The sequence below is a fragment of the Apodemus sylvaticus genome, chromosome 20 (genome assembly GCF_947179515.1).
Source record: "Apodemus sylvaticus chromosome 20, mApoSyl1.1, whole genome shotgun sequence".
Classification (NCBI taxonomy): domain Eukaryota; kingdom Metazoa; phylum Chordata; class Mammalia; order Rodentia; family Muridae; genus Apodemus; species Apodemus sylvaticus.
Genome location: NC_067491.1, coordinates 18,608,568 through 18,890,560, shown reverse-complemented (window position 1 = coordinate 18,890,560; position 281,993 = coordinate 18,608,568). Strand labels below are relative to the sequence as shown.

The 281,993-nt window shown below is 41.3% G+C and overlaps 4 protein-coding genes, 1 long non-coding RNA gene and 1 pseudogene across 13 annotated transcripts; 3 read left to right on the top strand and 3 right to left on the bottom strand.

The window, feature by feature from the left end:
* The first annotated feature begins 6,472 nt into the window (after positions 1–6,472).
* Positions 6,473–7,265, top strand: LOC127671026 (ferritin light chain 1-like; annotated as a pseudogene).
* A 6,966-nt stretch (positions 7,266–14,231) lies between these two features.
* Tmem19 (transmembrane protein 19) lies at positions 14,232–42,072 on the bottom strand. Of its 6 annotated transcripts, none has more exons than XR_007974623.1 (7): positions 41,378–41,809; positions 38,941–39,054; positions 25,484–25,621; positions 24,905–25,159; positions 21,070–21,279; positions 19,433–19,650; positions 14,232–14,528 (listed from the first exon to the last, which is right to left on the bottom strand). XR_007974623.1 is itself a non-coding variant. In XM_052165425.1 (7 exons), the coding sequence occupies exons 2-7, from the start codon at positions 41,505–41,507 to the stop codon at positions 19,487–19,489; spliced, it is 1,011 nt and encodes a 336-aa protein (XP_052021385.1). In that variant the 5' UTR covers positions 41,508–41,528; positions 41,952–42,072; the 3' UTR covers positions 18,527–19,486. The 6 variants fall into 6 exon arrangements, 5 of the variants coding, with proteins under 5 accessions (XP_052021385.1, XP_052021386.1, XP_052021384.1 ...); XM_052165425.1 differs by lacking the exon at positions 14,232–14,528 and adding an exon at positions 41,952–42,072 and having other exon boundaries at positions 18,527–19,650; positions 41,378–41,528; XM_052165426.1 differs by lacking the exon at positions 14,232–14,528 and adding an exon at positions 41,982–42,072 and having other exon boundaries at positions 18,527–19,650; positions 41,378–41,528.
* An 8,545-nt stretch (positions 42,073–50,617) lies between these two features.
* Thap2 (THAP domain containing 2) lies at positions 50,618–65,168 on the bottom strand. Of its 2 annotated transcripts, none has more exons than XM_052165977.1 (3): positions 64,835–65,168; positions 55,767–55,962; positions 50,618–52,338 (listed from the first exon to the last, which is right to left on the bottom strand). In XM_052165977.1, exons 1-3 carry the CDS (start codon positions 64,903–64,905, stop codon positions 51,952–51,954), a joined length of 654 nt encoding a protein of 217 aa, XP_052021937.1. In that variant the 5' UTR covers positions 64,906–65,168; the 3' UTR covers positions 50,618–51,951. The 2 variants fall into 2 exon arrangements, with proteins under 2 accessions (XP_052021937.1, XP_052021938.1); XM_052165978.1 differs by lacking the exon at positions 64,835–65,168 and adding an exon at positions 63,256–64,246.
* Positions 65,169–65,523: 355 nt separating this feature from the next.
* Positions 65,524–115,971, top strand: Zfc3h1 (zinc finger C3H1-type containing). Its single transcript, XM_052165976.1, has 35 exons — positions 65,524–66,382; positions 71,132–71,548; positions 78,670–78,734; positions 81,679–81,877; positions 82,655–82,878; positions 84,257–84,377; positions 85,243–85,340; positions 87,490–87,699; positions 87,885–88,049; positions 89,931–90,068; positions 90,834–90,955; positions 91,505–91,654; positions 92,785–92,959; positions 93,492–93,623; positions 94,010–94,552; positions 94,646–94,755; positions 96,305–96,436; positions 96,534–96,655; positions 97,542–97,643; positions 97,841–97,960; positions 99,035–99,218; positions 100,881–101,067; positions 102,032–102,220; positions 103,192–103,429; positions 105,718–105,823; positions 105,897–106,095; positions 107,107–107,201; positions 110,555–110,665; positions 110,917–111,021; positions 111,146–111,311; positions 112,369–112,469; positions 113,874–113,975; positions 114,595–114,634; positions 114,902–114,964; positions 115,095–115,971. The coding sequence occupies exons 1-35, from the start codon at positions 65,770–65,772 to the stop codon at positions 115,230–115,232; spliced, it is 5,982 nt and encodes a 1,993-aa protein (XP_052021936.1). The 5' UTR covers positions 65,524–65,769; the 3' UTR covers positions 115,233–115,971.
* LOC127671243 (uncharacterized) lies at positions 66,389–71,124 on the top strand. Its single transcript, XR_007974682.1, has 3 exons — positions 66,389–66,653; positions 69,407–69,877; positions 70,740–71,124. It is a non-coding gene; the product is annotated as an uncharacterized LOC127671243 (long non-coding RNA).
* Positions 115,972–141,043: 25,072 nt separating the features above from the next.
* Positions 141,044–268,722, bottom strand: Lgr5 (leucine rich repeat containing G protein-coupled receptor 5). Of its 3 annotated transcripts, XM_052165411.1 has the most exons (18): positions 268,511–268,722; positions 205,968–206,039; positions 188,446–188,517; positions 184,199–184,270; positions 167,389–167,604; positions 164,006–164,077; positions 160,894–160,962; positions 159,450–159,521; positions 155,503–155,574; positions 155,274–155,342; positions 155,063–155,134; positions 151,894–151,959; positions 150,073–150,144; positions 147,875–147,946; positions 147,197–147,322; positions 145,916–146,064; positions 143,358–143,441; positions 141,044–142,235 (listed from the first exon to the last, which is right to left on the bottom strand). In XM_052165411.1, exons 1-18 carry the CDS (start codon positions 268,720–268,722, stop codon positions 141,148–141,150), a joined length of 2,727 nt encoding a protein of 908 aa, XP_052021371.1. In that variant the 3' UTR covers positions 141,044–141,147. The 3 variants fall into 3 exon arrangements, with proteins under 3 accessions (XP_052021371.1, XP_052021373.1, XP_052021374.1); XM_052165413.1 differs by lacking the exon at positions 159,450–159,521; XM_052165414.1 differs by lacking the exon at positions 167,389–167,604.
* Positions 268,723–281,993: the final 13,271 nt, after the last annotated feature.

The window sequence follows — 281,993 nt, the reverse complement described above, 5'->3', positions numbered from 1 at the left end:
GTTGCGAGGCCATTTTCTGTAGTTATAAGACACTAGAAACCCTAAAACGATCTATGTAAACTAGACCTAAATGACTCTAACGGCGGTTAATCTTGATTGGCAGCCTGACAGGTCTAGTTTCACATCTGAGCCAACCTCTGGACACATCTGTGAGGGGGTTTCTAGACTGGTTTTACAGGGGTATGGAAAACCATCCTAAATGCGCAGGGCGCCATTCCACGGGCCAGGGCCCTAGACTGGCTGAAAGGGACAAAGGGAGCTGATGATAGATTTCATCTCGCTCTGCTTTCTGACAGTGGACACAATGGAGCAGACCTCTGCTGGCTCACCCTCACGCCTATATCCAAGATGACTGGAATATTATAGTTACGGAATAAATGACCCAAATTTCTAAGTACCAGCTTTCTCACATCTTAATTTTCAATGTATATGCATGCTCTTAAACTTAACTTAAACTTTTGTACACACTTTCCTTAAACCGCGGAGTATGATCTTCCTTGGTCCATCTATTGCCCCCACCTCTCTCTCTCTCCCCCTCCCTTCCCCCTTCCTTTCTCTGTGATAAGAGGCTGTGTGTGACCCTTTCCTCTCCCTCTCCTACCCCACAACTCCTGCCACACACACAAGTAATAAAATCTGAAGTAAATTTAGTGCTGGGAGATGGCTCAGAGGGAGAGCATTTGTTGTTCTTGCAGAGGACCTGGATTCCCAGTACTTACAAGGTCGCTGGCTCACAATCACTTGAAACATTAGTTCTAGGGGAGCTGACGCTTCCAACACCTACAGGCACCAGACATGCACACGTGTACACACAAAACAAAACAAAACACCCATGTACACACAAAAAATAAAATAATCTAACACACACACATTTAGGGAAACAAACCAAAACAAAACTAATGGATGGTGAGCAGTAAGGCATTAGGACAGAGAAGCCAAGAGATCAACACCTGTAACACACTCATTGGTGGGAACCACTGTCAACAGCATCAGAAATAACTCAAAGCTCCCCAAACTCCCAGCCACCCCCCAAACATCCTCCTAAGTACACCCCAGCCGCTCCCCAATTCCTCCTAGCCACACACTTCTCTCTCCTCCCCTCCAGGCTGGTACGCCTCATAAGCACTCTGGACCATCATACTTCCAAACAATAGTGATTTGGTTTTTCTTCATTTATTGTGACAGAAGCACAGTGCTCAGGTCATCTGTAGGAATTTGGAGATATTGGTCCCATCCTTAACTGTGCCATTCCTTTCAGGACAGCAAAATATCTTGCCGTTCCTCCGGAACTCTCCGAGATGCCCTGGCATTTGTCTATTTCTGTCCTTCGATCTTAAGCCTCCCTTTCCATGCAGGTTCATGATGTACGTCTGCTTCTCTCACAGATGCTTAGGTACTACTTGAGAATCTCTCCTTCTTCATCTATGAGGGACGTTCCTCTTGAATGGCCCCTTCTTGAGCTCTCTACCCTGCCTAGGGAGTGGCCCCTGTACATTCCCAACAAAGAGGGCTGTACGCCTCATTCCACAGTTCACTCTTGTTACTCCAGTCTGTGTAAGCAGAAGACAGGAATCTGTAGAGGGCATGGGTGTGTTAACTATGGTCCACTTAGCACTCTTTCTTACTCCATCAAATATCTCCGGGACACGTGTCTCTGATGTCCTCATCCTGCAATAATCCCGCCTTCCTGTTTCACGCATGTACCAGGGTTCTGTCAGATCACACCCTGTTCTTTGTACCAGCTTTATGAAGCAGATTCACTAACAAATAACCAATCCAAAGCGGGGCTCCCACTAGCTAAGGATAACAAAGATCATAACTACGCAACCCCTTCCAACAGCGCTCAGAAAACCTCCGAGTACAGCCACCTTGGCTGCGCCTTAGACTGGCGAGAGAACACATTAACGTGGCAAGTTATAAGAAACAGATTTACTGCTTACACGATAGGCAGCTGGAGACGAAAGCCGGAGACGAAAGCCTAGGAAATACTGTAAAAAGGTTCCCTGTGGCTCAGAGAAGCCGCCCGGGACAAGCGGAGTCTCGCTTCTGTGTGTCCCATCCGGGCTACCACTGGAGAAGCCTGAGGGAAGACAGCAGCTCTGCGGTACACATTTCTGACAAGCGTGACTCACTGAGTAACATTTTGAGGGACATCATGTTTTCAGAGGAAGGAGGAACAAGAAAAAGCAAAACGGGCTGTTCTGGAAAGTTCTTCTGAAGCCACAACAGTCATCAATGTCTTTTTCAATTTGGCCATCACCATATTTAGCTAAGGATTTTTATTTTTTAACATTTATAGCAATTTGTCTTTATATAATTTGAGTTTTAATAAAATTAATTAATAAAATTGTAATTGAAGATCTTCAAGTTATTCTCATTGGAGAAGGGTTATTTTGTTCTTTCTGCTCTCACTATATAGACTGTCTTCAATTATTAAAATCTTTTTCTTCTTCTTCCTCCCCCTCCTTCTTCTCTTCCTCTCCCTCCCACTCTCCTCTCCTTCCCCCTCCCCTCCTCCTTCTCCTCCTCCTCTCTTCTTCTTCTTCTTCTTCTTCTTCTTCTTCTTCTTCTTCTTCTTCTTCTTCTTCTTCTTCTTCTTCTATTAGGATTCAGGTTTGGATTATGTGAAGGCCCAGGATGGTGCAATAAGTTTTTGTTTTGTTTTGTTTTGTTTTTTGTTTTTTACCATTGTGCAGCAGTGGACAAAATGGGAAGGTTGTTACTTCCCTCCCAATGACACAAGCAGCGGGTTTGCACTGAAGTATGTGAGGACGATGACAATGACAACGATGACTTTGGAGCCTGATCCCCAGAGTTCGAATACTGGCTCTTCTGTTCAATAGTGATGTGGCTTGAGCAAACCAGTCAAGTATCCATATCAGTCGCCTTACCAGCCCAAGGATCCTTGTGGGTTATATAGTAATTAGATATGTCTGGGAGGCCCCTAAAACTCTTCCTAGGAATGATAGTTGCTTCTTAAATTTCCTCTTTAAAGTGAAAGTCTATGTAGTGGATTGATATCTGTTACACCTTGAGTTTAGCTTTCCTCTAAACGCCACCACAGTTGCCCATCTGAATCTATACACACACACACACACACACACACACACACCCCTTATATTTGACCAGTGAGATCAAACCTCTCAATAGCTTCAAGGGAATTGATAAAAGCTTCCAGTAAATTCCTGTTGCTCTGAGATCGACCTGGGAGTCCAGAGAGTCAGGTAAGGCTCCCTGGGGACATAGCCTTTGCCTCCTGGGACTCTGGTCTTTGTGCCCCACCCTCTCTCTGCAGGCTCTCTGTTCCCCTAACAAGACAGGGATCCTGGCTTCAGGGGGCTTCAGCTGCCTGTTTCTCTCTATTCCCAAGCCCACACTTCGCTGCTGCCTACCCTCTCTCAGAAGAACACTCACAATGTTCAAATAGAATCAGGTCCCATAATTGAAGCCACTCATGGGATAAAGAGTTGATTTGGCTTTGGGTTCCAGAGAGCTCAGGGTCTGTCATGGCAGGAGGCATGACTGGAGCAGAAAGTGTTGCTGCAGCAGCTGGTCTGCGCCTTGAGCCAAAACACAAAGCAAAGAGAACATCTCAGAGCCTACTTCCAGTGACACACTTCCTCCAAAGGCCACGGCTCCTCATCCTCCCCAATAGCACCACCAACCTGGGGCAGGACATTAAATCTGGAGTCTATGTGGAAGGGGCATTACCATCCAAACCATCACCACCAACCACGGGCTTCTGTCACATGTACTTATTCAACTGTGTGACAGCTCCTAGTAATTTACGAACTTCACTTACTTTTCTCTTTTTCCTTGTCTCAATGTCTTAAGTCCAATTATGTCCTACACCCGGATTACAGGAGTTGTTAAGTATAATTTTTGACTAGAGATTAAGAGATTGAAATTTAGCTGGGTGTGATAGCACACACATTTAGTCTCAGCATTCAGGAAACAGAAGGAGTTCTAGTCCAGCCTGAGCTACACAGTGAAATGGTTTAAAAAACAAAACAAAAACATATATATATATAACAATTTTATGTCTGGTCCAGATTGTTGTGCTATTGATAAGGAAACTGGTAGCTGACTGCTTTGAGTGCTTAAAATTATACAGGTAATTAATAATGGGGTAAGAAAGAGCTTAGGCTAATTTCTTCCATTTCCTAGCCCAGTAAACTTTCTAGTAATAAATTCTTTGCTCTGCTAGATATTAAATAAGAAGGTCAAGAAGGCAACACCAATGTGTAAAAGAAACAGGTTTAATACAATTATCACGGGGACCAATGACTTAAACTGCACAGTTAGGTAAAATGAACATTAGGAATTGGAAGCTTTGGCTATAGTTGGGGTTTGTAACCCAGGACTTTACCAGGTAAAATATAATCCCCATTGTAGGTACTAGGAAACTTAGTCTGACTAGACTGTTTAGAAAGAGTGCACCTCCTTTGGGAGGTGAGGAAGATGGGGAAAAACAGATGAATCCTGGTGGCTGATAAAAGAGAGGAGAGACAGAAAGATATACACAGTGTGCTCAGACTCTTTCCACATCAGCCTCTTCCTTGCCTCAGGATTTTGCCAGGAAGAAGGCAGATGTGACCGATTCAGAACAGTGGACCATGAGCCAAAACAGAAGCATGAACCAAACAGACTTCTCTTGTTTAGAACTGAGCCAGTGTGTTGCTGTGTTCTTAGTAACAGGAAATGTCTGAGCACTGCAGAGATCAGAAACCGAACTGAGTTAGCTTTCAAGTTGCAAAGGACCGAGGAAGTAGAGGTTGGGGTTAACTTTTTTTGTGAAGGGTTGCTCATCTTTGCTCTAGATTGCTCTATTTGCTCTGGAACATGCCCAGATCCTCACCAAAGAAATACAGCCGCCTCCACTTTGAATTCCTGCGCCAGACTAAGTGTCTGACTCACACAAACCCAGAGGCTCACTACCACAAAGTTCATAAATGGTAACATCAGCATTAAAACCACTCTGGTGACTCCCTGCCTGACATGTGACTTAGAAGTCATCACTTCCATCCTTGGAAACAAGGACAAAGCCAGACAAACTGAGAATTTCTTTGGGCACGTGGCACACGTCTGTAATCCCAGAATTTGGGAATTGGAGTTCAAGGTCACTCTGTGCTCTTAAGTAGTCTGAGGTCAGACCAAACTACGTGAGATCCTGTCTCAAAAAGGCAAACCCAACCCCACCCAAACCGCACAAAGCAAAAGGTTAAATTGAAGGCTCTTTTTTAGACTTGTCAGAAAGCTGATGTCATGGGCCAAATTACTGCCCAGAAAACTGGAAAAGAGACATGATAGAATTACAGTTTTCAGGAAGAAACTCTGGGCGGAAGCCACTGGAACTGATCCATTATCAGAGGCTCAGTGTAGACTAGCTTGCGAATTACCCTCCTGAGGCCCCATGATTAAGGGAGCACCTACATTTCCCAAAATTCACCTCCAGGAGCCATATCTTGTACTCTCAGCGAAAAGCCCCTCTACAGGACTTTTTCAAACAGGCTCTGGAACTTTCATTTTCATCAATAAGGCTTTCTTTCAAAAGAAATTATTTTCCTAATGCCTAAGCACTCAATGTTTTACCAAATTATACCTGACCAGGGGAAAGGGAATTACCAGGCTCAGCTGCCCTCTAGCCATTTCAGTGTGGAAATACCCAACTGAGTTTCACTCCAAGCCCGAGACCTAATTATAGACTCACAGAACACCTCTCTCATAGCTTGCAATCAGATCACCGGGCACCTGCCTAACAACTGAAGACTATGGCTAAACGACCTGCACTCCTTAGGTTTTGTTCTTCAATTCCTATTTTAGGAAGATGCAAAGTGGTAGGGAGGGTCGGAACAGACACATGGAGGGGAATGTGAGCCTCTGACATAACAGCACAGCAAATTCGGAGATGGTTTATGTCTCAGATAAACACAAAGCACAGAGGCTTATCTACCTAAGTTCCCAGTGGCCTGATACGTGGAAAACTGCCAGGATACGCTACACAAAAAACCAGTCTGACGACACCAGGAGAAAAAAAAGCAAAATGAGACACAGACATGGTGTGGCATGGTGGTAAGTCATGACAGTCTTATCTACTTGGGGATATTGACAGGATGGTGAAGAGCTCCAGGCGAGCTTGGGGACTGGGACAACGTATGATGGTTCTGTGTCCAGCCAGCCCACCAAAGGCAAATCAAAGCAACTGAATTGAAGTTATTGTTCAGACCCAGCTGTACAGTAGAGATTCTGGAATTCTTGAACCTGAAATACTGGAGATGATGCCAATGGGCAAAAGCAGGAATGGAGTCTTTAAAAAATGCTCTGTTGCCGGGCGGTGTGTGGCGCACGCCTGTAATCCCAGCACTCTGGGAGGCAGAGGCAGGCGGATTTCTGAGTTCGAGGCCAGCCTGGTCTACAGAGTGAGTTCCAGGACAGTCATGGCTATACAGAGAAACCCTGTCTCAAAAAAACCAAATCCAGGAGCAGCGCCTTGGAGGGCCCGTGGATCTGTGTCTTGCTTCAACAGTGTTTGAACGGAACAGACCCGGGGACTCCCACTTCAGCTTCCGGCCGCCTTACTAGTCTCTCCAGCCGCAGCCTCCGGGACCATCTCCTCGCCGCCTTCGGCTCCTAGGACCAGCCTGCACCGTCCTCGCGGTCAGCCCCATACTCCGGATCAGCCATGACCTCTCAGATCCGTCAGAATTATTCCACCGAAGTGGAGGCTGCCGTGAACCGCCTGGTCAACTTGCACCTGCGGGCCTCCTACACCTACCTCTCTCTGGGCTTCTATTTCGATCGGGATGACGTGGCTCTGGAGGGCGTAGGCCATTTCTTCCGCGAATTGGCCGAGGAGAAGCGTGAGGACGCCGAGCGTCTCCTCAAGTTGCAGAATGACCGCGGGGGCCGTGCTCTCTTCCAGGATGTGCAGAAACCATTTCAAGATGAGTGGGGGTAAGACCCTGGAGGCCATGGAGGCCGCCTTGGCCCAGGAGAAGAGCCTGAACCAGGCGCTCTTGGATCTGCACGCCCTGGGCTCTGCCCGCGCAGACCCTCATCTCTGTGACTTCTTGGAAAGCCACTTCCTGGATAAGGAGGTGAAGCTGATCAAGAAGATGGGCAACCACCTGACCAACCTCCGCAGGGTGGCCGGGTCCCAGGCCACGCAGACCAGTGCGCCCCAGACAGCTCTGGGCGAGTATCTCTTTGAGCGCCTCACCCTCAAGCACGACTAGGAGGCCTCTGTGCCTTCAAGGGGCTCCCCCTGCTCTGCACCAGCCCCCCTCAGCCCACCTCGGGACGTCCCCCTGAAGGAACCCCTCAAGCCACCAGGCAGCTTCATAACCGCTCTGGAGCCTCTCAAGTCTTGGACCAAGTGAAAATAAAGCTTTTTGAGACAGCAAAAAAAAAAAAAAAAAAAAAAAAAAAAAAAAAAAAACCAAATCCAAAAAACCAACAAAACAAAACAAAAAAGAAACAAACAAACAAACAAAAAAAAAAACCATGCTCTCTTTAGAGCGTGACTGAGCTGAGAAATCCGTACACATCACTCCAAGACAGCGTTACGTCTCATCTCCAGCTGGCTGGCTATTCTCGCACGGAGAATGCCTCTGAGACCTGTAGTGTCTGTGTTCTTGTCCTCCTTACAGCTTTTTCTTAGTCACTGCACATCTGAGCCCAGGCTGGACTTGGAATGCTGAGTCTAATGGTGTCTGCTGATATTAACATAGAAATGCTACTCCAGGCAGTGGGCTGGAGAGTTAACTCAGAACAAGCAAATAGCATGAGTGGGGCCATCTGGATGGCTCAGTGTCTGCGGAAGGATGAGTCATTCTTTGATGAGGATGTGGCTGCCAACAGGATTCTGGAGCCCTGTACCCATGCACATACATTTGCTCAGCACTACCTGGACTGGTGGCTCACAACACAAGAGGTGTGGGCTCAGGCGATAATAAGTGTAAATAACGACGGAAAAGAGAAGACCTAGCTCTCCTGTACAATGGCACTCCCCTGATTACACAGTCAGGGAGTAAAAGAAGCAAGGAAGGGGCTTGGGTGAGCATTGAAAAGCTACCCTCAATCAGTGTACCTCCATTCTAGGTGGATGCCTGACTTTGCAAGACTGTGACACTGCACTGCCTTGGCTATTCTGAATCTCCTTGTTCTTTCTATGAAATGAGGGTCCATCTCTCCCAAAGATCATACTCCCTTGTTGATGTGTTTTCTCCTCTACCACTAGAGGGAGTGGGCGACCAAGACCCAAGTGGCCAGGTCCTCTTCCTTTCCTGGAACAAAAATAATAAATATAAAAAGAGCAGTAGCATCTCAAGGTTTCGTAGACTTAGCTGCTAAATGCTATCAAATACTAACTCACTGGTGGCTTACATTAAAGAGGACAAGATCAACATGCTTGGTCCTTTAAGAGACAGGAACGCTGGGTGATGGTGGCGCACGCCTGTAATCCCAGCACTCTGGGAGGCAGAGCCAGGTGGGATTTCTGAGTTCAAGGCCAGCCTGGTCTACAGAGTGAGCTCCAGGACAGCCAGGGCTACACAGAGAAACCCTGTCTTGAAAAAACCAAATCCAAAAAAAAAAAAAAGAAAGAAAAGAAAAGAGACAGGTACTATTCATGGACGATCAGCCCAAGCCACAGAGGAGCTAAGTAAAAAGGGTCAGAAAGCTGGGTGGATAATACTGCTTCTCAAATGTGCCTTGGTGGTTTAGCTAGCTTTCAGTTGCTGCTATAACAAAGTAGCAAACTCAAGTGGCTTAGAACAACACAAACTGAGTATCTTACAAATCTTTCCCCCCTTCCCCCAGGGTTTCTCTGTATAGCTATGGCTGTCCTGGAACTCACTCTGTAGACCAGGCTAGCCTTGAACTCAGAAATCCGCCTATCTCTGCCTCCCAGAGTGCTGGGATTACAAGCGTGCGCCACCACCACCACCACCGCTGGCTTTTGTATCTTACAAATCTGAAAGCCAAAAATTCAGTGTGTCAGTGCAGCTGTTTTCCTACATCTCCAGGGCCTCCAGACAGGAACCTGTTTGCTTTTTCCAGCTTCTAGAGGCCACCCTCCCTCCTTCGTCTTCAAAGCCAGCATCTTACCAGCTCTTCTGCTGTTGCATGTCTTTCTTTGACCATAGCAAGGGATAAGTTAACTGAATCATTTACTAACTTGAATTTTAATAAAGAAAATAAAATAAAACTTGCCATTTATATTTTAGTAGTGTTTAGCATATTCACACCCCCCCCCCCCCCGGGCAAGTCTGCAGTTCTTTTTGTTCCCTTACAGATCTGAAGTCTACACCCAATAAATAATTCCTCCCCACCGGTATCTACCATCTCTCTCTCTCTCTCTCTCTCTCTCTCTCTCTTTTGGTTTTTTGTTTTGTTTTGTTTTTTTAGAGACAGGGTTTCTCTGTGTAGCCCTGGCTGTCCTGGAACTCACTCTGTAGACCAGGCTGGCCTTGAACTCAGAAATCTGCCTGCTTCTGCCTCCCAGCAGTGCGCCACCACCGCCCAGCCTACCATCTCATTTTTTTTTTTTAAAAGGTGGGCTTTTTTGTTTTGTTTTTTAAAATATTTATTTATTTATTTAATGTATGTGACTACACTGTCACTGTCTTCAGACACACCAGCATTCCCATTATTGATGGTTGCAAGCAAGCCACCATGTGGTTCCTGGGAATTGAACTCAAGACCTCTGGAAGAGTAGTCAGTGCACTTAACTACTTGAACCATCTCTCCTGCTCCTCAAAAGTTGTCATTTTTATTTTGTGTGAATGAGTGTTTTGCCTGCACATATGTATACCACAAAGACCAGACCGAGGTGTCAAATCCCTTGAAACTGGAGTTACAGGCAGTTGTGAGCTGCCTTGTGGGTGCTGGGAATGGAACCTGCATCCTCTGCAGAGGCAGTAAATAATTTTTATGACTAACCCGTCTCTCTAGCTCTCCGGTATCTGCTGTTTTAATTTCCTGTTTCTGTGAACTTTATTTCAGATATTAGTATTAACATAGAGTCCCATGTAGTCCAGGTTGGCCTCAGATTTACTAAGCAGCGAAGAATGATTTTGAACTTGTGATTTCTTTTGACTCCTGAGTGCTGGGGTTGTAAGTATTTACCACTCTGCCTGGCTTATGTGGTGCCAGGATCAACTCCAGTGCTTCATACACATCAGGCAAGCACTCTATCCACTGAACTACAATACCAGATCCTATTTTAGCTATTTTGAGACAAGTGAGACACGGTTTTGCTACACAATAGTAGCGTACCTCCACAGTGTGCTTCAGTTCCCGATTATTCTGGGTTTCTGCTTTGGCTTTTATCAGTGATGGGCTTCGATGCAGAAGTTTAAACTAGATAAACATTTTCCTCCTCTGTGTAGCTTCTTGGTCATGGTATTTACATAGTGTACTGGCTGGTTTTGTGTGTCAACTTGACACAGGTTGGAGTTATCACACAGAAAGGAGCTTCAGTTGGGGAAGTACCTCCATGAGATCCAGTTGTGGGGCATTTTCTCCAATTAGTGATCAAGTGGGGAGGGCCCTTGTGGGTGGTACCATTCCTAGGCTGGTAGTCTTGGGTTCTATAAGAAAGCAGGCTGAGCAAGCCAGGGGAAGCAAGTCAGTAAGAAACATCCCTCCATGGCTTCTGCATCAGCTCCTGCTTCCTGACCTGCTTGAGTTCCAGTCCTAACTTCCTTTTGTGATGAACAGCAATGCAGAAGTGTAAGCTCAATAAACCCTTTCCTCCCCAACTTGCTTCTTGGTTATGATGTTTGTGCAGGAATAGAAACCCTGACTAAGACACATAGTGACAGAAGGAAAACTTCCTGTGTGCAGAAGTTACCTTTGGTTGTAGTGTTATTCAAGGAACCACTGTAGATCTAATTTTCATTAAAACTATGGATTTCATTTCTCTTAGATTTTGTAAATGATGGGAGTCTAGGGTTCAGTTTTGTTGTTATATATACTGATGCCCATTTTCCCTAACACCCTTGGTTAGAGAGACCATCTTGTGTATCCTGTGTATCCCGTGGCTTCACGTGCTCCATCACATGTGAGAGTTTGTCTTTGCCCTCTGTTCTAGTCTCGGACTCACTTGCCTCTTTATGCCAGGGCAACCCTGGTTTGATTACTTAGCGCTGTAATGTGTTCCAAAATAAAGAAGCACTAAGTTCTGTGAGTTTGATCATTTATAAACACGGGCTTTAACTATTTGGAGTCTGTTGAGATTCCACATAATGTTACTGTTTTGGACAAAATAAAAAAAGGTGTCATTGAGATTTAAAGTTTTAAAATGTCATTATTATTGTATGAGTCTTTGTACACTGTATGAAACAGTATGTGCATGTGTGTGTATTTGAGTGTGTATGTGCATGAGAGAGACGAGACAGAGACAGAGATCTGCCACTGCACTTGTGAGGTCAGAGAACAACTTGTGGAGTTGTTTCTCTCTTTCCAACTCTATACTGACTCCAGGGCTCAACTCCATTTTATCATGCATGTGAGGCAAGCATTTTTACCTCATTGGCCTCCCTCATGTAACTGAAGTATCTTTTATACATATTTAATCTTTTTATCCAGGAGCACAATAAGTCTTGTCATCTTTAAATACATATGTACCTTTATTAATAATTTATATACATTTACATTTTTGTGTGTGTGTGTGTATACACACACACATTGGTGAGAAGACAACCAAGGGACTATTCCGCTCCTTCCACGATCTGAGTCCCAGGGATCAAACTCAGGTTGTTAGGTTTGGTGGCAAGCTGAGCCACTTCACCCACTGAGCCATCCAGCTCATTGGCTTGGGTTAATTTCTTTGTATTTCTGATTTGTTGAGTGCCCTATTATCATAGTGTTACCTGTCAAATGCTTTCTGGGAAGCAACTGAGATAATCCTGTGGGTGTTTCTTTTCATTATTAATGTGATGTGCTGCGCTGACAGATTTTCATCCATTAGCCCCCCCTGACATTCCAGGAGGGATTCCACTTGATTTTGCTGACTAGTCCTCTTACTGCACAGCTTACTGTTGTTTGTTTAATGGTTTTGACATTTTTTGCTTTGTTTTTGGTTTTTGTTTTTTTTGCATCAACATTCATCAGGAATATGGATGCATAGACTTTTGGTTTTTGTTGTTGTTTTCTAAGCGTCTCTTTCTTATTTGCTATTAGGATGATGAAGTTCTTAGAAATTGAGCTTGGAAGAGTTTACAAATTTTTTTTTTTTTTGATTATAGAGTTTGAGAAAACTCCATGTTAAACTTTTCTGTAAGAATCTGATAGACATTTTTAGTGAAACCATCTAGTCTTGGGTTGGGGGAGGGGCTGGATTAGTGAGTCTGTTTTCTCCCTACTAACGTTGTCATTTTCCACTTTATAGTTCTAATCTTGGTCTGTTGCATGCTCCCAGGAATCTTTCAATTTTTTTAAATTTATCTAACTTAATTGCTATTGAATTTAGATTTTATTTTTGTGTCTATATGTGCACATGAGGGTAGTGCCCATGGATATCAGATGTGTCAGATCCCCAGAAGCTGGAGTTATATGTGGCTGTGGGCCGCCCAGTTCAGGTGTGGGGAAATTGAACCTGGGTCCTCTGGAAGAGCAGTGCTCACTCTTAACCATGGAACCATCTCTCCAACTGCTCTTTCTTTATCAGGAAAGATTCATTGTGATTTTTAGTTATTTGTATTTTCTCCATTTTTTTTTCTTTAGGTAGAGGCTTTGTGATTTTGGTGATATCCTCAAAGAGTAGTTATTGTGTTGTTTTCTTTTGCTTTAGGCTTCCTTTGTCCTTTAGCTGCTTTGTAGAAAGGTCACTGGGGTGATTCTGTAGCCTTTGGTTCTGTATCTACTTCTATGCATTTTGTATTTATTTGACAGCAGGTGTGTTTCCTTAGTGCTACATTTGTTGCCTTTCATAGATTTTGTTACATTCTATTTTCATTTGTCTGTAGGTACTCCCCAATGTTTTGCTACCCTCTCAGCCTACTAGTTATTTATAAAATGTGTTGCTTAGTTTCTACATATTGATGTATTTCCAGGCTTGTGTTTTTGAGAAAATGTCTCACTCTGTAGACCAAGTGCTGAGATTAAAGGTGTGTTACCTGTTACCCCATGTACAACCCCAGGAAGTTCGCCCTTTCTTTGTGGCCGATATTTAGTCCACTGTACTCGGTAAGAATACTTTGTACTATTTCAACTTTGTGTACCCTTCAATACTTATTTTGTGGCCTAACTTGGTTTCTCCCCAGGAAAGCATTACAGAAAAGTGTATTCAGCCTGGCAGTGGTGGCGCATGCCTTCAATCCCAGCACTTGGAGGCAGAGGCAGGCAGATTTCTGAGTTTGAGGCCAGCCTGGTCTACAGAGTGAGTTCCAGGACAGCCAGGGCTATATAGAGAAACCCTGTCTCGGGGGTGGGGGGGGGGGTGGGAGGATGGGGGGGTGGAGAAAAGAAAAGAAGAGAAAAAAAAAAGAAAAAGCGGGGTGATGGTGGCACACACCTGTAATCCCAGCACTCTGGGAGGCAGAGGCAGGTAGATTTCTGAGTTCGAGGCCAGCCTGGTCTACAGAGTGAGTTCCAGGACAGCCAGACTATACAGAGAAACCCTGTCTCGAAAAAACCAAATCCAAAGAATCAAAAGAAAAAAAAAACCAAAAAACAAAAAGAAAGAAAGAAAAGAAAAGTGTATTCTGCTCCTGCTGGGCTGGGGTACTCAGTCCGGCTGAGGTTTCACTCGTCCATGGCTGTGTTCAGGCCCCTTTCTGAGTTTCCATTTTATTAAAAGTGGATGTGAGACTTGCTGCTGTGTTGTCTGTTTCTCCCTGCAGTTCTGTTGCTGTTTGCTTCCTGTGTTCAGGAGCTCTCCTGATTGCTGCATGTACATGGTGCCCTTTTTCTGGGGAGTTCACACAGACGTAAACAGACACGCACGCAAGCACGCATGCACACACACACATACACATACACTTCACTTAAATTCCCTTTTGCCTGACACAGTCATTCCCTTATACGGACTGTCTTCTTCCGACTTTTCATGTGACTCCTTAGATAAACCAAGCCGCTTGTGGAAAATACACGATTAGAATTTTTAACAAAATCTATTAAGTCAACATATGACTTTTGATTGTAGATTTTAATAATTTACATTTAAGGCAAGAATTGGTAGGGAAATACTGTCATTTAGCTGTTTCTATAGTCTTAAAAATATTGTTTTTACATTTAGTGTACGTGTATGTGTGAACATCATAGAGATCAGAATACAACCTGCCGGAATCTGTTCTCTCCTTCTATCGTGTGGCTGTTTGGGGGGACAGTCCACCATGGTGGGGCTGGCATGGCAGCTGATGCTTGAAGGAGCTGATCTCATTGCAGCCACACCAGGACATGGGGAGAGGGAAGCTGACAGTGTCAGTGCTTCTGCAGTCAAAGCGCAGAATGTGTGAGACAGTGATTCTACATGGGGTTCTAACGATGCCTCTTCAGCCACTGAAGCGCCATTGAGACAATGTCTGTAAGATAGGAAAATAGGAAGAAAGAGCCCAGGCACAGTGATCAGTGTAGCAGAGGAGGGACAGTATAAACCCACGGGAAAAGACTAGACTCACTTGTGAGTGGCACGTGCCTGTCTTAGTTACACATCTGGGCAATGGGCACATGATCTTCCTTAAAATTCTAGGTTCCAGAATTGCATGACTGTTGGGAACCAGAGAGCTTGGCTCAACGCCCCCAGCTGAGCTGTTTGCACAGGTTTCTTGAGAGCAAAACATCCCGTGGCTTAGCTTGATTCCTGCCTTCCTGCCTGGTGTGGTAGGGACTTCCCAGGTGCCTGACCTATGACTATAATTGATTTTTCCTGTTCCCTTCCCTGGCCTCTAGTATATATATTGCTGGTCTCTCAGTAAGGTTTGGGACATTCTTGCAGAATGACTTGTGTCTGTGTTTTCTAATCCCCCTGGGAATAAACTGCTTGAAGAAGATCTTCCTGCGTTGTGTCATTCCTTGCTGGTAAGGGGGTGGTTGCAACACATGACAATATTTTGAAAGTGTTGACATATAACAAGGACTTTAAGTGTAAAATTCAAAATGTATATCCTGCACATACTGTGTGCCCACAATCCTCAAATACTATGACATTTAAAGAAGAATCTTTTGGGTGGGGGGTTGTTTTGTTTTGTGAGTCAGGGTCTCACCATGTAGTTCTGACTGACACTCACTATGTAGACCAAACTTGAAAGCTCCACACATCTCTGCCTCCATAGTGCTGATATTAAAGGTATGTACCACCTTGCCTGGCCTTTTAGTTTTAAGACCAATGTTTTATCAGGGAACAGAGAAATAGCAGTACATACCAATACATAAATAAAAACCAAATAAACCTTTTAAAAAGTGTCCACATTTATAAAATTTTGGAGAGTAATTAAGGCAAACAAGAGAATGGTTCTTCTGCACTGCAAAAGGAAACAGGGCAGGGCCCTGCCTGGCCAGTCTGCACGCCTCCTACAGTAAGTACCTGACTCAGTAAGTTTTAAACTCATTAACGCTGTTTCACACAATTGAGAACTATTGGGATCATTCCAGTACTCAGAAATTCAGGAAACCAACTGGTACCTTTAACCCCTCCCCCGGAATATACTCCCAGGTTAACCAAACTGATTGTAGTGGCTATTCCTGGTTGTCAACTTGACTATATCTGGAATGAACTACAGTCTAGAATTGGAAGGCTCACCTATGATCCTAATTTGGAGGCTCAGAGATATCAGTTTCTGACCTGGATCTTGGCATGGAGACCTTGAAGCATAGTGGCTAAGACAAGGAGATCTCCGAGTTCAAGATCATTTGGGATTAAAGGCATGGATGCACACACCTTTAATCCGGGCCACACCCTCTGCTGGAGACTCACACGCCAATAATCTGGGCCACACCCTCTGTTGGAGACCTACAGCCTTTAATCTGGGCTACACCCTCTGCTGGATATTGGAAGAAGGAAGACCCTCTCTCACTCTTCCTTGCCTGCTTGCTTCGTGGGACTGAGAAACTGCTAGATCCTTGGACTTCCATCCACAGCTGCTGCTGATCATTGTTGGGGAGTTGGACTATAGACTGTAAGTCATCGACAAATTCCCTAACTATATAAAGACTATCCATACGTTCTGTGACTCTAGAGAACCCAAACTAATATACTGATTCAACAATTACTTTGAGTTTTGAAAATACTCAGACCAGGCAGGAGTTAAGGTAACAGATCCTCTGTAAGCAGATGAGATGATTAAACCGCACATTGTATTTGTTCTTAAGGGTGTGCTGTTATTTGTCTGGGACGTGGTTGCTAGGACAGTTCATTCTCCTGGCGATGACACCCATGAGTGAGTTCAAACACAAGGAAGACAGATGAACAGGCCCTAGAATCTGCATGGTCAGAAGGCAGCAGCTGTTCAGACTGCAGGCACGGGACAGTTCCAGACACTTCATTTCTCATGAATTTTCACATCAGTAGACTGGGATGTTACTGAGGTGGGGCTGTCATTTCTCAAGCCAGGACCCTACATACAGAGATGGCTACTAGAGACAGCAAACACATGAGGCTCCAAGTAAAGAAATGAGAGAGGCTGAGAACAGTAAGCGTCACTGTTCCGATCAACTGCTTCCCGCGTGGTTCCAACTGCTGTGCTTTCCCGATGCTACCCTTGAGGGCTCCTGCAGGAGCTGAGTGGTCCATGCTCTATGCACTGCTCCTCTCCTGTCTCCCAGAATCCTAAGAACGGGCAGGCAGCAGTCTTACCATACTCTTACTGGGACATCCTCCCTTGATAACAACCGCCAACTCAGCAAAGAGAACAATAGGTTCAACTAAATATGTAATTACAAAAGATGCTGAACTGGGCAGTGGTGTGGGCTTACAATTGTAGTGCTTGGGAGGGAGAGACTGGGATATCAGGAACTCACAGTCTTCTTCAACTACAATGAGTTCAAGGCCAGCCTGGGGATAGGAAAACTAGGTCAAGGAAGGAAGGATGGGTGGTTGTTATAGGAAAATTAAGTGAGTATCTGCAGATTTAGGAAACCATCGAACCACAGTTCCATATTTGTAAATGTTATTTTGAAAATCTCCGAAATCAGAATTTCTTTCCAAGTTTGATTTGATCTGAAGTTCTTTATATCCTTGGATCTAATTATTAACATTGGTTATCAGAATGAATAGGGTTATTCATAATTCACAACAAAACCAGTAGTATATTTAATAATGAACTTTTAAAAAAAGATTTATATATTTCATGTATGTGAGTTCACTGTCTCTGTCTTTAGACACACCAGAAGAGGGCATCAGATCCCATTACAGATGGTTGTGAGCCACTGTGTGGGTGCTGGGGATTGAACTCGGGACCTCTGGAAGAGCAGTCAATGCTCTTAACCGCTGAGCCATCTCTCCAGCCCTTAATAACAAACTTCCAACCTAGCTTCTCTTCTAGATTTATTTTTAAATTTTTACTAATTAGCACGAGAGTGTGTGTGTTTGTGCGTGCATGTATGAGCACATGTATGTTCACACGTTTGTATCATTTATGTGTCTGTTCCAGGACATGTGTATGTGAGTGCAGATGGCTGAGAAACCAGGGCTGTTGGATGCCTGTGGAAGAGGAGTTACAGGAGGTTGTGAGCCACCCTACACGGGAGCTGGGAATTCAACACAGGTCCTCTGCAAGAGCAGTGCACATTCTTCCCTGTTGAGGCATCTTTCTGGGCCTTAATGATACAGTGATTATTCCAAACTCAGAGCTGGCTGTGGAAAGACATTTTGTCCATAATACATCATGAGGATGAATATCCAGAGAAGGGGAAAAGGCACATTACAACCATGCATGGGCTGTACAAACTTACAGTCATGGCCTGGTAAGTGATGTAGCTATGCACTATTGTATAGTGCATAAGCTATAATCCAGAGTGCACAGTACTATGGCTAGATGCTGTTCTGTGAAAAACAAAGTCCCTTCTTCAGACGGACCTTTCAGCAGCGCTTTGGGATACTCCTCTTCAGTGGCCCTCAACCTCATTGGACAAGGAACATTACAGAGTTCTCCAAAAAGACTCAAGTGTGGAGTAGGCCAATACAAGGAGAACACAGGGCTATCTGACTCACTTGGTCTACACAGGAGCCCTGCCAACAAGTGTCTGAAAGTCTGGACACTACTCTCACGTGAAGAGCTTTCAAAGTCTGTTCCAGAACTGGACCACGGAAATAAGTTAATTTTCTGCATCATTTCCAGGTGCTTCTGAAGTATATATACCTGAAGTTAAAAGCCAGTGCTTGTGGCTGGCTGAGTTGATGGTTTCAGGACTAAGGGCGCCAATGGCTTCATTCTGTCTCCAGAACCTACAGCAGGGGACAGTAGACACTGCTAGGACCAGTAAGCGGTATCACTCTGGTGTCGGTTTATTTAGGGAGTTCTTCCTTGACTTTGTCAAGGATGGACATGGGTGGCGAAGAAAGGTATTGCAGTCGGACAAGGGACATTTTAGGAAACGTTTAATAAAATGACTCACCCCTTCAAAACCTCTGTACACGGCAAGACACAGAGCAGTCAGAGCTCTCTTAGCCCAAGGCGACAAAGGAAAGGAACGAGGGGGTGGAGAAGGCTCACAGTGGGAAATCGCAGCACTTCCGGGCACTTACAAAATTAAGGTCAAAGGTCAATGAAAGGAAACTAAACTTCCACACAGCAGTAGGGTGTATTTCAGAGATATAAATGCATAAGGTGATTTCCTTTCAGTGCTGGGCATCTAAACCTGGGTACCAAGCATACAAGACAAGTGCCAGCGCTGAGCTACGACTTCATCCAAAAGGTGCAAATTTATACAATTTCTTCTGGTAAAAATGATTTTTTCCATACTTTCTAATGTGATGTAAAAGAAATGTACCCAAACAGTGACACATCAGTAACTGGGAGAAAGGACGAAAGTCTGGAGCCAGCAGTGCCTGCATTTTCCACAGCTGTGACTAAGAAGGTAACCAGAGACGTTCAAGAGAGTTACTTCTTTGGACTTCCATGTGTATGGGTTAAGTCATTTAAAGCAGCTCTAACTTTGGGGCAACTACCATAGTGGTTAAGTCTCTGTACAAATGGGAACCATTTTGAACTGTCAACCCACTGCTTTTGGAAGCTGAACATAGTACATTTTACAGGGAACATATGATGTTTCAGTTCGGCCACAGAGGGAAAGAAGAGCAGTTCCGTTGTCCACGAAGCTTCATCCACAGCGGACGGACGAGTGTGAACAACTCGTATGCATTTCCCCTCCCACCAGAAAGACAGCAGCTGCTGCGGGAGCTGAAGGGGCTCGCGGTGTGCCGCAGCAGCACCGACATTCCCAAGGCCCCTGAATTTACTAATCACTGAAAAAAAAAAAACACCTTCACCTTGCAAGTCTGGCTGGTCTCACCAGTATCAACTGGTTGAGAAGGAAAGGAAGTTCACTCTCTGGGCCAAAACCCCGAAGCAGCTGTCGGGAGTAACAGGGCCACCAAAACCGAGGAGAACAGATTCACTGCGTTGTTGTCCAGGATGGGCTTCCCTGCTATGTGCTTGGTCTCCTGGGTTGGGCTACTGACCACCAGGCCCGTGCTCTCGTCCAGACCTGAAACAGAAAAGCAGCGCGTGATGAAGAAGACACAAGTAACTGTCAAGAAGAACACGCTTATCTCCAAGGAGACAATCTTTGTGAGGTTCTCAGTGCCTTGTGCAATGACCTGGGGGATAACTGATGCGGTGCTATATTTAAAAAATGAAGTCCCCCGCATGGGTGGACCTTACAGCACCTCAATAGTGGCCTCTCATATCTCTGGAGTTGCTTTGGAAATGGGGGGCCTGGCTTCCCAGAGGTTCCTCTCTGAGACAAACATGCGAGGTCTGACGGCTGGGATCACATCTGGCCTCAGACTTGGATGTCAGGGTTCAGCAGCTGCAAGGGAGGCTGTTGAGACCCCTTTGTGTGTCTGCTGTAACGGAGGGCTCAGTGTTCAGTCCTGAGAACTGAGAGCTGCTCTCTTGTGAACAGGGCTGACGACCTTCTAAAAGGAGGCCTCAGGGAGCTGGGCTCTCCGCCCACAGGAGGACATGTGCTAGCTTGAAGTAAACAGCGTGCCATCCACAAACCCTGCGCCTATTAAGGACTCCATCTTAGTTCTGCTCATGATAAACTACCTACTCCAGGAATAGAACAGAGTACAACACAGGCACACCTACACACACACACACACACACACACACACACACACACACACACATTTTCTTTTTAAGGTTGTGTGAGTGTGCACGGGCCTGTCTGTATGAGCATACATGTGTGCTTGGCCGTGGAAGCGACAAGAAGTCAGATCCCTTGCAGCTGGAGTGCCTCAGCCTAAGAAGGCAGACTGTTCAAGGCCAGCCAGGGCTACATAGCAAGGTCGCAGGGTGAGGCGGGAAAGTCCTGCTGGGGATAACCACTGCGGGGAAGCCGGCCATTCACGAGGTCCGACTAGTATAACAATTATCAAGGGCGCTTGGCAAAGCCAATGCAAGGAGGTCCACTGAAATGATCCAATCCTGCTCTCCTAGGACTAGGTGATGGCTCAGCATCAAAGCCTGTTTCTTGGGCTATAAATCCTGCTTCTTCAGACTTAGAAATCCCTCCATATTGGTTTACTACCAAAGAAATAAGGAAAATCAAAATTAGGAGCTGGAGAGATGGCTCAGCGATTAAGAGCACCGACTGCTCTGCTGAAAGTCCTGAGTTCAAATCCCAGCAACCACATGGTGGCTCACAACCATCCATAATGAGATCTGATGCCCTCGTCTGGTGTGTCCGAAGACAGCTACGGTGTACTTACATATAATAAATAAATAAATCTTTAAAAAAAAAAACAGAAAAGAAAAGAAAAATCAAAATTACAGCTGTGATTTCCCATCACTTCCAGGCCCTGGGGTTGGTTTCATCGGTACATTTACAAACGTTTTTTTCAGATTTCTTTCCCATTTCTGAAAAGAAAGCGGAAGTTACAATAAGACACTGTCTTACCAGAGAACTGCATTGTGGCCCCTAACAAGGAGTCCACAATGGATCCGAATAAGCCAGCCAGACCTCCAAATGCAATAATGGGCCACTGCGGAGCAGAGATGTCTAAGTCGTTCACAAACACCAACTGCGTAAGGAAGTAGGCCAGGCCCACGAAGGTACCGCCGAGGAGACTAGAGGCCAGTCCCACAGCTGTGACTCCTCCGTTGGTTCCTGGAGGAGGAAGGAATACCAAATTATCTTGTTAGTAGTCAGTTAGCAAATGAGGGATAAGGAGAAAAGTAAACAGGGGAAAACTAAACCCACACAGGTACACGCCTAGTGAAAATAAATCTAAAGAGCGCTCTCTCTTAATAAAACAAGCAGACCAAAAACCGATCAAACAAACAAAAACCAACTAATATATAGGCTGAGCTGGAGATATAGATTGTGCCTCGCATGCTTGAGATCCTGGGCTCAACCCGCAGGCCCCCCACCTCCCACTCCCGACCACACACTCCCGATCCCCTGCTGCTAAGAACTAAGAATCAAAAACCTGATTCATCAAAGTTTCCCACACGGGACCCTGGTACTTGAATGCATGCACACACTGCTTAATAGTCAGATCACAGAACCCACACTTTTCTCCTCAAAGTCTCGTCATTCTTCAAGGTGAAGGCATTAAAAAGCCCATTTTCTAGCTGTTAAAAACTATACATTACGGCTGGGAGAGATGGCCCAGCGGTTAAGAGCACTGACTGCTCTTGCAGAGGTCCTGAGTTCAATTCCCAGCAACCACATGGTGGCTCACAACCATCTGTAATGGGATCTGATGCCCTTTTCTGGGGTGTCTGAAGACAGCGACAGTGTACACATATAAATAAAATAATTAAATGTTTTTAAAAAAACCCAAAGAACTATACATTATCCCAAGTAGTCACCCTACTCGACATGACACTGCCAGAACTTGATCTTGTCCAGAGTCCTCACTGTCAACCCTTCCTCTTCTTTTCCTCCTCTTCCGAGCTTTGGGTAACCACCATTCTGCCCTGAACTTCTGTGAGACCAGCTAGTTTGCCTGACAATGCACAGTGAGATCCTGCTCTGTTAGGAAGAGGTCTCTAGGCTGGGAGGTAGCACTAGGTGGGACTGATAGCTAATTTTAATTATCAACTTAATATTTAGAGTCAAGAGGGAAGTGACTAAAATAAAGATAAAAGGGTTATCTAAATCAGGCTGGCCCAGTGGGCAAGTCTGCTGGGATTATCTTATCTCAGTTACAGTAACTGAGGCAGGAAAGCCTGTACCGTGCCCTGGGCAGGGACCCTGGACTGTCAAAGAGTAGAAAAAGCCAGCTGAACCCCAAAGGCACCTGTTACTGTCTGGATCTCTGTTTTAGACTATGGATGTGACGGGACCAGCTGCTTCAAGTTCTTTGCTGTCCTGTCTTCCCTGTACTGATGGATTACATATAACAAGGGACTATAAGCCAAACAAACCCTTTCTCCTTCATGTTTCTTTTGTGAGGGATTTTTTTCATAGCAACAGGAAGTGAAACTAAGACACTAACAAGTACAGGATTTTGATCTCTGGTATCACAGGAATAAAATAAAAAGATAATTCTATTTCATACAACCTGTTAACAGCCTTCTTTCCACATACATTAGATATAATAATCAATAATCACTACACTGGACAGGGTGGCACACACTTTAATACCAGTACTCGGGAGGCAAAGGCAGGCAGATCTCTGACTTCAAGGCCAAGCCTGGTCTACCAGGTTACACAGGGGAACCTCGTGTCCGGAGGGAAAAATTACTAATAAAATGTGCCTTAGTTAGGGTTTCAATTGCTGCAATACACCATGACCAAAAAGAAAGTTGGGGAGGATAGGGTTTATTTGGTTTATACTTCCAGATCATAGCCCATCATTGAAGGAAGTCAGGTCAGGAACTCAAACAGGGCAGGATCCTGGAGACATAATCTTATGCAGAGGCCATGGAGGGGTGCTGTTTACTGGCTTGCTCCCCATGGCTTGCTCAGCCTGCTTTTTTATAGATCCCAGGACCACTAGCCCAGGGATGACCCCATCCGCAAGGGTTGGCCCCTCCTCCATTGATTAGAAATTGAGAAAATACCTTATAGCTGGATCTCATGGAGGCATTTCCTCAACTGAGGCTCCTTCTTCTCTGATGACTCTAGCTTGTGTCAAGTTGACACACAAAGCCAGTCAGGACACAGTGCAAATAGTTTCTATACAATATTGTTTAGCGACCAATCATAAAAAAATAAGGATTCTAAGTGCTCAGTAGAGACAAAATTCTTCTCTTTTTTGAAGATTTATTTTCTGTGTGAGCATTTTGCCTACATGCACGTCTGTGCCCTGCCTTGTGCTTCATGGCCCAAGAGGCCCGAAAAGGGTATCGGATCCCCCGGAACTGGAGTTATAGATGGTTGTAAGTTGGCAGGTGGGTGCTGGGAATCAAACCTGAGTCTTCGGGGACAATAACCAGTGGGCTTAACTGCTCAGTTCTCTCTCTCTCTCTCTCTCTCTCTCTCTCTCTCTCTCTCTCTCTCTCTCTCTTTCAGAGACAGAGTTTCTCTGTGTAGCCCTGGCTGTTCTGAAACCCACTTTGTTGACCAGGCTGGCCTCAAACTCAGAAATCCGCCTGCCTCTACCTCCCAACTGCTGGGATTAAAGGCGTGCACCACCACTGCCCGGCCAGTTGTTTCTCTAGCACCCCTCTATTTAAACCCACTTTTTGTTTATGAGTGCTTTGTTTGCATGTCTGTCTGCTCACTGTGTGAGTACGGGGCGCTGTGATGTTAGAAGTGAGGCTCAGGTGCCCCTGGAATTGGAGGTTCAGATGGTTGTGAGCCATTTCGTTGGTGCTGGGAACTGAACCAAGTCCTCTGCGAGAACAAGCACCCTTAACTGCTGAGCCAACTTCAAGCCCCTAAAACTGTTTTCCTTAGATATGTTTAATCCAATGTTGATTGAATCTGTAGATTTGGAGAGCAAACTATGTTAAAAACAAAATTGGTCCTCAATACTTTATTGTCTCCTTTCCCCCCCATTGCTCTGTGTGTCAATTTCTATGCTCCTTTATTATATATCTAAGTCTCATTAATATTCCCTATAGATATTATTTATTATCACCAATTTAATAGTCTATAGCAATTTTACAATTTAGAAGGCCAAATACAAACTTGACAAGGCCTTTAAGGAAAACATTAATTCGAGAGGTCTTGTTTCTAGTTTGTAATTAGCAAACTCAAATTGATACTCACCAGCTGGGGCTGGGGAGATGGCTCTATGAGGAAGGTGACGGCCACACAAGCACAAGGACCTGGGTCCAATTCCCAGAACCCAGGTAAAAAGCCAGGGTGATAACACGTGCTTTTAATCCCAATACCGGTGAGACACAGGCTTGCCCCTTTGGCTAGCTGTCCAGCCAGTAAACCTACTTGGTGGGCTCTAGGCCAAGGAGAGACACTGCCACAGAGTAGATGACTTCCTAAGAAATGACACCCAGCCAGGCAGTGGTAGCGCACGCCTTCAATCCCAGCACTCGGGAGACAGAGGCAGGCGGATTTATGAGTTCAAGGCCAGCCTGGTCTACAGAGTGAGTTCCAGGTCAGCCAAAGCTATACAGAGAAACCCTGTCTCAAAAAAAAAAAAAAAAAAAAAAAAAAAAAAAAAGAAAAAAGAAAAAAGAAAAAAAGAAATGACACCCAGAGGCTGACCTTTGTTTTACAGATGTATGTAAACGCAACACACACACACACACACACACACACACACACACACTCACACTCACACACACACTCACACACACACACACACACACACACTCACCAACTGGAACTTTCTCCCACGTTGTTATCAGTCGAGGCGAGCTTTTACTCAGAACTGGGCCAACCTCAGAAGCCCACGTGTCTCCGGCAGAGCAGGCCAGAGCGGCCAAGAGAGACAAACACATCCAGGAAGCAGTGTGCTGCTTGGAAAAGTCTATGGGCATTTCCCCGGGGCCATTTTCTATCATGTAGAGCAGGGCCAGCTCGGTGGGCACGGCTCCATTACAGAACACCTGGACCCAATTCCTTTGTCCTCCTGGGCACAGGTAAGCAGATGGAAAATAGAAAAGAAAAAAAAATTCAGTTAGAGGAACATATATTTTTAAATTTCTCTAAAGAACAGTAGCTTGAAAAAAATAGTAAGGCATCTTTGTTCACATTACATATTCGTAAAACCAGAATAATGAATAATAGGCTTGCACTAAAATTCTGTAACTATTTGTTATCAGGGTAAAAGTAATAATGAATTGAATTAGGCTCCAGAAGTAGTTCTTAAATAAGGCTCATCTGTTCTTATAGCCTGACCAGTTTTTGAGTTATAGCCGCGGTTCTGAGTGACGTCAGAGGCAGTCAAGTTTACCTTCCTTGTACTCTGCGTCTAGGCGTTTCTTCACTGCCCCTCTCCATTTCGTGAGTTTTGAAGATGAAAGGAAAAACATCAGCAAAGAGGTAAAGAAGCTGAAATTTGCAATGGTTAAGATGAAGCCGACCACCAGCCCTGGAAGAAACAAACAGAAACCCAGACTCAGTCTGGGTGTTACAATCTGACGAACATTTCTAACACGAGCTCACCATTCCAACTCAGGCCAACCTGGGCAGTAAACGGGAAGCCATCTTAACTGATAATTTTCAAACATATTTCAGTCTCCTTTCAAATACTGACATAAGATCATTCATTTTAGGCCAACTTTTTATACTTAATTTGAAGAAGAGAATGAATGAATTATTAGATCTCAAACATTATACACGCAGTCAGAACAGTAGGCCAATCTGCAGATTTTTCTTTTGCCATATATCAGTAGTTCTTTCTGAGGAGAAGAGATTATAGTTTTATAGGTTTATATCGTTTGCATTTTTGTCCCTTGTATCTTGGGATTTTCTTTTAAAATGAAAATCCAAAAGAAGATAAGCTCTTCAAGCCTCTAACTTTTTTCTGATTTTCCGACTGTGATTTTCCGATTTTTATACTTTTCTCTGTTTTTGGTCAGCCCTTCGTTTTTCAAAGGGTGACCCATTTCAAGGACGCATGTAAAACCTACACCTCAATTGGATACAGGGAGCTTGCACACAGCGCAGAAAGGGTTAATGGGAACAAAGGGATAGTGCCTTACCAGAGCTCTGTGGAAAGATGCTACTGAAATCACTTTCTAAATTAAGCAGAAGGAACAGCACACTGAGAGAAGCTACTGTGAGTTGTATGAGCAAGCGGGTAGGAGCCGGAGGTAGCCCAGGGGCAGCATGCTTGTCTAGGGTGCAGAGCCCAAGACCCAGGGACTGAGCTCAGGGTGGGCGGTGGTCAAAGTCTCTCCAAGCATTCACAGGAAAGTGCAAATCCGGGATGGGGTTTTTAAAAAACCTGATAATAGAGTGTTTGGCTTATTGATTTTGAGAATATTTTGGTTCAAACGAACCCGGTGGTAGAAGGAACAAGATAGCTTTATTTGTATCATGACAGCTAATCCTACAAATATGAGGTTTGACTCATTTTTTATTTTGAGTAAATGAGTAAAAAAAAAACACCTACCAAATAACGACAAAAACAAAAACCAAAAAGAGGTGTTCGCTATGTGGACAAAGAAAAGTCACCCAAAGTGAGCAAATGAAGTTAAATCAGGATGTACTGGCTTGAAGCACATCCTAAGTTCACAGGAGAACTACTGCCCATCTGAAGAGAGAATGCGCCACTAGGCAGATATCCTTTACAATGAATCATTTCTGAAGGCATTTTCCTTTCTTGACATTGTCGCCATTGGTTACAATCACTCCACTGTTTAAAGGGCACGATGATGCCCTTGGCATGAGCCCACAGTCCTAGCTATCCAGAAGACTGGGAGACGAGGATGGCAGGAGCTTAGCAGTCTGACACCAGAGTCTGTGTAACACAGGAGCTCACGGAAACAAGCAAGCAATCGAACCATGCCCGACGTCCCTCCCCTGGAGGAGCCTGATGTATTAGGATGATCTGTCTGGAGTGACACATGGTAACTCACAGGCCACATGGGTGACCAGTTTTCTACAGCACCACATCTGAAATCATCCGATGGCCATCCTCTCCTCCTTGGTGTTTGTGATGTTAGTATTTTTGGTTGCGCTAGGGAGGGTGTCACACTTGCTGAGCCCTGCCCAAGGGAGGGGACCCCTGACCTGTAGGGGTCATCGAAACAGCTTCTAATGATAACCGACTTCTCATAGACACTAACTACATGAATAGGGCATGCCTGAATGGGTGCATGTATCCTATCTACCCGGCGGGTCTGCGTTTTAGCTGATTAATAAAGTGGTAATCAATCTCTACAGTAAGCGTTTTTTGCTCAGCTCTGATCAATTCAAAATGGAGGCTTCTCCCTCAGGAAGACAAGTCAGAGCTGAGCATGGCGACAGAAGCAGGACCAAGCAGATGCTTATACTGCTTCTGGCCTTTCCAGACACCTCACCATGCCAGAGTCCTTTCTTTCTGCTCACAGCATCTCCAGAGAGGCAGGGCTCTGACAGGGCTACCTCGGTCTTTGTTATCCGTGTTCCATGAGGAGAAATGGAAGTTCTTTTGTTTGTTTGCTTGTTTTTTCTAGACAGGGTTTCTCTGTGTAGCCCTGGCTGTCCTGGAACTCAGTCTGTAGACCAGGCTGGCCTCCAACTCAGAAACCCACCTGCCTCTGCCTCTCGAGTGCTGGGATTACAGGCGTGCGCCACCACCACCACCACCACCCGGCTTGAGAAATGGAAGCTCTACGGCAGCATTTGAACTGGCTGTGTTTACTGTTCCCAATATCACAGTGTCCTGAGTGCCTAGGACAGAGCCTGCTGCACACGGTCCCGCACTGCTCAGTTACTGAAAGTGGAGGGAGAGACAGTTAATCATTAAGTCTAATGATCCAGGCCAAGAAAATTAAATTGAAACTCACCAAGTCAAAGGCCGAATGAACTGTCTGTAGCTGGACTGAACACAGCTAATGCTAATGATGACTGAACAGTACCTCCTTGGAATAAGTCCCTGGTATAGAGTCCTATCCCTTCCCTCCCCGACCCAACTGCTAGGCTTCTTTTTCAGTGTGTACTTTGTGCTCTGCCATCTCCATACACTAAAATACTTTTGAGTCAGAAGGGCTCTAAATATCTAAATATCTTCTGTAACGCATACTAAAAGCATGATATGCCCAGCCTGAACGAGATATGCCCAGGAAGCGTGAAAAGCATTTTACAGGGGAACTCCTCAGAACTCAGTGCTAGATATAACCACTATGCCTTTCCATTTACAGACAGGAAAATTGTCACATAGAAAGTTTAAGCGACTGACAGACACTGGAAAAGCATTTCCAACTATTATGATGCACTTCACATCGGTGTAACATTTCAATCCTTAAAGAAAGAAAGCTCCAAACAGAAACATCTCATGGGGGTGAAAAGATTAGGAAAGAGACAAGGCTTTTAAATCACTGGACACTTATTTCCTGAGCACCTACTTTGTGTCAGTCATTATCCAAAGAAACATGGATATCAACCATTAGTTCTTTTTTTCGAGACAGGGTTTCTCTGTATAGCCCTGTCCTGGAACTCACTCTGTAGACCAGGCTGGCCTCGAACTCAGAAATCTGCCTGCCTCTGCCTCCCAGAGTGCTGGGATTACAGGCCTGTGCCACCACCGCCGGGCCAACCATTAGTTCTTAAGGAGTGTATCATCTACTAAGTTTATCCCAAGCAGACCAAGGAGCACATTAACAGTACCAGGATGGTCTACAGAAATGGATGTACTTTTGTAGCCTGACTTTAGAACTACCAGATACTCATGAAAAGACAGTGAGTTAATGGGCTCAAGACAGCCTTCAAGTGGTAGAGTGCTTGCCTGGAACGCACAATGTCTTGGGTTCAGTCTCCAGTAGAAAATTGAACATGGTCATGCATGCCTGTAATTCCAGCAGTAGAGAGACGGAGACCGGAGGATCAAAGGTTCAAGGTTACTCTCAGCTAGATAGCAAGTTTGCCTGGGCTATATAAAATCCTTTCTCAAAAGGAAAAAAAAAAAGAAAGAAAGAAAGCAGATAGAAAAGAAAGAAATTAAGAATCTACTTTGTTCTTAGTTAGGATTTCTATTGCTGTGAAGGAGAGACCATGACCATAGCAACTCTTATTATAAAGGAGAAGATTAAACTGGGGCTCCAAAGCATGGCTGCACATAAGCAGACACGGTGCTGGAGAGGCAGCTGGGGGCTCCATACCCAGTTAGGCAGGCAGCAGCAAGACAGAGTGCCATCCTGGGCCTGGCTTGAACATTTGAAACCTCAAAGCACCCCGACCCCCATCCCCATGATGCACTTCCTCCAACAAAGCCACGCCCACTCCAACTAGACCACACCTCCTAAGAGTGCAGCCCGCCGGCCCGACTTGTGGGAGCCATTTTCATTCAAACCACTATAATTATGCTTGACAGTTTGCAGGTGGCAAAGCAATGGCGAAGCACTCAGTACTCGGGAGCTTCTCCCTCTCCGCATGCTGTGGCGTGTATTACACAGCCGTGTCAGGGTGGCCCGACGTCTGTTCAAAGGCTGCTTCTGCTCCTAGATGCTGGATATCTGATTACCGTTGAGGACATTTCACTTTCCCTTTTGATTTCACAAAAGAAAGCAAGAACAATGTCAAAAAAAGCTATCAAGGTCAGTGGGAGGGAATCCCAAGATTTTGTTGTTGTTGTTGAGAAGCTGTTTTGTCAAGAACAGAACTAGGGTATTACCTCTCAAGTGTAAGTTCCATAATCTTAATACAGAAATACATTTGGATGTGAGAGTTACTTTTTTTTTAAACACACACACACACACACACACACACACACACACAAGTAGAATTGTAACAAATTCCTTTAATAAACAAAATTTAACTGAAAAGACACCATGAAAGGTTACTACTTGGTAAAATCTACCATAGTTTTACAGCATATTCGAACATTCTGGGGTTTTATATCTTTACATCTCTTCATCCCTTAGTTGTTTCTTCTAAATTTGCCTGTTATGAACAGATTTTATCCCAAGCCCAATGTATGTGTTTGAGTGCCAGGAGAAGCAAAAGTCTCATTTTTTTTTTATCTTTATATGAACAGTTTTAATTAAACAAAAAGGTGTTTCGCACAAAATGCAGAGGGCAGTGACACCACAAAGAACCAAGCAGCAAAGCATAATCACAGCAAAATACAGTCCTTCACTCTGTGGGAGGCGTGCTTAAGGATGGACTTGCTCTGTGGGTCTCCTCCACAATTAAACTGATCTCAGCCAAAACTACCGAAGAACCGAGTGCTATAGAAAGGGCAGGCATTTACCACTTTGCTTTTTATTTGTAAAGACTATAAAGCAAGGCTGGAGAGATGTCTCAGCGGTTAAGGGCATCAACTGCTCTTCCAGAGGTCCTGAGTTCAATTCTCAGCAACCACATGGTGGCTAACAACCATCTGTAATGAGATCTGAACCCATCTTCAGGAGTGTCTGAAGACAGCTACAGTGTACTCACATACATAAAATTAATAATCTTTTAAAAAATGTTAAAAAGGAGAAAGTAAAGCAAAGAAAGAATTATCAAATGGTGCATGTATATCTTAATGTTGAGGTTTGGTCTTTTGCTATAAATTGTAATGCTAAAAATACTGGTCCCCAAGGCCAGGCTGCTTCAGGAATAAGAGAAGCTATCTGTATGTACAATGTGACCTTGTTCCTTACTTTAAAACTATTAGTTAAATTAAAGATGCCTACAGCCTGTAGTTGGGAACAATTGGAATGGGCGGGTCTTGGGGATTCCTGGCTTGGGGTCGGAGGACAAGATGAAGATAGGAGGAAGCTGCCATGGGGTGAGTCATAAAATACGGCCATGTGGGCTGGCCAATTAAAGTTAAGAGCTGCCCAAGGGGACGTGGCAAATTATAAAATGGGGTTATCCATGGGGAAAAAGATTATAATAGCATGGAGGGTAGATACCTGCCCAGCTCTGGTGCTGATTAAGGCTTATTATAATAATAAAAGTTGTGTATCTTTTATCCCATGGAAGTGAATGAACTAAGAAGTGAATCGAAGCCCTGATTGAGATTAAATATTATCGACAACATTCTACGCAATGCATGGAACCCTCGACGGTGTCTATAAAATGCATCACTTTCCCATAACTGCACTGCCACCTACCAGCAAAGGATGAGGGTAAAGGCAGTGTCCTGAGCTGAACTGCTCCAGTCCCGTGCGTGCCCCACGTATGGGGAAAGTGCATTTAGTTCACAGTACAGTACAAGTGTGAAGACTCTCCAGAAGACATAGCATACCGGAGCCTTTAGAGAAAGACATTCGTCTCATTGTACAAAATAGGGAGATGCCTTTAAAGTTACCTACTGTACTTATAGTGAATATACATAGCATGTGTGTGTGTGCTTGCTTGCTTGCTTGCACTTGTTCAAGTGTGAATTATTTGCCAGATTTTTCTGTAAAATTTTTGTGGATCTGCAACTTACTTTCTTTCTTTCTTTCTTTCTTTCTTTTTTTTTTTTTGTTTTTTTTTTTGTTTTTTTCAAGGCAGGGTTTCTCTGTATAGCCCTGGCTGTCCTGGAACTCACTCTGTAGACCAGGCTGGCCTCAAATTCAGAAATCTGCCTGCCTCTGCCTCCCAGAGTGCTGGGATTACAGGCGTGTGCCACCACCGCCCAGCGATCTGCAACTTTCAGAAATGAAAAATAAACAAAAACAAACACAACAGAAACAAAAACAAACACAACAGCAACAAAAATGTTTCACCATGTTTTTGTCCCCAAAGTTAAGAAAACATATTTATTCTAGGAAAAGGTCTCAACGTCCCCCAAATCCAAAGATTCACGTCAGCTACTTTGCTTCACAGTTCAGAGAAATAAAATTAATAGGATTTTAAACTTCTGAATGTATTTTCATGTTCTTATTTAAACCAAGTTATCTTTTAATAGTTAAACTAGCTGATGAAGAGTGGAGGATATAAACTCTGCATCTGACTGATAAAAACAGACCAAAACCAAAATGAAAAATATCCATATTTACTCTGAGTAGAAACAATATCTAAAATTTAAATTTCAAAATAAAAGAAAAATTCTGCCTTCAGGGCCTATGCTATTAGAAACACCTGACAACAAAAGTTTTGGCCTATATTTTTCTAAGAGAAACATATATCTAATTATCCTTTGTTCCTTAAATTAATAACTCTATAATTTATTGGCAAAATTTTAAATAAACTGGCATATTTTGTAACAAAAAATAGCCATTAATTTAGCAAAGCCTTATTTTTATAGAACTAAAAAGATACATTAAATACTAAAATTTTAATAAATTAAAATAACACATTTAATATTTTAATATTACACTAGACTCTTAGAAGCCTGTGTTTTTCTAATAAGAGACAGGAAGGGGGTAGATCCGGATGGAAGGGAAACCATAATCAGGATATTTATGTAAGAGGAAAAATCTATTTTCAATAAAATAAAAAATATATAAATGACTATGATTCTTCATTAGCAGATAATGTAGTCTTTATAAATCTGCTCTATATCATATCTATATCATACAGATGTGAGACATTAATGGCCATCTATTTCTGAACAGTGCCTGGGGCTAGCAGTTTGAATCAGTCATGGCGTATGGACTCAGCATCTTTAAGGCCTCCATAAAGAAGGAAGGCCCCTGGCAGCGGACTGCGGTGTAAGGTGCCCAGTGAACAACACCATACTCATGACTCACAGCTTGCTGCCCGAGAGCCCGCTCAAGGCGAAGTCTGTGCAGGCTGGGGTTGAGACTCAAAGTACAGTTCTAGTGTCTTTAGAGAGGTGAGAAACCAAGTCCTCTTCAAGGCCAAGTGTGTGAGGCTGGTAAGGGCCCGGTGCCTTGGGGGAAATGGGCGGCTGGTTTTCTGTCTAGACCAATTTTTCTAAGTCCTTAAGATAAGCGATTTCAGCCAGGCAGTGTGGTGCATGCCTTTAATCCCAGCCCTTGGGGGGCAGAGACACATCTCTATGAGTTCAAGGCTAGGCTGGACTACAAAGTGAGCTCCAGATCAGCCAGAACTATATAAAGAAACCCTATTGTGAATACCACCCCCCCCCCCAAAAAAAACAATCCAATTTGTCTCCTCTAGATCCAGCTCCATTAAATCTAAGGTTTCTAAGACCATGGAAAAACTCCTTTAGAAGGCTGCTTGCCAGTATTAGAACCTCAAGAGAAACAAGACCAGACAGACCCTCTGCATCCTTCACCAGCTGAGGGGTGGCCAAATTCAATTCTATCAGACAGGTCCAAGTCCAAAATCCAGAGGAAGTGATGTTAGCTGTGTCCTTCAGACTCAGCTTGCTTAATCCTTTTGCTATGGAGAGAATTCCAAATGGGATTTGTTGATCAATTGCATTCTGAGCTGGAGCGCCCACTGGATGTGAACGGAAGACTGGCTAGAGATGGCATAATTATCATTTTGAATTGTCACCACCATAGGACAAACATTTGCTCAGTCTGGCTCTTGGGTCTGGGTCTGATATCTGTGGACCTTACTCTTTATCTCAGTTAAAGGATACTTCTCTGCTGCAGAAAGGTATTGACATAGTAATCTTGGCCTAGCAACACTACCAATGGGAAACCTCTGTACATTCTCCAAGTTGTTTTCTATGGTAGGATAGAAAGGTTACTATTCTCGAACTTTAATATCTCAAGTCTTTAGGATAAAAGGGCAAAGAAAACCCAGCAATCCCTGAACAGGAAAACTAAACGATCCCTGAGCTTACTCAAGCTTAGGAATTGACATCCTACCAATCCTTATCCTGAAAAGCTCCACCCTGGAAAACTCTACCCTGACTCCCAAGAAATCCTATAGAAGCCCTGCCTTCTGCTCAGTTCCCTTACCCAAGCAGAGGCAGCCACTTCCTCCGGACAAATCTTTGTGTGAGGTGTGACCCTGTGGTATCCCTTGGTTCCCAGCTGCCAGGATACCTCCCAGAGGCCAGCAGTCCCACTTTCACTGGGGTGGAGCTTTCGCTGGGGAAAACCTCCCACTGGAGGAGCAGAGATTAACACCTTGGGGAAACCATCCCTTCCTGGAGCAGAAGTGTTAGGCTTTCTCTGGGGAGACCTTCCCCGGCTGCAGCTGGAGCAGAGATGTAAGCCTTTTGTCTGGGAGCCTTTCCCTTCAACGCTTACAGAGTCGTGGTATCTGCTGGTGATCAGGGTATTGCTGACAATATGTTGTGTCTCAGGTCGAGAAGGTTTAAACCTGGACCAGTTTCCTATTGTACCTGGAAGGTTTACTATGCAGCAAGTCAAGCTTGACTATCTGTGAACTTTCTGATCTCCTTTGGAAGGTGTACAGGCTGATACTGAGCGATAGTCACAGTAATGAGGCTATTACATCATTCATCTGTTTCTGATTGTTCTCTTCAGTGCTGAGTGTGCTGAGTTTTGGCAGATTGTTGAAAATGTCCTTTTCCACAGTCGTTAGATGATGAAAATGAAGGCATGGGGTGGTGAAGGGATCCAGCCTGTCTGTCCACCCTGAAAACATTTCTCAGTTTACGCCACAATGATACACCCGCAAGCATCGAGAGCCAGCATCGCGAGGCTGACCAGACAACCCAGTTCTGGACAAACAAAGGTCTGCTGGTTGAGTCAGCTCTGACTGCTGGTGGCAGTTTATGTATAGATCTCTTCGCTATCTCCAACCACAGAGCTCTTCTCCTCCTGGCAATTGTAGAGCTCCCCAATTACCCTGGCATTGCTGCGGTTTTGTTTTCTAGTCCTAGGTGCTCATTGGGCTATCTGACACCATGGGAGGGCAGCGCTGAAGTCTTTCTATTTTCGTCATCTGTCCCTTTGTTTTTTTTTTTTTTGTTTGTTTGTTTGTTTTTGTTTTTTTTTTCTGAGATAGGGTTTTTCTGTGTAGCCCTGACTGTCCTGGAACTCACTCTGTAGACCAAGCTAGCTTCGAACTCAGAAATCCGCCTGCCTCTGCCTCCCAAGTGCTGGGATTAAAGGCATGCGCCACCATCGCCTGGCTCCCTTTGGTTTTGAGGTTCCTTTTCTTTGTGTTCTTTCCCCGAATCTCCAGAGGCTCTTACCTCTTTTTTTTTCTCTTTCTTTGGTAGATGGTACATTGGGGTCTTTCTAAAAACAAGTTGGGATGAAGAAGAAATTGGCTTGGGGGTTGCTTCCACCTGTTACAATGTTATATGTTTCTGATAACTCATTTCAGATGGTGTTGGTCAGTCAGTGGCTCATTACAATTCTTAGGTGAATAGTTCATGGCTTCAAAATTCCCTCTTGGCAAGCAGGAGAGTAATCTCCACAGGCTGGGCCTGGAGGGGGCTGCCTCTCCTTCTCAGAGCTGCACCGTGAGGTGAGAACACCCCCCCCCCCCTTTTTTTTTTGGATTTGTTTTTTTCGAGACAGGGTTTCTCTGTATAGCCCTGGCTGTCCTGGAACTCACTCTGTAGACCAGGCTGGCCTCGAACTCAGAAATCTGCTGCCACTGCCTCCCAGAGTGCTGGGATTACAGGCGTGCGCCGCCACCACCACCTGGCTAGGACCCCTTGATACCCGGCAGTGGAGTATGACAGAGCAGATGGGGGACTCTCAGAGGGGCCCCTGAGGAAGACTCTCTGGACCCAGCAAGGCTTCTGCAGGAAGCCCATCAAAACCACTTTTAAAGGACTTGAGAGCCGGTGAGGTGGTTCAGTGGGTACAGGCACTTGGGTTCCTGAGCTTGACCTCTGTAGAACTCACAGGAAGAGAACTGACTCTTAAAGGCATCCTCTGAACTCTACATGTGTGTGCTCACTGTGCCCTCCACCAATGAATGAATGGATGGATGGATGAATGAATGAATGAATGACTGGGAAAAATAATTTCATGGCATTGACCCTTTTTACTGTAAGTCAAGACTAATAAAACCAAGGTAAAACATAACTGGTATTATAATCAAACACTGCTTGCTCAAATTACTCGTTAAGAATTAATACTTCCAAGGTGCTAAATGCCCAACACACTGTAAGGGTGACACTGCTGTTGTTAAATAAGCAGTGCAGAGCCATTCCTAACACGGATGGCATGTTTAAAAAAAAACACATAAAAATGTCCACACATCCAGTTACCTTTCATTCTCAACGACTAAAGAAGCAGTCAACAGAGTGAAAATAATATTTCTCAACTATGGGAAGTACTCTACCCAATAATTGTTAACAACCAATAAACACTGGTTCTGTTTAGTGACCGGAAGACCTCTCAGGTAATCATTTTGTTTCATTTTCAGTGGGTTCCACAGGGATAGCTAAACTTGTAAGACCTTTTTTTTCTTCTTGAGACAGGTCTCACTATGTAGCTCTGGCTCGCCTGCATTGCTATGTAGACCAGGTTGGCTTGAAACTCATAAGAGATCCACTCAGTCTCCACAGTGCTGGGACCAAAAAGAATCCGGGGGTGGGGGAAGAAGACATAGCTCAGTTGGTCGTGTGTTTGCCTAGAGTGGGCGGAGTCCTGGGTTTAAATGCCAGTATCCCATAAGCAGGTCGTGATGGCGAATGCTCCGTATCCCAGCACATGTGAGGTGGAAGCATGAAGAACTTAAAAGTTCAAGTTTATCCTCAACTATGTCTAGTTTATAAAGACCAGCTTGAGCTCCGAGAGGCACAGTCTCAAATAAAAAAAAAAAAAAAATTCTGGGGCCGGAGAGATGGTTCTTGAGTAAAGAGCTGCTCTTGCAGAGTTCAGTCCCTAGCACCCGTATCAGGCAACTCTCAACCAGCTACTATGGGAGGCAGGGTTCCTTCCCAGTAACAGCCCCTCTGTGAGGAGCTGCTGAAAGCTTAATCTGTGGCTTCCCCTTTAAGAAATACAGAGACCAGCCTGGCTGAGGAGCTGACAGGCTCTTGACCTTTTTCTGAGAACATAAACAAAGTTTTAATGTACAAAGTGACCAAGCTGTTCTGACCAGTCTGATGAAGACAAGACAAAATAAAAGTAACAGTTCCCTGAATCACCCCCCTTGCCCCTCCTGCTACTGGGTTTTGGGGAAGGCTACAAACTGTCAACAATCTTATTGCAAAAATCCCTCTTGAGCTGGGTGGTGGTAGCGCATGCCTGTAGTCCCAGCACTCTGAGAGGCAGAGGCAGAGGCAGGAGGATTTCTGAGTTCGAGGCCAGCCTGGTCTACAGAGTGAGTTCCAGGACAGCCAGGGCTATACAGAGAAACCCTGTCTTGAAAAAACCAAATCCCCCCCCCCCCCCAAAAAAAATCCCTCTTGACCTGTAAATTTAAAATATATCACTCATAGTAATCCACGCCCCTTGCAAATAGGGTATAAAAGATGTGTGCTTTCTGTGCCTGCGAGGATGAGTGAGCCCACATATGTGGAACAATAAACCTCATGCTCTTGCATCAATCTTTTGTCAAGCTGTGTGCTGAGGGGTTGCACGCCAGAACTTGGACCCTCGGGGGTCTGTTGAGTTACAACACTACATCTCTGGATCCAAGGCCTCCACACCCCTGGGCTCAGCAGGCACCTGTCCACACTGGCAGAGGGACACAGACACCCCCCCATATGTCTAATTATAAAATAATAAAAATAGATCTTAAAGTAGTCCAGAAGTATCTTCTATGAAAACCAAGCCTGTAATCTCAGTAGTAAGAAAGCCAGGTTTTGCAAGAAGTTCCTGGTCAGCCCCAGGGCGGGGCGGGGCGGGGCGGGGTGGGGTGGGGACAATAAAAGTCTTTTATTTTTACAACCATAGGACCTTGACAGCACAGGCTCAGGTTCTGCCCATGACCCCAGGAAGGTGCTTTTGCCAGTGAGTTTGCCTGATGTTTATGGTTCAACTGTTTTCTGATAAATCCTCCAGGTTGCACGGAAAAACCTTCCCAAGAAACAAAGGCTCAGTTATTATTCAAATTGACCTTTCCTGCTTTCAGGTTTTCTTTCTTTCTTTCTTTTTTTTTTTTTTTTTTTTTTTTTGGTTTTTCAAGACAGGGTTTCTCTGTGTAGCCCTGGCTGTCCAGGAACTCACTCTGTAGACCAGGCTGGCCTCGAACTCAGAATTCCACCTGCCTCTGCCTCCCAGGTGCTGGAATTAAAGGCATGCACCAACACTGCCTGGCCACTGTTTTTTTTTTTTTTTTTTTTTTTTTTTTTTTTTTTTTTACCAACGACATTATCTTACCTAAGTGAAGGTCTACTCTAGTTTATGAAACTTTACAAACACTAACTTCCATATAAACAGAATAGCAGCATAAAGCCTGTGCCCAATCAGTCCTAAAAAGTAACCCAAAACAACAGGTTGCAACTGAGCCGTTTGAGATCACGGGTAGCAATTTCCAAGAATTATTTTTTTTACACTTCCATTTTCCACCTTAAAAAGGATGTTCCAGTAACTCTGCCTGGAGGAGACCTGGTACAGAAGAGTCGAGGCCAAGGTCCACAGAAGGCAATCCTGTTAACCTCAGCACATCAATTATGAAGTCTAGAGACTAAAGGCATTTGCTCCTGCAGTTCTACAGAATGATATGCTGAGTCACTGAGTTGCATAATGTTGAAACCCAGTCACTGATAGCCCTGGTGGCACGTGTGTCTTTAATCCCAGTACTAGGGAGGCAAAGGCAGGCGGATCTCTATGAGCTGAATGAAAGCCAGTCTCGTGCACACAGCGAAGTCCAAGGCAGCCAGGACTATACCATGAGATGCTGTCTGAAAGTTTTTTTTTAAATAAATAAACAATTTCAGTTATACACAGAATTCAGAAAACATAAGATTAAATTAAAAAACCCACTTATTTTAAAGTGGGTTAAACACTCAAAATGAAAACGTACCTCCTAAAGCCCCACTGTGATCTAGGCTTTTCTTTTTAAAGCCGTTACAGGAGATCACGACAGGAACAACAACGGAGAAGAGCCAGCGCCATGGAGAGACGGGCCGCAGGTTACCTGGGAAGTTATAAAGGTAGAGAAACGGGCTGTAAGTGACCTGGAGAGGTACAACCATGGAGAACAGTGTGAAGGCTTGGTCTTCTAAAAAGGTTTTGAAGCAGTCAATCCATCCATCCATTCATCCATCTATCCATCCATCCATCCATCTACCCCCCACCCATCCATCCACCCCCACCCATCCACCCCCACCCCCACCCACCCACCTACTACCCATCCATCCATCTATCTATCTATCTATCTATCTATCTATCTATCTATCTATCTATCTATCTATCGAGACAGGGCTTCTCTGTGTAGCCCTAGTTGTCTTGGACCTTATTCTCTAAACCAGGCTGACCTCGAACGCAGAGATCCACCTGCCTCTACCTTCCAAGTGCTGGGATTAAAAGCATGCGCAGCCACCACAACTCGGCTTATCAAATATTCTCAAAATTCATTTCATACAATATGAAGAGCCAAGAGAGCCAACTGAGCCACAAATGATTGAGGGAAAAAAAGCCCTATTTTGAGAAGTGAAGCTATAGGTCATTCATTTGCCTTAGTGTTTGGCCCTAGTGGAAGAGTCAGGCTTAGAAATCCTAGTTTGTTTTACTTAGATCAGAATGCTCTTGTTTGTATAGGCAAGTTCTAAGCCAGCTTCAAAACTTAAAACCAAAATCTGTGTGTGTGCCAGGTGTTAGATGCACACTTTTATTTTTTGTTTTTGTTTTTTTTTTGTGAATTTTTTTTCCGAGACAGGGTTTCTCTCTGTGGCCCTGGCTGTCCTGGAACTCACTCTGTAGACCAGGCTGGCCTCGAACTCAGAAATCTGCCTGCCTCTGCCTCCCAGAGTGCTGGGATTACAGGCGTGCGCCACCATCGCCCGGCTGGATGCACACTTTTAACCCCAGCATTTGGGAGGCAGAGTTAGCAGATCTCTTTAAGTTCTAGGCCAGCCTGGTCTACACAGTGAGAGCCTGTCTTAGAAAACCAAACCCAAACCCAAAAATCTAGTGTGTGTTTATGTGTGCTGTATGTGTCCGAATGTGCATGTGTGTATAGACAATGTGTATGTAGAAGCCAGAATAACTTTGAGTTGGCCCAAGAGTTCCTAGGGATTCTCCTATGCCTCCTACCTCCCAGGAACTGGAATTATAGATGTGTTCTACTGTGCCCAGCCTCAAGTGGGTTCAGAGGATTCAAACTCAGGTCCTCAAGCTTGCACAGAAAGCACACACAACCCAGAGTCACTGCCTCAAGTCCCTGTTTTAAAATTTGAAAGATCTCACTGGAAGTGCTGGCCCACATAACTCCAGAACATAGGAGCCTGAGACCAGAGGATTCGAGTTTCAGGTCACAAGGCTGCAAGCTGCAGCTTTGTTTCAAAACAAAACAAAAACACAAAAAGTCAACGAAGAAGAGTTGGATATGGAGCAGCCCCTGAACACATGCACATGTGCACAATATATGCAAAACCTTGTATTTAACCCCCCCCACACACACACACTGTAAAAACCAAATCCAAAATAATCCTTAAAAACCATCATAGGACCAAGGCATGCAATCTGAATATATTAATGCCAAAATAAAATCCATTATCTTGCACAATTAATATATGCTAAGGAAGAAAATCCATAAAAGGCTTTTCTTATGTTGAAGTATCATGTAAAGTCATATACAATGGTCTGCCCTTGTAATCCCAGCACTCTGGAGGCTGAGACCAGGGGCAGCAAGAGTTCAGTAGCAGGAGCAGTAGTAGGACAAGGAGCAGTAGTAGGAGCTAAGAAAGCAATATTTGGCTCCATAAAGGCAAAGACATACCAAGAAGCCAACGCAAAAACAAAGCACCTCTTTTCTGCCAAGTGGCTGCAAGGTACACTGAGGACAAAACCACACAAGCATAGTGCCGTGGCCAGCACTAGATGTCTATTCTTTTGAAGTGACAAATTCTTCAACCTCCAAATGTAAAGACTGTACCGCCTTTGTTATTTTCACGGGATGATGAAACCGCTAAACTAATCTTAAAATGGTAAGCATCACCCAAATTGTTCCACAAAACGACCTTTTATGTCTTCCCCCCCCACTAAGGTAAACAGAAATAATTATATGATACATGCATTTTGTGATAGGTAATTAAATATCAATACGAGAAACATCATGAAAGGTTGTCAAGTTCTCTAGACATCGTTTATCTTGTCACAGGAGCAAACTAGGAGCTGCTCCAGGTTGTGGTAGTGAACATAATCATTATTAACCATTGGCATATTTTTTTGGATTTTGAAGTCGTACATTAAAATTCCACCCATTAACTTCTAGCAAAACTTGAGACACTTTTACTTACCATAATAGGTGCTAGCAGTCATTGACATAATCCAGAATGCTAGGGAAATGCAAATGATCAGGCTCAATATTACTATATTGGTAATCATCTTTATATACTTTTTGCACGTATTGTCGTCAAGATCTGTCATGGAAAACAGAGCTAGGAGCACCTGAGGGGGGGGAATAGATAGCATTTCAGATGAACCAAGTCATTCAAATTTCTTGCAAAAGTACTCCTTTAGAGGTACAGAGAAATACCAACATCTTCCACCAACCGAACGACAAAACAGAATCATAAATCCAAAACTTCTAGTCACTGCTGCGGGCGCAGCGCTCCGGCTCCACCCGGGGAGGTTAACGCCCCTCTTGGAAAATGAAGGCGCACAGAGGATGCACGGAGGACCCGCCAGGCTAGCAGGGCCACCGGCTGCTCCCACCTAGAGGGACCCGGAAGGAGCGCAAAGGACCGGTGGCCAATGGGCGGCCAGCGCCGCCGAGCCCCGCCCCCTCCCCGACCTCGCACCCCGAGCTCCGCCCCCGCACGCCGCGGTCCGCCCCCCTCGGCTGCAACCCGGCGTCTGCCCCAGCTCCACCTCTGCAGTGCGCTGCCCTGGCGAGCGAACCTAGGCCGGGAGCAGCACGGACGAGCGCCTTTAAGTCCCCACCAGGCTGCCCTTGGAGTCGCTCCAGTCATTCCGCGACTCCCTCCGTGTACGCATGCGCAGCAGCCCTGCTCCGCTCACGTGACCTTGCGAGGCGGAAGCCCAGCTCGAGTTCGGATAGTGCTTTGGGTAGGTCTGAGCGGTGTTTGTAAAGCACCTCCGAAGTAGATGTTAGGATTACTTAGGTCTTGGGTTTTGTGGACATCATAGACATGAAAAAAAAAAGTCACCAGCAAGGGTGGCGTGGGGCACTAAAACCTTCCACTGATGGAATAATGAAATGCGAGTGAATTTAGAACCAGTAATGGTTGTAATTGAAGAAGACTTCATACCAGTTCATAGGGTGTCATGTGGAGGACTTAGGCGTTTATCGTGTGGAAGCAGAATTATTTAGAAAGTAGCTTATAACAATAACTTGGCCCTTAACCTGGGCCAGACTCAACTGGCACTGTGATATGTAAACATAAATATAGTTCCCACCATTGAGCGTTCATGCCTGTCCTCATACACTCTATCTGTAAAAGTAACTTATTCGCCTGATGTAATTGTCCTCTCGTAGGTTTACTGCTGAATAAGCTCACCCTTTCTAGTTCTTTCTGAACTCTGGTTCAACTCCACTGTTCTGGCTCAAACTCCTCACCTAGACGCCGGAGTCTATCTGGCTTTTCTCAACTTCCCGTTGAATTGTTCTGCCTAGCCTCAAACAACTCTGGCAATTTGTTCTAATCATCTGGCTCAGTGGCTCCTTCTTATTCTCTTGCTGCAGCTGCCTCTGCCGACCTGCAATGAACTTCATAGACTCAAAAACAAAACAAAAAACCCCAGAGAACCATGAACTCAAGTGCACTGCACTCTCGGCAGTGCCTCCCAACTCTGACTAGCTCTCTCTCCCTGGCTGCTGCTCTTAAATAGCTTCTCTTTCCTGTTCTGGTCTTGTAAGAGATATATGCTATCATGATATCTCTGACTCATTCTGTCAAATCTTTCTTGATTCTTTGTTACTTTGTCTGGCCCTTAATTAGATGTCACTTTCACCCATGGCTCCTTCCTTCTACAAACTAATTTGACCTTAAAGGAATGTATTAAGGTCCTGTCTGTATTCCAGGTAAAGGGGTGTGGCCTGTCTGCACTCTAGTCAGATCATAAAGACCTAGGTCTTTGGATGTAATCCCTTGCCAGAGCAGCCATCTTGCTGAATTAAAATTCCTCTGTAATTTCAAGTGTGTGTATCCTGCGAATTCATTTACACAACAGACCATCCTATTCTCAGACAATCCGAGTCTTGTGACTGATTTCACCTTTTATAGATGGGTACTATTGTGCCAGCCACAGGTGGGTATGGGTGGGGATTCGAATCATGTTTTCCCTCAGGCTTGCTCAGAGAGTGCTTTATCCACAGTGCCCTCTTGCAAGCCCCAGTTTCAAAACAAAGATCTCAACTAGATGTGGTGGCCCATGCTAGTAATCCCAGAACACAGGAGGCTGAGGTTGGTTGAGTTATTTTGTCTGAGTGGAGAGTAACAAGCCGATAACCTCACACTTCCGAGGTGTGTCCAGCTAATTGTTGACAGCGAGGGAGGCAACGGGATTGTTTCAGGTATTGTACATAACTGTGACATGACCCAGTCAATCTTTAAAAGCTTACATTTCCACTGCTGGGGGAGGGGCTTTTTTTTCTGGTCAGACTATATTTCTTTTGATGTACATGGGATGTCTCGTGGCTGAAACCATTTTGTATCATTGTAGGGCGTTTGTAAAAGCTTCATGCTATTTTAAATTTGGTTACTCCACTTTCTTTTGGGCAGCTGCTGATGCACTTGGTTTACCTCTGTCCCCTTTCCCTCCGCCCTCTCTGCACATGGCTCAGGGTCTTGTCTGGACTCTCCCAGATGTCCTTGGCTCTGCCTATCTTTTATCTACAATAAACTTTCTTCTCCACCATACCATGGAGCTGTCGTGTCTTTTCCTTGTCATTTCTTTCACACATAGGCCCACAGTCTGTTGCACATAGTGCCAGGCTTTTTGCAGACCTAGCTCTTTGCTGTGAGTCCAACAATTTGTTTAACCCTCTAGCTACTCATGAGCTCTGCACTTATTTGTGAGGTCCCTGAATATTGCATCTGAAGGCGTAGCTGGAAAGCTTGGGACTGGCGGAAGCAACTCCTGGGTGTGAGTCATTAATGGAAGTGTTATTTTAAATAGCTGGTTAGGCAGGAAACTTTCACAAGGGCATCAGGGCCCTCCCTCCTTTGCCTCTGTTACTTGGGAAACATCCTTAATTAGATGGTGGGGTGGGGTGGGAGAGAAATGCTCATTTAGAAGCACATTTCACTGGTAAGATGATTTCATGTGTGATTTTAGCCCAATCTATACTAAGGAGAAAAAGCATCACTGGCATCCATACGCACCTGATGCTGAGGATACAGCACAGGATAGAGCAATTTACCCAGCAAGCATGAAGCCCCGAGCTGACACTCCAGTTCTCAAGCAAAAGAACTTACTGGACATAGACATAACCAAAATAGTTGCATTTTACCGGGAGGCAACCCAGCCCTCTGGGCTGGAGAGTTCAGGGTAAGGGGTGGGGCATATAAAGCTGGAGGAACCCTGTGACTGGTTGGGAGTGAGGGATGCTGGGAGAACCTGTTAAATAGGCACCTCTGCCCTTTGTCCTGGGTTTGAAACCTAACAACAGGAACCTGCCTTTTTGTCCATGTAAGACTTTTCAGTCCGAAGGCTCTCTCCCACAAGTTATCTCCTCTGTGTACTCAAGCACAAGGCACAGTAAAGCACCACACCTGTGATGTTGCAGGCCCCTGTGTAGGTCCTAACTCCAGTTCAGCAAACGGATCCTGGAAGACCTGGCACGAAGAAGAATTGAGTCTTTTAATGGAAAATTACTTGCATTTTGTCTCTCTGTGATTCCCAGTGAAGGGGGCTTAAGCAAAACCCACGGTGTTTCTCAGAGTCTTGGCACCAAATGAAGGGGCTTAAAAAGAGAGGATTGGGGGTTAAGGGAGTGTGGCACGGCGGTGTGGGGGAAGGGGGTGCCCAGGCCGGCCCTTGCCCCAGCACCTCTTCTCCCTGAGGGACCACACACACACACAGGCATGGTATAGAATAGAGTTTATTCAGGGTAGAGGATGGGAGTTACAGAGTCAGAGAGAGAGAGAGAGAGAGAGAGAGAGAGAGAGAAGAGTATAGTGGAGGCTGGCCATGAACATGTGGAGAGAGGGGCGAGGGGAGGAGAGCCCAAGGGGCAGAGAGGTGAGAGTGAAAAGAAAAAGAGAGAAAGAAAGAGAGAGAGAGGAGGGGCAAGTAGCCCCTTTTATAGTGGGCCAGATCTATGGGGCGGGGCATACCAGGCTATTGCCAGGTAGGTGTAGGGTGGAGCTTAGACAGAATACCAACACCCAGAAAACTTCTCTCCTCCTGGATGCCAAACTTTTACTGATAGGTAGGTAATAAAACAAACTATTCTGCAGGCTGTGGTGCACGCCTGTAATCCCAGCACTCTGGGAGGCGGAGGCAGGCGGATTTCTGAGTTCGAGGTCAGCCTGGTCTACAGAGTGGGCTCCAGGATAGCCAGGGCTACACAGAGAAACCCTGTCTAGAAAAACAAAACAACAACAACAAAAAACCCCCAAAACAAAAAACAACAACAACAAAAAAACAAATCCAAAAAACCAACAAAACAAAACAAAACAAGACAAAAAAAAACCCCTATCCTTTCTTAAGACTGAATTTGGGATCATTCTTTTAGTCACAGTTGTATTGCTGTGAAGAGACATCAATACCACAGCAACTCATTACTACCACCACCACAACCACCACCACCACCACTACCACCACCACCACCACTACTACTACTAGTACTACTGCTATTATTAAGCATTTAATTGGGGGCGTGCTGGCTACATGCTGATCTGCAGGTAAGCAGGTAACCAGAGAGAGAGAGAGAGAGAGAAGGAGAGACACTGAACCTGGCCTTGGCTTTTGAAACCTCAAAGTGCACCCGGCCACACATCTCTTCTAACAGGGGCACATCTGACAAGGGGATATCTTCTTAATCCTTTCAAATAGCTCATTAACTGGGGACTAAGCATGCAAATATATGAGCTTATGAAGGCCATTTCCACTCAAATTACACGAATGTAGTTAATACAAAAAATCCGTAGAGGTATTGTGGCTGGGATCCCAGCAGCACTAAGAGGAACGCAGGGGGTTAGAAAGACCAGTTTGGCCAGTTGTGGTGGCACACACTGGTAAGATTTGCTGAAGGAGGAAGAGGCAGGAGGATCACTTTTGAGGCCAGTCTGGGCTACACATTAAAAAATAAAAAAATAAAAACCAAAATAAAAAAAAAAAAGAAAGAATGGGGAAAAAAGGAAAGAAGGAAAAAATGAAAAAGGAAAGTACAGTTTGAGACTACTTTGAATTGCATATTGAGACTATATCTCAGAACATACAAAAAGTATTCTTAATAGGTTTAGGATTTATTTATTTATTTATTTATTTATTTATTTATTTATTTATTTATTTTTTGATTTGCTTTTTTTTCCGAGATAGGGTTTCTCTGTATAGCCCTGGCTGTCTTGGAACTTACTCCGTAGATCAGGCTGATGGCGAACTCAGAAATCTGCCTGCCTCTGCCTCCCAGAGTGCTGGGATTACAGGCGTGCACCACCACCGCCCGGCTTAGGATTTATTTTTAAGTGTACAAGTATTTTGTCTGCATGTATGTATGTATACCATGTGCATGCCTGTTGACCATGGAAGCCAGAAGAGGGTATTGGATTCCCTGGAACTGGAGTTATGCACTTTTGTGATCCAGCATATGGATTCTGGGAACTGACCCTGGGACTTCTATAAGAGCAGCAATTGTCAGAACCCTTCTCTTGATATATGTATTTAAAGTATTTGTAAATTTTAAGATTTATTTTTATTTATGTGTCTGCATGTTTGTCTGTATGTATGCATATTTGTGTTTTGGCACCTTAGGTAGCCAGAGGAGGGCACTGGCTTCCTTGTAGCTGTAGAGTTGAGAGTTGTGTCAAATGGGCGCTGGGAACTGGTTCTCTGCAAGGGCGTCAAGTGTCCTCTTTTTTATTTTTAAGACAGGGTCTTACTGTATGGCATTGGGGCCTGGAACTCAATATGTGGACCAGATAGGCCTCAGACTCATAGAGATCATCCTGCCTCTGCCTCCCAGGTGCTGGAATTAAAGATGTGTATCACTAAGACAGTCTGCCATTTGTTTAACCTCTGAGCCATGTCTCCAACCCTACGTCAAAGATTTTTACAGACTTTACCAATCTAAACATGTCAACAAAATCTTTACCTGTTTAAAACCAATTTTCAAGAAGCAAGTTTTCTTTAAATATTTAGAATTTTTATGTGGAGTAAATAAATATTTAATCATCAATCGGAGGTTTCTCTTCCATCTTTGACCATTCAGTTCCCAGATGAAAGTCGAGAACCGTTTTTATTTATAATAAGCCTCAGGCAGCATTAAGCTGGGCAGGTATGTACTTTCTGTGCCATTCTGTCTACTTCTTGCCAACAACCCCACCATATCCCTTGCTGTGTTCTGCCCGGGCTGCTCTGACTCCAAGGGGCCAGCCCTCATGGCCATGTGTTCATGGTTCACCTCCCCCATGGGGTCGTCTTCTCTCCGCCTTGCTCTTCCCTTGTCCTCCTCAGACCCCAAGCCTGGGTACTGAGCCCTCACCTATCTCTCTTCTGCAGCGCTCTAGGCGTCTTTATTCAACTAAAAGTTTTATATTGAGGAGCAAAGTCACAAAGCATTACTTGGATTCTCTCCCGCCTAAGGGCAACCAGACTCTGTGGGGTCAGGATTTAGCATTACAATACATAGCAAGGGACCAAAACACACCAAAGGAGAGAGTGGGTTATAGTGAAGACAGGTCATGTGAACGGAAATACTTTCCTACTGTAGACCTGAGAACAAAGACCTCATCTCACTTGTTCATCCTATGTGCTGAATATCCCAGTTAAGGTTAAAATGCTATTTTATAAAGCATTAATGAATACAATTAAAACAATGGTTTGATTATTGCATCTATCACTAAGTTTTGTGTATGCCTTAAGTTACTGTCAGAGAACTATAAAGAAAGGAAAAGTCAGTTATGTTTTAGTGCTAGGGATGGAACCCAGAATCTGGTGCACAGTAGGTAGGGAGGTGCTCTCCCTCTGAGCTGCACCACAGCTCCATGCGAATCTTTACAGTCCTTCCTGTATTTAGCTTTGGATGCATAAAGATTTCAAATGGTGTAATAATGCACACTTAGCAACAACGTGGAACCCGTCTGCCAGTAAGTCTCTACCTGATTCACAGTTTGCTTCAACTTAGAGAGAAGAAAGACTACAGAGTCCTTATGGGTTCAAGTTAAAGGAAGCACCTTTACAGAAATGTTCACCTTTAGAAACAACAGGGATGACAAAAATTCCTTGGGAAACAATTTTTTAATAGTAACAAATTCCAAGTACATTTTTTGTGAGTACAATTTATTGTTTAATATACATTACAAAATCCTTAACTTTATAAAGTATTCAACTGTCTAAATATCAAAAGAATCCCACTCCTGATATAAAGATTAGTTTCTCTAGCATATCAAAATTAAAATTTACCCGTATTCTAACATTGAGAAATGAGAGAACATGACGAAATCTCCAGACACCATTAGCACGGATCTCATAAACGTCTTTAATACATTTAAAGTTTGTCTTTTGCTTTTCTAAAACACACGATTTTTTCCTATTTTGATAACATACATTGAAAGGAGGAGAACTCGAAGACATGTATTCATCCTAGAACCGTGTAGAGCGCAGGCATCCTCCATCTCCTTGCAAGTGGGACAGAGTAACGCGTGACTAAGTAAACAAAGGTATCTTCCTGTGTGACTCCAGCTTGGAAGGAGAAAGGCAGAGACTGGAGAACAACTATTTCATGAGTTAGTTCAGAAACCTGCTGATAGGGTTGTTTGTTTCCAAAATATCAAGTTTCAGATATGCCAGTTCTCAGCTTTGACCTACTTATAGCTGTGCCTTTCTTGCAACAAAGTTATCATTTTGAACTGTTCAGTATGTTTTTTTTTTTTTAAGGGTTTTGACCCAGTAACACTGAACTCAGGCTGAACTGCTCTGCCCACCTCTCACCAGTCATTCTAAGAAAACTCTGTTTTATTTCAAAAGAAAGTCACTTGGCTGTAAATTGGTATAAAGTTTCTAAGTTTTCCACTGAGTGTCGACTCAGCAGTGTGCCTCTGAGCATCTTACACCTGTTTCTTTCGTATCATACTCTAAGCTCTGTTCTTCTGGGAGGCTTGCAGCAACTGCACAGTCAGCTACATAAATCTATCAGCAAACGGGAGGCAGGATTTTATGATACCTTGACTGTCTTACTTTTCCCCACCTTTACTTCCTTCTCCCTCTTGGCTACCATGACAGATGTGTGTTACCAGGTTCAGCTAGGAAGCCATTTTAAAGCAGACAGATGTGTTGTTAATACAGACATGTTTTGAATCAGAAAAATATGAAGAAAACAGGCAGAAAATTATATTCACTGAGAGGTGAATATAATTCACCTCATTCAATGGTGTCCAAGCACAGTGAATGAAAAGGCCCGGGGGACAGCTCAGTGCAGCCTCCGCATGCACAGCTAGCGCCCAGGTCAATTCCAGCACACAAACAAAACACCCCAAAGAAACTAAAGCTGATGATAAGGAATGAAGATGATGTAACTCTGCCAAATTTACAATGTCGTACATTTATGATTTAAAATGTGTATTAAGATATCAAGATACTAACCCTAGCCAGATCACATTAATTAGTGCTTGGTGCTTTGGGAACATGGTAAACCATATGGAAGTTTACATTTCGAGAACATAGCTTATGTTAATATGATCATTTACCCAGCTTATTTTAGGCTATCAAGTAAGTACAGTCACTGTGTTTGCCGTTGATATTTGAGATAATAAAGACGCATGGACAGAATTAGGAAAAAATATATGATGACAAATTTAAGGAACTTTATACTTAACATAGCTAAAAAAAGAGTGATCACATCTACAAAAGAATTTGTAGAGTATTGATTATAAGTATCACATGAAAAGTAGGAGAGCCATTTCCTACCACTATGTTTGCAGGGAAGACAATCCTTACTAAATAGTGATGGTTACTGGGTGGGACAGGCAAGAGATGGCAGAGAATCCAAATTCCACCTCTGTGAAGGAAAGGTTTATAGTTATTTGTGATTAGGCATTTATGTTCATATGGTAATCTCACAAACTGGAAGAAGAACTAAATAACTTATGTGAGTACACTTTTACTTACTTAGCCAAAGCTTTTTGAAGGAAGTACTCTTATTTTGAAGGGAGGGCTCTTATTTTGAAGGAAGGGCTTTTATTAAACATTTAGTGACACAAGGCCTTTTCAAGGTGCAAGTGGTGCCAGAAGAGCGATTTTGATATTTTATTTTATAAATATCAGCATTTGCATAGCTTTATCACATAAACACATTATTTTAGAGGACTGTATTTTATTTCCATTATGAATTAAAGTTGTTTCGATTTTCTAAAAAAAAAAAAAGTTAAAAAGCAAGCTGATGGGGTAAGATAAACTGAGCTTGTTTAATTTACCACTGTTGGGTTTCAGATCCAGGACTGAGGTGGATATGGAGCATAGCAAAGTGGACCTGGGCTCCAGGTCCTCTCAGATCTCCCAGTCCCTTCCTGGTGCAGGGCATGGCTGGCATGCCCCGCCCTCTATGCTGAACTTTCCAACCTTAAAATACCTTCTTAGACTGTCCAATACTGTTTTAGATCCTCAAACACTTTCTTAGAAGCTTTCAGACCCCCAGACATTGACATGCTAAGTACAAACCTCAGCAGCCTGCCTGGGTCTGAAACTCGGCATAGTTAAGTAGTCCCCTGTGATTAAATTATACTGTCATTTATTAAGGAGGGAAAAAGCTATTTTTGACATAAAAAAGGCAGCTAAGAAGTAGCTATAAAAAGAAACATCAGCTTAAGAATTTGTTATCAAAACAAGGAACAGACGGTCTAAAGTAGTTATTAATGTATCAATTATGAAGATGGAAATTCAATATTTTTATAAGAAAAAGAATATATACAGTTGTCTATTTATTTTGTTAAGGTAATAGCTAGACTTCAAATTCTGCATTATATTCTGTATATTTTCTTAGAAGTTGAATATAACTCACTGGGTTTTCCCAGTCTGAGGTACTTGAGGCCTCGCCTAGTTTAGAGTCTCAAAGGTATTTCACATTCAAAATACTATTTTCAAATTATTTTACAACCTACTTTTAAATTCAGTGTTCTTATAAGAAAGGCCATGATAAGCTTACTTTCACTGTTTAAAATACAAAAGGCTAAAAAAGAAAAAAAAAAAAAGCCTTGCCCTGTACCCCAGAGGTTTTATTCTATAAATTTTCAACCACAATCCCAATAATTTAATTCATACAAAATCGAGTAGTTTTAAGCTCACATTTAATGCGATTAGCTCCTACTTCACATGTTCTTTAGAATGTAATATCCCAGCTTTGGTGCAGAACACTTTTCCTTATATGACCATATCATTTGTTGTTTCTATTTGACAGCAGTTTAAAAAAACAACAAAACAAAACAAAAAAAAAAAAAAACAAGACCAGAAACAACCTCTAGCAGTGTTTCCTGCGTACGCGATCCTCACGTAAGGCACTTATACTTGTTCTCAAGCTTGTCACTGGATTTCCCACTCCCGCAGGTCTCCATACAGTGACACTGCTTCTTCAAGGGAAACCGCGGAACCTGACTGCAGCGCCACAGGCAGAGTGTGGTGGGTGCTGGCGGGCATGGGCACCGGGTCTGTGTACCAAGAGCTTGAGTGCAGAGTCTCGTCCCGTTCACCCCTAGAGAATGGGTACTGCTTTATCTTGTGGATCTTGTTCAAGAATGTTTAAATCTTCCAGGGGAAGATGGCTTAAGGCAGTTGGTAGACTCTGCTCCGAGATACCCTTAGGGAGCACACCACTTGCTTCCGAGTTCTTCACAAAGCACGTGGCTTTGATCCATCGTCGAGTCGCTCTGCGCTCTCTTTGCAGGCATGTTTTCATTTTTCTCCTCAAGCTTGCTATTTCCTTTTCTAGCTTAATTATCCTTCTCTTCGCCTCCATAGGGTTCCTGAAGGCATAGCTGTGTTCCAGCAGTACCTGCTGACTACTGTTCAGCTTTAAATTGCACAGTCCGCTTGGAGTAAGACTGTTGTTTTTCTTCAGAAGATTCCTTGACTTGAGTTTCTGAGCCGAACAGAGAGTTTAACATAAAGTATGAATATCACACATAAGTAGACAGTGTCCAGTTTTGAGTAACACAGTATTTAACTGATCTTTAAGGAACTGCTTTTAAGGTTTACTGGGCAACAACAGCTACCGCATGTGATCATGGATTTAGGTTCTTGAAAGGATAGAAAATACAGCCTAACTCTCTAATGACCCCAAGAAGTCAGAAGTTTAAAATGCTATCTTGCTCCAAAGAAGCTCTAACTCCAGCCTTCTAAGGAGCCTTAAACACTTCATATTCCAGAGCCCACTCTTTGTTAGAAACTAGGTAAAAGGTCACAAGAAGGCTGGAGTTAGAGCTTCTTTGGAGCAAGATAGCATTTTAAACTTCTGACTTCTTGGGGTCATTAGAGACTTAGGCTGTATTTTCTATCCTTTCATTCTCAGTAGGTTGAATGAGTCAGGCTTTCTCTGTGCAGCTGTGGCTATTGGCTTGAACTCACAGAGATCCACCTGCCTCTGCATCTTGAGTGTGGGGGTTAAAGCCATGTCACCACTGTGCCTTTCTATGTCCTTTATCTGCAGACTTATTTAAACATGATTTCAAAATAAGCAGTAGGTTTTCAAGGTAGCTTCCAGATTATTCAATATGATTCTATGGAGATTAAAAAAGGATCTTTTCCAATTCTTTTTACTAAGCCCAAACTAGAATTTGTTTAGACATTTCATTTTATTTATGATACTGATCTGAACTTCCTTTTAGTTAATATTAGTTTCTTAAATGGAGGTATGGTTCAGACCTAGGATCTAAACAAGAGCTCACATATCTACAGAGATATGTTCTTAGGTGTAAAGCTTCCAAACAGATATAGATATTAGTTCTTTACACTAAATCTTTAAAGATTTAAAATCAGGCTAGAGCCAGACAGTGGTGGTGCACGCCTGTAATCCCAGTACTTTGGAGGCAGAGGCAGGTGGATTTCTGAATTCAAGGCCAGCCTGGTCTACAGAGTGAGTTCCAGGACAGCCAGGGGTACACAGAGAAACCTTGTCTTGAAAAACAACAACAAAACAAAATCTGGCTAGAAATTTTTTTCTAATCCAGAAAGCTAAGGATTCTTTTTGTCCCATATACTCCAGAAATATCAAACTACATGTGATTTTCCTATTGTGTCACATCCTATAACTGTCTTTCTTCAATGTATGATTGACACATTTGTGATCCCTGCATTCAGGAGGCTGAGGCAGGATTGATATAACTTGAGACTAGTCTAGAGCAACACAGTGAAATTGCCTCAGAAAAGCCAAAATGTAAAGGAAAAACTGGACTTTATATTTTGGACACAGAGGCAGGAGGATGGCTAGTTCAAGACTGGCTTGTAGGGCTGGATGAGAACTTAGTAGTTAAGAGCACTGGTAACTCTTCCAAAGGACCCAGATTCAATTTCCACCCCCTACAGGGTGGGTAACAACCATGTGTAATGCCATTTTCTCCAGGAGATCCAATGGCCTCTTCTGGTCTCCACAGGCACCAGGCATATTCACGGTGCAGATAAATATTCAAGAAAAGCACCCATAAAGGAATAGCTTGGGCTAGGTAGAGTAAAATTGAAGATAGCCTGGGCTACCTCGATAGAAAGACTGCCTCTTCAAACAAAAAAACAACACAAACAAAACGAAGCAAAAGCATTGTCACCACTTACTGAAGCATCAGTCGTGGGGAAAGAGTGCTGAGTAAGTTATAGTTCTTACTCTCATAAAACCTACAGCTGGCCTCTTCTCACAGCGAAACGGCAGCTTCCCCTTGCTCTCCATTTTCAAAATATCAGATTCTAGTATAAGAAGTTTAGTAGTTATTACATAAATAAATGATCCAAATGCCAGAAATCAGGCTCCCTCTTTCATTGTGTTGAGGCAGTGCCTCCTGCAGCCCAGGCTGGGGTCAACCCTATGCAGCACGCGACCCTGAACTTCTTTCCACCTGTCTCTGCCTCCTCAGGACTTAACCACACATCCCAGTGCCAGTTGGTTTCAATTTCACACGTATTTGAGTGTGTACGTGGGGTCAGGTACTCTTTGAGGTTCTCAAACAAGAAAGGTTTAGACATAAGAAAGCCCTTGCTGTGCTGCAGCTTTCGAACATCTTAAAGAGCAGCAGCAGCAGCAGCAGCAGCAGCAGCGGCAGGGGCAGCAGCAGGGGCAGCAGGGGTGGCAAGGGCGGCAGCAGGGGCAGCAGCGGAGCAGCAGCAGCAGGGGAAGAAGCGGCAGGGACAGCAGCAGGGGCAGCAGAGGCAGCAGCAGAGGTGGCAGCAGGGGCAGCAGGAGCAGCAGCCCACACAGGTACTAGAACCCTAACTCAAGTCCACTTCCAATGTCATAAGTAAATCAAACAATAGCTTTCCCTTTTTTACTGGAAGATGCCCTTTTAAAGTCCCCCTGTATTTTCTACCTTTTCTTTAAGGTGACTTTCTCACTGTTTCTTCTCTAATCAGATCTTACATAGCCAGATACAATATTTCTTTCTCCTCTTGTCTCTTTCCCCTAGTGCTGGTCATCAAACCTTGTGTGTGCTGGACACACCCTACTGTAATAAAACTGTATTTGCACACTTAAACCAAGTGGTTTTGTTTGTTTTGTTTTTGTGACAGAGGTCTTACTATTTAGCTCTGGCTGCACAGGAACTCAATAAGATGTGGCTAGGCTCTAACTCACAGACCTCTACCTGCTTCTGCCTAGCGTGGAACTAAAGGCTGCCTTGAACTTGTTTTGATTCATTCATTCAGCCTGTACCCAATTCTCTTTTCTTTCAAGTAAGTCAACAACTGATAATTTATCCCTCCACTCCCTGGCTTTAGTTTTACCATCGAATTAAATTGTTCTATATGTGGTCACAAACCTTCCCTGGTATTCCATATTCCCAAGCCCTCATGCCTAAACTGAAGGAGCACTGTAGTTTCTTAGAAAGCACCACCTTTTGGCATAACTGTAGAGTCCCTACAGTACTTAATAGCATATCACCTGCTTATCACCTTACAATTACAAGACAGTGATCCTGAAGGTCTCATTAGGAATCTTCTTTGGTTTGCCAATGGTACATTTACTAATAACAACTAATAATTTGTTCTGTAAGACTGCAATTCTGGTAAAGTACTCCATAAGCAAATTATTTCATATTTGGAGTATTTGCATAGATTTTACCTGTTGAGCATCCTCTTAATCTTAAAGTCTAAAATCTGAAATCTGTTTGGAATTCACTGGGGAAACAGACTGAGTCAGGAATCTCTGATCTCTTAACTCTAGCTGTACCTTTATTACACAAGAGGGAGCTTTCAGCTTTTTTGAGGTGTGTGATAACCCACTCGCTTTAACACAATTCAAGTGGCTTTCTTATACAAGCAAAAAGTAATAGGATCTAAAACACGGTTTAAGAAAGGAGAGTGACCTACCAGAGACTTTATATGAGTACAAAAATCAAAAATGGTTGGAACAGCATCCATTTTAAGCCGTCGGGTTTGGCCTGTTAGATCAAAACAGGAGGCTTCAAAGTGCTTTGAGCAAAGAAAAGTGTGTTTTCCTGGCACAAAATTTTTACGCCTAACCAGGCGAACCCATTCTTTTCTTCTTTTAGGATCCAAAGGAAACCTTAAAACAAGCAAACAAAGAGCAACTCAAATTCCAATGCTTCTGCTTTGGCTGCACTTAAAACAGTTACATTTTAAGGAAGTCTCACATTTATATAAAAACTTATGTAAAAAATGAAGTACTCTCCAGAGGTCAATTTATACTAATTTTTATAGTTATAACAATTTCGTGAAAAACTGACCTTAATAGCTTTTTTGAACTTAAAAAAAAAAAAAAAAAAGAGCTATTCCCTCCAATCTAGCCCTTAACATGGGCAATAACTAAAACACAAATAACACTCTTTTGTAGAATTATCACAAGTAGGAGTAATTACACATGCATTTATCTGTTGCTGTTTAACAAATAAATCAGATATGATAGAGATTAAATTTTAACAAGGAAAGTCTAGACAATATAGTGCATTCTGTCTTTCCTACATTACATCATTTTTTAAAATACTTTCTCCATTAAAGTTTCCAGTGTACAAGTCATATATTTTCAAAGAAAATATGTTCTTGCATGTATGCTCTGTGTGTGTGTGTGTGTGTGTGTGTGTGTGTGTGTGTAGGCAAATATGTGGAGACCATAAAACAACTTCTGGGGTGAAGTGGTTTGGGTCGTTCCTTCCACCATGGGTTCTGGGAATGGAAGTCAAGTTCTATGGCTATACAGCTTTTGCATAGCCATTTTGTTGACTCCAAAGCTGTTTCTTGAGGAAAGCCATTATTATTATTTATCTGCTTAACTTTGAATTGTGAATAGCAAGAACTCAACAAAAATTAATATATTAATACCAATACAGAATATATAAATAACTCATCATAGTCTATGTAGTTGAGCTGCAGTAAAAGACCTGGAGCCATATATGGAACAAAGAGGAAAACAATTATAAAAAGATAAGTGATCTGTAGCTAGCCTTTTCCTACCATCCATCTTTCTTTCTTTCTTTCTTTCTTTCTTTCTTTCTTTCTTTCTTTCTTTCTTTCTTTCTTTCTTTCTTTCTTTCTTTCTTCTCTCTCTCTCTCTCTCTCTCTCTCTCTCTCTCTCTCTCTTTCTTTCCCTTCCTCCCTCCCTCCCTCCCTCCCTTCTTCCTTCCCTCCCTCCCTCCCTCCCTCCCTCCCTCCCTCCCTCTCTCTCTCTCTCCCTTCCTTTCTTTCTTTCTTTGGTTTTTTCGAGACAGGGTTTCTCTGTGTAGCCCTGGCTGTCCTGGAACTCATATTTATTTCAAATACAAAAGATACATTTAACTGGGTGGTGGTGAGGCACGCCAGTGATCCCAGCAGAGGCAGGCGGATTTCTGAGTTCGAGGCCAGCCTGGTCTACAGAGTGAGTTCCAGGACAGCCAGGGCTACACAGAGAAACCCTGTCTCAAAAAAACCAAATCCAAAAAACCAAAAACCAAACCAAAACAAAACAAAAAAATCAACCAACCAAACAAAAAAGATACATTTATCCAATACATACTGCTGAAGGAAGACACAAATATGTTTCTGGAAATTCTAATAACTCTAGGTTTGTTAATTGAGTTGGAATGTAAGAATAAACACTCACACAAGGTTAACTTTCAGTTACAGTTTTTAAATTTAGGACCAGTGAGATGACTCATTAGACAAGAACATTGACCACGGAAACTCATGGCTGAGTTTGGTTCCCTGGGCCCACCCACATGGTGGGAGAAAACCCAGCTCCCATACACTGTTTCTGCTCTTCACATGCAGGCCATGGCTATATTTCTCTCAGACCACACAATACAAAGATGAATGTTTGGTATTATATGTGTGTGTATGTGTGTGGGCATGCGTGTATATGTATGTGTGTGTGCATGCGTGCCAGCTTGCAAATGGGAGTCTGAGGCCAAGCTGAGTTGGTTTTCTCCTTCTACCTTTACATGGGTTCTGGGAGTCAAATGCAGATCGCTTTTCGAGGCAAGTGTCTTTACTCCTTGAGCTATTCGATAGTAATATGTCTTCTAATAGATCTTCTTTAGTTTGATTACTGTATCTTCTACATGTACTAACTTGTGTATAAAAAGAACCGGAAGATCCCCGTGCAGTCATGTGGTTCAGAAGGCAGAGCCCATGTATGGAATTAGATTCTTACACATTGCCAGTGATGATAGCATATGTGACAAAAGTTCAAATGTGCTCTATATGTCCTTCCACACGACAGGCATGCCCTGAAGACTTGCTGTCACTCCACAGTTCACAGTGTTTTGGCATTCTATTTTTTATTTTTTACTTTTTAAAGATTTATTTTGAGCCGAGCAGTGGTGGCACATGCCTTTAATCCTAGCACTTGGGAGGCAGAGGCAGGTGGATTTCTGAGTTCAAGGCCAGCCTGGTCAATACAGAGTGAGTTCCGGGACAACTAGGGCTACACAGAGAAACACTGTCTTGAAAAACCAAAAAAAAAGAAGTAAAAAGATTTATTTTATTTATATGAGTACGCTATAGCTGTCTTCAGACACCCCAGAAGAGGGTGTCAGATCCCATTATAGATGGTTGTGAGCCACCATGTGGTTGCTGGGATTTGAACTCAGGACCTCTGGAAGGGCAGTCAGTGCTCTTAACTGCTAAGCCATTTCTCTAGCCAGTATTTTGGTTTTTTAATTTCACTAAATTTTCTGGTAAATTTACCAAGCTTGCTTCGTCCTCAGTCTCATCACCCTCTGAGCTCTCTGAGAGAGGGTCTGCCTATCTAACTCACGCTGGACTACAACACACTATCGTCTAGGGCCAACCTGAAACTCCAGTCCTCCTGCCCCAGCCTTTCAAGTGGTGGGATTACAGGAGTGAGCCACTGCATTTGGCTTGGCACTTATCTCTCAATCTCATTTCATACCACTCTCTAATTATTTAATGGTTTGTCAAGCCCAGCTAAAGAGCCTTTCATTTGACTAGGGAATCAGTATAGATGAGCAGAAATTTGCAGTCCATTGGTTTCCATATTGAGTGTTGGGATTATGGGCCTATAGCATCCCATTTTAGAGTGCTGGGTTTTTTTTGTTGTTGTTATTGTTTTGTTTTGTTTTTTCGAGACAGGGTTTCTCTGTGTAGCTCTGGCTGTCCTGGAACTCACTCTGTAGACCAGGGTGGCCTCAAACTCAGAAATCTGCCTGCCTCTGCCTCCCAAGTGTTGGGATTAAAGGCGTGTGCCACCACTGCCCGGCCTGAGTGTTGTTTTTAATTATGTTTAGCAGATGTTATCTGCTTTGTTTTTGAGAGTCTACCATCTGCCAAGATGACAACAAACTTACTATGTAGCTGAGGATGACTCCTGACTTGCTGTGGATTATAGGTCTATGGAATTCTGTCTGATACTCTGTATTTTTCACAGTTTATATTTAAGGGTAGGACATAGGAGTTGTAGCCCATTGGCTAAATTTTAATACTAAAAACCATCTTACATTAACAAATTCATGTGGTGGTAACTGATGGATATGTTCTTGTCCACATAATACACCCAGGGCTCTTTATAAACATTTCCTGTTTTAGAAACATCACTCAATAGTTTGAACAATGCTATTTAGCTTGCATTTAAAATAAATGGTAGAATACCTCTTACGTTCTTAGGCAATTTAGATGTGGTGGTAATAAAAAAAAATGCTTAGCCTCTGAGAGTATATTGTAGTTTAGAAGGTAGAAAATTAAGTAGTTCTTTTTTTTTTGTTTGTTTGTTTGCTTTTTTGTTTTGTGGATTTGTTTTTTTTTTCAAGACAGGGTTTCTCTGTATAGCCCTGGCTGTCCTGGAGCTCACTCTGTAGACCAGGCTGCCTCGAACTCAGAAATCCGCCTGCCTCTGCCTCCCAGAGTGCTGGGATTTCAGGTGTGTGCCAGCACCACCCAGCTGAGAATTAAGTAGTTCTAACTTGTTAGCAGACTGACTGACAACACTGGTGTTGGACTATCAGAATTCCAATGTTAGCTCCTTTGCACAGTATCTGGACACACAGGCACATTTACCTAACTTTTGTAGATCTCCATTTTTGATAATTGTGGTGCTAGGATCAAAATTAAAATCTCTCATATACTCTAAATGAATATCTACCATTGAGGTATATTCCTAGCCCCAGGTATTTTATATCTATTATTATAAGGTAGAAATGTTTCTTAGGGGCTGAGAAGATGGCTCTGGTGGATGGCTGTGGCTCAGTGGTCAAGTTTTGAAAGTTTCAGGACAGTGAGAGACCCTGTCTCAAAACACACACACACACACACACACACACACACACACACACACACACACACACACACACAGAGACCCTGACTCAAGACCACACACACACACACACACACACACAGAATGAGAGACCCTGTCTTAAGACCACACACACACACACACACACACACACACACACACACACGGACACACACGGACACACACGGACACACACACCCCAAGGTTGTTCTCTGGCGAGATGTAAATGCCTAGCTTAGTGGCATAGTAGGTCTTTTATAAAGGAGTGAGTGTGGTGCTGTAGGGAATAGGCATGCTGGTTTATTTAGAAGGCCCCAAGAGAGGGTTTTAAATGGCAGTGGTGAAGATATATAAGTCTTGGGCACAAGGCATGAAATAATCATGGGTCTTCTTGTAAAAAAAGACAAGCCATAAATGGCTGAATTGCAAGACCTGACAGAATTAGCTGTTAAATACAGCCATTATTAAAATCTAGTTTCCTAACACTTTACTAATAACTATATTTAATAAAGGGCTTTTTTATTCATGTGGATTTCTCTATGTGGATATATACACATGAACTAAAGGACCCAAGGAGGCCAGAAGTTGGATCCCTTAGAGGTGGAGTTACAGACTGAGCTGCCTGAGGCAGGTGCAGGAATTGAACCTGGGTGCTCTGCAAGAGTACACACCTTAGCTGCCGGAGCCGCCTCTCTAGCCCCATCTCTGCTTTTTGAAGTTATTTATGTCTGTTGCATCTGTATTGGAGAACCACTATAGATTAGATTAGTGTGACACTGGACTTCTCTTATCTTCACAACCAGTCACGTCATATTGGTGGCCCGAAACCAAGCTTGGTGAGAGTGAATGCACTGTGGAACCTGGGCAAATACCACCCGTTGGGGCTTTTCCCTTTTGTGAAATGGCGATTGTTAATGTGGAGCCACAGACTATTAATTGTAGAAGGTGGTTAGAAGTACATGAGGTGAAGCCAGTAAGCCAGGCAAGCTGCTGTTACAATGCCCAGTCACCAGGGAAGAGTGAGACATCAAGTTGGACAGCTTCTGACTTGTTGGATGGATAGTATTTCCACTTACTGAAAAGGAGAATACAGGAATCAGTATATTTGTTGGACCGCAGTTCCCTACCAATATTGAATCGATCGGACTGGCAGAGGACCATGGTAATAGTACACATCTGGCCCGCAAACAGTCTTTTGATCATTAGAGATAAGGACTTCTTCTGTTTGGGGGATATTTTAATATGGAAACTACAAGTGGGACACACAAATGCAGGTGGATTATTTTGGGTGACAGTTTGAGTAGGGTTAGTAGAAGAGATTAAAACAAGTCAAAGAAGAAAAATCATAAGACTAGTGACAAATTTAAAAGTGGAGATCATTTTACTGAATAAAAAGTAGCACACATCATGAAAATGAGGCCCAGGGGCATGTTAACAGAGGGAAATTAAGATTATGAAGGAGATGTAGAGAAGTATAAAACAACTGAAAATAAATGTAGGCAACATACTTTTAAAAATTATTTTTATTTTGTGTGTATACATGTCTAAATGTGTCTATGTGTACAATGTGCATGAAAGAGCCCAAAGAAGTCTGAAGACGTGTTGAAACCTCTGGGTCTGATTTGTGAGCTGCTGTGTGTGGGCTGGGAACCATACCACACTAGCGATGTTCGGGTTGTCCTTTATCTTTTTTTTTTTTTTTCAGATTTATTTATTTTATGTATGTAAGTTCACTTTGCTCTCTTGAGAGACACCAGAAGGGGGCATCAGATCTCATTACAGATGGTTGTGAGCCACCATGCGGTTGCTGGGAATTGAACTCAGGACCTATGCAAGAGCAGTCAGTGCTCTTAACTGCTGAGCCAGCTCTCCAGCCCCCTCAACAATAAACATTCTTAACTGATCTTTCCAGCCTCTACCCAACAAAATTTGGGTTGGCATATAGAGAAGTCTATGTCTGCCAGGCAGGGGCAGAGAGATCTTTGTGAGTACTCATGAGTTATTTATATGTGAGAGATATGTAGGTCAATCTTGTCTATTTATCGAGTATGAGCCATCCATACAAAGTCACACAGATACACACACACACACACACACACAGAGAAAGAGAGAGAGAGAGAAAGAGAGAGAGAGAGAAAGAGAGAGAGAGAAGATAGTGTGTGTCTATGTTCTATAAGAGAACTTAAATACTATTTGTATTTATAAAAACAAGACTATATTATTATTTTAACATTGTCTTAACTTCCCCTTCCTCCTTTTTGTATGCTGTGTTTGGAGACAGGATCTTATTTTGTCAAGCCTCAAATTCGTTCTGTAATTAAGACTGGTCTTTATCTCATGGTGAGCCTCTACATACTCTTCCCAAGTAAGAACATAGGAACATACCTGCCTAGCAATCACAAAGACTTACGTCTCTAAGGTTACCATCAAAATGTTAATTTCCATTAGATGAACAGTATTGTACACTGTGCACCTTTTTTTCTCTTTTGTGTTTTTGAGACAGGATATCTCTGTCTCTGCGTAATACCTCTGGCTGTCCTGGAACTTGTTTTGTAGACCAGGCTGGCCTCAAACTCACAGAAATCTCCTGCCTCTACCTAAAGAGATGCAATACCCAACTTACTTTTCTTTTTTTGAGACAGGGATTTACTCTGTAGTCAAGACCAACCTTGAATTTAGGGCGGATGCCCCAGCTCAGAGTTCTTTTTTTTTTTTTGGTTTTTTGGATTGGATTTGGTTTTTTTCAAGACAGGGTTTCTCTGTATAGCCCTGGCTGTCCTGGAACTCACTCTGTAGACCAGGCTGGCCTCGAACTCAGAAATCCTCCTGCCTCTGCCTCCCAGAGTGCTGGGATTACAGGCGTGAGCCACCACTGACCGGCTGACTCCGCCCGGCTGACTCCTGAGTTCTAAGATAGCTGTGAGCCAGTGCACCAAGCTCTCTGTTGTACAGCTCTTAAGCTTTGGATTTGGTGGCTAGACTCCTCCCTTTCATGCTCCGCACTAGATTATCAAGTCCAGAAACTTCTCCTTAAACATTTCCCCAAATCTGTCCCCTCTCTTCATCTTTCCTGCATCTTACTCTAGACCACTGAATGGATTCCTTATATTTATTTACATTTTCTGTTGAGACAGGTTCTATGTAGCTCAGGCTGGCCTCCCTCTTCTTCCTCTGTTGTGGGATTACGTCCGAGCACACCAGGCTGGGGCTTGATTTGTTACAACTCACTCCACTCCTCTTATTCAGCGCTCCTGTACCCACAACTAAGCAGCAGTGTATATTTCGGTTGACATGTAACGTAATTCCCCGTGAAGGAAATCGCAGATGGATTAACATTCGATAAGGCTTCCTTCTCCAAGTTCATCGCTGGAGATGCTGGACTGGCACTTTAAGGATCATGCTCAGCTTTCCACTGTGGCCGGAAGGAAGGCTTTTTATTATGTAAATCTAAGCGTGCTAGTCTTTTCTTAGTCTTGGGGCTCTTAGAGTACTCTTGGAACAAAGCAGAAAACACTTTAATAAAGAAGACCAAACCTATGTCACCCTTTGGTCTCATCTGACGTGCTGTCACCTCTTTTGTGAAGTGTCCTTTGACTTTCTGAGGCTAAATTAGGTCTCTTTGAATGTCTTCTCTGTGGCACTCAACTGTAATTATGCCTTACTCCTCTATTCAATTCTAAAGTCCCTGAGGGTAAGTACTCTCTACATCATTAGCATAATGTCAGGCAATTAGGGACCCAGTGTACATTAGCTATAAGGATGAATAAAGCTCTACATTTGCATGAAATAGTTTAAAAACAAACCTCAGAAGGATTTTTAAAGTGGCAGCTTTTAGTTAGGGGATGCTCGAAGTAATAGTGAAGTAGGAAAAAGAGCAAGGATATTTTATGTATTCTAAGATCACAAGGTATATGGTAGGGTCTATAAAATCTAAACTGTTTTCAGGTAAGTTTTTAGTATTTCTTTTCTTCAGGTAGGGGGCAGTTCTTGAAGTAAAGGTGACCATTTACTGAGTACCTTTTATATTCAAGGCAGTGTTCAAATGCTTTGGAGTTTGAACTAAAGACTGGACTGCCCTGCTCAACCAAAGAAAAACAAAACCGTGTGTGTGTGTGTGTGTGTGTGTGTGTGTGTGTGTGTGTGTGTGAGAGAGAGAGAGAGAGAGAGAGAGATCCTGTCCGAGAGTTTCTATTTGCTCTTTGATAAACATTGTTTAATTACATGGCCGTCAATGCTCGACTCAGTTACCATGTGTGACTATTGGAAATGTTTCCCACGTCAATTCCGCTAGTGAAAATTGCCTAATTTTAACTCGAACACAGCAGGCTTTTAAGGTGACTTGTTGGTTTGAAGGGGAAATGAGCTTTCCCTTATGGCGTCATTCGTCTCAAGGCATGGTCTAAGATACAAAAATAAAAGAGTAGAAAATAAAGGTACACTCATCACTTTTTAATGTAAGGCACAAATAACTCGGATTTCTTTTTCTGCAAATTTGGTAAACTTTCCTCGGAAAAGGAGCAAATGTGTCCAGATGTGCGAAACCACACACAAAGGACAAGAGTGATGCTCCCCTGCTACGGGCAGCTGGGCAAGCGAGTCAAGTCGGAGGACCTGGCTCCTCCGACCGACCGACCGACCGGCCGACCCTCACTGGCGAGGCTCCCGTTTCCGTCACCCCACTCCCTGCCCAGGTTACCTGTGGAAGCTGATGTTAATGTGCTTGTTGTAGGTAGCAGCACAGCCCGCCGCGGCGCAATTGGTCGGCATTTCCCCCGGCCCCTCATTCGGCGCTACCCGCTAAGCTTCTGTCAAACGCTAGACAAACGAGGCGGGCGACAGGGCGCCGCCAGCGCGGTGCAGAGAGCGGGGTGGGAAGAGGGGCGTGCACAGTACAGGGTGGGAGGGAGGCCCACTCCCCTTTCTCTTTATTAATATGGAGGGCTTAAGCCCGCAGAGCCAACGTGCTGGAGCTCCCGGCGCAGACAGTCGCCTTAACCAACATGGCGGCCACACCCGCTCCCCGGCCCTCCCCCCACCCCCCGCGCCCCACCTCCCGGGGTCCCAAAGAGACTAGTTGCAGTGTCTAAGATAGGGGCGCCCTAGCAATGAATGAGAAGAAGGCAGGTGTCTTCCCCACTGACTGATTACTCTGAAACTCAGGTCCGCGACTGAGAAGCAGCCCGCTACCCAGACACTGAGCCCCCCTGTCACCTCAGACATGATACTAGGGACAGCTATGACAGCAGGAACCAAGGGCGAAGCTTGGAGCAAGAGAAGACTACAAATCCCAGCGAGCACCGCGGCGACCCTGGTCTCGCGAGACTTGGAAGTCGCCTTCCTGCGTGCCGCAGGAAATGACGATCGGGACACAGCCTCCTTCCACAGATCCTTTCTCGCGAGCCGGAAGAGCAGCAAGGGGGCGCTAGGAGAGGGAACTGGCAAGCGACAGTCCGGCGAGAGAGATCTGGGGTGCGGGGAAGTTGGGGAGCAGAACCTGCTAGGCGTCCGAGCACGGGAAGGCCGCGCCTGCCGGGTCCGTTAGGACAGAGGGCGGAGGAGGAAGGGGAAGGCAGCTGTCGGGCGGTCCCCGGACAGAGGGCTTAAGGTAGTGTGGACAGCGCTGCTCCCCGGATGGCGACCGCCGATACTTCGACCCCGGCCTCTAGCGGCCTCTCACCGAAAGAAGAAGGGGAGCTCGAAGATGGAGAGATCAGCGACGACGATAACAACAGCCAGATCCGGAGCCGGAGCAGCAGCACCAGCAGTAGCGGCGGCGGGCTGTTACCGTACCCGCGGCGGAGGCCTCCTCACCCGACCCGGGGCGGTGGATCCGGGGGAGGCGGCGGCTCCTCGTCGTCCTCGTCCTCTTCTCAGCAGCAGCTGAGGAATTTCTCACGCTCGCGGCACCCGTCCGAGCGGGGCCACCTCAGGGGACACAGCAGCTACCGACCCAAAGAGCCGTTCCGGACTCATCCGCCCCCGGTGCGGATGCCTTCGGGGTCGCTGTCGGAAAGCAGCCCCCGGCCGTCGTTCTGGGAGCGGAGCCACATAGCTTTGGACCGTTTCCGCTTTCGAGGCAGGCCTTACCGGGGTGGGAGTCGCTGGAGTCGGGGGCGAGGAGTGGGTGAGCGAGGAGGCAAGCCGGGGTGCAGACCTCCTTTAGGAGGAGGAGGAGGAGGAGCAGCGGGATCCGGATTCGGCAGCAGCCAGAGCTGGCGAGAACCCTCTCCACCCCGCAAGAGCTGTATCCTTAACGTGGCGGTGCGCCCTGGGTGTGTCGCCGGAGCTCCCTTTGGCGTCAGTGCTAGGTCCCGGAGTTTAACTTTTCAGAGCTACTCGTTTGTCTCTGCTCGTCTGCGGTTGTCATGCGCCACACTCCACCGCTATTTTCGTAGGTTGTTTCACCGGATGTCTTGCTTTTGGATTCGAGTGTGTGTCATGGATCCCGGTCAACTAGGGAAATCAAATACAGTCTTGTGTTTTTAACAGGACACCAGCAGCCCAGATGCCATTTGGTAATTGTGGGAGTTTTGTTTGTCTATTTGTTGTTGTTTTTTCTTTTCTTTATTTTTTTTTTTTGCAAGCACTGGAATTTCGTATTTATTAGGAAAACGACTTAGATTGTTAGAGACAAGTACTCAATTTTCTTGAGGAATACTGTTACTTGTATTACATCCTGATATTAGAATTCGTAAAGTTTTACTTTGTAATTTTACCGGTCTTGTGATTTTTTTGCTTAACCTAGAGTTATTCGTTCGCATTGCTGCCCTTGTGTGTGTGGTTTATTTTTATCAGTTTTACTATTTAGATCTTTTAAATTCATAAGTAGTTTGGAAAGCTATATGCATTAAGTTCACTAAACTGTGTTTGCTTTTTGGCTTTATAACTCTTTGTGATGCTAACAGGTAGATCAGAGAAAGATAAACTTGCAGCACTTTTAGTTTAGTGTGTTAAAAAGGAGAGATGTATAGACTATGGACTAGTGGAGAAGAAATGTCCTAATTTTTGCTCCCTCTAACCTTATTCTCAGTTATCGTTAACATTACTAAGTTTACTCAGGATTTATGCTAAGAAATTGTCAAAAGCTTTTCTGTTTTATTATGGGTTTATATATCCTGACTTAAACTCTTTAAAATAGTTTACTAAGCACTTTCATTACTGGCTATAATTCCCATGATGTAATGATTGTTGAATATATTTTTTATAAAATGTACATCTGGCACTTAGTTGGAAGATACTCAAAATTATTTTTATGGAGAACTTTTGATATGCTTTTGCCAGATGGCGTGATGTTAAGTGAGCAAGGATAAAGAGAGAGAACAGGTTTTGGTTCCTGTGTCCTGAAAAAGCTTTTACTTCTCTCACCTATCAGTGTTTCAGAAGCATCTCAAGATTGTTTGGGAGAAAAATCATAGGTAGTTAACCTTTTAAAAAATGATGAATGTTCTTAATGAAGATTAGAAAACCATATAATCATTACCCATGATTATATGCAAACATGAGCTATCCACGGTTCTGCTTTCTGAATTAAAAATCAAAGGATGTTTAAATACATACAAACATGTCTTTTGAGGTTACCTAGATGAAAATTCTAGTTTGTATTGGAGAATACACCTTTCCTCTGCTTTAGAAAAGTGTGGTGATTAGTCCTACTACCTCCTGTTTTCACTTTTCTGTCTGTTCATGTTCTACTATTTGGGATTATGCCATATATGAATTTTTATGTACTCATTGCAAAAGGAGTGTAAGTAAATATCCAGTGTGCAGATGTGATTTTGATTGCCCTGACTGCTTCTCACAAGTCAGCTGTCTTGCTGATTGTTTTTAGATATAGCACTTTAAGAACAAGATGCTTGCTTTGATTCTCTGCATTACTGTTTTCATGAGATATCAGTAAACCACCCTAGAGGTAATGTTCTGCTTTGTATAATGCGAGCAAATAGAACTTGGATACAAAGCTTTATCTACATTTTTAAAAATATCTGTATCATACTCAGCTTGATTCATATGTCTACTGTGATTATAAAAATGGCTACTCTACAAATACTGCCTAGAAAAGAATGAGTGCAGTTCTGACTCACTTAACTGACTTAAAAATGAAACATCTTGAGTATGATTTTTGGCTATTGTTGCTATATTTTAACTTAAATAGGATACGATACTTGCAACTTCAAAGAAAACAGAATAGACAGGATTCTGTTTTAGTTCTTTTTATTGTTGTTTGGAGACTTGGGTTCACATTGTAGCTACTTTGGAATTCACTGTGTAGCCCAGCTGGCTCAAAACTATGGCAGTGAACTTGCATCAGCCTGGTGGATAATTGCCATTTTACCCTTGGAAATCAGATGAGCGTTAACACGATTACTTAGCACATTGTCTTAGATGAGTAAAGTCATCCCATCTTTACTTTAGGTGGCAGCCAAGGTTGGAAAGTGGCTCCTCCTTTAAAACATCAGGTTTAAAAGTCATTTAAAAATCATTCTTTCTGTTTCTCTCTGTCCTTATCTCTGTGCCCTCCACCCCCTAGTACTGAAGATTGAACCTAAGGCTTGATAACTAAAACTACATTGCTGGTTCCTTTCTTGCAAAATTGCTCCCAATTCTGTCTTAACCTCTATGGTATTTGAGATCAAAGGCATTTGGCACCATACTTAATACAAAAGCAGTTTTACTTTTATTAATTTTAATTATGATTACATGTGTGCATTCAGTCAGGTGAGTGCCCCAGGAAATCAGAGATGTCAGATTCCCCAGGGCTGGAATTACAAGGCAGTCATGAGCCTGCTGACACAGGTGCTGGGAATTGAACTCAGGTCCTTTGAAAGCACTATATGGGTACACAACCACTAAGCCATCCTCTCCAGCTCACGCAGTTATTATTTTTCCTTCTATCCCTGGGCAGTAGCATCAGCAACTTGTACGTAAAAATGCAAGTTAGAAGGAACATCTTGACAAACTTTAGAATTAGAGTAGGTAAACAGGTTGTTGGCTTTGATCCTAATTATGATGTAGAGGTGGGAAGGGTTTTGTCTAAGAGATAGTTAATGACCCTAACTCAGTTGTTTTTACTGGTTTTCAGTTCTTAGGTTACTTTTTGGTAAATTGAATCTATTCCCTTTGCAAATGTCTGCAATGTCTTTACTATTTATTTGGCTCTTATTACTATAATTCTACCTTTAGATGGTTCAGCTAGAATATTGATACTTGTATTTATGCACACAGAATGCATGAATGGACAGGGAGAATAAATAATTCTGGCTTCATTTAGGAGGTGTCTTGAGTTGCGGTCGAGTTGAAGAACAGAAGCCTAGATACACAGCTTCGTAAATTGTGATGTGCAGGGGAAAGGTAAGACTGGAAAGGTAAGGACAGGTCAGATCGTGAACGCATCCCTTCTGAGGACTTTAAGCTCTAATGAGAATTAAAAGGGATGAGCTGAAGTTTTCTAATCTATAAAGAGACTTTGGTAGCAGGATGGGCATGGTTTGTGGACAGTAGAGAATCCCAGATACCTTATCAATTCAGATTCCTCTCATGTGGTAGGTAAAACTGGGAGTACTTTAGAATGTTTTCAATGAAACAAAGGACTGAAATCTGACGACTGAAGAACACCATTTCAAGCATTGAAGAAAAAGGAGTTAGGAAGTACTAAAAAAATGTAGATAAATGAGGAGACATGAAAATCACAGAAGCTGAGACAACAGTGGTGTACAGTGTTAACATGCTGCAGAAAAATCAGGTAAAATGATGTTTGAAAATAATAATCTATAAACCTAGATCTTTTTTTTTTTTTTTTGGTAGCCCTGGCTGTCCTGGAACTCACTCTGTAGACCTGGCTGGTTTAGAACTCAGAAATCCGCCTGCCTCTGCCTCTCAGGTGCTGGGATTAAAGGCGTGCGCCACCACTGCCCCAGGCTTACATCAGTTTCTGTTCCATTTTGTTGGACAGTAGGAAAGAAAGGTATTGAGAAACTTGACTGCTTGACTGGCTGTAAGAAGAGTTTTTTTTTTTTTGGTTTTTTGGTTTTTTGGATTTGGTTTTTTCGAGACAGGGTTTCTCTGTGTAGCCCTGGCTGTCCTGGAACTCACTCTGTAGACCAGGCTGGCCTTGAACTCAGAAATCTGCCTGCCTCTGCCTCCCAGAGTGCTGGGAGTACAGGCGTGCGCCACCACCACCCGGATTGTAAGAAGAGTTTTAACAGCAGGACTATTGATTTTATATTAAAGTTTGCTTTGTTTCTCAGATATTTAGCCATGAGTTCCATCTTTGAATTGGCGGTTCTATTATTAAACAGAAAAGACCTATGTTATGTTACAACCATTAAAAATACAAATTTCCAGAGTTTTCACTTCTTAATTTCTAGAATGAAATTCCTATTTATGAATTGTTTGAATTAGAAAATACATTTTGAGTACCATTTAAGTTTTAATTTTTGTCACATGGCTTTTTTGTTTGTTAATTGTGCCTGTGTCAGATTTAGCACGTGGTGAAGTTTCAATATTATGTATTGGTTTTTCTTAAGAAATGTCTCTTTCATAAATTACTAATTGTCAGTGTTCGTTTTTTTTATTTCTTATTTTTTTTAATTTGAAATGAGAAGAAACTAGTAAACAAGAAGATTCCCTCCTGATTATCTGAAGTGTAAATTGTCAACATCTGTGACACAGTTTCTCCCCCTTCCTTCAGGAAGCATCCTTAACATCCATTCGCTTTGGGTTTTTGTAATACTTACAGAAGGAAGGATGCTACAGCCTAACTGGGTGGACTACCTGTGGATTCATCTGGTAATTTGTGACACTAATGATTTTGTAAGTGGACTGTTTGTGTGGATACTTGTTAAATTGCAATATGGGCACATAAGCAGGCATTAGCGGCACATGTATTAAATGGAATTTTGTAAGGGAGGAAAAAAAATCATCTATAACTTAAAGTATTTTTGTTAAATTTAACTGGAATTTTTTTGGAAACTGGTTTCCTTAATATGCTGTTCAGCCAAAAGTTTTGGAAGATCTCCATCAAGAAAACAGACTCATTCATCCAAAAGTGAGAACTGTGGGGAAGAAACTTTTGAAGATTTGCTTTTAAAGTATAAGCAAATACAACTGGAACTAGAGTGCATCAACAAGGATGAAAAACTAGCTCTGAGTAACAAAGAAGAGACTGTGCAGGAAGATCCGAAAACATTGCACTGTGAGGACCAAGCAAGCGCTGATAATGCTAGTATTACAAAAGACCCAAGTAAGGAAGTAGCTCCCGAGGAGAAGATGCAGGTCAAGACTTTTCAGGCATTTGAATTAAAACCACTCAGGCAAAAACTGACTTTACCAGGGGATAAGAACCGGGTAAAAAGAGCAAAAGATGGAACAAAGCAGCTTTCCTTGAAATCCAGCGCCACGGAGCCTAGCCAAGGTAATGGGGCTACACCAGGCAGTAGCTGTGTCAAAGACTGCTTAGTTAAAATCTGTAAGTGTGTATGAGGTGAGGATCCTGATTTTCTGTAAGTTCTTTCCTACTTTCATTATAGGTCGTATTATTACTTGATAGTAAGTTTTGTTTACTAAGTCCTTTGGTTGAAGCAGGGTCTCACTCTGTAGTTCAGGCAGCCCTGGATCTTACTATGTTGGTCCATGCTGGTTTGAAACATGTAATCATCTCCCTCAGCTTCCTGAGTGTTGGGATTATAAGTGTGTGCCACCATTCCTGACTTCTGCTAATCTCTGTGGTTTTGGCTCAGTCTGCTTGCTATCGAGGTCTTAAACATCTTGGACAGTAAGTGATGATAGTGGGCAGACTTACTGCTTTAGTGTTATGTAAATTTGTAAGTCTTTAAGGTTTATTGGGTAAAGAAAGTTTTCGCCCCAATTCCTACTTTGAAACTTTTAAATTTGTGAATAGATTTTAGAGTTTAGCCGTCTTTTTCATCATTGAATTTTTAAACTCTTAGTTAATACTACAAATTATATTAATTGATTTTGTAGTGTTTAAACTGCTTTTTTTTATAACTGAGTCTATATATTTTGTTTTCAAAAAACCTTGTTTAGTATTTTCTTTGTTAAGATATAATTTTTTTTAAAAGATTTATTTATTATATGTAATTACACTATATGTATTAGTTGTCTTCAGATGCCCCAGAAGAGGGCGTTAGGACCTCTGGAAGAGCAGTCAGCGTCCCGTCCATTTCCCTCCCCCCCCATTTGTTTTTTGGATTTTTGGATTTGTTCCCCCCCCCCCCCCCCCAGATTGGGTTTCTCTGTATAGCCCTGGCTGTCCTGGAACTCACTCTGTAAGACCAGGTTGGCCTCAAATTCAGAAATCCGCCTGCCTCTGCCTCCCAGAGTGCTGGAATTACAGAGGTGCGCCACCACTGCCCGGCTAAAGTATGTCTTACCATACAGTTTTTCTAAATTTTGACTTATGTAGACAGTTGAATAACTGATAATCATCACCAGCCATTACAATTCAGATACATGCCTCTTTATGTTTATGTTTTTCTTGTATGTGTGTATGATGTTTGAGTGTCATCAGCAGACTTGTAGGACAAGCCCTTTACCTACTGACTTAATCTTATTATCCGCATCCTTTAATACTTAACAGGTCTTTTAATCCTTAGTCCATCTGGTGACCGCTGGTATGCTCCCAGGATTTTCCAGAGTAACATAAATTGTATCATACAGCTTGCTTGTTATTTATTTACGTTATTGAGGATTAAACCTGTGGCCTCATACTTACTAAGCAAGGAATTTATTGCTGAGTGAGATTCTCAACTCTTACTTTTAATTTCTGTTTTATAATAGAAATAGGCAGGGTTTCACTAGGCTTTTTCTTCGCATAGCATGCTGTTTGAAATTCATCCATGTAGTTTTGTATATTACTGATGCATTCCTGTTTTTAATTGCTGAATGGTGTTCCCATGTATGACTCTATAGTACTTATGCATATGATAGAGGGATGTTTGTATTTTTTTTTATAAGATTTATTTATCTTGTATGAGTGCTCGGTCTTTATGCACACCAGAAGAGGGCATCAGATCCCTTTACAGATGGTTGTGAGCCACCATGTGGTTGTTGGGAATTAAACTCAGGATCTCTGGAAGAGCAGTCAGTGATCTTAACCATTGAGCCATCTCTCCAGCCTGGGATGTTTGTGTTTTAATATAAAGATTAGCAAGTGATTCATCTGATCTTTTAACCTTAATGCCCCCTAACTCCTGTTTTCCTTGCCATATTTTAACGTAAGGTCATGACATTTCATAAAACGAATTAAGATTGGTTTCTTCTATAGAATAGTTTAAGATTAGAATCATACCCGGAATATGTACTGGACTTTGCCAGTAAACGTGCCTGGGTTTTAGATGGAGTTTTTTTTTTTTTTTTTCTTTGCTGGGATATTGTTTTTGGTTTTTGTCACATTGGAGATTGAACCCATGGCCTGGCACATGCTAGGAAACCTTGTATGACTAAGCTATCCCTGCATCTTTGTTTGTTTGTTTGTTTGTTTCTCAAGACAGGGTTTCTCTGTGTAGTCCTGGCTGTTCTGGAACTCACTCTGTAGACCAGGCTGGCCTCGAACTTAGAAATCCACCTGTCTCTGCCTCCCAAGTGCTTGGATTAAAGGCGTGCACCACCACTGCAGCCACTATCCCTGCATCTTTATATTTTGATTGGTCACTTATTAAGTTTTATTGAAAATTTGCCACTGTGATGGTGAATTTGCCTGTTTGTATGTTAAGAGATGGAGTATTGATATTGCTCAGGCTAGCCTTGAACTCTTTGTCTCTACTGATCTTCTTGCTATAACTTCCCAAGAAGATGGCATGATAAGGACAGCATTTTTTGTGTGATTATGTATCAAACCCAGTATCTACCTCATATATACAAAGCTAGGTTGTACCTGCTGTTTAATTCTCATTTCTCCATTAACCCAATACAATCTTTTCACTCTCTACTACAGCACAGAAACTTTCAGTGTTAAAGCTACATTTAGCTAGGTTCTGCACAATCCAGTTGTTGAATTCAGTGGTTCTTTTTCACATTTCCTTTTAGTCACAAACTAGTCGAGTACCTTATTCTAGGCTCTTGCAAGTGTTAATAAACAAAATAATTGTTTATGTCTTCATAGGTTTGCTTTTATTTTTTTACTTATGTTTTCTGGTCCCATGTTTTATTCTGCTGCCTAGGCTCATCTCTAATTTCTAGGCTCACACAGTTGTCCCACTTGAGAATCTGGGTCTATATATGTGCAATACTGTACCCTAAAGGTCACTTTGACAACATACGCTTGCATCTTAGAAAGAAACATAGCAAATATGATGAGCAAACTTAGTATCATGGAGGAAGTATTAGCAGGGTAAGTAGGATGGGAGTAGGGTATCATGTTAGTAGGTTGTTCAGGATAGTGTTCATTTGAAGGCGTGATTTAAACAAAGATTTGTAGACTGTAAGAAAGGACAGATGAATAATTAAAATGAGATTTCTGGGCAGAGAATCATTGATTTTAAAGATAGGCTAGTGTTACCTGTCAGTTTGACAGAAATAGAGAATATCAGGCCTTTCCCAAGATTTAGTGAATTGTAAGCTGTGGAAGTAGGACTCAGTGGCCTTAGTGTAGCAAACCCCTCTCTGTTAGTTTCTTATATGTCCTAAAGTGAGACTCTATGGACTGAAATAAAGACCCCACTGCCATACTTGAGAATAACAAGAAACCATCTTACTAAAGAAGAATGAGGTGTGTGAGTATAGGAGAGGAGATTAGAGATGGTGTCTTAGGGTTTTCATTGTAGACATCATGACCAAGGCAAATCTTCCAAGGGACAGCATTTAATTGGGGCTGGCTTATAAGTTCAGAGGTTGAGTACATTATCATAGCAGGAAGCATGGCAGCATCCAGGCAAACATGGTGCTGAAGAAAAAGCTGAGAATTCTTGATTTGATGGTAACCAGGAGAGACTGTTTTCCAAGCAACTAGGAGGAAAGTCCATGCCCAACGTGACACAGTTCTTCTAACAAAGCCACACCTTTTTCAACAAGGCACACCTCCTACTAGTGCCACTCCTTGGGCCAAGCATATTCAAACCAGATGGTTTCTGGAGGCACACCATCTAGAAACATACAACTTTGAAGTTCTGAGTGAAGTGGAGGGAGAACACTTAGAGATTCTGTTATCAAAAGATCTCTGGCTGCAGTGTTGAGAATACTCCACAGTAAAGAGAAATTTTGGTGTTTCTATAATATGCTTTTTTAACTCGGTTTCTTACCATATCCCCCCCCCCCCCCCCCAGACATATTCTCAACAAGCAGCTCTGGCTCTCTTGGAACTCTGAAGACCATGCTGGCCTTGAACTGCAGAGATCTTTCTGCCTCTGCCTCCTGAATTCTGAGATTAAAAATACTACCACACCTGCCTTTCCTCCTCTTCCTTCTCCTTTTCTCTCTCTCTCTCTCTCTTTTTTTTTCCTAGAGACAGGGTTTCTCTGTATAGCCCTCGCTGTCCTGGAACTCACTCTGTAGACCAGGCTGGCCTTGAATTCAGAAATCCGCCTGCCTCTGCCTCTGCCTCCCAAGTGCTGGGATTAAAGGCATGCACCAGCACTGTCCGGCTTCTCTCTCTCTTTTTTAAAGAATACTTTTTCCATTGGTGGTCATGGTGCATGCTATTTATCCCAGTACTCAGGAAGCAGAGACTTGGTGGATGAATCTCTTTTGAGTTTGAGGTTAGCCTGCCCTACAGAGAGAGGATAGGTAGAGTTATACAGAGAAACCTTGTCTTGAAAAACCAAACAAAAGAATACTTTTTCCCATGAAAGTTATTTTTATGTCCTCGATTTTTCCATTTTCCTGGGACAATATGACAGTTACTGTTTTAGCTACCATCTGTATGTTGACTCTAGCTTATATGCAGTTCCAGGAGTAAGATTTAAGCCCTTGGCAACTGTGTAAGGCAAGTTCACATTTTGGAGATTCTAGATAAAAATTAAAATAATAGCAGGAATGATAGTGCATATCTGTGGTTCTAGTACTCAGGAACTGGAGGCAGGAGGACATAGTGAGACCTTTTCCCCCATCCCTTGAAAACATTGGAATAAGTATAAAGGACAGACATGGTAGGATAATGTATATAACTAGTCACAAGGTCAATTTAAGCAATGACTTCCATTTATAATCTAATTGTAAAGTCTTATGCCTGAATCTCATGGTTTCTTGTTTTACCATTGTGCTCAGAAGATATATTCTAATAGGTATTTGCTGTGCTACATTAAAGGAGGTTCTGCCACTTTCTACAGAACCATGATATCTTGTTTCATGGCCAGATGAAGTAGAAAAATCTAGTGTTTTCTATACTTATTAGAAGGCTGTGTCTTTTTTGGTTAGTCTGTTTAGTTTTGTCTAAGTTAGTTTGTTATTTTGATGTGTGATTGATTTTATTACAATGGTACATGTGTATTTTATTTTATTTTATTGAGACAGGGTCTCCTCAAATAGCTCTGGCTGACTTGGGACTTGCTTTATAGACCAGGCTGGCCTTGATCTACCTGCTCCTACTGTTATCAGTGGTACATGGCAAAAAAGATTGTGATCTCAGAAAATAATAGTGCATATTTACATATTAAGTGAATTTTAAAAAATGCCCTGTACTGTAATGAATATGTGTCACTTACCTTTAAAGAAGACTGGAAGTGTGCTTATAGAGCTTAGAGGTTTTCAATATTTCCTATGAAGTGAGTAGAACAGGAGTGCTATTGGAACCAAGATGGTGAGCTCTAGCACCAGGTATGAAGGGCGTGGTTCAGAACAGTGAGACTCCCGTCTGCTAGAGGGGTGTGGCTGTATGTTCCTGTATGACTCAGATCTTTCAGTCAAAGTTTTATATATGTTCTGGTTTTATATATTCTCTTACTGTTTCTTTGAGATGAAGTTTATGCATAGTTAGATGTGAAATTAACATTGGGCTAAAATTATTTATCTCTCCCCCTTTTCCTCTCTCCTCTCCTTTCCACTCCCCCTTCTTTTTTATCAGTACTTAGGGTAGAGCCCCACACAGGCTAGGCAAGTAATCTGAAACACTAAACCACACTCCTAGCTTTCGACATTTCTAATACACCAACATCAATCATTTTATAATGAATAAGCCTTGGGTTTTTTGTTTGTTTGTTTGTTTTTATTGTTTTGTTTTGCTTCCCCCTTCTCTGTGAGTTGTCTACGAACTCACTTTGTAGTCCAGGCAGGCTTTGTACATGTTATCTTTCTTGCCATAGTTTTTTAAAGTAGCAGGATCATCTGGCCTGACTAGAATGAATTTTATACATATAGGGTTTTTTTTTTTTAAGTTTAGAGGAAAAGGAATCTGCCTCAGCTTTGGTGATTGCTTCTATTTGTTTTATCTATGGTCCTGGAGTAATTATTCTGTTTATTAAGTAAGCTGTATATTTTTCACCAGAGGTTTCACTTGTGCAACCAAATTAGGATGTTTAGAACACTAACGGGTTTGGTATTATGGGGGGGGGGGAACATAAAATACTAGGCTTGCAATTTAAACCTGCAACTTCAGTTGTGTCCCACTGAAAGGTTTCCAAGTTTTAACTTTGTTAGCTCAAGTCTCTATCTCAGCACTACCGTAGAAGCTATTAGTGCTGTTTCTGTATGATCTGTAAAACTGTTCTATGTTAGGTTTGGGATAATACTGTAGAAATCTAGGTCCAATGCTAAAAATCTGAAGATCTTTAATTTTGTTGCTATATAAACTACACCTTCTGTGTTCTACTAAATAAATGGCCAGTTTTATATGTATAAACCAATAGTCTTTTTATTGGTTTGTCATTGTAGTTTCTCTAGTAATGAAGGTTTATTTTGTTTATCTACTCCATAAATTCTGTTCTTATTCTAAATAATTATTTTTAGTTCTAAAACTATTTTATCAAATTATCTTCTTGTTTTAATACTTGAATCATTTGCCATATTGGTTTTAGAATGAGGCTGATATTACAAGCTTGGTTAGATTTATATTTTCATTTCTCTGCTTCTCTCTCTCTCTCTCTCTCTCTCTCTCTCTCTCTCTCTCTCTCTCTCTCTCTCTTTCTTTCTGTAAGAAGTCAATTTTGGATGTTCCTTAAGATGATCATTTGCTTACTTTTTTGAGGCAGGGTCCCTCCTTGGAACCTAGAGCTCAGTTTACTACTCTCTGGCCAGTGAGCACAACTGTATCACCTGTGTATCTTCCAGTGCTGAGATTCCAAATGCAAGCCACCACTCCTGGCTTTTTATGTGCTTCTGAGAATCAAATGTGGCTTCTCATATTTGTGTGGCTTCCATTTTATGAACTGAGCAATTTCTTCATTCCTTCATTCTCTTTAATTTGTATAATTTTATTTGTATATACTGAGGGAATAGTATTCTTTTGTTTTGGTTGAGGGTCATAAAACCAAGGCCATAATAAAGATAACCTTTAATAAAATTTCTGATTTTAGTGTTATTTCCATTTTGGATTAATTGTAGGTATATTTTAGAATATTCAAAAGATGCTATTTTATTTTAAAGGATTAGAAGATAAAGAACAAAATTTAACAAGAAGAATCAGTGCCTCAGATATTCTATCTGAAAAGGTAAGATATTATTTCGTGGGACTGAATATCTCTATATGACCTGTACTTGAATTCTGTAGTCTGTTCTTTTGTTTTTATTCACTTTATAGACTTGATCTTATTATGTAGCTCTGGCTGGTCTCAAACTTGCTTTTACTTCCCGGTTGCTGGGAGTATTGGTGTGTGCTACCACGCACAATTTGTAGTCTATTATTTTGAAATTATTGCTGTGACTTTATTTAGACATTCTGGAGAGTGTCTTAGAGTTTCTTCCCACTTAAGTCTAAATTCTATTAACTTGATGTATAATTCCTATCTATAGATAATCTTCTTGTTCATAGTTTTTGAATCATTCAGTTAATTTTGATTGAGAGTGTATCTTCCAGTTTTTTTTTGTTTTGTTTTGTTTTGGTGTGTGGTTTGTGTGTGTTCCATTTAATAATGGAATTAGGTTGATCTTGATCTGGAATCACATTTTAACTATTTACTAACTCTAAGAAATGTTAGCCTAAGCCAGGGGTGGTGGCTCATGCCTGTAATCCCAGCACTCTGGGAGGCAGAGGCAGGCGGATTTCTGAGTTTGAGGCCAGCCTGGTCTACAAAGTGAGTTCTAGGACAGCCAGGGCTAAAAAGAGAAACCCTGTATCGGGAAAAAAAAAAAAAAAACAAACCAAAATCCAAAAAAAAAAAAAAAAAAAAAACCCCAAACAAAAAACAAAAACAACAACAATAACTACAACAAAAAAGAAATGTTAGCCTAATGAGTTTTTTGGCTTTTTGTGCTCCTCCCATGAGTTTAATGTCATGTATTCTCTGGGTTGTTGTAAGGCTTTAGTAGAATAAAGTACAGAAGAATCAAATTTTGTTTAAAATTTGATACATATTGAGTACTGAGTAACTCAAGCCTTTTTTAAAATTTTTTAATTTTTTTATTAGATATATTTTTTATTTACATTTCAAATGATTTCCCCTTTTCTGGCTCCCCACTCTCCGAAAGTCCCATAAGCCCACTTCCCTTTTTATAGATCCCAAATATTTGTAATTTCTTCTATTGTGATTTCAGTTTGTTGTCATGAGTAAACTGAAATGATTGAAAGTCTAGGAAAGATGGTCCTGAATTTAGGAAGAATTATGTGACAGTGAACACACACTCATAAATATCATCACAGTAACCATATGAAGTAAGTTGACATTATGTTTCATGGATGAAGAAAGATACTTTGGTATAGGTTAAAAAACTAAGTTTATGTAGGAATTAGATGTGAGAGCAAGAACTGATTGAGGTCCTCTGAGCCCTTTTTCCATGATCTTTATTTTGAGTAGCTACTTTAAATACCATATGACAGCATCAGTGATATTTACTTCCTTCCAAGGGGAGTCATTGCCTAGAGTAATCTCAGTGAAAAATGATGATAACTTTTTTGGTAAAATTTAAATTTGTATTTAACAGTAAAATCTTGTATTTAAAAATGGAAATGTTTCATAATTGCACTATTCAGTATGGGTAGCTATGAATAGAAGCACACATGACCTAAGAAAATGTGACGAGATGGCTCAGCAATTAAGAATTCTTGGTATTTGGTTCTCAGCACCTGTATTGGGCACCTCACAACCACCTGTAACTCCAGCTTCAGAGATCTGACACCCTTTGCTGGCCTTTGAGGGTATCTACATATATTATTTAGAATCCAGTGTGGTTGTATAGGTTTATAATTTCAACAGTTAGGAGATTGAGTCTAGAAGGATTGTGTACTCAAGGGTAACTTGAGCTCTATACAGAGCTCAAACATTTATTTCTAACTTGGGCTCTATGGTTAACTGAGACAAACTAACAGATAAACAGATGTGGTGTTAACTTGTAGTTTTCAACTGTGAAAGGGGAAATACTAAGGTGAAGTCATTAGCTAGCATTTTCTTTATACTTGCAAATAAAAATAATTGGAGTTTTGGAAAAATATAGTTATACAATATCAATTAGAAAAAGCTATGTGAATCTTAATATATTGGAATATGAAACTATTTCTTCTTCCTTTTCCTAATTTTAAAAGGATTCTCCAAATCACTTAAATCTATGAACACCTAAGAAATTTCACTGAAGAGTTGCTTGATTATTTTCAGTTAGCTACATTTTAGTGAAAGTATGTAGATGGGGAGCAGGCTAGTTCTATAAAGCCATCTCAGGTTATAAGTTGGAAGAGTAAGGAGGCTCTGCCGAGCTGCTCTAGAGTGGCCGGAAAGACAAGAGTTTTGATGTCTTCACTGTAAAGAAGAAATAAATGGTTGAGATAACTGGATCTGATTTAAATATTACAGTATGTGCACACATTGAAACAGCACAAGTACCTATCGGTTGTATAGTATTTATGTAGTGTAGTTAAAAATGTGAAAGAATGAAGAAATTAGCAAGTTTCTTCAGTTAGGAAACAAGTTTGAAACACATTATTTTAAGATATCCTATTTTAGTTTTTTTTTGAAGAAAGGTGGGTATTCAAAATATTTTAAGTATTTGGGGATCATCTGTACTTAGAACATAAAATCAAATGCAAACTAATGAGAACATCTTTTTCAACCTGCAGTAAGGTTAAAAACTTAACCTTGTCCTTGGAATTGTAACATGGTCCTTAGTATTGGTGTACTGCAGCCTGATGAGCCACTTCATTCTTCATTGCTGCCTTCTTGCTGTTGTCCAGCTTACTTTCCTCTTGTGCTTCATGCCTGCATAGTTACATACAGACCAATCATGTCTACCAATTGACTTTCTGTTTGTATCGTAAGAATTACATTAGTTTTGACTTATAGAAGGGAAATGAGTTTTTGTTATTTTTATCCATATTTTCCATTTAAATATTTTTATTTTGATGCTAACATTACATTTTAATTAAGTTGGTGAAAGATTCAAGTTGGCAAATGTTTAAAGTTAAGTAATAGAATTTAAACATTGTAACAATTTTTTCCTGTTCTAAAGAAACTGGGTGAAGAAGAAGAGGAACTGTCTGAGCTGCAGCTCCGCCTCTTGGCTCTTCAGTCGGCTAGTAAGAAATGGCAGCAGAAAGAGCAGCAGGTGATGAAGGAGAGCAAGGAAAAGCTGACCAAGACCAAAAGCGCACAGCAGAAGACCAAAACCAGCACGAAAGCACACTCGGCCAAGAAAGTGAGCGCCACAGGTGATGCGCTTACTTAAACTGTTTCCATTGGACTAGGGCATCTTGTAGTATCTTGTTTCTACTTTTCATTTCTGACATTTGTTGTTTTTTTTTTTTAAGACAATTACTTTTCTCTATAATAGAAATCAAAACAAAACAAACCCAAACCAAAAATTGAAAGTCAAAACAAACTTAAAGAAAAAGAAAACTAATAAAACACACACACACACACACACACACACACACACACACACACACAGAGGAAACTCTTAAAAAGCCAAAAAAATCGTAAAATGACGGAGCCTGTTTTTGTATTGGCCAGCTACTCTTAGGCATGGAGCCTGTAGGGGGTTAGGGAGGGGTGATGAGAACATAAAGTTGGGTAGGACCAGAGAGGGAAAAGGGTATTATGAAAACGTATGAACTTTTTTTTTTTTTAAGTAAAAACATTCTATGTGTATGGATATTTTGCCCACATGTATGTGTCTGAATCATGTCATGTTTGGTGCCTGAGGGGGCCAGAAGAGACCATGAGAGCCTCTGGAATTGGAGTTACAAATGGTTGTGAACTAGGAATTGAACCTGGGTCTTCTTGTTCTTAACCACTGAGCTATCTCTCTAGCCCTGTAATTCAGGAAGTTTAGAGTTTTGGGAAATTACATTGTCCTAAATTGGATGTGAATTCTGTTACAAATAGAATTCAGGGAGAACTGACTATCTGTTGATTAGCGATATAAAGCACTACTGAAGTTTTAACTTTTAGTTGCTGGATAACTGACATTCTGCTTTCACGGTAAGCTAAACAAGCATTACGGAAGCAACAGACAAAGGCGTGGAAGAAACTCCAGCAGCAGAAAGAGCAGGAGAGACAGAAAGAGGAGGACCAGCGGAAACACGCTGAGGAAGAAGAGAGGAGGAAAAGAGAAGAAGAAATCCGAAAAATCAGAGACCTTTCAAATCAGGAAGAACAATATAATCGATTTATGAAATTGGTTGGTGGGAAGAGGAGATCAAGAAGTAAAGTAAGAACTATCACATCAAAATGCAAAAGTTTTTAAAATTCATTCATTCATTCATTTAAGGGTCAGAACACTTGCACCATAGTGCACGTGAGGAGACCAGGGGAAAACTTGCAGGAGTCAGTTCTATCATGTGGGTCATGGAGACTGGGCTCTGGTCATGTGCTTGGCAGTCACTGAGCCATCTTATTGGCCCAGAATGTTTGTCTTCAAAGATCCAATTAGCTAAGGGAAACTAAATACCTTAGGTTTGATAGAGCGTTTATTGATAGTTCTTTTCACCTCTGATGTAGCAAGCTCAAGTCTTTCAGTATGTCTTCTTCAACCACTTTTCCACTTTGTGGTTTTGTGTTTTTTTTCTTTCAAATTTTATGACTTTATTGCCCTGGCTAGTTTATATTTAATCTTTACCATGTGTTGATCATTATTTTGTATGCTATTGACAATGACTGAGTGAGCCATTCCCTTTTTGAGTGCTATCAGGAGAAACAAGCTGGGAGAGTTGATATTTGACCTGGTATTATTAGCAGTGATGATATTTTTAGAGTTTTGAACTTTAAGAAGACACTCATGCATATATTCACTAAATGTAGAGATTTTTTAAAAAGTAAGGGTTCTTTATGGAGAGAGTCAGGGAGAAGCTTTCTTTAGGCAAGGATTATAATATTCATAATTAAGACCCTTACAAATAGAATACATGGCTAGAGATAAATATCATGTTAATTGTACTTTATTATCTCTGCCTGCATAGGTTTTTCTAGGTTTTTGTCATAGGCTCTGGGAATAAAGCATAAGATATAAAAGCATAGCATATAAACATGCTAATCAAGTCTATAGTTTTGAGATACAATTGATGCATTTATAACTAAAATGTTGACTTTTCAGTGTATGAGTATTAACTATATGCATGCCTGATAACCTCTGGAGGCCAGAAGATGACATTGGATTCTCTAGAACTGCAGTTAGAGACAGTTGTGAGCTACCATATGGATGTTGGGAATTGGCCAGTACTCTTAACCACTGAGCCATTTCTACAGTTCCTCTTCTTTACTTTAAAAAAAAAAAAAGAATCTGATATTATAATTGTAATGCTTAAATGATCATTTTTCTACTAGCTTCATGCCTAAACCATAATGGTTGTAAGGACTTTGTAATGCTTTTTTGTTTTTTAGAGGAATCCAGTTACTTTAATGGCTTAGACAGTGGGTAAATTCATCTGTATAGATAATATATGACTGTCAGAGACACTCTCCAGATTTTATGCCATGTGCAACTCTTACAGAATCATACTGATTTGGGGTATTTGCCCCTAAAAGATAATTATCAATTCTTGTGATAACTAGCCCAAGAATAGCCTAAGGAAATGTTTGTTGTGTACTAGTCTTCAGATCCTGACCTGAGACGATCCTTAGAAAAGCAGTCTGACAGTGGAGGAGGCATTTATCAATATGATAACTATGAAGAAGTTGCTATGGATACAGATAGTGAAACCAGTTCTCCAGGTAGGAGCCAAAACTTTAAAACATTTTATAATCACAATTAAGCTACTCAACCTTCAAAGAAATGTCTCAATGAAAGTGAGATTTACTGATCAGTTTTTATATGATACTGTAAAAACTTAGAGTAAATCTCTGTTGTATAGTTTTAACCTTTATTTTCAAGTGTGCTTTTCTAAAGAGGTTTAAATTAAAACTTAAGAAAAACTTTTAATTTTACCTTTATGTGCATTGGTATTTTGCTTGCAAGTATGTCTGTATGAAAGTGTCACTATCTTGGAGTTCCTGACAGTTGTGAGCTGACATGTGGGTGCTGGGGTTTGAACCCAGGTCTATCTGGAAGACCAGTCGTTGCCTTTAACTGCTGAGCTATCTCTCTGGGCCTGAGGCTTTAAGTTAAAAAGCTTTGTTTCAACTCTGTTGAGCATTTGATCTAAATGATTTTATGAGTTCTTGGATTAAAGCCTCCATGCTCAGGCAGTTTTTCTTGATACTCAGATGTGATTGACCATGAGAGACCTATTCTCTTAGGAATTTTAAGCACCTGTATCTGAGGCAGGAAAAACACTGCAGATGACCTTTGAGAAGCTGGAGGGCTTCGGAGTGCCTGGGGTTGTAGGCATATGGTACAATGCCTGACAAAATGTGACTTTTGAATAATTAAATTCCAGCTTAAAGGAAACTTTTAACTTTATCATTTAAGAACAATTTTATATAGTTCAAGAAGGATGCATAGGAGTTTAAGATCTATCATAAACATATGAGATCTAATTTAAACTCTACCTAGGTGCATGTCTTCTCGAGCATACCGATAGCTTTCATCCGCTCCTGTTGAAGCACTTTACTAAAATTGTGTCTTTCTGTCAAACAGCTCCTTCACCAGTACAACCACCATTTTTTTCTGAGAGTTCATTGGGGTATTTTTCTTCAGCACCGTCTGTTTCTTTGCCTCCACCAGCTCAGGTTTCAGTAAGTAAAAATTGAAGGATTTCAAAGAAATTACTGTGTATCTTCAAATGTGTTTTGGGAAACTGGTATGATGTTTGGTTTGAAGAGAATCATAATTGCTGTTTAGAACTAATAGCTAGACATATGTAGAATTAAACAGCTGATTATCCGGCTTTGCTCTTGGTAGTTTTGGTTTTTTAACTATAGCTAATTTTTAATTTTATTGATACGTTTTCCTTCTTTGCATCTCAAATAATTGCTTCCAAAATTTATTCCAAAGCAGAATAAAAATTGCTGCTTTCGATTTTATTTTGTTGATTTTTTTTCCTTTGTTTTTGGAGCCCTGGATGTTGTATGTTGTAGAACTAACTATATAGACAAGACTGGTCTCAAACTCCCTGTGCTAGGATTAAAGGCATGCCCTGAATTTTTGTTTTGTTTTGTTTTTGTTTTTTTGAGACAAGGTTTTTCTGGGTAACATTTCTGGAATATACTTTGTAGCCCAAGTGGTCCTTAAACTCACAGAGACATCCTTGCCTGTGCCTCTGATTAAAGGCTGGGATTAAAGGCATGTGCTACCATGCTTGGCCTGGAAATCTTTTTAGTGAGTTAAGATTTAGATAGGATACTTACTCTTCCTTTGGATTACCATCCTTATGTTTTACTTGAAAATCAAGCAGAAGAAGCACATACCTACAGAAATTAAATCTTTTTTATTTGATTTTTAAAATGCCAATGTTTGTGTGTGTACATGTGTGTCTGTGTGCACATGCTACAGCACACATGTAGAGGTCAGAGCACAACTTTCTCTCTTTCCACTACTTGGGTTCTAGGGACCTGCTTTAACCCATTGAGCCATCAAGCCAGTGCTGATCTTCAATAAACTATCAATCACCCTGCTTTTGTTTTGAGACGGGGTCTCACTATATACCCCTGTGGCCTGCGACTCAATGTTTAGATGAGAATGGCCTCAGATCAGCCTGCTCTGCCCAGGAGCACTGGGGTTAAAGGTGCCTGTTGCCACTCTAGCCAGCAGCATCCCAGTTTAAAAAAGAAATCACAAAATAAAGGTTCTGCAGTCATTTCTAGATTGAGAGCATCTAGAGATCAAACAGAATCTCCTAGGTAATTGAACCTTTCCATTGAAAATTTTCTTAGTAAATGTTTGGTATCTTCTAGAGTTTATAGTAAGGGAAATTGAAATGTTTTCTTTTGGGGATGAGGAATGAATAAGCTAAAGTGTGAGAATTACTGGAAAGTCTTTGAAACAAAAGCATCTAAACTAAGGGATTTATAGAAATCAAGTCTTTAAGAAGCCATTTTTAGAAGGATTTTAAGAGATGTTGGACATGTAGGTACTCTGGGGTCTTACTTTTATCCCTTTGATTTGTAATTTAATTTTAATGCTACTTGAAAAGTCTAACTACTAAAATATTTTAATTTGTTATTCTTTTAAATTTGTCTCTAAGTGTGTTGGTACATGCCAGGGCTTGGGAGGAATAGGCAGGCAGATGTTTTCTGAGAGAGACAGGGTTTCTCTGTGTAGACCTGGCTGTCTTGGAACTCACTCTATAGACCAGGCTGACTTCGAACTCAGAAATCCTCTTGCCTCTGCCTCCCAAGTGCTGGGATTAAAGGCGTGCGCCACCACTGCCTGGCTTTTGGCTTTTTTTTTTTTTTTTTTTTTTTTTTTTTTTTTTTGGCAGATCTTTAAGTTGGTGGCCAGCCTGATCTACATAGTAAGTTCCAGGCTAGTCAAGGCTACACAGTGAGAACTCATCTACAAATACATATATGCTTTAACTTAAATACAATATTGGTTTTAGTTTTACTGTTTTTTTTTTTAAAACTTGATGTGACCTAAAGAGAATGATCTTGTCTAATTGGATTCTTATACTGTCTAGAATTTTAATTGTAGATAAGGGCAGGAACAGAGGTATTTGTATAATTACTGTGAGATTTATAATGTTTCAAATGTTGTTAATTGCACAAGTAACATTTTAATTGTTGAATATTAAATTCTGCACTAGTTTTGAGTTGTACATAATATTTACACCAGTATACATGGAACAGCTAAATAAAAATTTACTTTTTCTGATTTAATAACTCTTCAGAGATATTTGAGGTTAATAAAAATTAGAATTTAAATGATTTCTTTTTTAACACCCAGTCTGTGCCGTCTTTGAGCCAGCCTTACGGGGAAGGCCTGTGTGTCTCTCTCGACCCTCTACCTCCTCTTCCGCCTTTGCCACCGCTGCCACCTGATGATCCAGAGCAGCCTCCAAAGCCACCATTTGCAGATGAAGAGGAGGAGGAGGAAATGCTCCTTCGAGAAGAGCTGCTTAAATCTCTAGCAAATAAAAGAGCTTTTAAGCCAGAGGTAATTTAGTGCCTGACCCTCTAGGTGGTGCTCTCTCACCTAGCATTAGGGTGTTCTCTTGTCTGCCTCTTTCAGAGCTAGCAGGTTTCTCAGCAAAGTTAGGCTAAATCTAATGTTATTTTACTCCAGATCTCTAAAGTGAAGCACGATTTTTTATTTGAAAATGCTTATCTTTCTCTCATTAGGAAACATCCAGTAATAGTGACCCACCTTCACCTCCAGTTCTGAACAATTCTCAGCCTTTGTCAAGAAGCAATCTATCAATAGTCAGTATTAATACAGTATCTCAGCCAAGAATACAGAATCCAAAGTTTCACAGAGGACCACGTCTTCCACGAACTGTGATCTCGGTAAAAACAAACATAAGACTCAATACTTTTTATTCAAACAGCTTATTCTCTACCACCTAGTTCATTTAGATCCCAAAATAAATTTTTGTATAACTACGATGAAAAACTTTAAAGAAGTTTGACGTAAGTGTAGCATGTGCCCTTAAACATTGGTGGGTTTGGGGGTAGCGCGTTTAAGGATGGGCTGTGCGCAGAGTGAGGTAGCTATTCTTTGCCCTGCTCTTTTTAAAAAACTTAAATTGGTCCATTTTCAGCCTTTTCTGGTATCAATTGTAACAAATATCTAAAAATTCTCCTCAGTGCTTTGCTATTTGTTTGTTTATTTATTTATTTTTTTGGGGGGATTTGGTTTTTTTTTGTTTTTTTGTTTTTTTTTTTTGAGACAGGGTTTCTCTGTGTAGCCCTGACTGTCCTAGAACTCACTCTGTAGATCAGGCTGGCCTCGAACTCTGAAATCCTCCTGCCTCTGCCTCCCAAGTGCTTGGATTGCAGGTGTACGCCACCACTGCCCGGCTTAAAAAAATTTTAATAGGACTGAGAAGTGAATCTAGACCTTCCCCCACAACAGGCAAGCATACTACCCAAGTACTATATCCCCAGCCTTTTTTTGTTTTTTAAAATTTGGAGACCTCACTGAATTTTACAGGCAGGCCTTGAACTTGATAGTCCTACCTTGGCCTCCAGTAGGAATTGCAGGCCTGTGCCACAAAGCCAAGCTGACTCATCTTTCAAATAACTTGTTCATATTTTTAACCAGAGACCATACTATAATGGAAGAATTTACTTATGGTGTTTATTAAGGAAATTGATCCAAGTGGTATATGTAATACCAGCATATAAGTGTTGGAAGCTTGAGTTGGAGTTCACCTGGGCTATATGTAATATGAGTCTGGCACAAAAAACCAAGAACTGGGGATGTGGCTTGGTGAGAGTGATTTCCTGAGCATGTACAGAGCTCTGGGTTCAGTCCCCAGGGCTAGAAAATGAAGGTTGCAATAATGAAACTTTAAAAAATCTTAGTTCCTAATGGCTTTAAAGGAAAGTAGAGCAAAGTCAAGTTGAATTCTTCCCTCTGATAGGATGGATGACTAACTTTGGTAAATCACCCTGTATTTGTAGTCAGAGAGTTTACAAAGTCTGTAAATGATTTCTTTGAGACAGTGTATTTCTTCATAGAAAACAATTGTTGAAGAAAGTGATCATTGTAATGTCTGGAAGATAAAGACTGGCTTTTGTGCTTGGATGATAACCATATTGGGGATATAATAGAATGTAATCAGAAGATGCCACCATATTATGTGGAGCCTGTTATTTTTGTGTGTTGATATACAAAGAATATAAAAGACTTGCATGAAGATATACACTTAATTTTCAAAGAATAATGAAAATAATTGAAATGCTTTTCCTGAGGGGCTGGAGAGACTGCTCAGTGGTTAAGAGCACTTGCAAACTCCTCACAGGAATGTAAGGAGTTTGGTTTGCAGTACCTTTGTTATGCTGCTCAAACAATCTGTAATTCCAACTTCAGGCAATTGAATACCCTCTTCTGGCTTCCAAGGCCACCACTGCACTGCACTGCAAGGCCACACATGTGGCATACACACAGACAGACACATTTTTTTTGAAGATTTATTTATGTATGAGTGCTCTATGTGTAGATATGCCTGCATGCCCGCAGAAGGCGTCAGATTCCATTTTAGATGGTTGTGAGCCACCATGTGATTGCAGGGGATTGAACTCAGGACTGCTGGAAGACAAGACAGTGGGTGTTCTTAACCATGGAACCATCTCTCCAGCCCCCAAGCACATTTTAAAAAAAAGAAAAAAGAAAAAAAAGAAATGAATTTATTACCATCATTAACAAATACATTACTTTTGTAGCTTCCAAAACATAAATCAGTGGTTGTGACCCTGAATGATTCAGATGATAGTGAGTCTGACGGAGAAGCTTCCAAGTCAACCAATAGTGTTTTTGGTGGATTAGAGTCCATGATCAAAGAAGCAAGACGCACTGCGGAGGTATGTGCTGTATTTACGTTGAAAGACAATTGGCACATTGGCAGTCATTAATATCCATTTTGTTCCTGAAAACAATTAGACTTTAGAGTTCATGCATTTTAAGTACAATGGTTTGTAGAAAAAGTATTTGTGCTTTTAGTATGTATGTAATGAAGTATCTGTTGATTAGGTAGATTTTGCTGTTTCGGAAAAATTGCCTTTGTGTTTCCAATTACTCCCTTTTAGAATAGTAAAATGAGTTCATCTGTGTACAAGGGAAACTAAAGGTTGTTCAGCACTGTACTACATAACTGAAACACCAGTTTTCTTCTTTTCTTTTTAAGATTTATTTATTTATTTTATGTATGTGAGTACACTGTTGCTGTCTTCAGACACCAGAAAAGGGCGTCAGATCCCATTACAGATGGTTGTGAGCCACCACATGGTTGCTGGGAATTGAACTCAGGACCTCTGGAAGAGCAGTCACTGCTCTTAACCTCTGAGCCATCTCTCTAGCTCGAAATACCAGTTTCCAACTAAAAAAAAAAAAATCTATAGTGTTTTAAGCCCTTTCAGGGTTTTTTTCTGTTCCAGTGTGATTCAGCTTCATATTTTTAAGGGATAGCTTTTGACTAGGTAGATTATGTAATCGGGTAGTTGACAAGTAGCCTGTTTGGTTTTCAAAAGAAGAGTGAGGATAGTCCTAAGACATTCAGTATCTTAAGTTTATAGGACAGAAATTTTTGAAAGCTGTTGACTTCAAATGCTTTTTTTTTTTCTTTTTAGCAAGCTTCAAAACCCAAAGTACCTCCAAAATCTGAAAAAGAAAATGACCCTCTGCGAACACCTGAAGCTTTGCCTGAAGAAAAGAAGATTGAATATAGATTGTTAAAGGAAGAGATTGCCAAGTAAGTGAGCGTCTATGTAATTCTCTTGAAGGCAGTGTTTGCTGCCGTTTCTTTTTCTGTATAAACCAGGACTCTGCATTTATCCTAGTTATGGAGTCAGTGTTAGGTTTATACACGGGGAGTCAGTCATCTGTCACCCTAAATACAGTGAGGCACTGAGATACTACTAGCTTAGGAAACACATGGAAAAACTGTACTGTTACCTCTGAATGCAAATGTCTTGGTTTTTTTGTTTGTTTGTTTGTTTGTTTTTGTTTGTTTGTTTGGATTTGGTTTTTTTGAGACAGGGTTTCTCTGTGTAGCCCTGGCTGTCCTGGAACTCATTCTGTAGACCAGGCTAACCTCCAACTCAGAAATCCGCCTGCCTCTGCCTCCTAGAGTGTGCCACCACTGCCCGGCTGAATGCAAATGTCAACACTGGAGTCTATATACTGGTTCTATAGTCAGTGTCATTAACATGTATTTTATAAAAGTATATTTTAAAGAAAATGCTTTTGGTTTACTCTTTGGTCTATTTCCTCTCTTGGTCTATTTCCTCTCTCAATTTAGTCGTGAGAAACAACGTTTGATTAAATCAGATCAGCTGAAGACAAGTTCATCGTCCCCAGCAAACTCGGATGTGGAAATGGATGGGATTGGTAGGATAGCAATGGTTACTAAGCAAGTAGCAGATGCAGAAGCAAAGCTTAAAAAACACAAGTGAGTCTCATTCACTGTCTGGTATATTTCTTTATCTATTTATATTTATATTTGTGTGTGTCATTAGTAACTACTATAGGTTACAATTTTATCTTCCACAGGTCCCCCACGACCTGTGGCAAACATATTAAACCCCATCCTCCCTAGGGTCTTAAAATCTCCATACAGGGGTGAGTTAGGTATGAGAGCAAGGGTGTGAATGTGAGATAGGAGGTGCTGGGCACCCCGATCACAGGGTCTTCCATGATAGACCTAGAGCAGTTATTTGTTCTGTTGACTCACACAGTTATGGAAAGTAATTTAATTAATATTTTAACTAGAGATACCAAGACCTTTAAGGAAGGTTTTCAGACTGAAACAGCTTTCATTGCTAAAAATCATATGTGAATTTCCTCATTTTTTAACCTTAAGAACTTTTGAATATATTTAGAACATGTTCAATTTTTTATATGGCTTTTTTTTAGAACATCTTTATTGTAAAGCATATTTTTATCTTTTAAGAGAAAGCACATACCTATAACTTATATTGAGGGGTGTATGTGTGTGTAGGCCTAGCTGGCCTGGAACTTGGTGTGTAGCCAAGACCGGCTTCAAATTTGTGGCATTCTTCATACCTCTGCTTCCTGAGTATTAGAATTAGAAGTATGTGCTTCTTTCTACCCAATTTACTTCTGTTATTAAAAGTGAACTTAATTGTTGGAAATAGTCATTATCTGGTCTAATAAATGATGTTCATGCTGTCTGTGCTCCTAAATTAACTCTTAGAATTGTTTATGTTTAAACAGCATAATGACTTTTTAAAGGCAAGTTTTTAAGGACCTCATCTGGAGGTCCTTACGGAAAAGGAATATGTGTCCATAGCCTCATTTCTAACATTTCAGACATTAAGTATCTGAGCACAATTTATTTGCTATTGTTTGGGTTTTTTGGATATTTGTTTTAACTATAGTTTATAACATGTAGGATTTGTCTTCAGTTTATGTCCAGAGTTGTCACTTTGAAATCATATGTATGTAAGATAAAAATTCTTAAAATACATTATTATGTTATTAACTTGAAAATTTTCTGTTTTGTTAGTGGTAGTCTGCTAGTTCTAGAAAACAATAAGAATGTTGTTATTTACCACTCAGGATTCTCTTGATTAAAGATGAGTCAGTTTTAAAGAATCTGGTACTGCAAGAAGCCAAGAAGAAAGAGTCTGTTCGAAATGCTGAAGCAAAAATTACAAAGCTTACAGAACAACTTCAGGCCGCAGAGAAAATCCTCAGTGTTAACAGGATGTTTCTGAAGAAGCTCCAAGAACAAGTAATGCTCTTTTTTTCTAAAAACATTAACTATTGTAGTCTGGTGTGTACTGTATTTTTTAAAAGTTTTATGTTTACACCAGTGTCTGTCTGTCTGTCTGTCTGTCTGTCTGTCTGTCTCTCTCTCTCTCTCTCTCTCTGTGTGTGTGTGTGTGTGTGTGTGTGTGCTGGTGCTCACGGAAGTCAGTCAGGCACTGTACTCCTGGAGGTGGAGTGACGGGGAAGTTGTGAGCTGCTGGATGTGGTGCTGGGCCTGAGCTCTAGTCTCTGGAAAGCAGGAAACTGTTGGGCTCTCTCCAACCCAGCACTGTATATATATATTTGCATATGCGGTGTTTGATGTGTGTTTTTGTTTTTGTTTTTCCTCTAAAGCAAAGGGGGAAAGTGAACCTAACCATTAAGCATGCGTGTAACTCGTGGCCTTTTGCTGAGATAGACTATAAGGATAGTTTTACTTTGAGTTGAATACCTCTAAAGCTATTATGTTTGAGAGGATGTTTCAAAAGATTTTAATCCTTGCTTTCTGTTTTCAGATTCACAGAGTTCAACAGCGTGTTACCATTAAGAAAGCTCTGACTCTGAAGTATGGAGAAGAGCTTGCTCGGGCAAAGGCGGTGGCTAGTAAAGAGCTAGGGAAGCGCAAACTGGAGCAAGACCGCCTTGGGGTAAGACGCCTAGGGACTGTTTCGGAAAGCAGGGCTGTTTGTTTTTTAATGGTACTTCTAAGCTAATAGATGTATAAAGTTAATTCCAACTTTGCTGCAACTTTAAAGAGAACAGATTATATTTTTATTCAATCTGTACAATTTAGAGTTTATTTTTAAGTAATACTTATATTTTGGATGCTTTAAAATTTTACTTTGCATTGGTTTTAGTTTTTGTTGGTCACAGATTAACTTGGAAATATGTGTTACTTGTTAAATTGTTTCTCTCTCTTTGTCAGTTTGGTTTTGTGGTGTTAGTATAATATTCTAGTGATACCACAGTTATCTTGTGAGCAGTCCTGTACGACTGCATAAAACGATATAAAATATTTACTTTGCTTCCACAGCCAAACAAAATGATGAGACTAGATAATTCTCCAATATCAAGTCCAAGGAAGCATTCAGCAGAATTAATTGCTATGGAAAAAAGACGATTACAAAAGCTAGAGTATGAATATGCCTTGAAAATTCAAAAGTTAAAAGAAGCCCGAGCCCTCAAAGCAAAGGAACAGCTGAACCTTGTTCCTGTTGTGGAAGAGGAGCCTGAGTTCTCTCTACCTCAGCCCTCACTTCATGATCTGACACAGGATAAACTAACCTTGGACACAGAGGAGAATGATGTCGATGATGAAGTTTTGTCAGGTTCAAACAGAGAACGAAGAAGATCCTTCCTAGAGTCCAATTCTTTCACTAAGCCCAACCTCAAGCACACTGACACGCCTAACAAAGAGTGTTTAAACAAACTTAGTAAGAGTACTGTGGAAAAGCCAGAACTTTTTCTGGGGTTAAAAATAGGTGAATTACAAAAATTATATTCAAAAGCTGACAGCTTAAAACAGTTGATTTTAAAAACTACCGCAGGCATTACTGAAAAAGTTCTGCATGGTCAGGTAAGTGGCATTTAATATTTCCTATGACATGTAGAGTTTTCTTAATGCCTCACTGGTCTTTGGAATTACTGTGATTTCGGTTTATTTTTGCAGGAGATTTCTGTGGATGTGGATTTTGTTACAGCACAGAGTAAAACAACAGAAGTGAAGCCATGTCCATTTAGACCTTACCAGAGCCCTCTTCTCGTCTTTAAATCCTACAGGTATAGAAGAGATAGTTAATAGTGTGCATTTCAGAGTTACCCTGGCTCCTAATGCTTTACCTTAAATCTGTCTTAATAAAAGCATTTGCATTATAGTCACCAGAAAACAAACCTTTTTATGGAAGACAAAAGTATGTATTGCTATTGTTCTCAGATCGTATCAGAAAGAAAGTTTTAGCATGTTCTTTGGGATCAAATTCTAGGTTATCTTCTGATAGGTTTCTGTAAAGTATTTTAGGAATAGAGTCTTGTGAAAATTTTTATTTATTTACTGATTTATAAGTATTTTTTTAATGTTTTTTTGTTTGTTTGTTTTGTTCTGTTTTTTGTTGTTGTTGTTTTGTTTTTTTTGTATTTGTTTTTTTTCGAGACAGGGTTTCTCTGTATAGCCCTGGCTGTCCTGGAATGCACTCTGTAGACCAGGCTGGCCTCGAACTCAGAAATCCACCTGCCTCTGCCTCCCAGAGTGCTGGGATTACAGGTGTGCGCCACCACCGCCTGGCTTATAAGTATTTTTTTAAAAAACAAATAGCACATTTTATTTTATGTACTGTTGCCGTCTTCAGACATACCAGAAGAGGGCATCAGATCCCACTACAGATGGTTGTGAGCCTCCATGTGGTTGCTGGGGATTGAACTCAGGACCTGGAAGAGTGGTCAGTCAGTCTTCTTAAATGCTGAGCCATCTTTCCAGCCCCTGATTTTTTAAGATAGTAAAATTTTAAAGATAGAATCTCATTACATAGCTCCCACTGAACTGCATTTTAACCTTAAAACTTAAAGTAATCTTCAGCCCTGTGTCTCCCAGGTGCTAGTATTATAGGTATGTGCTGCCACACTTACATCTTGGACAGTGACAATTTTTAATTTGAGGACTCTTCATTTGTCATTGGCCAGCCTTTGTAATGTTGACTTAGACATTCCTAGGTGGCTAATGTCCCACAATATTTTCAGAATGCTAGATGCTGCAGACTGCTAAATGGATGTGACTTTATGATAAAGTTACAAAGCACTTACTAGGTAGTATAGGCTCATATCCTAGCATTCATGCTGGCTGTGTAATGTATACAAGAAATAACAGTAAGGAGCTTTTTATTGAGTGGTGGGGATAAAAGATGTTAGGATATAGCATTATATACTTTTCTGTATTATAGTTTTAAAGTTCTTTTGTTGTTTATTTGTACTTGGTACTGAACTTAGGGCCTCATCTGTGCTGGGCACTCTGCCTCTGAATGCTGCCCAAGTCTGGTATTTTTTGTTTTAAATAAGATGGAGCCCTCCTGTGTCTGCTCAGCTTTCTTTGAACTCAGCCTTCCAACTGCTGAGAAACAGTTGTATACCACCTCACTCAGTTCTCAACATGACATCTCTCATGTTCCCATTATAAAAATAGCTTGTTCCTGTTAGTTATATCATGGCTATTTTCATTACTTTTAGAATTGATTTGATTAGTAAGCAGGCATAGAACTTTTAACTGAGAAATAAAAATTTAAGAAATTGTCTAGTTTTTTATCCATCTATCTAACATGCCTATCCGTTCTTTTTCTAGATTTAGTCCTTACTATCGAACCAAGGAAAAACTTCCTTTAAGTTCAGTGTCTCACAGTAATATGATTGAGCCAGACCAGTGTTTCTGCCGCTTTGACTTAACAGGGACGTGCAATGACGATGACTGTCAGTGGTGAGTAGTTTCCATTTGGAATAGATCTCTAGAGAAAGTCATGTTTCCTTTTTCTGATCAGTACACGTTTGTCCTTTGTGCTCTTGTTTTATTTTAGGCAGCATGTAAAAGACTATACACTTAGCCGGAAACAGCTGTTCCAGGACATCCTCTCATATAATCTGTCTTTGATTGGCTGTTCAGAAACAAGCACTGATGAGGAAATTGCTTCTGCAACAGGTTTGTAAAGAGTTCTTAATGAACATAGGGACTTTAAAAAGATCATGCTCAGCTTATGATATTTTAAACAGCTAATAATTTGATACATTCACCTATGGCACTTGGTAGATCTACCTTATTGAACATAGTAGTCACTAACTATAGATTGGCCTTTAAAGGTGAGTTTAAATGAAGCACACTTCATTTACTAGTCACACTTCAAGTACTTGGTTGTCAGTGGTAAGTGCTGGCCAGTTGCTATGACAAGATTTAACACATTAGTGTTAGAGAAAGTTTTTGAGTCATCTAAATGGTTCAGCTTAGAAGAAAAAATTCAGCATTTTACTGTTGATTCTAGCATAGTCTCTTGTTTTCCTTTGCTGCTTTAAAAGCTTAGGACTAAAAGTTAATATGGGATTAGCCTATTAATCCTGTAGAGAAGTAAAAACTACAAATTTGATGTAGAAATCATAGATTACTAGCAAACACTTGTGCACTGGTATTGTTGAATTTTTCCCACAGATTTTGATGCCAAATAATGTCTTTTGGATTAAAGGAATTAATATTGGCTAGTTTTGTTTTGTTTTTTTATCACTATCCAGTGTGATTGTAAAGTCATTGAAGTTACTTTGTCATTCCTCATTTGGACTTCTACTTTTATCTAATAATGTAGTTCATTTTAGCTCCTGAACTGCCATCCCCAGTTTATATTGTGGTATGGTGGGAAGGATTTGTCAGAGTAATTAAATTAACCATAGGTTTTCCTCTTTTATAGGTCATAGATATTACTGACTAGTGCCATACATTGGTTAAGTCTCAAGTTATTCTTTGCTTTAGAGTCTTTAACTAGCACAATTATTGCTGCCACTTTTTTATAATGAATATAGTATCCTTATTTTATTTTCAGAAAAGTATGTTGAAAAACTTTTTGGAGTAAACAAAGACCGAATGTCAATGGACCAGATGGCTGTTCTCCTTGTTAGCAATGTTAATGAAAGTAAAGGTCATAGTAAGTATGTATGTGTGTGTATGTGCATACGTGTGCATGCGTGTTTCTTATTTCTGTATGATTTCAGACTACCTGACATGTTTTTAAAGTGAATGTTGTCTTTTACTATCATGATCAAATAACTGTAGCTATTTTAAAGTCTTTAAAACAATAAAATATGGTAGTTACATAAATTAAGAACCTTCTATCTCTCTTAGCACCTCCATTCACAACTTACAAAGATAAAAGAAAATGGAAGCCAAAGTTTTGTAGAAAACCTGTATCAGAAAATAGCTGCAGTAGTGATGATGAACAGTCTACAGGACCAATTAAGTACGGTAAGTAACACCGTTTGAGATCTAGAATTATTAAGTGGTATTCTCTTTATCAGAATGCTGATAGTTTTAGCCTTCTTTATAAATGTGCTTTCTTAAACTTGCATCATTGGTATTTTTCACTGTCTTAAATGTGCCCTTCATGTTTTCAATAATAGGTATTCATTGATCCTGACATTGCAGGATGTTTTCATTCTTGGTCTTTGCTCAGTAAATTGGAGGAACACTCTTTAATAAATATGGTGCCTCGTGTATTTGCAAACATGCTTTAGTGGGGTGAGCATAGCCTCAGCTGAAAATCACTGCTGTGCCTGTGTCCTTGAAAGCACATTAATAATAATAATAATAATAATAATAATAATAATAATAATAATAATAATATAACAATAGTACTAGTAGTAATAGTAATTATTATTACTATTCTGGAATCTATTTTCTGGCATGCAGTGTGTATGTGTGTGTATGTGTGTGTGTGTTTGTTGAGTACATCTTTCATTATTTCTAGTTTTCATAATTTGTGAATTAATAATGATGTCCAGGCACATTCATGCGCTTATTTATATTTGTGTAACAGTTCTGTAGTTGAGATGCAGAAGAAATATTTTGTAAATTTTAATAAATGGTTTTCCTCCTCTTCTCCTCCTCTTGTAGGAGGAAGTCTCATGTAGCCAAGGCTGGTCTTAAATTCCTGATGCTCCTGCCTCTGCTTCTGGAGTGCTGAGCTTATAGGTGTGTGCCATCATGGCTCCCTTTTAACTTCTAGTCTAGTTTGTAAATTATAATTCACAATTGAATTATTAGTCTTGTCTCTTAAACTTAATTAATATACTTAGTATGGTTTACCAACAGACCACACTTCTAGTTTATCAGCTGAGACTTATTTATTCTTATTTTCCTGATGCTTGAAATATTTTTTTTCTTCTAGATGGGTCTAGGTTTGGATGGGTAATTATCTGACACTTATACTTTAGGGCTGAAAATCACCTGATTACCTGTTACTAGAATCTTTAGGGATGAGAACAAAGTTTTTTCCTTGAGTGGTTGAAGACATAAAGCTAATGGTATTTGTTCTTACAGCCTTCCGACCAGAGCACCAAATAAATGTCCCAGCTTTGGACACTGTTGTCACTCCAGATGACGTTAGATATTTTACCAGTGAAACTGATGACATTGCTAACTTAGAAGCAAGTGTACTTGAAAATCCATCTCATGTACAACTGTGGCTCAAGCTCGCGTACAAGTACTTGAATCAAAATGAGGGGTAGGTCAGCTTCAAATGTTCTGAAATATTTATACCTTTAGTCTTCACTGATGGTCATCAGGTTTCCTTATTATCATCAGTGGGGTCTTTGGTTTTTGAGGCAGGCTCTCTGTACCAGAGGCTAGCCAGAAACTCGCTGGGTGGCTCATGCACTCACGTTCCAGACTCCCCAGTGCTGACACTGCCCGTGTGAGCTGCCACACGTGCTTCAGTACTTTATTCTTTTGCAGCAGGGTCTTCAGTGGTGTTGGTTGCTCTGGAGCCTGCTGTGTAGTTGAGGACGCTATAGAATGGGTCCTTCTCTGCTTACTTCCCACGTACTGAATGAGAGGTGGATTGTGTCATACCTGGTTTTGAGTCCTTAGTTTGCTTTCTGACAGAGCCAAAAATATTCTCTTATTGTTCTAAATCTAGTAGAAAAGTTTTAAGAGTAGAACTTTATTTTGTGTTCATGGCTCAGTGGATATCAGGTGTTAAATTATACTGAAGTTTGCTGCACATGGATTATATCTTTAATCCTAGCAGTTGGATTTCTGTGAGTTTGAAACCAGCCTGGTCTATATAGTGAGTTCTAGGCCAGCCAAGGCTACATAGTGAGACTCTGTCTTAAAAACCAAAAAGGGGGTGAAAAAATCTGTTCTCAATGAGAATTGGGATAGGTAAAATTTTAGGTTAATTTGCCATGGAGATTTAAGTTTATTTAGCCATTTTTAAATTTTGATAGAATTGGTCTTTTTTTTTTCCCCTGCGTGGTTATGGTCATGTTAAGTAATATATTTCAGTTAGTTTCTGTTACAAGCTTCATACTCTTTTCTTTTTAATAGTAGAGAGTGAGCCAGTGTACATCTTTACAATGTAATTTTAAAGTATAATAGTTTCTTTTATTAAAAAGCAGTCCACTGGGAAAGACCTATCTTAAAACTTAGTATAAAACCTATTAAATAAAGCAGCAGTAGAGTGCTGATAAACCACACAGACCTGAAAAGGGTCTTATTTAACTTGCCTATGTGTCATTTCCATGAGAATGGGGTAAGTTACAGTGCTTTCTTGTCTGACTCATTGAGTAAAGGACAAAAGAACTGTACCTTACTCTATGAGTAGGCTCATGAAAGAATTATCTTCTTTAAGAGATAGCAAGCCTTTGAGCTGAAAAGAACTATTATATTGAAAGCTTTGATATTTTATGCTGGCAGTAGTTGGCCTTGAGAGAGAGTTGTTTAACTTTCCTGTTTTCAAACAGTATAAATCATAAAAGGTATTGCTGAGTATAGACGTAGAACACATTTGAAGTCGATAATTCAAGTGCTTTTATTATACTATGTTTTTATCTGTGGTAAATGCTCACAGAATATCTACTTAAAAAGAAATTATTTAGTCTACAGGAGATCAGAACCTTTGGGCTTTGACAGACATGATTTGAAATCCCAATTTATTACTTTGTATTGCAGTGATCTTGGCTTCTTGTTGGTTCTAGTAGAAAGTAGATTCTTAGTTTGGTTCATTCGATTAGCTCTGCTTAGACGTTAAGTGTTTGAGTATTTTCACTGCTGGTGATTGAACCTGGCACCATGTGCCTGCTAAACTGGTGCTGTCACACTGAGCTGCAGCCGGAGCTATTTAGCACTGTACAATGAACTCTTGCCCTTTCTTTTAAACATGCAGACTCTGTTCAGAATCTTTGGATTCTGCTTTAAATGTACTGGCTCGAGCTCTGGAAAACAATAAAGACAATCCAGAAATTTGGTGCCATTACCTCAGATTGTTCTCAAAACGAGGGACCAAGGATGAGGTGCAAGAAATGTGTGAAACAGCTGTTGAGTATGCTCCTGACTATCAAAGCTTTTGGACTGTAAGTAGAAAAGACATCAGCCATGTGATTGGTGTATCTATGGTCATAATTCCTTGGGACATCTTAATTATTGATAGATAGCTTAATAGATTATATAATTTATCAGCATGTAGATAATTTATCATGATTTTTCTCAGCTTTATGGTGCCAGCATGTTTCAGATTTGTCATTTACTTATTTTCTGAAGCTCAAACATTGGGATAACACATTACTTCATAATAAATGAATTGATTACTTATAACTTGTCCTTTTTGAGCTGAAAAACCTTGGATAGCAAAGACTATCCAAATCCAAGTGTCTGGAGTTGATGCTATTGATGATTACAAGCTTCTCCAGAGAAAGGAATATCCGAAAGTTGTAGTATTTTTCCTTAGATTTGTTTGTTCTTTAGGGTGCCATACATTTCTAATACAGGTGCTCTTTTATTTTTTATTTCCTGTATGAGTGTTTTGCCTGAGTGTGTGTCTGTGTACCACTGTGTGCCTGGTGTCCTTGGATGCCAGAGACTGTGGTAAACTCTGGGACTGGATTACAGGCCATTGTGAGCTGCTGTGTGGGTGGTGGGAATTCAGCCCAGGACTACATCTAACTGCTGAGCTATCTCTCCAGCCCACAGATACTATTTAAGTTTTAAAGAGTCACATTCCCAGTCAACACAGATTGTGTGTGATTATAAATGCAAGCTTTGTATATCTGTTTTGGTCTTGTTCACCTTGTATTGATTCAGAAATGAAGTGCAATTGCTCTCAGTGATGATTGGGGGAATACATTTGATTTTAGTTCATCCGGTTTTATATACTAATCTGTTTCAGAAGGCAGATCTGGATATTATACTGGAAAGTAGGTTTATATAATTTCAGTTACTTTTTCATAAATTGTATATCTATTGAGACAATGTCATAATTGACAGTTTGTAGTTTTTTTCTATAAAGCACAATTAATGATATGAAACTCTTTCCATCAGTTTTTGCACCTAGAAAGTACCTTTGAAGAAAAGGATTATGTGTGTGAGAGGATGGTGGAGTTTCTGATGGGAGCAGCCAAGCGGGAAATATCAGATATTCTGTCCTTTCAGCTTTTAGAGGCTCTTTTGTTTAGAGTTCAGCTACATATATTCACTGGGAGATGCCAAAGTGCACTTGCAATTTTACAGGTAAACATTCATTATAGTATCTAATCTCATCTTGGAGAATGTGTATACAGGTCTCAGACATGAGTAGTACTGTTGAATAGTGAGGCTTTGAATTTGAACTCTTGTCACTTACAAGTAAGTTGTGGTGACATTTTACTTTTGTTTCCTTTTGTTACTATGAGTTTTTATAGGGTTTACTTGGAAGGATTGTGCTAGTCACTTCCCAGCTAAGCCCCCCCCCCTTTTTTTTAAGATTTATTTATTATTATATGTAAGTATACTGTATCTTCAGATATAACAGAAGAGGTTATCAGATCTCATTATGGATGGTTGTGAGCCACCATGTGGTCACTGGGATTTCAATTCAGGACCTTTGGAAGAGTAGTCGGTGCTCTTAACCTGCTGAGCCATCTCTCCAGTCCACCAACTAAGCCTTAATGTGTCATCTAAAAGGATCAGTCCATAAAGAGCAACATTTGTATTGACGTGGGCTGGGGGCTGTGAGTTTTCACTTCTTCCTTCCTTCCTTTCTCCCTCCCTCCCTCCTTCCTTCCCCTTCCCTCCTTCCCTCCCTCCCTCCTTCCTTCTTTGTCTTTAACTTATCAGATTTTAAGTGTAAGGGATCTTAATACTTTTCATCTCATTTCATTATTATATCATAAACTTTAAAATCTGTGTTCATCTCAGGATTTGTCATTGAAAAATTTGGTGACTATAGAAATTTTCACTTATAAGCTGGTCGGTGATGTGCATGCATGCCTTTAATCTCAATACTAATGCCAGCACTCAGGAGGCAGAGGCAGGTGGATCTCTGAGTTTGAGGGCAGCCAATGCTACACAGAGAAACTCTTTGTCTTGAAAAAAATTTTTTCGCTTAATGTATTTAAGAATCATTGAAAATATATCCGTTTCATTCTTTAGATTTGAATCTTATTGTGAACAGGAATGACTCTTTAAAAACACTTCCTTCCAAATGTTTTCATTTTCTCTAGAATGCATTAAAATTGGCTAATGATGCAATAGTAGCTGAGTACCTTAAGACAGATGATCGGTGTCTGGCGTGGCTGGCCTACATACATCTTATTGAATTCAATAGTCTCCCTTCAAAACTTTATGATCCATCTAATGCTAATCCTTCAAGAATTGTTAACACAGAACCATTTGTAATGCCATGGCAAGCAGCCCGAGATGTCCAGACCAATCCTGACTTATTGCTAGCAGTGTTTGAAGGTAAGTCATGGTCATAAATTATAATATCAAACATTACAAGTTACAGAACCATTGTTGAGAACATCAGTTCATTTATTCATTATTATTCTTCACAATATGGGATAACTTAAGTTGTAATTGCATTCTATTATCTAAGTATTTTTAATATTATTGAATTATGATGGTCATTGCATCTATGAAACTGAAAAGCTACATTGTGGCTTTTTAATTATGGCAAAGGATACAAGATTAATGAATTGTTATTAAATGCATGTGCATCTGAGAGCACACACTTATGATAATATAATCAGGTAGAGGAGTTGATGGAATTGTAGAACTAAGTCTGCTTGTTTATTTTGTTTTGTTCTGGCAGTCTTTTACGGATGCATTTTGATTTTTTTCATGTAGTTAATATTTTCTCCCAAGTTAATTTTATGACTATTATATGTTAAACATATATCTGCCATTGAACATGTAAAACTTGTTCCTCCCTAAAATAAGTATATAATCCTGTCAGAAGATATATGCATTTGACATAATTATGATCTATATAAGACCATATATACAACGTATTAGGATGTAGTGTAAATTGTATGCTACAGGAGTAAGAATCTGGCATTTGTAGAATTATTTGGTACAAATCCTAAACTCAAGAGGGGGAGATTACTGTAGGTTTTCATGTTCAAGAAAGGAAGGTGTCTGAAGTTGGAGCTGAGCTTTGAAGCAGGACTACAGTCTGTTCAAGGGGACCCTCAAAAATACAGACCTGTGTTTGTTTCTCTGTGTTTCCTAAGGGCTGTGGATGAATTTCTATAATTTACTAAGTGCTTAGTAAATCCTTGTTGAATATCCAGTAAGTAAAGGAAAGGAAGGTCATTCCTGTTAGAGGAATTAGGGAAATAATAAATAAGCTAAAGAGAGTTTATATAGTGAATTCAAAGAAGAATTTGAGGGAGAGTCCTTTCTGTTAGGCAGTGGGAAGCACATGCTTGGTTAATGGAATGATGGAGATTTTAAGATGCTTTACAGGGTTCTAGACTTGATGACAGAAGAGAGTCTTCAAGGAGAAAGCAGTTGAATGTCTACTCTATATAGGAAAACAAACCAGATTAAGGCTTCTGTGATTGAGGTATAGGAAAAGGCAATGTGCACTCAGGAGACAGGCAGATCTGAAAGGAAGGGAGGGAGGGAAGGGAGGAGAAGAGAGGGGAACATGGAGAGGAGAGGGAAAAAGAAAAGAACTAACCCAGGGCCAGTGAGAAGCTCTGGATAGGACTCCAGGCTTGGTGGTGGTAGTCCATCCCAGGACCACAGATGATGAAGTGTAGATCAGATTTCTCCTGCAAGTATTCAGAGTGTGTTTGTGTTCTGCGAAGTGACATTACCATTTCAAAGGAAGGTGTAAATCCAGCTGAAGGACCAATCTTGTCTTTTCAGGCTGGGAAATAGTTTTTTTTTTTTTTTTTTTAAAGGGAAAAATCTAGTTTAGGTGAAACATCAAAGAAAGAAAGACTCCTTTTAAGTGATCAGAGAAGGATTTAAAGATAATTTTTTTGTTCCTATTTTTGGAATAAGTTTAAGAAATTTAAGGCAATTGCAGATGCTAATTTTAGTAAAAATACAGCTTATTGTGTGGGCTCTCCTATGAGGTGGTTCTACTTGTAACAGGAATGTAAGGTAATGTATAGAAGTGTAGGAGTGTGGTAATACCTGAAGTCGGGGTAAATGTTAGGGTTAAGTGAAGACAAAAGGGATGATGGCTAGTGAAGGTATCTTAGCGTTGGTAATGTAAGGTTCAGACATCGCTGAAGGAGGACCCCAGACTCAGTATGCAGAAACAACCAGCATGCAGGACCAACCATTCTCTGAAATGGTGACCCCAGACAAAGGCATGCAGGCCTTGTAGAGAACCGGGGGAACTCTCTAGAGGGATTAGGTAAAATATCATTGGTGGGTGCTAGGAGGTTAGAGTGATCAGTGATTCCTGTGTCAAGAATGTTTAACTGTAGGATGAGATAGGGCTGCCCATCACAGATGGTCCATTCTGAGATAAGATATTTCCCCATTTTTGTGGTTATCCCTAGGCTGTTCTTTGGGAGGAGGTTTTATGATCTTGCTCTGGGTTTTATGGTCTGTTCCTAGAGCTGGTGTCTTATGACTTAGTTTCTGGGACTTATGGTTTATTCATGAAGTTGGTACCTTATGGCCTTTTTTGAAATCTGGCTTTGTCCTTAAATGGAAACAAATGGGGTTTATATTGCTTTTTTAGTATAACACAGTGAAGTGATTGATTGTATGTTTTGTGGTAGATGCAGTGAAAGCTTGTACAGATGAGACCCTTACCAATGGAGAAAGAATAGAGGTCTGCCTTCCGCTTTACACAAACATGATCGCTCTGCACCAACTCCTAGAGAGGTAAAGCTTAATGAACAAACAGCTCTGTTAAAATTGGTCCTCACAGTGTCTTAGCCGTCTTCTTTTTCTTAAGGTATGAGGAGGCAGTGGAGCTTTGCAGAAGCTTATTGGAGTCATGTCCCACAAACTGCCAGTTATTGGAAACCCTTGCAGCTTTGTATTTGAAAACAGATCAATATGACAAAGCCAGATGCGTTTGGCTTACTGCATTTGAAAATAATCCTCAGAATGCGGAAATTTTTTATCATCTGTGCAAATTTTTCATCTCACAGGTAAAAAAAAAAAAAAAAACCCAAACATACAAACTGATGCTTCTTTAAATACAGTGTTTCTGTGTTTTGTATTCCTTTCCCAGTGATTTCTCCTGATAGCATAGCCTTCTTGGTCTTTCTGCCCTTTGTAGGTTAAGCTAGATTTTCCTGCAGTTCTACCCTTGCATTTACTTAAAGGCTTTGTCTCTAAGAACTCTTCAAGTGCACAAACTATGTTATTTATGTTTGCACCCAAAGTATCCACATTAGTGACAAATGTGATAGCTGCTTAAAATCTTGATGGGGGCTGGAGAGATGCCTCAGCAGTTAAGAGCATTGACTGCTCTTCTAGAGGTCCTGAGTTCAAATCCCAGCAACCACACTGTGACTCACAAACATCTGTAATGGGATCTGATGCCCTCTTCTGGTGTGTCTGAAGACAGCAACAGTGTACTCACATACATAAAACAAATAAATAAAATCTTAAAATAAAATTCTTAGTGGGTGATTTTGAGCCTTTGATAATATTACATTGTTTAATGATTAGTTGAATTTAAAATCTAGAGGTGTTTCAAATTCATTTCTGTTGTGATAAAAACCCTGACAAAAAAAAGTAGGGGAAGAAAGGGTTTATTTAAACGTACAGTTCTCGGTTAGTGTCTTTTTAACGCAGCATCAGGAGCATGAAGCAGCTAGTCATACTCAACACTCAAGAGCAAAGAGTCATACACACACTCAGGAGCATGTTGCTTGTTAGTGCCTACTTGCTGTCCACACTTAACTTAGATCGGGTCCTCAGCCACAGTCAACTGGGCCTTCCATATCAAATAACACTTAAGATGGTTCCCACAGTGAGACTCCCTCCCCAGGTGATTGTAAAACCAACTGTCACAAGAAGTGAGGATGTGTCCAAGTTTACTCATTGTGCTCCCATCTGACCAAGAAAAGTAATCTTATCATGTCTTTTAAAAAGGCTTTCAAATGTCTTTATCCAATACCAGCCTGACGTGTGTTATTCTCTTCTTTTAATAGAATGGAGGTGATAAGCTTCTTCCATTTTTGAGGCAATTTATCGGATCCTTCTTTAAACCTGGCTTTGAGAAGTATAGTAATGTGGATTTATTTCGGTAAGTTGTGGAAATTTTGGTTTGTAGAGGAATGAGAAAAAATTTAGGCCAGAGGAAAGATATTTTTTTCTAGTTGGCTGATTACATTTCAAACTGCTTGTTTTGCACTTGAATACTTACCTACAGAGTTGTTATGAGGGCTGAAGATGAATAGAATGAAGGCAAGTTATAAAATTCTCTGTCATACAGTGTAAGGCTTTTTATAGCTTCTCCATTTAGCTAGTTAATTGTTGGTATTGTTTAGTTCTGTATTAACAAAGTGTCCTGAGACAATCTCATTGATACTTGAAAAAAGTGTGTTTTACTTGCTGGTTAGAAAAAAAAAAAAAACCCAAAACAAAAAGTCCTGTCTAAGTTACCTACTCAAGGCTCTGAAATGGTTATTAAACAGCTTTAGAGGAATTTTTTTCTCCACCCATCAGTTCCTCAGTGACTCTGTAGTTACTGTCCTTACTTTGTCACAAGCTCTGTTACAACATTAAAAGATACTCAGATCATCAAAGAATGGATGCATGGAAGACTTTAAACTTTTCTTCCTTCTTCCTTATTTTTCTGTATGGGATCAACAGTGTTTTTTTCTTGGACCAGAAAATACTTTAGCTTTGCAGGCTATGTTTTATTATTCCTACATAGTTGTGGTATTGTAGTGGGAAAAAAAAAAAAGAATCCATAAATGAATGGGTGTGGCTGTGTTCCAGTAAACTTGTATTTATAAAAATAAGTATAGTTTGCTGATTGTGAAAAAAGATCAAAAAGAAAATATCTATGATTCTCTCCATTACTTCGTTATACATTTTTAAGTTATAAATTTTCAGTGTGTATGTATGTGTAGTGCTCAAGGAGTCCAGAACGGATCTGGGGGGGGGGGGTTACAGACAGTTGTGAGCAGCCTGGTCCTGGTACTGGGGACTGGCCTCCAGTGTTGTGTGAGAGCAGCCAGCACTCTTGACCATTGAGTTGTCTTGCCAGTCCCTAAGAGTTCTTATAGAAAATACTGGTAAGTGAAAAGAAAATCTTGGTTTTCTGTTAGCAAGCCAAAATACATGTGCACATGATATTTTTATGTAGAAGCTGCCCTCCTCCCTTTCTTTTTAGTCTACCTTTTAATAAAAACATGGAATGTCAAGTCACATGTTTAAAAAATATTGTGTGTATAGGTGTTTTGTCTGCACCTATGTCTGTGCATCATGTTGTGTGCCTAGTGCCCAAGGAGGCCAGTAAGGGGGCTTTAGATGCCCTGGAACTGACATTACAGACAAATATTACCATGGATACAGGCAATTGAACCCAGGTCCTTTGGGAGAACATCCAGTGTTTTAAAACCCAAGCCCTCTGTCCAGCTATCGCCTAGTAAGTCATATTTTTAAAAAAAGGGTCTAGTTACCTCAGGTTTTTTGTTTTTTGTTTTGTTTGTTAGTTTTGTAAATTTAGACTTTTACATCTTGTCAATTAATTGTCCTAATTAGTACCTTTAGAAAATTCTTAAAATATGTACATTAATATTTAAAGATAGTCACAAGACAAAAAAAAGATAGTCACAATGAACAGACAAGAAACAGAAGGAGTTTAGAACCTGACCCCCTCCTCCAAACCCAGTTTTGTTTAGTGTTTTCTGTCTTTAAAGTTAAATTGGTTTGTTTTCAAACTTTGGCATAAGACTAATTCAAGGCCAAACAAAGCCCTTGACAGACTTGTGCTCTGGTTTTCCCTTGGGCATGGAGATAATTGGTTTAGCTTAGAAGGGGATGATGCCAGATTTTGCCTTGGTAACTAATCAAAGGTCTTTAGATCTTCATGCTAGCTTAATTGAGCAGAATAAAAAACAGTACCAATAAAAATTTGGAACTAGATTGCCTCTAAATCATCTTACTGTTTTTTTTTATTGGCATCTTATTTTATTAAATTCTTTTGTGAAATAATCATATATCACCAAGAATTAGAAAAAGACACCTGTACTTAGTTTATTTAGATAATACTAAAGTTCTTGTCTGCATTCCTCCTAATAAAAGGATTAATTTAAGAAGCCTTTAGCCCTGGTGGCACACACCTGTGATCCAAGTACTTGAGAGACTGAGGTAGAAGGGTGTGTATTTAAGACCAACCCAGGCTACACTGTGAGAAAACAAAATGTCTCTTGAATTAAGTATTAAGAGAGTTCCAGTAAGTGAGATAATTTTTGGCTCAGTGTTATATTTATGTATATATACCTTAAGTATAAATACAGTTTTAAGCGTATGTAATAATTAGTAGAAATTAGTGCTTGCAATGTATTCAAGATAAACTTGTATGGCAGAAAGTATAAAGCAAAACATATAGCACTGTAATACTGATTTAGAAATGGGTTTGATCAACTCTTTCTTTATAGCATCTAGTTTAAAGATGACAAGCAGTAAGAACTATTTCATTTGTTTTAAATGAATTTAGAAAGTTACCTATTTACGTTCACTTTGAGGAAGTCGCTCTAGAGATAATACAGTTTTATGTACATTAGATTTGATGTCATTTCAGTTTTCAATGGAGGATTCTAAAGCCTTTAGAAATCTACTGGGTAACCCAAAGTAACAGAGTTAGCTGTGATAATGTAGGATGTTAACCCGACTTCCAGATGTTCTCTATGTTTTCTGCCTTCCTGGGCTAACCCTCTAAAACTTTTCCCTTTACAGTCCTTTTAAAATCCAATGTAAGTGATTATACTAGATTGTCATTTCAAGATTAGATGAATCTGAGACCCTGCTATTACACATAAAGAGATTCAGATACATTGGGAGGAAAGCTGAAGTAATGAAACTCAAAGAGGCTTATTATTCAGGTTTCTCAGAACCTTTAATTCTCTGTTTTTGAAATGGGGTGATATAATTCATAGCATTTTGCTGCTTTGATAATGGCTCTTTTTCTGATAAATGGTTGTAAGTCAACATTTTATTTGTTATTATGAATTAAACTTGTGTGTATGTGTGTGTGTGTGCATGCATGTATGTGTGCATGCATGTGTGTGTGTGCATGTGTGCTTGTGTAGATTCAGATAACAGATTTTGTAAGCACTTTGCTCCTATAAGAATATATAGATTTTGTTGAAATTTCAGATACTTTGATCTCATTTGGTTTTTTTATTTCTAATAATGTTCAATTAGATGATTTGTTTCATTTGAGGAATAAAATTACAAATTTATTTGGGAAGAGTTAAATCATATTGGTATAAAAGTAAAATTTTGAGCAGGTACAATTTTAGAAAAGTTTATTCTTTTGTAGAAATATTTCAATTATGTTGAAACTCTAGATTATTAATGTCTGTATTTTAATCCATATGTGCCTAGGCATAATTTTATACAGTGCTGGGATTTTTTCCCTTTCAGGTATCTCTTAAATATCCCAGGACCACTCGACATTCCAGCGTGCCTATGTAAAGGGAATTTTGATGATGATGTATTTAACAACCAAGTCCCTTATTTATGGCTGATTTACTGGTGAGACATTATCCACTGTGGAGAAGAACGCTGCGTGTTAAGCTTCTCTTGCATTTACAGTTGATGTTTACTGAATTATGATGTCTTAAAGAATCACTGAAGCAGATTCAAAGAGATGCTAAGCCTGTATTTACTGAAAGACGAGAGCAAGGAGACTTTACTCTAATAATGTCTGTATGTTGAAAGTGTGTGTTGTCATTTCTTTACCAACAAAATTAAATTGTAAGCATTTATTTTCATTTCTTTAACAGCCTTTGCCACCCTCTTCAATCAAGTATTAAAGAGACAGTAGAAGCATATGAGGCAGCATTAGGGGTGGCCATGAGGTCTGATATTGTGCAGAAGATTTGGATGGAGTAAGTTTGGCTCTGTTTAAGAATGGGAATTTTAGAATAATCCTATGGTGGGGAAAGGGGTGATCAGCTTTTCGGTGAGTTACTGGCTTAATTATTCTGAAGCACAATATCTTTCTTTTGGCAGTTATCTTGTCTTTGCCAATAATAGAGCTGCTGGATCCAGAAACAAAGTCCAAGAATTCAAATTTTTTACTGACTTAGTGAATAGATGTTTGGTTACGGTCCCTGCCCGATACCCCATCCCTTTTAGCAGTGCTGATTACTGGTCCAACTATGAATTCCATAATCGGGTAAGAATTTAAGGATTTTGGTTTTTGTTTTGTTTTGTTTGTTTATTTTAGATGTTTGTGTATAACGAAATTTACCAAAGACAGCAAAGTTACTGTTTTATATCAAGAGTTTTTCCTGGGACCACTTTCCTAACATTCACTGTCCTACTTGTGATCAGCTCTTTACTCTTCAGAGTCCAGGAAAAGGTGCCTTGTCAGGCCCTGTAAGAATTAACAGATCCTGGGAGTGGGTAAGGGGCTATGTGAGGTGGAGTGGGGTGGGAGGAGAGGGAGGGCTGTGATCAGCTGTGATATAAAGTGAATAAATGAGTAAATTAATGGAAAAAGAAAACAACAACAAACCAATCAACATATCCATTGTAGTTAATCTTCTTGCTAAGTTCTGTCAAAACTGCAGCCATAGGACCTCACAGAACTGAAAATAAGGTGCTGTTTGCATTCATAATAGTAAATAAAATCTGATTAGTGATGTCCTCACAACGGTATTATAATTAGTAAAGCAAATGGGTTTGTTGTGTTCTATTTTTTTTTTTTCCAGACTGATTTCAGTCAATACAATGTAACCCAAAGCTCCTGCTCACTACAGTTGAGTGTAGCCTTAGCTGTGTGCTCCCACTGCCCTCTGTAGGATGGCTCTGCTGCTCATCAGGATACTGTTACTGTGGAATGTGCTCCTGTGCCGTTCTTTATCCCAGGATCTCAAACCACTACATGGACATTAAGTCATTTTCTTACGGGGATTCCATGAGCAAGATGTGGCAAGTACTGTTAGCCCTCTGACTTGCCCAGCAGTATACAGCAAGTAAAGGTAGACTCAGGACTGAGGACTGACTCCTGGCTTCCTGTCAGTGCTCTGTCCACGGCTCTCAGCCCAGGGCCATAGTCTCTGCTTTGTATTTGGAAAGTGGCTAGTATAGTTAATCACACATTATTTAATCACATGTTATGATTTGTACATTTGTGTCTTAAAGACCTTTTTAAAATTATTATTAAGATACATAGGTAATTGGAGTCTGCTTTTTAATTGCATTCATTTTCCCTCCCTCAACCTTTGCAGGTCATTTTCTTTTATTTGAGCTGTGTTCCAAAGACTCAGCACTCTAAAACCCTGGAACGGTTTTGCTCCGTTATGCCAGCAAATTCTCGACTTGCACTGAGGTAAGAAAGATTTTGGTTTTCAACTCAGTAGTATAGGCCTTTCACATGAAATTAATTTGAAAACTTGATAAATCTGTATGTAGTTCTGCCTTTTCCTCACGGATATATACTACTCTAATCTCAGAATTGTTAAATGACGTTTAGTTATTCATACAAGGACAGTGTAAAAAAATCTATTCATGTCAGAGAACTGCATACCACTTACTACTAGCATATGCATTATAAGAAGGAAGCCTACTTTGCATGCTAGAGGAATATTAGATTTTCATGTCAATTATTTAGCTATTTAGCATGCATTGGGATCTTATGGGTTGGTGATATAAAATCAATACATTCTTAAGAATAACAAAATAGGCTAACTTTTTGTTATTAAAACTTAAAAAAAAAACATAGGTTTGAGAAAGCACTGCACACTGCAGCCATTGCACACTGCAGCCATTGCACACTGCGCAGGCATTGCACACTGCAGGAATGGCACAATGTGTAGTCATTTTCCCTGTATTAATTGCATATTACCATAGAGCTGTTTTTATAAAATACCTAATATGTTTATCAGATATTCTCTTTTGTTTGAGAGTATTTTCCATGCTATGATACATATGAAATATATGTGTGTGTGTATATATATATATATATATATATATATATATATATATATATATATATATATATATATATATTATACATCTAAAATATATAAAATACATGTCTGAAAAAGAATCCAAAGTCTTAAGTTTGTGAGAAAATTAGCCATATTATTCTATAATTAAATTTCATGACAACCATATTAATCCTCAGAAGCTAGTGATGGAAATTTGAATAAAGAAAATTATCTTTGATATGCATGTGAAATAAAAAATATGATTGTATTGTTTTTCAGTTTGTATCTAGTTTCTTTTATGATAAGCATTTTAAAATTTAGGTAGTGTAATTGTGGGTAAACCCTACTCCTTTTGTTTTGGTACATTTTTCTTACAGTTATGCCTATGACTTCTCTCTGCCAGGAGAATAAGAACTCAACACTTAGCCATTATATTTCCATTTTAGTCCCAGAAATATTCAATATGTTTGCTCTAGGAAAGAAAATGTTTTTTAAAATTACACTCGTGTATTGAGTCATTACCTTAAAAACACTTGGGGTAGAGGAGTATGTAATGAGACTGCTTTTGTTTTCTGCAGGAATACATGAGCTTTTTGTGTTGTTGAAGATAACTATAGAACAGTAGTTTAGCACATTGTGATCCTGGGACAATTATCATAAGACATTCTATAAATGTTTGCTGAATATCCTTGTTAGGATTTAGCTGGCCACCCTTTGTGCCTTACTGTACATTCTGTTAGAGAGCGCATTTGGGGACCCTACACTTTGAATGCTTTGTTCATTTTCCCGAATGTACTTTACAGGCTGCTTCAACACGAATGGGAAGAAAGCAATGTTCAGATTCTGAAACTCCAAGCCAAGATGTTTACATATAATATCCCAACATGCCTGGCCACCTGGAAAATGTAATGCGACACTCATGTACATGTTTTTATAGCTGTGCTTTTATTTGTAAGGCTTGCTCCAGACAGGTAAATCTGAAAGAGCATCTTAGCCCCTCCGATAGACAGACCTAGGAGAGAGTTGTTGTGAGCACTTGCTGTGCTTTAATACCTAGAGTGAGTGCTCATTAATAGCTGCTTCTGAGAATAATAATAATAATGATGATAAATAATTTTAATGAGGGAGAACATTTAGATAACAATATTAACAAACAAATCCGTGTGTATAACACTTTAGGACCATCTTTAAACTGTAGGGTTTTACTGTTACAGTCTGCTTTCTTATTTTAAAGGTGTTAGTGCCAGGCCTGTTTTACTAGTTTTGAGTTTGTTTTGTTTTGTTTTGCCCTCCCATCAATCTTACTCATGTTCAAACACTGGTCTGCTTTATTCCTGTAAAGTTGATAAAAATTGTTGAATTTTTCTTTTCACTATAGGTTACACTCCTTGGAAGTTTAGCCTGTTACTTTCAGGAAGTTTTGTACTCAGATTCCCACAATCAGTATTCTGCCAGTGCTGGTGTTGCATTTTGTGTGAAGATATATAAATTTTCCCCCTTTTCTATATTCCTTTTTTCCCTTAGAGCCATTGCCGCTGAGATTGCTCTAAAGGGACAAAGAGAGGTAAGCAGTTCGTAATTGAATTATCAGATGGGCCACTTCTTTTTCCTTTTAGCTATTCTGCCTCTTTTGTAGGCCTTTCACTTTAAAAGGATTAAAGATAGAAAGACGTTAGCCTTCCAAGAACTCTATTTGAAATCTCTAAAGCCCAAGAGAACCATGTTTGACTTGAATGCTAGTATGTTGTAAAGTTCTGCCTTGAAGCAGACAGGCTTTTAAAAGTGTTGCACACCATGTTTTCTGATGAGAACGTGTCTGTCTATCTTATAGGTCCACCGTTTATATCAGAGAGCCTTACAGAAGTTACCTCTTTGTGCATCACTATGGAAAGATGTAATGCTTTTTATCTTTTATTTTATCTTGATGTTTTCCTATAAATTTTCTGCATGTGCCATATCCATTGATGTGGTAAATGCTCAAAACCTAGCTGTCTCTTACTTCTATGCTTCCCTGTCTTTTACAGCAACTCTTGTTTGAAGCATCAGAAGGAGGTAAAACTGATAACCTGAGAAAACTAGTTTCCAAGTGCCAAGAGATTGGAGTCAGCCTAAATGAGCTCTTAAATTTAAACAGTAACAAAACAGAAAGCAAGAATCTCTGAACACTGGGTGCAGTCAGTTCTAAGCCCTTATAATAATTGCCAAAATTATTTGAATGATTCTTCAAGATTAGGCTGATCCCTGGCTAAGGTCTGTGTAAGGCAGACAAGCATTATTGATCATATCAAGTTTCCTACAATATCCTATCCGTAAAACCGGAAGCAATGAACATGAATGACACTCTTGGAATGGATAAATGAACTTCCTGTTTGGCCTGCTTCTGGGCCCTGCCAGATTCTCTAACATCATGTACGTAAGTATAGCTCCTCAAAGCGACTGACGTTTATTTTAATTTTACTTTGTTTTTGGTTTCATTTTTTACTTTCCCTACCTTTATGTTGTGCTATTCCTGGTCCACTTGACACTCTCTGATGCCTGAGAGATTCTTGTTTGGGATTTAGTTTCCAGGGCCATGTTTACAGTAAAAAAAGCAGACAGTCCCTTTTAGTTCCTCCTCTTTAAGTCTCTGAGATTCTTCGTTTCAGGGTTTTAAACGTAAGCAGTCCATCTTAAGGAAAGTGTAACTGCCATGGCCACAAGTCTGCTAGTTGCACTTGAATGTTCTAGCAGGGTTGTTGACTGCCCTTTCTACGTTCTGGACTCCTTGCTGAGACTGTTTAACTTGAAGATTAAAGAAACTATTGCAAATGCCAGTGCATCAGAACCTAAGAGTGGTCAAATATTATGTGCAATTTTTTTTGTAAAGAAATTTTAATTTATAATAAAGTTTAACAGTTTAAAAGAACAGTTAATATTGGAACTGTTTTGTATTCAAGTACGACTTTGTAGTATTAAGTGGTTGGTGTACAAAATATTTTTAATAGAAGTTAGCTTTTTAATAATGGCGCTATCTTTGTTCACTTCTCCCTCTGGTGGGGAAGGGTTGACGTAGGAGCTAGGGATTCTTCCCGTAATACCATTGCTTTCTTCTTCTGCAACTCTCTCCCCATTCAAAACAACAACAAAAGCCAGTGACTTGAATTGGTAAACATAAGCCTTCTTTATTGAGAACAGTGAGCAGATAGGTTTACACTACCATTAAGCACTGTGTTCTCAAAAACCATGGTTAGTGTCACCAAGTTGTAGTTTGAGACATCTACCTCCTTATGTTTATGCAGTACTTGCTCAAAATAAAACTGTATTTTGAAGACTATACCTACAAGACGACACATAATGTGCTAGTTTATACTGTCTGGCTGTGTCAAGAATGGAACTCATTTGTCTAGTGTCCTTCATTTAACCAAAAATCAGAATAGTGGCTTTTGGATTTTTTTCTGTAACCAAAGAAATTTTGTTAGAAGATACAAATCCCAGATGTGTGTCCTTCCATTGTATGTATTTAAATATTTACCACTGAAAGTATTTCCTGTTCCCATTATTTGAAAATTATGGTAATGTGCTTATGCTTAAATAATCTCAGGATACTCAGCAGGTAAAATATAGGCTGAGTGAAGCCGATAACCCAAGTCTGGTCCCCTCGAGCCCAAGTAACAATGGAAGGAGAGCACACAAACTGTCTTCTTCTGTTCTGCACACACGCAGGAGTGGGGCCTTTGTCCACCATCATATACAAGGTTTCCCATCGGTTTCTCGAAAGTTTAACAGTTGTAATAGTAATTGAAGTATCTCAGTTTTTTAAAAGACAAGGCCAAGTTTTAAGCTTTAAAGTTTTTCCTTAGGTTTAATTCTGTGTGTATATGTTTTGCCCCATATATATGGGCACATATGTGCTCACATACACGTATATGTCTCTGTGCAGTGTGCATGCTGTGCCCTCAGAGGGTGTTAGATATGGAACTTGAGATATGGATGGTTACGAAATGCCAAGTAGGTGCTAGAAATCAAACTTAGATACTCTAAGAGCAGCCGGAGGGCTCCTCACTGCTGATCCATCTCTCCAGCACCCATTTTTTTTTTTTATTTTGCATTAATGTTTTCATCCACAATAGCTATTTTCCACACACCACTCCTCCCATGTCTTTTGGTTTCATGGAGAGCTCTACCCATTAGGTGCATGATATTCTGGATACATCCACAGAGGAAGCACACATATGTACATTGTAACAGACTCAGGGTTTACCACTCAGATGACATATAGGAATGGTTTTCTTTCATGATCAGTTGTCAGATTGCTAAACCATAAAGGTATCTAATATTGACTCTTTTCTTCCCTGGTTTTAAATCATAGTCTTACTATGTAGCCCAGGCTGGCCTAAACCGCCCTCAGTTGGCCTAGCCTCACACTTGTGGCAGTCCCCCCACCACCACCTCTCACACTTGTGCTGTGATCACAGGTGTGTGCTCTCTGTCCCTGCTGCTGATGGCTTATGTTGGCCTTTCTCCTGTCATTCACAAACTCACTTTAGCATTTACATAAAAATAACAAACGCTTTAAAAATAAAGCTCCTGTTTTTCAGTTTCTTTTCTTTTATAAAGTGCTTTCAACAATAAATAAAATTGTGGGTTAAAATTGGAACGGTTAACATGTTCTATGATAAAGTCTTTAGATAGACTTTAGATAAAGTCTTTAAAATCAGAGAGGGGGTGGGGTATCTGAGAGCTGCAGCCTCCTGCATCCTCTTTCTTGTTTGGAGAAAGACACAAAAGGCATTTTATGCTGTGGGGCTTTATCTATGATAAAGGAAACGAAGTAGTAGATTACACTGAATTTTTATGTGTTTTCCCCTCATTTTAGAGAATAACCTAATATTTGTATTTGTCTTTTAACGGAAAGTGGACCTTGTAACATTTTTCTCACTGGATTATCTAGGGCGGGTTGCTTTCAATGAAAGAGCATATAAACCCACACCATAAAGTAAGCAGGAATCTCCAGGTGCAACATCTAAGCGTTAGAGGCGCTCTGCAGACAAGCAGAAGGTGATTGAGACTGACAGCAAACACAGAGGGGCTTTATTGGAGTTTGCAGTTCAAATATTGATTTAGGGCCTTGAAAGGGTAGGAGCATGTAGGCGAAAGCCAAAGCAGGGCCACTGTTCTTTACATCTGCTTTTATACTTTTGTGTTAACTGTTGAAGGAGAAAATGGGAAGATGCAGTCTTAGTCATCTTTAATATTTGAGAATTTTGCTTTCAAATAACTTTATTCTCTTTCTGTTCTCTGTTTTTCTCGCTCACCCACTCTCTTTCTCCCTTCCCATATGCCACTCACATGTCCATTCTGCAAGCATCCTTCATTTCTGCATTTCCCCATAGGGCGGGGCAGTTGATGAGCAGTCATCACGGGTGCTGCCCATCCCTTCTGTCCATAGCTCACACACTCACACACACACACACACACACACACTCACACACTCACAGGGTGATGGCTAGTACTCCTGTGCACTACTTTATTCCACTGTCCACAAGAAATGTGAAGAGACTTTTAACTTTCTGACACATTTGAGTTGATGCAGTACTTTACATTTTTCACAGATAATGAAATAGATCTCCACTTTTTATTGCGTGGTCCTCGCAAGAAGGATGCCATAAGACCTTTTTCAGCATTTTCTCAAAACAGAATTAGGCATATTTTCTTTCCAGAATCTATGTTTATACCCTGCGCTAAATTAAGAGATGAATAAAAGTGTTCCCATACATTCTAGCCAAAACAGAAAAGAATATGCTAAGGAGACACCCTCACAGCAGCTCTAAACTTGATTTGGAAAAGGCCCTCTGGGTTTAGTCGGTATTACATCTCCTAAAGGTCAATGAATGAAAACTAGTGTTACTTCAGGATATAATGTGCCAGTAAAACCTGAGTTGTAAAAGGTTTGTCTTTGGAAACATAAACATAAAAACCAAAACAAAACCAACCTGGGATCCATATAGTGCTACACTGCTCTCAGGAGGCTGAGGCAGAAGTATAAGTCCCAGACCATCCTGGGTACATTGTAGACCTGTCTCAAAAAGAAGCAGCATCCAAAAGAGCTTCCTTGACTTCATTTAGATTGATTTTCGACATGTTACTCATGACAGATAAGACTGGGAATGCCACAGTGGTCTAACTGCTAGAAAGGTCCTCCTGGGGCACCTGCTTAGAAATGCCACAGGTTCTGACTAGAACCTGGGTAGGGCAAGTGTAGTTGGGGTCAAAACTCCTACTCCCCCCTCCCCCATTTGTTGTATAATGCAAGAAGAAGGTGCTACTTTCATAATTTCTTAGTACATAAAATATGCAAAGCACAATTTCAATTCACTGAAAACCACACATTCATTTTCCATTAAGTTTTAGGAGTGATCATTATCTATGTGGAAGAACTACTCAGAGTTGTTTTCATTACTTTTAAATGATTTTTTTTAATGAGACATTTTACCTCAGTAGTAGAAATACCTGCAGTCAATTGGAAGTTAAATTTAGAACTAAAGTGATTCTTTTCAACAAAATGTGCCTATGGTTTCATCAGCAAAACAGATTCTGGACTATCTGAGGCCAATGTGACTGACTGGTCTTCAGTGCTCTTGACTGCAGTGAGTGCTGGTGGGTCCTCCAGAGACAAAATTTACTCAACAGAATATGTAGAATATGTGACTTGGCTGTATTTTTTTAAAAAGTAAAAAGGCCATCCAAAATACATAAAAATACATCCCAAGGACCATCTTTAATGAGTTTAGTAAAAAGCCTAAATTCAAATACAAAATTTTCCACAGTCATCTTTAAAAAGTCTATACTTCATTTTCTCTTTTAAGTTGGTAATCGGAAAGCTCCAAGGCTGATTATCAGGTCAGCTGAACAAAGGCGGCTCTCCATTGCTTGGTCAACTAAGCAAGCTGAGGCATGTAGGTAGTCTTACCTAGTGAAGCCAGTCTTGTGAAGATGAAGGCCTCAACTTGAAGTTGCTGAGTGATAGATTACTGTCAATCTGTTTACAGTGGAGATAATCAGGGCATCTGCTGCTACTGCCAAACACACTCAATTTGGCAAATCATACAGCCACATTTAAGACACTGCCTGGGGGCAAGAGTTGGCATTGCATGCTGGCTTAGATGGAGATGCAGAGAGAGCTTCAGGGAACTGAAGGAGTGGAAGCAGTGAGACGGAGAAGTTCCTGTCTGGGGGAACCTAGGTGTCAGAACTGTCATCGGCCAGCGCCACAGTGACAGCGCACTCCAGTGCTGATCGTTTCGCTTTCACACCTAAATTTATAAAGTGAAAAAGTGTGTATTTAAATTAGGCGTGTGAAACAGCCACATCATAGAAACTATCTTGAAAAAATCTAAACTACAGATAGTATTTTGAATGAGCAGGGACACTGTAAAGTGACTGCTTCCCATAGACGTAGTCTCGTTACTCTTCATAACAAACACTGCTCAGGTGTGATTTAGTTGCTCTGAGAAGTGTATCAGAGGCCTTGGGGTGTGAGATGCAGCTCCATGTGAAACACTTGCCCAACTTACTGGATACCCTGAGTTTCATCTCAGCATTGTAATACTGCAACTAGGAACCTGCCTATGTTCCATGGTTTCTAACGTTAAAACATCTATTGATGATGCTTTTGACTCAAAGTTTTTTTCACTTATTTATTTCTTTATTTACTTATTCATTTATTCATTCACTGTACACCCCAATTTCTGCCCCACACAGTCCCTTACCCAGCCCCCAACCCCTCATGTGCATCTCCCACTGGAGCAGGGGCTGTTCCTAAAGCCTTTGACCTGAAGTTTCGTCTAAATGATCAGTGTGATGACTAGACTGATTTTTGTGGTATTAAAAAAGATTAAGATCTCTTAATTCAATAATGAATTAAGAGTAGCCAATCAAACCATTTTACACTTTTTATTGGCTTTGCCTATGAAAGGCTTGGCAGAATTGACCAATTTAAACTTACTTACAAGCAGAAATCATAAAATGATCTCATTGGACAAGAAGCTTATATATAGTTTGTATTGAAGGCACACTTAGGAAAAATATTCCCCTCCCTACCAATTATGACTTCAGCTGTGCCAAGCTGGGTTGAAATTCTGTTCCCAGTGAACTACTAAATATCTAAATATGCTTGGTACTGTCTTGCACATGGGTCAGTGGCAAAAAGGCTTCATAATGCCAGAGTTAGATGGTTCTGCTCTTCTTGTTTGTCCTGTGGGAACTCTATTCCCAGAGAGTTGCTAATATGTTTGGTATGGTCTTACACATGGGTACATTGTCAAAGGCTGAAATGGGGAATGTAATTAAACCTTGTAATCCATTCAAGCACTGTGAGGCACTAATAGTTAAGTCATTCACTCCTAGTCCAAGCTGGGACCTACCTTCCATTTCCAGAGAACACTTGCTAAAGGTGGGTCTGCTAAGCTACAGATCTCTGGGAAATTTTGGTCCTGAAGATGATTCCAAACTGCTTCCTCCAGCCATCCTTTTCTTCACATTTGGCTTAGCAGGTCAGAAATCCTGGAGAAGTACAACAAACCCTGTTTGAAGAACTCTTCCCAGAAGTTGGACACCACTTCCATGCTTTTTCCTGTTATTCAGAAAAAACACTGGGCCACTTCTGTGAAGGCTGCACTTTTTTTTTTAAAGGGTGCAATGAAGACTACAAAAATGAAAGTAGGAAGAGTACATGCTTGGAGTACCTCTAACATACCACTGTTACCATGTCGCCATGAGTAAACAGACTGTAGTGTGATGTTAGTGCTACTAGCTCTAACAAGTCACTTAGACTTCTGTTGACAGTTTTCTACAATTCTTTAATTTGAAACAAGAAAGGTGAAAAGAATGCTTGTGGGCTTACCTCTTTCCATGTGCTAATGTTTAAATTCTCACAACTCATAAATACTGTAATCCCCATTTTATAGCTGCAAATTTAGTAACAAAGTAAATAATCCAAATCACAGAGGTAGCGAATGAGGAACCTAAGCAAATGACTTTTGAATGCACTCCTTTGGCAAAACAAAAAAACAAAACAACAACAACAACAAAAAACCTCTCCTGTGAACTTGGTCCACTGAGACCCTTGATGAAATTGAGAAGGGCTTTCTTCTTAGCAAGCTTGTAGACAGTCTAGAATTCTGGTAACTACCGCAGTACAACACTGTTAGAGCCTTCTAGGAGAAGCGGAATTAGGAGGTGACACAATTCATGCTGACACTTGAATTCTCAACCTGAAACTCATCCCTAGTTTTTCTTTGTTCTTTTCACACTGCATCCCGTTCACTGAGTTTCTGCAATTCAATGTTTTCTTGTCCTCTGAAAACATAATGGGTTAACTTCATTTAGCTAAACAATTGTGGGACAGCCTGAAGAAAGTAACAGACCAGCTGAGGACAGAATGGAATATGCTCTCACAGCTACACGCACGAACTACATTGAACTTGGGAATTATGAATGGGTGGGAAACAATAGTACATATTTAGATATGTGAGAGGCCAGGGCGAGAAAGGCACAAATTTTTTCATATTGCTCAAGTTCTCTATAGCTATCTTTGGATGCCAAGCCTGACTGTGTGACCTTAAGAGATGTGGGGTTGAATTGCTTAAAACTCCTATAGAGGAAGGAAGACCTAAAGACTAAGTAGACAGTGAATTAAGATTTAGTTTGCTGGGCTGAGCATGGTGGTGCAGTTTTAATCCCAGCACAGAGGCAGGCAGATCTCTTGAATTCAAGGTCAGTTGGTCTACACGAAGAGAGAGTTCCAGGCCAGCTACACAGTGAGAACCTATCTCAAATAAACAGTTATTTTTTAGTTTGTCAAGAGGACGTTCTGATAAAGGCTTGAAAACAATAGTAGTGATGAATAAGGTAACCCAATGAAGATGTGAAAACGGAACCTTTCTGTTGTCTAAATGGGATGTGTTAATAAGACTAGAACACAAGGGCTGGGGAGATGGCTCAATGGTTAAGAGCACTGCTCTTCCAGAGGTCTTGAGTTCAATTACCAGCAACCACATGGTGGCTCACAAATGTCTATCTTAGGATCTGATGCCCTCTTCTGGCACACAGGTATACACACAGAGCACACATATACATAAATAAATCTTTAAAAAAAAAAGACTAGAACACAGCTCATCAATGTGGTTTTTACCTATAACATCTGGATGCTAGAAATATAGCACTCTCGGATGATTCAGCAGGTAAAAAGACTCCTGTCACCAAGCCTGGATACCTAAATTCAATCCTTGGGACCCACGTGGTGGAAGGAAAGAACTGACTCTAGAAAGCTGTTCTAGTGACATTCTCATGCCTGCACTACAAGTAAATAAAGATGGTACCTGAACTGCAGCACTCACATAATTTGTTAGACTAATTTTCCCATTAGCCACTATTGTCTACTCAGCTTCTATGGATTCAAGGAACTGAGAATTGATTTAGAAAATTCATCAAGTGGGGCATAGTGCTTCACACTGTAGCTCCATCACTCAAGAAGTGGAGGCAGGAAGAGTGCTGTGAGTTAAAGACTACCCTGGGCTAGATAGTAAATCCCCTACTTTAAAAAGCCCCAAACACTCTGAGCCGGCCATTGAACTGAGCACAGGGTCCCTAATTGAGGAGCTAGAGAAAGAACCCAAGGAGCTGAAGGGGTTTGCAGCGCCACAGGAGGAACAATGATATGAGCCACCCAGTACTCCCAGAGCTCCCAGAGACAAAAACATCAACCAGATAGTACACATGGTGTTAGCCATGGCTCCAGACACATAGGCACCAGAGGATGCCCTTGTTGGACATCAAAGGGAGGAGAGGCTCCTGGTCCTGGTTAATAGTGTAGGGGAATGCTGGGACAGGGAAGCGGGAGGGGGTTGATTTGGGAACAGGGGAGGGTAGATGGCTTATGGGACTTTGGGGGGGGGGGTACCAGGAAAGGGGAAATCATTTGGAATGTAAATAAATAATTAATTAAAAAAATAAAAAATAAGCCAAAAACAAAAATGCAAAGAACAGATCTTGTCATAATTTCCATAATATAGAAACAACTCATGACCTATGAATACTGAGGAACAATGACATAAGTAAGGTGTGTCTGTGCCAGTTTTCAGGAACACAAACTCGTAATATTTACATCACCAGTGCTTTTTAGTCTAAAACTGCTCCTGAGGAAAAACTGTGACTTCCCAAGTTTTAAACTGTGATCTTGAAACTAATGTAAACCACTAAAAAGTGTTCATTTTTAGGAAAGTTCAGTTACCCACTGCAGTGTAGTCAATTACTTCCCAAATTAGAAGCTTAAAGCAACAAGCATCACAGATGCAGTGGGGTCAGGAATCCTGGGTAGTAAGGCTGAGGTTCCCATGAAGTTGGCCGGGGCTTGTCGTCTGTTCGTCAAAGCTCCATTTCCTTCCCAACTTGCTTATGTAAATGTTCACAGGCTCCAGTTTCTTTTTCTGTGGGCTAAATGACTTAACAATGAGGTAGCTGATTCCTCAGCAGGAGTGGACTGAAAGCTTAGCACAGAAGCTTTTTAAAAACCTAAGTGGAGAGTGCCCTGCCACCTAACCCAGGGAACACACATGCAATCCATTACAGGCCATGGGGTCTCCTCATCCAGTATGAGAGGAGATCACACAGATGGGAGCAAACCGGCAAGCAGAGATAAGTGAGCGCACCTTGGGGCATGCCTACAATGCAGAGGAGGAGTCTCTCACCTGTGTGGAGAGGAGGGACCAGAAAAAGATGTTCCGGTCACAATATCCCGCTTCCAATTGCCAACAAAGCTGTTATTGGAAGCAGGAGTAGGTTTTCATCTCAGGTGGGTGTGGATGGCAACACTTACTTGCTCAAGACTGCCTCTGTTGTCCAGAAAACTATGCAGAGATGTCCTGGTGTTCCTATAATTCATGACAGCATCAAAAAAGGGAAAGGTTTACTTGCATGATCAAACATTCCTCCAAACATGCCATATCTGCTGGACATTCTGATCTCCTTATGGAAGCTTGGCTTAAAACATTTTTTTTAGAACCAAAGAACTAAAAAAAGATGAGTTTAGCCAAATGTTGGGAAATCTTTTGTGATTATTGATCTGAGGTCTGCAAATACTGAAGTAAGCATCCATTTTTGGGGGGGCACCATTTCTCTTTGAAATGAGGTTGCATCTTTTCGACTTCATTGATATCACCTGCTTCTTAATCATCTTGAAATAGCTTTACCCTGTGGAGGCTGTCACACTAAACAAGGCATAGCAGCAACTATGTGGTTCACACCATGGCCCATGACATCAAGTTATATGGAGTTGTTTATCTCCATTGGATTTTGGCAGGAATAGACACTTCTAGCTACATGTGAAGAAAACCTAAAAAAAAAAAAAATGTTTTTATACTACAAGGCATTCAAGGGAAACTGACTTTCCCAGAGATTTAAATGGGCAAAAATAAGCTACACATTTTTCCTAATTATTGCAACAAAACAACATATTTGGGCACATACCCAGAGGATTCCCCAGCATGTAATAAAGACACATGCTCCACTATGTTAATAGCAGCCATATTTATTATAGCCAGAAGCTGGAAAGAACCCAGGTATCCCTCAACAGAAGAATGGATGCAAAAAAATGTGGTATATATATACACAATGGAGTACTTACTATTCAGCCATTAGAAACAATGAATTCATGAAATTCTTAGGCAAATGGATGGAGCTGGAGAACATACTAAGTGAGGTAACCCAGTCTCAAAAGATCAATCATGGTATACACTCACTGGTAAGTGGATATTAGCCTAGAAAACTGGAATACCCAAAACATAATCCACACATCAAATGAGGTACAAGAAGAACGGAGGAGTGGCCCCTGGTTCTGGAAAGACTCAGTGTAGCAGTATAATGTAAAACCAGAACAGGGAAGTTGGAAGGGGTGGGTGGGAGAATAGGGGGAGGGAAGGAGGCTTATGTGACTTTCGGGGAGTGGGGGACCAGAAAAGGGGAAATCATTTGAAATGTAAATGAAAAATATATTGAATGAAATAAAAAAAAAGAGTTAAAAAAAATCAGTAAGATGCACACCCCCCCAAAAAAAAAGATTTCTTATTTTTTCCTTTGAGAATTAAAATTATGTACTTAGAGACAGTGACAATTTCTGGCTTAGATCAAAGGCCAGTTCTACTCATGTTAATACAAACATTTGAGCAGAAAGTACACATTTTATTTTTTGTCATCTTTTTACAGCTCATTTCCTTATTGTCACTTCAAATAAGCCTCTCAGTGATGAATAAGGTTTGAGTAAAATATAAAAGTTTGATGTGAAATAGATATTTAAAATTTGTGTTCATTGCATAACATAAAAATAAGATGGAAACAGTAAACTGCCCCCAAGCAAAACTTCTGTAATTATATATTTTACTTGCTTTTTAGATTTTTTGTTTGTTTTTATAGTTAGTTAATCCCTTTGGGCTTGCTGGATCACACAAACTGGGTGGCTTCTAGACAGTATTTTTTACAGTTTCAGGAACCTACAATTAAGAAAGTGGCAGATTTGGTGTCTCCTGGGAGCCCACTGTGGACAGCGCCTTCTAGCTGTGCCCTCCTCCTAGAGAAGAACAAGTCCTTTTACAAGAACACTAATCCCAATCACAGGGCAAAGCCTTCTAAAATCACTAACGCCCAATACTAGCGCCGTGGAAGCACAGGATTTTTGGAGAAGCACAATTCTGTAGAAAAATAGCAGTCGGAATGGCAGAATTTGTTGGTTTATGAGTACAATGTGGGTGGTCCTTCTGTACCATATTGTAGACCTTGTGGCCTATTTCACAACCCGAAGAAAGGTAAATAAAGGTGCCCAACCACTGAGGATTGGAGTTGGGATTTGAACCCAGGCTACCTGGCCTCACAATCTGACTGTTCACTTCCTTATATTACCCTTCAATGTGACCACTCTGTGAATGATCACCAAATAACCTCCTTACTCTAAACACTTTGTAGTCAAGCATAACTCGGATAGAGTTGCTTTTCGTGCTTTAGGAACCCTGTAGTCAATGCATCCTTCTCTGCCATTTTTTTTTTTTATTCTAAAATACAATTTCTCCCCTCCCCCACTACTGCTTCGTTTTCTTTACTCAAGGTCCTCAAGGTGAGCACCTTTCTTTACCTAGTCTCTGTTGTCCTTAAAACGACAGCCCCATTTCTCTTCAGACCCTAGATCTTATACATGGTAGGCTGCATGAGAGCCTGTATCAGAACCATCTACCTAGGGCAGTAAAACACAGATTGCTAAACGCTATTTCAATGTCAGATTCTTAATCCTGGAGTGAGGCCTGACAGCCAATGTTCCGGGACTGCTCTTTGATAAAGTGTTGGCGTGTTTACAGAAACGTGTCTAGGGCTTGTCACCACTACTTTCCAGGCAAGTGATCTCTGGCAAGGTTTACTTCTTTTTAGATTTTTCTTTCTTCCTTGCCTCCAAAACAAACATGATAATGAGATCTATCTTACAGGCGGTGTCCTAATTAAATGATGTATCATGCATAAGGAAGCTACCACCTGAGATCAAGCTCACATAATAACTATTATGATGGGCTGCCTATCCTAGACAAACATGCCTGAGGTCTATTCAATTAAACAGCTCCTCAGGATAGAAAGCTATTCTACTCTCTCCATACTTCTCATTCGATGCATCTGCATTTGTGTCGTGATCCAGGCTTCTCCAGGATGATTCAGTTGGACACCAGGATAGAACTTTGGCATATATCGGTTAAGGCACTTCTTCCCTTGAACATTTAAACTGATTCTTTATGTTCTCTGTGTATATTTAAGTGTGGGTGTGTGCATTTGTGTGGGGCCCGGACACTTGTGTGTCATCCTCAGAAACACGATTTCCAGACATCAGACAGGTCAAACAGAATAACCAACCCATCCAGGGAGGAGGACTTTAAGAAAATTGCTTATTGATTGCTTGTAAAGCTTTTTGGCATTTTGTTTCTCTGTGATAGATTCCACCGAGAAGATTAAGCTGCCTTCTAATTTAAAGCAATCTCCCTGCCTCAGCCTCCTCAGTGCTGAGCTTGTAGATACGAATCATCATGCTCCTTTCTGCTTTTATTTTATTTTATTTTATTTTATTTTATTTTATTTTATTTTATTTTATTTTATTTGTCATGTTACTTCTTTGTTTTTCTCAGCATGGTAACATTTAGTCTTCTTCCCAAAACTTTGACAGATGCAGTTTTGCTTTCTGCACGGTCAGTGACAGTCCACACTTTGCTTCCAGTCTCTTCTTGTCATGATCCTAACGAGGGTTTCCAGACCATTCTCACAGGAGTGAAGTTCTGTGATTTGAAATTTTAGGAAAACAAACCTAATAGCTCTGATTTAAGTCAAGTGCACAGGAGACTTGACATGGTCTGTGATCAGAAATGTTTGCAAACTATGGGGGACATGAGTTAGTCCCCATAGCTTTACCAACAATAGAGTTTCTAAAAGTCCTGTTCCCTGGATGGGTTGGTTATTTGTACTGTTTGAGGCCTGGAAATAGTGTTTCTGAGGATAACACAAAATTGTCCGGGTTCCACACAAATCCACACACACACACTTAAATATATACAGTGCTTCCAACCTGTCTCTTAGTGAGGAGAAAAAAAATTGTCTCAGAGCAGTGGTTCTCTGCCTGTGGGTCATGACCCCTGAGAGGGTCAGACTCTTTCACGGGGGTTACCTAAGAGTACCCAAAACCAAAGATATTGACATTATAATTCATAACAGTAGCAAAGTTACGGTTATGAAGTAGCAAGGAAAATAATGTTATGCTTGGGGGGAATCACTACAACATGAGGAACTGTATCCGAGGGTTGCAGCATTAGGAAGGCTGAGAGCCACAGATTTTGTGGGTTTGGCCTGATAAAGCAATACCATTGATAGGAGGTTATGGGGTGGGGGTGGGGGGTGGTGGGAAATGACCTTTCCACAATTCTGGGAGCAGGAAGTTTCAAAAACAATTTCAGATCAAAGATTTGCTGTCTAGGGAAGGCCTGTGCTGGCGAGAGGGAGATGAGTAGATGCCGGGACTTGCCAGTCAGCCATGCCTGCATGATGAGTTCGAGACTAGTATAAGGGAAAATAAAAGCCCTTGTGCACCCAAGCCTGATAAATGAGTTCCGAGAAGAATCCTCACGGTGACAGACAGACGTGACCTTCTCAGTGAGTCTTCTCATCTCCATGTGGCAATGCATAAATGAATAAAATATTTTTTTTTTTAAAAAGAGTAGACAGCACACACCACACACCTCATAAGAGATGAGGGAGAAAGAAAAGGGGAGCAGTCAGGTCGTTCCATGGGTAAAAGTGACTACCACACAAACCTGACAATGTGTGTGCTTCTAGGAACCCATATAAAGGACCCGGGTGCCGAACACGTGTGTGTGATCTCAGCATTCCAAAGGCAAGATGGAGGGAAGTTCAGAAGCTCTCCAGAACGCTAGCCTAGAGTGCACCGTGCAGCTCAACTCAGAGACAGCTTCCTTCAGCAAGGTGACAGGGGAGAACTGGTGATGGGCAAAGCTGGTTTTAGACTTTATATGGGCATGACGGAGTGTGTACGTATGCACGCGCACAAAGAAGAAAAAGCTTAAAAATGGGAAGTGTTGTGGCAGGGAAATGTTAGTGATCTCCCCCGAAACAGACAGGAGCCTATCTGGTACAACTCACAGCGGGGGTTTTGTTCTATTCCAGCTAGCTCGCTCCCCTTCCCCCACCCACAATGCCCCGCTGTTACACAGGACAGTTTTGGTGGTAGAAGAGCCCCGAATGTCTATGGGGCAAGGCTTTCCTAGTAAGCAGCAAGCAGGGAGTACATGTGCAAGCATCTCATTGAAAAGCTGCTATGGCTTTTAAGATAATTAGCTGGTTGCTGGGCAGTGGTGGCGCACGCCTTTAATCCCAGCACTTGGGAAGCCAAGGCAGGTGGGTTTCTGAGTTTGAGGCCAGCCTGGTCTACAGCGTGAGTTCCAGGACAGCCAGGGCTATACAGAGAAACCCTGTTTTGAAAAACCAACCAACCAACCAACCACCCACCACTACCACCACCACCACCAAAAAACCAAAACCATAACTGGCTGGTGCTGGGTTAGGTCATATCATAACTTCTGCTCCCCCCTGCAATGGTGGTCATTAGGAAGGGGGTCGGCTTGTAACCCGGGGTTGCAGATTTGTTGTTGGGGAAATAACCTGGAGACACCAGTCTTGTTGAGGGTGTAACCTGAAGATTTTGGTATTGTTGGGGGCTTAGCCTAGAGACTGGAGCTAGGCTCAGGTTTTGTTGGGGGACAACTTGGAAACTAATGCTAGGTACCAGCCTGTTAGTTTACCTGAGTTCAAACTTAGGTCAGGTTCTCTAAAATGGAGTCTGAATTTAAAAGGTATCTCAGGAAGAAGGGGGCAGAAAGGCGAGAGACAAGGATGCAGAGGAAATATTTTGTAGCCCCTTGGCTTTGCTACGTTACCTTTATTGCTGCTATTTCTATGGTTTTAAGCCACAGCTCTGGTTACTTGCCTTTTTTTCTGCTCTTCTCACCACTGGAGAGAGCCAGTAACAAAAATAAAAGCCTTTAACCCTGCGATTTCCTGCAGGAAGGGCGTTCCTCTTTTCATTAGGAGTTTGAGGGGAAAGATCAGATTTAGTCAAAGACTTGGAAATCACAGGACAGGCCTTGAACTCTGCAGTGGGTTCCTGATTCCTGAAATGAAAGTCTACACCTTTCTCTACACCAGTCTCAGAGAGATTTGCTTCCCACTGCTTGTGACTAAGAACTGTGCCCTCCAGTTACAGGACATGGGTTTGATGGTCAAAGGCTCAGGGTGGTCTCATTTTGGATTTTGTGAGGTGTTCACCCACAGCTCCCTGTTCTCTAAACGGACGATCCTCTATGATGCTGTCCGGATACTAATAAATATGGCTCGTGTTTCAGTCCTAGATCCTCATATTTGACCTTGGAAAATCATTTTTCCACTCCCCTCAACCACACCTTCTCTTCTTCTTCCTCCTCCTTAGATAGTTCCGCTGGATAGGCAGACGTGTCTCGGTCTCGTCATGTACTACAGGCTGGCCTACAGTTCGTGAGCCTGCTCCAGGGGTGAGAAAGGCAGAGAATAGGCAGGTAACCAGAGTCATAGCTCAAAACCACAGAAACAGCAGCGTTAAAGGTACCGTTCCAACAGCTAGGATTGCAGGTGGCCACACACCCCTCTGATACAGTTTCTCCATTTGGAAACTCCCAAGGCCTGCTTTGCCCATTCTGTAGGGCTGTGGAGGTGGTGTGTGTGTGTGTGTGTGTGTGTATACACACATATACATACATACACACACACACACACATATATATACATATATATGTATATATATGTATGAGAGAGAGAGAAAGAGAGAGAGAACACCTCTCAAGCTACTATTTTCAGGTTATGTAATAAAAGCATAAATACACCAATTATTGCTATTCCCAATTTGATAAGCCTGGAGGTATCATTTGTGTTTTATTGTGAAGAGTTTTGAGGTACACAGCAGTGTCCCATACAGAATATTTGAACCAGCTTTTGAGCCGGGCTGTATCGAGACTGGCTATTCTAGATGGCCTGCTGCGATCTGGTCCTAAAGAACGCATTCAATGAATTTCAGTTATTCAAACCGCTCATTTCTTTAGTATTGACCCCTCCCCCACCACGTAGGGCGTTCCCACCTTTAATTCTTATTGGGATATCATTTTCTGTCCCACACCGTTTGGCACATGGCTCCATTGGGAGGCACGCTTTGCTTGTCCTTCTCGGAGCGCAGGATGTCATGCACACGGTAGCCGGTGCTCCATGGTGCTCCCTCAGGCTCGCAAGGCACTTTTTGGGGTTTTGTTTGTTTTTAAACCCACTTCTGCATTCAGGGGAACTAAAATGTGATCATCTTCTTCCTTAGGGATCAGGCACCAGACACGCTGGAACTTGTGTTTGAGATTTGCAAGTCAACGGAGAATCTGAGTTCAGCACGGTTAGGAACATAGGGATGCTAAAACGAGAGTGGTCACAACCTGGCCTCTTCGCCTGCAGGAGAAAGCAGCCATAATCGAATTGTCCGTTAGGGCCTCTGTGGCTTGACAGAGAAAACAGTCAGTGTTTAGTGTCTAAGTGGAGATGGACACATCTTTTATATGTAAAATGTATATATGATGTAACATTTCCAAGTGTGAAAGAGCTATGGGTACAGGGAGCCATCTTCTTTATACAGGACCTGTTCTCATGACAGCTAATAGGTTCTGGGGCTGTTAACAAAAGAGGCAAGTGCCTTCCTTCCTCCCCACCCCTTTCCTTTTTACATGTATGTGTTTTTTTTATTTAGTTGTTGTCTACATGCATGTACACCATGTGCATGCAGTACCTGTAGAGACCAGAAGAGGGCGTTTCAGATTCCCTGGCACTCAAGTTACAAGAGATTGTGAAGTGACTTACAGATGCTAGAAATCAAACACGGGTCTTCTAAACAAAAGCCGGTGCTCTTAACTGCTGAGCCATCTCTCCAGGCTTAGAAGCAGGACAGTTACTTTTTCTTTCTTTTCTTTCTCTTCCTTCCTTCCTTCCTTCCTTCCTTCCTTCCTTCCTTCCTTCCTTCCTTCCTTCCTTCCTTCCTTCCTTCCTTCCTTTCTTTCTTTCTTTCTTTCTTTCTTTCTTTTCTTTTCTTTCTTTTGGCTTTTTGAGACAGGGTTTCTCTGTGTGGTCCTGGTTATCCTGTAACTCACGCTGTAGACCAGGCTGGCCTCGAACTCAGAAATCTGCCTGCCTCTGCCTCCCAAATGCTGGGATTAAAGGCATGCACCACCACTGCCCGGCACTGCTACTTTTTAAAATGTTAGATCTTTTCAATTCTAAATTAAAAACAAAAATTTTAAATTTATTTTATGTATAGGAGTACATTGTAGCTGTCTTCAGATACCAGAAGAGAACATCAGATTCCATTACAGATGGCTGTGAGCCACCGTGTGGTTTTTAGGAATTGAACTCAGGACCTCTGGAAGCTCAGCTAATGCTTTTAACCACGGAACCATCTCGGCAGCCCCAATAAATAAATTTTTTTTTTAAAGGACGATGAGTTTTCTTGGTGTAACTGGTTGAATGAAAAAACAAAGATGGGCCTGCTTTAAAAATAAAATAACCTGCCTTCTGGGAGAGACCGTTTTGGAGCCCTGTGTCTGATGTAGGGTGCCCATCATCTATTGCTGTTCTGAGTATCTTAAATTCCTTCATGTTCCTAACGGATGCTGGCTCATAGATACTCTAGCCTCTTCACCCCGCTGGGACACAGGTTACAGGGCTTATTTCCTTATTCCTAGTAGAGTGCTGCACTCCGTTCCCACAGAGTATCTGTTGAATGGATACAGACAGTCTAAAAGCATTTATTTTATCTGTATGTATATGGGGTCTGCCTTTGTGTGCCTGCCTAGGCATGTATGTGCCTGCATGCTTATCTTGGTGGTCACGGAGGCTGAAAGACAGCATCAGATCCCCTGGGGTTGCAGATACAGGCAGTTGTAAGCCACTTGATACAGGTGCTGGGTACCAACTGCTGGTCCTCCGTATGAGAAGCCTGTGTTCTCCTCTTCTCTGGAAACCTCACCTCCTCCCATGGGCCCTCTACTGCTTTCCTGACTCCCGTGGGTACTCCAAATCCAACACTTATGTGTAAGTTTTCCAGTCTGCCATCCACACAAGAGAAAGCATGCAGTGTTTGCCTTTCTGGGTCTTCTTGGTCACCTCACTCAGAGTGACCGTTCCAAGCTCCAATAATTTCATGTTTAAGCGGTATGTGCATCTTTATTTATCTAATCCTCTGTTAATGGACATCCAGGCTATTGCGTTTTCTGATTCTCGAGAGTCAAGCAGCAGGAGACTGAAGGAGCAGGCATATCTGTGGTAGGATATAGAGTCAGCTGGGATATAGAGGTACAGCTAGGTTAGATAATAGATCTGTTTCTAGCTTTTCGAGGAACTGATTCCACATAATACTGATTCCACACAACAATGGCTGCCCTGTTATAATTCCACAATAGTAGATGAACAAAGTAGGTTCCTTTCCCTATCTTTATACCAGCATTCATTGTAATTTTTAAAAATCATAGCCATTCTGATTGGGGTAAGATGAGATCTCAAAGTAGTTTCAATTTGCCTTGATAACTAAGAATGCTGGACACTCTTTAAAAAAAAGTCATTTTAAACCCACTTTATTCTTGCCTTTAAAAACTCTGTTCAGCTCCTCAACCCAATTAGAAATTGGGTTGTCTCTTTTATTGGTGTTTAGATGCTGTCATTAGTTGTATATTATAGATGATAAACCCTAGAGATTTATAGATGGTATAAATCAGAGGAATAGATGGTAAAGGCTTTCTCCCCATCTTATAGGCTGTCTACTTCCTTAAATAATGAAAGGCTCCTTGGCTTGCAGAAGCCTTTTAGTTGATGAGTTTCCATTTGTCGGCTGTTGGCCTTAGTGTCTATATTCCCGGGGTCCTGTTCAGAAAGGACTTTCCTGTGCTCACAAGTTGTGATGCATCTCCAGTCGTCTATCACAACAGTTTCCATCCTGTGGGTTGTGACCCTCAGAAAACACATTTTCATTGCGATTCATAACAATAGTAGCATTACAGTTCTGAAGCAGCAATGAAAATAATTTTATGACTGAGGGGGGAGGGGTCCACAACATGATGAACTGTGTTAAAGGGTCACAGCGTTAGGAAGGTTGGGAACCACCGTTTTACCAGATTCACAACAGCCCTTATGCCGAGGTCCTCGATTCATTTGGAGTTGAGCTTTGTGCAGGGTGCAAGATAAGGGTCTAGTTTCATTCTTCTACACGGGGCTGTCCAGTTTGGCTAGCATCATTCATTGAAGAGGTCGTCTTTTCTCCGGTGTGTATTTTTTAGCTTCTTTCTAAACACCCCACAAGAACAAAAATTTCAAAACAAAACAACAAACGAACCCAAACCAAGCCGCCGAAGGAGCATGGGCTTTTTATCTGGACCATCAGACCACGGCGCCTGGTTTTATAAGGATGCCAGGCTGTTTTGCTACCGTAGCTCTGCAGTATAATTTGAAGTTGGGGATGGTGAGGCCTCCAGCAGTGTTTTTATTGCTTACCATTGTTTTCTTTATCCTGAATCTCTTACGTTTCCCTAAGAATTTTAAGACTTCTTTTTAAAAATTCCTGTAAAAATGTGTCTTGCAATTTTGGTGGGGATTGCACTAAATTTATAATTAATTTAAATTTAATGTATAGGTTCTGTTTGGTAGTCTGCTTCTCCTTATTAAGGAATGGAGACTATTGACATTAAGAGTTATTATTAAATGATCTATATTAATTCCTGCCATTTTTATTGCCTTGCTTTTCTTAGGCCTCTTTTCTTCTGGAAGTGTTTATTTGTTCCCTGTAAACTCCAGGGCCTGTTTGTCCTCTTTCTCAGACTGAAGGCTTATTTCTAGTATTCTCCTTAAAGCTGCCTTTGTGCTAAAAAATTTCACTAATATGTTTTTAACATGGAAGCTTTTATTTATTTATTTTTTATTAAGAAAGTCCCACTATGTTGGCCTGGCTCATCTTGGACTTGTTATGTAGACCAGGCTATCCTTAAAACCACAGAGATGTGCTCTGTCTCTCAACTGCCGAGATGAAACTTGTGTGCCATGGTGCCCACCTCACCCGGAGGGGGTCCTCTCTCTCTCTCTGTCTCTCTCTCTCTCTCTCTCTCTCTCTCTCTCTCTCTCTCTCTCTCTCTCTCTCTGTGTGTGTGTGTCTCTCTCTCTCTGTCTCTGTCTCTCTCTGTCTCTCTCTCTCTGTCTCTCTCTCTCTCTCTCTGTCTCTCTCTGTCTCTCTCTCTCTGTCTCTCTCTCTTGTAATTTTAGTGAATAATTTTGCTGCATATAGTAGCCTGCATTGGCAGGTTTTGGCCATTCTGAACTTGGAGTATTTTTTCCTCACCATTCTGGCTTTAAAAGGTTTTGTCAAATAATCAAGTGTTATTCTGATGGGCAGCCTGTCTTTATAAATGACTTGTGTTTTCACTTTTCCAGCTTTTTGTTTGTTTGTTTTGTTTTGTTTTCAAGACAGGGTTTCTCTGTATTGCCCTGGCTGTCCAGGAACTTACTCTGTAGACCAGGCTAGCCTCGAACTCAGAAATCTGCCTGCCTCTGCCTCTCGAGTGTTGGGATTAAAGGCATGCACCACCACTCCCCGGCTACTTTCCCAGCTTTTGATACTCTTCTTAGTCTGTGTTCTTAGTATTTTTAATTTCAAGATGAGTTTCTTTCCTGGGTTTACCTATTTGATGTTCTACACACCTGTTTTTTGTTTGTTTGTTTTTGTTTTTGTTTTTGTTTTAAACCTGGATTGTCTTCTATTTCTCTGGGTTCAGGAAATTTTCTTGTGATTCTGTTGAAACTATTCTCTACTAGTTCACTATGATGTTGTTTCTTTCCTATGCCCATAATTCAAAGGTTGGGTCTTTTTACAGTGTCCCCAGAGTCTCCCATGCTTGGTTTATGTATATATTTTTTAAGTTATGACTGAAATTAATAGCGCGAGCCAATTCCCTGTCTTCCAGTCCTAATTCTCTTTGCAGCAGAATCCATTTTCATGGGTGAGGCTTTTCTTTTGTTTTTAAAAAAATTTATTTAGTTTTTTTTACAGTCCAGATTTTATCCCCCCCCCCCATCCAGCCTCTGACTGTTTCACATCCCATAACACCTACGCCCCACCTTCCCCTTTCTCCCCCATCTCTACGAGGTTGTCCTCACCTCCCAACCCTACCTGACCTCTAACCTCCCTGGGGTTTCCAGTCCCTTGAGGGTTAGGGGCATCATCTCTTAATCAACACAGACCCGGCAGTCCTCTGCTGTGTATGTATCAGGAGCCTCATATCCGTTGGTGTAAGCTTCCTGATTAGTGATACCGTGTCTGAGAGATCTCAGGGGTCGAGATTAGTTGAGATAACTGGTCCTCCCTTAGGGTTGCCCTCCTCCTCAGCTTCTTCCAGCTCAACCACAGGGGTCAGCAGCTTCTGTCCATTGGTTGGGTATAAATATCTGCATCTAACTCTTTCAGCTGCTTGTTGGGTCTTTGGGGTGGGGGGGCAGCCATGCTAGGCTCCTGTCTGTAAGCACACCATGGTTTCAGTGATAGTGTCAGGCCTTGGGGTCTCACGGCTGAGGCTTTCATTTGGTGTAATGAGGTTATCATTGCTAGCGTCACTGCTCGTTGGGTTTCTTCAGCAATCCTATCCATTGCATTTTTCCCCCTTGACTTCTCTTAACCTTTTTCACTCAAATCTTGGCATCTGTTCCCACGGAGTAAATCCATGCCCTTTGGACTTGTCTGAACACTTTTATGATCATTCTTTAGAACCCTTTGGAAGTTCTTCTGGGTCTTTTTGATTAGGTTCTATGACTTTGGAATCACTAATCTGTGGTAATCTGTGCCCTGGCTTTCTCCCCTTTCCCTTTCTTTTTTTTTTTTCCCCTTTCCCTTTCTGCCCCAGGACTTTTGTGACTGCTGTTAGTTTGTCGCTTGAGATTTGTTTTTTCTTTTGCGTTATTTATTTTTAACATTCAAGTGTTCCGGTTTCCTTTTTATGGAAGTGTCGTGGAGGGCTAAGTCACAGTAGGGTTAGGTGTGTTTTTCTTCTGTGGCACTGCTGGTTAGGGATGGGGACGCTATCTTAGTTCTTCCTAGGATGGTCATGTAGTGTCCTGTGTTAGCTGGGGCCTCCTGCCTGGAGGTACAGCTTTTACTGTGAGTTGTGGAGCAACCCACGCAGCTGTGGGCCTTCTCCAGCGTGAAATCCAGCCCCTCCACCGCGCCACCCGCGGGTCCGAAGGTTCTGCGTGATGTGGACCTTCAATAGTCCTTACCCAGTCTCAGGACTGGTTCCTGACCTGGGTCTTCTGCTTCTGCTAAAGCCTCTGCAAGATGCAGAGCCTTTCCTGTACTCCTTGGTCTAAACTAGAATCGGATCTGGTCCTCACTGTGAGCCGGCTGATTCTGCGGAAGCCACTGCAGGGCATGGAACTTGCCAAGCGCCACAGGTTTTACCCCAGTTCAGGACCGATTGACACCCTGGGTCTATCAAGGTTTTATTTTGTTTTTGTTTGTTTTTTCTTTTAAACAGCTACTGCCTCTCCAAACCCTGAAGGCACTTTGGGAACCATAAATTTAATCTTTTCCTTTAGGCAACATTGTTAGTTTTTAAATTTTTTTTTTAATTCAGCCTATAAATCCTTGTATATTTTCCCTGCTGATCTGTGTGTAGAAAGAACTACAGTTCTTTCTACGGAGTGGAGAACATTACTGTTTTGGTATTAAAGTAATGGAACATGGGGACTTGTTTCTTTTGTTGTTGTTGTTTTGTTGTTTTGTTTTTTGTTTTCGAGACAGGGTTTCTCTGTATAGTCCTGACTGTCCTGGAACTCACTCTGTAGACCAGGCTGGCCTCGAACTCAGGAATCTGCCTTCCTCTGTCTCCCAGAGTGCTGGGATTACAGGCGTGCGTGCACCACCACCACCACCCGGCTAGTTTTTTCTTTTTTTAAAGATACAAGTCTTTTTCCCTTTTAAAAATTACATTATTTCCTGTGCTTCCCCGAGCAGGAGAGACAGATATGCTGCTACAGTGTGTTCCAAACTTAGATTGTCCAAAAAATAAGTGTGGCAAGAAGAAAGGTAGAAGTACCGTCTCTCTGAGTTACCGGGGCTAGAAGGAATGGGACTAAGAGGGACAAGCTGCTATTTTACCCAAAGATTGGTTAAGCGGGACGGCACAGTAGGAGCCCGTTAACTAGGCACACCCCTTAACTAGGGTTGGGGCTCCGGAAGTGGTTAATTCTGATGCACATGCGGCAAGTAGCTCCAGGAATCCTGGGAGTGCAGCTGTAACCTTTGGCTTCTTTAGCAATCATGCTGACCCTCCATCGTACACAGCCCGGGGAGGCACAGGCAGAGGCTACTGAAGTTGCTAGTCTGACATGGGGTGTCTAGAAAATTAGTTATATTTCCAATGTTTCAGGCAATAGGAACTGAATGGAAGCAGAACACTTTATTGTATGCTGGGAGTGCATGTTCTTGACATGGTCATGAAATGTGTGTATATCAAATTTATATTTATAAATAAAATTTATAAAAAAAACCTCATGTCCACCTTAGATAATTTAAGATTGGTTTGTTTTTCTTTGTATTTTTTCTAATTAGGCTTTTAAATATCTTTTCTTATATTATTAAGAAATTTGGAACTAGTGTAGACTATCATATCCAAATCATCACTGGGGACAACAAATTACACCAAAGCCATGACTTATCAGTTACAGGGAAGATAATTAAGAAGCTGAAAAATATATTTTGATTTATTCTCATGAAATATTTGAGTCTAATATATCTAAAGGCTTAGAGCCACAAATATATAGAAAATATACACTAATAACTGAAAACATTAGAAGATCGTGTATTTGTCCATATTCACAATCAATACACTTGAAGATATATTTTGTTTTGCAAGTCACACATTTTATTACAAATTTATTTTGCGCCCAGTAGAAAAGCAAATTCTGAGTCTATTTACAAGCACTATGTATTTACATATATTATGTACAATTAATGCATTTAGAGAAAATTGGCAGAGAAATAATATGTTTGGAAGAATATGCCACTGTACATGGTTTATTAACATGTTCTTTAATGTCACTGTATCTTTCCTGTAGTAATAAATACAATTCTATATGTACACATCTTATAAAACATCTCATAAAAAATTCCACATTAAAACATCTGGTCAAAATAAAACATGCTTATATAAAAATAAATCTACCTAATAGCCTTTTGGTTTGGGTGCAACAAAGCTAATGTAGGATCACAGAAGTTAAGAATAAACTTTTCACGTTTCAAATTTAATAATTTGTCTTGAAATATTCAACACCCGTGTTAATATGGAATAAGTAGAGAAGTAATGTTCTTCATATCAAGTGGTTGACCCAAAAAAGACACAGCTAGAACCAAGCTGAATACTCAGAATAATACTTTGCCCAGTTTCTGTTGAGTCCCAAGTGTGGGGGAGGTGTTGTTGCTATGGCTACCAGAGATGGGTGTGTGAAGTTGCACCGTGGACTTATGGACTCAGGCCCCGCATCTGAGCATCTTAAAATGCACAACCCTTTGAGACAACGATAAACACCTTGCCAAAAACATGCTCCTGCTCAGAAATAAATACAAATCCTACAATTTCATACTGCCGTTCTTAGGTATGCCCACCACTAACAATGAACTTTCTGAGCTTTAGACTCCCAGAGATTTTAAAAGATGAATCAGAATAATCAAATTTTACCTATATATATTAAAAATGCTCTAGGAATCATTAATATTCCTTTCCAAAACCTTATAACCAGTTTTATTTCATCAAGGGAGGATGCACTGAGTAACCACTCAGTATCAGATCTATAGAACCCAGTATCTTAAATTTATGTATGGATTAAAAATGTCTCACATTATCAATCCAAGACACTGGTGTCTTGGAAGGAACCTGTCAGACAAAAGCAAAAAGACACACAACCATCTCTGTGTAGCCATTAAAATGAAACTCTGTGGGCAATGTAGCCCATTAAAAAAATCCTTATTTTGTTTCTTAAACTTGAACCTTTTAAAAAAGGAATTTGTGGATTTAAATACACCCACAACAAATACATCCCACTACAGGTGATGGTGAGTTTGAAGGGAATCCAATTCAAACCAGAGAGCTTTTTTGTGAAGAGCATTTCAGTCTGCTTTTCTCTTCTGATTCATCTACGTGACTTGATGGATTTACTTATTTCTTAGCTGAAGAAATGATACAAGCAGAGTTTAGACTGATCATTGCTCTCTGGCTCTAAGGGATTAGCGTTTCCACACTAATTTAGAGACGTTAGCTTGTGTTTTAAGCTAGGTTTCAGCTCAGCATTTCTTAGCTACTGCTCTGATACAAATCATCTTTCAGGTTTCCAACTCTTAAAAACGTTCCTCTCTCACAGTAACTAGAGACACGGGACAAATGCAACTGAAGAGAGATGACAGCTTTCAGTCATTGGGTAAGCTGGCGATGGCCCGGAATTGGAAGGCAAGTCATAGGCTATGCTAGCATGGGTGAAGGATACTAAAGCTTGGGTTGAGTCACAGGACCGTTTCTCAACATCGTCTGAGTTAATGGACAGCAGACTTGGGTGTTTTGATCTTGTCCAGAAACGGGTTCGCCTTCCCAGGCTGCCCATATCCTCCTTAAAATGCGGATTGAAGACAATGTAGAGAAGCGGGTTGAGGCATGCAGGAAGTGGGACAATCACTAGAAGTATAAATTTAACGACTTCAGGACTGATAAATGTGAGGTTTAGCAAAGAGGAGAAGGATATGAAAGCCACGGGGCAGTAAAGGATACAGTTGGTGAAGAGCAGCAGAGCCACGTGCTTCACCATAGAACAATCCCAAAGATTCTCCAGCTCGCCTTTCTCCAGACTGCAGTAGAGCTTCGTGTAGGCAATGGTCATGATGAGGAAACAGAGAGAGTTAAGTAACACGAGCGCCACCATGTAGCCCGTGGTGCTGGGCTCCCCAAAGGGCAAGGGCAGGCAGAGCGGAGAGGCATTGTACTCACTGCCTCCTAGCAAGGGGACCGTGGCAATGGTCAGGGCCAACAGCACGCACAGCAAAATGATCGCTTTCAGGCTAGAAAGGGGAGCCTTCACTTCAAACTTTGAAGAGCCCTTCACAGAAAAACCACGTTCCAGCGCTGCCAGAGTGAGCAGGAAGATGGATGACTCGGAAGCGAAAATGGACAAGAAGCCAACGATTTGGCAACCAATTCCATCTTCCCACCACGCGCCGTGTTGAGCAAAACGGCCAAAAGTGAAGGAATCCACCACAGCCAGCACAGCACTGGAGACCCCCAGGAGGATGTCCACTACCGCGATAACCCCGATTAGCAGCTTTATGGAAGAGATGTGCAGAGGGGTTCTGAACACTGTCAGTGCCACCAAGGCATTGCAGGAAAGCGCCAGTACTGCCGTGGTCCACACCCCGATTCGGATCAGCCAGCTACCAAACAGGTGCTCACAGGGCTTGAAGGGACCTGAGGGGGAAAGGAAGAGAGAGGTTGTATCCGATTGGGCTGACAGATGTAGCAAACTTGCCAAGAGACAGGTCAGTAACCGCCATTGTAACCGCAGTGCCCGCTGTGCCCTGCTCTTCCTTAATGCAAAGTGGGGGGACCGCCTTGGAGATTCTGTAGCACTGACCCATCGATGCCCCAGGTTCTTGTGTTTCCAGAGGACATATAGAAAAATAAAAATGGGAAACTTTAATTCCAAGACATTGTAGTGGGGCCAGTGTGAAAGACAGATCTCCTGAGTTTCTCACTAAGACCTTCTGAATGGTTTCTATTGTTCCACAGTCCAAGAAAGAGACTCCTGGGGAAACGGGCCATATGAGACACACAGTGGCAGCAGGATCATGCCCTTAGGAACATCGTAGGGAGCAAGGAACACATTTATTGGGAATAAATTATTAATCATTGCCTTTCCCTACTCAATTACCGACTGTTTCTCCCCTAGGAATAGGACAGTTTAATGAATTGAATATTTTAAAATTCATCCACATTCTCTTTGTATTCATGTACATTTTTTTGCTGTGTGTTTGTTTGTTTGCTTTTTAAAAGACAGGTTTTCTCGGGCTATCCTGGGACTATATGGACCAGGCTAGCCTTGAGCTTTATGAGACCTACCAGCTCTGCCTCTCAAGTATAGAGTAGGGTGTAAAGGCGCGTATCACCACACCCAGCAAGGGCAGAGTCCTAAGCATGCTAAACAAGCACTTCATTCTTGGGCTGAATTCCTAGTCCCTAAATGGTTATTTATAAAGACCTAAATTATTAAAAAATGTATTGATTATGTGTAAAGCAAGGCTAGGGGGTACCAGTCCATGTTGAGTCATAATATTGCTTTTTAAATCCAAATCCGCCATGCCTCCGAACTAACTCTTTAGTTTGTATTAGCCCGAGTCAACCCTTCTCCACAAAAGTTCTATTTGTGAATGGAGAATTACTCTAGGGGTTTGGAGCTTATTCGTATTTTATAAGTTCTGATGGTCAGACACAGTGGCAGAGATTTCGCTTTTGAAATATAGCCACAGTGGCCAAAACGCCTCAGAGTTCAAGTGACCCTTGATACCGAGGTAGTTCTGATGTGTCTCTCACCTGGGGAAGGCGAACACTGCACCGAGTGAAGGGCCTTCAAGTCTTCCTCAAAGTCAAGTAGGAGATCTTCAAGGTCCCGCTCATCTGAAGGAATGAGAAACGCTGGAATGGTTAGCTCCGTCTTTCTGTACCAGAAGCCTCACGTAGTCTTGGCTTGCCCTCAAGACGTGAATTATCACAAAGAAGAAATGAAGGCAAGACTTTGCTGCAGGTCTGTAAGAAAGTTCCTTGTTGATGTCCACTTCCATCTACTCTGGCTGTACTGCAGCAGAATAGGGGCTGAGGAGGAGTGTTCCCATACTCTCGAGGTTAAAACACCCAAGCCTGCTGATTCTGCTGGTCCCTGGAGCTTGTGATGGTTTTAAATTTCCCAGTGCAGGAAGCATATTTTATTCTGTTTTCTGGAGACCTTAGTGGTAGAATATTTGCTTAGCATGCTGGAAGGCCCAGGTCTGGTCGCCAGCACTCCTCAGAAACTTGGAAGGAGGACTGACCCATTTTTTTAACACTACAATAGCTACAACGGAAATGTTTTAGGCTACTTTCTCTGACCACGAGATGAAAAATCAGTTTTTCCCCCCTTGGGGGATTCTGCATTACAAAAGACAAAGTAACAGTGAGGTACATGATTTAGAAAGCTATGCCAAAAAAAGTTGTAATTTGATATACTTTTTTTGTTTGTTTGTTTTTTGGATTTGGTTTTTTCAAGACAGGGTTTCTCTGTATAGCCCTGGCTGTCCTGGAACTCACTTTGTAGATCAGGCTGGTCTCGAACTCAGAGATCTGCCTGCCTCTGCCTCCCAGAGTGCTGGGATTACAGGCGTATGCCACAACTGCCCGGCTGATATACTTTTCCTAATGATGCATGTATTCTTGGTTTTGTGTGAGACTTGAGAATCAATATTCTCTCTTTCTCTCTGTGTGTATGTGTTTATATATGATACTCAAAAGAATACGTGAAAAGTATGGAAATATTAATAGGGTGATCGCCTTTGAGCACAGTGTGTGCTAAGGAGGGTCTAAGTAGAAATAAAAATACTGTGAGTTTACCCATAGATGTCATAGGTAGGTTTTAGGCTGCCCAGTGACTTCCCTTCCTTATCTCCTGAGACAGGGTCTCTCACTGAACCCAGAAGTCACCCATTCAGCTGGGCTGGCTGCTCATTTAACGCTGTTATTTTTCTATTTGTGTCTCACAACACTAAGATTACAGGTGCTAGATGCCCCGGCCCACCTCATTATCATTATTGTTTAATGTGGATGTTGGAAGTCTAAACTCTGATCATCAAGCTTACACACCAGGCCCTTGACTAACTCAGTCCCCTCCCCCGCTCTGGCATCAGTAATTTGTCAAAACCTTCTGTGCCACTCTAACACGTGGTGGCTCGTGGCTGAGAATCGCCAGTCTTAAAAAATTAACTCCATGAAGGTCATTGGTGTTATTATGTAGTCCCAGGGATGGATGGAATGTCTGGAAGATAATGGGCTCTTTTTTTTTTTTTTAAGATTTATTTATTATTATATGTAAGTACACTGTAGCTGTCTTCAGACACACCGCGGAAGAGGGAATCGGATCCTATTACAAGTGGTTGTGAGCCACCATGTGGTTGCTGGGAATTGAACTCAGAACCTTTGGAAGAGTAGTCAGTGCTCTTGACCACTGAGCCATCTCGGCAGCCCAAGGGCTCTATGTTTTTAAATTTTAAAGTTTTAAGAGGTTAGAGTTGATGGGACAGGACGGGCTTGAAACTGAAGGAAGAGTGTGACCTAAAACAAACAAACAAACAAACAAACAAACAAAGACTGTTAGCTCCTCCAAGCAACAGCCTTTGTTTGTTTGTTTGTGGAAAGGTTAAGGAAACGTAGCAGACTGGCTGAAATCAACAGATCACTGTGGCCCTAAGAATGAGAAGCTTTTCTGTTAGACTTTGTGCAGACTCGCAAGGTTGGCAGGGAGAGGGGGGGCGGTGCTGCCCAAGGCGCCGTCTTCATCCCCACAGGTGTGGAGATACATTGCTTTCTGTTTAAGTAACGTCTTACTGCAAGGAAAGCCAAGGCTTTACAGACGTGATCTCATCTCGCCTTCCTGACAGATACCCCTGTGGGGGATGAGGGGAACATGATTTAGAATTAGTTGCTTGAGAAAATGAATTCTTAGGCCCTTCTGCTGGAATATGGAGGAATTTACAAATGTCTGCCCACTCACCCCCTTTCTCCAGGCCAGAAAATAAACACATTTTTTTTTCTCTTGCAGAGAGAGTACAGGAGGATATTTGAAAAAAAGGGATAAAAGTCTATAAAAAATGTAGGGAAATGTTGATAGAATGATCACCTTTGAACACTGTGTATGCTAAAGTGGACCTAAGTAGAAATAAAAACGCTGAGAATTTGCCCATAGAATAGGGGGCAATTCTTCTGGACTTGTGAGTCTTTGAAGAGTAAGACGGATCGCCCATTGGCTGGGTGGTTACACGGGGACTCCTGACTTTCATGGCCCGCGTGCTAATGTTTCGAGACATTTCTGACTGCAGTTTCTTCCCCATGACATCACCTCTTACCTTGGGCTTGAAATAGCCCCGCATCCTTCTTATGAAGGCCGCCCACGCTGTCCACGCTGTCATCGTTAATCCATTGATTAGAAATTTTATAGACGTTCTCACATGCCCCAAACGCACAGCACTGGTAAGCATACGGCATTTCTATAATCCTTCACAGAAAGGAGACAAGTCAGAAACAGGTGCGTGAGAACACTGGGGCGTGAAATAATAATGTTTATCTTTTCATCTGATGATTCTTCTTTTGGAGTTTAACCTAATCCAATAATCCAAAATATAAGCTATTGGTACAATGCTGTTCCTTCTAGTGATACTTAGGACCATGGCTATTAAAATTTGCCATCACAAAGTGTTTAGAAGTATGGAAGCAGAGGGATGGGATTTAAATGATTAAAAATTTCCATAATAAAGTGGTTTAAGAAGTGAACATTACCGGGCTGGAGAGATGGCTCAGTGGTTAAGAGCACTGACTGCTTTTCTGAAGGTCCTAAGTTCAAATCCCAGCAATCACATGGTGGCTCACAACCATCATTACAGCTACAGTGTACTCATATACATAAATAAATAAATAAATAAATAAATCTTTAAAAAAAAAAAGAAGTGAACATTAGGGAAATTATACCAAAATTATGTTGCTTAACTAAAATATACCATAATGTTCTATGCATGCTTAGATTCTAATAACTTAAATGACGTAAAACATAGCATAGAAACAAACAACATAAAATGTTGCTTAAGGTGGTGTTTTAAAATAAACTTTTCTCTCTTCTGTATTATCTCTTGGGGGTTTTATTACTTTCTGCATTTTAAAATATGCAGCCAGGATTGTAGTTTAGTTTACAGAACCACAAATGTTCCTTTATTGTTAATAAGCATAGCAGTTTTAAGGGACACTGCTTCCTCAAACAAGAATTAATTTAGCCCATTTTATTAGAACATACACATGCTCAATGAATGAAAAATTGTAAACAGAAGTACAGGTACTATTACAATGTTATTCAATTACACGGCCCACTATATATCCCACGGACCGATGCTTTTTAAACTCTTTCCATGAACTCTGTGATTCCAGGAAGCCTCTTTGAGAGGGAAAGGAAATGTGGTCAGGAAGTCAGTTTTCCACTTCAGGTTTGTCCTCACAGTGTCCCAGGGGTGGGGACTCGAGGGCATGAAATGCAATTCACAAGGGCCTTGTGACCTCGCCAGTTTCGAAACCACGACAACACACGTCTGTTCTTTCACACGAGCACAAACGTATCTTGTTCGTTTTAAGGACAAACTCACTTGAGCTCTGGGAAGTTTGCAGATGGTATCAGGCTCTGTAAGGCATGGTTCCCTGTTAATTTTAAGTGAGTTAAACCATGTAGCCCAGTCACGGGGAAGGACGACAGGAGATTGGATGATAGGTCCCTGCAGAACATCAAACAATTGTCTTTTAGTAGTCTCCATCAGCACAAAATGCGCATGTTTACAAAAGCAACCTAAAGACGATTATACTGCTCAATCAGAACTTTTAATGGTAAAGCTAACCCTGTGGATTTTAGTTTCTCATAGCTTTTCTATTTACAATCAGAACGGTAGGGGAACACATTTTAAATGCATCAAAACTGTGCTATATTTGGCCTCATTTTGCCAAATCTAAAATCAAGGGGAAATATACATTTATTTGAGAACGAGTAGGAAGGACTAATAAAAGGCTTGGCAGAGAGTGGAGGAGCAGGAGAGAAGGAATGAGTTCTCATCTTAATGCACTGACTGCTCAGCTGTCACCCAGCGATCCCCATAAGGGCTCTTATGGCCCTAGAGGGGCAGGGCCTGTCTTCCCTGACCAGGAACCAGCTCTAGGCAGGGAGAACACAGCACACTGGTTATGCATTGGGGTGACGTCAGCTAACATTTTCATTAACTAGATGATCCCTAATTATTGAAAAACATCTCATAAATAAGCAAGGGAATACTCACAGCTTCATTAGAGCCGGCAATGTAGAAAAGGCCTTGGGGTGAATGACAGCAATTTTATTCCATGCTAAATTCCTGTTTGTTTTTTTAAAGACAAATGAGAAGATTCTGTTAAAAAGAACGCTCAACATTTCACCGTCTGTATCCAGTATCTGCCCAATGTAATTTCTATTTAAATGAGGCATAGCCGGCTCATCAAATTCTCCTTCAGATAAAGATATAACAGCATAAAAAAAAAATCACTAAAGCCAGAACTTTAAATCAACCCTGTTTGAAATAATCAGGTAGGATATTTTAGTTCTTATTAGCTTCTTGCTAGAAAGGTTGATTTTAACATGGATATAGATTTTTTTTTATTGCAGTTTTTCTAAAATGACTGGAGATTGGGGAGTGGGAAGAGGTCAACAAACGTCAGGGTGTCTCTCCCTCTGACAAGAAAGCAGAATTTAAATTACAGAACGATCCTGGATACACAGTGAAACTGAACCAGTCATTTGTGCATGCCGCATATGTACGTCAGGTCCTGAAATAAGCAGAGACGCTTTCAAAAAATTCTCACCTAACTCTCAAGAGACCAGCACAGGGAGTTTGAGGTGAGGTGGGGTGGGGGTGGGAACATCTACATGGAGACAGAGGGATGGGGAGGAGGTATGGGATGTGGAATAGTCAGAGGGTGGATGGGGTGGGGGTGGGGAATAAAATATGAAGTGTAAAAAAATAATAAAAAATAGTTAAAAAAAGATACAGACAAGTAAATTCCTGACTGAGAGAGAAGTAAAATAGAAGAGAACATATGTTAGAAATAAAATCCTTCAAAGCAAGGAAAAATATTTTACAGAGAAAGGAAGTCTATCTGCCCATACCTATATGTCAAAGTGTAGATAATTTCACAGGAGTAAAATCCTTAGTGTACACTTCTCCAGATAATTCTTGTCAGAGGTAAGAACTACCATATTTTTAAAAATGAACTATGAATTTAAGACCCCTTCCTTTCCTCCTTCCTTTCCTCCTTCCTTGGTTTTAGGCATCACACATGGTCAGCCCTGTAAATGCTAGAAAGTCCTCTAAGGAGATTTCATTTTTGAAATGTCTACGACATTAAGATAAGAAGTGGACATTAGAGAAAATCAGAAGCGATCAGAGTCAACGTTTCTCAGGTTCAGATAAGTGCATGACGCTGGGCCTCTGAGTAACTTCAAGTGAATTGAAGCCATAGACTAATCAAGCTCTCACAGAGTGGTTTCTAAAGGAAATCTTTCTCTTTTCATATGAGTGGGGCGGCCAGAATCGTATCTCAGGTGTCTTTCTATGAATGTTGTCCGCCATGTTTTTTGAGACATGTTTTTTCACTGAGTTAGAGCTTACTTCCTGGGGCTTGGGGCTCCGGGCTCGGGGCTCAGGGCTTGGGGCTCAGGGCTTGGGGCTTGGGGCTTGGCTGGGCAGTCAGTAAACCCCAGGGCCCCACCCGTTCCTGTCCTCCCAGCACTGGGATAACAAGTGTGTGAGAATTCACCAGGCTTTTCAAGTGGGTCTAGGGATTGAACTTGAGTTCTCAGACTTGAAACACTTCCGACATTTTAAAATCACAAAACAAAATTAAATATTTACATGTCGACTGCCTTAGAAGCAGAAGCATTTTGCAGTACAGTCGTACTGAGACTGAAACCATGGTAGGTTTGCTAACACACAGATTCCCGGGCTCTGTTCTCTGATTCTCCAGGTTGCAGACAGGAGCTCTGTGCAAGGCCTTTGAGCAGGTTGGCCTCCCCCCACCCCCACCCCCCCCCACCCCGTTTTTTTAAATGAAGAGTGCATTTTAAAGGATTGGTTGCATAATCACACATTTGCCACTCCTATTTTTTATTTAAAAAAATTATATTTTGAGACGCGGTCTTACTATGTAGCCCTGGCTACTTTGGAACCTGCTGCGCAGACCACACTGTCTCAAAGTCACAGACACATACTTGCCTCAGTCTCACACGTACTGTGATTAAAAGCTCTACATACTATGCCTGGATACAATCATACTACTTCTAAGTTTCTTCCTGGAAAGTGTGAGGAGCCAAATATTTGTCTTTTTTGTTTGTTTTTGTTTTTTAAATAAGAAAACAAATGTATAGTAACGCAGCGGTAAACGCAGGCGTGGAGGTCCCACAGAGACACGTAGTCAGGGCCGAGGGGGTGCGGGAGGAGGTACTCACAGGGATCGGAGGCTGAGCAGCTGCTGAAACGTGCCACCCTTAATTTCATAGATCTCGTTATGCCGCAGGTCACTGAAGAAGAAAGAGTTCCAAAGATGGATGTCAGAGTTAATGTTTCCGACAGACTTCTGAGAACTTTTTATGCTCGGATTAGATGTCCTTCATCAAAGGAGCAGAGGACACGTGGTGGTGCTCTCACAGGAAGTGTGACTGTCTCTCGATCAAGAGATTGGGTTTTGTTTCATACACCACAGTGCCCGTTTTACGTTCACCTAAGTATTGCCTCTCTTTCCAAGAAGCTGGTTCTCTCAGGGGAGTATAGAACAATCCCTACATGCACTGCCATCATCTAGCGGGAGGGTTGGTGGCTTAGCAAGAAGGCTCAGCTTCAGTTCCACCACTGCATACACCAGGTGTGCTAGTGCATACCCCTCCCCCCCAGTGCATGCGCCCCCCCCCCCCAGGCACGAGGAAAAGGAGGACCAGAAGGTCAAGGTCGTCTTTGACTATGAGGCTATCCTGAGATACATGAGAGCCTTTCTCAAAAGACAAAACACAACAGGCACCCTTGAGAAGATTTCCTCTGTAGACGTGCTTGCCACACAAATCTGTTGACTTTGAGTTTGATTTGCCCTGATCCTTGGAATACTAGGAAAGGTGAAAGGAGAGAACTCACTTCACAAAGTTGCCTTTTGATTTCCACAGGTGTGGTCTTCTACATGAACACCTGTCCTCTCTCTTCCTGCCTCTGATATGCACACACACATACACACCACCAGCACCAGCACCACCAACAACGCAAAGAAACATTTGAGAACACCTTTCTCTCATGGTTTCCTAAGCCCTTAGTGTATCCATTAAAGGTCATCTGAAGAGTCCAATTGATTTTTCATTATGTATTTGTGTGTGGGTATGCGCATGGGAGTGTGGAGGCCTGTGGAGGAGGCCTGAGGAGTTAGAGCCCTCACACTGGACATACAAGTGGTCGAGAGCTGCCTGGTGTGGGTGCTGGAGTCCACACTCTGGTCTCTGAAGAATATTGTGTGCTCTTAACTGCTGAATCAACCATCTTTTTATCCCCTCATATCTTTACATTTTAGAAAATGAATTTACATTTTCTTCCTTCATCACCCGAAGGCCTTGAGAGGAAAACTAAGTGTGAAATGAGAGGTGGTTGATATTGTTTTTTTGAAAATGGAAAGGTGACCTACCACAAAGCAACATGGCTGACATTTTGTGGATGAAGTAGTTTTTAAAAGAGGAACTCTGAAAGAATCCATGGCGCCTCCAGTGACAAATGTGTTATCGCCTGTGGGCATGACCACTGTGAAACAAACCCAAGGTTTTGCCTTATTCAAAACTAGCACCACCCATTGGAGGTGGGTGCTTTGTTGTATTTGGAAAGGAAGAGAGAATTTAGCCCGTGGGACATATGTCCGTCATTCAGACGGAGACAGGAAGGCCCAGGAGGGAGATCAAGGCCAGCCTCAGCTACATAGTAAGTTTGAGGCCAGCCTGGGTTGCAGAGACCTTGTCTGCATGGAAATGCAGAAATTCCCAAGCTCAGACTCACCCAATTCCCTATTGCACTGAGTTGGGAAAAACAAAGGAGAAAACTGACCCTCAGTGGATGGGTGAGAAAGGCGCTATTACCCAACGTCCCAGGCACAGTCCACCCCACACCTCGAGTACGGAGGAAGGATCAATGCCAGGGTATTGCCAGTGAGGCCCTGGATGAAGTAACCAATAACCCTGAACAATAGGAATTTGGGCTTTTGACTTTTTTTTTTCTGAGTTACTTAAAGACTTTCAAAGACGTACATTTTCTGAAGTTTTTGGCAGCCTGACAAACTGGGTAAGTCTTCGAGTAGGTTGTAAGACAAATCTCTGGAAAGCAAGAGGTGCAAAGGAGAAAAATCTGTTACACATTAATCTTAAGGAAATGCATCTTCCTCTTCTCTTCAAAGCCCTCGCGATATGACATGCCTCAGAGGCAGACTCTGGACAATCCCACAGCCCTGACACGCAGCAGGTAGACACAGGCATTACTAGATTAGGCAAGGGGCTCAAATATTTACTGAAATGTAAGTTATACTCCTTTAATTGATTTAAATAATTTACTTAATGAATTTATTTATTTTGTTAGTGATGATCTACAATGTTCTAGCTCTTATCTTACTGAAATGAATACAGATTAAATTAAATAACTGTGCCCTTGTCTCTGGAAACTGCTGTTTCTCTACAGCTAACACAAGTCATTGCTGGTTCTTTCCTAATCAACTTAAAAACAAAACCCAACCATTCAAAACATAGCACTAACTTTGAAATCAATCACCATGAGGGGGGAAATCTAAGAGAGGTTTCAGCCAAAACTCAACAAATTACAGAATAACAAAAACATCTGGACATATTTATACCATAATATAACTAATCTAAAACAAGCCATGGTAATTTGCAGAAAGTTAAAAAAAAAAAAAAAAAGAAAGGAAACTAGTAGATAAAGTAACATAGAGGTAAAAAAAAATCTTGTCTCATGTTTTAGAAGTTATCAGCTAATCAACTAACCATTTTCATGCTTGATTCAAACTCTTAAAACCACCAAAACAACTGAAAAAAATCAGTATTATTTTCTAGGAGGTTATTAAATTATTCTATCCTTATAATTGATCAGTTCATCCTATCCTTATCATTTAACCTACATTTATTGAATGAATGGGGTTTATATAGGAAGAGTTCAATTATTGCATTGCATACAAATAATTCAAATGAAGTTTGTATATAAGTACTAGAGATTTGAAAGACTATCCCCTTTCCCCTAAACAAATAAAAAAAATAGACTCACCAAAACAAAGGAAAAACCTGTACATCTATGCAAAATAGACCTGTTCACTACAGGCCATGTTGTTTCATGACTTATGAAAATGGGCACATACATTATCAGAGATGATAATGACACTAATTTCTTCAGGCTGCTCAGGGAGCCCACTGTTCCTTATGTTTATATCGTGTAGCCCAGGCACTTGTTGAACTTGGGGTCCTCCTGCCTCAGCCTCCCCAGGAACTGGGAATCACAGGCTGAACCATCGAGTGACTTCTCATTCTTACGCATGTCTCAGGAGGGAGCACATAAAACCCTGAACATAAGGACACAGTGGTGCATTCCGTCTGCCTTCTACATCACGATTCCAGGGTTAGTGTTGACCGAGCATTCCTTGTATAGACACCACATTCATAGCATTACTTAAATTTAATCCTGGGATCACCTTATGACAGTGACACCGTGGCTGTCATTGTACAGAGTGTGATTACTTCTGTAAGAATGTCAGCTAGACAGTGAAGAACACACATCACGTGGCCTAAATAGTGGACTGGGCAATTTCTATGAAGGTAAAGCAAGAGGAGGGCAGCTCACACTCACAATGAAATCCCATATGTTAATGAACAACAACAACAACAACAACAACAACGGTGTGTAGCTCTTGGACTATTGCTTCCAAAAAACCCTATAGTAGAGATCAAGGTCCTGGTTTCTAGTCTCAAAATCAATAGGTTTCTCTTGGTTAATATGCTGGCCTGAGCACTTATTAATGGTATTGGTTTTCTTCTTAAAAGAGAAGAACCCTGACAGTAGGTATGGCATAAAGAACCAATGAGCTTTGTAGGTGGAACTTTAAAAATGGCAACAAGCTATCATGAAGCACTAATGTGTACATACACATAATTTAAGTTCCAACAAGAAGGAATAGCATCTTTTTCTGCTTGTTTATTTGCTTGAGACAGACTTGTTACTTAACCCAGATGGCTCCGTAGCCCGATCTGGCCTCCAACAACATTCTATGTGATTTTTCTAAGACTGCAGGAGAGATTCAGTGGTAAAGTGTACTAGTTGCTCTGGGCAAAGAGCAATACCTGAGGTTGTCATCTGATCCCAGCATTATGGGACATTAGTGCACCAATACTATGTGACCATGCCTCTACAAGATAGAAGTAACCAAAAGGAAAATCCCATTGCTTTCTTGAAGCATGACTTTGATCGGTGTCTTCCTAGTTCCCATATCTGTAGCTGTTTCTCATAGAGAAGTGTGGGCTAGTTCAAGGCTTGCTTTACATGCCTTCCTTCAGACACGTGTGACTGGCAAAGCCTCCTGAGTGCTGCCACTGCACACCGTGTCACAGCATCTGCAGTGACAGGGTAGCCTGGGGACCATGAGGAAGGGCAGAATCAACCACGCAGAGGATAGTCCCATCCTACATAGCGTCTGCACTGTGCTGGCTCAGATGCCAAGAGAAACTTATGCTGGCATAATAGGTTGATTGCGATGGACTTCTATTCCACGGGAGAAGAACCGTATCATAAAAGAGTGAACATCCTTATCCTGAATTTCAATGATGCTCAAGAGGACAAGAGGGTTGAGTGGCGTTGGCGGGGGGAAAAAAAACCAAAACTACTACTTTTTATAAAACATGGGAAAGGAAGGGGCAACTGAGATTGGAGGCAATGGAAATAACATTCAAGCTGGTTGGCCACGAGACGGAACATTAGAACACGCTGTCCATAACTGTACCAAAAAATGTTTAGTCTCTCTATCAAGGCTGGTGCCTGTTTGATAATTTTATTTTTGACATTAATATTGGGCTGTTGATCCATTAAGCTATTCTACTCCGAGAAACCCTTTAGAAGAGGAAATGCAGGGTTTTTTTTTATTTATTTTTGCTTGTTCACATTCATTTTTCTGAAGGGAAATTGATACCAACTACAACGCTAATGGGCAGCCGTTCGCTCTTGAAAACAAAGATACGCTATCATGGCTACCAGGGTGATGACTGGGAGCATGGCCCAAAGGAGGCAAAGGGGACCCATGACCTCCTGGAGACCTGCAAGGAAAGAACTTTCTCCTCATTTCCAATGACTGTTGAGATACTGTTTGCCATTTTACCCCTAAATGGAAGTTGCCTGTTTATACAACATTATTGCCTTACTGATACGCACAGCACTTGGAGATTAGGTAACTGATCACAGACGGTTTGGGGAAGAGATGAGATCTTTGCTCCAGTTAAAGTCCTGTTAAAACACAAGTCAGACAGATTCTTTCATTCCCACATCACACACTGACATGTTTTGATTCATGGATGTTGAGGTTGATCAACTTCAAAGTTAATGAGTGTTCTGGGAGGAGCTAAGGGTCTGCTCAGATACTTACAGGCTCTCCAGGGTGGCAGTTCCCGTTAAGTCAGGAAACTCAGTAATTTGTGAGGCACCATTCAAAGTCCTAGGAGAAATATGTAAGTGTTATCTGGAGAAGGTTCTAGAAAGAACTCACTTTTACTACCATTTTTTCCCCCAAAATACTTCTAGCGTAGCACTCATTTGGTCTTTTCAGCAGTATTACAGGTTGAGGAGAAGCAGCATTTAAGAGAATAGACACTCACAGTGTTCTTAGTTCAGGTAAATGTTGAAAAGCAGATACTCCAACAAATTGGATGGGATTGTCATAGAAGTGTCTGAAAAATCCAAACACCGATGTGTTATAATAAAGCTGATGGCCAAGAGAATATATATTTCAACAAATCTACAAATGTGCATTTGTCATTTTACTGATTGCTTTTTCCACGGATGACTGTACAACCCGACTACTCAGTTCTAAGTGACTATCGAAAGCGTTTCCATTCACACTCCAAGATCATTCATTCATTCGTTTGTTTCTGTGTGTGTGCATGGACTCCAGTGCTTCCCACAGTGTGCATGTGGGAATACGAGGACGACTTGAGGAAGTGAGTTCTTTCTGTGCAAGAGGATACGTTGTAGATCTGGGCTCGCAACATCAAACTCAAGTTCTTAGGCTTGGAGACAAGGGCCTCCGCCCACTAAACCATCTCACTAGTCTGCCTTCTGAGATTTTTGATTAATGAATCTTTACTATATAAAATTTAAAGGGGGGAGACTTTGGAGGAGGAGGAGGATTTAGGGCAAAGAAAAATGACAATGTGTGAAGATGCTACAATGAAACCCACACTTTGTACGTTTACCTCCAAGATTAATAAAAACGATAAAATTAACATTTGCACAGCAGGGTTCATATGAATAATAGTTACAAAGTAAAAAAGTGCCTGAGTTAACTAATTAACTAACTGCACTTAAAGACTTTGTCTGCCTCAACACACGCTTTGAATACTCAACAAAAACATAATTCAAGTTGCAATTTAGTCTATCATCTATTTATCTATCTATCTATCTATCTATCTATCTATCTATCTATCTATCAATCTACCTATTATTTATCTATACCTATCAACTATCTATCTTTATGATGTCTACCATATCTATCTATCTATCTATCTATCTATCTATCTATCTATCTACCTATCATTTATCTATACCTATCAACTATTTTTATTTATTTATTTATTGTATCTATCTAACATATCTATCATATCTATCTATTTTTCTATCTATTTTTCTATCTATCTATCTATCTATCTATCTATCTATCTATCTTCCTATCTATCATGTATATATCTATCATTTATTATCTATCATCTATCATATGTGTTTATTTGTTATCTATCACATGTATCTATGTATTATCTATCATTTATCTATCACTATCTCTATATTTACAGATCTATTTTGTTTAAATATAATTACTATAGCATCTACAAGGCACTCCACATTACTGAGCAGAAACAATATACTGCGGGGTTTATCTAGTGTAAAAAATTTTCTTGAAATTGTTATGACTCTAAAATAGGAGACATTATTAAAACTTTAAGAACGTTTTGTTTTATAGACTTTTCAATGTAATCAAAGCCTAGCTGAACTGCTCTGTTAATGGAGCCCCACACAGATTTCTTAGCTGAGTCATGGGGGTAGTTCAATTAAATTCAACAAATCCATGCTCAAACTGTGAAGTAGCGATTGCAGAGATTTAAAAGATTTGTTGATTGAAGAAGCTATCACTGGAAGTCCTTCTAAATGCTGGAGGTTCAAGAGGAATGATAAAAAATTCTTGCCTAAAGGAGCTTGGCATCAGCTGGGGTCAAACAAGCAACAGCACACCCCCTTCTGTCTGACAAAGCAGTCAATCTGTGCAACGACTTTGGTCTATGGCCGAGACACAACGTTCTTCATTCTCAGGTGAGAAAAGCGAGGCTCAGCTATTCAGGAAGTCTCATTACCTCCCAGAACCTCAATTTAAGCTACAATAATAACGAGCTTAGTCATGGGCTTTGGGTAACAACCGGAAAATCTAAAGCAAATGCGCCATCTCACACTGTACCTGACACGATTGCTACCTAGCACTATCTAAGCGCTTTCCACCCCACTGCTTACCTCTTCCCTTGAGATTAGGCAATCATTAAAAGAACTGCAATGGGGGAGGGGAAACCTGGGTTGCACATGATCAAGATACAGGGTATGTGTGCATGGACTTCTCGAAGAGTAAGTTAAAGAATTTAAAAGAGTGGCTTTCTGACTCCAAGTGGAATTCTCCTCACAGCACACTTTCCTTGACTATACTAGGTATGTATATGCACATAATTACACTTGTATATGTGTATAAATATGTATACACTGGGAAGGTATAGATATATGTGCTTGCACGTGTACTGCAGAAGTATCACCACCACTGTAAAAAGTAGTGGTGGTCCCTAGAGGCAGCTCTCTCATTTGTTAGGGGGAGGGTAAAAAAAATATCATGAGATACCATTTGAAACACATATGAAAAACAGAACCAATCATCTTCGTGTAGGGATGAATCTTTGTGTGGCACACACCTGGCTTAGCTGGGTTCTGACCTTGTTGGAGAGAGCTTTGGGGAAGGAAGGTTGGCTGTGAAAGACTGTGGATAGAAGGGTAAGGAGCTTGCATCCTGGATGTCTGTTTCCTAGCAACAGAGTGACAAGGGGGATGCTGTTTCAAGCAACCCTGTTGATGGTGGAGACAGGGAGGCCAACCTCATCTGTACTGGTAAAGAGCATGGCTAACAGGAGGTGGTGCAGTAAGGAGCAAAAGAAGGCATTGGGTTGGAGATTGAAGAGGCAGAAATGAGGGCTGGGTCACCAGCTCACAGGGCTTGGAGCAAAACATACACAGAGGCAGGTGCATTGGAAAGGCTGCGGTGACAAGAGATGGAGACTCAAGTTTGAGGGAGGGGGAGAAAGTGCATCTCTGTGGAAAGCGGAGAGGCCTCTGAAGGCTGGGAAGGCTGTTGCAAATGTAAAAGACTGATTAAACTCCAGTCCAAGGCTGAAAGGAAGAGTGGCCAAGCCCACGCAATCCCCTAATCTTTTAATATGCAAATACTCTCTAATGAGGACTAATGTTTATTCAGTGATAGAATGCAAAGCCCTTAGTTTGCCAAAATATTGCCAGCACATTTCAGAGGTGATGAATGATCCTGTTTGCCTGTGTATTAGCTCCCCCCCCCCCCAGTTGTCAAGGCGAAGTGGGGGTTTACAGCTCATCTGTGACAAATGACTTAGGGTTCCAGAAAGCCTCTCTACCAAGTTAGCAGGGGAAGAATCCCTGGCAAGCTGTATGTATCCTTAGGCCAGGGTCAATGGCCGCCTTTCCTCACTGTCTCTGTGATAGATCTCACTAAGGCCAATGTGATTCCCTAACCCTGCTTTGGACATGCATCTTTTCTCTAAAAGCCAACCAAATATTTACACATTTTTATTTTCTTAATGTTGATGCATAATAAATGTTCTATCTATGTTAAGTGTGAAACAACATTATTGATACACTGTGATTATAAATCTATTTTTATTTTTTATAATATATGAGTCCTTGCATTCTTCTTTCTAGAATACATGCACCTTTCTAGAATTACATCATGATTTTGTTCAGATTCGACTCAAGGCTAGGGTTTGTGAATGAACAGGCAGCGAACATAAACATAAACATAAAAATTCCTTCTATTAACCACTCACGGCAGCCGTTTAAGCCAGAGACAAACTGCAGTGACCCCTTTTTTTGTATATAATCATTTATTTTTCTAGAGGACTTAGGTTGAATTCTTGAATGACTAAATGGTCTAGCATTGGATGTTCTAAAATCAGTTTTGTACATTAGACAATATAGGTAAGCAAAAGCCCTCCAAAGATTAGCTGTGATGTGTGACCAGGCACTGGGAGATGGCATCTGTAAGGTAAGGGACGCCACAGATCCTAAAAGACCAATCTTCGGTATCATTTCAATGTGTAGTTGAAACCTGATGAAATATATCAACGTCGACACTTCTGTACAGATTACTGCATAGACTGTGACAAAATGCCGCGAACGCATAGCATTAATCACACTCTATTTAAATGCACAATATACTTAAAACTGTTATATGGCAGGAAGGACAAGGAAATGGAGCGCAGTGGCCACTTACATTGTGATAAGAGAAGGGTTGCCTACGAACGCTCGCTCGGGTATTGACCTGATGTTGTTGCTGTGGAATCCTCTAGAAAGAGAGACAAATATTATAGAAAGTCGTGTGTGTGTGTGTGTGTGTGTGTGTGTTGTTGTTGTTGGTGGTGGTGGTGGTGGTGGTGGTGGGGTGGTCTTATTTACTAGCCCTCTTTGCCCTACTATGTAACCATAATCAGCATCTTTAGTACCAGAGTACAGGTCACGCCTCCCTGCATCACGAACCATGAGCGTCCTGATTAAAGGCGGAGGAGGAAAGGGAATCCCATGCGCCAGCCTTGGAAGAGGGAGAGAGGCTGTGCAAATCCCACCCGTGCTTTGAGGAAACAGGACATTACGTTATAAAAGGAAAATCGTTTTGTTGATAGCCAATAAAGAACTGTCACTTAACAGCTTGAGCTGGAGCCATCTTTGGAGAGAGGATTAAGATCACTCCCAGTTTGAAGCTGGCAGAAGGGAAAATTGACTGCAGTCGCCTTAAAGTAGAGAATTAAGGAACCTCTTTAAGAGGAAAAGGATTAGTGGGTCTGTAATAAGAAATCAATTACCCTGGTTGGGGCAAATGTAGTCTGAATGACAGCGACGCCGATTCAATGACCGTGCGTGGCTGTACGCATGCGCATGCGCATGGGTGGCAGGGCTGTCTCACTCTGCCAATACGCTACCCAGCTGATATACATGTGATTCTCTGAGATAGAGCCCACAAGGCTTTTTCCTTATAAACAACCTATCCTATCCATCTGCTTTGTGGAAATAAGGTCCCAGGGTTATATATTTATATATTTATATTTTATATATTTATATATTTTCTCAAGTGCTAATACATACAGTACTTGTAGAAGCTATTCTTTTTTTTTCTCTTTTTAGATAAAAGGAAAAGCTAATTAAAACCACCCAGTGGTCAAAAGTGAGTTTACCTTTAGTGAAATTGTGCTTAAGAAATTAAATAAGGCTCACCTAACATTTAAAGAATAGTGCATGTAATAAAATATATGTGAATGCATCTATCACTATACAGAGGACACATAATTTTATTCATGTAATCTTATATTTATGCAACTCAAAGGTGTCTCGATTCATTGAAATGTTTAACAGATAAGTAAACCCTATTATTGATGTATTACAAATATATAAAGAATGTAAATGGTACTAGAATACAAATCACTTAGGAAATAGGATATATAAATATAAAATATATGTTTGTACATACAGATATGGGATGTCAAATACAAATTTTAAAATTCTGGTGATTTTGATTATGGGAATCAGTTAAAACATACTCAAGTGCACTTAACTATTATATAAACTTAAAAACGTTTCAGCTATTATACATAAGAATCATGCCAATTTTAAAATAAATTTACAAAGAATAAAAGTTCATTCATCAAGCCTGTCTTAACACTTACAGTTCCTTAAGGTTGGAGAGCGTCTTGATTGCAGTGGGGAATTCATCAAGGTTATTATAATTTAAATCTCTGGAAATAAATAAATGGTGTTTTCAGTAAAAAGAGCTATTTAATCTATTTACATGGTAAGTCGATATGCTATTCCAAAGACCCATTTCATCAATGAAAGTTCCTCTTTCTCTTTCAGGAGAGGGTTTACTGGGGCATGCTGCCTGCTAATGCTTTAAAAACAACTTATTGTATTGAGTGTGTTTGAGTATGTGTGCATGAGCGCGTGTGTTTCTGTGCTCCAAGTTTGCTTGTGGAAGTAAGAAGACACTTTTTGGGAGCTGATTTTTTTTTCCTTCCTCTTGTGGGTTCCAGGAATTCAGTCCATCAAGCTGAGCTGCAAGTGGTTCCACCTACTAAGCTAACTCTAGGGCCCTGGCCACCAACAGTCTGAAAACATTTGCATTACAACAGTCACGGCCCCCCAAAGAACAGAAATTTCCTGCCAAATATCAATGGCTTCATCGGGTCATTTAAACCAGGGAGGGAACTGCAGTAGCCTTAACTTCCAAGGAGGAGCCATGCTTGCTTGGTGGGCTTGGGTCACTTCTGGATGGAGCGGAAGTCTCCCGGGTCTCACTGGGACCTGGTTCACTGAATTGGCAGCCTGCTGTCTGCACTCTGCTGTCCTGGGACACATCCCTTTTCTTGTCCCCACCCCCACTCCCTTCCCATCTAGGAAGCAGGGCATGAGAACCGCCTTGTTCCTGGCTCCGTAGGGAGAGCCTGAGTCTCACCCAGCCTGAAGTCCAGGATGAGACATGTGTTTGGAAAGGTTTATGTGATACAGAGGACTCTTAACAAGGATGTGAGGCCTAGAGTTTCCCTAGAGTCACCGATAATGATCCATTCAGAAATCTGATGTTTGCCTTGGTCTGTGAGGCAGAGCTCTGCAATTTCCCTCACACACAGCAATAGAAGCGCCAGAGAACCTTGGAATCATTAATTTCTCTATCTGTAATGACACAAATGGCTTCCAATCCCATTACTCACACATGTTTTATAGGCTTATTCTATCTACCGCTTCATATGAAAAAGGAATTGCTGTCTGGTCCCTGGGTATGGCGGATTTCCCACATGACACAGAAAACCCTTTTGGTAAGGCAATCAGATGTGGTTAGGTCCTCCTCAGTAGACAAGAATTGCTATTTAATTTTAAGAGAAAGATAATTTGACTGAGTTCGGCATGAATCTAGATTCCTACTTGTCTGGCAGAAGCCATCCTTAAGCTATTCTGCAGGCAGGAAGCCTCGTCTTTTGTGGACATAAATTTTCTTCCTGTTTGTAAATCTCTCCAGATGGTCTTTTTTTTTTTTTTTTTTTTTTTTTTTTTTTTTTTGATTAAACAAGGACTGGACCCTTATAAATTACTTAGCTTTCTAGTCAGGGAAAGGAAGAGGTTAGGGATAACCAATTTACTGATCCTCTGTAGCCTTGGGCAAAGTGGGGCCAGACAGTAAGATGTATAGATTTTTGTCTTGAAACTTTTTGCTTTGTAGTATTTGTAAGCATTTTTTTCTGTAAAGCTGTTTTCTCACTTAGGACTGGGGACAGGAAAAGCATTTGTGGAAACACCCAGGAAAGCTGATCTTGTTGGTTTTTTGTTTGTTTGCTTGTTTTTTTCTCTCCAGCTGTTCTGTGGATAGGGATGAGAAAGTACTACTTGATGAGAGAGACACTGTAACTTTTTTCCTAGCGGCTGATGGAAACTGCTGTCCTGTGATGTCAAGGTCACGCCTGGGTAAGTTCCTTTATGACAACCATGTAGACACAAGTGACAAGTCATTCTGGAAGGAGAGTTGTGTGTTCATCAGTTATATGAAGACCCAGGGTAGAAAGTCTTTCAGGAAACTAGTTGATCTAGAACTAGTTAGAAGCTAAATACACCATCTGTATGCAATTGGACATGTTCCCTCAGGTCATAGAAGACTAGTTTTGTGATCACCACAAGGCCTGGGTCATTTATTGTGCTTCAGGATTAAAATGGGAAGGGACTTGAGAATATCACTGCAACTACCTTCCTCTCCTAGCACACTCAGACTTCTTGCTGCCTCCGGGCCACCCTTATTGTACTTTGTTGGCTCAATGGACCATTTAAGACAACTTCCTGTAGGAGGAGGAAGAGTCTTGTGCTCATGGTAGACCATGAGATCCTCTGCCCTGGCTCTGGGATCTAGGATATAGCCAGCTGACTGGACTCCTTTATATTGAAAGTATCATCAAAAATCTGAGCTATTTGTTGTTGTTGTTGTTTGTTGAGATAGGGGTCTTACTATATTGACCCAGGCGAACCTCAGAGTTCTGGGCTCAAGTGACATAGCCTAATGGCTATCTTGAGACCACAGGTGCAGGTCACTGCATCCAGTGGAACTTTTGACCTATTCTTGGAAAATGGCACCTGGAGCTATTGGCTATACCTATGCCATAGCACATGGAAACGTGGATTTCAGAATCAGGTTGCAGAAAGAAGCAATTTCCACTTATGCTATAGGCTAAATATGTAGCCCTGGTAAAGTAGCTCAGTGGGCTCTAAGACAGGATAGGAATAGCTGTTTAATAGGATATTGGTAAAAAAAAAAAATGACTCAAACAGTGTATATCAGTGGTCATACACATATTTCGTGAGATGGTCCTTTGGATTGCTTCAGTATGAACCTCATTCCTTATGAAGGGCCTAGATCTTGGGGTTGGCAGCTTCCCTTCAGCAGAGGACTCAACTCATACTCAGTTCAGTGCTCCTGACCAGAGGGGGTGCTTCTCAGTGGAGAATACACATTCCTAAGCAAGCAGTCATGGCTTACTTAGCAGATCTCATTTAACTTTAATTATCCCCACTAATTTGCCACTCACAAGAGATTAAATGGGAATCGCAGTTTTATTGTTTAGCTCAGTGGTGTGTGTGTGTGTGTGTGTGTGTGTAAGATAAAACCTCTGTAAATATCTGTTTAAGGCTCAGGCAATTAACCAAACCAAACATCACGTTTGGCTTTAAGGCTGTTTTGATTCCTTCAGAATATTCATGAAAACACTGGGAAAAGGGAAACAAAACAGAAGGTCAACTCACAAAGTCTCCAGGCTGTGGAGCCCATCAAAGCATTTCTTTCCCAGGGAGTGGATTCTATTATTATGGAGATGCCTGGAAGAGAGTTTTACCCACAGTCAGGAACAGTCAAGAAGGCGGGTGGGACAGAGAAAATTTAGGAACAACATTTTGGTTGTTTAAACCCAAAGACATATAAAGCACAAACGGTAAGAAATAAACATTTAAAAAAAAATCCCCTGTGCTGCCTTCACTGTACGTGATTCTACAGCATAAGGTTTGAGATAACTACTGTGCGTGTGGCGATATGAAAGATTCGCGATTTTTAACTGTAGTTTCTAGTATGGTTTGCTCACTGTGACTTGGAGCCTTAAAGTGCTCAACAGAGACACTGAGCATCACTGAGATCATGGGACAGAGGGACTGTCACGCGTGGACTCCATTCCCAGGACTGGGCTATAGGTCAGCGAGAAAGGATTTAAGCCGCAGGGAATAGTGATCAGACTTTTTCTGCTGCCGTCCAGGACTGGTAACCTTGACCAACTATTAATGCATACAGTTATCATCTTAGGCTCGATCGACAAGTCAGTTATGCCAGAATCAATAAAAACAGTTGTGTAGACAACTGAAAAGTAGACTAACTCCCAAAGAGATTTTGGAAAATGGGTTTAAGGGAGGCGAGGTTAAAAAAAAAAATTAGTCTAGGGGGCTGGAGAGATGCTTCGGAGGACAGAAGCACTGATTGCTCTTCCAGAGGTCATGTGTTCAATTCCCAGCAACCACCTGGTGGCTCCCAACCATCTGTAATGGGATCTGACACCCTCTTCTGGTGTGTCTGAAGAGAGTTGACAGTGTACTCACATACATAAAATAAAAATCTTTTTAAAAAATTATGTAGAAAAAACTAACCCACCACAAAACAAAAGCCATAGCCAACTCCTTCAGGGTCAGCAACATCATATTCATATAAAGAAGTCAGAGTAGAAATGTTTTAATATCCTCTTAGATTTATTTAATTTTTTTCCAGACTTAGATCTTTGTTTTTATTTTATTTTATTTGATATATTCTTTATTTGCATTCAAGTGATTTTCCCTTTCCCTTTAGGGATTCTCCCCTCCCTAAAGTCCCATAAGCACTCTTCCCTTCCCCTGTTTCCCAATCCAGCTCTTTGTTTTAATAAATGAATTTTGGTTTCAGGTGAGATCTATGTGACATTTATTCAATTTTTTTTAAAGAATTATTTTATATATGTGAGCACACTATTGCTGTCTTCAGACACACCAGAAGAGGACATCGGATTCCATTACAGATGGTTGTGAACCATCATGTGGTTACTAGGAATCAAACTCAGGACCTCTGGAAGAGCACTCAGTGCTCTTAACCACTGAGCTATCACTCCAGCCCTATTCAAAGTCTTCTATACGCCAAGGATGAGAGAGGGGATAGAGAGATAAAAAAAACGGGTGGGTCTACACCCTCATACAAGTACATGCTACAGGTAATCAATGTCAGCAATGATGCAGCGGGCAGGGAGAGAACAAAAGAAACATGTATGCTCCTCAGGAGGGTTCTGTCCAAGACTTAAGCCTAAGGCTTGGCAGCCAGTCGGTGGTAGACCAGAAGGTCGGGCTAGTGAGAGGCGGGGCTTAGTGGAAGGAAGGTAGGTCCCTGAAGGAGCTACAGGGTCCCCAGCCCTTCCTGCCTCTCTTTATGTTTCCTAGCTGCTATGAGGTGAGTAACGTTGGCCTACTGTGTATTATATTACTCTTCACAGTCCTCGGCTTCACCATGGGTCCAGAGCAGTGAGATCAATAACTGGAAGGAAATCGCTGAGATGCACCTTTCTCTCCTTTAAGTAGTTAATCTTTCTCTCCCTCCCTCCCTCCCTCCCTCCTTCCCTCTGTCCCTCCTCCCTCCCCTCCTTTCCCCCTTACAGGATCTTACTCTGCAGCCCACCCAGCTTGACCTGTATACCTTTGGCTGACTTTCAAACTCACTGCAACCCTCTTGCCTCTCAGCCTTCTAAGCCCTAGGATCGTAGGCATGAGTCCTCAGGTCCAGCTTTATCTCAAGTATTCATCCTAGGAACTAACACATCAGACCCGCTGGGTAGCAACTGCATCCAAACATCAGCGCTAACTAAGTGCTGATTATTCTGTCTCGCTGCTTTACTGCTTTACTGTCAAAGAAGACCGACTCATTTCCAAACTCTTCCTTGGGAACCACTTTGTCTTCTAAAATGAAGAGATGTTGAGTGAGGCCTGGCCTAGCATTCTGTCATGGATGCTAGAGGCAGGAGGCAGAGGCAGGAGGCAGGACTTTAAAGGTCATCTTCAACTGCAGGAGTTCAAGGCCTGTCTACACAAAACCTTGTTTCAAAAATGCAACCCAACCCAACCCAAACCAAAAGAAGTCTAGATCTCAAAGAGGAAAAAAAGCTAGAGAAAAGGAGAATTGTTGTCAAGAGTCAACAGCCTCCTCTCCTCCTCCTCTCTCCCTTTGCCTCCCTTTCCTCTTTCTTATCTTTTTCTGTCTTTCTTCCATCAGTACCAGGTATCAAACCCAGGTTCTGATGCTAGACAGTCTGCCATTGGGATACACCCCCAGATTAGCAATGATCTATCTTCTTTTTCTTTTTCTTTTTCTTTTTTTTCTTTTTGGTTTTTTGAGACAGGGTTTCTCTGTGTAGCCTTGGCTGCCCTGGAACTCACTCTGTAGACCAGGCTGGCCTCGAACTCAGAAATCTGCCTGCCTCTGCCTCCCAAGTGCTGGGATTAAAGGTGTGTGCCACCACTGCCTGGCCTTCCTTCTGTTTCTTAATTAAAATAAAAAGTGCTTGTCAAGGCTGTGATTGTATTAAATCACAAACAAAGTATTAATACTTGTTCAGGTAGCATTTTGTGATGCCTGGTTCCATCCCTAGAACTGCAAAAAAGTCTCTCTCTCTCTATATATATATATAATATATATTATATATTATACATTATATATTATATATTATACTATATATTATATATTATATACATTATATAATTATATATAATATATTATACATATAATATATTATTATATGTATATAATTAATAATCAAAATATCTTTCAGCAGATTTTTTTCATTGGCTTTGCGATGATTTCTTTTAAACTGTACAATGGATCCCACTAAGGTACAGGCACTATTTGATCTTTGTATGCCCAGCAATATTTATCATGAATCAGGTATTCTATAGATTTTTTTAAAAAAATCATTCATGCAATTGGAAAATTTATGTCCTTATAGAGAGGGTCTGGGAGTCTTTCCCTCCCTTTAACTGCCTCCATTCAAATTCTGAGGTCCCACTACTTTAAGGCTAAGATCTCAGAGGAGATTCAGAAAGTGATAAAAGACAGCCAAGGCGATCAGACTTACAGAACCACGAGGCTGGAGAGGTTTCCAAAGGCATAGTCTGCTATGTGGTGTATTTTGTTCAGGGCCAAGGTCATGGCTTGCAGGGCTGATAAACTTCTGAAAGCCTGGACTGGGACATCAGTGAGAGCGTTGTCATCTAGCCACAGGTGCCGCAGGGAGTGCAGGCCACTGAAACAGCTGGGTGGCACGTAGCTGATACGGTTGGCATCTAAGCGCCTGGAAGAAAGCGCACCAGAGTGGGAAAGAGCAAAGCTTAGACAGAGGAAGGACTCAGGGGAAAGACTGGGAGCTCCAGTCCCCAGACAAACTCTTCTGATTAGCTCTCTTCACTCATGGTTAGATCCTTAAGACTCCCCGCCCCCTCCCGCCCTTTGAGGTGTTCTGACTCTCTTCTAGGCTTGCGGGTACCACGCGGTCATGCATCAGAAGCAGCCTCCCTGAGGCGCAACATTGCACCCCGTTTGGACAGTTTAATGTCGACATTTCGTTCCCACCCCATGCCGAATGAAAGGCTTTGCGATCCCAGACTGTTTGGGAGACTAGGAGGCTGCAATCTACTGGGCTGTTCCTAAGCGCTAGGAAAAGGTTGCTTCAGTGTTTGCAGAGAATCAGTAATCTCGAAAGGCTGTTGCTCCTGGGAAGGGCTTTGAAACGGCTGGCTGCCTCGCGGAGCCTAACCATTTGCTTGGGCAGATGTGTGCTTTTCTGACAGTTTAAACGAATAATCAAATTAGCAACTTTGCGACTCTTGCTTCCTTTCTCCACTTTTCATTTCTTTTATTTTCTTTCTTTTCTTCCGTTTTGTTTTCAAATGGGAAACAGTTCTAAAAATAGGACTGGTTAATAAGCCTTTGAGTCAGCAGAGGAAGAATAGGGCATTTATTTCGTCATATTTCAAGAGAAATGATGGCTGTAATTAAAGTGACCTAATGGTCCTTGTGGAAATGACAGAATGGAGGTAGTTTGAGATTTTTATTTTTTTGGTGGGTTTATGAACAACTGAATCTCTGTCAATCAGATATGCTTTCATAGCTGTTACCACTCATCTTTTATAAGACTTTACATTTGCTTGCATTTTGAAAGCTAGAATAAGTAAAAAAACCTAAAGAGTTTCATTTTATATAGCTTGCATATTAGGAAGGATTAGAGAATCGTGAGAGGATGGATGAAAAAAGATGTTTTGGAAGCATTTAAGACTAAAACAGATGTAGGAAGCACACGGGCATAACAAAACAATCTGGTGCAAACCAAATTTAAACAGTTTAGAAATAGAGAAAGCCCCCTGTGGCAGACAGCTAATCTCTTCGGAGAGCAGATTCCTCACTTTTGGGGTACATACATCATTCTAGTCATGCCCAAGTTCCTACTTCTATCCCATCAATGGGACAGGTGACCCCCAATTGAGCCCTGAGCCAAGCTACAGTAATAACTGAGGTAAGGTCACTTGGAACAAACGTTATGAGTTGGCCGTCTGTGCCAGGACCCACTCACATTTCCAGTGGGCCAGGCGTGACCGCAGGAGCTGAGACAGGGTCTCCTGACTCGGCGGCAGGGACCTGTCAACAAATGAGCTACTTGGGGGGAAATCCAACATAGCCTCCGGCCCCTTTCCTCAGCGATCCGCCCGTGCTAGGGTACAGTACAACTTCGTCAAGGATAAGGACTAATTGATTTTATTTGGCTAGAAGTAAAGTCCCCATTTAAGCTGGTTGTAACTACTGCCTTAGCTGTAGCTTCCCAGTAGCACCTCACCGTACAGTGTGGACCTCTGGTGCACAGGGCACGTGCACGTTGTCTTTCTATCTTAGTTGCTAGGCATTGACACCGCCAATCGCTCCCAAACGCCTTGCATACGACAAACCTCAAAGTTCGGCGCAATGTCGGGGAACCCTACAAAAGACTTCCCAGCACGGAATCAAGGGCTTTCTCCTTTGATTACTTTAAGTTGTGACCAGCAAGAAATGGCCTGACATCAGTCCCCCAGGTGAATGAATACCTTGTGTCAGGCTCCTGTAGGGATCATTCTCCCCATCAGATGAAAGATTAAAATCTGGCCATACTATTAAACAAATTTCTGTCTGAAATGGATAAGTCAGAATAACTGCTTAGTGCTCACCTGTGCTCATGCGAATGAGCACTCCCAGACCTGTCGTTCTTAACAGACTCTAGGTGTCCTGAGCAGAGCATTGAAATGTCTTTCTATGATACAATTTTATCATTTAAGAAACTCCCTATAAAAGAGTGTCACAGGCATGGGTATAGCTGAGGTCCTTCTGTGCATGGACGAAAATATCAACATAAAACCCATTACTTTATAAATTAATATACACCAGTTAAATATATGAAAACAGAAACTTTGGCAGACAGCGCTCCTAAAGGCAGTGCTGCAGAATCAGAGTCTGACTGAAATTCCAGCTTCATTCAGATAGGAGTTTATTGTTTATACTCAAAGGCTCTGTCTGGTTCAGTTTTCCCTTTCCTACTTTATTAAAATAGGAAAACAAATAAAAATGCATAAATTTACAAGGTATACTTATATACACTTACATATATTTACAGGGTTTTATTACAAGTATATAATGTAAAGTGATTAAATAAATCTTATTAATTTATTTCTTTTCATACACGTGCACATTTAAGATGCATTCTCCTAGCAAATTTCAAGTATGCATCATTATTAACTATAGTCAGAGCACTATATACATCAGTACTATAATCCAGTACAGTATACCGTCATAACGTATGCATGCTAAGGCTCTGTGTCTTTTAACTGACCTTCCCCAGTTCCTGCCATCAACCCCCAGGGCCCTGACAACCATCATTCTGCTCCATTCACTGATATCTGATTTAATTTTAAACTCTCCCAGGGCTAAATTGGAATTAATTATCTACTCACTTTACAGGTGATCCTTACATAACAAGGTTAAGCCTGGCAGGGCATGAGTTGTGCCTACTTAGTGAGTGAGCAGAGGGGTCACACTGTGGCAATCTAGACTTTTCAGGCAAGTGGACATTTTTAATTTAAATGCCTGGTGTACTGGCTGGTTCTGTGTGTTAACTTGACACAGGCTGGAGTTATCACAGAGAAAGGAGCTTCAGTTGGGGAAGTGTCTCCATGAGATCCAGCTGTGGGGTATTTTCTCAATTAGTGATCAAAGGGGGAGGGCCCTTGTGGGTGGTGCCAACCCTGGGCTGGTAGTCCTGGGTTCTATAAGAAAACGTGCTGAGCAAGCCAGGGGAAGCAAGCCAGTAAGAAACATCCCTCCATGGCCTCTGCATTAGCTCCTGCTTCCTGACCTGCATGAGTTCCAGTCCTGCCTTCCTTTGGTGATGAATAGCAGTGTGGAAATGTAAGCTGGATAAACCCTTTCCTCCCCAACTTGCTTCTTGGTCATGATGTTTCGTGCAGGAATAGAAACCCTGACTAAGACACCTGGAAAATGTGACATTTAAGCAGAGAAATGTAAGACTCTGTACAGTACAAAAAAGAAAATCTACACACAGGGGCTGGTGAGATCTATCAGTGGTTAAGAGTCTTGCTGTGAGAACATGAGGACCAGAGTCCACATTCCAGCATGCACCTAATAATGTGCTTATCCTGCAAAGACCTGGCCTCTGCTCCAGCTTCAGAATATCCAAAGCCTCCATCTGGCTTCCTCTGTGTGCCATACCTGAAGACATGTGCACATTTACTCTTGGGGAGTCAGTTCTCTATTTACATCCTATGGGTTCTGGTGATCAAACTCAGGTCATCAGGCTTGGCAGCAAGCACCATTTCCCTCTGAGCCATCTCACTGGCCCCTTCTTTTCAGACTTTAGTAATAACATCTCTCTCTCTCTCTCTCTCTCTGTGTGTTTGTGCATGCATTTGTGTGTGTATGTATGTATGTGTATGTGTATATGTATATGTTGATGTATATGTTGATATATATTTATATGATGTATATGTATATGATGTATATGATGTATATGATGTATATGATGTATACAATGTATATGATGTATATGATGTATATGTAGTATATGATGTATATGTATATGTGCATGTGTATGATGTTTATGTATATGTATATGTATATGTATATATGTATGAGTGAACACACATCAATAAGGTCATGTTCTGTTAATAATATATCACTGAATATAACATCTTCATTTCAGAGGCATAGGGCAAATGGTGATGTGTAACAGATGACACATTCTCGGAGAAAGTTCTAGCAATGATTTGATGCATGCATCAAACCGTAACAGGGGTAGCACAGAACCTATATGCAGTTATGCATAGCAAAGTGAGCTATTTAAAAAACAGTGGGCCTGTCCTTGCTTTCAACTTAGATTAAGCCTCTCCATTATGATCTTGAAACACAGTCTGAAAAGATATCACATGGGAAGTACCATCTATTTTATGCTCCTTATATGTCATTGCTTCTGATGAAATTGTAGATTTTATACCACTTATTTGAAAAAATTAAAATGTGTGTGTGTGTGTGTGAGAGAGAGAGAGAGAGACAGAGAGAGACAGAGAGAGACAGAGAGAGACAGAGACAGAGAAACAGAGAGAATGCCATATTTGTGTGAGTGGACAGGGCAGCCATAAAGTGGCTTTGGTTTCCATGGAGCTGAAGCTACAGGTAGTTGTGAGATGCTTTATGTGGTGATTTGAACTTATGACCACTGGAGTCATCCCATGATCTTAAACTGCTGACTTATGTCCAGTTTCTTTAACTCCTATTCCTTTCACCATTGACAAGAATATACATAATGGACACTATGGAAAACTAGAACGCATACTGAATTGGAAGAGCAAATAAAGCTAAGCCAAGGGCCAGGATGCAGTTCAGAGGTAGGGTGCCTGCTTTGCCTGCACATGACCCTGATTTTTACTGCTAAAACAAAAGACAACCAACCAACTAACCAACCAACCAATCAACCAACCAGCCAGTCACCCAGCCAACCAACCAGCCAGCCAACCAACCAACCAACAAACCAACCCAAAAACCAACCAACCAACCAACCAACCAACCAACCAACCAATCAACTAACCAGCCAGCCAGCCAGCCAACCAGCCAACCAACCAACCAACCAACCAACCAGCCAACCAGCCAACCAGTCAATTAACTAGCCAGCCAACCAACCAACCAACCAACCAAATAAACAAAGAAACCAAAAAAAAAAAAAAAAAAAAAAAAAAAAACAACTAGCCAACCAACAAACCAGCCAGCCAGTCAGTCAGTCAGTCAGCCAGCCAGCCAGCCAGCCAGCCAACCAACCAACCAACCAATTACAAAGTAATCAACTAATCAACAGTCAAGCAAGCAAACAAATCACCAACAAATTTAGTCAAGATCCTGTCCCTTATCAATTTTGAAATTTTGAGACATATCAATTTGTATGTCTTTGGATATTATTTTCACTGATAAAGCAGAATCACAATATGTCACAGAATTACTATGGGAATCAAATGGAAAGGTTTTGAAAGCCAGTAAGTTAATATTTGAGGGCAGTCTTTAGATTTGTGAGCAGAGTCATCTTTCTCCCTGCAGAAGTCCATTTTTCTTGTAATTCCTTAATCCATTGTAATTTCACATCTCTTTCCATGGTTTGGTCCTTTGGATGGTTCCTATGGAACTGGAGATACTCCCCACACACCCCTTAGTATGTGCCTTTGGCAATTACGCTCTTTGTCGCTTATTATAGTAAGCCTTCCAATGAGGTTGTGCTGTTGAAGCTGAGCAGCCAAAGGTCTGTCTCTTGTGAATTTGTGTTGCCTGTCCTTATTTCTCATAGTCACAACCATCCAGTTCACCCTGACAGATTTCAAGAACTTTGAGTCAGGGTAGCTCAACTTTCAGAAGACTTCGGCACCATCTGCCTATGCGAAATGCCCCATCCTCTCTAAAAAATTCTATCAGACATCCATAGATGTGGAAGTACTATAGAATGTTCACTCTGATAGCAATGTGTAAGAGGAACCAGTAGGAAAAAACTGGAGGTAATTGTAGTCAACCTTTGAGAGAGATGAATGCCCAGAAGATGTGTGGAAAGGGAGAGGAAGGGCTTGATTAGGGATGCTAACTAAGTCACTGTAGCTAGAAAGGGAAGCAAGAAAGCGATGGCAACTGGACAGCTGGACAACTGGGCTCACAGAGATCACTTGAGAGGGAGAAGGAATTCCACTCTGTTTTATACAAAATAAAAACAAAGAATTACATGCTCAGGCTGACTTCAATTCCGCAGTAGCTTGTGTTCTACTTAACAAAGCTACAAAGCATCAAGCAAAATGTTAGTGTTTTCTTACCAGGAATGGCAACTGTTAACATTTGTTTCCCTTTTCTGTGTGAAGTTTTACCCTTAATGCTTTTATGCATAAGGCATTAACTGAGAGTTTCCTCTCTTAAGAGAAACATTTTGTGAATCTGCTCTGTTCTCCTGAAAGGAACCCTTGATTTATAAGCAGCATTATTATAGGGATTAGAGGTGCTCTGAGATCACTGCTGCTGTTGTTGTTCTTGAAAATGGTTCTTTATCTATCTTCTCTATGACACCTTGCCAACATATCCCATAAGCTTGTAACTTTGTTTGAGAATGTCTTTGATGAGCCATTAACTACAAGGAAGAAAGCGTTAGTCACAAGATAAGCCATTGATCTTGGCTAATTCCATACCAAGATGACCATAATAGTGTCAATTATTAACATAGATGGCTGAGAGGAAAGAAGGGCCCAAGTGTGAAGACAGTGGCAGCTGTACTGTACAGCTTGTGGGGACTCAAAAATAAACAGAATTACAGAGCATGGCATTTTCATGACCGGCTTTTCACAGAATAGCACTTTTTCCCTCATAAATTTTAAAGATATGACCCGCCAAACTCTTGTAGATAGATACCTTTTTTTTTTTTAAATCATTTGTGAGACCATTTTGAGGAAAGAATAAATAGTTAGGGAACCCCAATGTTCTGCCTGGGTCACTGGTAAACTCCAAGAAATAAAGACATTCTCAATGATCACTTTACTTGTCTAATTAAATGAAAACCACCTGACTGTAAATCCATTTTTAAATATAGTTCAACAAAATGCACAGATTCTGTGTTGTGGTAAAATTTTATTGTTTTGAATTTTTGTTCTGGAACCAGTAGGTGATTGCCATTGAATTTAACTGCTGAGTTTAACACAAGATCATCATCCCAGTGCCATTAGGATAGAAGGTCCTCTATATAATAGAGTAATATGGATTACAGTGGATTCTTTTGATTATTAAAATCATTTTCACTATTGCTGTTCCTATCCTTAAATATTTGTGGTGTGGCCATAACATAAGGATTCCATCTTTTAATACGTTCCCCACACAGATGAGACATTTCCAATACCTCATGAAGACAAGTGTGTGGATTCACAGAAGGGCTGTGATGGCTTAGCTGGGAAGTTTCTGCTTTTTCCCTTCCCCATCTAATTCACTTGTAAAACTAGTGCAGCCCCCTCAGGAAGAGACTCATCCCTTCAGACATATGTCTGAAATGGTAATAATTCCTTTTTCACCTGTCTTGGCAAAAAAGAGTCTACAGGTTCATGGAAATGCCGTACGTTTTTCTTGTCCATTGCTTTGGAAGCTGGAGGACAAGCAGCCTCTATTTGTCTGGCATCCTTTCCAGCACTGCTGAAGATGGAGCTAAGCTTCCCACATGAAGGGTGGGAGGTGGGTGGGGACTCCGTCACTGAGCTGTGCCCCAACCCCAATGAAGAGTAGATTTCAGGTTGATCTTTTTTGTTTGTTTCATAGATCAACACTGCTGTGAGTTTTGCGACAAGAAGACGGCTACAACAAAAATAATGAGGTCAGGCACTTCTTCAGTTTCATTCTCCCTGCGGGAAACAAAGGCTCTCTTTTTGTGCCGGGGACCCATTCGTCTCCCAGGTACCAAGCACCAGGATTTGAAACCTTTGAGTCTACTTTTGGATCGCCCACTGCCTTCCAGCCGTCCCTCAGTAATTTCTCTCCGTTTATCTCCATCTCTGGGTTGACTCCCGGGCTAAGTCTCTTATCGTTTCACACCTGCATCGCAAGCCACGGCTTCTGAGCCGGCCCCGTTTGCCTTTGATCCCTTATCTTTTCAATTAATCCTGCAGACCTCTGCCAGATTAATCTCTCTGAAATTGGCCTTTATATCATTCCCTTGGTAGGAATCTATGGTTCTTCCAAATTACCATTCCTTTTAAATCTAACCCCCGCCCCTCACCCACATCTGATATTCAAGGCTCTCTATCTACTGTATCTGTTTGAACCTTTCTCTTATTTCTCTGATCTAGTCAAATGTTTGGTTTTTTTTTTTTTCTTCTATCTCTTTCTCACAGTAATTCTAGGCTTTGTGCTCATGACCATCTCTTGTGTTTGGAAGGGCCTCCACGCTCGTCCAAATTTTATCATTCCTGCAATCAGCAGACTCCTCCTACATCTCTACTCTTGAAGTGCTGAGTTCTGAACTAACAGAGTGGGAAAACTGGTAAGTAGGTGGATTCCACTATCTCTGCAGAAACCACTGGTTCAACTAAATCCAGGGAAGATGTGTGGGGGAAAGCCACACATAGATTAGAAGCTAGAGCCAGGGAGATGAGTAAATACAGCTTACAGCCAAAGTCGGGAACCCAGAGCAGCTGTCTATGATAGTCTGAGTCTTCAGTTCATTTCAGTAAATAATTCCAGAAGGCTGTCTTTGTGTCTCATGCTGGAGAGACAGCACTAAACCAGCAGGCATGGTTATAGCTTTTTTTTTTCTTGGAAACATTTCAAAAAACAGTGGTGAGACAAGTTCTTATCATGAAGTGTTCAGGGGATAGAAGTGCATGGTAGGAGGTAGGCTTCACCCCAACTCCTTTAAAGTCTGACTCTGGAATTCAAACTATATGTCATGTGTACTTAGCTCTTTCTCCTGAAGCATGAGATGGAAATCTTGATCTAGCCACTCTCCTCATGTGGTGCTTATCCCAGTCACTGCCTCGTTAGGCAAACTGTTGGAGAAACTAGAAACCTAGAGATCATTCATGATACTTTCCCCTTCCCTTTTCTCTCTCCCTTCCTCCTCCTCCTCCTCCTCCTCCTCTTCCTCCTCCTCCTCCTCCTCCTCCTCACTATGTGGCCTTGTCTACTTTAGAATTCACTATGTAGAGCTGACTGGCCTCAAACTCACAGAGATCTGCCTTCTGGGTGCTGGTAGTAAAGGCGTATACCACCACACCTGGCTTCTTTGTTCTTCGTTGATACTTCTGTGAACTTCATCCTCTGGGTGTTTCTCAACATCTTCCTTTTTTGATCTCTGGCATCTATCCTTTTTTTGTTTTAAATATTTATTTATTTTTTATATGTAAGTACAGTGTAGCTGTCTTCAAACACACCAGAAGAGGGCATCAGATCTCATGAAGGATGGTTGTGAGACACCATGTGGTTGCTGGGAATTGAACTCAGGACCTTCAGAAGAGCAGTCAGTGCTCCTAACTGCTGAGCCATCTCTCCAGCTCCTTTAGAATCTATTCTGATAAAGGTTTCCTTTCTCCAGTCTGGCTCCTTCAATACTGCAGATCTGATCAGATCCCTTCTTAATACCTTCCCGTGGGGCTCCATCTTGCAATAAGCCTGATATTATCCTTCATGTGCCTCAGACATACTTTCATAGATTCTGGCCCTAACATGACTTATAAAATTGTCTTGATACTTCTCTTCCTCAGCAACATCACTTCAGCCTGTTGTAGAAAATTTTAAACTCTACCTAGGGTTTCTACCCCACCTTGAACATTAACTTCCTGGATAAAAGACAAGCAGAACGTTTATATTTATAATATGTCTTAAACAGCACGAGAGCTCGGCAGTTATCTACATTCTATGCTATTAAAATCTACTTTCCTATTGATAACCCTGTGTTATTTCTTACTATGTTTTATCTGGGGTGCTCCTAACTCCAATTCACCAGCCATCAGGACCGTGTTTTCAGGACTCACCTAACCCATGGTGGCTTGTAGCTGCTTATATTCTTATGTTAATTTGTGTCCCCCAAAATTGCTCACATGAGTGTCTGCATATGAGACACTCTTGGACCCTGCACCCAGTTGGTTCTGATTGGTAAATAAAGATGCTGACAGCCGATGGCTGGGCAGGATAGACAGAGGCGGGACTTTTAGGATTCCTGGATTAGGGACAGAGAGAGGGGGAGGAGAGGAGGATGGAGTTCCACAATGCCTCAGAGAAGGAAAGGAAAGACATAGCCACCACATAGGATCTGGGAAAGAGTGGCCCCAAGAGGGCTGCCTGATTGGGTCCAGGGCAGCAAAGATTTTAGTAAGTAATGACTTGGGAATATCAGAGGGAGGTGGATTAGCCACCTGGAGGTTAGAAAGTGGCCCAACCATTGAGCTGTTTTAGGCATATCAAAATATAAAGGCTGAGAGTGTCTGCCTTTCATTTGGTAACCCAGAACATGGGGGGTGGGGGTAGGAGGCGCTTCACCACTGCTGTGATAAATCTGAGTACATAATTGGGTACATCTACAGCGACTTCTCTCTCCCCTTTCACCTTCTTCTTCTTCCTTGTGATTCTCCTCTGACCGCAGGCTCCCAAATCCTAAACCCCACCTATGTCTCTTCTGCCCAGCTATTGGCTGTTGACATCTGTATTTACCAATCAGAAGTAACTTGGGGGCAGGGTCCATGCAGACTCCAGGTCTTGCAGCTACCCCCACATTAGCATTCCAATAGACACAGCAAGGCTCCACCTCAACACAGCCTCTGATTTGTTCTCTGTTTCTTGATAGTATAGGTTTTCTTCTCCCTCCCAGCAAGCTGTTGCAATATGTAGCCCATGCTATCAGGTCCTTTTCTAGCCTTTGTCTACATGACTCCTACCGGGGCAAAAGAGGCAAGTTTCTCTCACATAGTTTTTTCGTCTGGATTGAAAGGATTGCTCCCTCATAGGCACAAGGGATCTGATAACCAACTGCCTAGAGAAACCCTAACAAAGGTTGGCAGGCTCACATTTTAATAGTATTCCCTTCTCTTCTTCAATTCACTTAGTTCTCTCTGGCAACATTACAACTTCCATTCCTTTGTGTGAAGATTCATAGTCACGTCTCTGTCCTGTGGGTGTGCTTGTTTCCAGCAAGCCTGATGTATCTCTCTGACCAGTGACCCCCGCAGGTAGGGAGGTAAAGAACGAGGGGAGTGACATGGTCAGAGTTTGGGATTCTGACAGACTAGAGTTCCCCCAAACACATCTCCATCATAACCTGGAAGCCAAGCTAAGCCTTGGGAAGGTCAATAGTCTGATAGTTTTGCTCTCTCATCACACAAAAAAGGGAATAATGCCCGCACCTAACCCGCGAGGATGAGGTCGGAAGGGGGCAATGACATTGGCTTCTCTCATCACCATGGCGACAAGTCTCTTCCCCTCTCCCCACTCTCTCCCACTTTTTCCACCGCACATTCGGTCTATCTGGAAACATGCCGTTCCAGTCACTGCTTGCCTTCCCCAAATGGTTACCTGGTTAACTTTTCATTTAACTTTCCTTTAACTTTAAAAGGTGTATTTGACTTCTAATTGCCTAACGCCCAGGTTTTCCTTACATTTCTGGCGGGACTGCCATTTATGCGCTATCACAGTCCAGCAGATGACCTGGCCTAGGAACCTCTCCTGCGTGGCCCTTTTAAAAATCAACGATTCACGTTAGTCCCCACCCATAAAGACTGAACTCCCAGTTTAGCTTCTCTTCATGCAGATATTATGTGGAAAGAATCTTTCCTCTGAATACTGCTTCATCCTCAAGTTTAAACTGGGGAAAGCAGGAAAAAAAAAGTCAAAACCCCTTTTCTTTTTTATTCACTAGATGCTAATTTGCATTTGCTTTCAGGAAATGAACCTCAGGAGTTCAATAGTCAGTCTCAGGCCTCTAGAGCTTCCAAGTCTACCTCCATCCCAGTTCGTTGGCATCTTTGGGGGCTGGGGGATAGAAACAGTATATTTTTTTGTTGTGTGAGCACATGCTTTCTTTAACTATTTTAGTGGAAGGAATAATGTCACCGGTACTAAAGCCACTTTATTTTTAGCCCCTTTGTTTCTATAATATGGCCCTCTAGGCTTTCTTGTATTCTTTTCGTCTGGTCACACATTTCCTTGTCTTTTGTTACTTCCCTTCCCATTCTATATCCAGGGTCTGAAACTCAATAGGCTCACGAGTGTCAATAGGAGAACATGCTTGGCTTAACTCAGAACTGTGCCCCACCTCTTCTAGGGTATTGCCTCTTTTAGAAACAACTATAAGCAGAAACAAGTTATGAAGAGTCTAGATGGAGTCACTGATAGATGTTTTACATGGGTCTGGAAGACATTGTAGCCCTGGAAATGATATGTGCAGGCAGGCCTCCCTTCTGGCAGGAATTGTATATTCTGCTTGGGTTTTACATAAGTTCTTATATCGTGCAGATGAGTATTAGCTAATTGGAAAATAGAAACAATAATAAAGACAAGCTTGATTCTCCTTTCATTTTCTGTTTAGCAACTCATAATCTCTTGTGATACATATTTTACACAATTAGCTTTGCTAATGAGGATTTGGAATTAAAACCAATTTTTCAAATCCTTTGACTCCTTGGACAAATATGAATGTATAATTTTCCTCGGTCCGCTTAAAGTTCATGTGTAACTTTGAGATATTTGAAATCCATTGCTGGCTGTCACAAATGAGGCAGCCTTTATGCACAGATTGATTTCTTAACTACTAATAAAGGTAGGAGGCTCGGGAGAGTTAGGTTTTGAGTTATCATCAGATGACTGTAACCCAATCCCTACCTCTCAGATGTCTACAATGCCAAAAGTTTCCGACTGAAATGCAACTCACTGTGAATTCTGATTACGTTTCTATTCCCTTCCAAAAATACGGAAAGGAAATTAAGTTACATTTGATTACATTACAAAAATCCACTCAGGGTCTGGGCAGTCAGTCCCATGTCAGAAGTCAAATGTCCATATTGCACAGGAGTGTGCTCTGTGCTGCTGGCCTCTTGCTCTTTTGCTTCAGCTGAGCAGTTTGTCAGCATCGGGAGACAGTTAAAAGAACACAAACGTACCTATGCCATTTCATTAGGAACAAACCAGTTTTTGTTTATGGGGAACAAGTGGAGACTTAAAACAACCCTTGAAACTTGAGAACAATCTGTCTCGTCCTCATGGAAACATTACCAGTCGCAATAGATCAAGTTCTTAAACTTCCTCCAAGAAGCCAAGTGTAGGTGGGTGGAGCAGAGACTGTAAATGGTGGTTTTGCTGCCTCTCAACCTTTTTGGGTGTGCCGATCATTTGGTAGGGTAATAGAACACTGAACACTTTAATTCCTCAGGCAGATTTCGTATACAGATCCTCTATGGTTTTGCTAAAATAAAGATTCTTATCAAGTAACACTCAGCTGGGCCTCAAGGTTCTGTGAAGTTAAGGTGGTGCTGTTGTGACTGTTCCAGGCATCACATTTGAATGTCTGAGCAGTATGGCATGTGGCCTTTTAATTTTCTTTGTCTAAGGTAGTCAGTAGAGTTAACAGGAAGAGAGGCGAACTGTTTTCAATTAAACACAAGGCAAAACTTTATGTTTATGTACCTATATTATTAGCTCAAATTGGACCAAAAAGTATGGATTTTGTTTGTTTGTTTGTTTGTTTGTTTGTTTCAGGCCTGCAAAGAATTCAGAAAGGTTTTCATATCACCTGAGGGAATGCATACCACCCGCAGAACATGCCATTTCCAAGCATTGACTTTAAGAAGTACTTATGTATACAAGAAAGCTATTAGAAAACACCAAACACATGGAATGCCTCCTCGGGGCTGGGTTTTGAGTGGGGGAACATCAAACCCTGGGTCCTTAGATGATGGCACTGTTTGGGGAGGCTGTGGAACCTTTAGTGGTGGAGTTGTGCTGGGAGAAGTGGGTTCCTGGGGATGGGGATTGGAGTTTTATACCTCAGCCCTGCTTCCTGTTTTCTCTTTGTTTCTTGTTATGAATGCAATGTGACCAGATGCCTTCCATTCGTATCACCATGCTCTCCCCGCCATGATGGAGTGAACCTGGATTCCCTCAAACTGTAAGCCAAAATAAATGCCACCCTCCCCACCACCCCCCAGGTTACCTCTTGACCGGCATCTGTCATGGCAACACTCAGAGATTCTGATTTGCATTGTTCTGGGTGTGGCTAGGTGCCAGACTCTCTGGATGATGATTTGTCACCAACGTTGAAAAGTCTCTTGTGGGGAGATGCATGCAATGCATTGTTCAGAGGACTGACTCTTAGAGGGCAATATACAACACAAAGAAAATCTCAATCTCTCTTTCTCCCTCACACCTTGTGTGTGTGTGTAGTGTGTGTGTGTGTGTGTGTAGTGTGTGTGTTTTGGGGTTGGGAAAATGGGGGTTAATTGAAGAGAGTAGAATGATAGACCCACCATATTATTAACAGGGCCAAGTGTTAATCTAAGTGTTGACTCAGGTCCAGGAAGAGGCTGTGACTTGGTAGCGAGACTTCCTAGTATTGGCACAGTGGAGTGTGTGGAATCTCACCCCGGTCCCCTGCTCTTATAGATACTGAAGCAACGCAAAGCAAATGTCCTTCCATTCTAGGTGGACAGTCTGGAATCAGAATGGAAACTAATTAGGAACGTGACGACCACGAGGCCTACTGTAAGGTTTTCATTTTGGAGTTGTTTGATAGAAGCACGAGAAAGACAATTTACCATGTTAAGCACAAGATAACAACACAACTCGATGGAGTTTGCTGTTCCCAAGCCCTCCAAACCAGGTCAGGGGCACCTTCAGTTGATGCAGTGCGGTTCATGGAGTTGGTGGTGAAGTCATGCTTCTGAATCTTTTGTGAACAGATCCTGTTTGTTCCACCAAAGCAGCACAAACAATAGGTGACAGAGAGAAGCACGCCAGCATACACTGTCCTTGCCACATAGCTCACACAGACTGAGCTCTGGGCAAAAGGGACCTTGTAACCATTTGTCCCATAACCCAGCTGGCACAAAGCAGTGTGCGCCAGGGGCTGAGAACCTGTCTAGATGCTTCATTTCGGATGTGATGTCATTCCGGAAAATTAACCCTTGACTCTTTTTCACAGGGAATGCACACTTATGTATTTATAAGACTTCAGAAAGAAATTCCTTTGTGAACCAGAAACCGGGAGGCACCTGGTGAACAGTAAATATCTAGCCGGCCGGAAACTAAATCTGCACACCTTTATCAGACAGTCACCTCCCAGTTGAAGTGAAGAAAAGGCTCACGGGTTTTCTCTTTCTCAAAGAGTTCCCTTCTGTTTGTGATCTTTCAGCCAATAGGGGATTTCGGTTACACACTCTTATCCTAGTATCTACTGACTGCTTTGCAGCTGTTTAAAGTTCCTATTGGGCAGTGTCAGTATCTCAGTTTCCATTTATCCCATCCCCTACAGCTCTACAGGCACTTGGCTTCCAGTGCTTGCTTCCTTCAGGTAAAGCTAGCTCAACAAAAGCGGAGTGACACTGTCCTGTCATTAAGGAGTGGCTGGAAATGCAGCAGCCCCATCCCCAGCCACAAAGGGCCCCTTGTGCGATTGTTTATCTATAGGCTGCTGAAAACCTAGGAAGTCACTTTGTTTGACTAAAATAAAAAGCTTGAAACGACCTCAAGCACAGATTTTCTTTCCTTTAAAAAGAAAGATCAAAGAATGAAGGTCTCATCTTCAGATCTCACACCCCCTTCTCTCGTTACCGCAGTAGAAAGCATCAAGCAAACTGTATGTAATTATTAACTGATGGATTCCTTACAGAGATATTTTTTTTCTGGCTAGAGTCTGCACTACTCGCTTGCTTTGTTCATGCCTTTATCTCCCTCATCAGTAGGGACCAGAAAGCAGCGCTTTGTTTGACAGATGGGGACCTCCGGTGTAAGTATAATTAAAGAGTACTTGACACACATGTGTATCAGGAATCATGCAATGTACTGTAATCATTCCTACATTCTGATGAGAAGATGGTTTACTAACACAACAGTTGTAGCAGAGACTTGCCAAGTAGTGATTGAGAACAATTACTTCCAACCCAAGTTCCCAAACATCAAGTCGGTATGAATGCTCCTCATGTGGGGAATTACTTATTTGTTTATGTGGGTGCTGGGAGGGAAACTTCTGATGGAAAGAAAGGTGTGTTCTGAGTAAAAGACTTCGGCACCATTATAGTGTGTGTGTGTGTGTGTGTGGTCTATGAGTCTGTGTATATGAGCACAGTGGGACTGTTGTGATTATCTATGTGTGCAGTGATGGGCAGCTTGTGGTTTGTGCAGTAGCTAGGCAAGAGGACACATGGTGGATCTTGATTTTCTAATTTGAGGGTCCTTGACAGATACTGCAGAGTTTAAAGCACTTGTATTCATTTTGCCAAGTAAAGTTGGATTAAAAAGAAGCTCAGACAGCTTTAACTGTCTTTCAGACAGTTAAAGATAAAACAAATTAAAGAAGCCAAAAGAGCAGATTGTTTATTCAAATTTCCTAGGTAAAAGGTATCCATCAGTTTTCATTTGAATTCAGAAAAAAATAATATTAACGGTCATGTGTACAGGATTCCCTAGGAGAATGTTTGCTCTGGAGACACCAACATATTCACGCTTTTGGCTGAAGATGTAATTAAATAGCCGCCCGGAACTGCCAAAGTCTAGGGCTAAGACTTCAAGTCCATACAACCCCACCAGTTCAGGGATAAAACAGGACATTTCCTTCTCAATTGAGATTCATGATTTGCAGTTACAGCTGTACTTACAGGGACTGAAGGCTTCTCAAATTCTGTAGCGCTTCCTCCGGAACCTGTCTCAACTGGTTGTTTTGCAGCATGCTGTCCATGAAAACAACAACAGTAGCAACAGAAGAAAGACAGTAAAGAAAATTAACAATTGCTGTCCATACGCAGCAGTGGCACAGTGTCAGACTCAGTCTCAGGTGCCTTAAAACCATCAGATCATCACGCATACCAGGTTTGAAAGGGGGCAGTGCGAATAATAAAAAGTAAATCCTACAAACCCCTCAGTTATCAATTAAGCCCACATCTCTCATCCAGTTACCTTCAGATGACAGAACAAGAGCAGGTTATCTTGAGGACCCAGTGAGTTAATTAGAAAACTCTAGTTTTGTTTAGTGGGAGACAAAACTGTTAAAGGGTTTATAGTGTCACAGCGTGCAGTTAAGTCAAAAAGCTCTCACGTGGCTGTTGATTTCTTTCACAAACCCTTCTTACTGAATACACGGTATATTAACAGCCCAACAGGTCCCAAGCAGGGACGTAGATGCATAATTCCATTTTATCATTTGCACGAGCGTACAAAAAGAATATGAACAGGGTGTGATTTTGTATTTTCCTAACTTCTTTTCCGGGTATATTTAAAACAGTCACTATTTCACACAGCATCCTCTGACTCCTCTAAGCACACATCTTTGCTTATATTTGTGTCTTCTTTTTTTCTCTAATTTTTGATCAGCAAGGCTAAATGAGAACAGATGAAGTTAGAGATAGGAGAGAGAACAACTTGTCACTTGCTGAATGGAGACTAGTCACAGTTGATGACCTAACTCTTGGACGCTCCTTCTGGTTAAGTGTCTTCTGCATAGGCATCAGCTGCCTTTCACGGCTGGATTGTAGGTCAGTGTTGAATGGGAGAATTGCAGCTCTCTGTGATGTTTCTATGGTTACCTTTGCCCATCACCTTATGGTTTTGGTTTGGTACTGGCTGGTAGGAGGATGGAGACCTTCCTTAACTAAAGGGCTTATACCACAAAATGAGCTTTTGCTGAGGATAGCCTCATTTGACATTTCATTGGATTAAGTATTTTGCATGACAGAACCAAACAGCTTATTATATCTTAGGGTCAATGCATTCAAGGGCGATGGTCTTAAATATTAGATGTAAGGGATCACAATGAGATTCCATGTGTAAGACGGCACCTGCCACACACGCCACTGTCATCTTTGTTCATGGTCTTACTGGACTGGATCACTAGGACCTTTCTTTCATTTTACCATAGAGTCTGCTTATCCACCGTACACAAGTCATGACTCTAAATAAATGCAACCTTTCCAGTATCTTTGCGGCCACTTTTGAGAGTTTGTATGAGGAGAGCAACAGGTCTATTCTGCTGAGAATTTTGGAGCTTCTCCTATGGCCTTCAGTCTCATTGGATCAATACTTACATAGAGAACTATGAAACAGTCATCTATAGTCAGTTTATTGATTTGTGCTTCACTACATGCACAATGTTACATGTGACAATCACAGGAACAATTTTCTAATGAATGAGTTAGACGTTTGGAATGAGTTGGAGGTTTGATTCGGCATCTATTTATTTATCTCCCTTTTCCTCTCCTGAGATGAGATCTCACATAGCGCATGCTCATTTCAAACTCATTAGTTAAGGGTGACCTTGAGCCTGGTCCTTCTGCTTCCACCTCCCTATTGCTGAAATGGCAGACATACACTGCTATGCCTCGTGTATGAAATGCTACATTTCATAGCAAGGATAGAACCCAGGACTTTGTGTGCCTTTGTTAGGCAACCACTTCACAAACTGAGCTAGACCCCAGCCCTGCCTTGTAATTTTAATAAAAAGCTGTGAGAAAGATAACATGATCAGAAGCCATTTCATACCAGGATGGAAACATGGCTAGGGATCTAGATGGGAGCCAGTGAAGACGTGTAACAACAAAACATTCTCGTATCCATTTTATGAAAAAAGGAAATACTCTTTATTAAAATCAGAGCAACAGACCCCAAACAGATTAGTAGGGTTTCAGTTTAGGGGAAGAAGTGAAACTCACACATGGGCATGGGTATCCTCAGGATGAGTCTAACTGACTTCCTATGCCTTAGGACAGGGCAGTCTTGAAATGCCATAAAAACATTTATCCTACATGATATCTTTACACCAAATCTTTAGCTCATGAACCCTTGGGGGACCAACTTGAACCATATCCAAACATAGCTTCTAAGACTTATTTTAAAAACCAGATTAGGCCAACACTGTCTAGAGTGTTTGGGTAAAATGCAGTGCAGGAAGCAATAATGTTTGCAGAACCATTCTGTGCACATGAATCCTGCTTGCAGGTATAGAACCATATCAGATATAGACATCTCCTTTGCTAAGTACCCACCAGATATTCTATAAATAAACTAGAAACAGTGGGTTCATACCATACAAAATTAAGACAGTGATGAAATCTAGAATGTCTGTGTTTTCTAATTTCACAAATGTTTACTGAGTGTATACTGTGATTTTAGAGTGCTGGGATATACTAATGACCAAGATATGTATCATCTATGATTTATAGGACATGTAGTGGAAAGATGGTGCAATTAGAATCATATATGGTAAAATTACGAGGAATAAATAACGCGGTGGTGGAAAAAATCATGTATAAACCTTGAATAGTTCAGGCTTAATTAAAATACAGGGATTTAAAATTATATTTCTGTGTAAATCGATGTCATATATGCTTAATATCCTATAATCCACTAATATCTCAAATAATACATGCTGGCTTGAGATATGCTTGAACACACATATATACACACTAACTCATATGCTAAATATACAGTTTGTTGAATGAATTGAATTAGTTGATTACAGTATAATTTATTTTTTATTGTATTTAATTTTTATTTATTTTTAATCAACTGTACATCTGTGTGTGTGTACTTGTCTATATGTTTACAAGCTGACAGGAGACTATTAAGCATAGATAAATCCAGTGCTTTTTGGAAGTTAACTTGTATCTCAATGAAAAAGAAATAAAATCAAGATACAGTTTTGTGGATAAAATTTAAATGACTTGAAACTTTTACTATTTTATCTACTCTGATGCTCCAAATCCGGATGCACTGAAGCAGAATTTGGCTGTGTGCAGTAGTAGAGGGAGGTAAGGGGGAAGGGAAGGGGAGGGGGGAGGGAGGAAGAAGAAAGAAGAAGAAGAAGAAGAAGAAGAAGAAGAGGAAGAAGAGGAAGAAGAGGAAGAGGAAGAGGAAGAGGAAGAGGAAGAGGAAGAGGAAGAGGAAGAGGAAGAGGAAGAGGAAGAAGAAGAAGAAGAAGAAGAAGAAGAAGAAGAAGAAGAAGAAGAAGAAGAAGAAGACTGAGCAAGCCTTGAGGAGCAAGTCAGTAAGCAGCACCCCTCCATGGCTTGGGCATCAGCTCCTGCCTCCAGGTTCCTGCAAAATTTGAGTTCTTGCTTTGGCCTCCCTCGAAGGACCTTGAATGGGATGTGTAAGCCAAATAAAATCTTTCCACCCCAAGTTGCTTTTGGTCTTGGGGGGTCTCAATACAGCAATAAAAACTGAAAACTAATATTGTACTCTATAGTACTGAATTTTATGACAACAAATTTGGAAGTTGGACAATGAATGTTAAGAACATTTATGTACAAACACATTTAAAACTTCCTCTCTTCCGCTCCCCAGCTCTCTCCCCTGGATAGAACCCAGTGCTTTGGGTATAGTTGGCAAGTGTACCATTGAGCTACAGCCCTAATCCAACATTTCTTAATAAACAGCTGTCTGCTTTGCTAGGTTGTACACCAGGCTTTCTATTTATGCACCCAAACTTAGTCTGCTTGAGTGGGTCCTTACTTGATATATCCTAAAGAAGCAAATTTCAAGGAAATTTGAAGCTGTGATCTCATGATGCTCATACCACAGTGAGTTATTAAATTAGTGACCAGAGTCTTTAGGGACATGCTCTCCAACTGCATGCCATGAAGAAAGAAAAATGTCCTTGCACGTGTGAGTAGGTACAGTGGTTATTTAGAGGCAAGCAACTTCAGACATAATGTTAGAGAAGAAGAGAGGAACTGTCACACACAGATTATAGCCAAGTATGACATGGTTTTATGACATCAGCAAAAGCAGAGGGAGACTTAAATGAGTCACCTCAAAGATCCAAATTGCACTCCATATTTGCACATTAATTAGCAGTCACGAGACATGAAAATCAGGCCGGTCTTCAAGCAACAGCACTTGGTATACTTACAGAACTTTGAGACTGTGAAGGCCTGTGAATGCTCCCTTGGGAATGTGGGTCAAAGAATTTCCAGCAAGACGTCTGTGGGTTTCAGTGGAGAGGGAAGAGAGGGGGAGAGAGGGAGAGAGGGAGAGAGAGAGACAGAGTCAGCACAGTTTTCTTCAAGTGCAAATCGTTTCACTGTTAAAAAATGCAATATAACTATGTTCAATTGGGCATATCACACAGGCAATTGTAAAGAACCTTGTTTTCTTATATTTTGCAAAACTCTTTAAATTTCTAAAAAAGTGTCAGCAGAAGAGAAGCCTAAGAAAAAAAATGAAATCAATTATTTTTGAGTCCTTTAACAGCTTGTAATGCACACGTGTCTATTCCTGCCTTTAAATTTTTAAACAAAATCTAATTTCATAATAATTTGAAACAAACATGACAAAATGTGATTTACGTAAGTTTTATAACCACCATTTATAATAGGAAACAATCAAACAAGAATATTTTCATTGTAATTAGGCCAGGATATACTCTTTTTTTAATATTGTAAAATAAGAATGTGTATTATCACATCCAGTCTGTTCCTAAACCACAAGATAGAGAAGCTTAATTTAACACGCCTTAACTGAGTAACCCCTAAAATTGGAAACAGAGAGCTTAGTGTAAGATGTGCTAACATAGAAGACTTAATGGCAAGTTGTCATCTTTTTCTAGCGACATTTGGAAAGTTATCTTCACAATAATTTCATCGAAGAAATATGCAAAACGGTGAATGAAGTATGTAGCTCCAGTGTTTGGTTCTGTACTAATTTAGCAGTCACACGGAAGAGGCCATAGCCCGGGATGTTTGGTGGAACTGTCAAGCAGGAAACCCTAGGCTAATATGAGCCCAAAGAGCACAGAATCTGCCGAGAATCTCACCACATGCTCAGGCCAGAACCTCTGTAGGTCAAGACAGCCCTGTCTTGCAGCAGTAAAGATGTATGCTAGGGGTAAATGTATATTTGGTCCACTTGCGTAGAACTTTTCTTCTGGAGGGTCTAATGACCTCACATACATCCTCCTGATATTATATCCAAAGGGAGAAAATGCAGTCTTGGAGAACTAGTGGTGTGACTGAAAGAAGTGAGTCACTGTACAACTTTAGATATTTATCCACTCACTAGCCCATTCCTCTGACACCCAACCGCACATGGGTATTTAAACAAATAATGCAATTATCTTACAAATAGAACGAAATAGTATTTGTATTAAAGGTACTTGAGGGGTTGAAGAGATGGATTAAGTCACTTGTTGCTCTTCTAGAGGACCTGAGTTCAGTACCTAGCTCCAAAATCAAGTACCTTCAAACTGCCCTGACTACCAGCTGCATGAGCTCTGTCATGCTCTTCTGGTCTCTCCTAGCACCTGCACACATGCAGTAAACATACACATGCATGCACATGCAAACACACACACACACACAAACACACATACACACACACCCCACATGCGTGTGCACAGAGCATTCGAAGCCAGGTGTGATAATTTAGTCATGCAATACTAGTGTTTTGGAGGTAGAAGCAGGAAGATCTCAAGTTTGAGGCCTGCCTGGACTTTAAATAAGACCCTGTCCCAAATTTAAAACCAACAAAACAGAAATGATGACATCAACAAGCATTTGTCCAGTTCAAATCACTACACTACATTATTTGTAATCCTGGCTTTTAGAAAGAATCTAATAATAAGGGGTCTTGGCTTCTCAAAAAACAAAAACAAAAACAAAAACAAAACAAAAACCAAAAAAACCAAAACCCTTTGCCTGTATTCTTGTGTGTTCTCTGAACTATTAAGTCAGTAGAGATTCCTGTGCTTCTTTGTACCACTAACAACATGGAATGCTTAGACAAGATGACACCCCAGATCCCTTCCAGGCCCATGACGGCACTGTTCTGTCTTGTGGAAGTTTGTGCCAGCTCTTTCTTCCTGCGACAAACGTCATCTGGGAGACTGAGAGAGCTTGCATTCTGTGTTCTTCCCATGTTGCTCATGGGCCAAGAAAGTGCTTTTCAAACAGCAAAAGCATGTAGGATATCATTGTGAAATTAATAATTAAAATCCAGAACAAAAAACGAGAATGGTTGGATGATTGCTTTGTGCCAAATTTATTTGTGAAAAAGGACTAAGGAAGAAATATTTGGTTTTAAATATTTCAGTAAACTAAAAGTTGGGACCCACTAACCTCACCATGGTCAGACTTAAGAAAATACATGTTAATCATATGTAATTCCTCTTAATATTTGAACAAGGTGATTCCAGAGGGCTTAAAGTTTCCCCATAAATCTGTTTAATAAGAAACCTTGTGATCTTCTGCCCTGCCCCTCAATTCATTCTCTCCCTGTTCCCAGTCCCTCTGGGTTCACCGATAATCTTTGTATGGTCAGTTCTTGTTGCATTAGTGAATTCCTTAAAGGATTCTTGTCAGTTTTTATACCTGGAAGAAATAAGCACCCAGTTTCTTCCACAAATCCGTTTGTGCTGAAGTTGAACCACCCCGTGAGGCTAGCCATCTCTTTGTCTTATCCAGATCAGGGGTTCTCAACCTTCCCACGCTGTGACCCTTTAATACAGTTCCATATTGCGATGATCCCAGCCATAAAATTATTTTTTTGTTCCTGTTTCATAACTGTAAGTCTGCTACTGTTCTGAATTTTAATGTAAATATCTGATATGCAGGATATTTGCTCTGTGACTCTGTGAAAGGATTGTCCAACCTCCAAAGGGGCCACAGCCCAGAGGCTGAGAACCGCTGACCCAGAATCGCCTTTTTCTGCTACCTCCTTGTCTTTCAAAGCAACCTCGTTTTCTGAAATTTTGAGTTTCTATACCCTAAACTCCTTTGGTAGCAGTTTCTACCTGGATGGTGGGTTAGAGGGACTGACTGTGCTTTGTATTCTGCCTGTCATATAACACAGAACCCGTGGCTTGCCCTTTGAGCCTAGTCTAGGATCCTCGGGAAGTCCTGGAGGCACAGTGAATTGCTCAAATAGCATTTAGCTAATAGTTAAAATGAAGAGCAATCAATAACTTGTCTCCCAGTATGGATCAATCCCTTCTTCAAGGGTGATCTTCCCTACATAGGGTTAAGAGTTCACAAAGGAACATACATGGATACCCATCTAGAGTCTCATTTTGTAGTTTCCCCTACCCCCATCTTCCTGCGGTTACATGACTAAGCGAGACTATATAAAAATATTACATGCAGCATCTCCATCGCCTCCTAAAAGGAGCAAAAGTTACAGCAAAAGCATGTAGGATCTCATTCTGAAATTAATAATTAAAATCCAGAATAAAAAAAAAAAACGAGAATGGTTTGGATGATTGCTTTGTACCAAATTTATTTGTGAAAAGGGACTAAGGAAGAAATATTTGGTTTTAAATATATTCAGTAAATTAAAAGTTGGGACTCACTAACCTCTCCATAGCCAGACTTTAGAAAACACATGTTAATCATATGTAATTCCTCTTAATATTTGACCAAGGTGATTCCTAAAAGGAGGCTGCTTGTCGTGCAGAGATGATCACCGAAACACCGTCACTGATTCTGATTAGAACATTCCATCAAAGGTGAAATCAGAAGAATGGAGAGGGCTGAGGAGGTGGCTCTGTGTGCAAAACTCTCGATGTACCTGTGTGAGGACCTAAACCTGATCCCCAGAAGCAACTTAAGCCCTGCAGAAGTGCTCACCTGCAATGCCAGTGCTCTGGCTGTAGTTGGGTGAAAGAGACAAGAGACTCCCCTAAGTGTGACTTGGCTAGGTTTTAAATAATAAAGAGACTCCCGCTCAAACAGTAGGACACCAGAGGTTGGTCCTTGACTGCCACATGCAAGCAGTGGTACATGCATGTGCCCACACTCACATGCAAGAATGCACCCTCCCCCAAAGAAGCTAAGAGACTTGGGTGCTCAGTTGACGTCGTGGAGTTGTGGATCCAAACTGTCCCACAGCCTTGCGAACTCTTTCGGATGACTAACTGGATCAATATAAACCCGGGTTATCTTCTGCAAACAAGTGGATGATTGAAGGCTTATTTAGCTGGCAAGGAAGTATCACACCTGCGCGAACGCTGGCCTGAAGGAATCATGTTTACAAAGCTGTTCCGATCGTCCACGCTCGCTGTCTTTGCTTCTGCTGCCTTTCATCTTTGTACTGTTAACTTGCAGTTGGCACACCTGAGCTATCACAGCGTTGCCAGCTTCTGTGCTCCTAACAGCCATTTGGAGTTGAGGAGAAATGCACGCTATCATTTTCTTCATACTAGCTTATATGCAGAGAGCATTTTGTTGAGCCCCCGTGCAGGGACTGCCTTGGCGGTGGTACAGTAGTGAATATGAGATTCATTGAGCATACATTCTAATGCAAGATTGTCATTGGGCCCAAAGGTGAGCAAACCGTATAACATGAAAATTTGTCCAAGAAAAGAATAACAAAGGTAAAGAGATAGGGAACTGAGGGCTGTGGTCGTGGAGGGTGATTATTTTAGATACAATGGTATAGGGGAGCCTTTCTGCTGGGAGGACATTTCAAGAGAGGTCTGAGTCATACTGTGAAGGGCAGAGTAGAGTGGCAGATGCATGGTGTGGTCTAGATGCTTCTACAGAGTGAGTATGGGGGATGGGCAAGGGGGAGAATGCCAGGGATTGGGAACAGAAGCTGTTCAGGGCTGGTGCTTCAAGGGCTTTGGAGGACCTCATCTGGTCTGCTAGACTCAGAGAATGACATGAACAAGCCTGTAGTCTGAATGGATCTTTCTTATTGGAATATCTTAAAGGGCCAAGAGCAAAAGCACTTAGGGTGTTTAGACAGGAGATCTGGTATAGGGGATATACTAGAGGAACAGTGGAGGTGGCAAATCCTGGTGTAGAGGAAGAAACAACCTACATACACTGTTACAATGAACACACCACTAGAGTCAAGGTGTAATATACTTGGTTAAAAGGGAAGAGCAACATCTTGTAATCACAAGTGTATTATGCACTGCCCACCTAAATTTGATTAGTGATACAAAGTACAATCTGAAGTTCTGATTAAGAGTACACATTGCATACTCTATAGACATGACACCGAAGAGTTACTTACTGAGTTAAGATACTCAGAGTTGGCCCCTCTAGATAGATGGCTTCAGTGACCATCCTGGACTCACAGCAACTGTCACTTCATTCACCTAGAATGCCCCCCTCTCTATTTGCAGTCATGTCTGCAATTCAGTTGTGAATTCAGAATATAGTTTTCAGCTTTGTGCCTACTAAATTCCGCTACTATATTACTGTGAGGTAGGCAAATGGAGTTTGAGACGTTGACTTTGGAAATGAAAAAAAAAAACTTTTAAAAATTTGTATTCTAAGTCAGCGACCAACTCTTGGATCAACAAGGGTGACCTGCCTTCATGATGTACTTATGCAATAGTGGTACAAAAGTTGTGGGAGTAACCAGCGGCTATCTGGCTGTATTTAAGGTCCACTCCAGGAGACAGAACTTTTTGCCTGACACTGCTCAGGTGACTAAGAAGCTGATACAAGGTAGCTCATGGACCCAGGAGAAAACCAAATACTATTATTCTACTAAAGGAATACAATGACCCCCTAATGGCATTCTGCTATACTTATAGGTCAGCCAGCATCAGAGAAGCTTCCTCATGCAGTCCATGGCAATGAATACATGGACCTACAACTGGACAATGTGTAGAGAGTGGGAGACCTGAAACACTCAATGTTTCAATGGGAGGGAGAATACGAAGGACACAAGGTCTGCTAAAGACAGGACAATTGGCCTACGTATGAACTCACGGGAGACTGAGGCAGCAGGCACAGAGCCAGCGCAGGTCCTAGTCAGAGGGGGTCCCAGCACTGAGAGGTGAACTGACGTGAGTCCCCAGCCCTAACCCAGAAGCTATCTCCAACTGACAACTTCTTACCAAAACCGTTAATTCTCTCCCATAGAGTATGTAATCCACAACTAAAGGAGACCCATACTCAGCTTTAGATGGTCAACACAAAATGAACCCAATGGTATTTCTGGAGATGTTTCATCTCATAATGTTTTTCTTTGGGCACATAAAAAAACTTACTTTTTTTTTTCTTATTTGTTAGGCTTTCTACTTTTGAGTTTTTATGGTCTTTCTCTCATGTGAGTGCATGTGCTTTGATTTTTTTTCTATTTGCTTCATTTTTTTCTGTTTCTTTTTATTTGTTTTTTTCCCCCTGTTTTCTGAAGAGAGAGAGAAAGAAGGCATGGAGTAGGATGGGTGGGTGGGCGTAGCCCCTCTGGTTCTCAAACTCTTTCCACTTCTTCTTCATGGTTCCCTGAGCCCTGGGGGGGGGGGGGAGGAGAGGTTTGAGATCTGGCAGGAGATGAGGTAGGGGAGATTATGATCAGATTATATTGTATTATATATACATACATATATATATTCTGGAGAGATGGCTCAGAGGTTAAGAGCACTGACTGTTCTTCCAGAGGTCCTGAGTTCAATTCCCAGTAACCACATGGTGGCTCACAACCATCTATAATGGGATCTGGCGCCCTCTTCTGGTGTTTCTGAAGACAGTGACAGTGTACTCATATACATCAAAATAAATAAATATTTTTTCCCAGTGATGATTTGGACTAATATTTCAATGCTAGAGACCTAAATGCCATTCAGTTGAAAGCCATTCTTTAAAACTCTGTTTCTAAAAATCACTATTTTATAAAAACATCTCTTTTATCATTCCTGTTTCTAAAATAAGATAGAAGTTAAAAACTTCATCTTTTATTACAATATAAAAGTTATCCTGAATGACACAGCACCCTGTATGAGATACATTATTTCAGCATTATTTGCTTTCTTTCTTTAACTTCCACAGAAAGAAAAAAAAAAGAAAATTAAATTGCAAAAGACTGTTGGTACATCTCTCCTCCCCCAAACAGAGATGATTTACTATTGTAATAATAATCTAAAACACCTTTCAGAATGTATAAATATCACTGAGTCTCTAAAGTAAGTTAAAAATTTTAATTAATATGGACCCTTTTTGGTGGTGGTCGGTCTGTGTTTTATTTTATAAAAGGGAAGTCTGACTTTTTTTTTCTGCCCTTTACTTTGTCCTAGAAAGACAGGAATGTTCTGAATATCCTATAGGATGTTCTGAGGGTGGACGGGGCGTTGGCTGTGCTCTCTGCCTGGGTCTCTCTGGAAATGCCTGCACCGGGAGCCGCTGCTACAGATAGGCCCACCAACCACACAGTGGTTTTTATATCTAAACAAGCCTGCCTGGATTTTCCGTGAACTTCGAGACTTCTAAGTTAGTCACGTTTTCCCCTTTCCCCTTTTGGTTGTTTTTCTTCTCATTAACTTGGTCAAAAGCAGTCAAAAGGTTTCTAAAGCCAGGCGAAAAATGTCTAAGGACTACGTATTCGTGAGCTGTGAGTTTGCTTTCAGTATTAGGTAGGATGAAGAATATTCAGATTTCAGGGTTCATGGGCTAAGAATTGTTGAAGCCTCAAATAATCTCTGGACTGATTACATACACTCTTTCAGGAGAACTAGGCGATCTTTAATGAGCAGAAAGAACCATGGTTTCTTAACCACAGCCTAAAAAAGCTCAGTTCAACTCCTCTGCGCCCTCTGCCCTGTGCCCTAGTGACCTCAATCCACAGATAGATACTACACAGTATTGCACGTCAAGCTTCATTTTCTGCCCTTTCATGTGTGGTCTGATTATTGACTTTTTTAAAAAAAGATTTACTTATTGTTATATGTAAGTACACTGTCGCTGTCTTCAGACACCAGAGGAGGGCGTCAGATCTCATTATGGCTGGTTGTGAGCCACCACGTGGTTGCTGGGATTTGAACTCAGGACCTTTGGAAGAGCAGTCAGTGCTCTTACCCGCTGAGCCATCATCTCTCCAGCCCCCAGATTATTGACTCTTAAGGTCAAGAATCATATTGTCTTCATAGAACCGGGAACTCAAAGGTATTTATTATTAGTCAGTCAATCAATCAAGATAATTGATCATGTTTCTAAATATAACTGATCCTAGTTACTTCATGCTTGGCAGAATGATTCTGAGATGGATAGCTATTATGTAGCCAGACTAGAAACAGTCAAAGAAGATTCCCTCTGTATTATAAACAACATTGAAATTCAGAAATTTGGAGTTTTCTCAGTAAGCTGTTGTACAATGTGTTATGGACATATACATAGTAGCTACCTTTTATTTACTTTTTTAACTAAGCAATTTATAAATGCTATACATTTATGGAGCTATTCAATTATTACACTTAGACAAAAGACACCATTTCTCTCCTTTCCCAGGTTGTAAAGTAGGCCTAAGAGACCTTTAGATAATGCCAGTGCTGTCAAAAGCAGGGCAGGCAGAAGAAAGGGCTTCCTGGGGATTGAGAGGACAGTAAGTGGAGGTGGCATTTAATTCCGCCTTAGCTGGAAGTTGTCACAGTGTGACTCATCACCTGGGAATCTCCTATATATACATTTTTGATGTTCTCCTTCTGCCCTACGATTGTCTGAAGAACATCTGTGGTGGGGCCCAGAAATGTATGAGAGGCTCCAGGAATTCTGACGTCACCAGAAACACCAACTGACCGACTGACTGACTAACTGGTTGACCAGCTGACTGTAATGGTCTTCAAACAGTATCATCCACAGTGCACACTACAGGCGGATTTCCTGAGCTCAGACTCCAGAGTTTCTGACTTACTAGCTGGGGAGGCACATGACTTTGCATTTCCCAATACACAAAAAATAAATTTCAATGGAGAGTAAATATCAAGGTCATTCAAAAGATGCTGTCCAGGGAGCCTGTACTGTGAACCTTACTGAGAGCTCCTCAGTCAGAACCAAAATGAACAACAAAAAAATCTGGCCAAGATATTTGAATGTCATCTGTACATGAGAAATATTCTTCGATTTTTACCCACCCTAATTAACGGTTTCCTAATGAACCTTTCCGCTTCTCTAATTCTTTAGTCTGTTTTTTTCAAACAGAAATCAGATACATCTTTTATTTATTATTTTATATAGATGAGTTCACCATTGCTGTCTTCAGACACCCCAGAAGGGGGCGTCAGGTCCCATTACAGATGGTTGTGAGCCGCCATGTGGTTGCTGGGAATTAAACTCAGGACCTCTGGAAGAACAGTCGGTGTTCTTAACCACTGAGCCATCTCTCCAGCCCAGATACATCTTTTTAAAACGCCATATTGATTTACTAGCTGCACGTATCTCTCCAATGGCTTCCCACCACTCCTGCTGAATTCCACACCCGGCCTGACAGAGACCTCAGGCTCCAGCCTTTGCTCCTTCATCCTCACACACATCTCACTGATGTTCCCTGTCCCTCTATTCCCACAAAGACCTCTCTGCTGTCTCAGGGTCTCTGCTTCACTGCTCCTCACTCTGAAATGCTCTGTCTTAGCTGTAGGACCAGCTTTCCCCTAGCTCCTGATCAGAGTTTAGATGTCACCATTCCATTGTTCTGGGCATATACTCAGAAGATTCTCCAACATGTAATAAAGATACATGCTCTACTATGTTCATAGCAGCCTTATTTATAATAGCCAGAAGCTAGAAAAAACCCATATATCCCTCAACAGAGGAATGGGTACAGAAAATGTGGTACATTTACACAATGGAATACTACTCAGCTATTAAAAACAACGAATTCATGAAATTCGTAGGCAAATGGATGGAACTAGAAAATATCATCCTGAGTGAGGTAGTCCAATCACAAAGAACACACATGGTGTGCACTCACAGACAAGTGGATATTAGCCCAGAAGCTTAGAATAGCCAAGATATTCCAAACAGACCAAATGAAGCTCAAGCAGAGGATGACCTTGTTGGTCATCAAAGAGAGGAGAGTCCCTTGGTCCTGAGAAGTCTGGGTGCCCCAGTATAGTGGAGTACCAGGACAGGGGAGAGGGAGTAGACGGGTCGGTGAGGAGGGGGAGGTGGGGATGCGAGAGGGTGTTTTTGGAGGGGAAACCAGGAAAGGGGAAACATTTGAAATGTAAATTAAGAAAATATCTAATAAAAATTATTGTTTTTAAAATTAAAATTTAATGGCATTATTTCCCCATTCTCTTTCTTCCTTCCAGTGCCTCTCGTATATTTCCACCTCCCTCTCAAATTCATGGCCTCTGTACTGACTGATTTTTGTGTCAACTTGACACAAGCTGGAGTTATCGCAGAGAAAGGAGCCTCCTTTGAGGAAATGCCTCCATGAAATCCAGCTGTAAGGCATTTTCTCAATTAGTGATCAAGGGGAGAGGGCCCCTTATGGGTGGTGCCATCCCTGGGCTGGTGCTCTCGGGTTCTATAAGAAAGCAAGCTGAGCAAGCCAGGGGAAGCAAGCCAGTAAGGAACATCCCTCCATGGCCTCTGCATCAGCTCCTGCTTCCTGACCTGCTTGAGTTCCAGTCCTGACTTCCTTTGGTGATGAACAGCAATGTGGAAGTGTAAGCTGAATAAACCCTTTCCTCCCCAACTTGCTTCTTGGTCATGATGTTTGTGCAGGAATAGAAACCCTGACTAAGACAACCTCTTTTTCTAAGTTGCTATTGTTATGCATATATTCACAGAGATGTATACATCTCTGCTGAGTTCAGTGTGGCTCATGTGCGTATGATTTCAGGGATGGCCACTTGGTATCGGATGACAGTTTAGAGCACACCCTTGTTGATGACCCTCCTGCTTTCAGTGCTCTTTAGTTGTCTCTAGTGCTTTTCCTAGAGGTGGGGTCCTATGAGATTTCTCTTTCCATGTACTCTTATTTCTTATGTCTGAGTGCTTTGCCTGCATGTATCTAAGTGTACCATGTGTGTGCAGAGCCCACGGGGGCCAGAAGAGGGAGCCAGAGCAACTGGAACTGGAGTTAAAGGTGGAAGTCTATCCTGTGGGTGCTGGCAACCAAACCCAAGTCCTCTCCACATGTCGAATTGTGGGCCTAAGAAGTACTAAGCAAAAAATGATAAAATTAAGTGGAGAAATTGGGTGGGCATTTATATTGTATAGGAGTTGGGGATGAAGGCACATTACAGGGATACAAAGAGACAAGGGAAAACACCTTTTTTTGGATTTGTTTTTTTCAAGACAGGGTTTCTCTGTGTAGCACTGGTTGTCCTGGAACTCACTCTGTAGATCAGGCTGGCCTCGAACTCAGAAATCCACCTGCCTCTGCCTCCCAGAGTGCTGGGATTACAGGCGTGTGCTACCACCGCCGCTGCCGCCACCACCCGGCTGAAAAACACCTTTTAATAGGTGTTCGAAATAGCAAGATACCTAAGGGTGTATAAGATACCTAAGGGAGTATTTCTAGCGAGGTGGGTTTTTATTTGGAAGAGAACCAAAATCAATGGCATGCAGTCATACCGGAAGTTCTAGCTGGAAGAATTGAAAAACAATTGTCAGCTCTACGTCAATAAGAGACTAAAGACACACTAAGGCCTAAGGGCATGAAGATTGTTCACGGGCATGACCGTATTTTCACTTGACAAGCAAAAAGTAACATGTGCTATAGTCTACTACGGTTCTTCCTTAATGAAAAAAAAATCTCAAAAGACAGGCAGGACGGTTCTCACCCTTTTCAGTCATGTGGCGAGGCAGTAAAAATAGCAAGGATGGATTATGCTTCAGAATGTCTGGTGGTATCTCTCATTCCAAATTTCATTGGTAATGATAGATATCTACTATTTATGTAGAGGTTCTTCAAAGCCAACCATAATACTAGCAAACTGTTCCAGGGAACAATGGTAACTTAAAAGCAGACCTCCCTAGAGCCTCTCATGTTTCGTTGCGAGTCGACAATTTGATTCCAATAGCACTAAAATCTGGGAAGATTTTAAGATGCAAGCTGGAAATAAAGATTGGGAATATTTAAAATGGAAACAACTGCCTGGTCTAATCAGAATTCCAATCTCCGTTTACTCTAACATGTAGATGCCAGCAACAGACACCAGCTGCCATTAGCTCCTGAACCCTGAGTCACACTTTGAAGGCCAAATGCAGAATCTTTTGTTTGCCCACAAAGGAAGAACATGAAGTCCTTAAGAGAGTGAGCAGAGCTGGAAGAAGAAACGTTGGTGCCAAATGCAGCGTTTGTTCAAGATGTCAAAATCTGGTAAAGAACTGTCGGGCACCACTGGCTTTATCTATCATAGCAGCAACCAGCCTTTCCTCCACAGATTTTACTTTCCTGGATTTCCTCAAAAATCAGGCTTATGAAACAAGAAAGGAGAAATTTTAAAGGTGTTTGCATCTCATGACAACTCAAATGTAAGTTGAGGATTGTCCAGATCCTCTCAGATCCTGACCTTTGATTCTCAGACACATCCCAGAGGTCAGTTGGAATGGCTTTCAGGACCTATCACCCAAGGCCCAGTGAGGTTCAATGCCAGTAACTGCACATCCAGACCAGGGTGCCCTGGGCTTCCGAATGTGGCTGCTGTGCACCGCTCTCAGGGAAATAGACTCTATACATTAAGAAAACGGCTCTCCCTTTCTTTACCTCTTATTAGTGTGAGCTGATCATCCTGAGCACAATGATTGGTCTGTGCACACCAGGTCACTAGAATAAATCAACAAATCAAGCAACGAATGTGCCAAAGCTTGGAACAGCCTCACTATCCCTGGATGTCAAGAACAAGAGGGAGATCATTCTCCATGATAGCATTTATTATTTTTTTTCTGAAATATTTGTTGCAGAGAGACATGTTACCTAGAGACACACTTAAAAAAATTAACTCCTTGAATATTATAACTGTATTTTGTTAAGCTTAAATGATGGGTGGGTAAACAGTGAACCACAGCTATCTATATTGCTGTCTATAAAACCGTGATATATATATATATATATATATATATATATATATATATATACACACACACACACACACACACAGATATATACAGACATATCTGTATATATATGTATATCTCTCTCTGTATGTATATATATGTGTATATATGAATGTATATATGTATATATATGTGTATGTGTATATATATGTATATCTCTCTCTGTATGTATATATGTGTGTATATATGAATGTATATATGTGTGTATGTGTATATATGTGTATATGTGTGTATATGTATGTATATATATATATTTCATATGAAGTCTATAACGAAGTAAACTAGAGAAATGATGTGTTGGGTGGTTAGAGCAAAAGATGGTGACTTGGATTCATTAACAGTGATTTTTTAAAGACTGTTGCGATGGGATTTTATTGTCGACACTGTATACAGCAATCTATTTGGCTATAAGGAGACCGCATTCGGCTGCATAAGCTGAGTGGAAGTCGATAGCTCCTTCAGTGTCACAATGTCTCACACATACGGATTTCTAAATGCACATCCATGTCAGCCAGCATAGATGGCAATTTGTTTGCTCATGGAAAATACTTCACAGACCATTGTGTTAAGTATGTATTTTTATACGTAAAATTATGAACAAGCGGTTTGGGCGCGGAACAACGCCAGACGTTACACTTCCAGATTGCGATGATGCTTCTCAGGGGCGAGGATCTGGGATTAACATCTGAATCTGTGCTCCCCCACCCCTGCCCGCCCAGGTCCGCAGTCCTGCCACCCCCGCCCGCCCGGGTCCGCAGTCCTGCCACCCCTGCCCAGGTCCCCAGTCCTGCCACCCCCGCCCGGGTCCGCAGTCCTGCCACCCCCGCCCGGGTCCCCAGTCCTGCCTTCCAGCTCATTCTTTTTCCTTTTTCCACACAGACAGACGCAGGCAAGGGCACACGGATGCACATCCACCACTGAATATCTCGGTTTCCTTAACTGAGTCTGACTGGGAAGCGTCCTGTACCCAGTACCTGCGGTGAAGTGGTGAACAGCCCAGGACAGTCACACACAGCTCCTCACCCTCTCTCTTCCTGTCAAGCACAGCTCTGAAAGCCACTTCCCATCCTAGCTGTGAACCCAGCCAAACTCTCAGCTCTGATACCAACCAACTTCGTTACCTCATTCTCTCTCAGCCTCAGTTTTCCTGTCTGCTAACCAGGATTGGCTCTTTCTATCTCTATGAGGTAAGATGATGCAGTGGTATAATGTATAACAAGCACGTTGACCAGAAAAAGGAAGCTATTATTTTTGCTTTAAGACTATTATTTTAAAATTTTAACTTAATTTACTGTTTTATTTTCATACAGGCACACATTTTATGTTGAGCATATATGTGACCCCCTTCCTTGCTTATCCCTTTTATTCCTGTTTATCCCCTTTCTTCTTGTGGACAATTTCACTTCTGCTGTTATTTTATATAAACATACTATGTAATGTAATATAATATAATATATTACAATTATAATATATATAATATACACATACATCTATCTATCTATCTATCTATCTATCTATCTATCTATCTATATGTGTGTGTGTGTGTGTATGTATATACATATATATGTGACTATATAAAATCCAGGACCACAAAATGAGAGAACAGATTGGTCTCTCTGTGACTGGCCTAATTGGCTTACTATGATTATCTCCAGTTGCGTCTGTTTTCTTGCGGACGACATAACTTCATTTCTCTCGGTGGCTGACAAACACTCCATCGCTTGTGTTTACTTGTGTTTGTCTTCCTTGTCCAGCTCCCTCTGTTGTTGGACCCCTGCATTGGTTCTGTTATGTGGCAACTGTGAACAATGCTGCAAACCCCACTGATGTGCAACTTTGTTTGTGTTATGTTGACTTCGAGTCTGTGGATAAACACCCTCAAGAGGCAGTCGGGTGACACAATACAAGTCATCTCTGTATTGGTTTTGGCAGAGCCTGCACTAGCTCGCCTTCTCGTCAGCAGCGTATAAGGATGTCCTTCTGGATCTATCTGTACTAGCACTTGTTGCTCTATGCTTTCTTTTTTATTATTAAAAACATTTTATTTTATTTCAATATATAATATTTTATTAAGTGTCTGTGCATGGTTATGTGAGTTTAGGTAGGTGGCTGTGGAGGTCAGGGGAAGACAATGCGTGTCCTGGAGTTGGAGTTAGAGATGGATATCAGTGTAGGTGCTAGGAGCCAAACTCAGGTCCCTTGCAACAGAGAAATATATATTTAACCTCTGAGTTATCTCTTTGGTTTTTGTTGCTTCTTTTATATTTTTTGTTTTTTGTTTTTTTGTTTTTTTTTTTTAGTTTAAAATTTTTAATGAAATTGGTTTTCCACAATATATGCTGATCATGTTTTACCCTCCCCCAACTCCTCCCATACCCTTCTCACCTACCCACCCATCTGTGTATATTACACTCTGTGTGTATATGTGTGTGTGCATGTGTGTATATGCATGCATGTGTGCTTGTGTGTGTGCATATGTGCATTGGTGTATGTGCCTATGTGTGTGTGTGCTCACATGTTTGTATGGAGCAGTCAGAGGAAAGTTTGGAGGCGTTATTTCTTTCCTTCCACCACTTGGGGTCTGGTGATTGGATTGGTGGCTAATGCCTTTCTCTTCTGAGCCATCTCATGGGTCTCAGTCTTAAACCTTAAATTCATCAATTCAGTCAGCTCAGCAGATCCAATTCCAGGGCAGACAAAGAGAATGCGATAGTTTTTAAAGAGTGACCTTTAATTCTGGAGTTCTCTGGTTCTATGACCAAAGTATTGGATGGAGCTTCGGGAGTGATAAATATGAATTTGTTCATTAAAGCCCCTATTTAGAATGGCACCCTCTCTCTCTCCCTTACTCTGCTTCCCCCTCTCAATTATCTTTTGACAAACTGCCCTTGAGACAGAATTAACATTTACTTCAAGAAGACAGAGGAGTTATTTTGAATGGGCTAAGTCACTAGGGAGGGGCGGAGATTCCATGAAAGGTCCTTGGGGGAAGTGAATTATTTATTGATTCAGTTTGTGGTCTAAAGTTAAAGTATGTGTTGGGGAAGAAAGGCAGCATTGTGCCTTGTGATACTTACAAAAAGAAAAAGAGGAAAGGGTGCATCATTTTTTATCTTAGAAATATGATGGTACAGAGAGCTAATTTTTGCATCTTAATTGGGCAGGGCAAGGAGAACAAGAGAGTTGTATTTAAGCCAACAGTCCTGATGTTTGAAATTTACTTACCAGAACCACAACATACATACATGTATACATACACACACTATACACACACACACACACACACACACATTCTCGCAATATGTGTGAAGCTCCTCTTAAGCATTTCATTTGTTATTTTTTCAGAACTTTATTATTTACTATGTACAGACCATGACTAAGACAGATAATACTCCTAGCTTTTTTTTTGAAGGCTAAGTCAAAGCCATGTAAGTGAATGTGATAGAGTGTAGAAAGGAAGAGAGAGAAGTCTAGATATAGACTGAATATATTCTCTAAATGATTAAAAAACAACCTTGCTATATAAACTATTTCGATTCCTCACCACACCACATGATAACCAATCAGTTATATTCTTTCTAGTAATAAGAACAATAATGCTCTTTAAACAATAATACCATTAAAAAGAAGAAGATAAAACTTGAGCATGGAGAATTTGGGAATATTATCCTCTTGAAGAAATGATCGCTGTTGTGTAATTTGGTTATATGATGGAACATCCCACCTCCCATGGTGGATCATGTGTTGCACCAAAGATTTAAATTACTCCTCAAATTGGACCCTGACTTTAGGGTTTAAAAGGAACGCATTTTCAAAAGAGGTCATTGCCGACACAATCCCTTTAATCAACCGTCAGAGGATTTACCCAACTGATGGTGCCAAGCACCCTTAACAGGGACCACAATGTCGCAGAGCTTCGACCACTCAACAGGGTATGAGGATCAAATGAATTTGCAAATGCAGATTTTTGGTTTGTACAGTTCTCTTTCATCTTCTGGAAAGTGATCACTAGACTTAATCAGGTTTCCTCTGTGCATCATTAACTAATTTTATCTTTTCTCCTTTACATTTTTTTTTTAAATAGTGAGTTTAGAAGAACCCATTCTTAAATCCTCTGGATTTCATGTTTTCTCCGTCAGAGCCTTGAGGGAAGCTAAATTTAAAAGTAGGGAAATAGTAATTAAAAGTGATTAGGACAAGAAGTTTTGGTGCTATGCAATGTGGACTCAATTCTCCCACTCACAAGCCGAACCAAGAGGCAGTTTTTGGTTTTCATTATAGCTTTACTTGCTATTTTAATAAACATGAACCAGTATTCAAACTTTTAATACCCCGCTGTTTAACTGTTTCCAGAGAGTCATCCAGCTCTTTTAAACAGCCTTTGCTTTAAAATTTTAATTTGTTTGGCTCAGTCTCACCTTAGAAAGTTGTAGCCTCATGGTAAACTCTTTTATAAGTTGATTTCCAGAATCATAAGCTAGTCTTTCCCCCATCCCCCACCTCTTAAGTGTTTCCTCATGTGCCAGAGTTGTTGGTGCCGACAGCTTCCCTGATTTGTTTTATCTGATTCCCACAGCAAGTTTGAGAGACAAACACGGGAATGTGCTTAGTATCCAGACATCCAGACAGCAGCGATACTTACAACTCTTCTAGGAAGCGGAGGCGATGTAGCAAACTGGCGGGTAGCTGACTGATGTTGTTCATACTGAGGTCCCTGGAGGGGAGGGAAGACAGACAGACAGCGTGTGAGGAGCAGGATATACCATTGCAAGGAGATCCAGCTGTTCGCTTCTTCACACATTTCCAAGCAAGATGGTAAAATGAACTCATTCCCCCGCTTGACAAATGAATAGTGATTTTCCATCTCAGATATATAACCCGCCAAGGCCAGGGGCTCTTTCTTAGATTAAACACTCTATGAGGAACTGGCAAGGAATGTTAGATGGTTTAGACCATTCATGGGCATGGTTGTAATTCTTTCATATTTAAAACGAGGTTGCGAAGGGCAGAAAAGGAAGCAGAGGAAACCCAACTTTGCGTCTTGCTTTCCAGGTGACAAAGAGAGTTGTCTTCACCTGGCAACCATAGAACTCCCCGTTGTTCCTCCGGGATTTCTAAGCACCTTGTAAAAACAAATGTTTTGATCCCAAGAAACTTGAAACAAAACAAGACAAAAAGCCCATTCCCTCTTCAGACTTGCTCCTTTTGCAGCTTCTCGGATTGCATTAAGTAAGTGAAATGAACCATAAAAGGAGGGTGTAAGGCGATCCCGTTCTGTAGCACACTTCCTGCTAGGCCTGCACAGTAGTTCCTGGCACGGGAGACAACAAGCCACTTTGGGCAGAACTCAATCAATTTTTGTTTTAAGTGAAAGTCCGTGTAATTAGATTTTATTGTTTTTTTTTTCTTCTCTCCTTACTGTTTCTCACATGTTGTATAGCATCTATGACTTTCCTATCTGTGTATCAGAAGTCCAGAGACTGACAGTTGGACAGACCTGAACCAAGACCAGCTCAGACTTCATATAGCTGTTGCAAATTTGGGGAGAAAGTGACCTTATCCTGAGAATGAATGTCATTGTCACATCAGGTCTGGACTCTGGGCTTCTTTGTTAAAGTGTACACGCCCACGGCAACTCCTCAGTCTAGTAGTTGTTTTGACAAATGTTTATGTTAACTCAGTGATGCTATGGAAGTGAGGAGTTATTTTAACCTTTACCAACATGAACCCTGGGAGACGGCTCAGTGGATAGAGCATTTGTCATGCAAGCATGAGGACCAGACTTTGTATCCCCAGAACCCATGTAGAAGCCAGGAAGGCATGGCAACTACTTCTAATCCCAGACATCTGGAGGCAGAGAGAGACAATGGATACTTGGGGCAGGCTGGCTAGCTAGACAAGTTAGAACCAGTGATCTCACGGTTGGCTGACAGACCCTGCCTCAGCAGAGTGAGGAGTGACCGGGGTAGATACCCAATATCTACCTCCATATGCATGATCACATGTCTATACATTTGCTTGTGCGCACACACACATTCCCTCCACATGCAAATAAGCATATACACATGCATGCACAACACACACATCTGTACATGCAAAAAAAAGTAACAAATATGTTCAAAGGAGGCAAAATGTTTTGCTAGAGACTTGAGTATGATAACCTTAGGACTCCTATTTTGACATCTGCTAGTGTATTAACAGCGTAGTCAGATACACACTATAGTCTCACCTTAAAGTTAAACAGAGACAAAAATAGGGAGTAAAATATGTCTGTTTTTTTTAAAATTTGGATTTTCCTGAGATTGTCTCGATAGTAAAAATTAATGACAATCTTATTTTTTTGTATATGTGTTTAACCAATTAGCAATGTGTTAAACAGATCAATGTGGTTTCTAGATATCCCACTGTGACTGTGTAGCCTCTGAGAAGACTTGACAATACCAGATTTAGTCACAGGTTTTGTGTGAGTGCTTGCGATCAGCTGCTTCACGCCCTGGTTACCATGGAAACAACATCACATTCCTGCCACCATGGATTGTACCCTCAAACTGTGAGCCAAAGCGATATCTTCTTTCCTTCGATTGCTTCTGTCTGTTATTTCCTCACAGCAACAAGAAAAATAACTAGCACACTCATGTAATAGAATTTCTCTTCCAAGAGTTTCTATGGCTTCCATAGTTTGCTATTTAAAATTCATTTTTCTCTCATATTTTTTCTTCATTTGACAAATGGCAATTGGACACTAACACTGGTGAGGCTTTATTCTTAATTCGAAGAATACATTGAGAAGTAAACAAATTGATCGTCAACTTTTCCTTGTCCCGTCATCCCTGCTTCTGTGATCCATTGAGTGTTAATTTTGTTCTAAAGATCACTACTGCATCAGGCTCTCCTCACTCATGGCTGCTATGACCTTTAGTGTAAGGGTCAGCTCTTTACACTGACCACTGTCCCTCTATCGGTCCTTACACCTCCCGTTCTAGGCCATCCTCCATCCTAGGGCCTCAGGGGTCCACTGGGTTACCATTCCACCCAGAGCTACTGTTAGCCAGCAAAAAAATCCTCTCAAATGGAAAACTTATAAACAAGACTCCCTCCTGATAGACCTGCCCTTATTGTCAGAGAAGAATTTAGAGAAAAGTACTTTCTGGATTTCCAGATAAGATGGAAACGAGGGAATTGCCTTTGTGTGATGAACAATAGTTAATAGAATAAGAAATAGGGTCCGATTCCACAAAGGGAAAGAAAGGAATATCTTCAGAAACTCACACATGTGGTAGGATACTTAAAATGTTCAGAGAAAACTATGGCAGACAATGGGAAAAACCCAAAGGTGCTCTAGCCGTTTAGCGCTCTGGTGGGGGTAACTGTGGCTGACTAAGACTCCCTACAAGTTTCTATGAATTGAGTCTGCAAAAATAGACTACATAATAAGACGTTCCCCACACAAAATTAGGAGATGTCTAAACCAATAAATGTACAAATTGAATCACAGAAACAACAAGAAATATGAAAAAAAGCAAGGAATATTAGTGTCTTTTCCTATACTATGACAAAATTACTCTGACGAAAAGGACTTGAGAGGTATATTAGTGCTTTGTTTTTTTTTCCCTACTTAACAGATTCTGGAGTCACCTGGGAAAATGGAATCTCAACTCAAGAATTCCCTCTACCAGATAGACCTGCCCACGGGCATGTCTGTGGGGCATTTTCTAGCTTGTTAATTTGATATGTAAGGATCCAGCCCACTGTGGGTAGTACATCCCTAGACTAGTATGTCTGGAATGCATGACGAAGCTAACTGAGCATGAGGTAGTGAGGGAGCAGGACAGTGAACAGCACTCCTCCTTGGCTTCTGTCTTAGTCCCTCCCCTGACTTCCCTCAGCGACAGACTGTGACCTGGCACTGTAAGTCTTTATCTCCTAAATTGCTTTTGGTCATATTGTTTATCATAGCAACAGAAGAGCAACCTAGAAAAGGTGGGAAAGGGTTTATTTAGCTCACAGTATGAGTCACAGGATATTATTACACAGGAGGTCACAATGGCAGGCACTTGAGACAGCTAGTCAAACTATACCCAGAGTAAAGTAGCAGAGAGCAATAGATGAATATATATTGCTCATCTACCTCTATCCTTTTCATTCAGTGTGAAGCCCATCCAATAATATTATTCCACTCACATTCTGTTGTGATGTGTGTGTTTTCCTACACCAATTAGCCCAACAAAAATCCCTCACAAACACCCCCAGAGGCTTATGTCCTAGGTAATTTTAGATTTTTGTCAACTTGATCACTAATACAACTGTTACACATGACTCTTCCAAAAGATACTGTAAGAGCAAATACTTAATAAGCTAAATACTTAGAAAGCCTACTAGGAAAAAATTACCAGTGACTTCAGAGGACACAAACAAGCAGATAAACTCAACTGATGGTCTTTAGGGTAAAGTCAGCAACATAGAAGAAACAAAAAAGCCATAAAAGTGGCTGAGAAAATCAGCAACACAAAAAAGAAGTTATCAACACAGAAGAAAAATTTATCTCAGAAATTGAGATTTTTTTTTTGACAAAAACTCAAGCACAAAGCAACACTGTTGGAAATGAAATAAAAATCAGTGGGTCGAATAAAACACACAAAGGGTAATGTCACCAACTGACTAGACACAATTTCAGGGGTTGGGAACAATGCTGAGGAAATACTATGCTAAAACATCAGTGAAGGAAAAAATATCAAATATTCCAAAACTCTGGATCATAATCCAGAGAAGAAATATAAAGACTCATAGGATAGAAGGAGCTGAGATAAAGACTAAAAGCACTGTCTTAGTTATGCTTCCAATGTTGAGGTAACGCACTAAGAGCTATGGTGCTGAGACAGTAGCTGAGAGTTCATCTCTTCATCTACATACATATATACTAACCCTTCCCAAACACATCCACCAACTGGGGACCAAGCGGTTAAATATATGAGATTGTAGGGGCCATTCTCAGTCAAACAAGCACAGGTAGTCTCATATCTAGACAGGCCATCCCAAGGGAAAGTCAATAAACTCTGGTTTTAAGCTGTACCACACTATAGTAGACATATAATAATAGATAGGCAGGAGATAGATAATACTAGATCAAATGGACCTATGCCAGGGGTCTTGACCCAATAGGATCATGTACTGAGATGGGGTACAGCATTGGATAAAGGTCAAAGGCTGATGACCTCCAGCCTTTTCTGGCCTTTAACTTTATCCTACCGTTTTTGGGCTAGAAGCTGATGGCTTCTGTCAGTTTAACTCTGTCTCTCTCTGTCTCTTTCTGTCTCTCTCTTTCTCTTTCTGTCTATCTTTCTCTGTCTGTCTGTCTGTCTGTCTGTCTGTCTGTCTGTCTGTCTGTCTGTCTGTCTCTGGGACCAGAAACTGACTGCTTCTGGAAATGAATTTCTACTGATATCAACAGGGGAATAAGAAAAGAAACTTAGTTACTTGGGCTATTTTCTGTTTGACTCAGGGGGACCTTTCCCTGGCCAGGTGAAAGGCTCAGAGTTCATTAACTCTTTGTGAGTCAGAGAGAAAAAAAAGAAAGTCTCTCTCTCTCTCTCTCTCTCTCTCTCTCTCTCTCTCTCTCTCTCTCTCTTTCTCACACACACACACACTGGGCAAAGCAGAAAAGGGCTACACCAAAATTTTATTTTTGTTTTTAGCTTTTTAAACAAAAAGTTCTCTAAGAAAAACATTATCTCACAGGTGAAATATTACATAAAAGGGGAGTTACAGAAGGATGTTGACATAAGTTTAAAACAGTGTGTCATTCTATAAGCTCATTATAAGTTCAAAGCAACAGTTTCCCATGACCTTACTTTCTCATATTGTATGCACCTGTGGCTTTGTCCTTGGCCCTGACCTAGAATGAATGTTTTTCCTTGTTCACGAATCTGTTCCAAGCCTAATTTTCTTCTCAGTGCAATTTAAGGAAGCTCATTGTTTTCCTTATTATGCAGCCTTTACTTATTATTCTATGAGGAGGAGACACATTCTATTCTGGAATCTAACTTTATTATAGCTTTCTGGCAAAACAACTAAAACCACCTTTATGAACTTCCTAAAATTATTTGAATCAAATCAGGAATTCTATAAAGTCATTAATTCATCTAAACAACATTAACTCATGAAGGTTCATCTTCATGTTGATCTGCAGGAAATTTGCCCAGTGGGCTATCACCCAGGAAGTGATCACAACAGGCTCTAGACAGTGAGTGTCTCCCTGGGTGCACTCACACCAAGACACATGAATGAGAAGAGTGGCAATGACAAACTTGAGAAAGCACATCAGTAGCAAGAAGCAATCCTGGAGTGAACTCTCTGGGGGCAGTGTCTCACCAGCGTACACCCATCACAGCTGACCAAGATGGTGGGCCATCTCCAGGGAGCTCACTTGTCCACTGCAGCTCTTCATGAATGGTCTCCAATAGACCTAGCCGACATTTTTATAATATTTCACAAACTGAAAAGTAAATACACATTCTTCTCAGAAGTCCAGCAAACCATTTCTAAAATAGACTGTATTTTAGGTTACTAAAATTATTTCAGAAAATTTCCTAATCTAAAGAAAGAAGTGAACACCCAAATTTAAGAAGCATTCGACGTTATGAAAGAAGAATTTCTACATTATATATAGTCAAGTCGTCAACAATATACAGTAAAGAAATAATATTGCAAGCTGCAAGGGTAAAATGCTTGCTCACATATAAAGGCAAACAAGCTAGAAGAACCTAAGAGCCTGCAAGAATGGAGCATGGAGCATCCTGTCTTAAGCCCCGAGAGCAAATAACTGCCAACTAAAACTGCATTATCAAGCAAAGGTATATTTAAAAACTGGTGGTGAAATGTGTTTCAAGCAAGTACAAACTACAACAATTCATGACCACCAGCTCAATATTATGGAAGATGTTTAAATGTAATAAAAGATACTGTAAAAAAGTGAGGAAGAAAGATAGTCATAATCACACAAATCACAGGAAAGTATAGGTTAAGGAAAGGATAAGTTAAGGATAGAGCAGAGCTAGGAGGGAACCCATTATGCCCAACACAATAAACCAGAAAGCCCCTTACGCTAACAGGTGATATAGTTAAGAACAAACAATAACTCAACCAACCTGAGAAAGGATCAATAAAAACACAAGACTTAGTAAACATCTTTCAGTAACAAATTCAAATGTAAATGTCCTCCACTCATCATCATAAACACATACACTAGATGACAGAATGGAAAAATTATAAACAACTATATTTCCCTCCAAGAAACACACCTCACTGTTAAAGACACCCATAGACAGTCAAAAAATGAAAGTACATCTATCTAATGAACAAAAACAGAAACAAAACAACAACAACAACAACAACAAAAAACCAAGCTAGTCAACTACTAAAAGTCAACTATTCTGGTGTCTATTAATGTTGACTTCAAACCAAAATTAGTTTGAAAGGCTAAAGAAACTCACTGCATACTAATAAAGGGAATAAAACATTAAGAAGATATAACAATTATATGTGCACCAAATATTGAACTCCCATTTTCATTAAACAAAAACTAATGAACATAAAGTTTTGATACATTACTAGTGGGTGAATTCAATACTCCGTTCTCATGTCATCCAAATTAAAAGTCAAGTAAAAACACCAGATTTAAACTACATCATAGAGCAAATGGACTCAGCAAATATCTACAGAATATTCCATCTTACGGAAACTGAGTATATATTTATCTCCGTAGCCCATAGAATCATCTCAAAAATAGACTATATTCTAAGTCACAAAGTAAGCCTAAAATATAAAGAACAAACAGAATCTATTATATCCTAGGGGATCATCCTGAAATAAAAAATTCTTGGGATTAAAAAAAAAAACAATAAACAGCATCACAACCTACCAGAATTTTGGAAACCAGCTAAGACAGTTCAAGGAGAATATCGAACAATCACAACTTTACACCCATTAGTATTTGCTAACAAACCTGGAAGCCCCAATATTTGGTGCATATATAATTATAATTGTTATATCTTCTTAGTGCATTTTGATTATGTAAAAATCAAAGAGAGAGAGAGAGAGAACACAAGCACTCAGATAAATAATCTAATGAATCTAATGAAACAACTCAAGATTTTAGAAAAATAAGAACAAGCTACAACTAAACATGTAAGTATCGAGAAGATTGTAATGGAAATTAATAAAATGGGGACTAAAAGAACGATCCAATAATCAAACCAAGTGTTGGTTCTTTGGGAAGATAAACCAGACTAACCAACTCTCAGCTAAAGTAGCTCAAAGAGAAACAGAGAAGCAACACATTGACATGATTAGAGTGGACATTAAAAGCTCCAGGGAAATCTAGAGCATCACTAGAGAATGTTTTGAAAACATATTCCAAAGAACTGGAAAGTCTAGAAAAAGTAGGTAAATTCCTAGACGCATACGACTTGTCAGACTAAAAAAGATATAAACAATTTAAAATAGATCAGTAATAGTCAATGAAATTGAGGCAGTTATAAAAAATGTCCTCACAGCCTAAGTGAGGATGCTTGAATCTCACTTAGAAGGGGAATTAAATAGTCATTAGAGGCAGATGGAGGGAGGGAACTGAGTTGGAGAGGGGATTGAGAAGGGATTGAGGGTTGTATGAATCAGGTGTTGGGAGAGCTGGAGAGAAAGGGCCAGGAGAATGAATAAAATAGGGGTGGGGGTGGGGTGGGGCGGCTCCCAGGAGTCTGTGGGGATGATTCTAGCGGAGTCACCCAGCAATAAGGGCCATGGAACCTGAAGAGGCCTCCCTGTGGCCAGGCAGTGGAGGGGTATGAACATTAACCCGCCCACAAAACCTTCAACTCAAAGTTTGTCCTGTGTACAAGAAACAAAGATGGAGCTGAGACTGAGGGAATGGCCAACCAATAACCAGTGGAACTTGAGACTCATTCCATGGGCACAAACCAATCCCTGACACTATCAATGTTACTGTGTGATGCTTACAAACTGGCGACTAGTATAACCATCCTCTGAGAGGTTCTACCCAGCGGAACAGATGAAACAGATGCAGAGAACCACAGCCAAACATTGGATGGAGCTCCGGAAGTCTTGTGGAAGAGTTGGGAGAAGGACTGAGGTACTCAGAAGGGATAGGGACTCCACAGGAAAACCAACAGAGTCAATTAACCTGGACCCTTGCAGGCTCCCAGAGATTGACCACCAACCAAAGAGCAAGCATCACCTACATATATAGCAGATATGCAGCATGGTCTTCATGTGGTCCCCCAAAAACTGGAGAGGGGGCTGTCCCTGACTCTGTTGCCTGCCTGTGGATCCCATTCTCCTACCTGGACTGCATTGTCTGGCCTCAGAGGGAGAGGATGTTCCTGGTCCTGTAGTGACTTGATGTACAGGGTGAACTGTTACCCTACTTGAATAGAAGGGGTGGAGAGGATGGTGTGTCTAATGGGGGGCTGGGAAGAAAGGGCAGCCTGTGATTGGGATGTAAAGTGAATAAATAAATTAATGAAAAAAAAAGTAAAACAACTTGAAATTAAGAAAAAAATGTCCTCAAATACCCAGGACCAGTTGTATTCACTGTTGACTACTACTTCTCCAGATGTTCCAAAAAAAAAATAGGCAGGAAAAAACTCATTCTAGACACCCTGACCCCAAACCAGATAAGGGAAGTAGCAAAAGAAAACTATAGATCAAATTTTCTGATGGATATGGATATAAAATATGCAATAAAGTCCTTGCAAATTGTTTTCAGGGATGTAACAAGATCCCACAGTGTGGCAAGACTGGTTTCCTTCCAGGGATGCAAAGTTGGTTTACCCTATGTAAACCAGTAAGTTAATTCAGCACATATAGACTGAGAACTGAAATCATGTGATCATTTCACAGCAGAAAAGATCTTGCACAAAGCTCAACACCTCTTCCTGATGAGCCTTGAAGAAACCTGGAGGAAGGGAGCAGAGCTGAGTGTAAAGTCTGTATGCAATTAAGTCTCTGTGTCCAAAGCCAATGGTATCCTAAATGGGAAGAAAGTGGAAACATTTCTCCAAAGTCAAAACCGGAGACAAGGGTCCCATATTCATTGCTCATATCCAACAATATTTGAAGTCTTGTCTAGAACAATAAAACAAGAGAAAGAAAGAAAGGCAATAGAAGTAGGAAAGAAAGAAGTCAAAATACCCTCATTTGCAGAGGCTATAATCTTGTTCTTAAGAGACCTGAGACACTCCACCAGAAACTTTTACATCTTATAAACATTTTCACAATGTAGCAAGATAACAAAGGCAACATACAAAAAAAAAATCAGCAGCCTTTTTATGCATCACTAATGATGTTATCAAGAAAGAAAAAAATTATAGTTGTAATAATCCCAAACAATAAACAAACAAATACAAAAGCACCCACTGAAAGAAGCTCGGTCAGTGAGAGCCTTCTAGTTTTTGACTAAGGTGAGAAATATGAATTAGGTGAAACAGAAAAAGTCTTGTTGACAAATGGTGCTGGGAAAACTAGATCCCCACTGCGGCAGGAATAAAACTAGAGCTCTCACCCTGCATCTAGCATGGGAAGGGAATATAAGGACAGAGAAAAAGGAGGGAGGTGATTGGAGAAGGGATGGAGAGAAGAAGGTTTATGGGACATATGGGGAGGGGGGATCCGGGAAAGGGGAAATCATTTGGAATGTAAGCAAAGAATATAGAAAATAAAAATATTAAAAAAATAAGACACACAAATAGCCAAAAGTCATTATGAAATTCAAATTAAAACCAAGATGAATTACTGCTTTGCAATTTCTATGATAGTTATTATCTAAGTTATTATCTAAGTTATAAAGGGTTTTAAGCATTCACAAGGGTATAGAGGAAAGAAAGCATTATACAATCTTGAAGGAAACACAAATTATTGCAGCTATTTATGTAAACTATCATTGGAATTTCTCAAAAATAAATATTTCAATATAAAAAAAATAAATAAAAAAGGAAATTCAGAATGCCTCAAAGGGTTGCATGCAGGACCCGGGGCTTTGAAACTGACAAAAGAAAACACAGGTAACACTTCAAAATATAGGTATAGGCAAGGACTTTCTGAAAAACAATGCTGGGAGCACAGGAATTAATATCCAAAATTGATGATAGGATTACACAAAATTAAAACGCTCTTGTTCAGCGATGGAAAGAATCGACAGAGTTAAAGAAACGACTTACAGAAAGGGAAAAAAGCCTTTGTTGTGCGCATGTACATGTCTGCACAAGCATGTGTGTGTGTATGCGTGCGCATGTGTGCACACGCGCGCGCGCGCGCGTGTGTGTGTGTGTGTGTGTGTGTTTGTGTGTGTATGTATGTGTGTGTGTGTGTGAAAGTTAATGTCTAAAATATACAAAGAACTGTGATCATGAAAATGCCACTATTTTTGAGTGTGTGGGATGCTGGGTAACGTAGGTGGTCAGCCAAGAGGAAGTTACAGAGGATGGGGGAGACAAGTGGAGGAGAGGAGAGAGAGAAGAGGGGAGAGGGGAGAGGGGAGAGGGAGGATCAATAGATATGAAAGGCATTCATGCATAAAAGTGCTGGGATGAATGTGTTACTTTGTATGCTAACTTAAAAAAAAAAAAAAAAACCAAGAGATCTTCCCCCGTAGCAGTTGTAGAGAAGGATGAACAGCTTGGCAAACGTGCTTTGGCCCAGAGTTAAGGACCTGAAGAGGTGTATCTGTGCAGGATGCAGCCTGTATCAAGAGCAAAATAGGATGCGTGGGATGGCTCTGATTGCCCTGTCTCAGAGTTTCTGCTGGCTCCTGAATTCCATGAGAAAAACATTGTTTAAATACCTCAGACTCTTGAGACCCGGTTTAACATAGGCTCTCCCCATGTCTTAATTAGTTCTTTTCATGCTGCCGTTCTCCACCCACAATAGCGTTCCACACACCACAGACACAACAGTTTGTGGCGCAAACTCTGTCTTTCCAAGTTTGCAGCCAATCTTTGGAGGCTTGAGGGGCCAAGTCCACGCTCCCGCTGGACAGCTTGGCTCTGATCAGCTGGGTCCCTGTGTAGTGGATGCTCTGAATTCCATAACCCTCCTTTGCTCCCACCTCCTGGCAAGACCCCAGCCCTGGAAAAACATCAGAGTTCGTTTTCTCTGTGACTACCAGGGTACTGAGCGCTACTAGGAAAGAGAAACCCACGAAGGTGCAGAGCAATGTCTATAAATTCCAGGTCTTTGTGTGTTTCCAACTGTGCTACACAATCCTGTTTTTTCTGCTCTTGCCCAACTCCTTCCTCTGGGAACCATTCCCTACTTTATGAGTTGCTGTGCACCTCTTAATCAAACAACCTCTCTCATCATGCCCTGGGGATGCTTTCCCTTTTACTTCATGGAAATAACCAGCATTCTTCGGACCACCAAAGATGAAAGAGTCCAAATTCTAATTCTCCTCATCTCCTTCTTACTATATCCACACTTCCTTGTTTAACCTTCCTTAAGGATCTGATATTCTTCACTACGAATGGCACACTACTCTCTGCTATAAATGTGATGTTTGCAACCCCATCCCCGATCTGTTACACTCCTAATCCTCAAGGATAATATTTATAGATGGAGTATTTTGGAAAAAATCAGGGCGTCTTTATGGAATTGATGTCCTGATAAGAACGTCCCTGATGGGTCTCTGTTGTTGACTTCTCGAAGACATGATGGCCATGTGAGAACTAAGGAAATCTGGCTCATCAAGTCCGGGATCTTGGATTTTCTATCCTCTAGATTTAGGAGAAATAAACATTTGTTGATTGAGCCTGAAAGTCTATCCTAAATCAGTAAAGCAGTCAGAACTAAGACCCTCCATGAACACTTCCATTTTGGGGGGGTTCACAGCCTCTTCTAATGGGCTGGTCTTGCCCATCATTAAAATGTAAGGAAAATATGGTTTCTTTTTTAAAATTTTTTAAATTTATTTTCTATATTCTTTGTTTACATTCTAAAAGCCTTCCCCTTTCCCAGTCCCCCCCCCCCATATGTTCCATAAGTCCTCTTCTCTCCATCCATTCTCCTATCTTTCCCCCTTCCTTTTCTCTGTCCTGGCACTCCCCTATAATGCTGGATCAAGCCTTTCCAGGATTAGGGCCCTCTTCTTCCTTCTTCATGGGAGTCATTTGATGTGCTAATTATATCTTCAGTATTCAGAGCTTCAGGGCTAATTAATATCCACTTATCAATGATTGCATTCCGCGTGTATTCTTTTGTGATTGCGTTACCTCGCTTAGGATAATATTTTCCAGTTCCATCCATTTGCCTAAAAAATTCATGAATTCATTGTTTTTAATTGCTGAATAGTACTTCATTGTGTATATATATCACATGTTCTGTGTCCATTCCTCCATTGAGGGATATCTGGGTTCTTTCCAGCTTCTGGCTATTATAAATAAGGCTGCTACGAACATAGTGGAGCATGTGTCCTTATTGCATGCTGGGGAATTCTCTGGGTATATGTCCAGGAGAGGTATAGCAGGGTTCTCCGGAAGTGTCATGTCCAGTTTTCTGAGGAACCACCAGACTGATTTCCAGAGTGGTTGTACCATCTTACAATCCCACGAGCAGTGAAGGAGTGTTCCTCTTTCTCCACATCCTTGCCAACACCTGCTGTCTCCTGAGTTTTTAACCTTAGCCATTCTGACTGGTGTGAGGTAAAGTCTCAGGGTTGTTTTGATCTGCATTTCCCTAATGACTAATGATGGTGAGCATTTCTTAAGGTGCTTCTCGGCCATCAGAATTTCTTCAGGTGAAAATTCTTTGTTTAGGTCTGTACCCCATTTTTTAATAGGGTTATTTGGTTCCCTGGGGTCTAACTTCTTGAGTTCTTTGTATATATTGGATATTAGCCCTCTATCGGATGTAGGGTTAGTGAAGATCTTTTCCCAATTTGTTGGTTGCCGTTCTCTTAATCTCTTGTGATCTACTCTTGGTGGGATGGTTTCTGGTTTATTTTTTGCAGTTTACATCTCTCACTTCCTCTCGGGGTCACAGCATGCAGGCGCCTATCCCTCCCACATATGGAGTGAAACTGTTTTTGCCACCTCCATGCCAAATTTCATGAGCCCACGGCTCATTGGATCTCTTGTGCCCTTCATAGAAGCTCTGTTGGTTTTGAAGTCAACGTTCTCTCAGTATTTTCCGAACACATCAGTGGTCTCAATTGCGGAATTTTCTGCCTATTGTGTAACTGTTGACATTCTCTGGAGTTTTTAATGTTTGTGAGCCCTCTTCACTCACCATCTTCTCCCTTTCTTTTATACTGTGGTTGGTGAATGGGTGTGTGCATGCGTGTGTCTGTGCACACACATGTGGAGGTCAGGGCTTGAGAGCATATGTTTTCTGTTTTTTCTTTCATTATTATTATCATCCTTATTATTTGTTTTTTTGAGACAGGGTTTCTCTGTATAGTCCTGACTGTCCTGGAACTCACTCTGTAGACCAGGCTGGCCTTGAACGCAGAAATCCCTTTTCTCTCTCCTCCCCCTCCCCCTCTACACCTTTCCCTGTCTTTACCACCCTCTCAACTCCCCTCCCCACGCCCTGAATAAACTCTATTCTATTCTATACCATCATGTGACTGGTTCCTCAGGGGGAAGGGATGCCTCAGCAGGGACGGGCAAAGTCACTTCCTTCCCCAACACCATACCATACCTCCATCAAACACATTCCTTCCTTCTTATCTTTTTATAAAGCACAACAAACCGGAGCCTCACCAATTCAGCTGTACCAGCTGGCCAGCAAGCACCAGAGATCCTTTTGTTTCAGCCTCTCAGTGTTTCTAAATACAGTTCTCCAGTGTATTCTGATCTGAACTTGGGTCCTTATTAACTTCATGTCAACAAACCCTCAGATGCAGCTATGTTCCATCTCCTTTTCTGGCTGTTTATGAACCCCTTCAGAGATTTTTTCCAAACTTTACAAATGACACCTACAGTTCTCAGTATTGTCTATGAGCCCCATGGAAGAATCCCAAGTCATTGCCAACCTTGAATACTGATTCTGATTCATCTGTCAGGATTTACAAGTTAACTGACTTTAGTTTCTCCTTAACAGTGTTACTGTTGCCCGGAGAGATGGCTCAGCAGTTAAGAGCACTGACTGCTCTTCCTAAGGTCTTGAGTTCAAATCCCAGCAATCACATGGTGCCTCACAACCATCCGTAATGAGATCTGACATCCTCTTCTGGGGTGTCTGAAGACAGCTATAGTGTACTCACATATAATAATCAAGTCTTTGAAAGAAACAACAGTGTTAATTTTTAAATGAATCAATACAACAACAATAACACTGACAGAAGTGACTTTTTAATTATCTGTACTTTCTTCCTTAGCATGCAGTTTGACTCCACAACTTTGGCTTATAGTGATTTTAAGATTCAGTAGCATTTAACTCTCTGCCAGATACCCTTTTCAACAACAAATCCAGGTTGGGGTTGATCCAGCACTTTTTTAAGGGATTATTTTTTCAGATAAACTTCCAGAGGAAAGCTGTCCAGTGAAATGCAAAATAAATGGATGGTCTTTAGTAGCATTTATAACAGCCCAGGTAATGACAAGTCTGGGTACTTTCATTACATTATTTTTAACTACAAATGATGTATCCTAAAATATTCATATTGAAGCATAACACATACAGGAAAATATGTAAGTCCCTGGTAGTCAGTGGAATGAATTTTCACAGAGTTAACATACCTAGTAAACCAACACAAACCAGCACAGCAGGTAGAACATGGCTGGAGTCTCAGGTGCTTCTCATTCACCTATATTTACCATTTGCATCCAAAGTAGCCATGGTCCTAGAGACTCTGCAAATGGATCCGGCAGTGCAAAGGTTTGTGTGCATGTCTAAGATATTTGCTCATTATTCTAAATAGAATTTACACTTGTGTTGTATGCAGCAACAGCTTATTCATATTCTACACAATATTCTATTTTGTTATCATAGCACAATATATTTGTCTATTTGGATGTTGAAGGACTGGAGTTGTTTCTAGTCCATGATATTATCAATAGCGATGCTACAAATCATTTTAAATCTGCCTTCTTAAGACCCCCAACAACCGGAGCAGGGGGCTGTTTTTAAGCTGTAGCCTGATTGTGGAATCTTTTCCTCAACATGGCTGCTCTATCTGGCTTCAGTGGGAGAGGATGCACCTAATCCTGCAGAGACTTCATGTGCCAGGGTGGGGAGATGGGGAGCATCTTCTCAGAGGAGAAGGGGAGGAGGGATAGAGGGAGGGACTCTGTGGGAGGGGCAGTGTTTGGGATATAAACAAATATATATATAAACAAATATATAAATAAATATAAACACACACACACACACACACACACACACACACACACATTTATATGCTGGGTGGTGATGGTACATGCTTTTAATCCCAGAACTAGGAAGGCAGAGGCAGGCAGATCTCTGAGTTCAAATCCTGGTCTGCAGAGTGAGTTCCAGAACAGCCAGGGCTACATTGAGAAACACCAGCTCAAAAAAGTATATATATATATATACATTTACATATCTATTTCCATTTATATACATTTCACTTGGGCATACAAATAGGAGCAAAATGGTTCGATTTTGGTGTGCACATATTTTACTCAACAATGTTACACTAATAGTAAACAAGTAGCTTATGAGGACACTCGATACTTCACCTTTAATTTCATCTATTTGCCATCATGAAGACTGACTGATATGCTCTCTCTTGACCTCTTTTGTCCCTCTGTCAGTCCACACTAGCTGACTGTAGTTCTCATTCACATTCTCCTAATAGAGTTCATATTCTTTGTGTATGACTTAACAACATCAGAGGCTTTCAAAGTTCCAGCAAAATATTTTATTTTATTGGATGACTTTAAAATTGGAGGTAAAACACATGTATTGTTACAAGTAAGTACATATTGAGTTATAAAGAGGAGAGTGCCCCTTCCTCACCCAACATTACATCTCCTTGTTTTTAAGGCTGACAGTGTGAGTTGAGAGTTTTAATCTGCTCTTTGAGAGCTCAGCAATCTTGAGCAAATCCTTGGCCATTTTCTGACTTCAGTCCTCTCCTTTGCATCACCAATGGAGATGATGACATTTCACAAAGTTTTTGTAAGAAAGGATTGCACTACCATATGTGAAAGACCTCAAACCTGGCCTGGCATCCTGTAAAGATTACATATTTTTCACATATTATTCAACAGAATCTCTTTTTTAAGATTCATTTTTTTTATTTTGTATTATGTGTTTGTGTGTGGGTATGTGAACATAAGTGCAATTGACTTGTGCACATAAGTGCATTTGCCTGTGGAAGTCAAAGATACCGGCCTCTGGAGCTGGAGTTATAGGTGTCTGTAAGTTGCCTGATATAGGTACTAGGAACTCAAGTGAGGTCCTTTTCAGAACAGTACTTTCTCTTCATCAGTAAGTCATCCTTCCAGCCCCTATGGGCAAATCTCTTAGAGAGTTCTGAAATTATGTCTCTTGCCTGTACTGATATAAAAGGATAAAGCAGTAAGAGTTCATTAATATTTATAATTATCTTAAGGCATTTTTAAAATTATATGATAATTTTAAAAGATTTAGCATCAGCTGGCTTGTGCCTTGGTATCATACTAAGTGGCTTTCTTAATATCATTTTTAATGGGAACTTCAAAAGGACTAAACATTGACCCAAAGTGCACTTGAAAAAAATTATATTATCATTCTAATGGTAAAGGGTGGAGGTAGTTAATATGACTAGGTATTAATTTGTTTTACTGTGTCTAGTAAGAGAACAATTAACTATCAAGAGTTACATGTGGAGAGATGACATTTCTAGAAATCTCATATATTCAGATTGGATTTACAAAATAAGGAAGTAAATGAGCAGAAAAGAAGACCAAGCCAAACTCAACCAACCAACCAACCAACCAACCAACTAACCAACCACCAACCAAATGGCCAACCACCCAACAAAACAACTAACCAACCAACCAACCAAATAAGCAAGCAAGCAACCAACCAACAAAACAATCCCCTTTTCAATACAGATACAGAAGCCCTCAAAGTATAAAAACATTGTTAGGCACAAACGTTTCTATACTTTCCTGAGAGGAAGGCTTTAATTAGGAAGAGTAGTGTTTACTTCAGCAATTGTGATGTGTGTTTTTGTTTTTTTCAAATCTATGCCAGCAAATTACTAATGGTGGTCACATTCTTTAAGACTGACCATGACACAGAAAAGCAAGCGTGAAACAATGAGACAGCAAGAACAATATTGAACATAAAGTTGAGTGGTGGCAGTGAATGTCTGTCATCCTAGCGCTCAGAAGGTTGAGGCAGGAGGATCATGTGTTGACATTGTAGGTGATGTAGTGAGATTCTCTATATACATGTTGTCTGTTTGATATAGTAATTGTGGCTATCTCAAGACTTCTCAAGGATGATTGTGTATTCTCTGAAGTGAGTGTAGTGTTGATAAATTCTGTAAGAACTGTGCTATCAAGCACATCACAAAAATCTAAGTGTCTTGGAGAGTGGTTTTTAACCTTCCTAATGTCTATGACACTTTAATACAGTTTCTTATGTTATAGTGACCCACAGCCATAAAAATTATTTTTGTTGCCTCTTCATAACTGAAATTTTCTACTGTTAAGAATCACGATGTAAATGTCTGTGCTTTCTGATGGTCTTAGGAGACCCCTGTGAAAGGGTCATTTGACCCCCAAAAGTGTTATGACCCACAGTTGAGAAATGCTGATCTAGGATATAGATACTCCATCTCCTTTGCTTTTATCCTTTTCATCTATGTACCTATTTTATAGGCAATATCATCTAGTGTCTTAGTCACTTTTCTATTTCTGTGAAGAGATACCAAGAACAAGGCAATTCTCATCAATGAAAGCATTCAATTGGGGGTTTACTTACAGTTTCCGAGGCTTAGTTCATTATCATTGAAGGAGGGAACATGACAGCTGAGAGCTACATCCTGGTCCTCAGGATTCTGAGACCTCAAAGCCCATCCCCAGTGACACACTTTCCCAATAAGGCCTCACCTACTCCAACAGCTTCACACCTGCTAATTCTTCTAATCTTTTCAAATGGTTTCACTCCCTGGTGACAAACATTCAAATAAATGAGTCCATGGGGCCCATTTTTACTCAAACTACTACATCTGCCTACATTGAATTAACATTGGGAGCAATCACTGGCCTTGGCATTTTGCCTGAGATACAGGTCTTTCTTCCAATAGCTTTTTTGAACTTTTCTATGTGGTTAACAAAGCAATTACCCAAATTCAACAATTTTAAACAAAACTCAGTATCTTTTTTCCTTCAAACCAGTTTCCTCTTTATGTTTTCTTAGCAAGACAAAAATGAATCCTCATTCTCTCAATCTAACAATGTAGAGGCCTCAGGTCTATTTCTTTTATATTACTTCCATTCTCATTTAAATGGTCAGCAGCTCTGCTGACTATATATTTTACATGTTTCCAAAATAATAATATGCAACCTTTAATAATACCCAAGCACTTCACACACACACACACACACACACACACACACACACACACAATTTCTGGACAAGGAACCTTTTTACAGGTAAAGAAACAGAGGAGACATGTTTAACTTAAGTAGTTTTTCTAGGTTCACTGACCCTTTGCTGGATCCCATGTGCTGGAAATCATAATACAGTTTCCATTTCTTTTTGCCACAGTTCAGATTTAGATCCTCATAGATGCCTGATCGGTTTCACTCTAAGAAGTTCTGCAGATGAAGGTAACTGTCTCAGGAAAGGTACTCTAATTTTCTGAATCTGTTTAGACTTGTGGTATCTCTGGGTGACTCTACTTCTTGGCTAGTACCTTTATTCTGATCTCTATTCTGGACCATCAACTTTGCTTCCACTTAGCCTTGGGAACTTATTCTTTGTCTCCTCCTCCTCCTCCTCCTCCTCCTCCTCCTCCTCCTCCTCCTCCTCCTCTTCCTCCTCCTCCTCTTCCTTCTCCTCCTCTTCCTCCTTCTTCTTCTTTATTCTATCGAGACAGGTCTTTTTATACAGCCAGGCAAACTTCAAACTTATTCTATATCTTGGTTGGTCTTTAAGGTACAGTTCTCCTACCTCAGCCTCCTGGATGCTTCAATTACAGGTGTGTAACCCCATTGATGACCTGGGTTCTTCGTGAACATAAGTTGCATTCTCTGGCCCATGCCAGCTCTAGCTTCTGGAACTGAAGTTGGAATCCTGAACTACCTGCTTGTCTGGGATGAAATGCAAAGGCCATGGTTTGTACCACACCTCGCTATCGTTTTCTCTTCTTGGTCGAGCTGAACTTCATTTAATATTTTATTCCCTGGAGAATATATGAATTAATACTACATACCATGCTTCTTTTTCCTTATGATTTATTTGCCTAGAAATTTAAGGCATAAAAAGTACTTGTATCATGTTTACAAATTATTGCCAATTTGACTTTAGGGGTGAAGTAATGCCAGGACATTGTTGATGTTATACTCCCAAAAATCATCTCTGAAACTTATCATCAAAGATAGCTTGTCTGTATGGTACTTGAAAATGGATATCTGAGTCCTGCCAAAGATTCATATTCTAATGCCCACTTTAGGTATAATATGTGTTTTCTTTCTGTTTAGAAAAACGATCGAGTAACTGAGTTTGGAACTAGGAAAGGATTTTCAACTTTTATGCTACTTTTGATATTGCTAAGATTTTTAAACTTCAAGTTTCTTTGTTGTGAACTGGGTGTCTTTTGCATTAGAAAGGACTTAGCAACAATATTGGATCTAGATATCAGTGACTCCCTTTACAGTTGTGAGAAACCAGCATTTTCTCTCATTGTTTGTGGTGAAATGTGCCCAATTTGCATATTGAAATTCTAGCTCTGACTAACTCGAAACATGACAGTAATTGGACTCAGGATCTTAAAAGCACAGTTTGGTTAAAATGAAGTTAACGGGCTTTAGCTCATTTATAAATTCCATTTGTCATATGGGAACACTTGGCATAAACAGTGCAGAAGAGGGTTGTGTTCACATGGGAAGCACAGGCCTTCGGCAGGAAGCAGCCGTGTGAGCGCTGGACCTTGAACACCCAGCTTCCAGAAGTCTGACACACTCGACTTGCTTCATAAATCACCCAGCCTAGGGTGCTTTGTTATAGTAGCCCTAGTGGAACAATAGAGGACCCTGACAAGTAAGTGTCCCCAGGGGCTGAGTCACCATTGGTTAAGAATCACTGACCTAGCAGACATGACTCACACACACGGCGAGTTATTAATTTTGCCTTTTGCAGGTTAAAAAAAAAAAGCAAGTTTCTACAAAAGAGGTTATATAGAGGATCTTCTCTATTTCTTTTTCTGCACCATAAATCCTTTCAGAAGATAATTTCATCACTTTATAAGTAGATAATGAAAGTATAAAATAAGCAGCAGTGCAAAAGGCCATAAAGATATAGATAAGGCTATAAAGATATGATGTATACATAATCCCAGGAGTGACTCTGGGGCTGTAGCATTGAGTCTCTGTTAGGCAATTCTGGGCTTGAGGTTATACCTAACGACTATACTATTTGAACAGAAAAGGTTTCCCTGGGAACATGTCAGAGAAAAATCTTCCAAAGTGTTCAGTGTTCATTGAAAAACCTATTTTTTTCCATCTGGACAGAATTCTCACTGCATTTCCTATCCTGAATAACAACCAAGGAGCCGAGATCCCTCGCATGTCGCAAGCCAAAATGATGGGGCCCTTCCAGGCCAACTGGATGAAATGTTTTCTTTTTCCCCATGGTCCATCTGGCATTCTGAAGTTTATCCATATTAAAAAGAGTGGACCTCCTGACAAGCAAGGGCTCTTGACTGGATTCGATCCACAGCTCTGAAGAGAATTGTGGCACAAAAATTTAGAAAGAGTGTACATTAGATTAAGTTTCTGTACCCAAAACACCCCCAAAATATGGTAGCTTAAAGACAGTTGCTTGTTTTTCTTGCACCTGATAGTCCGATATTTACAAGGCCTATTGAGTCAGTCAGCTTGCTTTCCTGTGAAGGAGGACCTCTGCGGATCTTTAGGTTTCTGAGTTGCTTTGCTATCATCTGCAGGATTACATTATTTGTTGACATTTTCTACTCAACAAGCAAGGAGTCAAAGGCAAGACATTCTATACTTAAGAGAATATGAAGTTACATATTACCTCTTAACTCTAGTCTCCTGTCCAAAACTTAATCACCTAGCATATGTGTTTAGATAGAATCTTGGGATATGTAGTTTCCATGCTGACTGAATGTGCCCCAATGGTAGGGATTGCTAACAGAAGAGGGAACAGGTATAGAATAATTATGAATTACTGATCCCTGTGAAAAATACAATGTGGCTCTCTGTTAGAAGAAATGGGGACTGGTGTGTGTACATGTACATGTACATATGATGTGGGTAGAGGTTCTAAGGGGAGAGAGAGCCAATCTTAAAATCAATAGGAAGTACCTTAAAATGGATGTATGGTGGGATTGTTTGTATAACTTTATACACGCACACAAATAAAAACAGAACCATGGGTTTTTAAAAAGTAGATTTGATCCATATCATCCTACTTCCTCACAGGGTTTCCAGTGGGGCCTGGGTGATAAAAATCTATTTTATGATGAGAGGGAAATGGAGAACATATTTGAGAAAGAGTCCAGGGTCTTTGTCTCAGTCAGGGTTTCTATTCCTGCACAAAACATGACCAAAAAGCAAGTTAGGGAGGAACGGGTTAATTCAGCTTACACTTTCACATTGCTGTTCATCACCAAAGGAAGTCAGGACAGGAACTCACACAGGGCAGGAACTTGGAGGCAGGAGCTGATACAGAGGCCATGGAAAGGTGCTGTTTACTGGCTTGCTTCCCCTGGTTTGCTCAGCCTGCTTTCTTATAGAACCCAGGACTACCAGACCAGGGATGGCACCACGCACAATGCCCCCTCCCCCATCACTAATTGAGAAAATGCCTTACAGATGGATCTCATGGAGGCATTTCCTCAAGAGAGGCTCCTTTCTCTGTGATAACTCCAGCTTATGTCAAGTTGACACACAAAACCAGCCTTTTCAGTCTCCCATGACAGTACAAATACCAAGTCACTGTTAGGCCCTGGTCCCTTTTGTGCTTCTGTGTCTGACCATCTTACTTTAAGGTGGTGTGGTGAGGGGTAAGTGAGGTAATGTGGGAACACCTAGCCCCCTGACTGGTGTTAGAAGCTTTTTTTCTCTGTGGTGGGCTGGAGTCTCCATGCTCCAGTCCTGTTCTCTGGGTTAGATTTTACTCACTGTAAATTTGTCCATACTGTCTGTGGGCCAGCCCTAGCAGACTGCCTTTTACTCTTGCACTGAGTCAGGAAGCCAAACAAAAAGTATACTTCGGATGAGCCTTTTCTTCAAGGATTATGTAGAGTATTGTCCTATGATGTTGTATCTGGGCACAGGTGTTCCTGTGCAGCTTTGAGACTCTGTAGGTTAGGTGGCATTAGGGTGTAGACATGGCACCAGACCATCATCTCCCTCTGGTTCCATCTGTCAGGAATGAGTTACAGTCTTCATTGCTATGTGTTCTTCCACTGCCTGCACCCACTCCTGTCTCTCTTCATAGGGTTCTTCACAGAGGAACCATATTAAATTCTAAAACAGAACCAGATAAACCCCTGTACTGACTACAATTCTTTAGATTGCAATTTGCTCTTGGGTGACATTCAGATGTCTGTGTATGACTCAAAGAATGATTGGTTCCTGTTTAACCCTCCACTCTCCTCTGATGTGTCCCCTCCCTTGGTTGCTCCATTCTGGTGATCCCTGTATTGGCTGCTTTTGTGTGTCAACTTGACACAAGCTGGAGTTATCCCAAAGAAAGGAGCCTCCCTTGAGGTAGTACCTTCATGAGATCCAGCTGTAAGGCATTTTCTCCATTAGTGATCAAGTGGGGAGGGCCCATCCCTGGGCTGGTAGTCCTGGGTTCTATAAGAAAGTAAGCCGAGCAAGCCAGTAAGTAACATCCTTCCATGGCCTCTGCATCAACTTTTGTCTCTTGAATAAACTCTTTCCTCCCCAACTTGCTTCTTGGTCTTGATGTTTTGTGCAGGAATAGAGACACTGAGCAATTCAACCGCCAACACCAGACAGGTCCTAAGTCTCACATGCCTTCCCTGCTTAGGCTCTTGCTATACATTGGCCTCAGTTCTTAGCGCTCACCCAATCTTACCCTCCCTGGCAATTGCCAGTCCTCTTCTTGGTGGTTTGAATAAGAATGGGCCCCATAGGCTCACAGACTGGAAAGCTTGGAACCAGAAACTGGAACTATTTGAAAGGATTAAGAGGCGTGGCCTTGTTGGAGGAAGTCTATGACTGGGCATGTGACTTGAGGTTTCCAAAGTTCATGCCAAGCCTAGAATCTCTCTCTTTCTCTGCCCATGGATCAGATTGTAGCTCTTAGCTATAGTGCTTGCCATGATGACAATGGATTAACCCTCTGAAACAGTAAGCCGGCCCCAATTAAATGCTTTCTTTTGTAGGAGTTGTCTTGGTCATGGTGCCTCTTTCACAGCCATAGAGCAGTGACCCAGACATCTCCTTTCATAAATTTCATTATCCAAGCTAAGTACTTTGCCTTCCAGTCTAAGATAGGTTGTCTTTTATTGTTCCAGGTTCTGTTGCCTGCCTCTGGTTTCCTTCACACCTTCTCTCTGATTCTTTTCATTTATAATAATTTGCAGACAGACCGTTCTTTACTTCCTGTATTCCTTTCTTAAATGCCAGGAGAGGGTGGTGGTGGTACCAAACCACCATCTCTTAGTGTGGCTTCTAGTTGATGGTCAGTAAGTACTCTTGAGTGACAGATGGTGAGATGGATAATGTTGCGTCCTTCTTTTTATTCTTTCCCTTCTTATTTCTAGGAAGTGTATTTTGAATCACCGTGCCTTTTGCATTTTGAAGGATAATGCAGCAGACACGTTTGAGAACACTGATGCTGCTCTGCGTTCCCTTCATGTATTGGCTAAAAGACATGTCTTGCATTTGTTGTACATACTGATCTAGATCTATATAGCCAAAAAAGATATAAATGGAAGATCTTTACAATTTTTGCCTCAATGGCATGAGAGATGTGAATGCAATATTTAGAATGCACTGTCCGGGCTCTTTTGAAACGTTCAGGATATAACTGATGCACATATTCTGCAAATGCTTCAAGGAACTCATGTAGTTAGTTCTCCAAGAGAACAAACTGCTCCAAGATGAGCCTTGAATTATACTCAAACGCTACCCAAGCTCTCAAGTTAAGCCTTTCTTTCCTCTGAGCTGAAACAACCCGTGGACGCTGTTATTAATTCAAAGGGGTGAGGTAAAGCGTTCTTCTGCCACCACAGCTCTTTTCAAGAGTGCTGTGGTAATAACTTCCAAGCCTGTCTTCCTCATTTCAATTTGACCAAGTCTTGTTATTTGACTTCAGAAAGCTGTTTTTTTGTTTGTTTGTTTGTTTGTTTGTTTAACTTAGATTCCAGTAGAGGGAGCAGATTCAACAGCTAGAGGAGAGAGATTTCTAAAACTCACATGCACTGTGAAAAGATCAAGTGAGTACTTCGTTGGAGAGGCACATGAGATTCCACGCTAGCTATCAATAGCGTGGCTTGCTTGCTGAAAGCACTGCTGTCTGAAGACTCTCGGCTCCCTTTTCACATCTGCTATGACATGCTCACTTTTAGGCCGGCAGTTGTCTCAAGAACTGGGAAAGCACTGACACATCTAACAACAACAACAACAGTCCACAGGCTGATTATCATCAGTTCAATAAATTACCAGGCTTAAGACAATGAAAATTACAATATTTAAGCTGTCTTAGGAAAGCCTGGCTAGCTATTTAATCAGAGCTTAAAATGTCAATGTGAGCTGCTTCAGCTGGGTAATGAACGGTTAGCTGAGAGAAGGTGGGGGTGAGGGAAGAAGGGAGCACTCATCTTTTTAGAGTAAATTTAGCTAAAAGGACCCATGTGTCATGAGTCCGTAATGCATACTCACTCCTAAGCTGAAACTCCCGACAAGATGAGGAGTGGACCGCACCGTGAGAAGTCAGGTTCACAAAGCTTATTACAGATGAAAATGCACCATTAATGCGTGCATGCCTGCGAACTCCAGCTGCCCGAGAGTTGGGGTGCGCACAGCTGTGCGGCTGTCTGTGGCAGTCCCAGGGCAGTTAGTGGAGTATTTATCAAGGATGATGAGATTTTTATCCATCAATATATCACTCTTGAATTTTAAAGGTGCGATCTAATAATATGAAACTTTCCTTCTTGTTTTAAAAATTAAGTGTGTGTGTGTGTGTGTGTTGAGGGCACGTGTTTGCACATATGTGCACTGGTACCCCAGTAGGCTGGTAGAGGTCAGAGATAACTGTCTTGGGAATTCTTTCTCTCCTGACATGTTCTGGGGTCGTGGTATTGAAGCCAAGTCACCAAACCCACATTCCAAATCACGTTACCCACTAAGCCATCTCACTAACCCTTTTTATTTTATAAATTAAAATTTTACTTTAGCTCAAAGTGGCACAAATATATATATAAAGTATGATATATATATATAGTACATATGATGTACGTATATAAACTGATAAATATATCATTAATATAATTATAAACCTTATAACAAAAAAAATCAAAAACCAAAATCAAAGCCTCAGTATCACCCTTCTTCCTTGGATTCTCACTGTGAAGAAGCAGCTATCCAGTTTTTACCTCTTTGCCCGAGTCTGTAGTGGTTACTCTTCCCAGTGTCTAAATTCCCAATCTCCTACCTGGGTTATTGCTTGTGTGGGGTATGTGGCTAGAGGAGAGATGGCCGCCTGGCTGTGTGAGGCAAAGGATCTGTCCATCTCAGCTATAATGATCTTCCTAATTTCAATGGTACCCTGGTCCATACCATATCCATGAAACTAGGGTTTCACGGCAGGCATAGGGCTGTTGAGTGACTCACTCCAGGCCATTTTCTCTGCTAAGCCATTTACAAATTTGTTAACATATCCCATCCTTTCTAATTTCTTTCCCATTCTTTTTGTTTTTGTTGGGTTATGCTTTTTTTTTTTTTTTTTAACCCTGCCACTTGAGACACATCTGCTATTTTTTCCCCTGATATATTTCTTAAACTGAAACCACAAGCCCAGTCATTCAAATATCTTCTTGTTTTAGGTATAATGTTTTATTCTCTCAATCCATGCCAGCCTGATTGAAAATAGCCACAATGTATTTATTCCACCATTTTGCTCCTATGTATACTTAGGGACTTCAATTTCCAACAGAATTTCCTTTCCCAAATCACTCCGCAAGCTCAAGCCTTGGCTGGGAGGTCTCATCTATGTGTCAGGAACTAGTCCCTTTGACGATCTGATCCTGCTGCTGGTTCCGTGCCCTCTTTCCTGTCCTGACTTGTGAGGTTGAATAAAGATGTCGTTAGTGATCCATCAGTTGACTGCTCTTGGTACTTAACTCAGGCTTTTTCCGCCTGAGGCCGGGAAGAACCCAGCGCTCTATTGACAGCTTCATGGTTAATGCCTGTGTTACTACTTTTTACCATAATTTCTTCAATAAAGTACCATTGCGTTGAGAAACTATTTAGAAGCACGCAGTGTACTTCCATGGTGGTGTTTTTCGGCTTTTCGAATGTCAGGACTCTTTAATATAACTCCTCATGTTGTGGTGACCGCCAGCCACAAAATTGTTTTCATTGCTACTTTATCGTGTAATTTTGTACAGTTGTTACATTATCAATTGTTAACGATTGTAATGTAAACATCTGCGTTTTCTGATGGTCTTAGGTGACCCCTGTGAAAGGGTCAGTAGACCCACCCCCAAAATGGGTCCTGACCCACAGGTTGAGAAACGCTGCTCTATGTAGCTGGACTATTCATCTTAGGTTAGGGTTGAATTAAATAGTAGACACAACTTGGGGGAAAAGTTAAGGAATTTATCCAGAATGACCTCACACATTTCTATGGGACTGAAAAACATGTCTTCATTTCATATCCATGAAACTGTCAATACATTGCCATGCATTGGGGAGGAGCTTCTTAGACGAGATGGCATTTTATAGCATTGTAAAGGGAATGGTGGGGCTGGAGAGATTGCTCAGCGGTTAAGAGCACTGACTGACTGCTCTTCCGAAGGTCCTGAGTTCAAATCCCAGCAACACATGGTGGCTCACAGCCATCAGTAATGAGATCTGATGCCCTCTTCTGGTGCATCTGAAGACAGATACAGTATACTTAGATATAACGATAAGTAAATCTTTAGACCAGAGTGACTGGGGCAGACTGGAGTGAGCAGAGGTCCTGAATTCAAATTCCCAGCAACCACATGATGGCTCACAACCATCTCTACAGCTACAGTGTTCTCATATATACATATAAATAAATAAATCTTAAAACAAAAAAACAGAAACAAGCAAACAAGGGGAATAAGTGAGAGAACGTGGGATTTTAGAGAGACTGGTTAACTGTTTTGTCCCCCACATCCTGAGTGATTTGGCTAGTTTCATAGTATACATTATCCTAATCAAATTAATTCCCCAGAACCCATGTAAAGGTAGAATCAATTCCATAAAACCATCTTCTGAGCTTTGTATGAATGTCATGGCATAGGTACACACCATGCACAAACATGCAGGATAATAATAAAAAAAAATTAAAGAGTACAGCCTTCCTAGTCACAGAAACTCTGGAAAACATTCTGTAACTCAATGGCAAGTTTTCTATCTTATCAGAAAATCCATACTAGCCGTCAGAGTCTGAACATATCAGGAAGTAAAATGTCTAAGGAGAAAGATGCTGCACAGCATAAAGCTCTTCATTTTCTAAATCAGACAATGCTGCTGAAAAGTCCTTAGTCCTGCAGTGCCCGTCTTCCCATGAACATCCCATAAAGCCTCTCACAGGTCTTAGCTGGTTGGGAATTAATCACTTCTTCCATCAAACTTGATAACAACCTTCTTTCCACATGGGTTAATTAATCACCACTTCCCTAACATTAAGTGTTCTGAGAGGCCCTGGCACTTGAACTGAGTCTTGAGATGTGCTGGCTAGGATAAAGGGAGGGCCACAATGGGAAAGGCACTTCAGTGAGGAGAACAGCATGCCCGAGGGCACTGGAGCATACGAGAGCAGGCTGCTTCCCAGAAACTGCAGATCAGTTGGCGGAGTTGAGTGGAAATGCTTTTGTTGCAACATGACCCATTGTGAGGCCCACAAAACTTCAAGGGTCAGAGCTAGCCCAAGCTGGCCTTCCTGGTCATGGTGCAGTGCCCAAGCTCTCCTGCAAGGTCTCAGATCCCCTCTGGGACATTAAGTAGGGAAATGACATCATCTTTGGATTGAGTAAATATTTTAATAGCTCTTCTCTCTCTCTCTCTCCCTCCCTCCCCCCTCTCTCTCACTCTCTTTAAATAGAAAGAGTGATGATTTGATTTTGGAGATTAGGTGGTTCTCTTTCTTGATAGTGAACATTTTGGAATTTGGGGTCATTTTTTGTACACATTGTACATTAGCTTTGAATTAGACAGGCTTCAAAGAAAACAGTTGTTCACCCATCTTTCATTTTTTTGTGGTTGAGCAATATTTCTAGATGCATTCTTAGGAAACTTAAATGTGCATCCTCACACTAGCTGTTAGAAACTTCTCGAGCTGTTCTTGCAAGGTCAAGTAGTCATAGATCGGAACATTGATGCAGACAAATTTGAAGGGAAGCCCCAGTACTCTCTCTCTCTCTCTCCTAAGACAGTCCATCTCTGCTTTGAGACACCAAAAGGGTCTTCTGCCTCTGAATACCCCACACGCAACTCAGGCCCTTCTGGGCCAATGTTCAAGATATAGAGGAACTCTGCGCTGAGATAAATGTTCCTTATTTTCCAAGAAAAAGCAGTTCACAATTCACTTTTTATTAGCCCAGTTCTGGTAGACCAATGGCTCTCAACCTGTAGGTCATGACCCCTGTGGTTGTGTCTAATCATCCTTCACACGGGCCATTCTGCATATCAGATATTCGCATTATGATTCATAACAGTAGCAAAATTACAGTTATGAAGTAGTAATGAAAATAATTTCATGGTTGGGGTCACTACAACATGATGACCTATATTAAAGGGTCGCAGTGTTAGAAAGGTTGAGAATTGCTGCTGCGGATGATAAATTGTCATGTCGTTTATATTTCTCATATTTATTTTCCTCTGAGAGGGAAAATAAGCCCCACAATTTAGAGTTAAGTAAGTTAAGTTTTCCTTAATTTTTTTCCTGTGAAGTTGCACATAGACAAGCCATACTCTATAGTATATCAACATGTTTCTTTGTATTATTATTATTTTTTTTTTATTTGGTTTTTTTCAAGACAGGGTTTCTCTGTATAGCCCTGGCTACCCTGGAACTCACTCTGTAGAACAGGCTGGCCTCAAACTCATAAATCCACTTGCCTCTGCCTCCCAGAGTGCTGGGATTACAGGTGTGCGCCACCACCACCCAGCTTCTTTGTATTATTTTTAATTAATGATAATATTTTAAAAGATTTTCCAAAATGAACTGGCTATCCATTGATAAACCTTAACTGCCAAGGCAAACAATCCTGTAATTCATTCACTGGGCTTAAGACAGATCTCCACCTGTAGGTAGAGATTTCCCACCTCCATGAATTCATGCTTACCTTTCAAAATGTCTAAATAGTTTCAGTGTTAAAATCTCACATTGATATGCTTTTAAATGTTATGCTAGTATTTACTACTTTTGAAAAAAAAAGAATTTGAAATTCTCTTTCTCATTCATGGTCATCATCATATAGACAACATTACCTGCTCTGGACCATTCAGAATGACCAATGATGTCTACAGGATTCTTTGTTCCGTATACTCGGGCAGTTTTGTGTGATGCTTTGGTGGTTATTTGAAATTCTTTCTCTGCTACTATTGGTTGGGTTGTTACTCAATAAGTCTTACAGACACCAGTGAAAAGTGAAAGATTTTTTTTTATTTGTATTTGATCTTTATTGTAGTGTCGATTCAAAATATTTCTATATCCATGTACACAGAGATACAGAATCCAAATAATTGAGTTTATTAGGATGATAGGCAAAGGAGATAAAATAAGAAAGTGAGCCTAGAGCTCCTGTTTGAAGAGACCTCAATGTGTGGGATTTGGATGGTATCCTTGGGCACTCTGAGTTTTATCTCCTGTCTGAGTTGGTTTAAGAAGCCGCCATTGAATAAATCAGAAAGGAAAGTAGGAATTAAGGAAGAAAATTATTCATTTTCTAGACTCTTTCTGAAGATTCAGATTGCTATACTAATTCATTGCAAGTCTATTCCCTTCCCACTCAGAACATTAACAATGAATGTCTTTATAGTGTTGGGAAGTCTATAAACATGTTACATGACTTCAAAATGATCTCACTGATCCATTTACTTGCTCACTTAAGCAACATCTATTGAGAACTTTACAAGGGTCCGACTCATGATAAATACTGGGAAAACAAGAGACCATAAAAACATGTTACTGTTTAAAAATATCCCATCCCCCAAACTAGATTATAATCTCTTTGAGAGAGGAACTTTAGTGTGAATTAAAAACTAAACTATGATAGTATCCACCTATGGATTATTTATGATATCCTGGATCAGTTGTGGACTGCTCTACAGTTCACGAGATACTCATGAGAGACTTTCATCAGAAGCTGTGAAGTTTCCACCCAGATGCTCCAGGTGAACTCAGCTGCTCACTCAGGATTACTTTTGCATTGTCATAAAATGTGCTTGCTGACTGAAACGATTGAAGTCAGATGCTATATGCTCTCCTTTAGCCAATAGTTTTTAAACAATGCTTTAATGCTCGTGTTGAGAGACAAGGATCACACCTTGTGGTGCAGACCTCCTGGGATTATCCTTTCTCCGTTGTGTTTGTTTAATAGCATTCTCCAGACAAAGGCTCTGCCTGTTTTCTATTTCAAAAGAATATTTCTTATTGTAAGCTCCCTGATAAGAGAGGCCCCACACCCCAGAATATGGGAAATGTGTTTTAATAAGGGAAGAATTATAGAGCTTGTCATAGACTCAGGTAGTTCTCTGGGGGTGGGGGGGCAGAGTCATTGTATTTTTTGAGCATGTGTGTGTGGGCATGCTTGCCCAGAGACAGCCCAGTGTACAAAAAAGGGAACTGACCTGGGAAATCAGATGAATGACTTTGATAAAGTGGTGCTAATGCTAGTTCTTCCGGACAATTGTGTTGAGATAGAGTTAGCATAATGCACTCATTAGTTGGTGCTGGGGATTCATGGCATCATGCTAGGTGTGTGTACATTGTATGTACGTATGCATTTTACTATGTGATATATATGATATGCACAGGAGAGCTTATAGCCAAGAATGTTAAATGCACTGCAAGGTAGATTACCATTTTCATTCCTTTACTTTCTTGAGACAGGGTCTTGTGCTTTGTAGATCAGGTTGGTTTGAAACACAATCCTCCTGCCTTAGCCTCCTGAGTGGTTACTCTGGACACTCAAGTGTGTGCAGATGGTTAGCATGCTACCAGCTTTGGAAGAACTCTGACACAGTATTACAAATATATTAGGACAGGCATCATATTCTCCCAGTACAGAATACACTCATAATCTTTTACTATTAGTGACAGCTAATATTTCTTGAGCGCTACTAGTCAGTTTTCATAATATTCCTTTGAGGTAAAATGAGTCACAATTAATTATTATGTTACACATGATCACTAACTAGTAAGTTGTGGAGAATTCAAAACCAAGCAATATTGCTTAGAGCCTTCACCCTTTAATAGGAAAGGTTTTACTGAGAGGCCATGTTCAGACACAACTAGGACATCTATTTAAGGTCTAAAAGTCATTGATTTTTTTCCCCACAGGTGCAGAGTTGTTTGATCGGCATAAAAATCTATCATTACAAAATTTTCACCCCAAAATAAAACCTGGTGTTCACTGTATCCAATACTTTCCCACCCCACCTCCAATCTTAGGGAGGAATCTAGCTACTGATCTATAAATTTGTCTGTTCTCTACACCCTGTATAAGTAGGATCACACATAACGTTCATTTAGATTGGACCAGTTTAATTCTGTTTTTTTTTGTAATATTTTATGTACATGAGTACACCGTTGCTGTCTTCAGACACACCAGAAGAGGGCATCAGATCCCATTACAGATGCCTGTGAGCCACCATGTAGTTGCTGGGAATTGAACTCAGGACCTCTGGAAGAGCAGCCAGTGCTCTTAACCACTGAGCCATCTCTCCAGCCCCAGTTTAATTCCTTTGTGTTGCAGAATAGCATCCTATTGCATGGTTACACTACTCTGCAGTCACCCCTCCATCAACTTGTGGACACTTGAACTGTTCTCGCTTTTTAGCACTTAAGGGAAATTGTATTATTTTAAAATCATGTATTATACTAATGCTAAATTTTGGTGCTTTGGCATCTCTGACTATGTGTCTTCCTTACTTAAAAAACCAAACCAAACAAAATAAAACAAAACAAAACAAAAAACCTCATCAACCCACCATTTACTGAATACTACAGGCCAGGCACATAGAAACTCTCCTTGTAGAGTTTACAGACTCCAGGAGAAATGTAATTTAGAAGTCACAGAAGAGGTAAGGGCTAGAATTAAGATATAGCCAAGATGTTGTATAAATGCCGTGGTGAGGACCCTCCTTCGGCTAAGGGCAGCCTGGGTAGGACTGGTAAATTTATGGGACAGAGTGGCTTTGTTTAGGATCTTTGTCCTTGGGCTGGATCTTAGGGGGTGAAGAGGAGTGGCTTAGGTGGACAACAGCATGAGAGGCAGCCCGGCAGCACGTAGGATAACTAATCGATCCATCAAGGGGCCCAGTGTGTGCTGGGAACCCCAGCACGTGGAGTTAACTCGGTCTGCAGACTGGGGTGGGATAAGATTATATCAGGATTTATAAACTCCATTGCTTAGTGACCTTCAGTCTTTATTTTGCTAAAGAAGAGAAGTGTTGGACTATTTTGTGTTAAAAATGTGTTTGTGGCACACACCTATAATCAGAGTACTTGGGAAGTGGATACAGGAGAATTGGTAATGGAGGGCTAGCCTGGGCTACATGGCAAAACCATGTCTTAGTGTGGGGATACAGTTCAGCGACAGAATGCTTGCTTAGCAGGGCCAAGGCTCTGGGTTCAATGCAAGGTGGGTTAGCACACATACACACTGCACATATAAGAGTACACATGCATGCACACACACACACACACACACACACACACACTAAAATCACCCCAAAAGCTCATGTGTTGAAGGCCTACTCTCCAGCTGCTAAATGTGATCATTGTAATGATCTGACCATGAGCTCTCTGCCTTCATTAATAGATTAATTTCCTGATGGATTTATAACACGATGACATCATTGGAAGATGGTAGATAACGAGGCTGTGAGGCCTCTTTGGAGGAAGCGCACCTTTGGAGGATGCTATGGAAAGAAGGATCTTGTTCTCCAGCCCCTGTGCTTTCTACTTGAGTCTCTATCATGGACTCCACCCCATAATACTCCACCTCCCAGAAGCAGCGGAATCAAGTGCTGAAATCTCTGAACCTGTGGTCCAAAGTGGATCTTTCATCTCTTAAACTGTCTTTTGTACAACAAAATCTGAACAGCACGACGTGATAGATAGATCGCACCCAGAGAGGTTAAACGAAATGGGAAACTTCTATTATCCCCTACAAACAACAAGCCAATATTCTTTATCATAAGCAGAGGGGGAACTGAATATCTACAGTGGATACCAAACAACTTAAGTAAGCTTTTCTCAGATTTCTAGGTAGATAATGCCAAATCAAGCTAAGCCTAAAGCTGGTTCTCCCTGTTAATAAGAGATGCTGGTGGGTCTGAGGGAGGTGCTGAAGGTCAAATTTATCTCATGGAAACGTTCTCATCGATGAAGACGGAAGGGCTGAATGGGAGCTCAAACGGTACTGGAATGTGACCGTATTTTACCACCCGGTACTAAGATCTCTGCGGATTCTGCTGCATTATGGGTACACCGGTGAGGCTGTCAGCTTCTGCCTTGGTGGTGGCAGCCTGGAGGTTGAACTGGAGGACAGGCCACCCACAGGGAGCGCTGCCAATCATCCAGGTAAGAAAGGAGGAGCAGGAACAGGGCTGATGTGCCGGGACTTGTGGTGCCTTGCAAAAACCCTGCCTTCTTGTGTGGCACTGGGTCTTTAATTGTTACCAAGGCAGCCGGGGGTGGGGTGGGGTGTGGGGAGGGCATTTCTTCCAGGGTTTGGGGGAGGAGTGGCTGACAGACTGAGAAGCGGCTCAAGCCTTCATGAGTTTATCCGTTCAGCTTGCACTTCACTGGCTTCTCTCAGTCTCTCCCCTCCAGCCTCGCTCCAGTCTCCTGCCTCCTCTTGGCTTCTTTGTGCCACTGTCGCCTCCTGTCAGATCACTGTCAGTAGCCCAGGGAAACAGGCAATCAAGGCCAGGGCTCTAGAGCCCCATAATTCCTATGGGTCCGTGGCAGTAGCAGGGCGACGGAGAATGACAGCCCCGCCCAACACATGCGACTCAGCTCACACGTGACTCATTCACACCTCTTTGGGATCATGGGAGGAGGCACAGGCATCCCGCTCACGAAATCACCTCCAGATTTCACCAGGAAGTGCAAAGAGAGGACAAAGGATGAGATGGGAATAATTTTAACATGGAATTACAATTGGAAACGTTTCAAAGCTGCATTCAGACTTCTGCTCTAGGAAGATACAGTTTGATATAATTTCCAGAAATTTGATACTTTTTAAACTGAGCAAACCCTCCTCCCCCTACACACATCCCAAAACCCAAGAATTAAACTGGAAAGAAAAATGCTGCCTCTGTTCACTAAAATCTGATTTCTAGGGTTGGGATGTAGCTCAACGGTAGAGAACATAGCTACCCTAGACTTAGCCTCAGTTCAATTCCTAACACTACATCAGGCAAAATAATCAAGAAACCAACAAAAATTCTAACCAAATAAAAATAACGCATATATGAGGAATGGTATTATAGAAATCTAAAATAATCTATATACTAATCTAAACAAAAGTTAACATTAGACTAAAATATCAAAGCTGAAAAAAATCCAAGCACCTTTTAAAAAAAGCATTGAAAAGCATTGATTCCTTATTTGGACAATGTTGCTCTATAGTTTCAATGGGGGGGGGGCTATTACAATTCTTATATTAACAGCAAGAAACTGAACAAAACTGTCTTTTGTGTATCTTTGTGTGTAATTGTCTGGCAAGAGTTTATGTAACCCTAACTGGCAAATATACCATGTAAGTATGGTCTCAGCATACAAGTATTTTAAAAGAAGGTTCCGTTATTGAGCCTTGCATTTGTGGAATCCTGCAAAGAAATATCGATAAATACATACATAAATAAAGGATGAGCCACAGGCTCAGCCACACACACGCCCCTTGTACCTCAAGGCCTTCATTGCAGGGATGCTTTACCAGCGTCTTCCACAGTGGGAGGATTTTCCCCATAAGACCCTTTCAAAAGCATAAGGCTGACCCCGAATGCTTAATAAATAACATTTGTCAACCATCAGTAAATCTTGAAAACTGCCTCTGCAAATGAGCCAATTCAAGAGTTTCAGCTTTTCCCACTCATGTTTGGGTAGGACCCCTGAAAAGTTTTTCAGAGTTTAGACAATGCCTTCATCCGAAGGCTCATCCAAGACTGAGATGTTAGCCTTCATCTTGGGTTTGGAGTCATGTCTCCATAGTGTTCCCAGGCTGTAATTTCAATTCTGTAACTGTGTGCCAAACAACCTTTTTGTTTTGTTTTTTTTTTTCCTACAAAGCCTAGAGTGGAGACATTCTTTAGTCAATTACTCAAATCCTGCTCTTCTACATTTCTGTCTGTTCTCTTCTCTACCAGATAGAATCAGTTCAGATGAGTGAAGCCTTTGGTGCACAGAACAGCTCAACTGGGCAATTGTCATGTTTCACACATATGTCTTATTTCAGTTTTCTGAGTGCTTCAGCGGTTTTGCTCAAGGACATGCACCTGTCTGTGTATTGCCTTGTTTACTAGTTTTTCCTCTTTATTTACAGCACATTTAAATTCTGTCAATTAAAACAGAAACAAATTAAAATTGACAAAGGTAAAAGCATTAGAAACATCTACTGATCAGTTTAAAGCTTTTCCCGGTGGTTTAGACAATTAGATATCAATATTACCTGATGTCTTTTGTTCTATGTTTAAAAGCATCTGTCTCAACTTTACAGAAATCCGGCGAGAATTAATAAGAATTCAGATTAAGCTCTAAGATATCTTGGATGTGGATTTTGCGTAAACAATACAAAACTTTGGTGTCTCAGGAAGTTAGAGGACATCCATTTAGGGACTTACTAGGGGATGAGATACAGAATTCTCATGAAAGAAAAAGAAGTTTCTGGGTACAATGTTTAGGATTCTGGCAATTGAAATGACTGTTGGTGGCGTTGCCACGTGAGCTGCTAAACTGTCACCAATTGACACACCAGCTTTAATCATATCATAAAAAAATATAATTTTGAGATATTTTTGGAAGTCACTAATTATCCCTAAATGGCATGCAGTTAATCAACAGCATTGGACAGATGGACTGGATCACTTTGACTTCCACAGGAAGGTCATGATTAATCAGAGGTATGGATGAAATGCCAACCAACCATCTATGATGCAGGTATTAAAAACTTACATCACAGAGCGGCAAGGATTGTTCCGTTGGTGAAGTGCTTGGGGACCCGAGTTTTACCACCAGAACCCATGTAAAAAGCCAAACGTGGTAGCTTGAATTTGCCATTGCTGTGCGGCAAGGTGTACAAAAGACAATTCCTGGGGCTCATTGGTCAGCTAGACTAGCCTACTTGGTGAATTTTAGACCACTGGGAGATCCCTGTCTCTAAATACAAGGTATACGGTGCCTGAGAAATGACACCTGATGTTGTCAGCTAGCTGCTTCTGGGTGTCTGTGCATGTTCCTGCTCTGACATGAATACTCATTTATAAACACACACACACACACACACACACACACACACACACATACACACACACACACAAATGGCTAAACAATAGCAAGCACATCCGTATCTTTAGGACTGAGTCCTGTGACATTTATTATCCACCCAGTTCTTCATGTAAAAGTTACTGTAAAAAAGTACTCACCAGTATAATATTAAACAAGACTTTCTCAAATGTACAATTGCCCTTAACCACAATTAGCATAACTTCAAAAAACTTGCAAAAGACAGTTAAAATGGACATCACGGCTAATATTAGGGCCAAGCTGACATTTGGAAAGTCTTCGTGGAGTCTTGGGGAGAGCACTGGCTTTAGAGTTAGACAGATCTCTGTTCAGTTGCTTCCTCGCTGTTCATTATGTTTGCAATCCTGGAAAATTCTTCAAATCTCTGATTTCGTTATTTATGGACTAGAAGCAAACCTCACTGGTTTGATGTTAGAAGTAAATAAGTTAACATATGTGAAATCTGGCACATCATAAATGGTAGTCGCTATTTTCATTTTTCAAAGATAGATACACATTATTTTCTTTTTGGCCTTCATCATTCTCCAAGTATTCAGACCCTACCTCAAATAAATATCTTGGTAACCCTCATTATCACTTAAGATCAACTTCGAAGCCAGCTGCAATCATTTTACTTCCAAGGATAGAATGGTCCTAGTTTCACTAAATATCTTTCGAAAGAGCCAAAGTTATGTTCCTAACTCTAGTTTCTTTAAATTTGGAATATCTGAGAATATGACAGCCAGACCTTGGAAACCAAGGGAAAGCATCTCAATTTTTCAATTCATTATAACTTGCCAGATTTCTCTCTTAGATTCAACTCACAAAATTCCAAGACAGTCAGGGGAAAGCATAAATCAAATGTAGAATCTATCCTCTTGTTTTGCAGAGATCCCCCAACTGCAAAATAGAGTGCTCACAAGGATCCACAGATGCAGGGTGTCTTGTTCTATTACCCTCTTAATCACTAAACAAGTATGGTTTTCAAGTTCAATCTGCCACATTTACTACCCATTTCCCCATCTTGTTCGTATCGGATTTAAAAGTGTCAACAAGGGGTGACTTTACCCCACAAGACATCCTCAGTTCATTTACGAGCAGCCAGAAATGATTGCAAGTTTAGTAAAATGTTTTTGAACTCCATTTAACGAAAAGAAAGTTAGTTCTCTTCGCGAAAATGAAATGAAGGAATGTTAAGCCCTTTCAGGGTCGATGATACAGAAGTAACAGTTGCTTAGTCTTCCTGGCTCCTTCCATTCTCTTGATGAGATCGTAAAGTAGGATTATACTGGTATATTTTTATCCTCATTAAAAATACACAAACGGGGAAAAAAACCTGTTCTATTCAATGGCTAATCCTCATAGCAGTCTGTCTGGATGGTGTAATTCATGACTTTCTACTTCTACATAAAGGCACAGAAATCACTAAAGAACAACAGCCTTCTGGTTGGTGGCAGCCTGCCAGCCTTCCCAGGTGCAGTGCTGGTTAAAAAATTATCTCATTCAATTGAGTTCTAACCGCGTGCTAGACATTGCGCAATGCAAAGGAATATGGGACAGGTGCGACCTCCTGCTTCTTAAGATTTCATAGCTGAAGACCAACAAAACATCTCCACTGCTGCCCGCACGGCTGAGATATTTTTATTTAGATTCTCCCAAGGTGTTAGGAAGTGGCCATTTGATAACCTCGCCACTGTGGATTACTAGAGACTGTTCGTTTTCCCCATTTCCAGTTAATCAGTTTGTGTTACCCGAAGAGGGTGTTCCGAGGGAAGTTTCTAATAGAGGAATTAAAAGGCGTGCTTTTCCAGGTGTTAAGTCACAGGGCCCTACCCGGTGCACAAAGACAATATAAATGGAAGAAGAGAGGATGTTTACCTGACTGAATGGGAGCTGGCGGGAGCCACTGTCGTAGCGTTCTGAGGCTACCTACTTCTGTAGACCTAATGAAGATTCCTGGGATACAGCCTTTTCTTTTTAAAGTAGAGGATGGAAGCCATGGAAGATCCCCACTTTGTGAGACTAAAGATGCACAAATGTGGAGGAATACTGGCCTTGACGGTTAGGAAGCCTAGGAACTAGAAAGTGGAGAAAGCAGATTCAACTGTGAGACAGCTCAGGCTCTTACTGAAGGCAGAGTGTTTTTTTTTTTTCTGGGTGGCAGTGGCTCCCTGTGAGGTGTGATTGATCCCTGCCGCCTGTCCTCTCCCTCTCGTCCAGCCTAGGAGATGCTCTGCCCTGCTGCCCTGCTGCCTCCTCTCAGGACTGGATTTCTCATTCCACAGCTAGGGCTCAAAGAGACTGACTGTGCCGGCTGCTGTAGGCTCCTTGCTCAGGGTCCAACTCTGGGAAGGAGAGAGAGGGACTCACAGTCACTGTGAGACTATGGAGGGACACTTGTGAGGGCCACCCCAACCTCAGCATTTCCTGTGGGACTGCACACATGCAACGACATCATCTCAGTTCAATGGCATCGCCTTCCCAACCCTACCTCCATGCTAATCTTCCTTCATAGGAGATTTTTTTTTTCTCTTCTCAAATCTCCACATCTAAACCTGTTTCCAGGAAAGGTTTCTTTTTAATCTACATTCCTGTTTTTCTCCTCCTCCTCCTCCTTCTTCTTGAGACTGGATCTCATAGATTCCAGGCTTAGGTACTGGGGAAATTACCAGAAGTTCCAATTCTTCTCCTACCAGAGTATTTTTCAGAGTGTACGTGGAGCTGGGGCAGAGCTCAGGGCTTTGAACGTGTTAATCAAGCAAACTGCCAATTGACCTATACCCCCAATGTTCATAATTCAAACATAAAAATTGAGTGAAAATTAAAAATAGAATTCCCAGAATTTATTCTTGCTTAAGTGAATCAGTTATGACATTGGACGTACTTGGTCAAACAACACAAATGTCCTCCTGGCTTCTAGCCTGTTAAAATCCACTTTAATTATATGGACTCGGAACTTACTCCCGTCTACTCTAGACTCCTAATTGCAGTATATATGATATAATTCTGATTTTCTTAACCCAGTATGATTTTTTTTCCTTTCTTTCAATCCTTCTGTGTCAGCCTGGCACCCTCTGACCCAAATGTTTCTGATGTCGAAGCCTTGGTGAGAAGATGAACCATCAGCTCTACTCTGGGCTTCCTCAGAAGTCTGCATCCTGAACAATTCAAAGACTTGCACGAATGGGCCCAGCAACAAGCCAAGCAACGATGGAGAGGAGGGCTCAGGGGTCACCTTCTCTCACTGCTAAACCATTTTTTGACCATTGATTCAGCAAAAGGGGGAGTCATTGCCTTCAATCGTGTGCCCACTAGTGAGTCCCCGGCAGGTTTCAGGGGACAATCCTGATCCAATGGTCACACAGATGGCCCTGGTGAAACTAAGCCAAAAGTTGTGAATCTGAGAAAGGAACAGGTATGTGGTTAGTTGATAGGAAATGTGAGAGGAGAGGAAAGAGAATGCATAAGTATGTCTGTTAAATCATCAAGGAGCTAACTTAATATAAAAACCCAACAATTTATGTGTCATTCAACAACAACAGCAACAACAACAACAACAAGGGTGAGATTTCTTTTACCTTTGCTCATTTAAGGTTAACATAAAATCCATCTAATTAGCGATACAATTAGTATCTTTAAAATGCAAGAACCCCTATGCGCTCAGCTGCTTTGGCAGGAATTTGTCCTGCAGACTGTTTGGCAGATGATGGGACATCTAATATTACTTGGAGTCTTTTGGTGAAGTGCTGTGCAGCCCCGGATAAAGATGCTAGGTTTGTCGTAAGAACCACGTTTAGGCATGGCGTGCCTTTAGTAAGGTACGGCACGTCCAAGGCGGTCCAGAGGAAGTCACCACCGGCCAATGTGTAAAGGTCAAACCAGCGGGGCAGGGAAGAGTGAGGGGAAACGTTTAGGGGTCCAAAGATGATATTTGACATCAGTGGTGGGACTCATGAGTACCCCAGCTAGTTAGGGGCCAGGGAACACAGCGGGCTATCAGACTCTCAGGTTCAGAAGTGCCTGCTAAGCTGCAGCTGCGCATGCCCTGAGCTGACCGCAGAGGTCTAGACATTCGCTGTATCTAGTCTCGGTGTAACGGATGTAATCTCCTGCTCTAGACAGATCAGTCTGGCAGCGGAACGAGCATGTGTGAAAAGAGAGGGGAGTCAAAGAGAGGAATCAGAAGGCAGACCAGTCGTGTGCCAGGCACAAATGACATACTTTATTAACCCCATTTTACAGATAAGGAAACCGAACGTTTGGACTGTGGCCATACCCAGACCTGACACCTTCCAAAATTCGTACTATCTGGAGCCAGAAACTTTGACCCACTCTGCTCAAGATTTGGTGATGGGAAACCACTGGTGGCCTTTGAGGAGGGCGATTTTAGTTGAGTGACTGAAGGGGGTGTCAGGCTGGTCTCGGAGGGGACAGAAGAGTAAGGGTGTGGTAATGAAACAGTGGCATCGAATCTAGCCTCCCTCTCAAGAACGTTGGCAGAGAGAGGAAGAAGAAAAGGGAGAAACAGTTTGAGGAAATTGCGGAGTACAGGGCATTTGGTTTTTGAACGGAGGACTGTGCCGGTTGGCCCATTTATAGATGCGAATATGATCCGAGTATGTCAGGTGCTGTGCTTGGCACCAGGACATCACGGCGAAGAGGTGACAAGGAACTAAAGGGACATAGAGATGTCATCCCTGACAACAGCATGGCAGGTTCTCAGGTTTAATCCCATCGGGACACCAAAACCTTTTTTCGTTTCCAACGCCTACAAAAGGACGGGCGGGTATTTCTTCATTTGTGTCCGCCTGCGGCAACCCGTGTGGCACACGCTCAGTAAAAGTTTGTACAAAGGATAAGCTGTGGGCTCCGAAGACTGAAGGGGAGTAGAATGACAACTTTAAGATTAAGATTTTAAAAGAGATAAGGCATGTCCCTTCTGTGACAGGAGCAAAGAGGGAGGGGTCGGCTCAGAGGTCTAGACCAGTGGCCCCTAACGTGTCGGTTGAGACCCCTTTGGGGGTTGAATACCAGATATTTTGCATGTCAGATATTTACATTACAATTCATAATAATAGCAAAATTATAATTATGATGTCTTGAAGAAGTAATTTTATGATCGGGGGTCACCAGCACACGAGGAACTGTGTTAGAGGGTCATAGCATTGGGAAAGCTGAGAACCGCTGGTCTAGAAAAAGCCTACAGACTCGAGTGTACTGCTGAGGAAATCAACTACTTTACAGTATGGAATGGGAAGCATGTAAGGACGGCTTGAAATGAAGTTACTGTGAACTAAGAAGGAGGAATGGAAGATGGATGAGTCAGAGAAAGGAAGCCACTTCTGGAAGAAACTCGGTTTCCTTCTCCCTCCCTCCCTCCACTGATTTAGGGGCATGCAACACCTGTGCATTCAATGTGGCGGGGGCATTCATGCACGTGTAGAGTTTCCTTATTAGTTAATCCAGGTCAATGTTTGCACTAAAATGGGCACTGGATACATTTTCTCATTTGCAGATGACATATCAGAAAGGGCATATGATTAACTACTGGCTACTGAAGATAAGAGTGGAGATCGGGAAAGGGCCTCATGATTTGAAGAACAGGTTGAATAAGGCCCAGAAAACTTTCTGTAGCAGGCAGAAGTTATGACTGGTACTAAGCATTCTTATTTTTATTTTTATTTATTTTTATTTATTTATTTATTTTATTTTATTTTTTTTGAGACAGGGTTTCTCTGTGTAGTCTTGGCTATCCTGGAACTCACTCTGTAGACCAGGCTGGCCTTGAACTCAGAAATCTGCCTGCCTCTGCCTCCCGAGTGCTGGGATTAAAGGCGAACACCACCACTGCCCAGCTAGGACTAAGCATTCTTAACATTAACCAAATTATCCTTTAAACTTGTAACATTTTTCTTCTCAGGAGGGGTGTGTGTGTGTATTGGCATGCTTCATTAAAAATCATTTTTGCTTCATTCACCAAATCTGAAAAACATCTCCCCATAGAGAAATGCCCTTTCAATGTCTTTGCTTATATGGATGCAGCCTTTTGGAAGACATGCCCTTCTCTATGTATCCTTAGCTAGGATACATAGGTGTTGTGATTTAAATCTAAAGCAGGCTCACGTGTAACAGTCTTGACTGACAGGTAAATAGCTCCTAGAAACCGACAGGATTCAGCTAGAATCAACCGACTGATCCCTTGACGAATCCGTAACCAGACAGTGCTGCTGGGAGGGGAGGAGGTCAGGAGATGGAGTCTGACTGGACTAAACATGTCACTGGGGCATGAGTTAGGAAGCAGACCTTGCCCCTGGTCCTTCTCTCTTCCTCTTAACTGCCACTAGATGAGACACGCTTTCCCACCCTGCCCTTTCCCCATCAGGTCCTGCCTATCAATGGTCCAGGAGCAACGGTGCCCGCTGACTTGAACAGAAACTTCTCCAAGCATGGGTCAAGCTCATCCTTCCTCCTTTTAAGTTGTCTGTACCAACATTTTCGTCAGTGACAAAACCTGACTGATACACATTATTTTCTACGAAACATTTCAACTTCAAGTTTAGAAGCACCGTCCCTCAAAGTTGGATACATAGTTTGCTTTCCCTTATGGGTACCAGGGAATCTGACCCCCAGGACATGCCTCCTGCTGTGCTCCCACGCTTTCTGGCATCCTAGGTGTTTTCTGAAAACTTGGCCTAAGACTCCATCACCCTGTAATTCTTCCAGTCTGCATAGCTGTAAAATGAACACCATCTGGGTGATGCTGGTTCCTCTACCACCTTGAGAAGTATCCAGACCCCTTTGGACCACCACCGTGGTGGCTTCTGAGTGTCTGAATCAGGGAAATCACTGTCCTAAGTGGACTTTTGCCAGAAGAGGGTCCTTCAGTATTCTCTTTGAAAAGTCTTTCTAATGAATTTCTACTTTTTTGCAGCCTTTCATCACTCTTTTATAAACCAATTTTAAAGACCTTAGAGGCACATAGTTACATTTAATCATATCAGTGATCCTTTTTGCTTTTGCTTTGTTGTGCTGAAATACCCAGCATATCAAAGGAGGAAAGCTACATTTCGGCTCACAGTCTCACGCGATTGCAGTCCACCAAGAAAGGTATCCGAGGGGCAGCCTAGTTCACAGTGTACAGTTCAGGTTGGGATGAGGATTGGGAAAGCCCATTCCTAGTGGTCTAGTTCATCAACAAGCCCCAACTTCTCAAAGCTCTACAGTTCTAAAACTAGCATTGATGGCTGAGGCCCACACATTTAAAACACAAGCCTGCAGGGGTCAATTCTTAATTCAAGACTGAACAAATGGTAAAAGTCTTCACAAACACGTTCTGAAACACTGTGGTCTACTTTTGTCTTTCTATCTTTCTCAGTTAACAACCAAACTCTAAAGATCAGAGGCCTTTTCTATACACATGGTTTTCCATACGCTTGTTCCTACTCTAGTACTTGTTGGTGATACAAACATTTTAGCTGAATAATTGAACCAATAAGTGTGATTTTGTAGGTTTGACTAGGTTTCCCCTCCGCAAACAAAAACTGGAAAAGTTTACTTTGAATTACAGGAGAAACTGAAAATCTTGCCACGACTCTCAGTGGGAAGTAAGTTTCTATCTTCCTGGGTTTTGTGTTTCTATTTAAGGTAGAAAAAAATGTATATAGGCTCAGACTGCACGGTTACCCTTCCTTCCAGACTATTGGTACAAAGAAATGAATTCATAGTTATGTTTTAGAAGTACTGAAAAAATGAGATGGGCTTAGTAAAACTGTAATAAGTAACACAGAAGGCACATTGATGAGATTGGAATGCAACTGCAGAGCTCTTTGCTACCACATTCATACAAAATATTTGTGCACCACGGCTTGTAGTGATCGTAGGTCAGGTTAGGGGAGGATCCTGTCCTTGGGGGTTAGCTCTGTTGGAGCTTTCCCTAGTACGGGGCACTTGATGGTCCTTATCGCCATGTGACTATTGAAGTTATAGAATGCGTGGAGGAGAACCTCATTAGGAATCTTGCTCAGCTCAGAATACTTTCCTGTCTTTCACCTTTCTCTCCAATTCACCCTCAAGGCTCTGGATTAAGCACTGCTTTCTAAGGGAACTGTTCTCTGACCACCGGAACCCGGCCGGGTTATCTTTTATGGTCCACCAGCTCACCACCAGAACCCTTTCCTAGACTTAAAATGTTAAGGATGTTGCTCAATGTTGGTTTTCCCTACAAGTTGGGTTCATATTGTACACTCTTCTGTTCTTAGCACGCGACACACGATGGGCAATAATAGATTATCATTTTTTGGTGAGTGACAGAATGAGCGAATGAAGAAGGAACGGAAGGTCACCAACACTAAAGGTCTCTTCACAGGCTTGTGGCGACCTTGGGTCTGTAACGGCTTGCCACCATCTTCAGACCTAGGGATGTTGGCAAGAAAGCATAAACAGTCTTATTTGCGTTTTCAAGCATTGCTAGTACTAAGAACTTTTAAAACAATGTTAAAGGAGTTAAAATATTTGCTGGCTACAGATTTCTCTTTAAAAAGGAAGAATACACCAAATTGAAACAATTTACAATAAACAAGTAAGAGAGCTGTCTTGAACCTGCGTCTTATAGCTCCCTTTGGAATTATTCTGAAATAATGCTTTCTGTAGGTATATTTTATGTATGTATGTATGTATGTATGTATGCATGCATGTATGTATGTATGTATGTATTTTTAGAGAAACAAAACATAGCATCAAAACCTAGTGATCCACTTGTTTTATTATCCACAAACTGAAATGTACTCTTTGGTATCTAAAGAGATTAGCAGCCAAAAAAAAAAAAAAGCAATTAAATTTACAGCAGGGTTATAGATACCATATCTAGTACAACAGCTTGGTTAAGGAAGTGACAGGAAGGTCATATCAACAAGAAAAAGAACACTAAATACTAGATTTCTCTGAAAGAAACAGGATAGAATCCCATACTTTGCAATCTGTTCTTCTTATCTAATAACTACTTGTGTTTGGGGTTCAGAGAAGTAGGGGGGAGGCGGAAGCAGGGGTGCAGGCCAGCACAGACACGGCCCACAATGGCAAGATCTCAGGCTGCTCTGTCTGTGTGATCAGAGAAGCGGCAGCAGAGGGTTCAAAGGAACAGAGCCAACCATTCTAGCAACTTTCTTGAAGAAAAGACGGATGCACAGGAACAACCAATACAGTTTAAGGACTAGCAACCAATTGTGCCTCTTCACACAAAGGTAAGGGTGTCCCCAAGAAAGAACAGGACCACTTGACATGGGCACCAGTTATATATGTCCCCTTTAGTACTTTTGTCCTGTCCTAGAGTCTGGCGATTCCTGGGTCTCCGGTTGTTCTACAGCCCATGAAGCTGTTTTGAGATGGGGATCCTGTCCTGTGTCAGTGTCCTGTTTTGACTGAACAATGTTCTCAGATGAGCCAGAAAGATGTGCATAGACCCCAGCATTATAATTTCTGACCCCCTTTAGTCTCTTTGAAACAACATGAAAGTGGTACCTCCCTAATTATTTTTATCCAGCCCATAGAAAAATTAGTTTATCTTTTTGGTCAAAGTGAATTAAGTACATCATGGCTGACTAGAACGTAACAGTAAAATCCCCGTAGTCTCTCTTCCATCCCTTTTCTATCATAAATAGGGCCTGTGTCAAATATGTAGGTATTTCCCACGGCCAGGCCAGACTCTGATTCCAGCAGGGTCTGTGACTTGGACAATGGTCCTTACATAGACACTGAAGTCCTTTAGCTCAGTCATTGTGCTCAAAAAGAACTAGTAACCCCTTAGCTAGCATTTGATGAAACATCTAGATTTACATATTTCCTTAATTGCATTTTTGAATGTGAGTGAGATTTATCTGACCAGAGTTAAATGCTTTCTTTATTCCCCTACCCAAGGCAAAATTCAACGCCATGCTCTCTGAAATAAGCGAGGTGGGAGTGTGTAGAATCTAACTCAGTTCCCATCTGAGCAAATTTTAGGGATTCAGCAAAGTGGGACGAGGGAGTTGTGTTACCAATCACAGGAAAGATATATCTTTACCGTTTAAAGTGGAATAGCCAGTCTCTAATGCTTTGGCTTGCTTGCCTCTTTCAAAAAGCATATTTTGGTATTCTAAGTGAATGCAATTCCTTATTGATAGATTCCTCCAAATTAGCTGCTAAGACGTTTCAAGATTCTTGTCCTTAAATTTTCCTTCCACAACCTTTCTGCTATGTGGCTGTAAAGTCTGGAGAGTTAGTTTAATTTTTATTATTTATTTACTATAAATTAACAGTAAATCTTATACTTAGCTCCATTTAAGCCCTCCCTCTGCAGCTGCCCATTTGAAAACTAAAATAGTTGCCTTCTTCCGCTTCAGTGGGCACAATACAAAACATCCATTGAGTTTTCTCTTTATTGCAGCTGCCAATGCCCAGCCGACTTTTAACAAACCAACCAAGCGGAATCACAATGCAGCTGTAACATTTTATGGTATTTCTGTTGGTTCTCTTTTGAGACTGAAGGTGTTAATTAGGAATCAAAGCACACAACACTGCCAGCTTTCTTTCACAAACCATGCCCTGGCCACTGCAGTTTTCAGAAGAAAAATAAATCTAATAAAGGGATAAAAATGTTGTTTGTCACACCAGTAAAGTGTACTTAAGACCCTTTGATCAAGAGCTTTTCATGTAGTCTTGTCAGATGGTCTGGAAATATTGTATTTTCCCCCCTTGTCTTCCTTCTTTATATTCAGAGTTCTCTGAATTTAATTTAAGACTGCTTGGAATTTAGAAAGTATGAAGTCGTGTAGGGGATACTTTATAGACAGTATCTGGTCTCAAATAGTAGATTTTCTTCTGAGAGGAAAAGAATTACATTCATACATTCACCATGTCATAGCTTCACACCACTGCATCTTCTATTAGCATATTTATGGTAATCTGATCGTAAATTTTTTTCTGCTTAAAATATAACTGTCAGCATTTTTTTATAGATATACGTCTATAATCTAATTCCCTTGCAGTGTTTAGGAGGGTCCCTCTTAACATGCGCAGAACTGAGTCTTTTCCCAAGCATACAATTCATATACAGACTACAAGGTTATTCTATTAAGTAATTTATCTTTTTATATGATTTTTGATACATCGAGAACAGAATTCAGCTACATACAGCACTGTCATTGTGCTTAATGTCATTATCTTTAATCTTAAGCTTATAGTGAGTTTATGAAGTTAGCAGTTCTAGGAATTAGTCAAGCCTGCTAGCTTTCTCAGCAAGAGGTTTAGCTCCTAGATGCACAAATCAAGCCCAAATCCATTAATCCTGCTAGAGAGTTGGAGAAAGAAGGTCAGCTTGTTGGTTTAATGTTAATGAAATGAAGGGGCTCCTGAGGCTACCTAGGGGGCCGCCTCTAAACTGTAAAACAAATAAAGTCATTTTAAGTACAGCTCATTGCAGCAGAGGAGACCCTGCTGCTGGCTTAGTTAAAGAAACAGGAGGGGCGTGCCTGTGCAGAAACCTTCTGTTTTCTGTAACCTGACTACACCTGCGCTGCTGCCAGCCCCTCAGACGTCAGGCTGACAGAAGCCTCAAAGGAGGATCAAGGCTCCGGCCAGAGCAGTGCTCCGGTCTCTTACTGCACATGCGCAAAAATTGAGCTGGCTGAAGTCCAGCTGCTAGAGAGCCCGTGGTTGATTGATGGGCCCGGCTAGATCTGGAGCAGAGATTCCTCCTTTTTAAACTCCTCTTCTCGTTTCTATAAAATAGATATTGTCTTCAGTTGTTTTTGTATATTGAGATTCCCGAGGAAAATGCCCTTTAAAAGATACATTGACTGACTAAGTTGGGCGGCACGTCTTTAATGCTCGCACTGTGGCAGCAGAGGCAGGTGATCTCTGTGATGGTCTACAGGGTGAGCACCAGGACAGTCGGGATTACACAAAGAAACCCTGTCTTAAAACAACAACAACAACAACAACACAACAACAACACAACAACAACAAAACAAACAAAACAATAACAAAAGATTCATTGAACTTTGCTTTCTAAACGGAGTACCCACTGCCTCTTTAAGCTAAAAGAAGATCGCAGGGTAACTTGGGAGACATGTGCTGACTTGCTTAATTTTGATTTTTGCTTTTCTAGCTTTTTTTTTTTTTGTTGTTGTTGAGGCAGTTCTTGTTACAAAACCAGGTCTGATTTGCATTTGGGATCCTTTTGCTTTAGCCCCCTCCCAAGACCTAAGATTACACCCAGCCTAGACCAGTGGTCTTCAAATTTGGCTGACAAACTGATGGAGCTAAAGGACATTTTGGTATTTCCTTCCTTCCTAAGTCCCCAAGGTTCTGATTTCTTGGCTTTTTGTGTGGTGTGAGCTTTGAGACTGTGGTATTAGTTCCTCTTAGCTCATCCAGGGAGAACTTCAGACCAGGGCGTTTAATACACTGCTCTGTACGTTTGTTTGGAGTTTCGAGGCATCATGGTGTCATTTTCCAGTTCCTTGGAGCATGCTGAGTGCTTTAGCATCCTATACACAGAGCAACTTCATTGACTTTTTTTCCTAAATGTTTCTGTTTCTTTGTTCCATGTGTAAATGAGTCTTTCTTTGTGTCTCTGTCTCTGTTGTACACATATATACAGAAACACAGAGAGACAGAAAAAGAAACAGACACATTCACACACAAAGACAGAGACAAAGTGACAGAGAAAGATATAGATAGGCAAGTAGATAAATAGGTGGATAGATGATAGATAGATAGATAGATAGATAGATAGATAGATGGATATTTTGACTGATGCTTAGCTATTCCAAGAATAACCCAGTGTTCCACAAGCGAAGCACTCCCATGATGGAGAGGCTGCTTGGGTCCTAGGTGAGGAACCCATTCTCTGGTATCACTCTTTTCGCTCTTTAACATTACCATCCCTCAGAATTCCTTTCAGTGTTTAAGTCTGTCACCATTTCCTCTGGCTGTCACTTTCTTCTTACTCCTCCTCCTGGGGAATGTTCTTTAATTTGGTGGCCCTCCTTCCAGCCTGCCCCCTGGTATTGTTTGGATTCTGCTATCTTCTGCTCTCCTTGCTCTGGTGACAATTTTGGCTGTTTTCAGAAGCTAGGCTCTTCTCTAGTCAGTGCTTCTGACTACCACGTAATAGAGATGTGGCTGAAATTCCTTTTGATTTGCCTTTGAAATTATGAAAACGAACCTCCCTGCATACGAGTTCCTCTACTACTCGGGAGCTAAGATCTCCTTTCCCGTGTAGGAAGATAGAAGATGTCCTGCCTTCAGTTTAGACCTGCTGGATGAATTTTGCTGGCTTGGATGGACAGAATTGTCTCTGTTGTAGACGGTCCAGGATTCTGCAAAGCATCCTGGGTGCTTAACACACATTAACACACATGGGTGTGAATCTGCAATACCTGGTTCTCAGCACACCCCTCATCTCACTCTGAGGTAAAACACTCACAGAGCTGTCAGCTATCCTGGAGACTTTTTGCAACACCTGAACACCTATGTGCAAATAGAAAACGTCATTCAAAATGCAGAACCTTTTATTTGTTTGATACAAAGGATAAGAGATAAAAGGATATTTTCTTTTCTAACAGATGCCTGCAACATCCAGTTCATTTGAAGTTTCCCTTTCTTGGGTCTTTCCCTTGCCTCTCTTTACCTATCAGGGACTCCACTATCTCTCCTATTTAAAGATGATAATGAAAATTGCATTTGTATAAAAAGGTTTCAGGTCAAATGACTTAGGAATTTTAGGGAGTGAAAAGAAGAGGCAGTGGAATATGATCACTGTAGTGTCAGCAACAACAAAGAAATAGCATCTGGCATCTAAAGTGGCGGTTCTCAGCCTTTCCAGTGCTGTGACCCTTTGATACAGGGCCCCCATGTTGTGGTGACCCCCAACCAGAGTTATTTCATTGCTACTCCATAACTGTGATTTTGATACTTTTATGACTTGTAACGAAAATCCATGCGGAATGTAGGTAGGGTCTCAATCCATAGGTTGGGAACCACTGATGCTGCTTCGATGGGAGGTGCTGCAAAGTGCTTTGGGTGAACGAATTTTGCCAGTCTTCACAACAGCTCTATAAGGGAGATACTGTGATGTCCAGGTTTCAGAAGAACGACTGAGATACAAAGTAACCTGCCAAAGAACCTGTTTGCCAGCCCCGAATAATGTTTCATCAGACCTTGTATCAGCAAGTCCATTCTGTTTTACATTTATTTTGTGGCAAAGGGAAAAAAGGCACCTTATACCTTAAATATGGACAAAGTGTTGTATAGAGTTTATGGCGGTGGTTCTCAACCTGTGGATGGAGACTCCCAGGGTCAAATGACCCCTTTCTTTTACAGGGGTCACCTAAGACCATCAGAAAAACACAGAGATTTACATCACAATGCATAATTCATAGCAAAATTACAGTTAAGTAGCAACAAAATAATTCTATGGTCGGGGGTTCACCACCACACAAGGATCCATATGAAGGCGTATCACATCAGGAAGGCTGAGAACCGATCGGTTAGGGGAACAGGGCCTGACCTCCCAGGAGAAAGCAGTGCCCTATCTCTGTGATGTCCCCAAATCGTGTCCTCTTTGAGGTGGTCTAGTCACCACCATGCCGGACCAAGGGGATGCTTTTCGAGTGTAGTTTCTAATAGTGTGTAGGTATGAGGAGGTCAGGAGAAGAGGGGGCGCCTGCTGCTGGACATAAGGTCTCTCACCGGTTCCAAGAGGAAGGAGTACCACAGAGTATGCCTGGCCACCCAGCCAAGCAGCAAGGTGGGAAAAAGGCAGAGAGAGGAAGAAGGAAGGGTGGGTCGCGTGAGCCATTGTGGTTCCCATCGACAAGGCACGGTGGGGTGGCTCGGCACTGATGTACTTGAGTCCTGTCAGTGGGTTCTGGGGCAAAAAAAATGAGAAGATCTGAAAGAGACACAAGGTCAGTGCTGTGTGTGTGTGTGTGGGGGGGGAGATAACAGGGGACAAGAAACATCTGGTCAAGTTAAGGCCACAACATATTTAACAATTGCAAACACAAAGTTTGGATATGTGCGTTCCTTAGACTAAACCTGAGTGGCTTTTTGTTGTTGTTGCTTTATTTTGGTGTCCAGATCTTTTTTAAAACATCACATTGGGTTATTTAGTTGCTTCTACAGTCAACTAAAATCAGATGATGTTAAAATTCAGGCACATGCTTAGACACAAACACATATCATAGGAGATGAACAACAGGACACTCGGTGGCATCTGGCCCAGGGGACAGAGGGTTCAGATTTCATTTGATGATTCGAGCAAAGAAGCCAAGAAAGGGCACACTGGTGTGAGGTTTCCAGGGGACCTGGGTTCTGGGTCTATCTTTGCCAGCTGTCTACTGTGGGGGATGTGATTTGCTTCTTCTGAGCACGGATCTTGTCTCGTGTGAAACGACGTTGCTGGCTTTTAATATCCTTCCTGTTCTAAGTTCCCAGGGTCAGTACGGCTTTCGCCTCATCAAAGTCCTCTACAGTGCATCACTATGGTTTAAAACCAATTGACTTGAGTGGAGTAACGTTCTATTGATGACATTTTAGCTCCTTGCTACACGATTTGCTCTTGGGAACACAGCTTTGTCTTATAATTTGCAGATCAAATATTTTCTTTAGAACTTTAAATTTTTTAATTTAAAAATTAAATGTTAAAAGAATTGAAATTTTAAAAGTTAAAGATTAAAACATGTACTATTGATTGATTGATTGATTGGTTGATTATTGGTTGGGGAGGGGCCGGGAGGTATGTCTGTGGAGTGAGCTCTCTTTCTACTATGTGGGTCCTAGGGATGAAACTCAGATGGTCAGTCTTCATGGAAAGCATTTTTACTAGCTGAGCCACCTTGCTGCCCCTCTTTTTAGTTTTTTATAGAATTTTCCTAAGTACAGTTAGCTGCTATTTTGAGCTCTGCATTGTGTTTTTTAAAAATAATTAACATAAATCTACTAATGTGAGCTGTTCCTTCCTAGTACTTTTGTCCTGAGCTATTTCTACAACTAATGCAAACAGGGCTTCAAATTACTATGTAATGGTCATTAGGGACCAGATCTTACCCACCTAGCACTTCTCACAGTGGCGAGACCCTGGGGAAGTGGATGTTTTGTTAGAAAGCCAGCAGCTGTAAGTGGAAGGGGAATTGCTGTTGGTTAATCGTATTGCTAAAACTTGAGTTCTCCAAATGAGATATGCTTATATCCTGGGAGAATCGGGCTTAACTGGGATTTCCTTTTGCTATCTGAGCTTGAAGACTGAAGAAAGATCGTGAACTTTTCCCTGTGTTCTGTTGCACAGAGTCCCAGAGAATAACAGCTGCTTGCACAGAGGGGGTGGAAGATTTGAGGTCACTTTAGGGAGAGTAATGCACGAGGTATCACCAAGGTAGAATCATAGATCCTTAGCTTTGGTGCACATAGAGTTGATATTTTCATCCTAAGGACTTTTCTCTCTGCATATAATCTGCATGTAATCTGAAGGCCAGTGGTGGAGGGCAGATGTCACAGGTAAGGACGACACAGTCTTCTTGTCCTTGGTTGTCACCATCCTTAAGTAAGGGACGGAGATGGATTAAGGCAGACACTGCCCAAGGACATTTGTCTGGTAGAATCTGCTCACTCAGAGAATTCCAGGTCTGTCAGTTCTCATAGCCTATTCCCTTAGCCAAGCTGCTTCTCCTTGTTGCCATCTTATACACAACTTTATTCTGTGGGGCACTTGACAGTCTAACAACTGCAGAGAAGGCCTGTTGCCAACTCAGGCGTATTGGCTCAGGGACCTCTTATGGACAGGAAATATGAAGAGACAGGTGAAGATTTCTTGCCTCAGACTTTACTAGATGGCACAAGTTATTCTAAAAGTTAATCAAAGCCTGTGAAGTAGATGTTCCTATGATGCCCTATACCTAAAAGGATGACTGAAGAATACAGTTCTTTCCACAAAAACCTCCTTTTGGCTTTCATAATCAATTTTTTTTTACTACCTCTGTATAGAAACAGGACAGTTATTTTTGTGTCCACTGAACTAAAGATCAATTGATTACATAACAGAATTCCTTCAAGAAAATGCCTCATAAGAAAATTTATTACCTAAAAATTTCGAGCACCATGTGGTTGTATTTTGTGTGCTGAACCAATAAACTCATTAAAATAACACCGAGTGAACCCAAACATGGCACAATGAAAGCCCACATTAACCAACCAACTTTAAAATAATATCTTTGTTATGGACTAAGGTTAAAAATTCAGCAAATTCCTTATATTTTTTCCACTTGAGATCATGAGTGGTTTTCTACTTTCCTGAGAAATACACTTTTGTGGCTTTTTGATCAAAGCAAATAGACAACCCTGCCCTTAGTTAACCAAGGTTTTGAGAGGGGAAAAAAAAAAGAAGACAAACATATGTCTGATTTTTTAATGTAAAAATTCTTAGAGTCAGTGTAGACTTTAGAAAGATGTGTTCAGAATACAACTCGCCACAAGTGTGTGTGTGTGTGAGTTTGAGTGTGTGCTTGTGCGTGTGTTTCAAGGGAGGTATGGGGGGGGAACAAAGGAATTTGGCTGCAAAATTGAGTGATAGTTTGCAACACTTGGCTTCCAGTTGTGAAAGATGAGCAAGAGAGGGGGAAAGGCTGGGCTAACAAGGATCCACTTGAGGGAAGGTTAATCTTGGCTGGCAGGCGGACGGGGAGGTCAGCTCAGAGCAGGCCTTCTCAGCTGGAGTGAGGCTCCCTTTGCCAGGCCAACTGTGTTCTGCATTTCAGCTTCTGAATTGAACTGCAGGCTGCTTCAGACAGCCAGCACCTCTGTCTCGCCTCTAAAAAGGTTGTCCCGTCACTGTCATGTCCCGTCAAAGTCCACTATGTATCATTTCTGCCAAGCAAGCAGCAAGGGCTTCTTACTGATAGGTTAGGGGGTGTGTCATGTGCACATGAGATCATTTTTCTCATGTCTGCTGATAGACCATGACTTCTTTTGAAGGCAAGAGGGATAAAGCAGGCACAAATAAGAGGTGATATACTTGGAAAATTAGTAACTGCTATATCTTTTAAAATAATCAATGTTAAGCTAATTACAGATTTAAGGTACAAGAGACGCATTCTAGAGACTGTGCCCTGATATATCCTAAAATCTCCAAACAGAAGCATTTATTTGATGGGGAAGTTTTTATACCGAATATAATTTATAGTGAGCTTTTTTTTCACTCATTGCTTTTTTCCCATGTTGATGTTATAACCACACATTATTAATGTATGTCAAGTTTGCAATAACAAATGAATCAAAAGTCCAAGGAAGCTCATCATGAATTTCAGGGAACGCTTTTGGTGTTAAGGAGGAGATATTTTCTCTGATTTACAGGATGCTGCTGGTCTGCAAGACCACATCGGCCCAATCTTGCTAAACTTAATTACATTAACTTGTAAACATAATTACACTCGTATAGTCTGTGTTAGAGAAATAGCTCTCTACTCTGAATCATCACGGAAACCCGTCATGGCTCCTCTGTGACACCCACTCCTCTTATTTATTTTGAGGATAAAAACATTCACCTGTTAAAGAAGGTTTGTAATGCTCACCTGATCATTTCAATGACCACAGCTACTTCATTCAACACATAGACGCAGCCACAGAAACAAGGAAATAAACATACATGTGAATCCTTCCTCCAAGCTCACTGCTCCATCAGCCTCTACCTGTCTCCAACTACTGCAGATTCCTCTGACTAGGAAGCAAGAGAAAGTCTTCTGAAGTGCAAGGAAATGGGCATGTGTCTTGCTCGATGTATAACGGTGGCCCTACACTATACACCAGAATGCTCATTTTAGGGGAAATGAAAAACTGCACCTTGCTCGGGAATTCCTTGAAGGGACACTTCTGATATGAGAGTTTCATTGTCTTCTTGGAAAGAAAAGTGTACACGGTCATCACAGGTCATAACTAGACATTAAGAACTGGTTTTCTTGTATTTATTGAGAAACTGGCCTTGATGATAAATATCCGTATCCCTGAATAAACTTACAGACCTTCATGTCATGAATAGTTCGTACATCAAAAGGCTGTTATGGTATATTTAACATATCATCAATGTGTATTCATCAACGTGTCTAGCATTCAGGAGGACAGGGTAAATTTCAATTATTTTTATTAAAGCAATAAAGTAAATTGGATATGTTAATTCTCTCTTGTGTGTTAAAATAAATAATTTGTTACATCATGTAAGCCGTCTCTAATTTAATTACATTTCAAATGGAACTGGGCAATCATCACACATACTGATCTCTATCTAATTTTTCTTCTTCTCCTTTTTTGTCACGGGGATTCCAGCAGCTAATGCAGCCAATTATGTTAAGTTCAACATTGCAAATATTTGTCGAACATTGATTTAAAAGCCAAGCATTGATGTGAGCCTTGGATATGAAGTAGAAAATCTCCTTCCCTTCAAGAGCTTGCAGCCAAAGAAGGAGTCTATACTGAAGAGAAAAAGTAATGAAATCTCATTCTGGAGTGTTCCCATTAGCTTAAGGGGTATATATATATTCACCATCAATGGTTGATTCTTTTGTGAACACTCAAAGTACATTTCAGTGTCTTCTAGATATACAGTTTTCAGGACGGAATACACAGAGCGTGAAGAAGTCCTCCTGCAGGGCAAACATGCTTTAAACGATCTCTCCACTATTATCAACAGTGTTGAGCTTTCAGTGTGCTCAGTAGGTAATGTTATTCCATTTCATAAATCAGACAACTCTTGTTCTGTCGTCTACTTTCAAATAAGGCTCAACCAATGTAACAGAAAAATTAGCTGGGAGAGATGGGAGAGAATACGTTTCAAGAAAGGACCCACTTCCTACTATATAGCTTATGGATAACAACAATAATATTAAACTATGAAAAAAATTAGTAACAAGTTCTATATCATAACTTTTGGACTCCTTTTCCCCCAGATACTGAGCTTCCCAGGTGAAATGAGGCAATTCCATGAGAGCAAAACGTTAAAGAAAATAGTGAATTGAAGCTGGCAGATGTGGGACCGACAGAGTGACGCAGGGACCCGAGCTCCCAGGCACATGTACGCAGCGAAACACCACTGAATTTACCAAACAGCAGCTGTACGAGATAAGCAGCTTGATTTGCGTGGCCGTCTGAAATTCATCAGCGTGGCCTCAGTGCTTGCCCCAGTCATCTCCCTGCTACAAACCGGGCGCTCTACCCGGGAAGCATTGTGGTGGGTGTGAGGAGATTGAATACTGGAGAGAATTTGCCTCCCTGTGAAGACCTCAGTTTTTCAGGAATATCAACTGGAGGGAAGAGAAGATGTTTACACAGAAATGTGACATTTGGTGCTATTTCACTTTTGTGTAAGTACTTGAACAAAATAAAACTTAACAAAATTGCTCATGTAGAGTTTACTATAGCTTTTCATTTATGTCCTTATGGCCAAATGGAAGGGTAGTTGCACGTATTATTAAAATTACTTAACTGCTTCAATTTGATAGAATATGAACACTCACTATTTATTAATAAAATATTAATAATAATTGTTAACAATTAGTGATAAAAATAGAACATTTTATTAAGGTAAATATAAATTAGACACCAGCTTGAAAACTACCAATATTATGTAACATATTTAATTATGATGGTTTTATGGGATTGCTTGGCCAATGTTATTTTTACGCCTTAGGCAGTTCTATGCTTTGGAAATTAAAAAGCAACCGATTAGCTCAAATTGAGAACTGTGTTATGAGAAGTTATATACAAATTTTGTGCACCCGAGCTCCCTAGGCTTACTGGTGTGACTGCACCATTGAGGTCTTATTTCTTCATTCATCTCTCCTGACATTCATGCATCTTTAGTTCCCCTTTAGATAGAAGAAAATGTAGATGGGAGAAGAAAAGAACCTGAATACCATGTTGTTCTATGTGCACATTCATTGAAGTGTCACAAATGCTGTGATATACATACTGGACATTTGTTCCAAACTCATGTTATTAAATTGTTTGAAACTTAACAATTTAAAAAATATTTCAACTAATTTAGCCAATTAGCATCAACAGTTGCTCCTAGAACATAATATCTACTGGACTCCCAACCCCCAATACTGGGGAAGATAGACTTCATTACAATGCAACGAAGTTATGAGTATTCTCCCTTAAACATAATATAAATAACACACATGCCAAAACAAACGGTACACATTTTGCAATTGGTCTAAATTGTAGGACATACCTATTAAGCCTTTTGGAACTGTTTCTAAAGGACCAACATTTTCTTTTGCTTAAAATGCTTGTCTCTGTCCGACAAGAACCAGAAACATTCAATTTTTGAAGAAGATTCTGAAACCTTTAAAAAAATTTTAACTTTGAAACTGCATCTTAAGTGTTTAAAATGTGTAAGAGTCTGGAGCCATACACAGTATAGCTGAGATTTTTCTGGTTAGTTCTAAGTAACACCAGTTTTTATTAATTAGGTATAGAATTAAACTTTGTTTTAAAATACCATATGGAGAAGCAACCAAATCACATAAATACAAAGGTTCTTTTGATTCCCTTTGCCCCACAGCCTTCTTGCTAGGGGTTGGAGTGTTGAGGCTGTTAAACATCTACAAGGGAAAGCTTAGCTCTCATTTAAAAGTAAAATAGCTAGTGGCCTATTTTCCATATATTTCCATATAGTGCACTATATGGACAAACAAAGTAACTATATTGGGCTCCCCAGTACCATGCTAACTGGATGACGAAAACATAAACTAGCATGCAGGAGTCTTCTTTTATGACCCTGTACAAAAAACCGCCTCATTGGATGGACTAAAATAACTCAGCCGAAGATTAGATGCCAGGTCCATTGCCCCTCTGACCGCTCGCTCACACAATGGTTGTCTACTTTCTGTTTTAACTTCTGTGGCATGCGCCTGATGTTCTGCCGAGTGAAACTTACTGGGCCCATAAGCAATAGGAGTGGATGAGGTAGATAGGGAAGAGGGAGGAACGAAAGAGCTGAAGGAGAAACTTCAGGTTTTCAGTGATGTTCAGTGGTCTCGATATGGGCTCCTGGGGAAGAGTGCAGGCTCAGTGCAACTGTGGAGGCTCCCTTTGGATTTACATTCTCCGAGAAGAGAGGTTATAAAATGATGCATAACGCTCATGCCTTATATGAAGAGGGTTAGGAAACCTTTACCTATCATGTGTATTAGGCAGCCACCAGATTGTGGCTAGTCTATCTGGCAAGTGTTTACAGCTTGAAATGATGTACATTTTTACATGATGTAGAATATAATTCTGTGATGAGAACATAATTTTAATGCTCCCTTTAAATGTTTCAAAAAATCTAGTTCTTAAAACAAGAAAAATCAAGAGATCACATGATTATTTGCTCGAATATGAGTAAATAAAAATCCCCCGTTTGCAGTGGTTCTCACCACTGGGTGGGTTGGCAAACCTCTGTCTCCGAAAGAATTTACACTACAATTCATAACACTGGCAAAATTACAGTTATGAAGCAGCAACAAAAATAATTTTTGTGGTTGGGGAACTCAACATAGCATTAGGAAGGTTGAGAACCACTGGGTTAGGAATTGACATCCAATGCGGAAATGCTCAGGTAATACTAGGGGGAACCAAAAGAGGGCGTCACTTACTCCTAAGTCTGCACAGAAGCCCCTTGAGCTGTCACACAAAACTCAAATTCTCAACCCAGGGTGAAGGGCATGCCACCTCTGCTCCTAGCATTTTGTGAGAAGAAGAAGAAGGAGAAGAAGAAGAGGAGGAGGAGGAGGAGGAGGAGGAGGAGGAGGAAATCACAAGTTAGGATGGTCAGGCAGGTTCTTTCACAGGACGGCTTGCTATATTCAGCCCTCACCTCTCCAGAAATGTGAGACCTGAGAGGAGTCTACCAGTGTTCACAGACACTCTGAGGTTAATGTTACAGAAGGCACAGAGAACCCTTTTCTTTAGAAGGGGTGTGTGTGTGCAGAATGTCATCAAATAGCATGCAAATGCGACAATACCCTTCCTAATTGAATCTTAACTTTCAGGGCTTGTCTATAGTGAGTGACAGAGAGTAGTGGCAGTAGGTGGCAGTAACTTCTGAGATGAGAAGGAAGGATGTAGTTAGATACATCTGAGGTATATGGGAAATCATGTAAAAAAAAGAATTTTAGGCTTTTAGTAACATAAGCCCAACAAATGTTCATTCCTTCACGAGGGAGAAAAAAAAGTAAACCCGACACTCCGTCAACTTGTTTGCATATTTTGTAATATGTTATATGATATGTTTGCGATGTGAATGAGGGGCCGCTTGCTACACTTGTCTATAGTCAAATTTCCGCAGGGTTGGGGAAATAGCATAGTCCCTAAAAGAGAAATTACCAAGCTGATCTCAGAAACAAACTGGAGAACACATTATCCCTCGAATTACTGAGGTTAGCAGTTAAACTAGGGAGACTGGGGGGAGGGAAGCGTGCTGAAGTCTGTGGCAAGACAGCTGTTCGGAAGGAAATGTAAATTCTGAGAGAACGCTTGTTTCCCAGAGCAGAATTCCATCCCTAAAAAATGATCACCGCATGTAATGAGTTCAACTAAAGGGAAACCTGGTGGGGAAAAATTATGTTCTATCCAGGTAAATAAAAGTGACCTGAATAGTTTCATGAACCACGGAGGTGCCCAACACAGGAAACCTAGGAGGCTGGTCTCTTGCTCTGAGTCGTATCAAAACAGGTTGAACCAACCGTATTTTCTGTTGCTCATTGTCTCCAGAAAAAAACACTCGCTGCCTAGCAGAGGAACATTGTGTAAGCCTGGTGTTTCTTCTCTCAAAACTCCTAATCAGAGCGGGGGCGGGGGGGGGGGGGGAGACGAACTCACAACCACTTCAGCCAACCCCTGCCAAGGTACATCAGAGAGAGCCAAAACTGGGAACACAGGGTTTGGGATGGGCTCGGTGAAATGTCTTGATTTAAAAAAAAAATTCAAGACCACAAATTTCACCTCGTAGTTAGGAGATCGTGTTACCCCAAGGTGGCTTCGTCCCTGGTCTGTGGGCCCCAAGGAACCGAGCTTCAGATTAGAAGGAGAGTTGGGAGGAGTACTTATCTCGGTCCCACAGAGATGAGTCGCTTCTGAGTCACCTCATCTACCCCACCACCTGTCACCCTCCTGCCTGGGCTTCTCAGAGACCACATTATAAAGGAACCGCAGCCTCGTTTCCACAGTCGGGGATTTGGACGCGGTAGCAGGGGCAGAAAAGCTGGGACGATTCCCAGGGGCTGATAGAAAGCTCCAGGTCCCCGTTTGGATGTCTTAGGCGCCCCTGTTTACCAGCCCCGGCTGCCTCCAGCCCACTTCCCTTTGCTGCCCCGGGGGAGGAGATGGTTAAAGATTACAATGTGGCCGGCGGTACTTCAAAGGGCGGTTCGGCCAGCCAAAGGTAAAGATAACGTTCTGGCAGCTCTAATCGGGGTTTGTGGTTGCCACATTTTAATCACTTTGTTTAAAAAAAAAAGAAAAGAGAAGAAAAAAAGAAGAAGAAAAGAGATTTCACCACAGTCCAGTGCTTGGGAGAGGGGGGGTGAAGAGCAGCACCCCCCCACCCCAGGGGTTTGAAGAAGTTGTGTTTCTCTTGCAGGGAAAGTTTTTCAGCCCCGACGCCGAGGTCGCGCCCGTGAGCAGTAGGGCAGCCTGCCCTTGGGTTCTAGGTTCCTGAGCACAAACCCCCCACTTGGCACACAAATGCGCACATTAGGAGGGACTGGTCTTGGGACCTGCCAGGCGCTGCACTTCATGAAAAGCAGCTCTCTGCCCGGTGCGCTTCAAGCTGCTTCTCCCAGGGTACAGAAAGCCAGGCTCTGCTCTGTCAGAGACACGTGCCTCTCTCTGGAGGCTGAAACAGGTCTAGTCAGGATGCCCTTGGCAAACTCGCCTGTCCCCTCCAGAGCTGGCGTGCGCCCGGGAGCCCTAGCCTAGGTTCCCCACTTATTCCCAACCCCCCTTTAGTCCCGGGCCCGCAGCGAGGTGCGCGGGGGCGGGGGGCGCACTTACAGGTAGGAGGTGAAGACGCTGAGGTTGGAGGGCAGCTCTGAGAGCCCCAGGTCGGAGCAGTCCACCCTGAGCAGCATCCTGCCATCCAGCTCACAGTGACAGTGTGATGGGCAGCCCCGCGGCATCACATCGGGTCCTGATGGGCTGCCGGCGGCCACCAGCTGCAGCAGCGCCAGCAAGGACAGGAGCTTGTGGACGCGGGAGGTGTCCATGGTGCCCGAGACTGGGAGCAGAGAGCCAGGAGCCTGTAGAGGGCAGCGCCGGGACTGATGCAGAATCGAGGTGCTCCAGGCTCTTCTCCACCGGCTTCTGCAGCTCACCAGGCGTCTGCAACCCCAATGGGCTTCTGCTGGGTCGTAGGTCCGTGGGGACTGCGCAGAGAACCGTGGTCCCGCCCGCCTCCGGAGCCCTCTCTCTGGAGTCGCCGCAGTGGCGGTGAGCGTTGTTGCTGCTGCAGGCGGTCTGAGCTGTGTGCAGCAGCATCTCCGCTCGCACGCTCCTTTTTTAAAGCGCTCCAGCCAAATTGCGCGCCCAGTGACGTCAGCGCAGCCTTGCTTTCCAGGCACCCCCGAGCCCGGCCTCGCTTTCCCTCCTCCCTCCCACCATCCCTCTCCCTGCCCTGGATCCGGCTGCCGGCGGCTGGCAGCCTGAGGTCTTGGCGAGTGCTGGGTGCTTCCAAGGAGTGGGTTCCAGCACCCAGCGTCCCGGGTCCGGCAGGGGACCCCCACCTGCACCCACCCGCTACAGTTCCTGGGTACACGTGACTGAGATGTGAGAATTAAGGGGGACCTGCTTCAAAACAACGTAAGGGGACACTTAGGGACTGAAAGATAGATAACACAGGCTTTCTCTCGTCCAAGTCAGATAACCTAGGGGATGCACGCTGTGCTTTTAAAGAGGACCAGAATCTAATCGGAAAGATAGGCATCACAGAACTAGAGCAGGAGTCCCCCGGGGAAGATGGGGAAGATGGGTGGCCTTTTTGATCCTTCCATCAGGGCGCTGTCTGGCTCCCTCTTGCTCGACTATCAAAGCCTCAAAGAAATCACTAAACAAATAAAACTAGTAAGCCAGTGCTCCAGGGTCCTCCCAGTTCATCCTGGACGAGGGAGGCAAACTGACTTTAAAAAGGCTGCGGCCTCAGGCTGGGGCCGATATTCTTATGCTGTTCCCTTTGTGGAGGGGGTCTTAAAACCAAGAGCGACCCCACTCAGGTGAGCCTCGTAGGCTCCCCCTTCCCCTTCCCTCCCCCCATCCCTCCCTCCCATCCTCTTTTTTTTTTTTTTTTTTTTTTGAAAGTAGACCTCAGTGAAGTAAAAGAGGACAGTCGACCGCACCTGAGTGAACAGCTGTGAACTTCAGGCCAAGCCTTCCTTGCCAACTTTCAATAACGCTGTTTTCCCTCTGGACCACAGGAAGGCTTGATAAGGATTGGGGTCCAGACACACACACACACACACACACACACACACACACACACACACACACACACACAGAACAGTCATGGTCTTTCTCATCTTACTCATTTACCCAGGGAAGAAATCATGGCCCAGCATTTGGGAAGAGTAGTACCACTGAGACCCAGAGTTAGTCTTGGTTTCTGGAAAGCAGGTGCATTTCCCCACTGTGTTCTTTCTCCTAACTTCCTCTCTCATTCACAATATACCCATTGCTGCTGCCCTCTGCCTCCTCTCACAGAGTTCTGTCTTTCTCAGCCATTCTGTCCAAACTTAGAGAATGCCGCCTCATTGGCTATTTTCCTTCCATTAAAAAAATGGAACTGGAGACGCACTCTTCTGTAAGTCCCATGGGTACCTGTAGGGGTACAGTCAGAGTATCTACAGTCTCCTAGACCTTAGGTACCTTTACCCAAGGATCATTCATCTATAGTGACCTGTGGATAAGAAGACCAAGGGTGATGGTGGTCAGTATAGCTGCCCTGAGGGCTATCCTGAGCAAATGAATGTTCTGTTTAATCAACTTCAGCTTGATTGCTTTGAAGAAAGCGATTACCAGTTCGTCAACACAGGCATGCAGAGATGGCTGTGCCCGAGATCCTGTTTAAAAGCACCAGACAACTAACTTCCTTTGATGTCAGTGCTACCTATAGGAGCACAGCACTGTCATGGACCAGTGAGAACTGTTGGAGCAGGCAGAACTGTCCGTAAATCTAGATTCTTCCAGTTTCTAGTTGCTTGGTCTCAGACCCCAAATGAGCCAACTCTCAGTAACCTTCCCGGTAAAGCAGTTGGAGGTATTATTTATCTTTGTTGTCCTAGATGTCACAGTGTCCAGAACTTGGCCCACCCCAAATTTACAAGCCATCAGCGATTTTCCTCTTTTTTTTTGGTAAGGAATTGAAGCCTGTTTTTTGTTTGTTTGTTTGTTTTAATTTTTCTATTCGTTTTATTTATTTATTTATTTTTATTTTCTATATTCTTTGAAGCTTGTTAACACACGAAGGTGGGGCAGAAAGGCTTCTGATTTGGTAAATCAGGGAAGACAGATATGTCAAATAAAGCTGGGGGGGGGCAGGGGGCCAGTGATGGAGAGCAATGACATCTTCCTTCTTTCCTTTCCTCTTCTTCACCCTCCCTTCCTCCCTCTCTCCCTCCCTCTCAACTTCTCCCTCTCCCTTTTGCATATTCAATATTTACCTCCCAGTGGTAAGAATGCTCCATAACTCTCCTTTGGAGCTGCCTCCCAAACTTTGATTTGGTCGGCCTTATAGCTGATAGCTGACCCCAGGAGAACAGCCTGGGTCTGTTTGGGGAATTGTTACGAATCCTGGAGTCAGAGCATCCTCACTCTGACCTCAATAGCTCTAAGTCCAAAACCCCTGAGTTCAGGGAAGGTTTGGCTTCTGCTTTAGAGAGAAATCTCAGTGGGAATAAAGGAATCCTTATAAGGTCACCTGAATCTAAATCCTTCCGTTCCTAGCCCCACGTGCATGAACACATAGTATTGTTACCTGCTTGACCCAGTGAGAATTCATCTATGGCCGAATAAAACCCAGCTCAGTAGAAACCTAGAAAGCATAGGACTTCAGAGGGTCTGATGGTTCTTCCAGCTCTCGAAGTCCCAGTGCAAGAGATGCCGTGCCTTGACAGTGAGAATGCTACGGATGATGGGGAATTGATTTCTTGAGTAGAGATGGATGTTAATTACTCAAGCTTCAGCAAAAGATGAAAACACAGCAAAACCAAATATTTTGCACCCAAAAGGAAAGTTTCAATAAGACTTGTGAAAATGATGTGTTTTCTAGAAAATAGCATCTAATTTATAAGTGTTTCAAATTGAGCAACCACATTGACTGGACCTTAATGGTGACAGTCACATATGAGGCTGTGGGATTCAGGGACGTTGTCATTTTCGTCTGACATTTAAGGATGGGAAATGTCAGTTTTTATGTTGGGTTTTGGGGCCCAAATTCTAACCTGAGTCTTTGTCCTGTGCTAAGCTCTGTGCCCTTTTCCTGGAAACTTTAGAAACTGGAGAGAACCTTGTGTTTATTATAAGTTTATTGTGATATATATCACTATATATCTTTGTATATACCAATATTCACATATGTTCTAATATATATATATTCATACACATTCTGAAATATTCTGACATATGAATATTCATATATTCTGAAATATTCTGATATATGAATATTCATATATATACATATTCATATATATATATACACATACACACACACATATATGTTCTGGATTCTCTCCACAGCTAATTGCCTATTGGAGTTAGAGAAAGGCACTCTATCTTTCACGTGATAATAAGGTTACCAGGGTGACGCTAGACTCATTTAATATTCTTTATGGTTCTCTTTATGATTTTTGGAAAGTGTGTCAGTATTAATGAGTTACCGAGTAATGGAACAGTTCATGCTAGAATGGAAATCACTCTACTTCTTTAGACCTTTTGCTTCAAGTTCCTTGATGCCAGTAAGGTGTAGTCTGGAACATGTCCTACTTTCTGGCCTGGCTAAAGGAATGTTTCCCCAATTCTTTAATCTTTAATGGAAGTCCACAACTCAAAACATCATGTACGCCACGAGAATTACTAACAAGCTTAGCTGAAGCATGCTGGGATCATTTTAGCTAGCAGGTAAGTCAATATTTCTTTTACAAGAACAGTGAAATAGTGTTTACACAACTGGTGGGCTATTATGGACTTATTTAACTTGTTTGAAAGAGTATAGAGCCCATTATTTGCCCTCCTCATTTTACATTCATGATATAATCAGGCTAATGCTGAATGTCTTAACTTCCTTTTACCGACAATGCCTAATTAATCGAGAAGGGAGGAGGAGTAAGACTTAAGAAGAAAGATCTATTTTCTTTGCGGGATTATTTATTTTGTGAGAAAGCATTAGTTCAGCTAATTCATTACTTTGAAATAGCCCATTATGTAAAATCAATTTGATCTGTCTTTGATTTTATCAAACATAAAGGCCACCTTTAACTGTATCCATATGTTTTAAAGGAGAGGACAACGGGTGTGTGATACTACGCATTCTTTCGTTCGTTTTGACCCTCTTGTCTAATTCGTCTCTCTGATAATGAATGCTCTCCTACCACCAGCCTGCCTCCTGGGAGCACGCGTCTCATCAAACTCAGTTGGAAACCAGGGAGAGTTTCTTTTCAAACTAAGAATAAAAATAACGAGGAAAAAATAGCAAACACTTGAAATGCTCTCCCTGCTCATTCATTCATGTGACTTATTCAGTTCATATATATATATATATATATATATATATATATATATATACACACACACACTGTCCTAATGTCCAAGCAAACCCTTCCATATGTTCACTGTTCGCATGCTCACACGTAAACGGCAGGACTCTGGCAAAACTTGTGCTCCAACAATGATAGAACTTCTTCCCTCTTCCAGGTGCTTCCCCAAGACATCCTGGGACCACATTCTATCCTGTGCCTTAACACGTCGTCTGCAAACCTCAGAACATAAAATCTCCACTCCATGTGGGGAAAGGTTTAGTGATAAATATGTAGTAGCAAATTTTGAACTGAGCTATGGTAAGTCTCTTTGTAGTCTTTGGCTCATGTAAACATTCAAATTCTGCAGGAGTACAGCTATTGTTTGACTTCAGGGTGCCTCCCTAGATCCTATTTGTAAATAGGGGAAATTTGTAAAATATAGGACACAGCATTCTAAATAAATTGTATTTTTTTTAAAAAAAATCTCCAAAATTCTGCACTCTGTAACATCTATGATTTTGACATTTTTTGGCAAAGGACCGTAAACATGTCAACATTAGCATATCAAGGAGTATCTATTTTCAAAAGAGAAAAGAAAAGATCAAGGCAGAAAAAAAGTTTTTTTTTTGTTTTGTTTATTTTGTTTTTGTTTTGGATGAGGAAAGAGTGGGAGATCTAATCAAGACCAAAGCCTGGGGCCAGGGTGATAGTGTCGCCAGTGATGTGCTTCTCACACACGAGGACCTGAACTTGTTCCTCAGCCCCCACATAGGCACATTCCTGTGATGCCAGGACTGTGGGGGCTCAGTAGTCACCTGGTCAACCCAAAGTTGTGCCTGACTCCTTCTCAAAAGAAATAAGGTGCAGAGTGTCTGAGGAAAACACGTGGCATCAACTTCATGCCTCCATACACACGCACACACATGGACATGGACATGGACAGACATACATGTACACACATTCAGAAAGAACCCAGCCTGGAGAAGGAAAAAGAGGTAAGTGGTTAAGCTTAGGTGATGTCTGACCATTGTGGGACAAGGTCTCCGTTATAAAGACCGTATCAGAACTTCCCCTGAACTCAGGTTCTTGACAAATTTCTATGAAATGGGAGTAGAAAACCTTCGGTATGTTGACAGCTGACTCTCTCGAACACTAGAGGATAGATACCAGATAGTGTATTCAAGACAGGAACAGACGAAGTGATGGGCATGAAGCTGTGGAAGACGGAGTGGAAGTGTCGACTTTGAGATCCGATGCCATGAATATGTGCAATTCAGAAAGGGAAACAGACAGCAAGAGGCACTGTTTCCCCTAGCATTGCACTCTAATGAGTCCGTGCAAGCATCGTAGTGTGCTACAATGTCATAAAGCTGGGAAAAACCTATTGCACAAATGCCGTAGCTCAAGCCGGTGGGTGAGTCAGCATGAAACACTGTCCAGAGTACAGCTATTAAACTTTACAGAAACCTTTTGTGGAGTGTTACTAGGTTTGTGGATTCATAAAAGTGGCCTGTTTGTTTTTGTTGGTCTTTAACAAGATACAATGTTTTGATTTTGAATGTCCTTGATTTCTTTTCTTTTGTACTGTAGATTTTTAGATTGGAATTGAAATCTCATTGTAGTCTCAAAAAATTTTTCTAAATCTGTTTTCTAAGATGTGATATACCTCTCCCACTTCTTCTTCTTCTTCTTCTTCTTCTTCTTCTTCTTCTTCTTCTTCTTCTTCTTCTTCTTCTTCTTCTTCTTCTTCTTCTTCTTCTTCTTCTTCTGTCATACCCTCTCTGTCCATCCCACTCCTGTGTTTTATCCCCACTTTTCTACCAGGCTTACTGAGCATGGGTAGATGGTGAGGCTCACTAGCTCAGTCACGGATGAGAGCAATAGCTCATCAGCTCAGATCTTGGCTTCCCAAGGACTAGAGTACAAACTCTGACTAGTCGTGGTTAGGCTGTGTAAGTTGAAACAGTTAGTTGGAGACCCAATGAAAAATGATATTTTGTTAATCCAAAAATTGTAATTAGCACACACAGTGTTAGAGCTCACCGTTGGTTTTCAAACAGAGTTTGTTTTGCTGCCTCTCCTCCCTGCTCTTCATCCCAGCGTCCTGCTCTGTGCTGTCTGGGCCATCCTTACAGTTTGCTTTGTGCTTCTATAGTTACATGACTGTTACCATTCTGCATTCCTCGAGGGGGTGGGGAAGAGGGAAGGGGAAGGAGAAGCAGGGGAGAAGGAGGAGAAGATTAAAAAAAAGAGGCCGAGGAAAAGAAGAAAAAGAAGAAAGGAAAGGAAGGAAAGAAGAAAGGAAGGAGTAAGAGGCAATAATTATAGCTTTCGAGATATCAAACTCACACATCAGAAAAATTCCCAGAATGGTGCTGACCATAACCTTTGTATCTTCAAATATCTCTTGAGGTGATTATTCAATTTGAATCACACACAGATTCTTGTTTGTGGATGTTCTGTAGAGTTCTTCACGTTTGTGCTGCTTGCTATCAGTATTCAACATAATATACGGCTATAAAATCCAGTATCTGGGCTCTACGTTGGCATCCTAACTGCTTCTATGGCAATCATGTTTTGGAAGGTGATTTTTAAGTTTCCTCTTTCTACTTAAGCCTTTCTCATCTCTTCCGAATTGGACTTTGATGCGGTTTTCAAGCATCTTCTGTCTTCTGTTTTCTTTTCGGTGGCTAGTGACACATCTTCCCCTCCTGGTCTTAAAAACACATTCTTTTTATACACTGTCTTTGTCTTAATCTTTTTGTACCATCAGACCACATTATAGTTTCTGAAGGCATCCTACCAGTGTTTGTTTGATGAGTCAGTAACCTGATGAATGAGAGCAAGCTTATTATAGAAACACTGGAAAAATAAACAAGAGGAGGACAGACTAAGATTCATCTGCAGTTCTACCACTTGGCATTAATGGGGGGAGAGGGGAGGGGGCAAGATTGTATCTATTTCTTCTCGATCTCATTGTTATTCACACATTTCTACCTAAGTGTGGTCACATTCTACTCAAAATGGAAAAACAAATCCCCGTGCCATTAAACATCTTCATAAATGTGGACTTCTCTTTCTTCATGAGCATTTATTTTTTCCTATTGTAGAGCCAAGGACCGTGGGCTCAAGGCACTTGCAATGCTTCCCTAATTTGGACTGATGAGATGTTCACAGTTGGGATGGATATTCAGATGTGACGAAAGTAGTGTGAGAATTTGCAGAATTGTTTATGGATAAATACCTAACATTTCTTTTTATTTTCCTTTTTGATGTATATAGCCTGTGTGCATATGCCTATGTGCATGTGTGTATATACATGCAAGTATGCATATGTGTGTGTGTGTGCGCGCGCGCGCGCGCGCACACACACACACACACACACCCCTTCACATGTAGGTGCTTATGGAGGTCAGAGGTTGATGTTGAGATATTTTTCCTTGATCACTTCTCTATCTTATTATTATTATTTTTATGAGATAGGCTCTCTCGCTGAATCCCAAGTTTGCTGTTTCAGTTACAGTAGCTAGCCAGCAAGCCCAAGATTGTCCAGTGTTCACTGTATAATTCTGGGCTTACAGCCATATATTACAAGGCTTAGCTTTTACACTGGCTCTTTGGATCTGAACTCAGATCCACATGGTTGTGTAGCAAGCTCTCTCCACACCGAGTTACCTCCCTAACCCAGTAACATTTCCTGACTGCCAACTACGCAGCAGTTACTACTTAAGAAACCTTACAGTCATCATTTTATTTAATCTTCAGTACACACTAGCAACATTCTCAGTTTATAGATAAAACATATCCATGAAGACATTAAAGTCCAACCATCATATACCCTGAATGTGTGACATCTGGGATTTGGCTATAAACAGGCTAATTTCAAACTCATGCTCTTAACCCTACCCACAACCACCACACATAATTTTATGCAGCTTCAAGGGTTGGGGCACAAACCATAGAAATATCAAAACTTGAGAGAGAGAGAGAGAGAGAGAGAGAGAGAAAGAGAGAGGGAGAGAGAGAGAGAGAGAGAGAGAGAGAGAGAGAGAGAGAGAGAGAGAGAGAGATGAGATGTTAGTGTGGCTATAGACAGGGTTCTAGAAAGACCCAAGGGTGAGCAGCCTCAGGGTCAAAGATTATAGTCATTTATTGGGCACATTATTATAGTTTAAATCAGCTATTTATCAGAATAGTTTAAAATTAATCATATTTGAAGGAATAATTACAAATGATTTTTAACTATCAGTTTAATACTATATTTAATAAATAGTTTATTTCTAACCACTTTCTTCAATAGAGTCATCTCAAGCAATTTGAAAAGGATTTGTTAGTAACTACCATAATGAGCTGAATTATACTAGACTCATGACTAGTGGATATTTATCCATTGGGTATTTCTTATTTCTACATTTGAATAGGTATTTTTTGTCGTCTGAAGTGTGTTCGTGTACATTTTCTTATTTATTAGGTCTACCTCTGCAGAGCCGTCTATGAATATGCATGTGAGCGAACCTGGAAAACCCTGAGCAGCTAGCTATTCATTGCTAGTAAACGTCACACTGAGGTCCCATGTTCGTCCCCCACCCCCACCCCCGCCCCCGGGGCGTGTGAACTCTACTTGGGATGTTGGACTGCATTTCACCCTATGCCACCATCGGGTGATGGGGTCGCGGGAGGCACCGATATACTGCTTAGGGCTGGGAAAACAAATGCAGCCCAAGATGGGGAAACCAGCCTAGATGAGAAATGAGGCAGGCTGGGGCTGAGGAGGTAGCGATTCCTTAGCTCCTGGGTGTCCAGTTGCTGCTGGAAACCGCTTGGAGTCAGGAACGAAGGTGGCCCACAAACCAGCAAGGAGGCCTGGCCATGGAAATGGGGAATTCTGGCTGATGTCAGGGGGTGAATGTCCAGGAGTGTGAAAGGGCTTTCTGCGTGAGACGTGGGCAGCGGCTCTGTATGACAAAGGCTTCCCCCTACAGAGGTTCTTGAAGAGAGAGACAGTCCCGGCTGGTCCATACTGTTTATTCACTGTCTATCATGGAAAATGAATACATACCCCTTCCCTGGGGTGGACCACAGATTAAATACTTTTTGCAGGAAGGAATGTCTGGAAAGGAAGCTTATTGGCTAAGCCCCCAAATCTAGACACCTCATTTGCATGGAGCACGTAGTGCTCAGTGGTCACGTTCTTTATGCAGGGACTTGTGGTCACATGTTCCAGGCCTGGAATGGTCGGGAGTAGGTGAAACATCTGTCCTCAGATAGGTGCCAGGGGTTCTGAACCAACTCGACCTTACCAAGTTTCCTGGCATGGTTCACTGCCCCACACCACACCATTGATAATGCTTAATTACTCTGGGCTACACAGTGAGTTTGTCTCTACCATCACTTTAATGAATAAGGTCCTGAACTTCTCGAAGTGCGTGGTCTGGTGTGAGCGTTGAATATGTGTCCATGCACTCAGAGATCCGTGCTGACAAACTGCTGAGTTCTAGCGCCTACCAATCCGGAAATAAAGCCAAGACGTGTAAAAATGTGCTCCGTTTCTTAAGAAGAGGGCTGACACCCGATCGGTTTGTTTGGCAATCCGTTATTTCGGAGACAGGCGAAGAAGCAACAGTATTCTAGACAGTTATCCTTGTCAGCTGATGAGAGGTAGTTTTACCTTTTTCTTTTTGTTTCGTTAGGCATTGCTCTGATTTCCCTTTGTGTGTGAGTCTCTGTAATTGTGGTGGTTGGGTATAGGTTCATTTTAGTGGCAGATGGATAAAAGAATCTAGGAATCTACTAGTTAATGATAGCTAGCTAAAGCATCATGTTGTTATCTTTCTGCGGTTCGGACAAAACACTCTGACCAAGGCAAATTATTGAAGAGTCTGTGTGTAAGCTTTCTTATAATGTCAAAGGTTTAGGGTCCATGACCATCATGACAAGGTAGACAGGCATGGTCCAGAGCAGTCTGAGGGCTCCCATCTTATCCACAAGTTGCAGGCAGAGGGAGAGAAAGACGGGGTAGGCTTTTGAAACCTCACGGCCTCCTCCCCAGTGATATATCTCCTCCAGAAAGGCCACGCCTTCTAATACTTCTCAAACAGTTCAACCAGCTAGGAACCAAGCATTCAAATGCATAAATCTGCGGGGAGGGTGGGGCAGGGTGGGGCATTCTCATTCAAACTACCACACAGAGTTTCACCACTGCAGTTTTAGGATAGCATTGAGTATTGGAGGTGCATGGCTCCTGCAGAGACAGGCAGTACAGCTCAGGTATCTGATTTGATTTTTTTTTAAAAAAATATTTTACTATTTTATTATTATATGAGTACACTGTTGCTGTCCTCAGACACACCAGAAGAGGACATCAGATCCCACTACAGATGGTCGTGAGCCACCATGTGGTTGCTGGGAATTGAACTCAGGACTTCTGGGAGATCAGTCAGTGTTCTTAACTGCTGAGCCATCTCTCCAGCCCCTTGATTTGATTTTTTCGAAAGGCATTGTTTAGAATCTTTTAAAAACTAGATCAGTGTCTTCTATAGACTAGTAACACACCAAACCAACCAACCTAACTAACAAACAAATCCAAAACAAAACAGAACAAAAGGCCTACAGTATTTTGGGTTACCACTCCAGTACTAGGCCACCATGGTCATTTTTTAATACACTAATGCTGACGTATTACTGTTGAATAACTATGTATGAAATGAGAGAAGAGATTGTATTTTTTTCTGTGAAATTCAAAGTGTTTGACAATGCGGTTTTTATTTTATTTTCAAATGCAAATGCTTTTCAGTGTTCCCACTGAGAGCTGTGTTCATAGCTCAGCACTGAGCATCACTGAGACTCTAGCAGGCCCTTCATGGAGAATAAAAAGGCATCTGAATGATAAGAAAAGAAAATGTCAATTGCGCAATTTTTAGATACAGAGTTAAAAAAAAAGAACTCTAAGAAAGATGTCATTTTAGAAAGGAAAAGCACAAAACTTGGCTTATTCTCATGTATTAATGGAAGATAAAACACATAGCACAATAACTGAAATTAATCCTTAGCAACTAGAGAGGCAGTCAGCTAATACCAATTAAGAAGTAAAAAAATTTTTTTTACATGATATGCATAAGACAGAATAAATAGTGATAATATCTATCTGGCCTCAGAAGCAATGTGGGGCTGCTTGCTACTTCTATTGGGAAAATAATATCAACAAAACAATAATAATAGCTACAGTGCTAGAGTAGCGAAATCAAATAGTTCCTCAGGCAGTCCGTGTAGAATGGGAAGGCACCCATGCTGCTGGACTTAAATTCAAGGGAGAGCTATAAATTAAAGTTCACGAGTTTCTATAAGAACAATGCATTTGCAGTGGCTTGTGTGTAATTGTGTGTATGAGTGTATATATACACATACATACACAGAATCATGCCCTATAAGGGACTAACCATTATTTATACTGTAATAGATCTTGTTTCATAAGCACATATTTCAGATTCAGAATCGCTTTACTTTTGTCATCATTCTTAATGCTTTCACTGTAGTTAGGAAGTCAATTACTACGTAGGAAATACTATCTATTATTACTCTATCTATTACTACCATAGGAAAACTATTCTTTCATTATGTTCACTTAATTGACAAATATTTATTAGGGGCTTACTATGGTGAGATTGTATTCTTGACTCTACAGACCAAGCAAATGCAACAGGGAAAGACTCTAGGATCTTTACAGTGTATTCTAGCGGCTGATAATGAAAAAGTAGATAACTATAAACTATGCGGACCAGATGGCCATCAGCTAAGGCAAACGAACGAGTGACCAAAACCAGGTGGGGAGGGTGAGTTGCAGTTTGCAGTGAATGGCTTAAGAAGAGGTGTGGGTGACTTCAGAGTAAAGACCTGAAGGGCGCGGGAGGGGAGCATGCATTGTGGATGTGGAAGTACCGTTCCATGGTTCCATGGGCGGGGTACGGGATGAATGCAAAGGAAAGCCGGCTGAGCACATCTCAGCGATCCATTTCTTTTGCTTCCTGACTGGGGATGCAAGGTGACCAGGCAACCCGATCTTCTGCCGCCAAGGCTTCTAGCCCACAATGGCCAGCATAGCCTATACCTTTAAGCTATAAACAAACCCTTCCTATCTGAAATTCATTTTGTCAGGTATGTTGCCTCAGCAATAGTAAAAGTGACTAATTCAGGGCCTTACAGTCACGGGGAAGTGGGGGAGGCATTTCCCAGGGGAAAGAAACTGGGAGCACAAGCCCCTAGGTGGGCAGGCTCAGTCCCCCAGTGCCCTAAGAAGAGAAGCACAGAGTGGCTTCAGTGTGTAGTGAAGAGAAAGGCTTCAAGGTGGCGCCAGCTTTTACCTTCAGTCAGATGGGGATTTGAGTGGGGTTTGAGTGGGAGGGCCTCGAGTAGATTACCTATCCATGGATGACAATGTTGAGCACTGATGGGTGAAGGGGGCGGCAGTGCCTTGAGTAGATTACCTATCCATGGATGACAGCATCGAGCAGGGAGGAGCTGAAGGGTGAAAGGAGGCAGGAAAGAAAGCAAAGTTCTTATGATCGGATCACAGCTTGATCTGAGGCGTTCTCAGAGGCAGCAGCACGGGGCTGGACTAGGATCAGAGCCTGGATACTCTCTGAAAACAGAGCTGATGGGCTTTGCTGATGGATTGGATGTAGGGTTTGTGAGACGGAGGGAGGGATCAGGAAGAAGGATTAAAGGTTTTTGACCTGAGCAACTGGAAGGATAATATC

Coding starts and splice junctions, on each gene's coding strand:
- Zfc3h1 (XM_052165976.1), top strand. CDS start 65,770: ATGGCGACCGCCGATACTTCGACCCCGGCCTCTAGCGGCCTCTCACCG. Junction 71,549..78,669: donor CGCCACGGAGCCTAGCCAAG/GTAATGGGGCTA, acceptor TTTATTTTAAAG/GATTAGAAGATAAAGAACAA. Junction 101,068..102,031: donor ACTATCAAAGCTTTTGGACT/GTAAGTAGAAAA, acceptor TCTTTCCATCAG/TTTTTGCACCTAGAAAGTAC.
- Tmem19 (XM_052165422.1), bottom strand. CDS start 41,552: ATGCTATCTATTCCCCCCCCTCAGGTGCTCCTAGCTCTGTTTTCCATG. Junction 21,280..24,904: donor GTGGGAGAAAGTTCCAGTTG/GTGAGTGTGTGT, acceptor TTCCTCCTCCAG/GAACCAACGGAGGAGTCACA. Junction 19,651..21,069: donor GGCCACAATGCAGTTCTCTG/GTAAGACAGTGT, acceptor TTTCTGTTTCAG/GTCTGGACGAGAGCACGGGC.
- Lgr5 (XM_052165411.1), bottom strand. CDS start 268,722: ATGGACACCTCCCGCGTCCACAAGCTCCTGTCCTTGCTGGCGCTGCTG. Junction 188,518..205,967: donor CTCCGCTTCCTAGAAGAGTT/GTAAGTATCGCT, acceptor TGAAACCCACAG/ACGTCTTGCTGGAAATTCTT. Junction 142,236..143,357: donor GCAGTGTTCGCCTTCCCCAG/GTGAGAGACACA, acceptor TTTCCCCCTCAG/GTCCCTTCAAGCCCTGTGAG.
- Thap2 (XM_052165977.1), bottom strand. CDS start 64,905: ATGCCGACCAATTGCGCCGCGGCGGGCTGTGCTGCTACCTACAACAAG. Junction 55,963..64,834: donor ATTAACATCAGCTTCCACAG/GTAACCTGGGCA, acceptor GCTTGTTTTAAG/GTTTCCTTTGGATCCTAAAA. Junction 52,339..55,766: donor GTACTCATATAAAGTCTCTG/GTAGGTCACTCT, acceptor TGTTCGGCTCAG/AAACTCAAGTCAAGGAATCT.